Source organism: Molothrus ater, chromosome 1, assembly GCF_012460135.2.
Source record: "Molothrus ater isolate BHLD 08-10-18 breed brown headed cowbird chromosome 1, BPBGC_Mater_1.1, whole genome shotgun sequence".
NCBI lineage: Eukaryota > Metazoa > Chordata > Aves > Passeriformes > Icteridae > Molothrus > Molothrus ater.
The window spans coordinates 78,502,001-78,790,358 of NC_050478.2; the positions used below are offsets into that span (position 1 = coordinate 78,502,001).

General features: G+C 40.1%; 1 protein-coding gene across 1 annotated transcript; it reads right to left on the reverse strand.

Moving 5' to 3' along the window:
• Nucleotides 1–28,771: 28,771 nt before the first annotated feature.
• FBXL7 (F-box and leucine rich repeat protein 7) lies at nt 28,772–201,252 on the reverse strand. The gene is made up of 4 exons (XM_036379168.2): nt 201,119–201,252; nt 161,780–161,869; nt 36,977–37,588; nt 28,772–31,811 (listed from the first exon to the last, which is right to left on the reverse strand). The coding sequence occupies exons 1-4, from the start codon at nt 201,153–201,155 to the stop codon at nt 31,075–31,077; spliced, it is 1,476 nt and encodes a 491-aa protein (XP_036235061.1). The 5' UTR covers nt 201,156–201,252; the 3' UTR covers nt 28,772–31,074.
• Nucleotides 201,253–288,358: the final 87,106 nt, after the last annotated feature.

The window sequence follows — 288,358 nt, forward strand, 5'->3', positions numbered from 1 at the left end:
GAAATGTGCATTGCAACTTCTGGAATAATAATAAATCCTGATAGAATCTGGAGTATAAATAATACAGAACCTTAATTTTGCCAAGGAACAAATCATCATATTTAAAATGAGCCAATATTATGATAGATCACTGCTGTGAAGTTTGCTTCTCTTGTTTCTGTTTCATGGCAAAAATTCTAATAGAATTTAATCAAATAGTAATAGAAATGGAAATCATTTTCAACCTAATAATAAGCCTGTTGAAGATTGAGATAGAAAAGTAAGGCTGAAATTACTCTGAGAACACTAGCTTACTCAAAACAGTTTTGTAGAATCATAGAATATACTGATTTGGAAGGGACCCATCAGGAGCATCAAGTCCAACTCCTGGCCCTACACAGGACACTCCAAGAGTCACACCATGTGCCTGAGAGCGTTGTCCAAACACTTCTTGAACTCTGTCAGGCTGGTGCTGTGACCGCTTCCCTAGGGAGCCTGTTCCACTGCTTAGTTCACCTCTGGTGAAAAATCTTTTCCCGTCACTCAGTCTAAACCTGTCCTGACTCAGCTTCAGGCTATTCCTTGAATCCTGTCACCGGTCACGAGAGTGAAGCGGTACCCGTCTGTTGTGGTTTCACCCCAGCCAGGCAGCCACTCGCTCAGTCCCCCACTGGTGGGACATGGGAGAGAATCAGAAGCATAAAAGCTAGAAAACTCATGGGTTGAGATAAAGACAGGTTACAAGGGAAAGCAAAAGCCACACACACAAACAAATTTAAACAGGGAATTCATTCACCCCTTCTCATGGGCAGGCAGGTGTTCAGCCATCTCCAGGAGAACTAGGCCTCATCATGCGTAGTGGTTAACTGGAAAGACAAGCCATCACTCCAAACATCCCTCCCTTTTGTCCGCCTATAGTAGTGCCTTCTATAAAATAAGCACTTTATATATTGCACATGATGTCACATGGTCTGCAATATCTCTTTGGGCAGCTTGGGTCACCTGTCCTGGCTGTGTCTCCTCCCAGACTCCCAATAATTCTCACCCTCCTCACCAGCAGGGCAGTACAGAAATCAGAAGTAGCCTTGGCTCTGTGTGAGCCCTGCTCAGCCATAACCAAAACATCTCTATCAACATCTACTACCAACTCTGTGCTCAGCATAAATCCAAAACAGTCTGTTCCAGTCACTGTGAAAACATTTAATTCTACTCCAGCTAAACCCAACACATTCCACCCCTTATTCCATAGCATTTACATGATGCCAGGTGTCACACTATTCAATACAATTGCAGTAACCACCACCTTAACCAACACACTGCCCGTCTGCTTCCCCTCATGAGGATGTTGAGGACAACAGTGAGGTCTCTCCCCAGTCTCTTCTCCAGGCTGAACAGACCAAATGAGCTCTGTTGCTCCTCATACAGCTTTTCCTTCAGATCCTTCACCATCCTTGTAACCCTCCTTTGGGCCTCCCTTGGATGCTCTTCAATAATTTAATGTCTTTCTTATATTGTGGCACCCAAAATTGCACACAGCGCTCAAGGTGAGGCTGCCCCAGTGCAGAGTAGAGTAGGACAATCCCCTCCCTTGCCCAGCTGGTGATGCTGTGCCTGATGCACCTCAGGAGAGGGTTGGCCCTCCTGGCTGCCAGGGCAATGCTGACTCATGTTCAGCTTGCCACTGACCAGGACACCCAGGGCCCTTTCTGCAGCACTGCTTTCCAGCACCTCATTCCTTTGGCCTATACATACACCCAGGGTTGCCCCATCTAAAGTGCAGAATCCAACACTTGATCAGGTTGAACTTCATATGTTAATGATTGACCATCTCTCTAATTTGTTGAGGCCTCTCTGCAGGGTCTCCCTGCTCCCAAGGGGGTCAACATCTCCTCCCAATTTAGTGCCATCAGCGAGCATATTTAGTGTTCCTTTGAGTACTGTGTCCAAGCCATGAATGAAGATGTTGAAGGGAACTGGGTCAGGGAAGGAATGTTGGATTGACCTTTTGTGGCTGTCAGATTCCCACCCAGCTTCTCTATCACCCTTCTCAACAGAAGACAGGGAATAGAGCATGAAAAATCTTGTGGGTCAAGACAAAGACAAGGGCATCACTAACCAGCTACCTCTCCTCTTCCCAGGTGCAGCTTCAACCCTTCACTCCCAACTCTTCTACCTTCTCCCCAGTGGGCAGCACAGGGGGATGAGGAATGGGGGTCTGCAGTCAGTCTATAACAGTTCCTGTGTGCTGCCCCTTTCTCCTCCTCACACTTCTCTGCTCCAGCCTTGGGCTTCTCCAAGCATTTCAGTCTTTCAGTATAAACCTGCCCCAGCATGGGCTCTCCATGGGCTACAGTTCCTTTGAGACATGTCTGCCAGGGGCTGCAGCGGCGTGGATGTCAGCTGCACCATGGTCTCTCCAGAGTTTACAGGGAAGTATCTGCTCCACCAGGACATCTCCAGGGTCACAGGACAATCTCTGCTTGGGACAGACTGTGTTTGGCATGAAGCAATCCCAGCCTCTCCTCCCAAAGGTCGCCTCTGCAGCTCCCATCCCCACCTGCCCCCTGGGCACCTGGACCCAGTACAGAGATAAACAATTTTCTGTTTCAAAATAAGTTTATCCAGTGGCTGAAAATTTTTATTTTGTGCAGGAGATGGAGTGTTGAGGCTGGAAAATTCCCTCTCATGAATCAACAAGATGGTGCTGAAATCAGTGCATGCCTTCCTTTTATAAGAGGCTTACATGCCACCACCAGACACAGGAGGTCTCTGTGACTACGCTTGGAAGGGAGATAGAAATAATTTAAGCACTGGTGCTTAAAAGCTCCTTGTATATTCATAAACATTTATCTTATGAACTCTACACAGGGCCCAGCATTCTGTGCTACAGTTCCACAAGTTCAAAGTTATATTTAGTAAATTACAGATGTCTTACTGTTCTCTAACCAAGTCATGTGAAAACCAGTACATAAGCCATGAACAAAAAAATGCTATCTCAAAAAACCCAACTTATCTCCTGCATGGCAAATTACCAGCATACAACAGGCACTCTCCTTGAGAAACTGTGAGAATTCACTTCTAGGTTATCTTTAAACAATTTCCCAAAGGAGGAATTTGGAGAGAAGTAAAAGATGAAACTATGACTAGGGAAACCTGCTTTATCACTGGGAAATACTTGTTCTTAATTACTGCTTAAATAAAGGCTGCTTTCCCAGAAGGACCACAGCTTCTCTTGACCAAATTGAGATAACAGTTAGTATCTCAAAAAGCACTTGCAATACCAGCATAATAAAGTATGCTGTGATCGATATAGTTATGGTTCACACCTTTGAGGTACTCGTGATCTCTGGGATTTAAAGAATATTTAAGTGGTCTTTTATAGGATCCTAAAAACAAAATTAAGAACTATATGAAAACATTTTATTGTAAAGAAATATTTTTATTCTCATCCAAATGGGTAAGGTGCTGGCAGAAAACAAAACTCACCAGAAAGAAAATCAATGGATGTAATTTAAGAGAGGACAAGATTCTGTGCTCAAATATTTGAGAGACACCTAGGTCTAGAACACTTAACAACCTCTGAGTGAAAAAATGGTCCAACTAAGAGAAATGAAAATTGTTTGTAAGAGAAATGTTTATGGCAAATATCACAAAAGCCTTTTTAATGGTAGGAAAACTTAACATTAATTTCTATGGTACAATAATTTTGCATATGACTGCATTTATGTATTTCCATATGTAGAAAACAGGATCAGAAAATTATAAACGGCAACAGGATCAGTATAGGCAGGATGCAGTTGTTAAAAAATAATGGAATTGTGTTGTCTTGCAAAATATTTTCAGTAGTAAGAGTGCCTAGTGCAGGATATGAACATTTTTTCATTGACCTTGTATTTGGATTAGTGCAGTACTTGCATTGCTGTAATCACCTACATGCCAGAGGATGAATTAAAATTAGAACAGGTGCATAGAGAGGATATTAGGATGAGAAAGGAGCAGGGACTCTATTCCAGTCACTACGGGGACAGGAGGAGGTGTGTGCACAGAATTAGAAGAGCCTGGCTTGTTCTGCTTAACAAAAGTTGAGAGCAAATGTTATTGCTCTCAGTTAATACATTGCAGAATAAAATTTATTTTAGGCAAAGGACAAGCCTAAGACAGCAGAAGAACTCAAGGGCACAAATAGATCAGAAATCAATTTAGCTAGAAGTTCAAGGTAGTTTTAAAATATTCATGGAATGAATTACAGACAACAATTCAAGCTGGAAGGACCCACAGGAGGATATCTAATCCAAGCTGCAGAGTCAGCTTCGAGGTCAGACCAGGTTGCTCAGGGCTTTAAGCCATCAGGTCTTAAAAATCTTTAAGGATGGAAATTGCACAGCCTCTATGGGCAACCAGCTCCAGGTCTTGACTGTTACCAGAGTAGTATTTCCTTCTATCCCACATTTTCTCCTGTTACAGCTTACACCCACTGTCTCTCATTCCCCCATAAAGCCCCGGGGAAGTGGGTGCCTCTGCTTTCTTGATAACCCCTTGCTGGGTCCTGGCTGGCTGCTGTTGGGCCTCCCCTGAAGCCATTCGTCCTCAAGGCTGAATAAGGCCTGATTCCTCCCCATGCAGGGCAATCCAGCTTCTGCTGAATTTGTTCAGTTGCTTTATGTCTTTCCTGTACTGGGCTCTGCAAAGCATTAGAAGATGAAAGAACTTGTTGGTGGAGACAAAGGCAAAGAAGGCATTAGGGACATTGGTCTTCTCTGTGTGCACTGCCACAAAGTCACTCTCTCCACTGAGCAGTGAGCACACAGATCCTTGTTTGGCCTTCTACTGCTCACACAGAGGATGAAGATCTCTGTTTTGCCCTTGAGGTACCTTCCAGTTCCAGCTGAGCTTGGCTTTCCTAACCACACCCTTGAAAGGCCGATATTTCTAAAGCTCTCCTCTGTAGGGCCCTGTTTCTGCCTCCTTTTTTGTGGCCATTTTCCAGAATTCTCTCGTGAGTTCTTGGCTTAGCCAAGAGGGGCTGCTGATACACCTGCTTGTTTTCCCAGGTATTAGGATGAACCATTTTCATGTGGTCCATATAATCATGGCAGTTCCCCTCAACTCTTTAACCCTTCAGAGCTCCTCTTGTGTGATCTCAGCTGCCTATGTCCTGGACAAGATGCTCACCTGGTGCCCCACATTTGGGCTCTGCCATTCTCCTCCCTCACTCCCCTCAGGATCTTCATCTCCTCTCTTTCACACTCACCATAGCTAAGGCTGTCATGGGTCACCACATCCCATGCTGGTGTCTCCTTGAAAGGACAGCAGATCTATCAGTGTGATCCCAAGGGATGGCCCAACCAGGCCCGGTATCAAGAAGTTGTCCCTGACACCATCCAGAAACATACTCCTGCATGTGTCCTGACATGCTGCCCCTCCAGCAGTGACAGGGAGGTTCGTGGCTCCAAGGAACAGCAGGCTTTGTCTTCCCCAGACTCCCTCTAAAGGTTTAAGTCCCCTCCCTCAGTCTGACCCCATGGTGGTTCCCCTCATGCTGCTGCCCTTCCTTCTCTTCACTTGGTTCTGACTCACGTGTTCTCACCAGACCCTTGGCTGGCCCACAGGAGAACTCCACATATCCCACCTGCTCCTGTAAGCCTTGGGCATCCCTCCTTCTTATCCTCCCTGCCTGACTGTCCTTCTTGTCTTTCCTGAATGTGCCACACTGAATTACTGGAAGAGCCTCCATGAAAAACAGTGACAAAAATTCCAGCCTGAATCAGAGGGGTTTTGATGACATTATGAAAGCAATTGACATGTCATTACGAGTGGTGGCAGAAGACTGGGATTAGTACCCTTCTGTCCTGGTTCTGACCAGGACAGGGCTACTTTTGCATACTGGGAGAGGCATGGCCAGGACCTGGAGGTTATTCTGTACCACCCCACCTTCCTCTCTCTTCTGGGAAGGAGTGATTCCTCCTGGTCAAGTAAGCATGGTGGAGGGAGATGTCTGATATTGTCTATTGTTGAGAGGGGGTTGTATGTGAATATTTTTTTTTTGTACCTTCTGTCTATATTGTAGCTGTTACTGTTCGTTTCTTGTCTCATTGCTGTTAACAGTAAATTGCTGGGATCTCAACCCATGATCTTTGCCTATTGTGCCTCCAATTCTCCTCTCCAGAGCAGTGCACAGTTTGGAGAGTCTCAGTGAGGGCAGTGAACTGGGGAGAACCATTCCTAATCCATGATACCTTCCCCCTCTGTGCTCATTTCTATGGACACAAAATGCATACATGTCCTCTCCTGAAGAATTTAATATTTTGTCCAAACAATTAACCTTTTTTCTAACTAATCTAGTTAAGTGAGAGACATTTAATGGACACCAGAAAAACCACCCTTTACTTAAACCTTAGGACCAGATATAATATAGGGTGAGGTCTTGCCTGCAGTTCCAGACAGAGGAAAAACACTGGAATTCAGACCACATGTCAAACCTGCATTTCAGTCACCATCCTGTTTGGATACTAAAACCACAGTGAGAGAGAATCAAGGTGCTGCACAAGCTAAAGGTTTGCACCACCACCTCTGGGAAGTCACGTTTTTCCCATTTTCCTTGCATTAATCACCACTGACAGTAAACCAACTTAACTATAGGTAGCATAAGGGCAACTTTTGAGTTTCTCTTTTGGGACACAGTAGAAATAGCAAGAATTGTGCAGGGAACAGCCCTCACATTCATATGACTTTGAAAGCAAGGAAGAATCAGATTCTTCTCACTCAAGAATAGAAATGTTGGCTCTTAAACTGAAGATCACTATCCAAAAACTGTGGTGGTGAAACACAACAAGGCTCTCAAGGAAAAACTATTTCCAGTCACTACTGTATACATAAGGTTTAAAAATGTTTAAAGTAGAAAAACCCAAACAACCCAGCCCATTACAAATAGATTACTATTAGAGGCGTATAATTTTGGGAGTCAAACTGAGCACCACTCCCTAGACTGGAAAGACTCAGTAATTCTTTTGAATATCAATAAGAAAACTGATAGAAACAAAAAAAAATATGCTTCATAAAGAGTTTCTTGACAACAGAAAGCTAATATGATGGGAGCTCTGCAAAATAGCTTCTCAAATAGACAGCAAAACACATCCTAATATCTTTCCTTTAGAATTGTATTTAAAATTCAATTTAAATGTTGAAACATATAATGTAATATTTAAAGCAAAACTTTTCACCTATTCTCCTCTTGCAGTTGGGCATCATCAGTATTAACCTGCTCTGGTGTGTAAATCAAATTCAGTAATTCAAACAGCACTGCAAAGATATAGGCAGGCCATTTACTGAGCTCTGCCAGTCTGATTATACTCCAGACAAAGCCACAGTGGTTTGACAGGAATTTTTTTACTCCATTCATAAGGTACCATGGAACCCCTCATGAATGCAAAGCAAACTGCTGGTGGCTCCTCAGGAATTAATTTGCAACTTGGACTCCACTGCAACAGAAACTTTGAGGAAAGGGTATATTTGATTTTGTTGTTGACTTTTCATACTAGTTGCTTCATAATATTTGGGTACTTTTTAATTCCAGAATGTCTTAATTTTTTGCATTTCTATTCTGTAAAAGACACACCAATGGAATGATTACCAGTACAGAAATCTAACTCCAGTCTGTGTACAGCACAGTACAGGACAATACAAGTGGATGCTACCATACTGCAGGCATAGTTCTCCCTTTGAAAACTTTACCAGTGTTTTCAAAAGAACTGAAGATTTCTAGTGTATCGAATTTTGAAATAATTTATTATCTGTCAGATCTGCAAATCTGTAAATTATGTACCAAGGGATATGAACATTTTCTAATGATTGAAAAATATGACATTTTAGCAGGTTTTGTGAAAAGAAATGAAGACACTTTTTAAAACATTAAATCTTTCTTGTTTGCCCTAAGTAAAAAAAAATTAATAAGCCTCACAACACTTTCAAAAAAACCCTAGTGAAGTTATCAATTCATAGAAATACCTCTTGTATAAGGGGAGATAAAGTAGTGTTCAGGACTGAATTGACTACCTTAAAGAGGACACCAAAAGTACACTTAAAAACCAGTAATGTTTGGATTTTATGTTTCAAAATTAGAAAAGAAGTTTTGGTTTTTTACACATTCAGAAATTTGTCAGGTGGGTAATAACATTCTCCCTAGATTTTAGGAGAGATATTTATAACACACTGTAGAGTGCAAGCACAGTCTGTGTTAAAGGTGATGCATACATTAAAAGCAGCCACTTGGCAAAAAAATAAAAAGGAAACACTAGGAAACAGGCCCCTGAGAAGCATAACACCTTTCAAAGATCACCTGCAGATAACAGGAAAAAAGGAATCATTAGCATAATTTCCTCCTGCTGTGGCCAGTCAGCTCTCCTGCAGGTTTGCAGAAACCCATGAACATCCTCCTGCTTAATGAGTTCCCTCCTGACAGACCAAAGCTATCCTTTCCTCTGGAGCCTCCTCATGTACAAACTCCAGCTAATCTGACCCTGACATGTCACTATTTGCTCCCTTTCTTTAGAAGCAGTGGGCTTGAGGGCCTGTCCTCTGAACAACAGAAGACCTCTCAGCTGGCCAAAAATTCATAAAAGCCTCATAAAATGACATTTTCAGCAGGAAGCAGCTGGCTGGAGCCAACCACAGAGCTTGTTTTAACACCAGACCGAGCAAACTACACTAACCTAGATCCACGCCTGCAAGTCTGTCCAAATGCCAGAATTTGGGATCAGTCATGGGCAGAGACCAGAAATGGCACCAAGGTCACCAGAGGAGGAAAAGTTAAGGTGAATGAAAGGGACTTGGACAATGGTGGCATAGTGACCCAAAAGGCTTTCTTCAGAGTCCACTGCTCCTTCCTAGCCCCAAACCTTGCTTTGTCTTACACGTGAAACTGGAAAAGGAACAGCCAAACTTTTGAAAGCAAAAATTATGTTGAATAATTTATCCAAAGGTCCTGTTTCTCAGGCCTGATCAGCACTAGTTCTTGAGGAAAGAGTACTTCTCCCCTGTTACGACCTGCCACCAGAAGGTGAGAGTAACTCAAGTTCTCATTAATGGATCCCTTGGGACAGATTAGTGTGATGTGACACTGAGTGCTCCTCAGTGTTTACAAATATGTATATGTATATATATATATATATATATATATATATATATATATATTTTAGAACAATTTGGTTGCAATGGAAAACAGGTATGTAGCCCTTTTGGTTGTTATTATCTATAGTAATACAGCATATAAAAGCCCAGACACCACACAGGAACCCGAGCAAGAAAGACAGTTTTACCATCGGGCACAAACATACAAACTCCTCCGTGTAGATGCACAGACACACTTGGATTTGTTTTTCTAATGCAACTGGTCAAAACAAATAGTAGCTTGAGTCTGGTTCAGGGACAGAAACTCAGTGCCAGCTGCATTTGTCCTGTCCAGAAGCATCCCTGAATAAAACTCTTCCATGTCTCTAATAAAGAAGGCAATTAAATCCAGAAAAGGCACAAATAATTGTAGTATAATATGTTTTGTGCCCCTGATCTACTGGACAAGGACATCTATCATCCAGTCACAGACTGGCTCCAGCTGGGTTGTGTGATTTGTTAGACTTTGCTATCTCTTGTCCCAGGCAGATTCAGCTTGTATTCATGAACTTCAGAATGAGCTTTTACACTTTGAAATGGAAGGTCTTCAGTACATGGGCTGACATTAGCAATACATTTCAAGCTACATTCAGTGCACACTGGGGTGGGACATTTGTTCCTACTGAACACATCTGGGCTATTACTCACTCCCAGACATTAAGGTAATTTATCCACATCCCCCTTTGCCACTGATGACAGCTTGGCATTTATCCATGAAACAAGAGTATCAGAGAGGCCTATTCAATACTTATCCTCACATCAAGTGCTTATCACCTTCATAGGATATTGATTTGGGTATTACATATTTCATAAACCCCCCATTTACTCCAGCTGAAAAAAGGTACTTCATTTTGTTTATAAATTAAAACACTCCTTAAAAAATGCAAACACTGTCTCTGTAAGTAACAGCCCCTAATGACCTATCCACCATTTCTAGTCAATCATAAGGATAAATTAGTTTCCTGTTCTCTTCCCAAATTCTCATGCTTTCTTCAACAGTTTCTAACCTTTCATTCAAGCAAAGCCCTGGACACCTCATGCCTCAGACACTGAAAGGTGTATTCTCCACATGACAGGACAGCCCTAAACTCACCATTAGGCCAAACTAGGATTCAGCTCTGCTCTGTCACCCTGTCTGTGGAAATGGTAGGGGTCAGTCCCTTCCCAAGCACCCCCTGGATGTGTTAAATGCTGTGGTTAGGGAGCTGTGTGTCACCATTTGCCTGCTTCCCCAGCTGACATGACTCAGCTCATGCCACAGCAACCTCAAGAGCTGAGACACGTCATGCTCTACAAAAACCATCAGAGGCCAGCAGCTGTCCCCTCCTGTCACTGAAAACACAACCACTCACTGCACAGTTCAGCTGACTGGCCTCATTCTTTGGCCACATCTCTCTGTTCCGCGTTTACCTTCTCATCAGCACACCTTGCTCATCTTGCCCCAGGCATGGACAAATGTAGTGGCCCCACTAGAAGGGAAAAGGGAAGTTACCTGTGACCAGATTTGCTGGAGATAGGAGCTGTACTCTCCTTTGCCCAGGCCCCTTGCTTTGTGCTGTCCCTCAGCCACAGCAGCAGTGGGAGCTGTGATGGCTGCAGGGCTGCATCCTCTCACTGCTGCTCTCTGTGAGCTCAAAGCCAGCCCTCCCTACCCTCAGGAGAGGCGCTGCATGCAAAGCCCAGTCCTGTCCTCTGTGTGCTGCTGGATCTGACTGAGCCCCTGCCACCAGCCAGGGATAGGCCTGCTCTACAAGGAAGGACATCCTGTGCTCCTGGCAGTGGGCAGACAGCTTTCTGACCCCATTAGTGACGCCTAAGGATGCCCAAATATTCCCTCACCCCCTCCTTGCACAGCCAGCAAGTAGACAGTGTGAATCAGCTGGCAGAAGAAATCACAGATAAAGGCCAAAGGCTCTTCAGTTGAGTTGGTAAGTGGCCAAGGTAGTGCAGAAAAAAAACAACCTTATTGATGGAAAGGGACAGAGACAGGAACTTAGGCTTTCACCCTGGCTCTAGTGAGGACTTTTCCCTCACTTTGCTCCTCTGTGCCTGGATGCCCCTCACCCTTTATGTAGTTAGATTAGACTTTAGATTCTTAGATCTTTTTATTTTTATATACAGCTGTCTCTTTCTGCATACAGAGCATATCACAAGGAGCCTCTGCTCTTCAGCAGGGCCTTTTAAAACCTACCTAAAAGGAACACAATCTAATGTAATATGGCAGCATCCTCACTCAAAACCATCTGGATAATACTAAACCTGTACTAAATACGAATTCGGAATTTTATGCTGGCTTGAATACAACTAATTTGATAGATAAAGATATAGTGTAGTAAAATATATGCAGATTCAGTAATACAGATTTTCAGTAATACAGATTTATAGTTTCAAGGGAAATATTTACAGTAACACATGCATCTTTTGAAGCTCTGGTTCTAATGCACACATTCAACTGCCATCATTTTGATTGAGAGGGAATTTAAAAAGAAAATAGTGATTGAGATTTTGGGGATTGATTTAGTAAGGAGAAAACCCCAAATATTTTTATAGAGCCTTTCTTTGTAAGAGTAAGGCATATTTCTGAACAAATGATCATCCAGATCTTACAAAGAAACTTTAGACCCTGTAACACTTTAGCTTTGGCTAGCTTGGGCCTCTCTGCTTACATGAAGTGTTTTTCAAACTGAGCTGCCATTTGCTCTTTCTGATTTTTGCTTTTTCCTTTTGTCTTGCTCAATTCCAATTCTCAAGTGGTTTCATAATGACAGAACAGTTCTACTCAGCCAAAGTGGAAGACAGCCAAAATACCCAGATAAAGAGATTTTCAGATGAGCTGGGGGAAATTCATTATGCTGAAGGTACATCATTATTTTCAGTAGCATTTTGTAAAGTGGAATAGGCAGTAGGTAATTATTAATCATAGAAACATTAGCACTTTGTCTCCTCTATGCAACCTTTCTTCCTCTGCTTTGGTTTCTCTGAAGTCACACTTGCTCTGGGCTATAAGTCTTGGACTAATGTTGTACCTAGTGTCTCAGCATCAGCAATGATGGAGAAGTTTCCTCTGCAAAGTTAAAGCCAGAGATGCTGCTGTTATACAAAAGCAATCAATAATGCTATTTAACCCAGAACACTGAGACTGCTACAGTACACACAGCAAAAGCATGCCATAATAACATATTTTTTTCCACTCATATTTAAAAAAAATTTATAGACTAGCTTAGGAAGGGGCTAATATATAGAATATAGGGCTGGAAGGGACCTTAAAGGTCATCTAGTTCTAATCCCACTGCCATGGACAGGGACACCCTTTACTAGGTTGCTCAGAGCCCCATCCAACCTGGCCTTGAACGCTCCGGGGGACAGGGCATCCACGGTTTTCCTGGGAAATCCATTGACACTTAGAGTCTAAGCTTTCCTTGGTCCCATCTGCAAGTTAGGTAAGTCAGCCTTGATGGTAGCTGAAAAAGAAATACAGAAACACACCCCTAGGATCCTGAGCTCAGAGCCAGACCCTGATCATGAGAAAAGAAGAACAAAAGCATGTAGTGAAAATTTCCCTATGTACATACTGCAGATCCACCAGCAGGCTGTTGTTTTGAAGGAAGTTAGAAGATTGAAAAACCTAAATGGTGGCATGTACCAAAAAGGGAAAAATTGAATTTCACTAGTGACAGCGCACACTCTGGCTTATTTAACCCAGATGAGGCTCCTGTGAGGCTTAGAAAAAAACCCATGTAAATGTCAGAGAGAGCATCAGTTGACCTTGCTGCAATGAACTTGGATCTTAACAACATTTACCAAGCATTTAACAGCTGCAAAAAATCCAACCACCCATATACCAGCTACTTTGGGACAGTGAAATACTTGGGCTACATCAACTATGCTATGCTTTTCAGGTTGTTTGAACTTACCTACATTCAATCTATAGAAGTCAACATTATTAGACATAGATTGTAATTGATGTTCTGGTACTGAAATTCTATTCTTTTTTCATGCACAGTGGTCAGAGACCGATTCATCCTGATGGAGCTCACATTTCAGTAGAGGAAGAGACAAACTATCAGGCAGCAATGGATGACAATGGGATAAGACATGTGCTGTGGCCTTCCTTCCCTGTTGCCATAAACTGTTTCAAACAGACCTGCGAGCTCCAGGCGGTGCAGAGAGGAGTTTTGCTGCAGATGACAGGAGAATGATGGGAGCCCAAAGGAGCTCCATTCAGTAATATTGTTTCTGAATCAAAGCTCAAGCTTTGCAGTCTGCAAGCAGATCAAGTTACCTGATGATTAAGGGGTTCCTCATGAAATCTGGACTGCCCACATCTGTTTATTCCTGAAATCTGAAAAATAAACTAATTTCAATAAACCACAGTACTGAGACATATGCCACAGCCATTTTGTCTGAAAATAGGAATTCTCTCATTATTGGCAGTGACAAAAACCATAGAAGCAGCATAGAGAAGCAGCACCAGCTGAGGTGGTTCACAAAGTAAAGGAAAGCATGTGTGTGCCAAGCTACTGCATAATACAAGCGCTGGAACCAAATGTAGATTTAGACTCTGTCAAATCAGAGCAGGATGGTCTCAGTTAAAACAGAGAATTAATTCCCATAATAAAGAGGAGAGAAGGATAAATCTAATTTTTTTCCCCAGGTGATGCTTCTGGATGGCAGCAGTGTCTGCTCTCTCCACTCTAAGAATGAAGCAATAAATAATGATGCAAAGACAGCTCCCCTCTCCCCTGCATTCCCAGTTTCTGTTGCATTTCAGAAGTAGGCAAAGTGATATCCAATTTGTCCAATAGGTATTTTCTCCTATAGAGCTGCACATAAATGAATTTGGATGCATAAGAAAGCCCACTGCCTAAATTGCATGCAGTTTGTTCTTTAAAAAATAAAAGAAATTGAATTATGATGTTGTGCAATGCCTCCTTCACATTAGGTTAATTAAGCCAGTACCATTAGTCGCATGGGGATGAGATATTTTGTGCCCTGAATAAGCAGGGCTGGAAGATTTGGGCCTTGTATCTTCTTGGGATGAGCAGTTAGAGATGAAAAATCACAAAGGCAGTGAGTGCTTTTCTGCTGTGACTGAGCTTGGCTTGACAGCTGGCCAGCCTAATGCTAAATGTGCTAATCACGATAAAAGCAGGGTAATTAATCAGAGCACAGCAAGGACATGCCCCTCAACAGTGCTGAAAGCAAGCAGAGGAAACCTTCCCACGTTACAATACATACTTTTCTTCCCTAGAGAGCTTTCGGGAGACCTATTATGGAAATGTTTACCTCAGTAAGGCTGAGGGGGAAATGGTGCAGTGACGCTGCTGATGGTGATAGCCTTGAGGTTTTGCAAGGGAAGCCAGCAGTTATCTCTGCAGAGGGACACCAGCAAAAGGATTTCCTACCTTCTCTGTGATGGGTCTCATAAGAAAACTTACACCAGAAAAGAATACACAGTACACATGATAATAACACAATACACATAATTCAGAATACACATTGAGAAACTGACCTGCTCTAGCAAGGGAAGACCTTCTCCTATTACAGTCAGAGTGAATTGCATGTGGTTAATAATTAGGAGACACCTTTTGGTCAGATGCAATAATCCATGGAGTTAAAAAGGATTGCTCTCAAGGCACAAGAGCTTCTTGCTAATACTTCAGGTAAAAAGCTACCACATTTTTACATCGACCAAGGCTGCTTACCAGGATTCCATTTTTATTTTTGGTAGAAATACAGTATCTACTTTAAGGAATAAAAAACCTGTTGAAACAAAGGCCTGGAAATCCTCTCTTCAGCATCCATCTCCTGAGTAAGTCACAAAATGGGCTCAGAGGAATATCTGGGTGGAAACTCAAGATGTGCAGCAGCCCTTCACACAGCCCCCAGAGCAAACCTGCCTTGGTCCCCCCTTGTACATGTGGAGCTCTAGCCCAAGCACAGGATGAGTAGGAGGAGCAGCATGGCTTTCTAGAAAAGGGGCAGGGAGTCTGCCTGAGTGTTGAGGGCTGGCACAGCACTGGCTAGGAGAGGATGTGGTTTGAAAACTGGACACTGCATGTGCAAACAGTTGTGCTACCTCTGGAGTTTGCTGCCTGTGGCTGTGTGGACTTCAGCATGATAGGTTTGTTGTTTTTCTGACAAAAATGTTACACAGACTGAGACAGAGCAAATTACAGGACGGTTTCATGTTTCACCCAGAGCCATTGGACCTTGGGCTCCTACTAAACCATTTGCCAAGCTATAGGAGGATTTCTGCATGAAGAATCACGGTATTCATAGCCTCTAAGGCCCAAAGGAATCATTTTCACAAGCCAGGTTGGTATCCTGTAAAGCCTGGACTGCAAAATGCAGGACATGTGTGGGGACCTTGAACAAAATGTTCTCTCTTTTATCAATAAGGAACTGAGCTTGGATCTTCTACAGAAAAAATAAATTCCATTAAGACCATGCAACAATAATGGTAATGGATGGGATGTTCATTAGCTGATGAGAGAAATAGCAGGTAACAGATATCGAATGGAAGTCTCTTTCCCCAGAAATAAAACAACATTGTTTTCATAATGGCAGAAGATACCCCAGCTACCAGTGAGCTACATTTCTCCTTTTCTGAACAGAGGGTTTGCACTTAGCCATGTGTTAACTCAGAAGATGACAACTCACAGAAAAATTGCATGAGGTAGTAAAAAAAAAAACCAAACAAAAAGTAACAGGGAACTGACTGCTGAATTGTTATGAAGAACTGCTGTGAGAAAATGTTCATTCTGCTAGGCATTTCCAGGAGCATCAATATTCAGCTGCTCTCCCATTGTAAAACTATCTAGGAATGCCAGCTGCCACCTTTGCTGAGTGGTGCTGGAACAGATTCAGCCATGGCAGGGGTCATGTACAGAAAGCAAGTTCCTTCTCACAGGTATGACACCAAATGCCTGTGCTTTGCATATCTGGCAACAGCAAACTTTAAAAAAAAAAAAGAAAAGTGGGAATTAAGTTGGAAAGGAAGAAGAACAGAATCATTCTGATGCATCATACTTAGGCAGGTTATCTGAGCATTTCACACATGAAATAACCTGCATAAGAACTGGTTCCAGGCAAGCCCTAAAAATGTAGTTACTTAACATCCTAAAAAAGAAAATCCTTACCCCAGCAGCATCACTGCTGCAGTCAGGCTGGCTCTGCTCACTACTGGAACGTGCAGTCAGAGTTAGTTTTCCTGGGTGGGATTTGTAGGCAATACATCTTAGCCCAATAGTAATTCACAGTGCATTTGGAGAGGAGAAGCCCTGCGGGCTTTCCTCTTTGTTCCAGAAGGGAAGATGCCCCGGGCAGGGATGGATGCGGGTCCTTTCCCGCAGATGGAGCCCTTGCCCCAGCGAGCAGCCGCTCCTTGGCTGAGCCCCAGCCCGGGGAATTCCGGGCTGCAGCACAGGCGGGTTTCAGCTGCTCCTTCTCTCGGTTCCATCAGACCGAGATTTTATGTTCACTCCGGGATATTTGCATCAAATGAGCTGGTTTTATTAGCCAGTTCCAGGAGAAGCCAGGATGGTGGGGAACTGTAGAGAGGGCAGCTCAGTACCAGCCTAACAGGGGATCAGGATCACAGGGGGAATTGAAAAGAAGTATAAAAGCAGAGTTTTCAAGTAACTCTGTTTGTTGGGGATTTTTGTTTGGTTGTTTTTTTTTCCCCAGGAAAAAAGTTCCATTCTGCCGGAATTGTAAAATCTGACGGTCGTTTGATCCCTTTTCCTATTGTTGCTTGTAATTAGCCCCTAACCATCCTGCAAGACTCATTTATGGACAACTCTGTACTTGCCCAGGTGAAAGGAGTGCTGTGTGTATGCCATTCATGCAAGAGGGAAAACTGAGGGCTTGAGCCCAGCAAGCCATAATTCCTGTAAAAACCCAACACAAATCTGTGAATGAATTTCCCCCTAAAACACTTCAGGTTTCAAAATTTGTTTTACCCTCAATTAGGAAAAAACAAATTTTAAAAGTGCTCACAGAGTAGAGCTATACATCCAAATGAATCACACTAAACCCAGTAAAGTGATTCATGCTGATGAACTCCAAATGTTTTATTTGGAAGCTGATATCATTTGACTGAATTGTTTTTAAGTGGTTTTGTTCAAAGAGTGAATGGAGACATTTTTTGGAGGGAAGTTGGTCAGGCTGGTCAGGAGACAGGTCAGACTTGGAAGGAAGGGAACATAATACAGGTTTTATCCAAGCCAAAATAAAAGCTTCAGCATTTAAAAAAAGTTTTAAAACAATTTCGGAAATATTTTGGTTCTGTGTCAGTGACACTGATCTAATTTCACAATTCATAGGGAATTAAATAGTTTCATCTGAAAAAAATTTTTTTCAAGAACAAACCCAGCAATATTTTTGATCCCAAAACACCACATTTCTTGGCTGCCAGTGCAGCAGTGAACTAGATTATAGTACAGAGACAGATGTTATCAATAATAGTAGGCCAAGAAGTAACTACATGTCTCAGTACGAGAGAGTCCTCAGTATTCTGAATCTTGTCAGGCTATGAGGGAACACAAGAACATTCCAGGGAAATCCAGAGCGGTGCCATTAGGTAATGTCACTACTCAGAGAACACGATGAAGTTAAATGCATGTACTGAATGCACTGCTTTCACACTGGGTGAGCAATGAGCCCCCACAGCTGTAAAACTTTGTATGATGCTTTTAAAATGTTTAATTATTCATGTTATAGAACTACAAACTTCATCAATTGGAACTGAGCCTCTCAGATTTGCACCCAAAGCTTGTTTTGAGTGAATCTGACAAAACCCAGGTACTCCTTTCCTTGAAAAGCCAAAGAATTCCAGCAAACCACTGTATGCCCTCTGCAGCAGAGGGAAGTTGTTCAGACTGCAAGGATCTGCCCAAGGACCACTCTCTCCAGACAGTAGGTCTTTGAAAGAAATCTTCCTTGCCCTCAAAGGCACTGCTTTTCTCAGCAAGACACAGCTGGCAGAAGGTCCTCAGACCAATTTTGCAAGATAAAAGAAATAGGAAGAGTCTAATTGTCAAAATTGCTGTGAACATTTAGACGCCATGCAACCAGAACACTTCTTACATCTATTACATCTGCTATTTGTCACTTGTATAATTCAGTATTTTAAATATAAAGAATCTTTTCATAGCTGATATTTTTTTCCTAGTGATTTATGATAATGGACCCTTATACCCACCATAGCATTTACCCTAACACTGCTGTGACAATATGTGCAATATGTGGCTTTACTTAGGGCAATATCCACTACTTAAATGAACTATAAATTTAATCACATTGTTCATTAGGAGAATTTAATCTTATTAGAAAGGATGAAGAAGGAAAGATGGGAAATTTGCTCTGCAGAATAAACCATTAACACACCTTATTCTTACAAAATACTTCAGGATAATCTTTCAGCATGGTATGAAGATGGAAAAGGCATTCCTAACCTCTTATTTTAATAGGCAGTGTTGCTAGCAATGAGAGCTGATACTGCCTTCAACGAGTACCCCAAACACTGCAGGTCAGCAGAAACATTTATCATTTTCACATGAATCGTTCAACTTGGGTAATGATCCAGGATGACTCTTCTGCAGTAAAACATTCATGCACAAAAGTTAATTAAGTTTATGCTGTCATCAGCTGCCATGTTTCTCCACACAAACCAGTCTTTACTTGCAAAGGATCTATCAACTGTTTTAGCTACCAGAAAAAAAAAATTTGGGAGATAATATTTGGGGGATAGCTTTCAGCATTTAGTAGTCTGAAATCACGGAAAGCAAGCTCCTCTTTTACATATGCAACCAATGTTTTATAGTAAAATCTTCCTAGTTAGGCCTTTTCAGTCAAAAATTTAAAAAAATGAAAAGAAAAAGAAAAAAAGACAAGAAAAAAGGAGGGTTATCTGAGAGATCTTCAGGGCATCTCCTAGGTGGAGAGAAAATTTTAAATCAAAATGAAGCAGGTAGGGTGTAAAAGCCACCAGAGAAGAAGGGAAAATGAGGTAGGAAAAACACCAACAAAGCAAAAATATCTAGGGAAACAACAGTAGACAGAACAAAGAAACTATTTAATAGCAAATTCTTTAGTACTGAAAAACAGGCAGCAGTGTAAATTGCCATTACCTTGTAAAACATCATGCAGGAATAGAAATCCAGGATAACAATTTCAACCCCTTAAAGGTTAGCTTATGTCTGAGCGAGCTGCAAACAGATGTCATACAGCTGCTGGAACCTGCTCTGGAGTCTCCACTTCAAGAACTCAGCTGGGCTTCAGGTTTTCATCCCTCCCTCCCTCTGGCTGCCACTCACCTGGGGTGTGCAGAAGAGGAAAGAAAGGAAGGAGGGGACACACAGACCTGCCGCAGTTTGCCGTGTGGATGTCCCCAGCTATGGGATGAGGCTGGGCTGTCCCACAGCAGGCTCTGCAGGCTCTGGGACAAGCCCTGCAGGTGTTCCCTGACACCCATCACTCCCAGCAGCCATGGCAAGGCCCATTGGGCTGCAGAGCATCCCCTGCATGGGGCTGGGGGAGCCTGGCTGTAACCTCCAAGTGTGGCTGGTTCCCTGTTGCTTCCTGCAGCCCTCGGGCCCAACATCAGGGGCTGCTTCTTCAGCAGCTAAAGGGCAGAACCAAAAGAAGTGCAGGGTTATATCCTCACAACTGTTTTAGGTATTAGGATGTTCTCAGTGATTTCTAGACTGTGACTCTACATCTGTGCTCCTTCAGCTGGGGATGAAACCAGTGCCACAGCTTGAGATGACTTCACCTTTCAAATCCCAGAGACCTTCAGCAAAGCCCAGGCAGTAAGAGCTAAGATGTCTCAATTTTTTTCTTTTTTTCTTTTTCTTTTAAACATCAGAAACATTTTGGTTTTGAAAAGGAAGCCCAAACTGTCCTTTCTTCAAGAACAAATATTTGCACAAAAATTGTGGCAGGCAGCAATACAAAATGATCATATCCTCACATGACAGTCATTTCTATGCTTGCCTGCATAGTCAATCATTTGTGGTTCATTTTTTGTGTGTTTGTAGCCCAGCTTGTCTGGCCTTAACCACATTTTCCTCATAAGTTTTGGAAGCATCTTTGCCCAACAAGGGCAACTAAAGGCATTTGAGGTGCCTGATGGCATTGCCTGGCCTCCCTCTGCCAGTGCAAACAGGGACAAATCCTCCTCAGGGACTGCCATCCTAACTATCCTTCCATGGATGTCTCAGATACCCTTGTGCATCTCTAATGGCATCCAGCATCTCTGTTTTGTCAACTAAATTGAGCCTTTGGTGTAACATTGATCCCAAAATTCTGGCCTTCATTAATCTAAATAAGGAATGAATGTAAACCTGCAAATGTGTCACGGATCCAAAAATGTGTAGATTGCTTCACAGCGACAAGCCTCCCTGCAAACAGCTGCTCTGCACTGATATGATTTTCCCCAGTGAGTCTACATTTACATTAATCTTAAGGGTATTACTGGCAGAGCACCTTATTAAAAAAAGAAAGGCAGGCTGAGATTACACAACAAGAAGTAACTATCAGTGACCCTAGAGAAGAATCAGAATATTGCTAAATATTACTGGTATTTTTTCTACCTTTTCTTCATGCACTAAATGGGAAAATTGAGCAAAGTTCTTAAACACATAAAATATTGCCACCCTGTAGGCAAACTCTGTGGAGAAAATTAAGTGAAGCTCAGGAGTGTTTCAAATAGTGTCTCAGTACTCCAAAGTCACAACAGTAATTCTGTATGCACTTTTTTCATTTTCTTGGTATACCATGAGTGACTTCAATCCTTGTTCAAAGCAAGGACTTGATATCTCATACTGCCATAGTTTCCTATTTTTCTCCACGTTTCCCTAAAAAGCCTATTAAGGAAAGAGTTAAGTTCTCCAACACTCAGGTCTTGGTTCAGTTGTGCATTTACATGGGCACATTTGGGGCATTTGTCTGAAAACCTGAGTGTACCTTGACATTCAGCCATGAGGAGAACAGACTAATTTTTTCCAATCTTGGCAAGATGAGCACACTTAAATCAAAACAACTTAGTCATATTATGAAAGCTGAGACCCTTGCAAATTTATATTCCTCGCTGTGTTTGGGTATTTGTGTGGGCCCAGGGCCAGAAGTAGGCAAAGGGTTTGAAGGAGCAGAGAAGGGACTCTGTGTTGCTGATTTGGAGATAATTTCTGCCTCCTCCAGATGAGTCTGGGAAACATACGAGCTGTCACTTGGTGACAGTACAGTTTCTGTCAAGTGTGTTGTGTCCTGCCTTCTAAGGGAGACTTAATTCTGATGCCAAACATCACAGCCAGTTTGACCTGACTGAGTGGTCAACTGCCCTGATACAGCTGCTTGTGTCTGACACATGGCGGGCCTTGCTAAAAATTAATAAAGGGAAGCAGAGATGCTTAAACTTCTTTGACTGAGCAGACGCTCTGGGCAAATTCTGGTCTTGATTATAAAGATGCAGTCTTACAGAAACCAAGAGGTGTCTTGATTTCCAGAATTCTCCCTGTAGATGAGAGGTGTGAGAGAGACCTGGAATATCAGTGTATCTGTGACCAGCTTCCCAAATTGCAGGAGGTGGAAAGAGCATGAAATGCTCTCCTTCCCCTGCTCTCTTCAAAATACAGACATGCTCTCACTGCAGCCTGCAGCTAAAGGGCTTAAATATGCAGAGTACCAAGCCCTCATCAAAATTTCATCAGTGCCTACTTCCATGACAATCAATAGATGAGAATCTTAGCTCCTGAGTGGACTGGGTTTTCCAGTCTGAAGCAAAAGGATTTCAGAAAAGAGGGTGACGAAAATATTTGATTTAGAGAACCTTGAGCAACTCTGAATAAGGGCATTGCAAACAACAAATGAATATGTGTTCTGTGTCATGGATCTGCTGAGACAGATACCAAATGATGAAAACAGCTGCTGACAAAAAGGTCCATGTAGCTGAACAGTCTGACTGACTGTAGCCAAAACCCGACGCCTAGAGAAGCACAAGAACAGAGCAAGCGTATTTTCCCGGCACAGCCTGCCAGGCTCCAAGACTTGGTGCCTCAGGCATTTCCTGAGCCAGAGGTTGTCTGCTGTATTTAATGGCTGCACACACACTTTTCCTCCACTAACTCATCCAGTCTCTTCTTAAATGATCTGAACATTTAGCATCCACAACACCCCATGGCAGGGGTCTAAGGCTTTAACAAATGGCAAACAAAGAACCACTCTAATTTGCTATGGATCTCTTACCTACTGGTTTCGCTTGATGCCTCAAACTTCTTTTTTCCCCCCTACTATTATTCTTGGTGAACATTCAGTCCATCCTTTCAGCCATCCATGATTACATGACCTTTGTCACACGTGTCTCATCTTGCCATAGTTAACTCTTCTCCAGACAAAGCACCCTAGCCCACACTGGGATGCCAGACACAGAAACCATTCTCAAAACTTTTTTGGTACCCCCAGCTCCACAGCCTGACAGATCCCCCCTGTATTTATTAACCCTTTGGATTTCTTGTAGAAAAGCTGTGTTTGTTCTTCCCTACAGCCTCATTTATCCATGTGCTCACTTCATGCAATCTTTATGATAATTTCAATTAACCCTTCAGCTTCACAGGACCACATTTTACTCCCACAGGAGAAAATACCTTATAAACAAGAGATTATACATTACCACTTGCAATTCAGCTTTCAGCCTTGAATTCCTTTGCTCTCTTTATTGGGGATTTTGATGCAATTTTTCCTTTTTTTTTCTTTTTTTGGCAGGGAAAGGGGCTGCTTTGTCATGCTCTCAAATCTAACCTGCCACAGATTTATGAACTCCAAAGTTCAGACTGCAAGGCCGTCTTGTGTCTTCATCAATTTGCCTAACAAAAAAAGTTGACCAATGTTAAGAAATCAGACACCCCTCTGATCTGAAGATAAGCCAGTCTAAGTGTTTTTGGATGAGGTTCCCCTACAAAGGGTAAATACCAAGCAACTCTAAAAGGCCACTACTTAAAAAACCCAAACCAACAAAAAAAACACCCTTCCCTTCTAATTTTACAAAAATAAATTTAAAAGCCTGGAGTCTCTCTTTACACGTCTCTGTGTTGCATTTCCAACAACCTCCCCTTAGCTTATGGTCACCTTGGCCTTGTCACAGTTCCCTTTGCTGCTCCACAGAGCAGAGTAAACTCTTTGGAGAAAAATCTGTCTGGACTGGATGCCAGGAAAGCCCCTTCTGCAAAATGCACATTTGTCCCATTTCTGTCCTGGGTTTATGACAGGGCTCCAGCAGTCCCTGCAGTATGGATACTCCACCAAGAAGACTTTCCTCTTGTAACTCCAGTATCTAAGGAATGGTATTGGAGTGACCCATGTGCCAAACCTCTGACATGAGGCCCGGCACACGCCAGGGCACTCCAGAGTCCCTCCCGACTGGCCAGAGCTTCCTGCTTCTCCAGCCTGGATCCACAGGGAAGGATGGCATTTCTTTTTCCTGTCCACATGTGAGATGTTGACAGTGGGGTTGCTGCTTTAGGACTGCAGGGCCCCTGCACACACGACCATGCAAGTGCTGTGAATGCCCCAGCAGCAAGAATGTACTAAAACTTTTGCCAGGCTTTCCATTGCATGTCAGGCTGTTTCAAGCAGATATATTTCTGGGAAATTCTTCTCCATCCTGAGAGATCAAGTGACCCTGTGTGGCTCTGTGATTACTGTCAATTTCCAGGCACTTGCTTGCTTGCTTGACCTTTCCTTTCCTTCTGGTTCTCTGGAAAATGCAGCAGGTCCCACCACGGTGGCACCACTGCTCTCCTGCCCGTGAGAAGGGAGAGCTATTTGTGATGAGCAAATCTCAAGGAATGGAAAAGGGAGAAGCAACCTCATTTCAGAGGGAACAACAGCAGGGATTCAGGTTTCTGCACTGAGAGAAGCTGTCAGCCCAGCTGGGGAGGTGGCAGCACCAGAGAGGATGCTCTTGGCCAGTTCCCACAAAGAGGTGGCTGTTGGGATGGATCTCCAGCAAGCCAGCTGCTGAGAGAGAGAGGGAGGACAGGAAGTTGTTGGAGATTAAAAAGCAAAACACCAAAAGTTCACATCACTTGAGGCAGAGAAACAGAAAGTCTGGGTAATTTCTCTGCTGTTCAGATACAGGAATACAATGCCAGAGAAAATAAAAGCTCAATGGTGCTGCCCCAGCAGTGTCACCAAGGTATGACCTGACCATACACATCATGGTAGATGTATACCTGATTTTCTACTACACTGCTTTAACAAAGAGGATTTTAATGGCTTGATTATGCAGACCACTTTCCCCCAGATGATTCACCTTGTAGTTCCACATATTCCCTTAAGAAAAAGCATCAGAAAGCATCATCTTTACTGACATTTGGACTTCCCACCTCCACTGAGAAACATCAGTAAGATTTGGCCACTGAGTAATTTGTAGTCAATCCTCTCAGTTAATCACCTGGATTTCCTGCCAAGTAAATGGCCTTACTCATCCTATTAATACTGAGACATCCATCATTTGAATTATCCAGGACTGTGGAGGTGGAATACATCAGATTGTCATGGGAACTTATGCAACACTATGAGGACAGAAGAAAAAAGGAAAGGACATCATGGGGGAAAGGTCTTGACTCTATTACCTTGCCCAAAGCAGGTGTTGTAGTGCCAGTTTGGTCCTGTCATTGGTGCCAAATAAAACAGAAGATGCTTCTTGTAGTCAAGGAATAAGTCACTAAAAAAGTACCAACACTGCTGTGGGTGGGTATTTTGAGACCCACAGCAGCCACCACCCATGGAAATGCAGGCTCTGACAACTGCTGTGTCACACACACCATGTATTAGTCCATTCTATTTTCATGCTGAAATGCAGGTTGTCACTCTGCAGAGTCATGCCACCCATCAACAATTGTGATACGACAGAAGATACATGATCATAGAGCAATCAAATAGAATGTAATTCAAGTCCAGAAGAAATCCCTGTTCTGAAGTATTTTCACAGCATACAGCAAACCAGGAACAGACAACTAGGGCAAAATTGGGGTATCAGAAAAATAGAAATAGTTCTAAATATTTAGAAATATTTTTGCTGTTGTCCTGATAAAGGCTTAGGATATATCCTTTATAGGACAAGTGATTAAGATGTGAAAAAACTTGATAAGGCTTAAATTAAATTAAATTATAAATTATACAGTAACTACACTTACTTTTCATAGCTAGAAATTCAATTTTTCCAAAGCTCTGATGTCTGTCTGCTGAGGCAACTGTGTGAATGGAGTATATTGAAGAAGTAACAAAACATCTAAATAATGGACATTTACTTGTTTTAAAAAAAAAACTATTTTAAGAGCCATCAAAGATAGACAATGAAACATGAAACTGTTAAAATATTCATTCTTTTTGGCACAGATCCCTCTCAGCATTCTTTCTACACTTTACAAGATGACTTTTTCCATTTCTACAATTTGTGTGAGGTTGAGGGTACAGCATGCAATGTTTCTTTAAAAAACAAAGGAAAATTAATCTATTCTAACCCAAAGAACACAGTAGCTTTAGTGCCAGAAGGAATGGCTAAGCTTTTTGTTCTGCATTAAAAGTACCAGAGTAATTTAGAAAAGCCTGGGGGGGTTATTTGTTTTAAAAGATCCCTCCTTCTGGTTCCTCTGGTTCTTCCTCCAATACCTGTTCAGTAACTATTATATTGGCTTACTATGACATATCTATGGCAAACTGGACTGTTGCACTCATAATATTTTTAAAATTTGCATTAGCAAAGCCTACTTGGAAAAGACTTCTATTGACTAGTTTAAATCTCAGTTGTGCTCCTGTGATCATCCAGAGGACAAAGGAATAATGACCTGATGTTTCTATCCAGTTTTCACAGAATACAAGAGGAGAAAAACCTGCTCTGAATCTGCAGCAGGGTGCATGAAAATAAACATCCCTCAGCTATTTCATGGAGAAAATTGATTTAATCTGTTTAATAGCATGCAGTAATGCTGTTCAGTCAAATGTGTTTTTGTTAAGCTAAGTTTGAATCCTGATGTCTGCTGCCTGGCAGTAACTTGAACCCATGATTATTATGCCCTTTAACAGTCTGCAAAAATGGCATCATTTTAACAGTCTGCAAAAATGGCAAGAGTCTGGGTCCACACTGGTGGCTGCACCTTTGCAAAGCTGAGCAGCTGGTGCTGCTGAAATGCAGCTCCAAGGAAGAACAGACCTTACCTTACAAACCTGCCTTCCTTGTTCTTCTCACCAGGCTATTCACACGAAGGTGTAAAGGCAGGAAAAAGACTTTCTGGCCTCACTATATATATATATATATATATATATATATATATATATATATATATATATATATATATATATATATATATATATATAAAATAAAGGTTAATATTGGATGCAGTAGATGCAAAATTACTACTTTATTTTTGGTTTCAAACTTGAGGAATCATCACTGAAACAGTCTGTAAGCATTTCTCAGAGCCTGTGCCAAGGGAGTGCACTGTATTTAAATGAAGTTCAATTAATTTTCTTCATGTTTCTCTTCCTACCCCAAACTTCTTTCTTCACTATTTACTTCCTCTGGCCCAACCCTCCCTGCTCAACCAGTCATACAAACCCACCTCTCTTAACCCCAGATTCTTTGCTGAAAATCATTCCATTTCTTGTCATCTCAGTCCCAGTCCTCCTTACCCAGGAATCTCCATCCTTCTTGTCCTAGTTCTCAAAACTCCATCTTTCAATCCTGTCCTGACTTTCCAGGCAGCTTCCATATAATTCAGGTCATTTCCTCCTTCACACTGCCAGAGTGATAAACGCCTCTTAGCTTTGCCAAATCTCAGCCTTGCCAGACTACAAGCTCCAAAAGATCTGAGCATGTCCCTTTTCTCCCTGGTTACAGAGTAGGAGATGTTCAAAGACATGTAATGCAGCTAAATTTAGGTAAAACTTACTGGGAGATCAGGAAGACACATCCTTTTCCCAAAGCTGAACTCCTGGCAAGCCTCACACTTTCACTCTGAAGGCCTTGGAGGAGATGAAGAGCAATGGACCATTTTCAAAGGAAAGGTCACCTGGAGTTTAACATGAGCAAAATGACATTTCCTCCAGCTTTATTTACAGAACCAGATGAACCATTTCAACTAACATTTTCAAAGCCCAGCATGGGAAGTTTCAGCATGAATAGCTAAACCGACAAAATTACAAAAAACTGAGGGTAGGTTACTTTCCTGGGGAACCCTGGGGGAAGAGGAGCCATGCACCAACTCTGCCAGAGAACTTTTCCCCTCTAAACTAACACTGGCAGCTGAGGGGCAGCCAGCCTGCAGTCCAAATAATCACTGTGTTTCTTTTTAATAAGAGTTTGGACCTGCTTCAAGCCTGGTGCTAAAATTAGATATTTTACTAGCTTTTTAATTTTTCAGTTCAAAGTCCAGGAGTTTTGAGAAACCACATAAACCACTACTGAAGGTTTCCGTCTGGACCACGGTTCTGAGTTCAAGACATCCAACAGAAGCTGTTTTGCATTCTGCAGGAAGCCAGATGAGCACAGCTCAAAGAGGCAAAAGTGTTGCACTTCCCATCAGTTTCAAGCTGCTATATGAAAAATACAGTTCTACTTTTTACAAAAGCCAAGGGAACGATGAATATCTAGACACAGAGTTTTGGCTATAATCACAGTGCATGGTAGTTCGGATGTGCCTTTTCTAAGAGACCCCTCTCCAGAGGACACAAATGATTCCAAAGACATAAACAACATGCCAGCCTGACTGATGTGATTCATTGCTGCCTTTCTTTGATGAGATCACCAGATGCTGTTGCAGAGCAGAAGAAGCCTTGGTGCCTGAGCCTGAATTTTATGGTTCAAGAATCACCTATGTTTTCACTCAGGAAATTTATAGTCTTTGCTAACCCTAAACTAGAAGACACATCAGACACACATTGCAACTTTTCCAGCAAACTCAGCTCCACTATTTCAGTTTTTTTCCAGTGCAGTTTTTTTCCAGTATTTTCTGGTTCTGCCATTTTGGAAGCAGACATAGGAAAAAGGTTAAAAGTCAAATCAGGCAAGCTGCATCAAGAAGTTAAGTTCAAATTTTCTTGAAATAAGTAGCAGTCTCAGAGTACCAACTCAGATCATGTAAGACTATGTATTAAAAACATTTGGCTTAGAAAAATTACCTTTATTAACTTTCCACCAGTGCCCCCCAGAGAAGGGTTTCTACAGCATGCAAAAGGCAACACTGCTCCAGTAAGTGCTCTACCCTTTCAGTCATTCCATTTTACTTTTCTCATCAAATGTGTTAACATGTCTTTAAACCAATGCAGAGGCACTTCTGAAATTTTTATACAATTTTAATATTGTTGTTTTTTCCTTTTACTTATACTTCCAGTTTCTGATTATGTTTCAGGGTCAAGAAGAACCACATGAGGAAAATCAAATTTTAAAGAAAGAGATAGGCGAGGTCATAATCCATAATAATTTTTTTTCTTCTTTTAATAGTCATTTACCTACCTGATGGATTGATATGCTCAATCACTCACCTACTTTTTGAATTTTATAAGTATTTAATCTTTTCCACTAGCAGTTAATCACTTAGTGCAAATGACGCTGCATGCTCATCAGTTACCAATATATTGCTTTATTTCTTGGTAGCAAATTAAGGCTTTATAGTGAGATTTGTACAGTACAGGCCAAATTTAAACATTAGAAACTTTAAAAACCATGTAGCACTATTCACTCAATTCAACATAGCCAGAAAAGTAGTTTTTTTTTTTTTTAATAAACAATTAAATGTTACTAGTGAGGCCTTATATTTCATGAGTGCAAATGGCTCAAAATCCCACCATCCTCAGGGCTCAACATTTAAATTCCTTGAGGCCATTTTTAGATAAAGGATAAACAGAGAGTATAGCTGGCTCAGATAAAATATACTGTATTACTTGCTGGAGAAGAATCTCTTATTTTAGAAATATGGAAAGAAAAACCAAAATGAAATTAACTGTCCAAGGGATGGGATCACTTCATATTAGTCACTGACCAGTAACAGTAGCAATGACAAATTCATTTTCCATGGCCCTCTTTGCCTTAGTATAACTTAATTTTTAATTCAGAGCTGATGCCATCCTGTATATTAAAAAATCCAAAATTGGAGGAACATACATAAGTTACAGAATTTTTTGCAGCAGTAGGACAAGTTCCCTCTCCAGGGACATGTCCAAACCATTGCCTTTTTTTTTTTTTAATTTGAGAGAGCATTGTTATAATTATTTCCTCAGCAGTTATGTGTTTTTCTTGGGCATATTGATTTTCACTTCATAGCACTGATTTTATTACTGTTGTCTGAAGATGATGGAACTACTGCTTATGAAAACCAGACACAGCACTTCCCTTCTTATGAGACACTTACAGTGTTTGAGCTGAACATATGAATTCACCTGTCAGTCAGGCACAGGGGGCCTGCCTGAAAATATCATCACCCTTCATGTGTCTGGCTTTCAGATCCGAGCATTACATGTGAAAATGCAGAGGAACAGCTGCCAGAAAATTGTGAAGAAAGTAACCATGAATCAACCACCCACTCTGGGGAAGGAGCCAATGAGATGGGGGACTTCCAAAACACTCCTGCTCATGCAAGAGCAAGAGTGACCATGAGAGTACCAGGAGCTCCCAGTGTCACAGGGCAACTCTGCTGTTTAATTCTTTGATGAATGCAGCTGTTTCTCCAGCCTAAGGGAACACACAGAGCCAAAGTCTCAAAGAACCTAAATCTAATGTAAATAACGCTTCAAGCCCCTCTGTCCCCAGGGGTGTTATCTAACATCAGGCTAATGTCTTTGAAGTCTTGAGATCAGCCATCTATCCTTTGAACTAGACGGCCACAGAAAAGGGTCAGGTTTCCAAGTGTATTAAGGCACATACTAATTTGACCTAAACGCAAGTCCCTGGTTTGCTCAGGGAACACCCACTGCAGTGGTGCCACAGCTGCTGAAGAAGTACAGCAAAGGGACAAAGCCAGACTTCCTGGTGACAGCCATGCAGCACAGCAATTGGGACTGGCCCATGCAAGCTGCTCCACAATACCTCAGAGCCTCTCTGCTGTCCTACAATGCTATCTCAGCTTGTTGCAGAATTACAGCAGCTTCTCAGGCTGGTTTGCTGGCTTTTCCTTTTGCCAGGCCACCCATACCTCATTTGTTCTCCTACACTCACGTGATTACATCACTGCTTATCAGAGCCAGAAGTCCTTATCTACCACCAGAGGATGGTACTACACATGCTGGAGAGGACAAATTTAGCAACGAAGGCAAGTAGCAATGATGCACGAGTGACCTGGAGGTGGGCTTCCCAAGGGAACCCTGCATGGGCACAATCTCCAGATTCACTCTGCAGAAGTGCTCAGCAATGGCCAGCAGGTCTTATTCTGCTTCAAATGAATATGTTTAAGAACACTACCCAGTATTTCCTGAGGGATTACAATGGATGACTATCAGCCATATTGGAAAAAGTTGGGGAACACAGACACAATATTGCATAGTCAGCTTCATGAGCACAGCTAGACTTCAGATGTATTTGACACAGCTTAGTAGCATTTCCAAAGGAGGGATTATGTGCTATTTCCTTCAGAGGCAGCTACTGTAGCCTGGGACAAGATCATGGCTCTTATGGAAATGACACCGCACCAGGGACGCTGAGCACTCATTGCTTTTGCATTAAGGCAGCCTCTCCACAGAGACCCACGGCACCTTAAAAAGTGATCATACAAAAAGCAAACAAAATAGTCTTCTATAAAACCCCTCACCCATAAGGTAGAAGAAAAACTGACTCCCGTGAGCGACAGAAAAGACAGCATTACTGAATATGGCAGCGTGTGTTTATACATCAGTGTTTTTAATACTGCATTGCAATGACAGGTGTGGGGTGTCCCTTCAGAAGAAAGCAGGGTTGGTGTGCTCTATAATACAGCGCTTGCAATGTCGTTTAACGAATCGCAGAGCATCCACAGAGACTTCGCAGTCCTGCACGTTCAACATCTGCAGGTCAAAACAGTTGGCAGCTACAATCTGGAGGCCCTGCCCGGTGATGCTCTCACAGGATTTCAGGCTCAGGCGCTTTAGGTTGAAGCAGTTGAGGGCTAGAAACTCCAGGCCGGTGTCTGAGACCAGAGGGCACTTGCCGATGTCTAGCGATTTGAGTTTTGTGCAATTTTTGGCGAGGTACTCCACGCCGTGGTCCGTGATGCCCTCGCAGCCCCGCGCGTTGAGGTAGCGCAGCTTGCTGCAGTACTTGGCGATGTATCGGATGCCCACGTCCGTGATGCGGCCGCAGTGAGCGATGCTCAGGTAGCGGAGGCGCGACTCCAGCTTGGCGATCTCGCGCATGCCAAAGTCGCTGACGAAGCGGCAGTCGCTCACGCTCAGTTCCTTGATGGATGTGCAGTAAATCATCAGGTAGCGCAGGCCCTCGTCGGTGATGCGCACGCAGCGGCGCAGGTACAGGTGGGTCAGCTGAGTGCAGTGAGCGGCAATGGTGTGCAGTCCTTCGTCCTCCAGGACGAAGCAGTCTGTCATGTCCAAGTAGCGGATGGAGATTTGCTTCCCGTGCAAGGGAGACAGCTTGATGGAGGCCTCGCGGGTCAGACTGATGCATGTTACTTTGGAGCAGCCTAGGTGGAAAAACACAGCGAGTTTAGGAAAGCTGTAAAAACAAAGCGCACAGCAGGACCAGAAAGGCGGGTGTGGAGTGGTGTGCTGGACACGATGAAGGTATCCTCACATTGCGAGAGTGGAATCACCCTGATTGACTGCTCTAATTTGCTGGGCTGATCCAGCATATCAGAGCAGTCAATCAGGGTGATTCCACTGAGTCCCCACACCAGAGGGGACAATAAATTCCACTGGAGACAGTGAGGTTACTTTGAGACTGTGAGCCCTGGAAAGCAACAGACTGATTTTGTCCATATTCCACATGTGAAATGGTGCTCCTGGGTCTATCTGGGGACAGCCTATGATCTCTTACTGCCATATGAACCCAGTGACAGCTATAGAAAAGGATACTACGTGACAACCAATGCAGTTTTTTGATCAGTCTCATTGCTGACTGGCTGAATTTGCAAACCAACATCAGAGGCTCTTTCACCATCCAAACTCATTATAGAAAACACAATCCCGCTCTCTTTCCCCTCCTCCCCTGCCCCAAGCATTTGGAGAACAGATGTGAATCCAGCCCCAAGCCTGCAATGCGGGAAGGATGCAAAACTATGGCCCAACTGTGTGCTTGCAGAAGGGTGGAGATTTGGATAACCTAAGGAGAATGGAGAGAGCTGGTAGGAGCCAACAGACTAATAAGGGCATGCGAGGACACAGGCAGACAAAGAAAAGGATTGTGTCCAATGAGAAAGTCTGGCCATGAATGGAGGTAACTAAACTGGAGGAGAAACACCAGACCTTGCAAGAAAAGACAAAGAACTAGATTAAAGGGAAAAATACACACAGACCTTCCCCCTTTTTAACCTCAACTCATTGCATAGTGAAGAGTGAAAGCTTTTTTTGGAAAGTGTGGTTTCTGCTGCACTGCAAACTGGCAGTCTTAGGCTTCTTGGGGAAATTTTTAAAATGTGCCAAGTTCAGCTGGGCACTTTGCATTAGCATAGCTAGAAACAGCTGCAAGAAATGAGAGTCTACCCATTAGTGATTAAGGCACAACACTTTTAGCCATAAATGGCTACTCAGAGAATTTCTGCAGGTTATGCTCAAAGAGGTGCCCCCAGGTAGAAATAAAAAGACCTTTTCTGTATTGCTGGAACACTGGCCAAGCTGTATGAAGTGACTCATAAAAAGCGATGACCTTAGAGGTCCATGTACCAGAAACTCTGCAAAATACTGTAGTGTGGAATTAAAGAGCTTGAGTTGTCTGGAGACTGCCTCAAAAACTTAAATGACCCAAAGCTATACCACTTGCTATTAGGGGTTGTAATTCAGAGGTTTAGTGGAAGGTACGAGTATGCTTCAGTTCTTAAAAGCAAAAAGGAAAAATATCACTTGAGATAGCTGTGTGGACTCACACAAATGCTGTAAGAAGGGTGGGATATGGACTTGAAGCACTTTGCCACCTGCAATTAGATTTCTACATTCACCATTTAAATTTATGCTGGATCTTTAATTTGGATTTCAAATTTACTTGAAGAGATGCAAAGTTTACCTTAGGCCTCACACAATTAAACGGGCAAATTGCCCACAGATCATGCAGAAGAAAGACCTTGAAGTAAAACACTCTGTTCAACAAACATCTTAAAACTGAATGCTATTTTCTCTTCAGACTGTTTCAGATCCGTCTATGCTCTGGAGCAATCTCTGGAAATACTTTTGCCTTCAGGTAAGTACTATATACACACTCAGTAACACAAAGGATTTTTTTTAAAGGGAAGCAGAACAATACTAATGGTGTAAAAAATTCACCTCTAGTATATTCTTTGAAGTAGGTGACACAAAATGCATGAAAGGAGTTCCACAGAGGAAGTTGGCACCTAGGCAGAGCTCTGGTGCACCTGATGTAGCTGCTGCTGTTGCATTTGGCTAAGGAGGTTGCTGGATTAAGAAGTCAGTCTGGATATTTTATGTTCTGACCAGAATTCAAATTTAAATCCAGCTTAATGAAAATGATGCATCCATGAGGCCAAGGAGAACATCTGTCTGCTGAGAGTCCAAGAAGGTTTAATGACCATAATTAGAAAGTGAACGGGTCAGAAGTCTCTCAGCAGGGCTGGAATTGCATACATCAGTTGTGCCATCACGGTTTTGTCAAGCTCAACACTGCCATGTCTAGTTACTTTGGCTACACTGTAAAACATGTCATCGGAAGGATATTCAAAATGGTTTCACCAGAGAAATGAGTCCATGCTGATACAGAACTGACTGATTTTTAGGCAAAATGACAGGTTCCTGGGTCTGCAACAATTTTTCTGTCCTAAATAAGACAAAGTGTAAAAATAAAGCTCTTCTGAGAGGATTTTCCATAAAATATAACTGATTTCTAAAAGGGAGGAGAAACGTCCAAACAGACAGGAAAAACATATTGGCTAGAGTGTTAGATAATAACTTTCAGTCAAGCTCAACCAACTTCTAGCAATATCTCAGACGTGCCCACAAAGCGGATGCTGACAGTGACAGAACTTACATTGTGGAAAGCTCCTAAAGTTAATACAAACATCTGGTTTTGACATTAAAGATTTGGGTAAGTTTTTGCTGCCAAGTAGCCATCCAAAGGGGAAAAGGATTCAACTAGATGTACAACTGTGAACTGGGATTTAATTAACTAGCAGCTAGCATCACCCCCCAACCACACCCCCACATCTTCTTGCTCAGTATGGAGCCAAACCAGTGAAACACTTCAGTCCTGAGAATTCCTTGAGCATGTAGGTGCAAGCCTTGTCCTAGTAACTACAGAGAGAAAAACAGGAAAATGGAATCCTCTTTCCCAAACATTCTCCAAAATTACTCACATCAGAATGAAAAAAGTGGACTCAAAACAAGAGCTTGGAGACTGGTTATCCTTAATTCATATGGTACACGCAGCAACAGCTATATCCAAACCCCAACATCCTGACTTCTGAGCATGTTCAAAAGTAGGATTTCTCACTCACATGCTCCAAATGGAAAGAACAACTTAGGAGAAAAAGAAATTAAAATTACTTTCCTATCTCATTGATGAGACAAAATTGAAGGAAGACAGGAACCCCTGCATACTTTATACTAAACTTATGAGCTCTTAGGGACAGACTCTACCTTCTGGGTCTGAGAGTAAGATGGTTGGGAAAACCACAAATGAAGACAGACCCCAAAAGGACCTATTTCAAGGCCTAGTATTATCTTTTCCTTTTCCCTGCCTTTGAAAAAGTCACCTATCTTCTACCTCACATCTATAAATAAGAGCTGTGGACCAAAGCATTTTCAACCACCTACAAGCCTCCAGGTACACTCAGGCTGTGAGCTCCAAAGCTCTAGGTCTAAATCACACGGGTACATACATTTTTTCCTGGCATCAGGATGTGGGTGTGTGATTAGCAATTCAGAACTAAAGTCAGTGTGTACCAACAACAAGTCATATACAAGGTCACTGTGAAGAGACTCCTGTGTAGTTCCATAGATTCCTTATTGCCTTGTGGTTTCAGAAAGCAATCACAAAAAGGGCATAATTTTGATTTATTGATATTTGTTTTGATGCCTTCCATGACATTCTGCCATCCTAGGAATGGGGTGAGAGAGTTGGGTAAATCAGCTTAAAACAAAAGGCAGAGAAAAGTGTTGCAGTGTGGTTTCCTGTCTCACCTATCCCATCCCCCTCAGGTATGCCAACCTTTCCCCCTCCCCCTTTGCCCTCCTGCCTGGGAGCTGCCCATCAATCTTAAACCTTCCAGTAAGGCGTCATGTGATTGGCAGATGCCCCCCAGGCCTGGGCTCATTGGTTTGTCCTAGCATCCACATCCCTTGCCCCCTCCCCTCCTCACACCTGGTTGGCCCTCATCTGTCCCTCCCCTCCCCCTGTCCCCGGGGCTTAAAAGGACACGAGACCATGCAGGCTGGGTGTCTGTCTGTCTGAGAGCTGTTACCACATTCAGATGTCTACCATGCTACAATAAACTCTGGATCTAAGCTCCACGGCAAAACACGCTCCTTTTCTCTTCACTGTCGTCTGAACCTTTTCTACCAAAGGTAAACTGAGTTCCTATTTTGCCTGGACTTGTTCTGAGCACCCAGCCGCAGCACCCAGCCAGCCAAAGGCATCTCTGGGGTGAAAAACGCCACAGCTGCAGCCTTTGGTCCAGCAGCGAGGCCAGACGAAGCCAGGCAGGACACACCCCGAAGCATTTGGGGTCTAATATTTAATAGAAAAGAATGCAAATCAGCGTACACCAGATAGGCAGCCTTGGAAAAAGCATCTGGTACCAATGACTCAATAGTATCACTTTCTATCCCCTGTTGTTCAATCCTGTCTTCATCTTTCTTGTTGCCACTGGTACCTCTGCAATGGCAAACCTGGTTCGGTTGATTTATGATGGCATTAGACTGATAACAGATGAGATCAAAACGTAAATGTTGAGCAGCAAATTTACTTCAGTGCTCTGCTTGGCTGCATCCTTTCCATTAAGTGCCAACCTATTTGCAGAGAGGAAATTCTGTGCAGCTGACCTTGGAAAAAAAGTCTTGTTTCCCCAGAGCAGGCTTGAAGAAAATTGTCTAAAACATTTCTGCTGATCTAAACAGCTACAATGGCAGCTTAAAAAAAAAAAAAAAAGTAAGAAAAGAGAAAAAAAATTCAAGCGGGCTAAGTCTTGTTAAAATAGCAATGGAAACAAGGGGACCTTGAGGTTTAGCTGGGGGTGACAACAGATATTAATACCCAGAAAAAAAGCTTAGCACTTATTCTGAGCTCCTCCTCAAGTCACTTACCAGATTAAAGATGTATTCTTTATTAAAGATATACATGCGTGTGAAAAAGATAAAACAAATTCTGCTGAAGTGCCTAGGCTTCACCACATGACGTAGCACTGACTGCAGTGTGGGCCCTTCTATGGGTGCTCTGTGCAAAAATCTGTAATAACTCCTTGTGCTATTTGAATAGGCCATCTCTGCTAGCTCACTTCCTTTGGAAGAGGCCTGGCCACTCCAGAGGTGTTGCTGGCATTAGGGGCATTGAGATTTTAGTGGTGCCTGTCTCACAGGTGCTCTTTTAGGAGACAGGCATTCCTACTTTGAAAGGCAACACAGAAAGGATAAGTGTGCAGTTATGGAATTTGACAAACATCGAATGCATTGGAACATTCCCTGTTACCTGACACATCCAGGTGTTCCAGGTTTGGGCACAGTGACACGACATCAAAGACTGCCTCATTGGAGATGTTGTAGCAGCCAGACACCTCCAGCCTCCGCAGTTCAGGGCAGCACTGGGCAATGGTGTAGAGTCCTCTGTCTGTGAGCCGCCTGCAGCCACTAACAATTACCGTCTCCAACATGAGACAGACGTTGGGAGTATCCTGACAAAGCCTCCGGGTCAGCACTTTGAGAGCCCTGTCCACGTTGATTGTCTCGCCGGTGAGGCGAATTGTCCTCCAGAGCCGCGGGTCCCAGGCCAGGTTGTACCAGCGGCGGCACACGCGGGCGCAACGGCACAGCTGGTTGGTGGGCAGGAAGGAGAAGATCTGGATCATGGCCTGGTCGGGCAGCCGGTCTATGTTGGCCTGCTCCTTCTGGTGCTTGGATGCCAGCCGGATGAGAGGATGGGTGAGACGGGTGGGAGGTGGCGAGTGAACCATGGCAACAGTTTCCCCAGTGACCGAGGACGAGGACGTCGACGAACCTCTGCCATTTTGGAACCCAGGGGAATTCGGTGGAAATATTAATGCTGGACTGGGTGTGCTGAGCGTTCGCATGCTCAGGTCGGAATCTGGAAGATAGAACACGCAATTTTAATGAGCACTGGACAAAGAGCTCTCTGCACAGCACAGCACCATGCTAGCCCAGTTGCTAATGGAGTACAATGGACTTTGGGGTTTGTTGGGGGTTAAGCAGTCACTTCTACCAGTCAGAGTGAGAAAACGTATTTCAAAAGCCATGTGAGCAAAGGAGATGATGCAGTTCTGAGTCCTGAAGAGGAGACAGCAGTGGAAGGATTTTTTAAAATCTAAGGATTTTTATTCTTTATACTCTTAATTAAACGCTGAATTGAATTATTATGTTTGAGTCACAGGCTTTTTTTTTGGCAGAAAGTAACTGTCCATAACCCTTGACACAGCTGTGAGCTCTTAGGGGCAGAGAATGCTGTGGTCCTTCATCTCTCAGCTCCTTCAGCTATTCAGCAGGAGGCCAAAAAAGAGCTCACAAGGCAAATACTGCTTCCTTCACCAGATCTGGGCAAATGGGAAAAGCTCAACTCCATACACTTATTTTCAATGCGTCATCAGAAAAGTTAATTTCTCTAATTCAGTTGTACAAACTGAAACTCAGAAGTTCATCCAAGAACCCAGCGCATAGTTCTTCATGTGCACGCAGAAAACACTCCTTTCCAATGGACTAAAGCAAACTTCAGTTGGGAGAAAAAAAAAGCCCAGAAAAGTAATTGATGAAGAAATAGCATGCCTGGAAACTTGTTGGAGAATTGTTATACAATATTTACACACTTATTGCTAGGGCTATTTGTCACATTGGAAGCACTCAACTCAACTCCCCAAAACAATTTGCTACTTCTTTACCTTCTTTAGTTCATTTTAGTTGCCAAATTAGAAACAAAAATTGAGATTTTTTGCTACTAAGAAAGGTTAGCTTTGCTGTAAGGTTATTTCAACTGCTTTTCCTGTGTGTTGACATTGCCTACAAGTAATTTCCACTCCTGGTCCAAGTTTCTCCATGTAAACCAAGTAAAAGACTGGAAGACAACTAAGATATAACTTTGATAGTCAAGCAAATGACATGGGCAATACATTTAGAGACTTTGAGGATATTTTAGCAGTATGCTACACAAGATACAAACAGTGTACGAGAGATGCATGCTGCTTCTGAGCACACTCCCTCCACCTCAGTACTGATCTCAACAGAAATTCTTTATAAAGGAAAGCACCACCCAGAAATGAATACAGTAACCACAATTTATTGACCAGCAAAATCACAATTTTCACAGACAGACAATGTTTTTAGAGGACCAAGCTTTTCTCCACATCACATCTCCTGCAGTCACATCAATGGTCAGGCCTTTCGGGGAGTGTACAAAGGCAGCCCCTTAAGTAACACTGACTCTGCAGCTGTGTGACTGTGACAGCACAGATAAGAGCTAAGCAAGATGCAGCCAGAAATGCATTCAACAAACACTTCCACACCTGGATTTGGGCAGGGTTTTTAAATGAAGTAGATTTTTGGTGAATTTGATCATTACACATAAACTTCCCCATGAAGCTTTTACTCAGCCCAGCACAGGCCTGCTCTGATCTCACTACCTACAACAGCAGCAACCATAGGCCTGTATTTCCACAGTGAGTCCGCAAGGGAAAGAGGCACAACTATTTAGCTGAGGAATCCAAGACACAAAGTCCAATGGCTTGCTCAAGATCACCTAATTGAGTTGCAGAGAGATCAAAATCATCTTTTCACATGATGGAGGCAAAATCTATACTACCCAGCTCCTTCCTGCTTCCTCTTAAGCATCTTGTTTTACTTAGAAATTCACTGTTTCAGCAAATGAAAGGAAAGAACATTTTCCCCAAGGCTTCTGAGTCCGTGCTATGGCTATGTGGTCCTAACATAGGGATTTGTGTATTTATGAGCAAGAACAGTATCTTCATGCTGAGTGGGTTTTGCAGACACCCTGCTCCCTTTGAGACCTCCTAATACCCCCTGGCAGCTTTTGCAAATAATTGCACCGAAGAGTGTTATTTGGTAAGCATCTGGTATATGCTGGTATTTTAAAAATGAGATTTACAGCTGGAGAGAAAAATCCAACTAGCAGCAGCCAGGCTCCTGCAGACAAGCACTGACTCCACAGGCCTCTTAGGCAACAGTCCCTGAGATTAATTTTTGCAAGGACTTACCAGATGTTTGACCTCCCTCACATTATCACCAAAACCAGTGACAGTGCCTGAAGCTAAACATGTGCAGAATATGTGGCAAATCCTTTACTTTTTGCTCCTTTTTTGAGATTTTAATACAAGAATGTTTCTAATATAAAAGAATATACAATTTTTTCCAAGTGCTGGATGTATCTTCTACTATTACATGTATTTGATATTGTCAATTCCTCTCATTTTACTTTTTCATTTGCTTTGGGCCTTTTCCTTGGTTGACTGTCAGTTGCTTGTTTTACACAGACCAGAATGAAAAGGAAAACAAAATTATATAAATAAAAAACCACACAAGAAACACTTGTTTCTATTCCACAAAACAGAACTGAAATCAAAAGCAAAAAGTTCAAATTATTTACATCTGCTTTAAACAATTTTTAGTCCTCTGGGAATGAGTGCCTTCTGTAAGACATGGCATATTTTGAAAACGTACATTTCTAGTCAGTTATCACTAAAAACACCTTAAAATTTCTGTAGGGTCTTCATTAGTTCTGCAGTCTTCATTAGTTTCCATTCCTACTTAAGCATATAAAAGCTTTTCATAGTCCATGATTCTCCCCCCTTCCCCTGGTGAGCAATGCTCCAAGCTAATACGGCTAATCTCCACTGCTTTTGGATCAGAAGTGGCATTCCTTCATCACTCCTGGGCACTGTGAATAATCAATACCTTAGACATTCTGGGTGTGTAAAGAATTACTAATATGTGGTTTTTAACTTAGACTTTGAGCTAAAAAAGGCCTGACCTTCTGTTTTATGTGTATGCTCCGTGCTTTGTGCTCTCTTAATTCTCTCATTAGTATAGCAGTTCCAGATGTGCATCCTGTATTTCCTTTCCCTTCAGACCTGAAGGTGCATCATGTAAAACTTGCTCTCTCCATCCTTGGGGCACAGAGGGACAAACAGACAGACACATACACATGCACCCTGTCTCCCCAACACAAAGCATTGTGGAAAAAGACTGTAGTGCTGTCAACGTGTTTAAAAAAGGGAGTTGTGAGCACATTACTGCTCGGCTGAGCCCATAATGCAGTATGCTCTCAGACAGGAATTTTGCTGGTAGCTCAGCTGAGCTCCACACAGAGGTATTCCTGCTTACTGTTCGCTGTACACCCCTAAGGGGAAACAAAAAATAAAAAAAAATAGCAGGTGAGTCCAGGAGCCTTACTGCCAGGAAAAGCTTGGAAAGCTTTTTGCTAGCATTTAAAACTTCAGCAAAACACTTGGTCTACTGTACATTTTCCAGACTTTTCTCATGTTGTTGGGAGGGGCTTCCTGTAGCACTATCTCAACCTCTAGGAGTTTCCTTAGAATTTTGTTCTTCACCATTTACTGAGTGCTAGCCAACAGGCCGGGGCAGTCTGAGAAAGAGCAAATTAACGACTGTGTAACATTAATAAACACAACCCTGCAAGTACAAATGAAGCTGCTGATTACAGTTCTCAATACACATCTTTATACACACACATGCCCTATACAAGCATTTCTCTTGTAAACTCAATTGTTTACAAGCCTGAAATACGACTTTCATTTTGGTGATCTTAGAAAGTAAAAGCAAATTAGAAAGCAGCCTTGCATTTCCCTCCCTACAACTTCTTTTGCCCCTTTGCCTTCTATCTTCTGTGCAAGATACCTTTTATTAAAGCTTTGATCAAGCTCTGATAGTTGTTTGTTGATGTAAGACAAAATTTCTCAACAATCTTTAAAGAAATCTCAAAAGATTTATTCCAGAAACAGAACCATAAAAGCTTACACAGAGGGAGAAAATGCACTAGAGGGAGTTTTCTTATTCCACTAGGAATCTGGTTTATTTCAAAGGATTTTTTCTCCCCAGTTTGTTTCCCTTAATAGATGCATATGGGAACAAAAAACCCTTTAAATATATAAGAATTAAGCCAAGATCTAACCTCCATTCTTTCTGGCATTGACAATAATATGCAGTCTGATTTCAGAACCAGAGAGAGAAAACAGCGTTGTATTTCCATTACTCCAGCAACACACACTCTTGATGTCCAGATCCCAGCATGGACATTTTAAGATTGAACCATTTTCCAACTTAGGCGTGACAAGGCATGACTCCATTCATTCTCACCTTCCACTATGGTATGGTGAATGAGTCTTTTTTGAAATGAATACTATACTGAGTTCTTCAAGCTAACAAAATTAAAATGAAAATTTTGTAAATATTAATCAAACTTGAGATTCTTATCTGACAACTGAAAAAGGTCCTCTGTGTTGATCTCCTGTCACCACTGATGTTTTTAGCAAAACTATGGCAAGAAATAAACAAAACTGTTCAAGCTCTGAAAAAGTCAACATAGCTGAGAAGAATAAAAAGCAATTGTCATTTTTGTAAACATTAGCTGCAGAGTAATGTGCACAAGAAGCATTTACACAGCATGCCAAAACCTCACTGACTTAGCATCTCTTCAATAAGTGTTGTGTAGATATTACATAGTTTATTAAGTGCAATGTGGGTATAGACTTCACATTTTTACCACAATACCATCAACCTCAGGCATGCCAAGTAAGTACTCCTTTTACAGAGACTGAGGAAAATGGGAAATTAATGGCTGTAGCAGCTACGATCAGTGGTGCAAATGGGAACAGAGGCTTCTACAGGGGATACAATGTGGGCTGATTCAAGAAGAGACTTGCAAATTTGACAGACAGATTTCAAATATGGCTGTGTGCCCTTGGATTAGAGTAGGAAAGGAGTTAGCTAGCACAGCAGGCTACAACCCAGCCATTTTCTTTCCAAAGCCCTGGGTATGGACAAAGTTCCAGAAAAAGTGCTACCTACAAAAAATAAAGAGCGTCTTCCACATTGCAAACATCCTCAGGCATTATTTCTCAGGATAAGTTACCCTACTGACCTCGGTTCCTCCCAATCCCAGGAGGCTGGGAGGAACTGGAGACTCTGAGATAGCAAAGAGGCAGCTGGAACAAAACTCACATACAAACTTGTGTGGGGCTGCAGCGGTCAAGGGTGCCAGAAGGAAAGGGTTGCCCCGTGGAGATAGCCACATGATTTTGCAGCCTTTTACAATGAAGAACATGCAGAATAAGTTGGATGAGCTCTCTCACCTCTCTCCAAGAACACCAAGTACACCTAAACCATCTCTGATGTGCATGTCTGCCTTGTTTTTAAATGCTAGGGGCAGCTATTACTCAGCTCACTGAGGTGCCTGTTCCAGTGTTGTCACTGTATCAAGTTTCTAAGTTTTTCCTTTTATTTGGCTCATATAAGAAACTGTTTCTTGCCCCTCTTCTTGTGCTTGTGAAGAATGAGAGGTCTTCACTCTCCCTGTAAGGACTTCTATCATGCATTTGCCTTTCTTTATATTAGTCATGTTACTAACGTTCCCAGTTTCCTCTATATTTTCCTTTACATTGTCTCCTATCTGTGTTTTTCTCTTAAAATGCCATGCTCTGAACTAAGCACCATGCACCACCAACCTCACCAGCAGTGTGAAAGTGGAGTTCTTTGCGCCCATATTCCATGGAAACCATATTTCCAACCTTCCAGATTTCAACAGTCCCAAAAGGCTGATGTATTTTCACTATGTGACTCAAGATATTGCTGGGATTCCCATGTGACATACAGCACCTAGATATTTATTTTCCTCACCTGTGTTTATAGAATCCATTCATCTTCCCTACAGCTGTCTTCTTGGAGAATACTATGTTTTGTCTCTCCCTAATCTACTTTTTCAAGATTATTTTGAGCACTGAGCAGCCTTCTCAGAGTGTGTTAGTTTTCAGTTTTCCAAATACTTTGCAGCTCCAGGGCCATAAATTTTAACCCATTTCTCTAGATATTGGTAATTTTGTGTCCCAATTCAATTGAAAAAGATGGTTCCTAGAGAGAAATGGAAAGTCTGGCAACCTGCTCACAAATATTGTAAGGCATTGCAGATGAGACCAGCTCAGTTGGTCAGAGCATGGTGCTGGTAACACCAAGGTTGTGGGTCTAATTCCTCTATGGGCTATTCAGTCAAAAGCTGGACTCAATGGTCCCTTCCAAATCAGCATATTCTGTGATTTCTACAGGGTTCTTCCTGAAACATCATCACAGCTGACAAATACTCAGAGTGATACTCCCCTTCAGTGCCCACCTTATCTTACCATGATTTTGTTCAGTCCGTATTTCACCAGTTTGTTTCCAATACACACATACAAAAGTCCAAATAAACCTGAGATGGCTTACAGCTACTGCTTCCCTCTCACCAGACAATTTATTTTTGCCAAAACAGAAAATTACATGGAATACTGAGGTCAAACGTACAACAACACTTTGGCAAAGGTAAAAACTAATTTTTTACCCTGTGAGATCTTGTCAGTCAATGAGAATGCAATTCTCATTTTAAGAGCAAAGACCTGCAGCAGAGCTTGATTTGTCAGTGTAAGAATAAGCAACCTTGGAGCTCACAAAGTAATCATATCCACATGGTCTTGGAAGGAACAGTTCCACAGAACTTGAAATAACCTTTTATGGTTTTGAGAAACCTCCTGTAGAATGTAATAAGAAACTGTACCTATTGTATAAGACTAGAGGCATTGTGGAAGAGGGATATGTTAACTAAAATCTGTAGCCATTTCATAGCAGTTTCTGAGTGACACTTTACACCTTGGATTACAGTGGTGTAGCTTCCCTATGATGTTGATCTCCAGCTTTCTTTAGCCTATAAACTCCTCTACACACATTTGGAGACCTGATCTTGCATTCCTGGCATAATCACAGTAGATGCTTAAAGTCAAAGAGCATTGCAAGTGAAGTAATCATTATAGTTTTATTAAGCAAATAATTCTTCCTTACAATGTATTTGTGGAAAACTGGAACTAATTTCCCCCCTACTGACTTTGTCCCCTGCCACTTGGCAGGAATTAATTTTATCCCCATATTTTTGAACGAAGCTAAAAATACAAAGACTGAGGGGGAGGAAAAGTAAAAAAGTAATTCACTATTAGTTTAGGAAGTCAAAGCATTATAATTTAGCCTTCAGTACAACTGATGATACTAGCACATCAGCTCTGAGAAAAGGCTTTCACAGAGCAGCATTGCAGGGAATTACACAGAGATGGATTGGAAGGTGCATTTTTTCCATGTTCTGTAAATATGTATCCCAAAATGAATTCCACACATGCTTAAGTAAAAGCTCTGCTTAAATCCTTCAGTCAGATGCTCTCCCAACTCTTTATGGTATGCCAGGGAGCTCCTCCAGCTGAGTTAGTTTATATTTACATTAACAGGGAGTGCAGCCCAGAAAGACAAGTTCTGTGGAGCAAAACTAATATTGCTGAAAGCCCAACATCCACAGGCCTGGGAAGTGGGTGTTATTTTTTTGCCAATATTAAATTTAATCCCCAACCCTGAATGCTCAGTAGGGGTTGCCCTTGGTGCTTTAGGTGTACGGCCAGAACATATTTTTTGGCTTTAGTTTTGCCTGAGTGTAACTGGGTTCATATACCTTGTGGTGGTTACTAAAACAGAGTAAGAAGGAGAGGCATTTCAAAAGCAAGTTTTGGACTTCAACAAAAATGCTAATGTAGATAAACTCACTGGTCAGAAGAAGCCCCTGTCTGTCTACTTTCTCCAAACCATGAGTTATCATCTCCCATCCTATTCCATACCACTCTGAGGAGAGGCATCATGTGCCCTGCTGGATTTTCAAGGCTGGATTATCAATGGACCGGACACACTGCATTACTTCAATCCCCATTTTCAGGATTATCACACCTATGAGGATCCATGATGTTCAATGCATTGCTCTAAAATGTGCAAACCAAATGTAGTTAAAACAAAAATAATAATTTTACAAGATGCATATAAATAAGCACCTTCAACATACTTCAATATAAAGGTTTAAAAATAAGACAACAAAAAGATAGCAAGTTTTCTTAATTTCAAATCTTACTAAAAATCCTGCCATCATCTCTCTCTCATCTCCTGGTAAGTTTGACAGCCTTATTTAACCCAGAAACCCAATCCTGGTGAATACAAAAAACCTTCCCAATTTATCCAGAGAATGACTTGTTTCAGTGAAACAGGCTTACAAGTATAACCTGCCTTTTCACTAAGTTACTCTAACATGCTCCAAGGTCAAAATTTTGACAGGTTAAAACATTTTTCCACCTGACTAGGCAATATCTACATTACTGCGTTCTACTTTTTAAATCCACTGTTCCTTATTTTTCATTTAACACCAAGTTTAAATAAATGTAGAGAGGATGAGTGCACAACTGCTTGATAGTGGCTCTCAAGCTACACACACAGGGCCAGAATCAGTCACTTAGAATAATACTGAGATGGGACAAACAGATCCTACTCTATCTTTGAATGATAAATACTCATTGCAAATGTATCTTTGCAATTTATATAGAAAACTGGAACAACTGCTTAATGGCTCCCAACTTCAAAATGCAGAAATCCAATCAGCTGCTCCAGACAATTGTAGCTGTCCTACTATTTTACCTTCCAAAAATGGGAGAATTTGGAATAAAATATATATCAGTTTACATTATTGCAAAACTTCAAGACAAGTTGCTGGAATATATTTATGGAAGAAATATATTTTCAAAATCCCCAGTTCACGTGGATAAAAACCATGGGGACCTACAGAACTCTGAAATATAGTTCTGGTAGATGTGCGTGACTCTAAGTGGAAAATAATATACAAAGCACAGGAATGTTTACCTCTGGGAAAAGCTGACAACATAATCACTTTGTTGTGTAACCAAGAGGACTTGGATCCAGTTGGTAGCAAATGCTGCAGTAGACAAATAATTCCCCCAAGAACGGCTGTTTCCAGCATATTCACCATAAACAAATTATTTGTGTAAAAGAACATAGTCTCATAATCAACTGCTGGCATTTTAAAAGCATGCAGCTCTCAGAAATTACTGACTTTCAAATTAACAGGGGATCCAGGATTTGACCTTCAAAACTGGAGAAACAAATGGTAAGCAGTATGCTAAACAGAAGAATAAATGGTAAGGAGAGATTTAAAGCCATAAAATTGTGCTTCTCTCCTATCATCAAGTTTAGATTACAGAATCATAAAAGGTTGATGGGTTGAAAGAGACTTTAAAGATCATCTAGATCCAATCCTCCAACTGTGAGAAGGACAACTTCTACAAGAACAGATTGCTCAAAGCTCCATCCAACCTGGCTTTGAACACTTCCAGGGATGGGACATCTACAACTTCTCCGGGCAACCTGTTCCATTGCCTCACTACCCTGACAGCAAAGAATTTCTTTTGCTATATGTAATCTAAACCTACTCTTTTTTTCACTTTGAAGCCATTTCCCCTTGTCCTGCCTCTACACGCTCTTCTAAATAGTCTCTCTCTAGATGTTAATGATGCATTAAATCAATGTAATTTAGAATAGTACAAATATGCTTCCTAAAATAAATTCAAGCTTTGAAAACATACTCTTTGCTGATAATTTGGAAAAGATAAGCCTGCAAATTATGGGACAGAGTTGTACATAGCACAAGAAGAGGCCTCTAGATTAAAAATAAGAAAACAAACTCAAAACCCAATTGGTAAAGCCATTCCCAACTCACCTTGGCTCATCCCAGCTTGTTACAGATTGTCCATTAGATACCTGCAAGTGCCTGCTTGGTGTCCCAGCTGATGAGTCATGTGTCAGAGCAGCAGACACATCCCTCTACCAGCTAAACTACCAGTAAGTGAGTGATAATGAAACAGCAACAAAAAATGCTGCCAAAAGACAAGAGAACATAACCTTCTTAAAAAACTGCTTAATAAGTTACCACGTTAGTGCTCACTCCAGGGTGAGTTTGGTGAGCCTCTTTTCAGTCCCCTAGGAGAATTACACTGAGGCAGTTATAGTTTTCCTGACTTTAGAAAGGAGATGTGTTTAGTCCCAGACTAATGCTTTTGCAGACTAGGAGCCCTGCCTGCATCCATCTCTAGGATGCCCCCGAATTACAGAAATTCAGTGGAACTGTGCCAAGTGTAACTAAAGGCTGACCTGCAACACCTGCTCCTGATCAGCTCAGATCCATTTACACCTCAGTTTTCAAAGTTTATTTTCTTTTCCAGGAATCAGATTCCTTCAAAAGCACCTGCTAGTAACATGGCAAACACTCTCATGTTTTGAGGGCAAATACCTTGTTTCTAGGGTTGCATCCCTCCTCCCTTCTGACACATGGCCAAACTGAGAAAAACAAAGCTGGTCTCCAGGGATTTTTGAGAGAATGGTAGAAAACTTCACTTAATCCGCATTTTTGCATTTCTTACAAACCCACAGTGTTGCCACTACATGTACAGACAAAGAAATGCATTCAGCAAAAAGCTGGCCAAAACCAATTCCCCAACAAATCACCTTTGCGACCTGGGTGAGAGGAACACTCTGGAGAGGATGAAAGCAAAGAAACATAGGCCTCCAAAGCAGAAACTCACAACACCAGCTCAATCTAACTTATCCAGCATCTTTTCAACAAAGATACATAAACTGAGGCTTTTTCATAATAAACACGTCATGTTATGAGAGCCTGGAGTGACAGTGAGCAGTCCCCTCTTGTTACAAACACACACAATACACACACAACAACACACTGAGCAAGCATGCAGTGCTTACTCAGAACCACAAGGATTAAAATTTTGTTTATGGGAAATCAGGGAGTTAAGCTGGGAAAGAGACATGGACATTGGCAGCGTTCTTCCACTAGAAAAATGTAACTGGCTCAAGCCCAACTGCACTAAGTTACATGGATTCCTGACCACCAGTGTGAAGCAGTCCCAGACTGTGTCAAAACAGATGGTTCTTGGGACTGCAGAAGCATTCAGAGGGCATTAGCCAATTGCTGTGTCTGTGACTTGTGCTGTATAAATTGCAGATCGCTATTTATATGCAACAGCATAAGGTACTCTGACATTTGAAGGGTATCAGATATACATACATGCAAATAAATCAAGAATTCAGCACTCAGTATTTATGGCAACTTCAATAACTTCCCAGTCTACTGAACACCACAATAAATAACTGCTTTATTGTGCATAAAATATGAACTGACTGTAATGATTCTTTTTCAATTCATTGTGATTTCAATTTACCGAAATGAGATAAACAAAATTATTCACTGACTCTTTCAATATCACTTTGATTTCATTACCTCAAAATCAATGTGCAAAAAAAGAAAATGTGATGTTTATGTCTACAGGTGTTATTCAAAGCAACAACTCTGGCACTATCTAAATATTTCAGTCTGTTTCATGTTAACCTAAGCTAATTATTTAAAACATCATCATTAGCTCTATATGGAATTTTACATTTATCCTCAGATTTATAATCACCAGCTTATGGCAGTATCTCAGGCAGTAGACTTAAATACAGGACAGCAGCAAAAGGAGCATTTGGAGTCAAGAAATATTAGACATCTTGACAAAGTAAGAGGAAGGTGAAGAGAAAGGCCCTTATCTTCACAAAGTCCAAAGAAAATGGGAACCTGCCAGGAGGTCTAATGAACATGTATATACACCTGACAGGAAGGTGTACATGAGTCCCTTCTAAATATAATTATTTCGTGTTTACGAATTCAATTGATCTTAACAACACTCCTCTTTCTGAGGCCTTGCACAGAATAACAAACCCTGCCTAATTAAAGCAAATCAAACCCTTGTGAAAATGTCGTAATAAATGTTCTAATTCCCAAACTCTGAGCGGAAGAGTTAAGTAATCTTGACCTATACAGCTGAAGATCAAAAAGGATATGCTAATATGTGCCATGACCTCCAATGGATGCAGTCAGAGGAGGGAGGTGATGGAAAGGTTACTGTACTTGCAGAGCCACCCAAGAAGGAGCAGTAGCCAAGAGACAAAGAGACAACATAGTACTTGAGGTTTAAAAATTTTGACACAGTACACAAACAGATGAAGGCATAGGCTGAGTGGGTTAGGATTGACATCTAGAGCTCACTAGGAAGCAGCAAAATTTTAAAAAAACCAAAACACAACAATAGAGGAATTAATCTATGAAGAAAATTGTGCTTTAAGATGTTGTTTACACAGGATGACCCAAGAGCTTCCCCATGCTTTATCATCAACCAGCCCTGATTTGTTAGCCATCCTGGTCTTTCTAAAAGAAGCAAAACTCTTACTGAAAGAATTTGTCAGGGAGGGTGAAAAATAAAGGAGTAACTGATGCTTATTTTAATCATTGGCATGGATACACATTTGGGACTGAGAAGCAAAGCCCTCGCTGCAGCACACACTTTTACAGATTTTTTACTCCGTTCATAAAATACAGACCATTCTCCATTTTGAGGGGAAAGAGGATGAAGTTCACTGCAGTGCACATGATCCACAGGAGCATATTAAACCCTACTCATGCAGACTCTGATAAGTGTCTTGAACTTCAGTGAAATTTCCCAAGATTTTTTTTCCCTCACAATACAGTGAATATACCAAAGATCCTTGTAACTTACAACTTGAGTTTGAGACTCAGCATTCACTGGCCTCAGTTCTGAGACTCCTGAGCAGCACATTCCACTGCCAGTCTTCCTCCTTGCTGTAGAAAAATTAGCATGTCCTCTCCTTTTGATAGAGTTCAGGCTACAGATTTCTTGGTGGGATGCACTAATCTTGGAGACAAGGACTACCAGAACTACTAAATTGGTACTGAAATCCTAGTGAATCCACCCTCAGACCACCTCCAGCTGAACTGATGCTTATCCTTAATCAGACCTGCTTCAGAAGTGAAGCTGATGGACACAAAGCACAGGGGAAATTATAATCTTTCAGAGAGAGAAAAGCACTGTCCAACTGCTGTACTACCATTATTTTTAAGGAGTGATGACAACGTGGTGTTTACAGGATGTGTGATGTAAATTAAGGTAGATGTAATGAGGCTCTGGTTCTAGAAAAGACATTTAACACTCTGCTATAGTTCCATTAGGTACTGAGGCTTCAGGTGGAGAAATTATAGTAATCACTTACTTCATCATCTCCCTCTTAATTGCACAAGACTTCAAGCAGAACACTACTGCAAACAAAAAAAAATTTATAAAAATGTATTCCTAGCATTTTTTAGTATAATTTGGAAACATTAATCACGGCCAATAAAGAGAGATCACAAAGTCACATTTAAAAGCTTTTAATGAGAAGGTAAAAAGAATTTTTATTAGGAAACATTTAGAAGCACATAGTGACTTCACATTTTCCAGCTCACTGAATTTACAAGCAAAGAGGCTGATGCTGTAGTACCTGGATGCCAATTAGTTCCTAGGATGTGCAGAGTACCAGAGGCTACTGTAAGTTCAGATCAGCCAGCCTCCCACAGGATCACAACTCCCCTCACGACACACTAAAACTGAAATGCTGCCAGGTTAGTTCACTCTCTTCTCTTCTATTTGTGGCAAAGAGATTTTTATAACATCAGTAATTGGCTGGAAAGCATTGCTCTCATTTCATCATACTAAGTTACACTCTACTCATGCTGTATTCATGACTATTTATAGCATGAACCATGTATAGGAACATGACACTGCAAAAGTGTCGCTATGAGAAATGCTAAAGTAAGAAGTGAGATGAGATTACAAACACTGGGCCACTAATCTCCTATAATCCAGTTATGCATTTACTTGCTCCATCATTTTAATTCCATTTACAGAACACATGAACCATATGCAAGGCACTGATGCTACTGGTATTACACACAGTTCAGAAAAATACTTCTGTAGTCCTGAGGGTGATTCAGAAACTAGTAAAAAATGTTAAAGTTTTCACTATTAAATATATTATCCAGACTGGGAGACAGCAAAATCTGTTGCCAATTCTGATCACCCTGTAGTTTGTGTCTATCACAAGACATCCCACTTGTTCAGTTTGGACTGACTGTTCTGACATGATACAAGGAAGGAAACAGAGGTGGCAAAAGCACTGAAGTAGAACATTTTCAATGACATGAGTGCATGTGGCTGCTTATGTCTGCCTATACAAGGGCACTGAAGTCTTTCCATTTGAATCACAGGAATTAAAATCCTCCTTAGGACCGTCTCCATAATACATGATATGGGTCTTTTGTTCACTACCTGCTAAAATGGGATGTCTGTACATCAGCCTGGAGATGGAAAACAAACTCTCCACCAAGCTGCTTCTCATGTGGCTTTTGCAGTATTTGAATTCTGCCACTGCAGAGTCAGACTGTGATGTAACTCATCAAATTCTGGCACAAAAGCATACATGGCACATACCTTTCAGAAAGGTGTCTGTTCACAGGGGCTGAAGAGCAGAGCAAAAGGACAGACTGTACAGCTCATACAGAGCATCACCTCTTACTGAACAAGCCCTGGCCTTCACCATCCCACCTTTTCAAGAAAGCCCTTACAAAGCTCTGAGTTTACTGCAATGGTATAACAAAACCAAATGCTGCTGAAGTGATATTTGACTCACAAAGCTTTTATGCTGAATGGCCTCTGTTGATTTAGCAATTTCTATTTCATAAGCTCTGGAAGGCAACAATTCATTCCCAAGTGATCTGCTATGTTATAAACCAGCCAGAAACCACTTGAACACCGCAACAAGAAAAGGCTTCAGAGAGGCCACAATGCCTCCAGCCACGAGGGCTGACCATTAGGCATGGACATCCAGCTCTTCCTTGGGGGAACTGTACAGGTGGGATGCCTTCCTTGGGACTGAGCCATGGCTCCTGCACAGTGAAGCAATCACTTCTCTTCAATACTTTCTATATCTACAGCACTCACCAGTGATGCTACTGACTCTTCTTTACTGACTATAATGAGTTTCATGCAAGCGAAGCCATATGTGGAGAACAACTCAGGCAAAATAAGTTATTTTAGCTGAGACTGCAGTTGGCAGACCCTGCCCCTTAGGCAAATTGCCTTGTAACACAACAAAGCTTCTTGCAGTCTTGCAGCAAGCAAGTGCATTGCAGCAGGCTTGCAAGCCTTTCTCTGAACAGATATTTGTTCCTTGAAGGGAATTCAGGGTCTTGTTTATAGAAAAACTCCAAACTCTCAAGAGCAAAAAGCAATCTCATCACACTTGAACTGCATTTAGCAGCCTTTCTGTACACAAAGGTATGGGTGCAGGGTGTGCTTCTATTCCCTGCCAATGCAGCAGAAGATTACTGAGGATAATAAAGTGAGATGTAGGAACAGATGGTGATGGCATGGCCTAACCTTGGCAAATGGTCTGGGGCACCACCTTTTCAGACAGAACTGTGAGTGAATCATTGGTGGTGTGCAGGTGAAAAAAACACATACAGGTGTAAAAAACACATAAAATCAGCATGTGTTTCCCAACACTGCTCATGTGAAAATGCACAAAACCTGTCATTTCTAACCAGACACCTTAATAATGAAGAAAATCATCACCAGACAGTGTCTTCCTAGTCAGAGGCCAGGAGCTGCCTGCTTTCAGGTAGGCTGCTGCAGGCCAAGACCCAGAGCTCATGGGGTGCACCTGAGCTCATGGGTGCTGCCTCACCACCTGCAGGGAGCAGCACTGGCTCCCAGGAGATGAGAGCACCCACATCTCCTGCAGGATATAGGAGCAGTTCAGATGGAGAAAGGGGGGAGACTGTAACCCACACATGCTGGCAGAGTATGTGAGTGTACTTGTGGAAGAGAATCTATAACTTTTGGGGATTAGCTAAATCTGTTTTCTGTAAGTGCTTATTAACATTAATTCAGTGTTCAGGGTTGTAATTTTATCTGTGGCATTACTGGTACTGATCCCAAATGAGCAGTTCATTGACTTCTGATTAAATTCATACCAGTATTAAACTGCTTTGATCCTAATTTTAGTTTAAGCTATCTGAACTGAATAGCACTCCACTGCAGCACATGTGATTCATCACTCGCTGCTGTTTGTTTCTGTTATACTTTTAAGGATGAGAAAACTGATTTATATCAGGCGTTGACAAGAATTTCAAAATAAAGCTAGAGATTAAAGAGTGTTGTTTAACCAGCTGCAACAAGCCATTGCTTAGAAAAGGTGTGGACAAACTCCAAAAGCAACCTAGATGTCACTGTGGATTTGTGGAGCACTGGTAGCACTGCATAGTGGAGCAACAGGGAGATGCTATACACCTGCAATGAGGGATCATGTTCTGCCTTGGCAAGGTCTGCAGCTGATTCAGACTCTGGTTTCTCCTGCAGGGAATCACAGCCTTGGTATAATCTAATTATCTCTCCATACATATATGTGCATTATTTCCATACAGAGCTACATTTGGCTGTACCTATAGGCAGTTTACGATAATTACAGAGGGCCAGAAATGAAACAGCAGCTTTGAATTTTCTTCCTAAGTATGGAAAGTAATGGAAACCAAAGAAGTGCTACAACTGAATAAAAAGCTCACCTTTCATTTATAAAAGTGTGTGCCACGGAAAAACTTAATATACACCTAATATAATTAGGAAACCAAATTAAAGGCAATTAAACAATTTAAAACATTTTTTCTAGGAAAAGGTATCAAATTCCTTATGAGTAATATTCCAATCACACAATTAAACCATAATAATTTTACCCTATTAACTTTCTCTCTTTTCTTCTTTTTTTTTTTTTTTTTGTTAAAGTATGTAAGATCAGGAAAGCTGGGTTAAATTTAGCTTATTATGTTTAAATTAATTAAAAATTAATCAGGCAAGCCACAGAACACAGCTTTACAATAAGGGACACTTGCAGAGGCTTCATCTGCTTTGTTTAAAATGGAGACACTTCATGATAGCACTGCTCAGAAAACAGATGGAGCTGTAAACTTTAAGATAAGCTACCAAGATATTGTAGCTTTAAGTCAAGTTTACACTGCAAGGAAAACAGCTTTTAGTGTGTGTCCAGCACATCCTTGGAACTCAACCAGAAAATGGCCCTTCTCACTTTCCTGGGAGTAATGCTACTTAGAGCTGTAGTAACTTATGAGAGACACAACTGCAGTACTATAGCTTTTTTCAGACTTCTACCAGTTTCTTAATCAAATTCTCCCTAATTAAACACTTACTCTTCTGTTTCAGCAGAGTGGCAAAAGAACAGACACGATAGACCATGAGAATGACTTTGGGCTGTACCAGGTCTTAAGGTGAGATCCAGTGCAGCCCATAAGATGATGCATCCTGGGGATGCACCAATGCTGGAGCAGAAGTCCTGACTGTGGAAAACATGGAGCATGCCCCAGAGCTGGGGACAGCTGCAGCTGGGGGAGACATGGAGGGGAAATGGGACCCTTTCCCAAATCATGGGAAGCACTGTGGTTTCAGAGGATATGAGCACTGAGCTGTTGTCAGCTATGATGATGTAAAAAGTGCTGCTGTTTCACTCTTTTCCCTTTTTTGCACCCTTTGTTAAAACCCATAATTCCATTGCACAACACAATGTCAAAAATGTCATACAGATAATGATGAGTGGAGCCAGAGGATGAAGCCAGATGTTTATTCTTATGTTATAACCAATACAAACTGGATTAGGAAATTCAGTTTATATTTTATTGTATATTTTAAAATAAGCCATAATAACCATTGCACTAACATACAAGGAATTCAGAAGCTGTTGGATGTCTTGGCAACCTTGATGTGAATTCATATTCTGCTTCTTTTAAAAGACTGTATCCAAAAGAAACACTGCATCAAACGTATTGTTGAGACTTTCCTCAGCACATGTTTTGACATCTAGGCAAATCTTATGAGTCAGGGTGGTTGAGAAGCTCAAGCAACAGACCTGATGCTGCTGCATCTGACAGGTTCACCACTGGGAGAAACTAAAGTGCCTGTCTTCTTTTGACAGCTGAACAGGAGATCTCAGCCACTTGGCTTCATCAGTACCCTCCAAGCTCTCCAGCTTCAGCCTGTGGCCAGCCAGGCCTGCAGCAGGGCTGAGCAGCCTCCTCTGCAGCTGGCACTGAGGTGCTCCTGCTGATGGACAGAGCTCCGGAGGAGCTTCAGGGCACTTTGAGACACCCATCATCTCAAAGCAGCTGACAGGCACCTAAACTTCCTCAGTCACCTGTGAGCATGCCACAGTATTTATTACCTGCCTCCTGTGCTCCTCAACAAAGCACTGGCAGCTTACTTCTATCACATTTAATTAGTCACCAGGAGTCATTTAGCAGCCTGAGAGCAAGCCCAACCTGGTCACAGATCAGGTCTGCTTCCTTGCAACTGCCCATTCTGGTACCAGAGCATTAAAGGCAAGTGATGTTCACAGAAAAGCAGAAAATTTTCTTTTTTCACAGGAATATTTCACACTGGCATGACCACATGGTGCCACCAATCTGTGTTAGGTATCCCATGAGGATCATGCAGAATATGGCATACTGCAACACATCTAATACTTGTGCCCACCCAGCCATGCATCTTTCTTTGCCCTGAGGTCCCTCTACTACTCTGAGCATTCAGATACAGCTGCTGAAATGCAACTGCTGTTGTTTGTTCCCCAGTACCACTAGTAAAGCCCATGCAGCCAGGGCCAGGTGTAACTTCTTCACCATCACAGGCAGTAGTTGCAGCAAACAAAATCTGAATACACAGATACAAAGTGTTCTAGTTTAATGGGAAAAAAAGTGAAGAAAAAGCAAGCAGACTACAGGTGCTCAGGAAAGAAGCTAATGCGTCATACAACAAAAACTTCATTAACACCTCAAGTTAGAGGTGGTAGCAGACCTGAAATACAACCCTCTGGACACACCCCCATGCACAGTGTGGAATCACCAGATTCCTGCATGCAACCATGAGAAACCCGGCAACCCTAAGGTTCATTATTTGAAACAGTTTAAATTTTCAGTTCAAGTTTTGTTTACCTGTACGACAGAATATACCCCATCTGAGATATGCTGGGAGGATTCTCTTAGCAAGTCAATAATCACAACAAAAGTCTGTTTAACAGGAATACTGTTTCACATTCATTCATTAACTGTTTTGAAATCTTACAAAAAATTTAAAAAAAGAGAGAGAGAGAGAGAAATCAAAGCAGGTAAATTAACCAGCCTTCCTTAAGCCACAGAGTCAACTACTGCTAGAGGCTGTGGTGAGGCTAAAGCCTTTATCATTGGTTTCTACCACCAGGCAAATACATGACAGATTTAAATTTTCTATATACTGTACTATAAGCAGACTCTAGATTTAGGCTTTTTAGATGAACCCTCTACCTGCCAGCCCCACAGTATCATGCTGCCCACCACAACAGAGAGCTGCCCACACAGAATGGTTTGGTTTTGCCTCTAACTGCTCTCAGTCACGGCACCCTCCCACTCCCAGGGCAGAGCAGAGGAACTCTCAGAGCTTGCTCCTCTGTGCAGATATCAGCACTCAGCACAGCCCTGCTAGCAAGGAAACTTGGCAGGGGCTCACAAAATACACAACAATCAAGGGCCTTGTTGAGTTGGACCTTTTATTGAACACAACTCTGGCCCTTGTCTCCTCTCTCTGTTTATAAGGCTTACCAAGTATATAAACTATTGCTCTTAAATTATGAGGACCCACATTTATGAGAGCAATTATCCTTTGTTTGTTTAGAAAGGCTATTTGTCTTTCTCCTGTCTTTTACATGCCTCCCTGCCCCCTTTGCCCAAAATAAAGCAAAATGTTTGGATTTTTATTTGAGGGTGGGCTCCATCTGAAGTTCACTTAATGAGAGGAAATCTCTGCTATAACTATTGGATGGGGGAAGGAGCTGGAGAAGGAGATCAAGCCTTGCTTCAATTCAAATGACAGTTAGGCAAGGGAATTGTCTGGAGGAATAGATAAAGTTTTTGCTTTTATACATCTATAAAACTATTCATGAAGTTGAGGTGGCTGGGCTTTAAAAAAATTTAAAAATCACAGTACACATCAGGTAGTAAGTACCTTGCTGTCACTGTGCACTCTAGAGCAGGGTAGGGTTTGAACATTGGACTGGCCCCTCTGCAGTCTGTTCAGATGAGATGGAAAGCAAAGTCCCACTGGGGCTTTAAGAGGACCATGCTATATCTGGGAAATGGATTAAACTATATCTTCCAAAAGACTAAAATATGTCTTTGTAAGACTGTTCTTTTCAGAATCAATACTGCCAACATAAGACACATTTGAGCTCTGCAAGTGAGCACACTTGGCCGTCTGACAGTGCTTCCCAGAGAGGTGTCAAGTACCAAGCATAGATGGACTTCCTCTAACAGCTTCAGAAAAATGATCCCACATATCAGCTCTGTCATTCCTTTAACTCAAACAAGAATCTAAGACCTGAACAGTCCTGTGGCCTGCAGCCAGGCAGCTGTTACCCTGAGGACCTCTGTTCTTCCTTCCTCTCCAGAATTTGCAACATGTGCCCTCTGCTACCAAAGGCAACACCCAGACTGAGCCTTTGAAATCATGGAAAAGAAAGCTTTCTTGCCTGGAAAACCACAGCAGCACTAGGGAAAGGAAACAGGCACGTGATATAGCTCCTCCTTTCCTCAGGCACACACCTCCTTACTGTGAGTAACGCTGTTGTAAGAAATGCCCCAGGTAGGGGAAATCCTCCAGGGTCCTTTCAAGTGTGAAACCATACAGGTCCTTCTGAGAGATGAGGATGGGACAGATCTAGAGTAGCTGAGTTTCATCTTGGAAAATAATTTTAAAACAATTGAAAAAGAAGATATTTTTGAAAGAAGTGCTGCAGAACTGTCAACAGAAGAGAAAGGGCTGGCAGGTGCAAGGAAGGATGCAGATGGGCAGAGTCTTTGCACAACCAATCAGCCACTACAGAAGAGGAGTGCAGCACAGAAAAACCTTCCAGGAAAGTGGCTGTTGTTTTGTTCAACAGAGGTGATCAGAAGATACCTCAGAACTGAAGTGCATTTTCTAAATTAGGGATTCTTAACTCTCTGACAGAAAAAGCACTTTGACTCAAGTTCAGTGGTTGTTCTGCTCTCCAGGTTCAGGGCACCCACCCCCTTAGGTGACTTTTATTAATTGAAATTCAACATTTCAGTGCAGAAAGCAGAAGCACCAGACACTTGAAAGCTAAAGTCACTAACACTCCCCAACACAGCTTCCATATCCAGATATGATGAGAAGGGATCTTTTAATGGGACTCACTGACACTACAAAGTTATAGTAGGAGGTTATCTTTCATGTTGCAGGATGTATTACACTCTCAACAATGCAGCCCTGAAATAAAATCACAAGTTTCCCTTTTCGTAGAACCTGCTTTCAAAGTTAAATGAACACAGTTATCTTTAGGCAGAAATATGAAGTACTATAGAATCACAGAACCATTTAGGTTGGAAAAGACCTCTAGGACCACCAAGTTCAAGCACAAACCTAACACTGTCAAGTCCCCCACTAAATCGTGTCTCCAAGTACCACATCTACATGTCTTTTAAATCCTCCAGGGATGGGGACTCAACTTCTCTGTGCAGCCTGTTCCAGTGCCTGACAACCCTTTTAATGAAGAAATTTTTTCTAAACCTCCTCTGGTGCAACTTCAGACCATTTCCTTTTGTCCATTCACTGGTTGCCTGAGAGAAGAGACTGATCCCCACCTGGCTACAACCTCCTTTCAGGCAGTTGTAGAGAGCAAAAATACTCCCTTTCTCCAGGCTAAACACCTCCAGCTCCCTCAGCCACTCCTAAGACTCATTCTCTTAATTAATTATGAAAGGCATAAATACGAGCTCATGCAAGAGCAAAATGCCATTCTACATTCCAGAAGCCAGAAGCAGATTTTATTCTCTCAAATTCTTTTTTGTTTTCTTTTTTTTTTAATTTTGTTGTTGTTGTTTTAAACCATCAACAGCCATTCTTAGTAAGTTTATGCCATGTCCTAAATATGAATTTTACAGAAAGCTTTTGCTGTAAGAGTTCTCTGGTTTGATTAATAGTCATCTGAACAGGAAATACTTGTATAATGTGAATACATCTTGGATACAGATCTGGCTCACAGTAGGTCTTTTGTGCTGCAGAGACTAACCTGGAGCTCTTCCCACTGATACTGCTTTAAACAATCCTGCTGGACTGCAAAGTGTGGATACCAGCATCTCCTTCTGCAGGTTTTAAGCTATCCAGCTGGAGAGGGGAATTTACCCAAGTTCCACCAGCTACAGATGAAGAGGAGAAACCACCTGATTTCTGAGCTGTATAACTTGGCCTTTCATTTAGAAAGCCTCTAAACCCTATTATATGGCTCAGATTGCACACTTAGAGAGCTTGGAATAGAGGGCCAAAATATGGAAAAAACTAAAATTACTTGTTAGCTGGCAAACAAAACCACTGCAAGCAGCAGTCTCAACCAAAAAGAAAAGTACCAAAGGAGGGAGGAAGATCTGTTTGCTATAGTTCACTTGTGTTTCCAGAAGATACTCAATTAATGTCTACGTTGAAGTCTTGAAAGAAACCCTGCAGCCAAAACAAGTGGGAAGGTCTCAAAGGTGAACTCCTTATTTTTGAGAACAGAAAACAAAGCAGGAGTTATCAGTCACTTGTCATTCAGGGAAGGCTCCACACAGTTTGATAGGCTCACATGTAATCTAGACAACGTATTTAATAGGAAAACAATAAGTATGATGGTTGATAGATTAAATTATTCAAGGAGGTGAATATGAGGGCTTGCTCTAGAGAACTGCAGAAAAGTCTAAATTACACTCTGCTATTGGACATTACATTGTCAAATAACTTAATGTAGGTACAAATAAAACTCATTTGGATAAACTTTTCACAAAAATAGGCAATTTTCCACATAAAGTGAAAGAGTTTGAGCTGACCATTGACAAGTAAGATCTTGCGATTGCAATAGACTGTTCCAAGTATACATAGTCTCAAACAAACAAAGAAGGGCAAAATCAAAACTCTCACAAAGGAATAAAGAACAGGAAAAGAGCAATCATCACCACAGAGGAAAAAAAACAACTCAAGTTCTGCATGCATCCCTGGTCTCCTCCTCTCAAAACACTTTAGTATAAGCAGAAGCACTTCAGAGGAGTATGTTGAGGACAAGCAAAAATAAGAAACAGCTTTTGAATCACAAACATTCTTCAGTCAGAAGAAGAGACAATTGAAAAAGAATATGATGGAGACCTGTACAGTCATAAGAGGCATTAAAAAGCTATACCTCACTTATTTTCTTGCACAAGAGAACAGATGATAGAAATCAAACTAGCCATTGACAGGCTCAAACCAGACACGAGAGGGCAATGCTCTGTAACTGGAGGACAGCAGCATTTGCAGAAATCACCTCCTATCATATTCATAATACTTATAGTTCTTATCCAGCTCCATCAGCATTTAAAATCTCACTCCTTCCTCTCCCATGTGGATTTTTAAATCCTGTAAGAATGCCGTATAAGCACTTCCAATAAATACAGGACTGAAAACACATTATACTGCAAAGCGTTAAGAGCCGCCGTCTCCTCCATATAGAGTATTGCAAACATGATTGAAACTGATGAGTGTTTTCAAGCCCTAAGGCTGACTGGAAGGTGAAATTAAATGCCTCCTTTTATAAGAACAGCTGGAGCCAAATGGTGGTTAAAAACTGGTGAAGGCCAGAAGTCAAGAAAGTAAGCTGTGAACCAGGTCAAGAAAAGGTTAAGTTGCAAACAGGCAATCTGGCACTAAGGACTAAAAAAATTAATGTGTGGCCAATTGCTGGAGCATGTAAATATTAGGCTTCCAAATAAACATGGCTGAATATAAGGGAAGGAAAAAACATAGCCAGAGATGAGCATTTTCTGTCAACAGCCTTGCAAAGGTAAGGCATACCTAGGTAACATGCATGGGAGCAGCAGTGGGTGCAGTGCAAGAGCAAACTCCCCAGCTTACTAATACCATAACACTCTGCAAGTCTCTCAACAGCTCCTCAATAGGACCTGAGATCATTCTAAGTGATTCTGTGATAACTGCCTTCTTGAAGTTCAGAGAACCATGAGAATAATTTTTGAAATTTCTTCCCAGCTCACATACAATGGACAATTGCTCAAGCTAGCATTACTGCAAGTAAATGTTGAGTTTTGTAAAGCTTGATAGCATTTTCTCGTCAGGTTTTTTTTACATTTCAGTCAAATACCACCTGTAAAAACTCATAGGGAAGAGCTGTGATGTACATCTGACCACCTGCAGTATTATACACGAATTCTGGTTATAAAAAGAAAAAATATATCTCCCCAGAAGGTCCTGCAGGACAAAAACATCCAGAAAATGGTTGGTATTTGGCAATACTCCTAGTAAAATCTATTCAAGGAAGAAAGGAGAAGACTTTCCCAGCTATCCAAATCTCAAGATGAGTAAACAGAACCATAGTAGGTATATGGCAAGAAAAGATGTTTAATACTATCAGGATCTAAAAGTTATTGCTTGTTTTTTTCAGAGATAAAAAAGTAATACAAAAGAAATAGCTCCCCTCATCAGGGAGCTATTTTTGCCTCTCATCCCCCCTGACAGCATGAGAGGCAACAGAAGCTGAGGAATAGGCTCACACAAGTAGCTCATTTACAGAAATCCCACCCTGGGAATGCCTGGTGTGGATAAAGCAGTTCATTTCCAGTGAATGAAGCAGCAAAAGCTGCTGTCGTCTCCTAAAGGAAAGGGAACAGGGTACTGGTGTGGGAAGGAAGAGTGATCCTCAGTGCTTGGGCACAGTTTACAGATAACCATGCAGTGGTATTTTCCCAAAATATATTTTTCCCCCCTTCAGCATCTCTCCACTCATGCACACACCTGAGCTTCTGCAGTAATTGGAGACACCCCTGCAGGGCCCAGAATACCATGGAAAGGCTCCCAGGCCATTCTGTGGTTTGAAGTGCTCTGTATTGCACACACCACACAGTGTCCAGCCAAAGCGTGATTAATCTTCCTCGAGTACTCTTCTGCCACTGGGTGCTTTATTCACACGTAGTTACGACATCAAGCAGCACAAAGCAGGGCCCAAGTGCAGCAGCAAGCAGCTTTTTCTGCCTCACAGCTGTGAGTGCTGCTTTGGATTAGAGCTGGGCTGCTAATAAAGCAGCACAAGCGGCTGAGGGTGTGCCGAGAGCCAGGGGAGTGCATGCCTGCACAAATGCTTTCATGCTTCCAGGAAGGAAGAAGTCAACTTGAAGTGAAGCCTCAGTGAATTGCTCCTGCTGACCTTCCACACTGCCCTAATTTTGTCAGTGCAGAAAGGTCACCTTTGCCACAATGAGCAACTCTATCAAAAACATTATTTTAACAGCAGTGCTGAGAACACAGCGGGTCTGTAATTAATAAAACAAGGAAACTCCACCAAGGTGTTTTTAAAGGGTTTGGTTAGAGGAAGAAGTAAGAAAGCAACTTAACGAAAAAGCAGCAAAACAAAAGACGTAATGCAGAGAGTTCACTGGAGTTCAGTTTTCATATATTTAATACATTTTTTTCAACACTATTGCTGTTTCTAAAATAGTCTGCTGCACTTCAGGAACAATGAAAAGGCATATAAATAAGCTAAGAGCTAGGTTCCCTTAGGCTATTTGAAAAGGAACAGGTATCATCTGACAACTTTATTACAGGTTTTTAAGTATAATAAACACCTGAAGGGAACAGCAGAGCATTAAGAAACAGGGAAGTGAACTAAGCAGGAACAAAGACATTCATGACAGTATCAGGACAGGAGTTAAAAATATATTTCAATGCTCAGTCTGAATTACTAGATACACAGTATCTGTAGTAAGGGGGCACTTTGCCACAACATGAATAAAATCACCTTCAAGCACCAAATCCCTTCAATGATTTGTACAATAAACTATCAGTGAGGCAAATCACCATGGTTGGGTTGACAATTGCAGTATTACCAACACTCAAAGAACAGCTGTACTTTGAGTTGAGGAAAGACCTATGCTACTGTCAGGGGAGGTATATTGAGCATGAAAATATTAATCAACTTATCTGCAGTAAAAATAAAAGTAGCTTTACTGAATCCTCATTTTTTCTCATGCAAACCTTCTGAAGAAAAGCTTCTCCACCATGATTTTAGGAGCTGTGGTGGCCAGCCTGTAGAGGCATTCAGCTGCCTAGTAGAGCAGGCAGAACCTGGCCAGCCCCACGCTGCAGGTTGGCCCTTCTCAGTTGCAAGGGTGGATATAACCCCTGCAGTCCTACATGTGATAGCAAAGATCACTGCCAACTCACCAGGAGTATAAGCACAGAAGGATCTAGAATATATCTTTATCTACCTCAGGGAAGAACGTCACAAGTTTACCTGCCATTAATTAATTACAGAAAATCAATGCTGAGAAATTCCCTCTCATCTCTGAGTCACTGTTTTCCTTTCGCCTCATCCCTTCAGTTTAAGGCACTGGTCACATTATTCTATATAGCTATTTATAAGTAGTTCCCCATTTAGTCTGTTTATCATGGCTTGCATCATTGGACTAGTTCAATCTTTTGAGCTTCATGTTACTTCTTCTGTCAGTTCTGAAAGACTGCTGTCCACTTGACCACCCAGTTTAAATTCCTGTGCAAGAGAGAACCCTAATGGTGTGCTTATTAATAAAACTCTGCTCAGTGCTATTTGATTTCCATCCCTTCTTCTCCGTGATCATCCCTTCTTCCTCAGTACATCTTTTGAAAGATCTCACACTAAGCAGTTCTTGCCTATTGTCTTAATCTTCTGTAGCATTTTCCACAAAATTCCTCACTTTTCATTGCACCACTAAGACCTCTGCTTCAGAACACTTATGTGAGATGCTTACCATACCTTTAGTTCCTGGTTGGGAATGGATTATGGAATAGTAAACAACACTGTAATTTCTTTTGAGGGTTACAGATGCTGAATGCCATTGTTACGGCTGTAGTCTTATCACTGACACATCTCTTTTTCTTTCTTTGCAGCAGGTAGGTCATCAAGCTTTTCTCATGCTCTCCCCCAGTTTCTGAGGTAGTTTCTCCTACCTCATGCAAAATCCTGTCCTCTTTGTAGCATTTATAATTTTAATTCTTCTCTGAACCCAGGCCTCCTAGCTCACAGAGACTAACCAATTCACAATTCAGGGAAACATGTTACTCTCCATCCTTAGCAATCCCTCAGATCGAAAGGAGATCTGTACTGCTGCTTTATATTCCCCCTTCTCTACACTCTAATAGGCTTTTTATAGCCTCCATCACCTTTGCACATTCAGGAAGGAAACAGTACATAACAGATTGGAGAAACAAAATTAGTGAAGAAAAAAGCAGATGCTTCCCCAGCTTATGTAGTAAATATTTTTAACAGCTCTATGAACCCTGGAATGGCTTGAGTGAAATTATGAAGCAGTTTTAAATGAATGAAAAATGAAAAAAATTATAAAGGGGGAAGAAAGCCACCCTAAAACATTCTCAGTCTGGAAAACATTTTCCTTGTCAGACAAAAAAAGAAGGACAACAAAGACAAAAGGTGTGTGATCTGAGGTGCTGGATTTGGAATAAAAAGCTGTATCTAACCAAGACACTGCACACAATGCCATGGCAGCTCTTGGAGTCTGACTCTTCTGTGTACCTCTTAGCAGTAAGGATGGTGGTATACAGCAGTTCTAGTCAGCTCTATTCTTATTAAAATAATGTCTTTAAAGAGGCATACTTAGAGTTTTAGTTGTCAGTATCAAAAGATTTTTTTAACAAGTCATATTATATTAAAGAAGGAAAATATGGAAGAATCAAGAGTTTAAGGTTGAGAAGAGCTATTTTTTTTTTAAGAACAAAACCCAGGGACTTAAAAGCTCACAAACTTATCAACAGCTCAAAATTTAGACATTGTGTTGCTTTATGATGTGATGTATCTTCAAATGATTCAGACTCAAGCTTTATGTGATAACCTAAAAGAAGCATTTATATAAAAATATTTAATAAGTTTTAAAAATTTTTATATATTTACACAAGAGCCACCCAGTGCCAATGTAAACATGTTTTAAACTGGATCTCAATACTTATACTTGCAAATTCTTAAAATTCTGTTATTTTCATTCATACTGCAGAGCATTCTGAAAGCATTGCTTGTACTAAAGAGTGGCAAAACTATCCCATTTTCACTCTATTTTGATATGACTATGACGTTTTCCTGAACTTAGGCCTTTGCTTCAATACAGGAACTTTTCATCTTCATAAAAACGCAATTGAGAAGAGGAAAGGACTTGAACACATAACTGCCTTAATCCAGCCAGACCAGCATTTAACATCTTATATATTTTACTTAAGCAAAATGTAAGTGACTCTAGGGAAAGCAACATTAATAAACATGATCATATAAACTTTGCAGTGAAAATTCAATTTCACCTTTAATAGCGTCTCTCAAACAGTAAACTTTATTAGAAGACCAACAACTTAATCAGATCCTAGCACCAAAATCAGGTGTTTCATTTTCAATTTTTAATGTTTGTTCAATTGCTTCTTGGAATATTTTATGCCCTAAATAAGATAGAAAATGCCAATGAAAATGTCAGATTCTGCTGGAAACTGGACTGATGCCCCAACTCTCCTCAGTTCCAGGAAAATTCTTCCTGACCAAGGAAAGCATTCCTCTTTGGTTACTGTAAGATTCCATATCTGAATGTAAGAGATGAAATACTAAAATTTGTCCAGAATGCTATTCTAGAACTTGGGTTAGTGGCAATTTCAGAGTCACACTGCTCTGAGACGATGGCGCAAATTACGTCCAATGGTGAAAAGAAAACAATTGTGATACAACCTGCTCATACATCTTTATATTTCTTTGGTTGCTTCAAGTCTCCATAATGCTCTACACTTTTCCCCTACACAATATCACCCTCAGCACTTATTCCTAGTATTTCCATTGAAATTTCCAGAAATGCTCAGAGGCATTTTCCTCCCTGCCCTCATCACAGTATTTGCAGCACACAAATAAGCCCAGCCTGGCTTTTCCTTTAAGTATACTTTCTGTTTAAAGACACTATTGTTCTTTACATGCAAACATATAATTTGCCAGACACTAATTTCTTTTTCAAGCCATAATGTCTTTAGCATATTTAAAGGCAACTCCACAAACTTTATATGCTAGGCTAGCGCATCATTAACTTTTTCAGGGATGCTATTTACATCTCTTTCCCAAGAACACATGGAAGAGCTTTTGCCCATTTGAAAATTCTGTGTGGAGCCAAGCTTTCCACACTTAGTGGAAGCTCTCAGGTTTCTGGGAGCCTCTAGTTCCGCTTGCTCAGTGAGTGATTACACCCAGACTTGCCATAAACAGTTGCTTCAGCTTCTGCAGTGGGGCATGGGGAAGAGAGTAACAGTGCATCCATAATCTGCTCTGACATTGTAACGTTTCCACCAATGTGTGAAAAAAAATGAAATATTGCCTTTCAATTGCAACTTTGTGTGGCTGAAGAGTGTAATGAAAGACAGCAACTCAAGGTCTGCAAGTGCAGTTTGAAGACACCTTTGCTGCAAAAGCAAAAAGAACTCCCCTGCCCCTGCAGAGTCCAGGCTGATCATGAGCACTACGTATAAAGGACAAGAGAGAAGAGGTGCTCCAGTTCTGTAAGGTTAAGATTTTGCCAAAATACATAAACATTGGAAGGGAAGTAAAAGCTGCCATTTATATACAAGGGTAATCTTCACAGTTCTATGGACTGTCACTGAATAATGGTGGACAAGAAATTCACAGGAAACATAATTTTGTTACTGAATCTTCTGCACTTTTGTCTCACTACTTGTTCTAAAAGTGTTGAAAAAGAGTCTTACAGACTGACATCGGTGCAGCTGCACCCATTATCCTGCCCTAAACTCCATACCTATCCTTTGGAAAATCTAATTTATCTGCAAAGATGCATGGTGGCTATAAAATATGTACATTTTTGTAATGTCATAAAATTATCCTTTCATGTACATTTCACCCAAGCACAACAACTACTGAAAATTTTTAATTACTATAATGAATTTTGTACTTATGAAGGGGGAAAATGGAACTCTATTGCATCCTCCTTCTCTAAAAGCTAAACAGTTCTAAAAGCAGACAAAACTCATGCACAAAGTATTGTATTGATAGGCTGATCTTGCAAGTATACTGCGTAGGCATAAACCAACTCTTTGCACATCCTCTGGAAAGAAAAACATGAAATTCCTCCACTCCATTACCTGAGTTTCTGGATGACTCAGACATATGTTTCCAGTGCTTCCAATAACTTGACAGGCTTGCAGGTTTCTGCATTCTTTTAAGATTAGGGAAACCATATGACAAGTTGAAGGAACTGCAACAGCATTGCTTTGGCACACATGGGGACAGAAAGGCTCTCCAGAAACAGGAGCATTAAGGAACGGAAAGAAATTACTCTTGGAGAAAGCAACTCTGTAGGATTCAACGCAAGCTCCAAGGGACAGGCGAGGTAAAATGTTCCAGGAGATTTCTCACTATTTGCAGAACATTTAATTACTTCAAGGACGGCTTGTTTCTGCTCTCCTGGATGCCGCAAACCTGCCACACCACAGGACAGACTTACAAGACGTATTTCCTTCAGTGCCCAGCCAGATGCAGGAGGTTCCATCCACCCTGTCAGCTGGGTTGATTTGCTTGCACATATAAGCCCATTATCCCCTGGATTGCCGAAATGCTGTGGTTGCTGGAGCCTCCCATGGCGTCCCAACGCTGCACAGCTGCGCCGGGCTCTGCGCAGCCTGGCTCTGCTCAGGCCTGGGGAAGGAAGGCAGGAAGGCAGCGCCACAGCCTCTGCTCCTGCGTGCCAGAAGAAATGGATCAGTGCACCCCATGTGGGATGTGCTGTGCAGCAGCCAAAATGAGGCCAGCTTTAAGAGGCCAAGAGCAGCCCTTTGAAGAATCAATAGATGTAATGCTCTGCATCATGTCACAGAGTTTTCTGCCATGGATCACAAGGAAACTCAAGGTTTCCTGCAGAAAGATGAGATCCGTAACTTTGCTGTCACGAGCTCAAGCAAGCAATGACAGCCATTGTGCCTTCCTCACAAGTGAGACATGCTGCAGTTGGGATATATGAAGGAAGAATGAGACAGGACACAAGACACAAATCAAATACCTAAGGAGACCTTTGGAAAGCCACCTTATGACAATGAAACTGCTAACATGAGGGTACTTATGGACATCTGCCAAAGGATTTCCAGTGCTTAACCTCTGCTTTCAAAAACAGAATATGCAGACACTGGGCAAGAGATGAAGGTATAGGTTTTGAACCACTCTCAGCCTCTGCAGGCCTGTTAGATATATGAAATAATATATTTTTGTTCCCCAGCAAATGTCTTTTAAATGAATAGTGTAGAACCACTGCAAACTATCCACAGGGAGAAATACCTAAGTAGTCATTCTGTTGCCATGTATCCACTCCATACTCCTCACTACTCACAGAAAAATGCAATTGTTTAGTGAGTTTAGATGACTGTTAGAAGGAATAATTTCTGCCATCTTTTTCTTAATCTTAATAAAGTCTTTTCCCTCTTGCCTCTTTCTCATCTTAGTATAAAATATGCTCCCATGTTAAATGTGACTGCAAAGAAAATTACATGATTTACTACAGAATTCTAGCTACACTCATAATCTTTAAATTCTGTTTCTTGAAACTTGGTATGTAAAATCCCAATTGCTTCTGAGAATTAAGAGAAAATGTACATAAAAAAAGCTTAGCACAAAATGCTTAAATCCAATGTTATTTAGCAAGCACATGTTCTACACTGTTGAATGGGTTCCAGAATGAAGCTTCATATTATTTCCAAATAATCTTTACTATCCTATAAAGCAGTCCATTGTATGAACTTTTTGGATTGGACACATAAGCAGATAACACAGACACATTTATTTAATGCTGTAACTGAAACCAGGCCTATATTCAGTATAAAACTTAACCCAAGGATTGACAAATGCCTAGGTCAATGAAATGAGAAAATGGGGCAAGATATTGGGAATGCTGGATAAACTAGACCTGAAGGCTCCCACCCCACAAGGCACAGAATGTACCAAACTGTATCTTAACACCAACTCTTCCAACTCTGAGTGAAGCTTCAAGATATGAAATCACATTTTGTCCTGCTACTGACAGGTCAATCTCACCAGCCTTTCTTAAAGATGCTGCAGAATAATGCAGGACCTGTTCCAAACAGTTCTGCATGTTTGATGCTGTGAAGAAGGCTCTGATGCATTCATTGTCCTTCTCTTGGTCATTAGGACCAACTAACTTTATGTACAGTATCATCAGGTCAAAAAGAAGAAAGCAAAAAAAAAAAAAAAAGGATGTGCCACCCTCAAGTCCATCAAACATTTGAACTACTTGTGTGCAAAAATGGGGGCTATAACCCTGTCATTCAAGTGCTCAATCAGTCTTCTGCCTAGGGTGTGGTGCAAGGCACACCCACCTGGGCCAGATTAGTTCCCATGCTTGATCACTGCTAAGGGGTACCTGAAATGGTACTTCATAAATCAAAGTACCTAGCTTTCTTATTTATCACAAAGAGTGACATTTCACCTTCCTGTTCCGCAGAAGAAGACAGAAAAGCAACTATGTGCATTATATTGCTAAAATATGGTTTAAATTTGCTTATCAAAGTACTGGCACAGTCCCTGCACAACCCAAAGGAGGTGGTGGCCAAGCAGAAGCAGATTGGACATTTGACACCTGACTGGCAAAGTAGTGATGTACCACCAGTTCACTTCAGCTAAGTCCAACTACAACAAACAATCCTGGCCTCAAACCTTCCCCCATCTCTAACAACACTGAATCAAGCCTTTGGTTTGCTCAATTCATACAACATCAGAAATGTATTAATGCTTTTAAACTCTACGTGTCAAAAAGGAACTAAACACCTCTTGGGCTAACATTTTTTCAGAAACACTTTCACAATCATGACGGTAAATCCCACTTGCAACACAATCAGAAACATGACAGGAGCAGAGGCTTGCACCTCCCAATATGTCATTTGGTCAGCAAAATGCCCTCTGGGAAACTGAGGGAGGAAACCCCAGCCAGTAGATGCCTGAATGAACACATAGTTGATAAAGGCCAAAAATATCCAGTTACCAGAGGGGGAAAAAAACCCAAACAACCTAGTGATTGCTCAGTCTGGAGAAAAGCTGGGAAAAAAAAATTCATATATGTTCCACTGGACACCAAGACAAAAAACCCCTAAAGACTCAACAGGAATAATGATCTTAAAGTATTTTCAACTCCTCCTCCCTCTCCCAGAAAGCCTCTCCACAATCCACAGGCAGTATAAATTTCAGGTCATGCTGTTTTTCCACCCAGCTCTGTATTTGTCCACCTATCCTCCTACTTTAGTCACTCATCACTCCTGCTGTCAGGTGGCTGGACCAACAAGCTCTATCTACACTCCACACAGTTGTTAAACTGTTAATGAACTGTGAAGACTGCTACAGGCTATTTTGGATCTACAGAACAGCTTGTGCATCTAGAAACATGTATTCCTCCCACCCATTAATATTATTTGCTCCAAAAAATAAAATACCTCTCTTCACGAATCCCTCCTGTGAAGCTTCAAGCACACTGCCCACAGAAACGTGGGTGCTGCAAAGCTGCATAAGGAAGACACTGCTCAGTGCTGCCCTCCAAGCCAGCAGCAGCCTCACCTCCATTTGCTGACAGTGACTTCTAATTGTTTTCCATCCCTGACTACTTAATGCTGCCAGGCAGGCTCTCCTCAGCTCCATGTAATTTACTTAAGCACTGCTATGATTCATCCTGCACAAGGTCTTTAAGTAATGTGGGTTATTTTCCATGCTTGTATTGACATAAAAATTTTCTCAATTGTATTTCCTTTCACAGACCCCAGACTGTTTATTAAGGCATCAAGTATCATCAGTGTCCTCCAGGCTGGTGGTGCTCTTGGCTAACCATATTGATCAGACCATGGCCAAACTGTGACTGAACTGTCAAATAAGTCAGTGGTAAGAAAGATTTTAAATCCTGTTGGGAGATATGGCTTATCCAAAAAATGCAATAAATATGGGTTTTATTTTTATTTTTAAAAAATTTATTATGTGGTTGCTTAGTTTCACTTAAACTTTTTAAAAAACTATTTGGTGGTTTAAGGAAAGAAAAACTGATGTATTCTGCCAATTCTCTCTCATTCATCTATTTCCTTGTTCTATTGTGCTCCAAGTGTCTGTTTCACTTGTTAACAAGTAAGCTCAGAATTTCTATGTTTTTAGATGCCTATGCACTGAGGTAGTATCCACATACACCAGGAGAGAGTGAATTGTACTGTGACAGCCAGTGAGGCAGTTCCCACTTGGCAAAGCTCATATAAGCCATTTCGCAGGTGCTGCAAGTCCTCCAGGGCTCACATGAGGTAAAGCTGAGGTGCTGCCCCTGATCCAGCTCAGGAACTTGTGATCTGATCTTTGCTCACCTCTGTCCTGGAGTCTGTGCAGTGCAAATGCAACTGAGTGCAACTGTCTGTTCCAGCTGGTCAAAACCAAAAATGTTCTAAAAGGTGTAAATGAAATTAAGTGCTGCCTGCAGTTATCTTCAAATGAAATACGAAAACATCACATACCAGCATGGTCTCTGATGTATAGGAAAAAACACTGATTTTAATTCTGAAAGTTCCCTGTCTCTGTCATCACACAAGGTAGCAGGTGTTGGAAATGGCCTCATAAGGATTCAAGATTTATTAACTCTCATATATTCTAGCACCCTTCTTGGGATGCCCATGGAATACAATCCAATAAGAAAGCCCTACAAATATCCTTACGTGACACATACCAGACAAGCATCTTTTACACACACAAATTCGGGGTATGTGCTGTTCAACCAGAAGGCAATTGCAAAGGTACTAGCTTTTTATCCCTGTTTCATGGGGGGAAAAGTATATAGCCCAATATTATCATCTTCCATGAATAACTGCAACAGAGTTGGGGTTTGGTATGCGGATAAGGATAAGGCAGGAAGAAAACACTGTCTCTATTGGCACTAACATAAGCTGGGCTAGCATACCACTCTGTTCTGCAGTGCACAGCACGAATTGTATGGAAAAACTGAAGAGGCATCAGTAAGAGCCACAAGAATGACTAAAACATATTTCAGCAGACTAGGAAATTCAAGCAGCTGAGGATATTTATCTTACCGAGGAGGTCCAGGATAACTGTTTGTAAGTGCCAGTAGGAAAAGATAGATTTGATAGAGGACCACTCAACTTTGGATATAAAACACATAATTGTGTATAACATTTGGAAATTGCAGTAGACATTCTTATTGGAAAAAAAATTATTTTTATAAAAAAACCCATAAAATCCAATGAAGCTCTGGAACAATTTATGAGATTGATTCCCTCTACTCATTTCTTTTAGCTGATTTTGAGAGTTCTAAAAACTGTTAGAACTCTAAAACTGTTTAGAACTCTAAAACAGTCTTATGCTCTTACATAAGGAAGTAAAGGTGTGTGTTTCCTGTTCATGCAACAGGTAGTAATGAGTAAGCAGTCATTACAGACCCTTCTGCAGTGAGAAATTACAAAATTCGTAGAAACTTGAAAGATATTTTGCAACCTCTTCAAAGAGTTATTCTTCTTTTAGAATTACTACCAGTTAGGTCTGGAAGTAATTAACATTATGCTGATATTTTGTTTCAACTTTTTAAGAAAATTATTCTGCCACCATCTTTCCAACCACTTAAGCAATGTTCCTGAGTAAATACAAAGAATGAAAGAGGAATGACAAAGAGGGGGAAAAGAAAGCAATATATTATCTTATTATTCAACTGCCAAATGCAAGAGCTAGCATACAAGGAGGGCATGTCCCATTAAAAAATTTAATTTGCTAGCTTTTAAAGAAAAAGGAATGAGTGCTATTTAATTTGCATTGCAGTTGCTGTACTTGGAGCATTTGGTTGCAGGAACCAAAACATTCTCAAAACAGATCATGGACTCATAGAATCATTTAGGTGGGAAAAGGCCTCCAAGATCACCAAAAGTCCAACCTTTGACCTGATACCCCCACACTCACTAAACCATATCATGGACTGCAATGTCTGTCTGTTTTTTGAACACTTTCAGGGATGGCGACTTCATGACTTCCTGGGCAGCCTGTTCCACTGCTTAACCACACTTTCAGTGAAGAAATTTTTCAGAATATTCAATCTAAACCTACCCTGGCACAGTTTGAGGCCATTTCCCCTTGTCCTATCACTTAGCTGCTTGGGAGAAGAGACTGACCCTCCCCTCACCACATGTCTATTCAGGCACTTGTAGAGGGCAATAATGCCTCCCCTGAGCCTCCCTTTCTGCAGACAGAACAACCCTACTACCTTCAGATGCTCCCCATAGGACTTATGTTCCAGACCCTTTGCCAGCTCTGTTGCCCTTCTCTGGACAGGCTCCAGCACCCCAAGGTCTGTCTTGTAGTGAGGTGCTCAGAAATGAGCAGAGGATTTGAGGCGTGGCCCCACCAGTGCTAAGTAGAGGGGGACAATCACTGCCCTGCTCCTGCTGGCCACATCATTGAGGGTCCAGGCCAGAATGCCCTTGGCCTTCTTGGCCACACGCTGGCTCATGTTCAGCTGCTGCCAACCAGCACCCCCAGGTCCTTTGCCACTGGGCCACTTTCCAGCCACTCATCTCCCAGCCTGTAGTGCTGCCTGGCATTGCTGTGACAGAAACCAGTACTTCACCTTGTTCAAACTCGTATCACTGGCCTCAACCCATCACTCCAGCCTGTTCAGAACTCCCTGCAGGGCCTTCCCGCCCTCCAGCAGATCAACACTCCCATCCAACTTGGTGTTGCCTGTCAACTTACTGAAGGTACATACCCTTATCCAGATCATGAATAAAGGTATTAGACAGGACTGGCCCCAGGAGTGGAAAACACCCTTGGTGACTGGCCACCAACTGGATATAATTCCATTAACCCCCAACTCTCTGAGCTCAGCCATCCAGCCAGGTTTTTTTACCCAGCAAAGAATACACCAGATGCTCTTCAGCCAATATGCATCCTCTCATCTCATCGTGCAGAGCTTTGCCTTCCCCCCTGTGAGTGCAAGGCTGCCATTCTGGAGTATCTGAAGAGCTGTGGCTACTCACACACCTTGCACTCACCCAAGGCCATAACTCACACACACAAAAGGAAGCTGCTCTTCTGGACTGTCCTCCTTCAACCACATCACAGCCTGACAATGGGGCTCCCTCATCCACGGCCCGAGATGTCACTGCATGTGTGTGTCCTGGACTGCCAAACAAATTATATTCTATTTGCTATCTGTATGGCAGTTGTCTTCTGTTAAGTGGGCAGTTTTCCTTATTTCTTCCACACCCAATCCCTCCTCTGGGGGGACATCTGCTGATAACAGGCTATTGAATGTCACTGCATGACTGACAAGAACTACATGCATTCCATTGTGAGATGCTCTGCCCAGAGGGAAGAGCCAAGCATTCCTACCCAGATATAAGGTTGAGATTTTGGAATACCAGCATGGCTTCTCCACTGGATTTCCCAGAGGAACAGCTGCCTCTTCCACTGGATCTCCAGAGGAAGACTACACCCCTTCTACAGGATTACTGCTCCAACAGAACCACACCTGACACTTCAGGAGGACTGCAGCCACAATTCCAATTGGACTGCCACCAACACCCTGACCAACAGGGTGCCAGGTTGTATTCTGACTCTGCCAGTGTTGTTTTGGTATTCTGTACTGTTTATTTTATCTTTTTATTCTCTTCCCTAATAAAGAACTGTTATTCCTGCTATCATATTTTGCCTGAGTGCCACTTAATTTCAAATATATAACAATTTGGAAGGAGAGGGTTTACATTTTCCATTTCAAGAGAGGCTCCTGCCTTCCTTTAACAGACACCTGTCTTTCCAAACTAAGACAGTGTGGCACAGGAGCCAGCTCACCACAGCCTCTGGCAGGGAAGGGAATCACACCACTGCTAAAAGAGGTTTCCTAGGGGCTGGGGGGCTGTGAGCCAGCAGCTCCCAACAGGCAGCCTGCTGCCCCTGCCACAGCATAAATCCCTGATCAAATGCAGCACCTCCAGCCCCTACAGCTAGTGACCGCTGAAAGGAAGCTGTTGTCATATGGTACCTCATCAGTCTCATGTCAGATCTTAACAGAATATCCTGGCAAAACCCAGAGGGGTCACCAACAGCCCAGAGAGATGATTTTTTATTATATTTATCTATATGTATTTATAATGTATTTATATTTTTAAATTATTAATTATATAAATACATTATTACATGACTGTAAAACACGTTTCATTAATTACTGTCACAAAAGTTACTGAAATGGAATAGACAAATATCTAATTACCTCCTAGTTCCTAAACTAGTTGGCCTTTAAATCTAGTTTGCATGAGGTTTTGCTGGTTTTTTAATCAGGCATGAAATCGGATTATAAATTATATTTATAACATATAATACATGATAAAATTATATATAATAAACATACTAAATATTATACTTACCATTATAAATATATACACAGTTATATATAATATTATATAGAACATATTCCTTATACAATATAAAAATAATATCCATGGGACTTCCTTTACAGCAACAAATTTATTAATTACAGTACCCAAGATAGCAAATTAACCTAATGAAAATTTTGAAATCCAATTATGACAGAAAGGAGCATGGGGAAGAAAAGTGAAAATGCTTTGCACTATGCACATTCCCTGACAGGCTGCAGCTGCTACCTCCATTCTTCCCAACACCTGGGGAAAGCACCCAGCTTGGGACCCCTTTCCACTCTGCGGAGCTTTGCTCAGGCACAGCAGCATCCCTCAGGGAGGCTGGGCTGTGTCTGAAGGCACTCACAGCTACAGGAACTAAAAGCAGACTCCACTCATGCCGTGCAAAGCCAGAAGGAGCCATGTGAAGCCAGCTCCCTGCCAGCACAACGTGGAGCACAACCCAGCACCACTGACTGAGCAAAGCAGGAGTCTGGAAGAGACTAGAGAGGCTGAGCATACTGCTGGCTAGTCACTGGCTCATAGTTCCACCTGTTAATTTGCTTGTAGGAATCCAGAAGGGAAAAGCAGGCTCATGTAAAAAGGCATGAACCATCTGCATGTGGAAATTACTTCACCTATTCAGAATCCAGGGGACAGACTGAAGAATCCAAACTTAAAAAAAAAAAAAAAAAAGACTATGAAATAATCTGGCAACTTTCTTTTCAGGAAAGAGCTGGGGGAAACATATCCCTGCTGATTATGTGTCTAATAGTTCCAAAAGCTGTGTTCTGTATCAAACAAATCTGTACAGCACAAGCCTGTTTGCAAAAGGGAGGGCAGGTCTTTAATTGACCACTTTCAGAATGATGTAAGAGTTTTACAAAGGAGCAAGAAAAAGGAAAAACACACAGCCTATTTCATGAAATTAAGACATTGCAGCTCAATAATATAAAAATATGCATGCTGTTAAAGCCTAGACCTGTTCCTGTACCACAGAACTTACACGTGCCAAAGTTTGAGACAGTATGTGATGCTATTGAGCCATATGAGGAAAAAAAATTGTGCCACCAAACCCAAAAATATGACAAGAACAATGGATGTTTCCCTATTACTGCCCAAGAGACTGCTGCATTAAGGAAATTACTGACCAAGGTCAAAGGTGTCAGAATTTACTTTGAGAGGATAATCAGCAAAAAGCCAGAAACATTTATTTTAATCCCAGATCTGACAAAGCCCACTTTATAACTTGGCTTGGCATTTAAATGGCTTGTTTAGAATTACACCATCTAAAGCCTGGGTGATGAATTAGAATTTACTTCATATATATACGTATATCTAGATTTGCCTTAAAAGTCAGGCAGAAACACCTAGCCTTTGAAGATATAAGAGGTTAATTTTTTTCTCCCACTGACTTTTAAAATACTATAAAATACAGAAAATCAATGTCTGTAAGAAGTATGCAATAAAAGAAAGACAAGTTTTTGCAAGTTTAAACTTCAGCTTTTTTCATTTTTTAACAAGATGTAAAAATATTCTCTAAATATTGTGGTCTGAAAATAGTTTTTTTATATTTTCTAATTTTGATAATGTATTAGAGCACAGAGCAACAAAAGCCATATAGATTTTTCAGAACAAAACCAATTTTGTGTGTTGCAAGTATTGTTAAATTTCTTTTTTCTAGTGTGGTGAGGAACTTATTTACATTTGCTTCCCATATTAAAGTGAGATGTGGGGAAGCATCAGCACTTTGTGCTGCCCCTTGGTTCAAGAGGAGCAGCATTCTCCAACAGAGAAGGGGTCTATCAGTGGGAACAGCACTTTAGAGGAACATGTGGTTTGCTGCTGGGCAGGATAAGGAGGCCTCAGGGCTCATGGAGAATAAGAAGAAGATGAAGCAGCCTTGCTCTCCTCAGTGCACTGCTCACACTCATACCACATGTCTGGGCACTATCAGCAGAGCAAATATGCCTAAATGGGGTTTCTAGGGGAGAAGAAACTGGGCCTTTTGCACACAAAGGCACACCCAAAATTCTTTAAAATCAATAAGCAGTTGTCTCCTACAGCCCCTGGAGTATCAGTAAGTTGCCAAAGTCAGTCGATCAACAGACCTGCAGTTCTGCTCCATGTGGATTCTGGTCAGCTGGAATGAGATAGATTTTCATCTGGATTCCTAAATCAGCTGGCAGGGAACCACAACCCAAAGTGTTAAGGCAACTCAAAAAAAAAAAAAAAGAAGGAAAAGCTGTATTTTTTGTGCCCTGTTGCTGATGTGCACTTTTTGACGTTGATAACTGACCCAGGGGCTGTCCAAGCCACATGGTGGAATGGTGCATTTGGTGCAGTGCAGCCAAACATGTAAGAGGAGTAAATGTCAACTCCCAGCTCCCCTCACCTCTGCGGGTCCCACCAGTTTTGGATGTGTTTTGGGACACCAGGTGCTTCAAACAAATTACAGAACCAGTCTGTGAGTAGCAGACACCAGCTGGATCAAATGTAATCATCTACCTGCATGTGGGCACTGCTGCAGAGAAAGGTTGCTCTGATGGAATGAAACAAAGGAACTTCAGCAGGAGGGCTCCAGACTAAAACTGAAATAATGAGCAGCCCTAAGAAAGATTCGTATGTCTGTTCATCATCAGATCTTTGATGAATGAGGACTAAGATCTCCATGTTTTCAGTATTTCCATGATCAAGCCTGCAGTTAAACTATGCTAAATGAAGTGTCTCCAGTTGAGTTCTATTAAATATTTTTTGTCTACTGTATTTTAAGCAAGTCCTGAAGACAACAGGAAAAATCCTGTTCTTTTCATACTTAACGTTAAATATATTTTAAATGGCATCCAGAAAAAAAAAAAAGTTAAAAGCCTGGTAACAACCAGCACAACTTTTCATTTAACAACTTTCTGTAGTCTTGGGGACAACTATTTCTAAAACCAGATGAACAAAGGGGGATTAATCCTTTATTTTAAGAACAAAGGCAGTGTAATCTAGTCATTAAATATCTGATGATGTCTTTTAATGACATGTGAAGAAGTGCCTTGGCACAGGCTGGGGAACATGTGCTAGCAAGAGCACAGATTCCCATGTTGCTGTGATGGAAATAAAAGCCATGCCAGGCCACTAAGGCACTTGAAAAATTAGCCTTTAGCAATAGAGATCAGATAGCTGGACTACAAATTACAAAATCTACTTTAGCAATAATAACATTTGTGATAAGTTTTTAGAGAGGAAAAAACCAAAAAAACAGGCAAATATACATCATAAATGCACAGCAATTTCATAGACCTTTTCCTCCAATTTAGTGTTATGTGAAGTTAATGAAAATGGGGGTATATGGGGGAAAAAATTTATTGTTAGTCTAACGCACAGAGTGGTACCTACAGGTTCAATTTTGCAACAGTGTATTATGTAACACTTGAAATGCTAATATTTAGATAGCAAAAAATGTGAGCAAGAAAACAAAGAAAGTAGCTACTGGTCACTGAACCAGAGGTGAAGCTTCTATTTCATTAGAAAAACCTGAAGAAAATCATCTAATCACTGACTGTGCAATTGTACTTTCTACTGCAGTTGAGTGAGTGTGGAAGTGAAAATTCTGGTGAGGTACTAAAAACATGATCAGAAATGTAAGCAGCTACCTTCAATAACTCTGTATGTGTGCACACACACAGATATTTATGTTTAGTAAATGTGAAAACACTGAAATGAAGAAATATTTTGATGAAAAAGAGGGGGTAAGAACTATTTGCTTGCTTAGAGCCAGCATTCCCCAGAAGACTAATCTCCTACCTACTGAAACCTGCCTAAACACAAATGACCACCTGTACCTGAAATAAACTGATACTGTCTAATTGCAGCCTTTTATTATATTCTGCTTCCCCCCTCAGTGTCAAATATTTAAAGGACATCCAAGGGAAGCACTTAGAAAGTTTTTAGATACAGAAAAATCACTGCATCCGACAGGCATTTAAACCATGACAGAATGGTTCTTTGAATTGTCTACTAGCCTGGTGATTTATGATATCGAATGCTTTTAAATCCAGATCCCAGTCTTCCAGATTACCCCCCCAATACCAGAACTATCACTGATGTAGTTTTGACTTCTTTTTTTTTTAAGTTAGCCACAAGAGGGAGTCAATTGTACTTGAATGCTTGAATGCCAACACCACACCCTCCCCCCCAACAGAACCAAGACATGGTGTTTAAAAAAATGAGTTTAAATAAAACACATTCTAAAGATCCCAGTGAGATATTTGGTATGCACTTCAGGGAAATGAGGAGCACTAGCTCGAGGGTAAATGGGAAGCTTCAGTTTCTTCGTATGTGAATTCACATTCACTTACTTGTACATGCATTTGAGGGTGAAAAGAATGTCTATAATGCACAACACAATGATCCACATAGCACTTGATGGGATGTTTCAGTCTCTTCACAGCACCATCCCACTCACAGCCTTCAGCAGTGGTACCAGTGGTTTGAATTACCCTGCTCTGAGCCCTCGTGGCCTTTTCCACTGACTCCGAGGACCTGTGGGACACTGAGAACCTGGCACAGAGTAATGCCCTTTTGCTCAGCCCCTGAGATGCAAAATCTGTGTGTGCTTGTCTGGCATGACCCAAGCAGGCAGGCAGGCAGGCCCAAGCGGGAAATTCTGCTTTTTGAATTGCATAAAGAGCAGGGGGCCTCTCTAAAAGGCAGGCTGATACACCTCAAAAACCTTCACAGTTCAATCTCTCCACACCTTCACAGCCAGAGCAACCTGGAAACTGACTACAAGCTGTAGGTCCAGTATCCACTTCTATAAAATAGCAATATGTTGGAAAAAATTAAAATAAAATTAATTGAAAATTCTGAATGAATATCAGATTCCTTTTTCTGCAGGTAAGGTCAGGACAGAAGTACTTGACTTTTTAGCCTTTTGGCCAACTCTTTTTCTTGTATTTTGCCTTACAAATCATTCCTAGTTAGTTGTAATTGGCCTTATTAAACAATTTTAATCCTCACTAAAAAGAATTTAATTCTGTGGATAGCTGCTTAAGCTGGAAACAATACTCAAACAAAGCTCAAAGATTTAGCACATTCTTCTCTTCCTAATTTGCATACATAAACAAAGATTTGTTCTGTCCATTCCTACATTTACTTAGAAGCTCATAAAACAGAGAACCAAATTAGAAATACCACTTTGTTTCAGTGTCCCCTCATTTCTTACACTTTGCTTTTCCCATATCCCATCTCCCCCACTACATTTGTGAGACAGGTAAAAAAAACCCATCCCTCTTATTATGAAGATTATTTTATCTGATAAAAACCCCAACTTTCTGAGGATGTCTTGTAATCTCATTTCATGTTCATGTTCTGCATTTCTATTCAGATATTTCTGTTCATTTTGTCCCATGAGTATGCAAATTACTACTACTGGCACAAGCACTGAAGATGAGCTTGCTTTAAATGTACCCAAAAAAAATCCAAATGGAGAAACTAAACAACCTCTCATGCATACAAAATAAACAAAGAACCTGTTAAGACTTTCTGCTGGCTGAGCAACGGAGGAATTTCATCACTAATAATGTTCACAGTACCCAAAATATTCTGGACATAATTGGTACTTTGAATTGTCTACTAGCGTGGTGATTTATGATATCTAATGCTTTTAAGTCCAGATCCCAGTCTTCCAGATTGAAAGACTGCTTTCATAATCATAATTTTTGTTGTGAAACTTCCTAAGTTCTCCCAGCTACAATGAGGCTATAATAGAAGCCTTTAAAAAGTAAAGATTTATCATCACTGAGAAGTTGCCACAGAAGATCTTCTCTCTTCACAGAAGGCCACAAGACAAAGCCCACAATGAGCTTTTGGAGGCCAAAGAGAAGAGTTGGGATTGGAGAATACCCTACATTGGAGCATCCACTGCAATTAGAAAGTCCATGACATCCTATTCAAACAGGAGAAGACCAGACAGGTATGAGGCAAGGTGCAGGTAAGCACCCTTTCCACCTACATTTTTCCCACTAGACTTGTTTCAGATCTGATCAGCATTTGAAGCAGGAAACAGGCTACCAGCACTAAAGGGGTTCTCTACCACCAGAGTTTAGCCCTTCTGGGAATGAACTTACCTACCATTAATGAATTGCTAACACTTGAAGATGAAGACTACAAGAAATATTACCAAGTCTTATGCTTGATGACATCAAATGTTCCACTACCTCAGCTAGGAACAGCTTTTGCCCCAGATCACAGCCAGGCATACATACTGGGCACATTGTCCTTCTCTTCCTCAGAGCCCCTGGAACATGTCAAGGCTGGGGATAAACTATCACTCCTTGCTGGGGACAGAAATCCTTTTACTCCTGTACCTGGATAGTGCTGTCTGCTTATACAGTCATTACAGCTCAAAGACAATTCCAGTTCCATATCCTGTGATCCTGGAGAGCACATACTGCAACAGACAGCACAACCAGTGGGACAGTCAACTCACTGTCCTCTCCTGGAAAATCTGCCCTTAGTTATCTCTCCCATTTCCCCTGTTATCTGAAATAATGCCCCAAAAGACTACAAGTACAGATGTCTTTGTGTGCCATATAGAAGATAAGTGATGAGCACTGTCCTCTTCTTCAGGGCCCCAGTGCAAGGCAGTAGAACCTAAATCAGCTTAGACAAGGGGTAGGACCATGTAGGCACAATGCAGAAAGCAGGCCACTCATTTTAGCTGCCCAGCTCCCTTGGAGCTCAACACAACTTTGAATTTTTGCATGGCTAAGAAGCTGAAACCACATAAACCCAGCAAGTTTTACATGTTTCCATCCACAAAGAAAAAACTGACCTAGATTCTCTCATTCTTAGATTCCCTCAGAGTTCTGGCCAGGTTTTCAGAGGGTTACTAACCTTGGCTGAGTTAAGGGTTTATAATGAAACACTAAAATACAAGTACATTTGAGTTGGTTTGGATTTTCTTATGGATGTTTTGGATGGCTGTAATGCTAGAGTCAACTCAGACATTCTGGGCACTTTTCATCCAAAAATTGCTGCTTGGAAAAAAAAAAATCCCCTGATTACAATAAATTAAAATCAATCATTGTTTTGGGCTTGGTTCTCCACTTCACCATTCCAACACAGCATCTGGTTTAAAACCAGTCTCCTGAACTTGCAGTGGATGTACCTTGGTTTTATATCCTCTTATTACAATAATGAAAATAAACCGTTTGTGAAAAAATTTACTTGCAGCTTCAAAAGAAGGAAAAATATAAGGTGACAGACATGAAGAAGATGAGTAAAGAAGTAAAATAGTAAGAGAAAAGTCAGAAAAAACAAAGCCAGAAATTCAAAATACATCAAAAGTAGTGAAACAAGACTCAACAGTATGAAAGACAGCATCTTTGAGCTTGTGAGATGATCTGTTGCCCTGAAACACATATGAAGATACACCATTAAGGTGAGGCTCTTAATTTGGTAGTTTAGCTAAGAACTTCATCCTCAAAAAGTTTAAGCAATGACATACCTCCACTGCCAATCCACAGCTCCGGCAGAAGTGGGAACACATATCTGAGGTACTGGCAATGCAAAGCAGCACCTTTACCATGCTGCTAGAGCAGTACAGGCCCTTCCCAGAGGCTCAGAGTAGCTGACATTGAGAGTATGAAGGCAAATGGAAACTGCCATGGAAACACCATGCCAGAGGCTAAGTAATGACAGAAGTATTTTGAACACTTGAAGTGAAGTTTTTTCATACTTTCTTTGATGGGCTGTCACTGTCACTTCTGTCAGCACGTAGCAGAGACTGATTTTTGCCCTTCAGCCAGAAAGACTTCAGCTAAGGATGCAGTAGGACAGAGGGAGAGAAAAAAAAAGGGTGAATGATGCTGACAAAACCATTAACTCTGGAGTTCTTCAGAAATCAGACTGATGTCTGATACTACCTTCAAAGCCTTTTTGTGATTACTTTAATTCTTCTTAAGAAAGCAATATTCATTCTCCTATAAAAACCCTAAACCCTGTTTTCCATGTTAATCTCCCCTAGAATGAAGTTGCAAAAAGTAGTTCTACAACAAGAATAAAATACTCTATGCTATGCAAATACTGTTCATACCTTAACAATAGAGAGTTCAGAGATGCCTGTTTTCACTTACAAACAGGGACAGGGTGATTCTTTGTTAATTTTGTCTGCACTTTATTGAAATAGTTATGAAAGGAGGAAGAAGAAACTTGCCTCAAGCTTTGCCAATATCCAAACAAAACAAACAGCAGCAGGGTTTGTTTTCACTTAAATTTCATTATAGTTCATATATAGAGAATTAGTGCAATTTAAAACTGGTTTGTATTTAAACCCATGTGTATGACAAGACTAGCCAACATGCTCATTTTCTAGTGGAAAAGTTTTATTCTTGCCATTGTTTTCTCATGCAATGTGTTTTAATATATTCTGGGAATCTTTTTCCTAAAGCACAAGTATATCTTAACAAATTAACAGAGCTGAACCAAAAGCCCAGTCAAGAAATCTGAACTTCCAGGAGACTGCAACTGCCTTTACAATTCTATGGCTAATGTTCCTCCACTTTGATAACTGAACTTGGATAAGGGTGGCAAGAGAACATCAGTCACCCAATGACCAGGCAAAACAACCTTGGCAAGGCTTCGGCAACACTGAAGCCAAAGACACAGCCAGGAGCAAGCTATTTTTCCCCAAGTTTTCCCCAAGTCAGTAAAGGTTACTCAACTGAAAGCTCTTGCTATTCCTCATGCTTCTTGTGCATTTGGCAGCTGAGGCATTTCCTTAATTCGTGTTAAGGCTCACTGCAGGCCACCAACACACACAACCTTAATGACAACCAGCAAGAGAATGTATTTAAATTCAGCAAAATACACCAATTTTAGGATCTCGGATGCAAACAACTCCCAGCCAATACATGACTGGTGCATTACAAAACACACCTATGGGAGCTTGGAAGATATCTAGGAAACACACCCAGGCAAAGAGATTAACTTTGTAACTCTTAGTCCTACATGAGGATTCAAGATGTTCAGTCATTTAAGGGTGGCATTCTGCTCTTCAAAAAAGCAGCTTAGAAAGAAATAGCATTACATCTAGTAGCTAGTTAACATATTTCAGACAATTCATGATGGAAAATGCATGCTCAAACACAGTCCTTCAATTCTTTGTTACCTGCTCTAGTTGCACGATCATTCCAGTTTTACATTATCTAGAGGAAAAATGCTAAGGAGTAAGGTGTATGGAAGGGCAATTAGGCTTCCAATTAGCAGAGGGAGTGACAGGTTTTCTTAGTGAAGTGGAAAATAGAGGAGAGCTCCCCTGAGTCAGTTTTCTATGTGCATATGTTGTGGTTTAGGAATGGTATTCCCCAATTTTGTGCTCCCACTGAAACACTCTAAAGCATGCTCTGTTTGCTTGTCTCTTGCTTCCCCTCCCACTCCCACTATGGCAGGATGGAGAGGAGAATTGGAGGCACAAAAGGTAAAGATCATGGGTTCAGATAAAAACAATTTCCTGTAAACAGCAATGAGATAAGAAATGTACACTAACAGCAACAACTTTAATAACAGAGAATACAAGAGAAACAAAGACAGTAAATTCAAAATTACTCAAGAACTTTTAACACCAAATCAGTCAAGAAGCCTCTATAAATCAGCCATGACCTCAGGTAATCTGACTTAGCAAGGAATCAGAGGACAGCTCACAACAGTTTAACTTAAAAATGTTCAACAGTATTTATACTATAAATTCTTTATTGAGCCATCCAACAAATATTAGATCTGTGTCCCCATGGTTTTCATGCCAATTTTCAAAGCAAGGAAAATACTCACCCATCTTTTTCCAGACTCTGGTCATCTTTCCACCAGAAGCCAGACAGGAGACAGCACAGCCAACTAATACAGTAGGCAACATGTGACACTAATTGTCACCTGCTGGTTGTGATGAAAGTTGTGACTCCTGGTCTAAAATGCAAAAGGCTCCATGGTTCAACAGCATTCCTACAGCAGTTGCTTCCTGCCTGACTGATTAGCTTGAAAAGAGAAACAACAGCAATCTGGGAAGGATCTTCCATGGGCAGAGTTGACCATGAAATTTCCACCACACACATGCTTCAAAAAGAGGCCTTCCAGTTGGGAAGCAACAGATATGCTATGAAGTGGATGGATAGCAGAACAAACATGAAAGTGGCAAAGTGTAAAAGCAAAAGAATCTATCTAAATTGCCAGAACACAATGCTTTCACAATGCTTTTCAGAGATGGGATGTAAAAAAAAATAAATTAGAAGGAGTCTTAAGGACAACTGGAAGCAAAACACTGTGAAAAATATTGCTTAGAGCTCTGACACTTAAAACATTAAAAACAAGAACAAAACCATCACTTTCAAGATACTAATAAACCCTTAAGAGAAAGCAAACTCCAACTAAAGAAACATGCAGGTGATATTCGCTAGATCAGCATGTGCCATTACAACCAATAAACATTTGGGAAAAGCAATTTGTTTGGTCAAATTTGTTCCAGCTCATTTAATCTCTAAACAGAGAAGCTTATCTTTTCAAGCCAAGACTAATGAAAAAAGAATGTCTTCAACCTAATAGGTCAAATGTAAACAGGTTTAAAATTCAACCACTTCTAAGGTATTAGAAATGACACTATCCACATGACTCTTCACACTCCTCTTCCTCATCTGGAAGAGGAAGTCCAGACCGGCCTCTAAGTCTCCTGCCCTAGTTTTGTTCCTACCCAAAGCAACCACTGCTTAACCGAGTACGTGTAATCAATTTACTTGGCAGGGTTAATAACACTCAGTGCTACCACTGTGACTGAAAAAGAAGCTGAGAGCTGTGTGTTGTTTGGAGAGCCTTAGATAGCAAGATTCTTTCTTGGGAACCAAATGATCAGTCTGCTACTAATACTGTTTCCAGCCCTATTCCAGCTGCTCCCTTAACATTCAATTCCTCTCTACAAGTTTCTGCACTTTTACCAATGTCTGGATAAAAAGCTGTCCTGCTTGAAGGTCCTCCAAATATTTGTATTTATACGTGGTTTCTTGCCTCCAGTCTCCTTCATTAAAATCTAGAAAACCTCCAACCCACCCCAAACCAAACAAACACAACCCCTCCAACCAAAAATCTCACAAGCCCTTCCCTCTCCCCTGCCACCTGCTCAAACAGTTACTGCAATAAATACTGAATCAGAATCAAAGCACATAAGCTATTAGTGACAGGAACTAAAAAAGTATTTCACAAAGAAATTTACTGATCTGAATGACAGCAGAGACAAATTAGTTTTTGGATTAAATTTTAGGCAGAAACTTTATCTCTGTAATTTTGTGCAGCCTGATACACAAATGCTTGGGTCATACTATTGCTCCCAGGGATTCAAAGCCTACAATTTCATGGCCACTGAGCTCATTGAACAGCACAAGCCCTGAGATGCCAAATCCTTTCTGTAAAGCAACGAAGGATCTCAGATTTTTCCTGAATGGTCACTGTAACCTCAGTGTATTGCTGGATAAGACCTTCTATTTCCCCTTCATTAACAAATGGTATGATCTGGCATCCCAGCAAATCTGCTGGCTTCAGCTGAGCTACAAGAATGCAAGCTGTATGCAAATAGCCCAATTATTTTCCTCTATCCATTAAATCTAACCTAACCTGAATAATTACAGATCAATTACAATTTATTTCAGTGTTTTCTGACATTTTTTATTTCAAGGACTTCTTCTGTTTCCAATTAAGATTTTACATTAGAACTATCCTTTCATGCCACAAATACACAAGTGTAAAACTTTTTTTCACTTAACTTCAGATAATTGAAAGCTTACTAGGAATTATCTAGACCATCAAATGAATCTGCAATCTTCCATTTGAATTGTGTGAAAATATCAGATAATATTAAACTGCAGCTATTTTTATGACTATGTCACTGAATGCACCTTTTGGTAGAGCTCAGAGTCCTTCTGGGGTAGTCAGTATTACACAAGTATTGGAAATAAAGTGATGGAAAGTTGGGCAGTAGGACTTAACCTCTGCTGCTGAGGAAACAGCAGCAGGGCCCAGCATGCTCATCAAACAGCCAATTCAGAGGCACAAACAGAGGTTAACCCACCTTACTCAGTATGGCCAGAAGAATCCATCTCTCCCTCATCTCTACTCTTCCATTAAAGTAGCTGTAGGCAGCAGACTGCTGTGCAAGCAAAACAAGCCCTGTCCTCTCAGCCTCTGGTTACAGGTAAGTGCTTGAGTCCTCAACCTTCTTTAAGGGTGTTTCCTTTGACTGACTCCATTAGGCCAATGTGTTTCATGCTCTGGAGAGCTCAAACCAAACACAGTAGAGTGGGTGTGGCTTCACAGGTGCCAAAGAGAAAGGACTACTTCCCTCAGTTTATTGACCACACTTTTACTAATACAGCCCAGCCTCAGGCCATTTTTTCCAGCCAGTTGATATTCCCCCTGCCATCAAGTAGATCAGTCATTCCATTTAGTTTGGTATTATCCATAAACTTGCTGAGAACACACTCTATACCATCCACCTGCGTTATTAATTTGGATTTTAAACAGTGTTGGCCCAGTATCAGTGCCCGAGGGATACCAGTGGTAATTGGCTGCTAGTTGAAATTTGTGCAGCTGTAAACCTGCTGATTCATATTGCAACCAATAATCTCACTTCTGAAGTGCATTTTATAGTGTGAAAAAATAATTTTAAAAAGTTAATTAAAAACCTTCTTTATGAAAATGCTTCCCAGCCTTTATCCTCAGAGTCTTGTTTCCTTGAAGTACAAGTCCATGTGGCACAAGTTCAGGATTTCATGTTGCTGTACCAGGAAGCACCTCATCCTCTCAGTGATGCCACAGTTCAAGAAAATATTTACACCAAGAGCTGCTTGGAGCTGCTTTGCCAGAAGTGCAAGCTTTGGGATTGTCTGTCAAGCTTTCCACAGAGAGATGGACAGCTTGTCCCAGCTTCAGCAGGGATAGAATTCATTTTTTTCCAGATAGCTGATGAAATGATGTTTTCTGGATTAAGGATGAGAATAATGCTGGTAACACACTGATGTTTCAGTTGTTGCTGAGTACTCCTTACCCTAATTCAAGGACTTCTCAGTGTCTCAGGCTCTTCCAGCAAGAAGGTGCACAAGAACCTAGGAGGGAGCATGGTCAGGACATCTGATCTGAACTGGTCAAAGGGATATTCATACCATAGAACATCGTGGCCAGTGTATAAACTGGGGGAATTTGGCCTGCTGTGGGATGATGGGAATCTGTCAATGGGTGGTGAGCATGGTATTCTGCATTACTTGTCTTTCTTTGGCTTTACTACTTTTTTGTTTTGTTTTGTTTTACTTCAGTTATTAAACTGTTCTTAATCCACAGGTTTTATATTTTCCTAATTCTCTTCCCCAGTCCACCAGGGAGGAGGGGGAGTGTTGTGAGGAGCCGTGTGGTACCTAGCTCCTCTCTGGGGTTAAACCACACAATGCCTTCAAAGTCATCCCTCAAAATCACTGCAGTACATAGGACAGGACCCTGACTGTTCAGATTCCCAGCTGAAGCTTGCATTTTCTCCACAAGAGGAATGCTGCATATGCAGAATTTCTGCTCTCAGTTCCATTTGTCATGGAACATTGCTTGGGAGACCTGTAAGTGATGTTAAGTATGAGAGTTCTTCTTGAGAATAAACTGATTTAATAATGCTTGAGTTTTTAATCTTCAAAAATTGACAGACCATGCCTGCAGGGAGTAGAAAGAGCTTATGAATTTCCTGGTTAGAATGCAAAGCCATTCCACTTCAGCATTAAATTAAATTTCCTAATCTAACCCCTCATATACTTATCCTGCTTGAGAGCTTCTTGACGGGATCAAAAGCTATTAACTTTGATTGTTATTTGTAGTGGATGTTTCTACAGAAATACACTTCTACCATGTACAAACCACATTAGTTTCAGAATTTGTGCTATTTGCAAACACTGCTTCAAAGTGCAAAGAGCAACTTTTTTGCAGGCCTTCTTTAAGAGATCTGTGCTTCCAGCAGGAGGAGCACATGAAATGTGTTTGTCTTCGTGGTTCTGAGGGCTATGAAACAGCAGAAGAAAGCTGAAAGGAAGACAGCTGTCCCTGGAGAGTCTGTCACCTTTCAGCATCAGCAACCACTGTTTTGATCTCTACAATGGATGTGGGTATCACCAAAGCTCACGGTGGCACTGAAACAGCTTGAGGCCCAGCTTTGCTGTGCAGTGCTGCAGATCCTGGGCACACAGAGCACGATGGCTCAGCTCCACTGTGGCTCCATGTCTGCAGCCCCACTGCAAAGCCCCTGAATGTCAAACACACACACACACACGCCCCTGCTGAGGCACTTAGAGGTGTCTTTCCTGCAAGCTGCTCCTTCTGTTCTGGATACTGAGTAGTGACAGAAAACTTGTTTATTCAGCAGAATATTCTTCTTCTTCTTCTTCACACTGGGAGAAAAACATCTCTTCAAAGAAGTTTTCCTGAAAACCAAGACTGGCCTTACTCCAGGAGAGACTGGATTTGGGTTCATGTCTCCCACGTCTCAGACAAACCTTCGTAACTGAACCTCTGCCCATTTCAAAAACAGATGCTCTGCTGTACCTCTGCTTCCCCAGACACATGCATACCTATTAAAAGTTTTGTTTCCAACAAGTCAGCATTTTCAAAGAAAAAAGCTCTGATCAGAAAGATGCTCAGTTTCAACAGACAAAATAGTGCCTTTGACATCCATCTCTGAAAATATTAGGCTGTTTAAGTGCACTATCATCCCTCATGAAACTTCAAGTGATTAAAGGGAATGGAAAAACTAGAATGTGGTCCAGCTTGCTGACATGTCTCTCCAGACATCCTCTCTGGAATCAAGATGCTCAGCTTTATCTTCATCCATGCCTTTGAGTTAAGCCCTAGGATCAAGTACCATAACTTTGCATCCAAATCTTGTATTGTTAAACCCATCCAGAAAGCAAGTGTCATTTCAGTGTGAACCACCTGCTCTCTCTCATCTCCAGTTTCACAGTATATCACTGACAAGTCATACTGATGAAATTTAATAGCACAGGCAATGAACATATAAAATGTGTGTGCAGGTAGTATTTCTTTTAAACATACATACATGTTTGCACACAGTTTAAAAAATCACTGCAGAAACAGGAAGAGAGGAAAACATAATGCACAACATTTTTAAAGGGCATGGACTCAAGCAGTGTGAGACTGGATTATACAGACGACTTTGATTTCATTACCTCTGTCAGTCATGGCAGATGTGGAGAGGGCAATGGAAACATTATGTGCAAGCAGTTTAAGCCCACTGCCTGCTACAAACAGATGGACTGTGGCAACCACCTGACTTCCATGAAAATAGTTATTGACAGAAAAATAGAACTTAGGAAAAAAATGAAAATTAAAGCTAAAAATAAAAAAGCTCCACACCTCTGAAGCACTATAGGAAGACCTGGGCCAAGCAGAAACACCAGCCCAAACTTACCAGAGAGCTCAAGCAAGCTGGAGACCTTCAGATGTAGGAGCAGAGGCATTACATGCTTTGTGAAGCCAGAGGGAAGGCAGAGCAATACATGCTTCTCACCAGCAGTGCCCAAAATGCTCAACGCAAGCATTAGGGATCAGTTTTAGACATAGTCCTACTTTCTTTTCTTACTAGTGACTATCTTATAGGCAAGTGTTCTTGCACTCACCTAACACTACACTAAGTTCATATCTTTCACCACAAACATTTTTTATTTGTTCCTTTATTTTCACCCTTCCTGCTGGTAGGTGACACTTAAAATACACTAAGCTGGTAAACCTATTTACCACACATTTAGCTAACATTAGAAGTTTGCAAGCTCTTTGTACAGTTTTGAAGGAGATATGATCATATTTCTGCACTCACAGGAAAATACAGAATCTGTAATATGTCATCAACTGCTTCCATGGCCTCAACTGTCCCTTTCATTGTATGGGAGAATTAACTACCGGATTTCTATAATAGGTTACACTAACAGCACATCTTGCTGCTACTCTGTGGAAGAACCTTCCCTCCCTTCTGTACCAGATTTCTAATTAAAGAGAATCAATTTTCTGCTTTGCTTAAAAGATGCATTTAGCATGCAACAGTCACACGAACATTGTTAACTGATTTAATAAATACACCAGTGCCTAATTCCCTCATCTCCTCAGATCCTTATTGTCTCCTGCAAGCAAGCACCACCTGCCACGAGTCCCCATGACTTCCACAGCAATGCACAGCATCAGACATCTCACAGACTCCAGCCTTTTAAAGAGCTTAACAAGGTTTTATATAATGAGGTTATTGAGGAATGCTCTTTCCATGGAGAGAAGTTATTCCTCATCTGAAAACAGCTTTGTGTTGTTAATTAATGTTTTCTTGCCTATGAGGGTATCTCACACTCTTTTCTATTCATTCACATGAGAGAAGGAGCTGCAGTAGGTCTGAATGCCAAGATGTCTCTAGACCTGAGGTGGGGAAAAGACCCTGTGAGGATCTAGGAATGGAAAGGGCACATCCAGCACCACTTGCAGAAGGACACTGCAGTGAGAAACTACATATGGCTTTTCTATTTAAGTCTGCACATGGGTGCAAATTATGGCCGCACAGAACACACACTCCTATGTGCTACCTAAGATCAGTCATCCAGTAAAGCAGATGACTACACTGCAGGCAATTCAGAGGTGACTGCATCTCAGGGAATGCAGCATGGGAACAGCACATCATGCCCACAAAATTAAGAGACATGGCAGGCTAGGGGTCAGGGTGCCTTGCTTTTATTTCGGGACGTTGAAGATTTTTCTTAGAAACTATTGACAGAAGTTGCAGAAGAGAAGACGGATCCTGTAACAGACTTTACAGAAGATTAGAAGGAAAGAACAATAGCTTAGGGAGAACAGAAGAACTGTTTTGTCTGATGCTGTGCCAAGCTTGCATTAAATAACAAAACAGTGTCCTAAAAGAATTTGTTAAGATGGCAACAAGTCTCTCCTGGACTGATGAAAGATAAGGCTATGCAAAGCATTGCTAATCTATTTGAGCACCAGTTTCTGCTACTCAAGTTAAAGCTATAGATCTTGGCTGTTGGAAGACCTGCTCATTTGCCAGTGAGCTGGCAGTAGTCCTTGCTATGCTGTAAGTTCAGCCAAGCAACTTTTATATCTTTTCAGAGGACCAGATCTTTCTAAAGTCACAAATAATTATTTCCAGTAGTTTCAGCCTCCCAAACAAAGAAACAAAAAATTACTAGTTACCTACGGAAGTCAAGATATATCTTATTAAGATCACACTTTTTCAGAAGAGCTCTCAACTTCTTCTAATCCCACTAAATCCCAAGCAAGCAATTAAACACATTCCTTTATTGAAGTTCCCTTTGTCCCATAAGTCATCCATCCATACCTACTCTTCAGATATTTATGTTACTTTATGGCACCTCTTAGTTCAGTAGATAAACAGAGACTCTGGCCCAGAGAATTCATCCTCTTATTTTAGCCAAGATACAATGAAGGGAGAGGGGGAAGAATAACTGGGAATGTGAAAATGAAGCTATATGATTATGAAAACCAGTAAGGTCATGAATGGTAGAAGACTGCCAAAGAATTTGGAGAAGAATGCTGCTTTACACAACATATTGTGGTACTCTAGATTGAAAAGCTGAACACCATTTGGGTATGCCACAGATGAGAAATCGGCATGGATTACTTAGCTGGATTACAGTGACTTCACTTTATGAATCAAAACAAAGAGAAAATCCTAGCTTGAGTGAAGATATGCAGTTAAATCAGTGCCATGCAAAGATGCATTCTAAGTTTCCATGAACTGTCAAGAAAATGGATTAAATACAACTTCAGAGCAGTGCCTAATGAAAGATTTTTGCATGCTATTGCTTTCCATGATCTTCAACATATGGTTATTGAAAATCAGATTGCTTTGTTCCTTTCCTATAACACAGATTTATGATTATATTTGTTTTGCTTTCTCTTCTAGAGCAGAACTTTCAATGCAAAAAGTCATGAAAAAAGAATCTTGCTGTTGGAGTGTTACACACTCCAAGCAGAAACTCCCTCCTCTCCTGCAGGCATCCCAGGACAGCTTGTACTTATCTCAATCACCAGTGTACATATGCAGCTCAAACCAAGGCTGTGAGGAACTTGGCAGCCTTTACCTTCACAGGCTTGTCACTCCTAGAATTTTGTTGCTTTCTGACCTGCATTATAACACAAAAGAAGCAGCCAGAAATGCCAAATTTTGACTTAAGGGTCACAAAGATGTGAAAATCACAAGTCTGTATGGTAAAGGTGGAACCCAGAGCCTGACTGAGACACAGATCCTGCAAAATAATTTTTGAGAAATGGGGATCTTCTGCCCCTAGGCCAAGTTTCAGGTTAGGATTGGATACCAGACTAAAGTTTGTATTCAGTCCCCTGACCGCAGGTCCTTTCCAGTGCAAGGAGAGACAAAAAACCAGTACTACCACATTTAAGTAACCTTAGCAGACTTTGGTCTTTAGTGTTTATAGATTATGAAATAAAGCTGGAAACTAAAAAATTTTTCTTTATTATTATTCTTTTTTTCCCCATCACATTCCATTTTCTGATTTCAGAGAACTGTTTCTTCTCTCACAGAGTATTCTGAGTTGGAAGAGACTCAGGACAAAGATAAATATAGGATTTCAGTTCTTACACTTGTAAACTTTCAGTGCTGTTGCATGACCTTCAAAACTCTAACAAACCAAAGAAATTAAATAAAGAAAAAGGAATACAAAATTGCAGTCAGCATTTTACAGAACCACTCCTATCACAGGTCACTAAATGCTCTTAAAACTTTCCAAGAAAGGAGAGATTCTGGGAAAACATTAAGAAATAACAAACCTGGCCCTCAAATAAAACCAACAGTACTTGATTAAGGTTAATCAATGCAGATATCTCAATGTTTGTCATCTGCATGCAAAGGAACAGGGAACTATAAACAGGGCTAGGAATGGAATATGATAGGATGAAAAGAAATACAAAACCAAGGAGCTCCTATCCTAAACTGTCCCTCTATGAAAAGAGAGAAAGTGCTTTAAGGCAGAAGTGTGTGTATGTGAATTCTTGCTACATCTGCTGCTGTGTGCTGCAGTGTACAGACACTTGGGGATCTGCCATCAAAAATAAAATTTGCAGTTTGCCAGCAACATACCGAACATTAGTGGTCTTCGACATAGCTGCAGGTTTTGCTCACAACGGCGCTGCCAAATGACAGCAGGGTTTTGTTCAAACACTTGCTTCACTTTCCCATTGCAGAACAACTGCCTGCTGAGCTATTGAAAATCACTCTGATAAATATCTGATAAATACCTCTCTTATAGGCACACAGAAAACCCACAGGCTTTCAGTCATTAGTTTGTCACTATTGGGCCTTTAATCACACACTCACTTGTCAAAACAGTTACTGTGTCAAAAGTAGAAAGAAAACACTATGGTTTCTTGCAATCTAATACTAACCAACCCAAAACTGGAGCAAAGAGTTCCACAGTAATGCTTAAAGTGTGCTAAAAAAGGAAACTTCCAATCTAGAAACTCACCAACTTCATTGCCTTGCTTTGGTTATCATTTTACAAGCCATGAACTCTCAAATTAAGTATGATCTGTTTGTTTCCATGTGGTTGAGCTTTACAGAATCACTTGAAAATACTAAAAATTGGAAAAGTAAAAATGCATGGAGCTACTGCTAGCTTAAGAGGAACAAAATACCACTCCTCACCTATGCATGACTTTCACAGTTCAAGTGAAAGCAGATGAACTTTTCCATCAATACAGACAAAGCAGAAAAGCATGTGCCTTCTGCAGTCAGCTAAAAAACTATCACCTTGTTAAATTGGTGATTTTGGGAGCATGATACAGTCAGAAGAGGGGGAAGAAGATCAGCATCCATGTGCAATGACCATTCAATCACAAAATGCTAATGGCCTTCTGAAAATTACTAACAAAGAAAACTCAAGGCCAGTTCAGCCTACAGACAAGGTTCATTAGTTCACATCAAACTAAAAGAAGTTGGCAGGACAAAATAGCAGCATCTTGCCCTTGTCATTTCTTAGATAGTTGGAAGTAAAATCTTTGCCATAAAGCGATGTAAAATGATCCAAACAACTATTCTTTCCAAGTACTGCTCAGACTAGTCAGTTGTCAAAAACTGAATCAAATAAAATCAGCAACAAAGTCCCTCCCAAGAAACTCAGCTGTAGGAGATTCTCTTTCAGAATTACTAGAAAGTGTACAAAGTGTTTGCTTGTGTTATAACAACTTTTTTCTCTTACTTAAACAAGGCTGCAACTGGTCGTCACATCTGAGTTTCAGCAGGTAAGATAACCTCTTATCAAATTTTGCTATCCTTGAAATGAAATTTAACTGTGACTGGAGAAGTAAAGGATCAAAAAGTGAAAGTTAAAAAAAAAAAAAACTTTGAAAATTTGGAAACAAATAGCAGTGATATTTGGTTCACTGTTAGTTCCAATATTCAGAGTTGGTTCACTGCTCTTAGACTGACTAGGTTGGGTTTTTTGGACTGTGTGCTGAGGACCATTCTCTTCTCTCTCTGTGCATCTCTTCCAGACATCTGGATGTCTCATGACAAGGACAATGCTTGTCTGTGCTGGAGTTGAATTCATGTGGGCCCATGACTGCCCTATCAAGTCCCAGTCGCTTCCCATGCCTTTGCCAAAACAGCAGCCACTTACATAGCCCTGCTGAGGGGCCTGCTGTTCAGAGCATCACTTTTCCCACCAACTACTTCAAGAGAACATTCACATCCTGCAGGACTGGCCCCATGCTCCTATTGCACAGCCCATGCCGGAGGTGTTTCTGGACCGGATTAAAAATTAATGCTGGAAAACCTTGATGCCTCCTGGCCAACCTCCCAGTTTATATACTGGGCATAATGTTTTGTGGTATGGAATATCTCTTCAGCCAGTTTGGGTCAGCTGTACTGGCCAAGCTCTCTCACAGCTTTTTGCCTACTCTAGGGCAGAGCCTGAGACACTGGCAAGTCCTTGACTTAGAGTAAGAACTGCTCAGCAACAACTAAAACATCAGCAATATTAGTGATAACATTGATCTTATCACTGATAAGATCAGTGTTATCAACATTTTTCTCACTCTAAATCTGAAACACAACACTCTACCAGCTACTAAGGAAAAATGAACTCTACCCCAGCTGAAACCAGGACAATGTCGAATTAAGTCACCTAAATTCACATTCCTGTTTCAATCAGGAATTCAGCATCACTGAAGGGTTGCCCAGTCTCCCCAGACAGTAACAGAGCCAGACAAGGGGAGGACTGTCCTGCTGTCTCCTCTAGTCTATAGGGAAGTTGCCAAGAACTCCAGCCACAAAGGCTCTGCCTCTCTTGAACAGTCAGCAGGGCTGATGGCATGGCCAGCCACTCTTAAGCTAAAGGGACAAGAGACACCAGAACTTTCTATTTATCTGCATCTCCAGCAGTCCAGCAAAGCAACAGCTGACATATGAAGATACCAGACAACTGGGCCTCCTGCTTTTGAAGGGAAGTTAATCAATACCTTATGATTTCTGCTTCCAGAAAACAGCACCAACAGGTATATCCATCATCACTGGCTTATCACAACCCAAGAGGGACTGACTAGGACTCCCTGGCAGCCTGTGCATAAGCCAGCCACATAAGCCCCTTCATTTGCCTCTACAGTGGTTGCTGCTTGCCAGCTGGGCTGCAGATTACATCTCAGCAAGATGAGAAGCCATCCTGCTTCCTACTCTTCTTTCTGATATATGTTTTATGTCAGAAGACCTTTCCTTTTCTCATTTCACTATCCCATGGATAGATTTGTGAATCTCCACCTCAAGTTCCTTTTGGGGGAAAAAAAATTCTTTTTGTGTTTTCAGACTACTTCCTAGAAGGGGTCCAACTCTTCTGTTTACAGGTTTACTATGTTTAAATATAAATTTCAGCATAAATTTTCTTCCTATCTTGGCTCCTTTTTTTCATTCTGAAGCCTGCCATCAGTTACCTAAAAAGATTCCCAGCTTTATTGCATTTGCTAGGAATATTCAGGTAAGGCAGCATATAAAGATTAGGGAGTCCAAGCCCACTTCTCCAAACCTAGGAAGAAGAGCTTACCTAAATTGATATGGGAGGGAAAGAGAAAATTGAAGTCAGGGGAATTTGAACATTGGAAAAATTGTTCTGAAAGGTTTCACATTTAAAAAAGCTATTTTTTTTTAGTGCAGTAGGCATGTCAAACAATGCAACTCTATTTCAAGGCATAGCACTGATCAGCTGCAGCTTCTATAAAACACAGTGCTGCCAAAAGTCATTCTCTAGTTACTGTTTCAATTTCCAAAGACCTTCTCCCTCTGCAATGGTAGGAACTGTTTGTGATACTAGAACAAAGGGTGTTGGTAAAACTTTTTTACATACAACAGGCTAAGCTATTGATGCTCTCAGTAAAGTTCTTCTTTGAATACTTCTTTGAGGAGGTACACCATATTGTATGTAATGAGGCATATCCATTTGGTAGGTTTTCTTCTGGAAATTCAAATGTGTCCATTATCATGCCATTATAACATTGACTCTTATGTCCCTGATGCCCATTTCTGGTTCTTGTGGATATAATTCTCATTTACCCACCACCAAAATGAATATTTTCTATTTTTACTGTTAGAGAAACCAACAAGGGAAAACAATGTTTTTAGCTTACTCGGCAATGCACTTCCAATATTCAGTATGGTTGACAACATTTACAAGAAAAAAAAAAGTCACCCTTATTTCCTAAACCTACTAAAGCAATATTTTCTATCTGATAATTAAATAGTCCGCATTTTTCTCACTGTAGAAGTGGTAAAGTCCAGTTTCACTAAGAAATAACTGATGATTGCAGACTGCCCATAAAGTTGTTATCATTCCCCATGAAATAATATTTTTCTTATGCTTTCAGTGTAGTACATCTCCAGGAACAAGACACCTCCTACCAAGCTAAGCAAACCATTCAATAAAATTTAGTTTGTGCCAGAAGGCAGACTCCTAACAGCTTTGAAATACAGGCTCTGCTGAAGATCATATTACTTGTTGGGCAGTGGATTAGAGCCACAAGTGATCTCATCTAGGAAAGGGAAGTGTCTATATGCAAATAATACAAGTGTTTGCACAAGAAACTACAGAACAATTATTTCATCATTATTATCATATGATATATATTTGTGTGCATGTACCTGTTAATAAGTATATTAAGAGTAATACAGATTTACATTTTGCTAATACAAGCTCTGGCTCAACACCAGGCAATGCTACTGACAGCAGAATAAGGCACAGTAAGAGTCCAAACTGGCAATGGTAGGAGGTAGTTTCTATAAATGCTTCCTCCAACATGTAGATCAATAGTGAAGTTGCAACCTCACTGCCCGGAGGTGATCCTAGAAGTCACCATAACACAAATTACCTCTTTCCACACACAGCGCTGCTCAAGCCTGCTACAGAGCCCTTTGAACAGAAATGGGGTAAGGGAAGATATGCTAAGTCTGATATGAAGTGGCAAAAAAAAAGGTGTCTGGCCACTGCTTTTCTGAGTTGTGCTGACCCAATAAAACTACATTTGACATTTGAGCTATTTTGTTCCATCGATACCTTTCAAGAGTGGATTTTCCAAGAAAAGGCTTCATAACTTAATTTACTTAAGCAGAACCTGCCTCCCAGAAAGGACTGATGTGTACTATTTAATCTACTTTGGCAAGTCATTAAGTATTTTCCAACAATGTATTCTGTTCCTAACAAGTGACTAAAGGGGTCCCAGTGTGCTAGAGGAATGTACACACACAAAGACATGGTTCCTCCTCTACTAGGATTTAATGGTTCTAAAAACTGAACAGTAACACAGCCTGGAAAAAAGCAAGACAGTTTCCAGTGCTAGATTACTCTATCATCAGCTTCCAGTCAGATATCTACAACAACTGATTTTGCAGTTTTAGCATTAAGTATCTTCTCCAGCCATCAGTAAAACAAGATGAAACAAAAATGCAAACTGTAGAAGCCATTTCCAGCAGATAAACTCCTTGCTAGCTCTCTCCTGCCTGCTGCTAAATCAGCCTTCTATCTAGAGGAAAGACCTTTGTGATTTTTTTCCTGCTTTAGTATTATGCTGGAAACAATGACCTTTTTGTTCTATGGGAAGACGACAGGAGCCGAAGCTCCGTGCACAATTGTGTGATCATCGCGTGGCCCCGTGTCCCAACCTTTGTGAAACACGGCAGGCACAAAGCTATCCAGCTGACTAATGAGAGGATCCAAGGGAAACAATGAACAAAATTGTCACTTCCAACAATGCAGAAGGCCACTTCAGTATTCCCACAACCTCTTGCCAATTTTTCCTTCCTTGTGCGATTTCCTACATCAAATAACTACTGTCAGTTTTGACTGCTTAAATGATTAATTATTCTGGTAAATATTCTTAAGAGAAATGAGAACAGTGACCTAGACCTGGAACATTTATTTGCCATAATAATCATAACTTTATGACCCTGAACATGAAGGAGGGTCTGACACACTGAAGCTCCAAAAACCCAGATGCTGCCCTGCTTGGCATCTCTGGGGTAGGTCTGACATACAAAAGCCCAGCTCCAGGTCATGTAGTCCCCACGGAGGACACCTCTGTAACAAAACTAATCTACAAGCCAGGGCAGAAGTATTATTCCAGAAGTGGGGACACTTTTCTGGAAGTCTTTTTGCCTAGTTACATTACAACTAGAGCCTTCTGGGCGCATAGCAGTAGAGGCTGTGCAGATTTTCAAGTGGTTTACAGCTGTGCCTCTTGTCTGCAGCATCAAAGACTCAGTTTGCTGTCTCACCCCGCCACACTAGCACATATAATGGTTATGTGCTGTGCTTGTGTTTTGTGTTTTCAGTGGGTCAGAGACACACAAGCAAGTAGGACATCTTCATTGTGCTCATTCATAAGAATAAATTGTTCCACTTGGAAAACAGTAAAGGGAGAAGCAGGCGATGTCCATCCTTAGACAGCTTTTCACTAACTCCACAATTCTGCAATTAATTGAGCAAACGTGGGAGCAGGGCAGCAAAGAGCTGCTAGGAGCCCTACTTTGCAAGAGTAACTTCCTCACCACGCTTAGTGGTAAAACTCTTCACCACAATTACAAGCCTTATCCCAAAAGTGCATCTGTTAGTTAGAGATAATTCCATTATTTAGGCATGGTCTGTTTTGCATATGGCTACCAATCATGCTAAATCCTGCATATTCCATTGAGCCAAGCCATACAGATTAAATGGCCAATGAGAAGCCCAAATATACTATGAAAAGAAGTGGCTTGCTTCAACTCACCCTGCTCAAATTTGATGGCTCAGGTCCTAAGGATCCAAAGTAGTCTCTAAATCGAATGGTGGGGAAGAGAAGATTAATCCTAAACTGAGTACAGCTCTCACCCAACCTCAGTCTCACTGTTCTTTGAACTCTACACTGTATTCATCATTTCTGGGGGGCTGAGGGTAGTTGGTGTGCCTCTTCTATCATTCTTGGAACAAAAAAACCAAAAAATAGAAGGAAGCAGCTAGTATCCTAAGTATTTCCTTTGCAACTCATTTCTTTCCATTGCAGTACTCCTACCCTGCAAGACATTGGCAGAATTTTTTGAGGTAATAAGAATAAGACCTCATTCGGTACTCAGGAGGAGTTCCTTAATTTTCTTCAAATTATAGTAAAATGATAGAAGGTGTCCTGTTATACATTTACTCAACTAAAAATAGACTTTGACCTACCTGGTAAAACTAACAAACAACAAATAGAAAAAAACCCACCCAAATATTGTTAAAGAAAAAATGGGAATATAATATATTCCAAGTTATTCTAGAATACGACACAATATATTTTAATGAGTTAGAATAATATATATTGTGATAATATAGTGATATATCAGGATGATAACAAAATTGTAAAATACTTTGGTTTTAAAATTTAACGTCCAGTTATTCTGCAGAGCCCCATCCAACCTGACCTTTAATGTTTCAAGGGATAGGGAATCCACCACCTCTTTGGGAAACCTATGACAGTGTTTCACGACCCTCACAGTAAACAACTTCTTCCTTCTATCTAATCTAAATCTACCCACCTTTAGTTTGAAACCATTAACCCTTGTCCGAACAGAAAAGGCCCTTCTAAAAAGTCTGTTCCCATCAGAGAGAAGATGCACACGTGCATGTAGAGATGGACGTGACAGGAAGCAGGAGGCGGCCACAGGAGCTGAATCCTGAGTCTAAGGATGCCAGTTTGCAGAGTCCTTCACCCAGCATGCAGGTATCACATTTTATTTTATGTCAATATTTAAATGAAGTCAAACACAGCACAGAACTGTCGGAGCTGGCAGTGGAAGCTGCAGTGTCCTTTCTACAAGGACTATTAAGTCAGTTTAACTGCTGCCTGCTAAAGAAAAAAATTAGATTCCTTATATCTTCCCAAAGAAGTCAAATGTCAACATGTCAAAAAAAGCCAGAAAGCCTTTCCAGTTTCACCAAAACTTCATGTTCCACAGTCCCATGCAAGGATGACAGAAAGGTTTACCAAAACCCAAAAGTTGTATGTTTAGAGAAGGAACAGATGAAAAAAAAAAAAAAATTGAGCATACTAAACATGAGCTTTCACTTCAGGGTCTTCTCCCCATCTGACTAGCCCTGGGTTACAGCAGTAATTTTACAAGGCTGTGACTGCTAGAGATGTGCTGCAAAGTATTTGTAGTGCTGGTGATGTTAGCCTGGGCTGATACACCGTCATCTTCCAAACAGCATAAAGCAGTTCTGACAACTCATGACATACTTTTATTTGTACTATCCAATTGCAAGGCTTTCTCTCAGGCTTATCAGCCTAAAAGTTAGTTGTTTGACTGTTCTGCATTGGATCCCTGAGCACACCAGCTGTAGCACTTAACCACTGTAGTCTAATAGACAAAGCAATAGAAGGGAGTTGGCAGGCAAAAACAAAAATGTGATTTTATGGGCTAGCATATACCCACAAAAACAGTGGTGGAACACAAGCCCAATCAATATAGGACCATGGGGACCCCTGTTTATGTAACGTGAAGCCAGAACACATTAAACTCTTAAGTTCTTTCCAGTGTTAGAGGTTTGCAGCATGCTTTGCGCAGACTTTGGAACAGTATCTCATCTACTTTGCCAGCAAAAACATTACAGATGGAACTGTCAGATCTTCTTGTTTAGTGGCGCCTGCTTTTCTAACACGTGACTTTTTTAAATAACAACTGTCACTCATCAGATAAGCTCAATGTGTTTTCCAGCACCTGCAAAAATGCTTTGAGGACAAAGAATAGATTTCAACAACTGACAAACTACAAAGTGCCCTTCAAACAGCCATTCTAGGCTGTTTCAAACTTCATGCTTTTCACTACTATAATTCTGGATTATTGTATATTTGTAGGATCTGCAACTGCAAGGATCTGTTGTAGATTTGCTGATTACTTGCACCCATTTTGCTATTTCTTCATTTTTTCACAGTTGAGCAAACAGTGGGCATGTAGGTAAGATCATCCTAGAGATAAATTTGGTGTGCATATGGTGTAAAAATGGCTAACAGCAAGCTTAAGACTCCTGTCCTACAAGTCTCATTCATAATTTATTTCCTCATACCAATCAGGATTCAGAGAAGGCTTAAGGATACTTTCAGTCGTGTCAGTGGGAATAGAAGAAAGCCAGCACAAGGTGTATTTGAAAGACAGCCTTGGAAGCAGGACAGCATGAATTTTCACTGGGATCAAATCCCAAAACCAAATGCTGAAAAAGAGTTCAAACTCAGAGGCTGGCTCCTGCTACTTTTCTCACTTGTCCTTAGGAGTGATGACTAAAAATCATTACTACAGAGTATTGCATAGCGCAATAAGAATACTTTTGTTTAAGTACAATGTTATTTTAAAGGCCCCAAAAATAAAAAAGCAACAAAAAAATCAAACACCCAAAAAAACTAATTTCATAATAAAGAAAGCATAAAAGAATGCTGCAGCCACACATGCAAGAGAAGGAGTTAATAAATACAGCACCACCAAGTTTTTGGGGGTCTCCCAAAATTGCCTGGGAAGTTGCAGAAAATCACTGCTACCAAATAAAATCAGCTAACAATTAATTTTAGACCATAAACTTTCCATTACAAAAACATCAGTAACAAATGCTATAAAAAAAATCTGTCTCAAGAAAACTTAGCAAAGCTGTAGTTAATCAGAATACCAGGAAGGAAAAAAGCAAACTTGGAAGACTGACACTGGCACAACCCTTGCTGGTAAAAAGGAAGAAGCAGGAAGCAGACAGCTCACGTGATATGGCTTAAGCCACATATACAAAGACTTAAAGATCTACAAGCAGAAAAGTTAGTATGAAGAAGATACATCACACAAGCAAAACAGTAGCATTTATAGAAGGGCTTGGAATTTTGGGGGTTTTGTGATTTAGTTGGTTTTTCCTGTGGAAGGCATGCTTTTGCTAATTTTGTCTGGTTGAACTACAAGAAAGTATTTCACAGCTCCTGCTTCACTACAGGTGCAGAACCAAGATGGGAAACTGTATTTTTCTTGTAAACCTAGAAGCATTTAAAGAAGGCCATTTAAAAAGCTAAGTATTACAAGGTAATTCCTTTAAAAAGCTTTTCTAATGCCAAGCTACATTGACTGTCCATACTAAATTTAGGGAAGGATATTAAAAATATGATGTTACTCACCCAGGTATTTCAATCTCTCCATGTTCAGTCTAGACTTTGATGCATTAGGAAAAATATTAGCATTTGCCAAAACCCCCAATGGCAATGCTATAGCCATTATTAGAAGCAACTAAAATAAATTTAATATCATCCACTTCTCTCGAAAGAGGTATTGTTTAGCAACATAGACCTGAAATCTACTCAACAAATGTAGTTTTCCTACATCTATTCTAACTCTAGTATTGAAAGAAAACTGTATCAACATGTTTCTGTAACAGATAATGATTTAATAGGAAGCAACTGCTGACAGGGTTCATTAGATGCTTACATCTAATTAACTACACACACTAGTCAACACTTTGCTCAAGCACTCAGTATTAATCTGAGCTGCTGGCTAATAAGGTCGTATATGCAGATATATCCACATTTATATAGACATATGGTGTTAAATATGATACTGTCAGTCTCCTTTAAGAGAAGAGTTTAAGTTTGTCAGTTCACTCCATGTTTCTTGCAGATGTCTTCGAATAAGTGGTTTCTACCATATTGTTGGACCTTCTTTCCTAGGGGTGGTTGTTGGTTTTGTTTTTTAAGACTGTTCGTTCCATCAAGATAATGTTGAAAAACTCCATTCTGTGGAAAATACACGTGACAACCTAAACAGAAAGAGACTGATGTCCCCTCTCTTCTACAGCAAAAAGGCAGCAACAGCTAAATCACACATCACCTGTTACTCACCCTGAATGATGGTTTTCTATTCTAATCTTCAACCCACAACACAAAGTATTTGCTTTCTTGCAATACTGCATTGCATGAACTCTTAGAGGGTCCTTGCTTCTCCTGAGGTAAAATGTAACATGTATCTGGTTGGCAAAAGATAGTCAGAGGAGATTCCTAGAAGATTTTCATTTCAACTAACTGAATTAAAAATGTTAAACTATGCTGCCTTTACTTTTTGTAATGGAAGTTGGAAAGTTTTATTAACCCACAAAGCACTTCCTGAAGGCCCAGAACACTGAAGCTTTATCAATTATAAGATCTGTCAGATCTAAAATGTTCCTGAACACTGCAGTTTGACAGTGTGGCAAGTGATTGATTACATGTCCAAGAAGGCACTACAGCAGCTGCTCTGCCAAGTCCTAAGGTCCTAAAAGTATTACTCACAATGCCATGGGAAGGTGATGCTCTTAGGCAACCAAGTGCCCATTTTGCTCTAAGGACACAAACACAGGGCAAGGTCACAGAAGAGGAAGGAGGGACAGACAGACCTATTCCTTCAGCTGCACAAAAGGCAGCAGAGGCAGTGAAAATGGGAAAAACACTCAAACTTATGGCTGAAATCTGTCAGCCAAGAGGCTCAGAGTTATCTTGCTGACATTTAGGGCAGGAATTACCCATGAATGTTGGCTAGCTTCTGCAATTGCCTTCCTTAAAGAACACTAGATTTCTAACCTGCTCCTGTGCCAAAGTTTCTCTGATAAAAGTATGGGTTTGAGGGGGGGCTTTATTGTGTTTTTTTTTGCTCATTTAGATTGTTTTTTTCAGGGAGAGGGGGAGTTTTTGTTTGTTTTCAACTCATTTAGTAGGTTTGGTGGAGATATTTCTTTGTTGTTGTTTTGAGTCTTGGCAGACAGACCTATAGTCAGGAAGTAAATTAAGGAGTCTTAGGGTCAGTCTAGATAATACTTCATAAAAACATACTGAGAAAGCCCCATTCTTTTGTGAGAAAACAGAAATTTAAGTGTGTTTGCAAATTGTCGTCACAGTACACATCTCTGTGGGTATGAACAAAGCCTAACATCCTATGGCAGATTTAAATTTTCATCCTCTTTCCTATGTGAAAGGCAGAAACAAAGTTATCCCTTTAAGTACAGAGGTCATTCTTGGGGTATGGGTATGTTTCCATATATGCAAATAATAGATTTTTCACCTATGGAAAAGGACACATGTAGTACTCAATTTTTGCTTCACTAGTTTTTCCTTCTTTTCTCCTGTTCTCACATGAATCAGTTCCTGACTGCCTCCACTGAGTCAAAAGAAGACAGGCAGATATGTTAATCATCTGACTACCAGAAAACTAAGTCAGTGGAATGTTTGGGTTTGTTTTTTTTTTTTCCTTTATAAATGGTTTGAGAATCATTGCATCACTGATACCTGGGTTACGCTGCTCTGTGTCAAAGGGAGGACAGAAAACTGTCTTTTCAGCATGAGTGTTTACATGAGACATTGGCAAGACAGAGATGCTCTAATTCCTCTCCCCTCCCTTTCTGGTCTCAAGTCGTGGCCACTGCCTGATAAAAAACATATGAAAGAAGCAATGCAACAAGAAAAAAAAGTCACATTCCAAGCATTAACATCACATATGCTGAGCACCAGACTCAATTATAGTTTTAAAATTCATTACAGATGTAGCTTAAACCAAATGGGTGCAAGATGTACAGTCAGATATGAATTTACAGACAAGTTTTAGGAAATAGCTGGCAGAGGACAGGCAATGTTGCTTGCATTTTGCGAACCCAAATCTTCTCCCCTTCTCCCCTTTCTCTCCACCCCTCTCTCCCTTTAGGAGTTTTGGCAGCTGTGTCTCAATCTCTTCAAATTACTCTTCTAATTGGGTGTTTCCATGGAAACAGACTAGAAGACACAGTACCTCTCCATTAAAGAACTATAAAAACAAGAGGTGTACCATGAGAAAACAAAAAGGATGAAGAAGAATAATATAATGGAAAAAGTTCTCACCAACAACAAGGAACTGTACAGCCTTTAAACAGTTTAACAGCACAAGGCAAACCAGGACCACACTGCTGCTGCCAAGTTACCACACAACCAGCCGTGACTGTGCGAGGATGGCTTTTGTCTGGAGCAGCAAGCATTGTGCTGTTTTACACATAAAAATCTCTCCGGGCCTCAAGTGCTTGTGCCAGTGGCCTGATGTAGTCTATGTCTGATCATATTTCTCTATGACCCAAGATAAAATTCTCTTGCAACTCCATCCTCTGCAACCACATGCTTTGACAGCCAGTGCACTTAGCATGATCTCAGAAAGGAGATTTCCTGATCCAGTAGAGCATTCCAAGGGGAAGAGCAGAGAATGCCAGTGCACCTAGACTGTGCACCACTCCTCAATAAGGTTGCATAGATTAGCTCTCTGATTGGTATATTTTGTATACTCATGGGGGTTTTGTAAATTGTTGGGAAAGCTTACTGAATTCAGCCCTCAACCAGAACTGGCTGAGTACGCTCTGGTGACAGCCAAGAAGCTGCAGCACCACACCAAGAAAACAGGAGGTGTTGATACCCAACAAGGCAGTAAAAGACGGAGCAGGTATTCTCCACACTATGCCTGCCTTCTGCAGAGCAAGACCTGGCATTGTTCATCTCTTAAGGAATGCAGTGAGTCGACCCTGGCTGTGTGCCAGGTGCTCACTAAAGCCACTCTATCACCTGTCCTTAACAGGGCAAGGGAGAGAAAATCTAATCAAAGGCTCATGGGTTGAGATGAGGGCAGGGAGAAGAGCTCACATACCAACTACTCTCATGGGCAAAACAGACTTGACTTGGAGAAACTGGCTTAAGTAATTACCAAATCAGAGTAGGATAATGCGAAATGAAACCAAATCTTAAAAAACACCTTCCTCCCAAGCCCTCTTTTTCCTGGGCTCAACTTCACTCCTGATTTTTCTACCTCCAGATCTCCAGCAGCACAGGGAGATGGGTAATGGGGGTTTCAGTCATTTCATCAACCTTTGTCTCTGTCATTGCTTTCCCGTCAGGGAGAGGACTCCTCACACTCCTCCTCTGCTTCACTCTGGGCTCCCTTCCATGGGAAACATCCTCCACAAACTTTTGGAACACTTTCTCCCTTTCCTTTACTGGTGCCTGCAGGGCTGTTTCTCTCACATCTTCTCATTCCTCTCTCCTGGCTGATGTTGTGCTGTAACTTTTTCCCCTTTGTAAATATGTTATCCCAGAGTTGCTTCCACTGCCACTGATGTGCTCAGCCTTGGCCAGTGGTGGGTCTGCTTTGAAGCTGGCTGGCACTGGCTCTGTTGGACATGGCAGAAGCTCCTGATGGTTCTCAAAGAGGCCACCCCAACAGCCACCGGCTACCAAAACCTGACCACACAAACCCAGTACAGGAAGTAATCACTTCACAGAATTTAGACTTAATTTAGTACTATCCTGTCGTTGATACTGAAAAAAAATTAAGTCTATTACAAAAGCCGACATCTCAGCAATGTCAGGTCACTGAGTCTGATCATCCAGCCCACCACTTTAGCCCATGATGAGTGAGAGAAATCAGCAAAAGGCTTTCCATCACTTCAGGTGCTGAGTCTATTGTGAATCAATTAAAAGGCACTGCCTACTAGTAAAGGAATTTCATAGCAGCCTCAACTGCAAAAGAAAGTACCTTTGAGATTTAATTAATATAAAGTTAGTTGTTGAGTAACTTTTTCAAAAGTGCTGCTAGAAGTAGAGGGCATCACCAGCAGCAGCTACTCAGCTGTGTGAGGGAACAGAACCCTGTAGCTGCACTGGAGTAACGAAGCAGAATTTGTCAATATATTTAAGGAGGGTCGATGAAGAATTACATTTGTATTCCAAGCAAGTTAGTAATTTATGGTACCTTCTTAAAAAGGAACATATTCATTTCCAGCAATCAACAAATAAAGATAGAATGTACTAAATCCTTGACATTAAGAAGTGGTGCTTAGCACTAATCAGAGATTTTTAACCTTGAAACATAAATCTGAAATCCAGTGATAGTTTTATGCTATGGTAGCAGCAAGGAGTGAAACAATGAAGTACTTTTGCTCAAGATCATGTTTCAGGTTGGTTTTTGGTAGAAAATCTTGTTAGATTTGACTAATTGAAGACTGCTATACTTATCAGTCTACTGTTTTTAAAACAATATAATAGTTAACCTAATCTGATCTCTCTGTTGCCAGGGCTTAAGAGCTGAAACACAGGTCAGGGCAGACAACAATAGGTCATGAAGGAAATAAACCATTAAAAAAGGCGGCCAGCTGCCAACTGTGCCTTGGCATGAGGAGCTTATTCTTCACCCCCATCCTTCTCCACCTTTCCCAAATAATTCCCTTAAAGAGGACAGTGAAATTTGACATGTGACCAGAGTTGATAAGCCACCCCATAATTACAGTGCTGTCCACAGCACTTTTCCTCTAAACTATAACCTAGACCTCCTTCCACCCTCACAAAGTTTCTCTACTACATTCAAAAATACAGCAACAGGGGTATTTGGCAGTTTTTCTGGGATCCCCTACTTAGATGAACACCAGTTTGTCTCCCTGAAGGAACACTTATCCTTGTCTGCCTGAGATACACAGTATTGTGACAGTTGCCCTGGCAGCAGAAAGCAGCACCCTTTAGATGCACCTGTGAAGCAGAAATCCCACACGAGAGGTATGTCACCCTAGGAACACAGGAAACAATAATTTTTATTTTTTTTAATCTCCTTTTGGAGCACATATGATCATAAATCCATGCATAAACAGAAGTATTTATAAGAACACTAATCAGCCACCTCAGCCCTTCAGCCACTCTTGATTGGGGAGAGGCTTATATGATAGCCTTTTGATGAAGAAATGCAGAGAGTGATTAGGGGAACAAAAATAATTTAAGTGATCTTTTACAGAGGCCTGCATACTCACCAATCATGTTAGGGAAAAGATTCACCAAATGTCAAGACAGAGAGAACTTTCAAAATTAGGAAAGACTTCTTTTATTCCCCAACTAAATACATTATGTGTGACTAGACAAGTTCATCTTCTGTAACAGTGCTACAAGGAGCTCTTATTTTCATCAGTTTCTTGATCACTCGTCCTAATTTCCCCAGTGTACTAAGAACTCAAGTTCCTAACATCTGGAGTTCTTGCTTTCATACTGCAATCTATTTGGAAAGAAAACAGCTGAAAACAAAACCCCAAATAAGACATCTAATTATTCATTTTTAAAGTAATTATATTATTCCTTTAGGTCTGATAATATTCTCCTTCAATGCTTAGGAAAATCAGTGGCAAAAAAAAAGTATGTATCAAGGAAAAAATCTTCTGGTTCTCATTAACATAAGGGAAAACACCTGGAATTTCAATAGAATTAAGAAAAATATCCATTTCCTTTAAACAGATATGAAAAAAACACGTTACTTGAGAAGAGGAGAGTGATGCAGACTGATTCCTTACTTGAACTGACTTTTAATAGCCTGTAAGCTTGCTGCTGAGCAGGGCAACATGATTTCATGAAGCTTTGTGCAGCCTCACAAAGATGAGAGAAACAACAGGAGCTCACAATGCTCAGAGCACACATAAAGTGAAGCCTTCCAGGACTCCCACTCAGGCAGAGGGCCAAAGTCATACCTAGATACAACACTGAGTAGGCTACTGATTTACTACAAAGTCAACTGGGTTCACTGTCTAGAAAAATGAATGTTTGCATGCACGTTCCAGAAAATATGAGCTATTTCCAATGTAGAAAACAGTTCCCACATTACCCAAGTCTCATTTACACACAATAGAAGTAATTTTTGCTGCCCCCATGCTGGACAGCTGCAGTATATCATTGCCATTTTCCATCTCAACCCTAGACAGAAAGCAGAAATACTTCTGGTGTGCGCTCTGTTACAATTATTTTAAAAGGAGAGAAAAGAAAATTACCTACATAATAAATTAATGCCGCACATTACTCAGCAGCACACTGGAACAAAGGAGAGGAAATGGAAGAATCATCTTCCTTCCAACACTGCTGCAAAATGCTACCTGTCATAACAGTCCCTCCATGTGCACCTTCTGCTGTTCCTGCCCAGAACAATATGGGACAGTTTTCAGTTCCATAATTTTGAAGGACATCTATAGCAGAATAGAGACTGACCCTATTTCCCTGTTTACATCATTTGCAGTTAAGCACTTTACATTTTCTTGACACCTTTGCACATCTTCTCAATTCCTTGTAAAAAAAATGAATGGAGGAACAAGCAACAGAAAGGAAAAAATTCCATTTGTCCAGGTTACTGCTCATAAAGCCAACAACAGGCAGCCCCTTGGACAATGCCAAATCTGGAATAAGATTTGAGACCACTTGGTGCATCTTCACAATATTCCCAAACAAGTAATTAATCCTGGTCTATTGTTTAAGACACAGTTAATATTCTTATACATCCTGCAACAGGTGAGATGTTTTTAGCAAATATTTAATAAGTTAACAGGGAAATCAAATGAATACATGCAAATTTTAAACACTGAGCTTTACTGTGTATTGAAGTTTGTTTGATTCATCAGGTCTAGCAAATCATCAGGGCTGCTTTTAAACTGCAGCAAAGTTTGACAGCTCCTGCCTTGCTAAGTGCCAGAAGTCATTTGCTTAACAACTCTTGTGCACTGAGTTGTATTATATTTATTCAAGACACTTGAAGAGTACTGGATGTGCTACACAGTATGGTTATTTGTTCCTAAAATGCACTGATGACATACTGTGTGCATTCCAAGCCCTATATAATTATCATTCAGAGCAGTGTGATAATCCAGCCTGGCTAAGATCAAAAGAATTCAGGCTTTATAGTAAGGTGTGCCTATTGCTGAGGCAATGCAAATGAAGAGAAATAAATACCATGCATTACCAACTCAGATTTCAGGTCAGATATGTACCATTGCATTTCTTTTACACCAACTGATATAATCATCGATAACAAACTTTTAAGTAAGCTTTTTTTAATCACATGAAATTGCAGCTAAGGCGGTATTAAAAAATAGTAAAAATCTCACTGCAATTGTTCCATGGGTTTACAATGCCTGGAAATATTGTGGACATATCAAACCAGACAGAGCACCTTCCATGGACAGTTTTTCCATCACAACAAATGCAGGCATATTCCCACTGAGATATGGCAACCTACACTGCTCAAATCACACACCTGAGCAATCCTGGATACATGCAAGTAAAATCTACCCACAGATCTACTCAGCATTTAGTATTTCCCTTCCTTCTGGATAAAAGAATCCTTTGCTCTCCTAAACCATATAGGAATTGCTTTTCATATTTTGATAATCTCAGGAGCAGAATGGTAAAAAACAAGGTTTTGGTGAAGAAGTAAACAAAACCCATTGTTACCTGCAGGATTTCTATCAACTCCTTTGCTTTTTGTTATTTCCTTTCATTGCTGACATTTTCATTCCTTCTTTTCTGGCCAGCCCATGACAGTTTAAGCCATACACTAATCTCACTCTTCTGTTAAGCTAAAAATACAAGTTAGTACTTCACCACAGTGGGAAGAATAGAGAACAAAACAAAAACACCTGTACATAAGCAGGTTAAGGAGAATATGCCATTTAAAAATGAACTCCCAGTTTCATATACATTTTCCTTGTTGGCTGGTGGCAAAAAATAAAATAACTACCCACCAGTGCTGGCAATGCTACAAAGTTTACTCAGCACAGGGTTGTTTGGTGGCATTTAATAATTATTTGCTTTACAGAAAGAAAACAAAGCCTACCACCAGGGGACAACATAAAAAAACCTTAGATGGGCCACAAAAGATCACTGAACTCATCTAGTTTATTCTAAATCCCAACAAAATTGCTTAGATTTCACTAGGATTTTTACAGGAGGGATTGTTCCTGTAGGCAGAATGGGCATTGAGGTCGGACAGGGCTTAACCCAGCAGCATCCCCAGAGGAAAGGTTGTGAGAACAGTTGCAGCTGCATTTGTGTCCAAAGCTAAATATCAAGCTTGAAGCTTGTATAAATAATTGATGGAAATGGGTGGAGGGATTTCCTATTAGAGAATTTTACAGAGAACCAGTATTTTCTTAAAACAATTGCATTTTTAAATCCTGCAATTATTGTGTGTGTGTAGAACAGTGTCATTTCAATCCTCTATGCAACTTCGAATGACTCACCCTGGTACCTTATGCAACAATTTGTTGCCAAACATCTGAAAGGACCATGTGCTTTCCAAGAGAAAGAAAAATGGCTGGGCAGGGTGGGAATGAACAGATTCCTTCATATCCCCAGAAGGAACTGAAGAACAACCTCAAGCACATGGTGCCTTATCAAATCCAATTTAATATTTTTCTAGTAAGGAAGGTGTCCATTCATCTGACATAACAAGCAAATATAAAACAGCACCTGCAATACTTTAAGTGATTCTTCTAAGCCTTGCTTAGGCAGAAGTATATTTTGTTCACTCCTTAAGAAACCCACTTATTTCTGTAATGTCACTGAAAATGTCAGTTTGGAAGCCAGTTTGCTCTGTCTGACTGATGACATCACAGTTTAATTGCTGAATTTATATTTATCTCATGCTTCATCTTTTGTTACTTATTAACAATTGATTTTTCATCTTAAACCAGCTACAGAATTTCAGATTAAAACTCTCAAGGGTTAATACTAAGAGCAATACTGTTCAACATCTTCACTAAGGACTTGGGTGATGGGAGTGAGTCTGCCTTATGGTAATGCTGGTCAAGGCCCAACTTTAGCCAAGTTTGGAAGAATTGAACATCTGTACTTGGTATGTAGATATGACTATAATTCAGTCACCTTTCTCCATAAATACTGGACAGCTGAGCTTGAAACTCATGCCCAGTCTATGTATGGTAAGACTCTGCTGAAAACCCCAGTGAATCTGCACCTGCTCACAAAGATCTCTGGCAGTATAGATATCTGTGTGAAAGTGATACTCCATTACACTAGGGCGAACAAGCTCCTACAGCCACCCGAGGAAAAGTGACATGGGATGAGTCAGTCTGGAAGGAGAGCCTCAGTTTGAAAAGGCACAAAGTCACAGTGAGAGAACTACTTAAAGGCAGTAAATGGAGCAGGAGGGCTGGCTCTGTTTCAGAAGTGCTTAAACTCAGGAAGTTATCCCACATGAGGAGTGCCCTGGAGGGAAGGAAGTCTCTGAGAAAGAACCACAGATTTCCTTGAAAGATGACATCTAGGTATCTGCTTGGAATACAGAAAGGTGCTGTTAAGAAAAAAGAAAACATCAAAGGAGAAAACACTGGTCTAGAAGCACAGGAATAAGAAAGAAGCTGTCCAAATCAAGTACAACTAGACATTGTAATGTTATAGAATCTTCTAAGAAGTTCTTCAGCTATACAAAAAATAATATCACAAGTAAGTAGTAGAGGCATTATCCAGAAATAAAGGTAGATGAAGATCATTTGGGAGTGACACAGTATTGCTGAAGAACAAATAGGCATTTTGGCCTAGAATACTTTCAGGCTTCCACTGAAAGAAATATTCTGCATCCTTAGAGAAATAAAGCTTTGAAAAAATTTCCCACAGAAATGAGGGGGAGGGGACAAAGTGCTTACAAAAGGGCTCAGCAAGTTAATGAAAAGGATTGCATGAGACACTTGCTTTGCTCCCAGAGCAGAGCAACTGCTCCCAGTATCCTGAGACATCCCTTCAATTCTTTTGCTGTCCTTCAGAAAAAGCCAGTAAAATGCTTGGCCACCTTTATTACAAGAGTCAGTATAACATTCACACATTGTAATAATCTGCAAACATTTTAAGTGTCATTTCATCACTAAGTGAAAAGAAAATCCAGCTGAAGAAATAAGAGTTGGTCCTAAAGAACAAAAGCTTTACAGCACTGTTCTACAAAGCCTTTTCTCTTCCAAATATAGTTAATCCATCTCCAAAAATGGACTGAGCTGTATGGGAATAAATCAAGGTTCTAAAATCCCAAATTACTACACAAGTGAAGAGATACTGAAAACATTTCCTCCATCTCTAATGACTTTGGTCCCAGTTCTGAGATGTGATCAGGGCACAGTTTGTTCAAGTGTGTCAATGTTAAAACAGTTGTAGAGAAAAATGACTGGAAAAGCTTCAGTGCAAGTACTTTATCAACATGTGATTCTCTTGAAATGAATGTCTTTGAGATAACCGTATAGTGGCCAATCATTTGCCCAATTTTAGAAGTCAGCACAATAGTTGAAGATTTTCAGAAATACATTTCACTTTTTTTCACTGCGAAATGAATGCTTTCTCTTGCATCATCTATTAGAAAGACAGTATTAAAAGGGAAAACAAAGTTACAAATCACAGGAAACAACTGAAAATTCTAAATAGCAAATGAAAATATTTTCCTGTTTGAAGTAGTCTTATAATGTAAACTTTTTATTTACAGCAAATGTTGATCTCTGTCTCACTCTATCATCCATACTTCCAGACTTAATAAAATCCCACATTTTTCTAAACTTGTATTATGCCTCATCTCCTTGCAAAAAGTTAGAAGTTTGCTTTTATAAGAAAGCTTACTAGATGTATTAGAATGGGCTAAACAAAGGGAAGACCTCTCCCCTCAGTTAAAGAGCAAATTTGACTCTTAGTCAGTTAGACACAGACTTAAATTAGTAAACTCAATACAGAATTTAGAAAAAAAGCAGAAATCAAGTCTTCAGGAATGTATCACTTTTTTTGTGCTACGAGGCATATGTAGCATGGTGCAAGTTTAGGGGCAGGAAAAGCTGGGTTTAGGGATTTGCAGCATCCATGTACAGGGTTTTCTTTTCAACTGCTGGGGTGTCAAGTAACAAAAACGGAACAACGTAACTGAAGCCTCCATAAATTAAACACTATTCTAAACTGCAATTAAATTGTTCCCTGCTACCAGTTTAACAGTCCCTCCTTGGTTTCATCTTCAGCTTTCTGTGGCTTACATTCCTTGCAGGAATACGTCAATCTGTATAAACCACAGCAAGAATTGTTAAAGCTGTGGTGTCTAGGCAGCTGCATAGACCCAGCCAACAGTAATCAAAAGCATAGAAAAAACAATTACATTTTCTTCTGCATGTATGTTTTAAAAGAACAACAGACTTTACAAGGCCTGTAGAGGAGTCAAATTAAGTAAATCAGTCTGCTGGAACTATTAAGTCTGACTTTGGGCACATGAGCACCATGCTGTAAACTGCCATCAGCCTTGATTTCTGATCGACTGAGCAGATGGGAAAGAGGCAGGAACACTGTCGTGTTCCTCCTGGGACATTGGCTTTGGGGGAGGGCTAAGTTCTTGAGGAGCTGCCAGGTGCCACAGCTGAATGGGGATGGCACCCCATGATGGCACAAAGTTAATGCACAGGCAACTGGGGAGAAGGGCTTGAGGGATGAGCTTCTGAGCAGCCAAAATCTATTGTTTCCAGGAACTTGTGTTGCATTTAAAATGCAAGGATAGCAACAGCAGGGTGAATACTACCCCTTTTTAACTGCTGCTGGGGCAAAACCATGAGACCATTGAAAGAGGTCTTTGGCAGAAGCTGCAGTGAGCCTGGATGCCTTTGCAGAAAAGCAGGCAAGTGGTGGGGTTAGGCCTAGAAGGGGTGGACAAAGCGATGCACTGACTTTTAGTAATAGCAACGGAGTGATTGCTGAGGAAATTCTCCATTCTCCTGAACTGCAGGAGAAACATGACCCCCCAGTATTTAACACCTACTTATTTGTTAGGAAAGCACCAGGCAATTCAATGTTTGTTTTGAAAGTTCATCAAAAGATCATTTCTTGCATTGCACAAAGCATCTTCTCACATGTCACTCCACAGAACTCCTCCATCAGCCTGGGGTCTGGTACTGTGGGATGCTTTGTGTCAAAACCATTTGCCTGATCACTATTCAGTCCTACTGTGCTGTTAATCTGTATTAGCTATGGGAAACAGGAAAATTCATGGAGTTTTCAGCTCTGTTGATGCATATGGAAGTCTTGACATGGCAACGTCCTTTGTATGAGATACTGCAGTAGAATAATTATCCTGCAATTAACAACTTCTTGAATTGGGCTCATTTAAATCCTATTCAAGCAACCTCTACCATCTGAGACAACTCAGGTTTCAGAGTTCAAGTGGGTCCCATCTTGGAAGCCACTTCTGGGCACACATAAGAATGAAATTTAGATCAGCAAAGCTTAACCACCTGACTCACCTTCAGGTGGTTCAGTGACATTAATTTTTTTAAGCCTTTTTTGCTATTTTCTTCAATATTTTCGCAATCAAATTGGTATACCACAGTCTGGATGGCCAGAAAATCAGTGGCAAAAAAAAATGTTGGATGGTTTGTCCATTGCCAAAGGGTAGCGATTACTTGGTTGTACTCTACCCATGCTAGTAACAAGCACCAAAGGATTCAATCCTGGAGATTCATGTTGCCACATCTCCCTTATTTCCAAGTTCTGGACTCCCTGATACTATACCGACATTGAAAAATTGGAATAAGTCCATCAGCCCAAATGTCATCAGGTTACTGAAGCACTGGCCTGTGAGGATAGGCTGAGGGACCTAGGCTTTCGCCTGGACAAGAAACAACTGGGGAAGTGGCAGGAGAAAAGGGCTAACAGCAGTTTTCCAATCCTACAAGAAGGTTGTCAAGAAAAGAGAAGCAGGTTTTTTACAGTAGTGAAGATGTAAGAACAAGAAGCAAAGAATGTAAGTTGAAATGAGGCATCCAGATGCTATTAAAGGGAAGGTCTCTTTTACACTAAGGAAAGTCAGTGGAAGAGGATTCTCAGCCACTGGCGTTTGAGGTTTACAAAACCCAATTGGGTAAAGATGTGGGAATCTGGTGTGGTACAGCAGGCAGCTGGACTTCTCCACCAAAGTTGTCTTCCAACCAGAACTATTCTATAATTTTGGAAAATACAATTTATTTTCTTTTACAGGAAAACAACACTGTCGGACTTTATATTCATTGATGGGACAGATTTGCTAGTAGACCTTCATTATCCTATGTACACAAACTTTTCCAAAGCAGCTCTTCCTAGCACGGAAAACCTGTACCAAACTCAATGAAAAAAACACCATCTGAATTTCCCAGAAGGAACTAGAAATGAAACTCAAGAGTGCTTCATGACATTAAATCATTCATACTAGTACCCCATATAAAAAGCAGTTATTTCATGTGAACGAACTATCACAATCATGCTGTGGGATCAAAAAAAAATGAGACTGAGGTCTGTACGACCCATTGGATTCTACTGTTTATGCTGCATCAGTTAATTTATCCAAAGGCTTCTTATCAGCAGAGGTATTAATGAGAATGTCCCTGCTTTTATTAAATATTAAGAATACCTGCTTTTATTAACAAAGTCAGGGACCTACCACCTCATGCATGCAGCACAAGACTCTACTTCTGCCCCTACTGAATACTGAGGTCCACAAGATATTCCCTGTAACAAACTTCATACTACAAGGGATAAAGCATCCATTAATGAAATGTGCACACAAGATTTAAGTACAAAGTCATTAAGGACAAGTCTAAAATCTGGATTTTAACGAGGAACACAAAGTATTGACCAAATGCATCTGGATTATTTCTTATTGTCACAATGAAAGTGCTGTCTTTTGGGGACAGAACAATATTTTAATTTTACTGGATATGAGGGAGGGAAGAAGATCCAAACCAGAGACTTTTAAAAGATTGCTAAATCCACAGATTTTCCATTTCCATCATTTGCAATGTTTGAGCAGCCACTACAGTTTGGGAGCTATCTAGATAAATTACTCACTTCTGGAGTATTCCAGCTGTCACTGATATCCCAGAAAGATGTCTGAACAAATGAAAATGCTTTAGCAAGTTTATCTGCAGCCAGAAAATCTCACACTAGTAATTCAATTTTATTGTAAGTGTCAAGATACTGCTAATGTAAATGGACTTTGTCCCTTGGCTCAAAGAATCAATATATCTCATTTTTTGAGAAGACTTCAACTTGCCATACCTAAAAAAATGAATTAATAGAAATTCAAACAGCTGACATTACAGTGAGCACATTCCCACTGGTACTTTCTAGAACCTCAACAGCACTTTTGGAATCAGGGTTCTGAAAGCCAGTATACAGATTTTTATTTTGCAAAAGGACTGGAATTGCACTTCCAAGTGCAGATCTGAGTGGCAGAAACTTTTTCTGCATGACTGCATTCATGGAGTTTAATACTCCGTAGCTGAAGGTCTAAAGTAACATTTAGCTATTTTGTAAGGTGACAGCATGTCTTTATTTCAGACCTGCTTACTCTACACACAAAAACATTCAAAAAGCATTACTTCCATCATGTGGGAGGGAGAAGGAAGCTTTCAATCATTTGCAGATTCAAGTTACTGCAGATAGTTAAACACCTGATTTATGTGTACAGGCACTGTTTGCCCGTACACATTACAGTAGAAGGACTTCACATTCATTTTTTGTGGCTCCAATTTTGCTTCAACAAGTCAATTGTGGGTGGAAGTAACCAAATAGCATTTAAGATGCCAAGTAAAGGCCTCTGCAAACTTGGCCCATTGTGTGCATACTTGTTAGTCTTAAGTTTGCTGTTCTCATTTTAATCCTCTGTGCTTCTCACATCTGCAAATTGTTAAGCAAATTTAAGTTCTTCATTTATCCACTTACAACCCAGTCTGTTTTCCTACAATATTTTATCATCAAATTTGTGGAGCCACTGTTGTTTCACTTCAAATTTAAATTAAGTTAGATAGCAAATGATTTTGATCTTTAGGCAGTGGCCACCAAGAAGGTGCAGGTACCAGTAGTAGCATGCTGCTTATTTAAAATAGTGCTGCCAGAAATGAGAGGGCAAATTTGAAAGGGAATTAAATGCAGACAGATATTTTAACTCCACATATCTCAAATCATACTATTTTATTATTTTATCCCTGCAAGTTACATCATGATGGGCAGATCTCATGTGCTAGTGAGATGTTAATTACCCAAATGATTTATGATACCTAAACTTTCAGGTTCTTTCCTAAAACAAAATACATGACTTGTTATGTTTTGTACCAAATTTCCTGGGACACACAGGTGTCTTTCTTTTCTTATGATTGTTTGACCTGCCCATTAGTGGATGGAATTACTAACACATTGAAACACTAACAATATGGTAATTTTTTCCCTTGCAGAAAGGAGCAAAGGATAAGGGCATCCCTTTATTACAATATAGACAATGTCATTTTTCTGGAAAAAATAATAAAAAACTATCTAGTAAAAAGCCACAAAAACATTAAATAAACAAGAAAGAAAAGTTTGGAAGCACCTCCCCACTTTACTGACCAAAACAGAAGATAAAGAAAGAAAAATAAAAATAAATAGATACAAAGGGTCTGATATGCAATGAAACAAAAAGAATCATACCTCACTTCAGATTTCAACGAGCTGCACATTTCCAGACAGCTGTTCTGTTTCAAACAAACAGACAAGGTCTGCCTCAGGATATGAAAGCTTTCTATCAGTATCTTTTTGGCTAGATAGGGGTAATCTGGCACGGAGTACCTATATCTGTGTATCCTAATGAACTAGGATTGTGTCTCCTATTATACTAGGAAAAAAAAGAAAAAAAGAAAAAAAAAGAAGAAAAACCACCAAATCTACCAAAAAACCTCTGCCCCACAATAAATAAAAATAACCCTAACAAAGGAACTCCACACACAAAGGAACCAAAAAATGCCAAGTCACCAACCCCTAAACTTTTAGGAAATAAATTTATCTTTTAAATAAAAAAATGCTACAGGTAACTTTATTGGCACAGCGTAGCATTGTTCTTAGAGAGTCCTGCCTTGCAATGGAAGTTTCTCCTGCCTTGCAGATTTGATTTCCAGCTCCTAGATGAATTGGAAAAATTAGTCCCATGAGGTTCTGGGTAATTCACTTGGCTCCCCCTGCTCTTCCAACCCTTCCAGGACTGCAGCCCGTCCAAGGCAAGCACAAAAACCCAAGCATATTTGCCATTTGATGTGCTATGTAAGCAAATAACATGTCTTTCTTCTGGAAAGAGATGCAAGTCTGACAACTTACTTCATGCTGCTTAATTTATTACAGACCTGAACAGCTAAAAGACTTAATCGGTCTCAGCAGCTGACCACTGTGATTTGATGGCCACATATGGTCAAACCCTGAGGGAAAAGGAATGCTGGAGTTAGCAAGGCAGTCGCAACTTTTAAATGCACAAACAACAGGTGAGAACACAAAATCATCTGGTTACTCAAGACAGGCAGCTGCTGACATAGAAAATGTGGGACAGCTGCTTCCAGTTGGTAGTGTTGACTGTTAGAAAACTAGTTATCCTTGAAAACTTAACATATTTGCAATATATATCCCCAGGAATACATCTGCAAAGGCACAGAGGGATCTTAATTTCCCTTAGAAACAAAATTCCATCATAATTCAGCTTATCTGTAACAGATGCTCATTCTGGAAAAGAAAACAAACAAAAACAAACCAAAAAACAAAAAACCAAAAGCAGTCCAACATGAGATTCCCCATCAAAATTCAACTATAAGCATTGAATAAAAAAGTGATAATCATGTGTAATTCATAGCATCTTGGGACTAGATATTGGCCACTCAAACAGTACAGAAGAACATGAAGAACACGCTGCTCAACGCAGATGCCAGCTGAGTACTGCCACAAGACAAGGAACCTGGGGATTTGAATTCAGAGTAAAAATCTGTGCTTTAAGACTTGAATTCTGCATTTGTTTTGGACAACAGAGAACTCCTCTCTTTCCATGAAAAACACATGCTACTCATCAGAAAAATGTTCATATTTAAGAAAAGGAACAGTAGCTGACTAGTGGAAGAATTAGTAATTGGTGTCCGAGAAAGAGAAAGCAGTTTAGGTATAGAAACCAAATTGCTACAGATTTACTATAAGACTTCTTATTCTATATGTGCTCAAACCAACTCTCCAATACATAATTATAGATTTTTTTTTTCCTCCTGAAGAGTAAAAGAAAATACAAAACTGGAAAAGGGTTTTAAAAGATTCACCAACAGAGTTTAAAATAACCAATAATAGCAAAGAGTCAACAAATGGCTTAAATATGGTAACAAGATGGAGAGATAATTTTCTGTCAACCATGAAGTGTAGTTTGACATGAATGTTACTGCTGGCAATAGGCACCCATAAATAGGATCATCAAGAGCATGCTAGTGTGCCAGAAGGAGTCATTGCCAATTAAACAAATTCAGCCCTTGTTTCTTCCCCAGTTCCCTCACTATATTCAACAGCTCTTCAAGAAGAAACACAGTCCTGAATTCTAACTAACTTCAATGTACTTGGGGAGAGCCTTCCTGCAGCATCCTCAAGCACAGGGCAAGTAAAAAAGCCGAACTCTGTCTTTTCAGCATGGAATTTATTTCAATTTCACCCATACAGCTCCACAGTTCCATCCCTCATCAGGTACTGCAACATTAATATGGATTTTAACTTGGGATTTTATTTCAACTACAGTGCTGTAAAAGAGCAGTGTTTACCTGCTGCACAAGGACACCAACCTCACCTGAGCTCCATTTAAAATTACAGGCAACAGAACAGAACCAGAAAACCTCAAAAAGAAATCAGAGAAGCTCCCTTAAAGGCCATGAGGGTCAAAAACATGAGTGGGAATCCTTCCTTCCAGTTTCATTCCCATTTTTCTATGATGTTCTGCTTGGATGTGCCAAATAGATTTAGCTTTAGATGGGTCAAAACAGAGGGAATTTCTTCTGGGATAAATAAAAACAGGGGTACTGGGAGTTGGAACAAATCTGAGAACAGTAGGTGCTTTTTAAACCATGAGTTAATTCTGTACAGAAGCAACACAATTAGATAAGACCTTTCAAAACAATCTAAAGTCATTAAACAACCAAATCCTGCAATGAAACAAGGCCTCAGGTGAATTACTGTCATCATCTGACCTTCAAGGAGACTAGTTTAACACTTGTAAAGATGTTTTTATAGCATTTGAGAAGCAGGGGCAAAAATTTGAAGTGATGCTTGAGTTTACAAACATATGTCAAGGACTTCACTTTTGGCACAGATAAGTGAAACTTTGAAACTCAATGTCAAACCTAACAGCTGACCAATTTAGCTGTAAAGGCACTTTGGACTTCATTCACCTGAACTTATGGCTGAGTAGCCAATACTGAAGAGAATTATCTCAGCATAAGGAAACCATTGATCATAACAATATTTGCTAGGTCATAAAAATATGATTATACTGATGCAAGCCTGTTCTAAATCAACACTAAGTGTTGGGGTTTAATACTATTTATGCAGCAAACATACTGAGAATTATGATCTACTTTGTTTATGCTCGTTTTGAATGCTTTTCTCCTCAAATGATTTACAGTTTCATTTTTTCTTCCAAGGCTCAGTTCCTAGAATTCTCAAACTGCTCCAACTCAGCCACTTCCAGATCATCCATTAGTTGCTTCAATAAAGTTGTGCATCATTCACAATGCCCACTCAGCATTCCTATCACTGACTCATGTTCTCATTGGCAAGCAAGTTCTGACCAGTAACAATTTCACCCCAAAACTGACCCCTGCATTGTCTGCACAAGGCACCTTGCCAGCATGCATGCCAGCACCAACTGGGCACCCAATTTTAACCCCCATCTCAGGAGCCACTTTAAGACCTTTTTGGAGATTCTAACATTTAGTCACACTTAGTCCTGCACTCCTCAAACATCCAATCTCCTTCAAATCTCACATCAGTTGGACAATACCAGGAATGCAGGTAATGCATCTGCCTTCCCTCACATTTCCTCCTGCCTCACACAAAAATATCTCCTGCCTTAAGGCAGCTTTGCAAATTCCATTTCTCCTAGAGCCAGGAAGAACTGAGAAACAAAACGTACACTCAACCTGAGAGAGATTAAATTAGAATATGTTAGTTGCATCCATGTTAACACTGGAAAACCATCCATCCTTCCCAATATAGAGCCAAGGCATCTACAGAAGGCTCTCAGAAGGCTGAGTATTGCCCTGCAGATCTTTGAATCTCCACAAACCAGAAAGACTGCTCTCTAAAATTGATTAACAAATATGATCTGAAATATTACCACCTTTAAATAGCACTGAAAAAGGAAAAAAGGACTCTATGGTACTGCTGTCTTGAGTGGCTATCACAATGGAGCAGATTGAAAGAGCAACACCTAAACATTTGTGTGTACATCACACATCACAGGTTCTATAAGGAAACAAAAAAAAAAAAAAAAAAAACAAACCAAAAAAAAAAAAAAACACCCACAAAAAAAAAAAACCACACACCAAAACAAAACCCAACAAACCAAAAACAGCCCTGACAGAATCACAACTCTTTTTCTTCCAATCTTTTTATACTGTTTCCTATGGAGTTCTTCACTAATGCGTGCAGAATATCCATCTATTGCTACAAATTCAGGTGCTAGTTTGCTGCACTTTTAGTTTGCTAAAGATGTCCTGCAGTTGGAACAGTTGCTTTTAAATTAACTTTTGTAATTTGCAATCATTTCTATTTCCTGTTTTCTTACATTTAAGCTTTATATCTAGTGTAAGAGAAAAATTAAGATGTAAGCTATAGTAATATATTAAATACTTAGGCTTGCACATAGGCTCCATCACTTGAAGATTTGATAGGTGGATTTGAGCTACAAGTACAAAAGTTCACTGATCACCCAATATTTCAAAGAGGCATCCCTCTTAAATCTTGCATGGTTGGAATGATCACAAAATGTAAAGAAACACCAGGAAATAAAAATAGGAAAGTGTAGATTGGTGCCATTGCTCCCAGACATGAGCAAGCTATGGTGCTAACATATCCATTCAATTTGCTTGAATGTCTGAATCCCAATACGATCCTCCTCCAAGCAGTGTGTGGTTAGCTTTTAAATGGACCAGTCTTTGCTTCTCATATACATATCACTCATCTGATCACACAGCTTAAATGTGAATTGCATCATTTTTTTTCCAAACAATTCCCTTAAGATTCATGCCATTTACATAACTAATAGACATTCATTTTACTCCTCAGTTTCTTGCTAGTATGTCAGGCCTAGTAGCTTCTAAAAAGTTAACCATAACAATACTTTCCAAATTTAAACTACTTCCAGTTCAGTCAACATTCAAGTCTTAAAAACAAACAAGCAATCCAAAACCAAAAGTAAAAAAGCAAACAAAAAGGAGAGTTTTTTCCATTATTTTACCACCTCAATGTGACTAAAACAAGTATCCTACATCATTATGCTATATCCACTTTGTATAAATCCAAACAATTCCATTAGATAAAAGGCATGTGTGTGTGTGTGTGTGTGTGAGTGAGTGAAATCAGGCCCATCAGTCACTACATAGCTTACACACACAGAAATATGCCAGCAATGCACTGCTCAGCCACTTCAAAACACAGCAAAACAAACTGCATCAGCTGCTGAACACAGACTGATATCAGGGAAATTCCTGAGTTAAGAAAGCAATGCACACAGACTCCTTCTTCTGCCTGTAATGCCTCTGAGAATAAACTGCATATCATTGTTAAATAAATTACTGCTCATTACCAAGTCATATAATCCACCTTCATGAGAAACAACAAAAATGTCATGTACTAGTAAGAATAATTCTCTGTGCCTAACATTAAGAATAATTCTCTGTGCCTTCTTACTTCTAGAGGTTCCCCTCTAATACTTATTTCATTACATTACTAGCAAATGCTCAGATACATCTTAATTCCTGCAGAGTGAGTGCCATCCCTCTGAGTGTAAAGGTCAAATTTTGCTCTCTCATCAAAGCAATGCCTTGGAAGCCCCCAGTTAAACTGAGATAATATGAACAAGCCTGAACCAAAGGGCTTCATATATTGGCGATCAGCCAGTCTGCCAGCTGTGCTACTGGAGCAAATTAAGTTATCTGCCAATTCTTGAGCAGGTATGTGCTCTCCACATGAAGAACCAAGGCTCTTGAAGCCAGAGGATTATGCTTAGATACCTTCTATACTACAGAACATTTTCTCAGGCCGACTATATATGGTCAGGGAGAATTATCTGGCTGATGCACATTTAGTAATGTAGGTCCCCACATTAAGACAAAAAGTTTTTCTTAGAAGCAGCACTAAGCAAAACTAATGAATTTAGGGGCACATTGCATTCCAAGTAGGATTGAACCTTACATCACAGGTTTTTGTGAGTTTAGTGCCTGATACAACAGTTTCTACAAAACACTGAACATTGCTCTGCAAGCTGAGGGTGAGACAGGATTTCACAACTTCCAGCTGATCTTAGAGAAAAAACAATAGCAAGATTCACTGAACTTTTTGTTGTTTCCAGCTAACTCGGCCAAATCTATCCCAATTGTTTAAGATTGTTTTCTTCTTTATCCCAAATAAGACTTTAGCTTATTAATACACAAAATTTTGAGATATTTAGTCTCCTCAAAGCACATGCAGATTTCATTTCTTAAAGACCTGATACTGCTTTGGCCTCTGCTATCATATTCAGAAAACCCATCCATTGTGTTGTGCACCACAGGAGAACTGCACCAATGATAATGATCCAAACAGCATTTTTCCTACACACACAAGTTGCTGCATGCTTTTAGAAAACACATCCTGGTAACTTCCCATCAGAAAGGATAAAGATAGGTTCCAAGCTAAGCCACACAGCAAAAGATTTACATAAAGTCTTTCATCTACTAGAACAATATTGTTCATTTAAATAATTTACTAGATGTACAACTAAGACATTACTTCAAAACTCATGCGTAAACCCTGAGTCAGTTGGGAACTTTCATCTACATGGCCTGTTTTGAAATCTGGTATGAGATGAGTGCTGATGAATAAAATTTGTCACAAGGCATTTTTGCCATGTCGTTTTGCATCACTGAAATAATTTTTCCTGCACACATTGACAGTTGTATTAAATCTGGTGAATATGACCATTTCCACCACACTGTCAGATTCTAGTGAAACGTGAGTTTTCAGTGGTTCAAGAACTGGAGCTGTCAAATATAATTTAAAACTGCACCCAAATAATGACACAATACTACTTCAGTATTTCAAAGATATCTTAAAATAAGACTCCTTAGTAAAATATCCCCTCTTTGCATGAGTGAAGTCCCATTAGAAACTCCCACTAATTAATAGCTTATATTCTTAAAAGAATTTTTAAGAAGTCTCAGATTTCAGACTCTGAATTGAGCTAAAGCCCCAGAGGCAAACTGCAGGCTTAATTTAGTGTAAGAGATTCTCATAATTTTCATTAAGTATGTTATCTGGAGGGAGAACTGATGACTTCCAGAGTACAAAGCCCTTGACTTCCAAGAACCTGCTGTTCTGTCAAGTCTTTTAGTATCACCTAAGAAAGAGGCAAGAGCAGAATAGCTTATAGTTCCATGTCAGAGCTGCTCAAAATTTTAACTTCTCCTGCCATGCATGTTTCCTCCTTACTGAATCTATTCTGAATAGAAAGCACAATTCATGTAGACGATGTAATTGCTCAATTACTGCAGCCTGCTTACCTTCCAAAGCAAACTAATCCAAAAGAAATCAGAGGAAAACAGAAAGCAACTTATTGCATCCCATGAGCCAGAGCATTGAAAACAGTGGAAAAAACCAAATAGGATAATGATCAAAAGATATTTTTCTAGAACCAGTGCCACAGAATTCATAAAATGTTCAAAGGGAATTTTCAGATTAGCATTTGATAGTTTGTGCTCATGTCTTCTGCTTTCCTTCCTCCCCCATCTTACTCTGTGGCAATGTCTGTCTGGCAAAACCTTAGCAAGCACAGATGTATACTCTTAACTAACACTATGAATGAAAGTTTATTCCTAGGCAACCTGAGTATGGCAATAATAGTCACTACTGGTCTTCTACAAGACTTTGACCACAGCAGGACATATCAGGAGCAACATCTTTAGTTCCATCCTCAAAGTGAATCTCCATTCGACCCATACTGCCCACTGAGGGCCAAATGGGAATACAATTCTTTTGTGCAAGGTGCTTCAGGGAGAACACACTCTACCCACTCACCATTTTTGGCCAGTAGCAGTCTGAGCTAAGTTTGAACTTCTGTTTTAAAGACAAAGCTAAAACCACCGAAAATACCCAAATGAGTTTCCTTTTCCTTCAATTCATGTTAAACAAGAAAGGTAAGCCCTGAACTCTTTATGCTTTAATGTGCAGCATTACTCTGCACATGTGTCATGCTTGTACCTCCTCTCAGGATTTGGACAGAATTACATACAATAATATTCTTTACAAGTGCTGCTGTTTGCAGACTCATTCTCATTTAACAGTTAATTGAAGTTTCTGGAAAAAAAGCAGTATGCTGAGTAATTCTCCATTCTCTTATCACACACATAGGTTTAAGCATTTCAAAGAGTCAACTCTGCAAACTGAACTAGTCTAAACATGAAGCTCCATTTGTTTTTTATTGTACAACCTTCAGGAAAGGCTGAGTAAGTTAACATTATTATCCAAGCAGTACTTGTGCATTTCTTTTGAAAGCCATAATCAATGGCTGCTAATTAAATACACTTCTGCCAAAAATTCATTATTTCACTAGTATAATAAAAAATTGGTAGGACATGCCATATTAATACATCTTTCACACAATACTTTAACTCAGTGATACTTCAGCATGAGAATGAAATAACTTTTGAAAAACACATGCACATGGCATGATACCCACCTGATCTGCGCTCTGTTCCAAAGCAGCCCCTACATCAAGACATTTCCATCTTTGCTGCCTGAAACAATTACAAAAACAATGTAACACTGGACTTCTCACTCCCAAACTCCTTCCCCAGAATGGGACAGAGGATTTCCCCTCTTCAGTGTGAGGGACCACCAGGTAATACTGGTTTTGGAACAAGGCTCTCAGTGGAAGTCTCAGTCTGAAATGGACGCACTTCTGCAGAGAGTGGGAGGATTTGAAGAAACCAGGCAAATGGTATTTGACCTTTGCTCTTAAAACAAGCAGAAAAAAACCCAAAAGCCTGAAACTCACTGGGTGGCACATGTAGACCCTTTATGCAAAGCTTTGTTTTTCTCCTTCAGAAATGCTTGAACAGTCAGAGAAAGCAACATGCAAGAGGGAAGTTTTATTGTCCAGCTATCCAACACTGCATGCCCCCTGGAGGCTTCCTCTCAGATTATCTTGTTGTGCTTAGCTGGGTCACAGTATGTTTCTGTAAAATATTTCACTATACTTGAGAAAAAAGCCTTAACAGCAGTCTTAGGGAAAATGGCCATGAATAAATGTCACGCTGCTTTTCCTAAAAAGTGGCAGAAATGAACTTGATTGGCACTGTTTGAAATACCCCATCACCTGCTAGACTGGCAGCTCTTGAGTCAAACACAGCAAGTACCTCCAAGCACTCTGCAGTTATCCAGCCCTGAGATAATTATCACTGCTAGATTATGTCAGTGCAACCAATAAAATAAGTTTATTTGAAGCTTCTGTTTACATACAACCCCTAAGGTACTCTCGTTTTGAAGAGGTTGCTCAAAAATGGTGTCAGCACAGCTTCAGCATTAAGAGATACATCTTCAAGCAGGGCTTCTCTGACCTGACCCAATAAAATAACTTATCCACAAATGCAAGCAATATTTGTAGAATCCCTATGCGATCTTAAAACAAGAGTCATTATTTTTCCATACTTGCAAAAGAGAATTGATATTTATTTTAAATACTTAAATGCATCCTCCCTCTTTTTCTCTGCAGGAAAAGCCCATTATTTTCACAGCTGAAAGCAATAATTTCTAAATGGGAAAACATTTCCAAACAAGAAACTTCTGATTATCACCAAGCTGCTCAATTTTGGGTTTTTTTTTGTTCCCCTCCTCCACAAACAACCATCTGCAAAGAGGGTGGAATTTAGGTGTGTGTAAGAGCACACATTTACAGGCAATAAGCTCTTCAAATCATGGATGGTTTCTCCAAAAAGCACCATTAATACAGTTCACATTTGGTACAAGTGTGCTTAGGACAGGAAAAATCCTTTTCTCCTAGCATTTGAGAAAGGAATGTGAACATCTTTCAAAGTCTTACCTATTGGGTCATAGCAATGATCATATTCTTCTTCATAAAAGACACAAATCAGAGGCTAGTTTCTGCAAGAACCATCTTTCTCCTAAATGTTCTTAAAGGCTAACTGAATTCTGCTAACTGAAAAGATTAGTGCTGGTTTCATACAGGCTCTTCTCCTCTGCCAGTCCTGTTCTTACAAGCAACCACCAAGCAGTAACCATGCAGCCAAAGATAACCTAGAATAAGCCAAATCTCTTCTTGCAATCTTGTGCCTACACAGCTGTAAGTATTTGGCACCCCATTCATATCAGAGCAATAGCAAACAATTCCTGCACTAGTCTATCACCAAAATGCTTGAAAGTTGGACAAGATGTATCAGAGGCAAAGGCCTGAAGGATGGAAGCAAATTTGATATAACACAGAATGTCATAAAATATAGATCCATTCCATGGCAAAACCAGAATACATGCAGCTGTCTAGAAAATAATCAGGAGGTTACACTAATTACAGACCTTTTCTCTGCTTGACATTTCACCACAATACAATGACTACTTTTTCAGCTGCTGTCTGAATATAGTAGTAGTATAAGTATAGTAATAGTATAAGTATAGGACTTATACTACATTTTCCTAATGTGAACAGAATGATAGCAAAGTGAATTAAGAGACTTGCTTTTCCACCAGGTGTCAGAGAAGAACACAACTCCATTTTCACAAAAGACATTCCAGGCAGATTACAGATGTTTACAGATGCAGCCAGCTAGAAAAACAGAATGGGCTGGGCTGTAACCCCTTCCTTTCTAGAAGGAAGAGATAAAAATAGTGGAAAGATTCCACCCCACCACCCCAAAAACACCATATCAAGTTGGTGGACTAGGTCCTTGTGTTTTAAATCCTAGAGGACATAATGTTCTCAAAAGTGGCAGAATTGACTCTGAGAAAAAATGCAGTAGCTGAAAATGCAATTTACTATTCTTCTGTCAGCTCAATTTTATGACTAACCCTAACACCTACAAGTCATACCTGGCTGAAGTCTTTCAGTGTTTTTATCTTTTTTCCCTCATTGTCATAAAATGGTTATTATACAAGGGTATATATAATTTTACATTGACAGTAGGAAAAGTGATGTCTCTGGACTAATATCTACAATACATTCCTTATCAGATAAGAAGTCCTTTCGTACAAATACAGCCTTCACAGAGAGAGTAGACAATAACTCAAGAGTTGCTATTATGGAGAAAGCCTGGTGACCCTCCATTCTGAAGTACACCCATTTAAAATACATATTTCATGATAAATGGCCACAAAGAAAAGAAACACATCCACACTGGATGTGAATTCTCTCTGCAGCTGGCACAAGGACACATCACCACTGGAGAGAGAACATTCCATTTTTCAACATCTACAGACATCTGGGGTTTCATTGTAGCCAGGAAAGTACAAGTTTATGTGGAGTATGCTCAGAGCTACCAGAAAAAAAAAAAAAGAGAAATAAAAAAATAAAGTCATACTGTAGAACTTGGACAATTGAGACAATAGTTTATACCAGAGGTACCCCATAGAATTGGCACCTCCAAAAGAACCCAAGTAAAATCATTGTGTGAGGTAACGCTATGCTTGTCCTTTCACCAGGAAATTTGGCTCTACATAGCTTCACAAACTCCTGCACAAAGAAAGATGGATGAAGGAGAGGCAAAGAGCAGGAAGACCACAGAGGAAAGACTGGCTCTGGTCAAGCATCGGTCTTGACTTTAAAAGTTAAAAAGTAATCTTTGTCCTGGAATGTTAGATCACAGTTAACTGTCTCATCAAGGTGGCTGTTTTTCAGGGTTAGATGGAGTTGGGTGATGGAGACTAACACAGAGATTAAACCTTCTCTCTTTCATAAATTTCCTCAAAGCCTCACAAGACAGGATAATGAAAAAGAGCATAAAATTGTAGACTGAAGGCAGGAAAAACATGGGTGAGTTAGTTATGCACAAGAAATAAAATTAATTTCTGTAGGTATAAGATGGAATGCAGACAAGAACAAAGAAAGTTTGGAGTTTTAAGGATCCAAAAGGGCACCACTGAGTACAGTAAACATATAAGATTTATGGGAGAGGAAAAACAGAGGCAAGAAGATAGAAAAATAATGTTACATTTTAATTCTCAACACCAAGCCTAAATACCTGAAAGCAGGGACGTGCTTGCCAGAGAGAATGTTTAGTGGTGATGTGAATGGCAAGCGGAAGGCAATTCAACATGTGGAGCCAGCCACTCAGTTTTTACACAGTTACTGTCTTTCCCACCCTCAGTGCTCTGTGCAGAGCCCAGCAGAATTAATTTCAGCCCATTTACAAGCAGGTTACTAGCCAGAGGACACATCCTAACTCTATCAGGATAAAACATAGAATCTGGGAGAATTACATGTACCTCCAGTACACCCTACAACAAATTCTCCGTAGGGTTTTGGAGCTCAGCAGGAGCAGCTCCATTCTCTTCAGCTTCATATTCCTGAGTCCTGAAGGTGATCATCACTCCTTTTCTTTCCCTGCATACTAAGCAGGCAAAGAGGTTTGCCATTGGGTACCCAGGTATACCTTTTGTGGCTCTGTTATAGTGGTACACTTACACACCAGCAAAGAAGCACCCTTCTGCACACAAGGCTGCTGATGCACAACAGCCCACACTGACACCTAACCATTAGATGGGATGCTCCCACACAAGGGTTGATCCATCAACTGAGCAGGTTTGATTAAACCTATGTCAGCAATTCCATACTTTACACTGAGCCAAGAGACCTGTACCTATCACAGAACCATAGAATATGCTGAGTTGGAAGGGACCATCAAGATCATTGAATTCAATTCCAGGCCGTGCACTGGACACCCCAAGAATCAGACCATGTCTGACAGCATTGTCCAAATGCTTCTTGAACTCTGTGAACTCTGCCAGGCTTGGTGCTGTGACTATTTCCCTGGGGAGCTTGTCCCAGTGCTCAATCGCCCTCTGGGTGAAAAATCTTTTCTAAGCCTTCCCTGACTCAGTTTCAGGCTATTTCTTTGAGTCCCCTCACTGGCCATCACAGAAGAGATCAGTGTCTCCTCCTCCCCTTCCCTTCATGAGACATTGAAGAGCACAGTGAGTTCTGCCCTCAGCCTCCTTTTCTCCAGGCTGAACACACCAAGTGACTTCAACTGCTCCCTCTCCAGACGTTCCACCATCCTCATGGCCCTCCTTTGGATGCTCCCTAATGGCTTTACACCCTTCTTATTGACTGTATTTGTCTCAACAGACAGCACTGAAAATAAAAACACAGAAAGCTAACTCATAGCAACAGATTTGAAGTACAGGTGCTAAGCTTTTAATTGCTTAGCAGTTTTTCATTTGCGGAGTGGAGGGCAGGAAATAAGGCAAGATGATTTATATCATAGTTCAGGAATTGCATTTTCTGTTTTGCACCTTTACATACTCCCAGATTTGGACAAGACAGTATTTTTAGCAGCTACTTCCTTAGCCTGAAGTCTGACCTAATCCTACCTAAGGTCTGTAACTTGACAAAAGAAAGAAATTACTGTAAAGTAATTAACATTGGAGAAAAAGTTTTCACATTCCAGCTAGGAAATGAGAGCCCAGAAAAAGAACACAGCAGATCAAACTCATGGTTTTACACAAGACACCCACAGCATAGCAAGAAGTCACTTAGTGAAACAACTTTTATGGTAATTATGAAGCACTGGAACAGGTTGCCCAGGAACGTGGCAGTCATCATCCCTGGAGGTATTTTAAAAGACTTAGGTGCCTAGGGACACAGTTTAGTGGTTGAATTGGCAGTGCTGGGTTAAATGGTTGGACTTAATGATTTTAAAGGTCTTTTTCAAACTAAATAATTCAATGATTTAAAGGTAAAATGAATAGTGGAGTTTTTCCCACCAGAACTTAATGACTGGGAGGGGAAAGGGGATGGAGTTCAAAACCCAAACACAAAGGCACAGTTGTGCATTCCTCCCCCTGAGCCAATATGTTGTTTGAAGTGAATGCATCTTCATTTAATGTCTGCAAACAAAAGACCCCGTAAGCATACAGGACATACAGTGAGATTTCAGCCAACATACATCAACAGCGCACATACAGATGCTGGCAGGGTTAATCCCATCATATACAGCCATGGGATCCTAGATCTACTTTGGATGTATGTGGCAAGCAGTTTTGTTTTCTTTTTCAGTTTCCAAGAATCAATTTCCTCAATGGGTATCTAGCTGATCACATGCAAAAGCCAGTAATTAAACTCAGTCAGCAATAAGTTAAGTCTTCGGTGTTGGTACAACTATCCAAATTTTTAATCTTTTTCTGCTTCTGAACTACCAAGAAAATCCAATTGCCTTGAAAATTTAACCTATTAAATACTCCTTTGACAGTGAGTGCACTGTATTCAATTACAATTTTTTTCTTGTTTAAAACCAGAATTGTATTCAGAGTCTACACAAAACAGCTTTTTCACATTTAATAATTACTTAACAACCAATTTTGTGTCTTTGGACTTAAGTTTTGAAACCTCTAATATCTAACAAGTAAATAATATGGGGAGGAAAGCTTTCTTTGTATTTCACTTAAGAAAATACGTTCCAAATTCAACTCTGCATTCTGCATCTGTACCATAAATCTGATGTAAGCATATTTAGACACCAATAAAAGTGTTACAGTGCAACAGTTCCTCACTGTATCATGATACTAATGAATAACACATTATCTTCAGTGGAGAAAAAGAGAAACTACATTTTTCCTTGAGAGATTTTTAGCAATAATTTCTCACAAAGTGATTTTATATTAATTGTAATATAAGAGAATATCAAAATTTTGCCTGTATGGATCCCCTCAGATATTCTCTTAAATTAAGGAGATTTATTACTTCACAGTTTGAAACTGTTGCTTATTGATCCATGAGTGAAAATACATCGAAAAGTAAGTTTTAAACCATTTAAAAGAAGTTTTAAACCATTTTGAGAAAATACCATGACAGTGTAACGTCATATTCAAGGTCTCTGCATTTATTTTTTGAACTTGCTAAAATAATGTTATTATTTGAAACATTTAGATGTCGTGGAGGGTGACTTTGATTTGAAAATAAACAAAAATAGTATCTTAAGATACCCAAATATCTTAGGTAACTATAAACTTAACTATAAACTATACCAAGTTTATAGATAACTACATATTCTATTATACTGGTGTCCCACAATCTTTGAGTTGCTTCCCAGTTTAATGTAAAGGAAATAACTGTCATTAATAATTTAAGGTTTTTAAAGTATTCATTCTTAAGAGTTGTTTGTGAACTAAATGAAGTGGCAGTAATAGTATCAAAATGCATTTAAACCAAATGAAGGTGCCTTGCATTTGCCTAATTAAGAGTAATAGATAATCTCAACATTCAGTTTAATCCTAAATCATATGGTGCTATGCAAATGAGTCTCCCCTTCTTCTGCCATTGACGGCGTCCTTCAAAAGAAACATTTGGCCTCAGATTTTAACAAGACCAGCTAAATCTTCACAGTCAACTTGATACTTCATTTTTCTGAAAGAAATTCCCATACCCTCTCTTCCACTTCCCTCCAGTGGAGTCTTCACAAGCAATGACACTAAGCACTCAAAAATGCTGCTGTTCCCCTTCCTCTGCTCCCCAGACTCTATTTGCCATGTTTGCTGATAAGTCATTTGCTCATAACCTTTTGTTAAGAAAATTTAAACTCTCAGCTGCCATCCCTCCAGGGCTGGAAGCTAGGGAACAGTAAAGTGGGGGAAAGCTTTTGCCATCCACAACGATGAATCTTTACAGGACTGACCACTGGAGCTTAAAGCTGACAAATTTACCTTCCTAAGTAAAGCAGTAATATGCGAGTAGGGAAAGACCACAAAGGTTATATAACAAGACAGAATACTGGAATTAAGGAAAAGCGCCTCATATCTACCTCAATGTCCTTAGGCAGCTTACTTTAAAAGCCTAGGTCCTCTCCAATTACCTAAAGGAACAATTATAAGGATAAATGTTGCTTAATTTTAGAGACCTCATGATGGATGGGCAAAGAACCAAAATTTAACGTGTTCAGGTAATATGTAAAAATAATCTACATTCTCTCTTGAAAGATGTAATGTTTTCCAAACTAGCTTGTGTTCACAGAACTCTAAAAGCAGGCATCCGCATTCTGCATGAAACAGCGCTGTTGCCGATGCTTAAGCTCTCGTTAAATCTCTCCCATTTTATAGCTAATCACATTTTTATAGCAGGCATGAAGCACTCTACAAGGCCCTTGCTGAGCTGTTCTTGTAAATCAAAACCTTATTCCATCTTTCTGCTTGCTGGCAGCAGAGCAAGGTTACTTTTACCATTTATGGTTATAAAACACATCCAACTTTTTCCCCCCTTCAGTTGCTGCCTTTTTTCCACTATTCTTTCCTTCTCTGTCTCACTCCAAGAAAGATATTCCAAGTTCAGCTAAACAACTTCAGAACTCATCTATAACCTTTTCCTTGTCTCCCAGTACACTTACAACCTCATGAAAACATCTTATTAGAAGACAGTGAAACATTAGTACAGTATTTAGGTCAAGAGCCTCCTTCTGACCTCAAGTCACATGAAACGAACAAAAACCACACAAGAACCACAGGAGCTCAGAAGCTCTTTATGATAAGTTATCACTATATGGCCCATACGTTTATCAGCTCACAAAATAAGGCCCAGATCAGACTGGGGGTACTCAGAATGATACTGTAACACTCTGATAGGAACATTCCGTTCAAGAGCTGAGAGCAAGAAGAATGAAGAAATAGAGTTAAATCTTACTATTTGACCCACCTATAAGCAGCCACCACATCCAGCAATAAAGCAAACTCAAGAATGGGAGAAGACAATTCCTAGATTTAGATACGCTGTCCAATTGCATCCACCCCTCCTAGCACACAGGGTATTAAACTGAAACAGCTTCTATTTATGATGACCACAGACTGAAACACCAGATTCAGTTTCTTGTCAGGTCTGGTTCCATTTTTCCCCCCTCCAACTTGGAGCCAGAGCATCCTGCCACAGAAACAGGACACTCTGCCCTTTCACACGCCTCTGCAGGGCACATTATCAATACAGCTCTGTAAGAAGCTGTATTGCATGGAAGAACAAGGATGTACATTGGAAACTCCTGAATTTTCAGCTAGAAAGGACTCCAGCCCACACTACATAAGGGAGCAGTCAGCACACATGAAAATCATTACAGGGATGTTATTACAGGAGAACACATGTCCAGTTACAAAAGCAAAGCAACTCTGCTGCTTAGAAGTGCAGTTTTTCCAATGGACATGAAATCTACAGTGCTTCAGAAAGATATAGAAATGTTTATGGACTAAATGAGATTTATGTGAACATCAAGAACGGCCTCTATTTGGTCTCAGATCACCCTTTAAGAGTGTCAGCCTATTGTTTAAAATTTGATGTTCAAAAGAAATTTAAGCATAGCACGTACTCACATATAATTCCTACAGTCATCTTAGCCAGGGATTTGCCACCACAGAGAAATCAGAACTGAAAAATTACTGACCTTTAAACTTAACATTTCCTGAACCTTATAGATGAAATGAACGAACTACAGAAATGGTGATGTGCATGTGTACAGAAAAAGGCTTCCTAAGGAGATTATTCCCACAGTAACTGGGTGGTTCATGACAACAAGCTGGTTTGTGGACCCACATCATTCTTTTTGTTGCATTCTGCCTCAAGCAGAAATCTGCAAGCAATCAGTAAAAATGATGCAACTACCTGCTTATCAAGGGGGTTTGGTTCTTCTGATTTCTGGAAGTATGCCTTAAATAATGCTGTTCACTTAAAAGATGTTGGATTTTGTGCATAATTTATGGTACATATTCTATGCAGATGTGAGCATAAGCTGTTGTTACAATTTTCCACCTGTATATTCACAGTGACTGTACTGATTAATGGTTCCATAACTATTACATCATTCTTGACTTCATCCCTTGTAGTTAAGCATATTTCATGAACAATGGAACAGAGTGTAATCAAAGGAAATAAATTTTCAAGGTCCTAAGTTTTTGACACACAGACCACCTGCATGAGGTGCCCAAAATATCTTTGCATCCTGAACTCCAGGGCAGGATGAGGCAGTGGAAGCGTTTGGAGTAAGAGCAGGTTGCTGCACATTGGGGAAATGGAAGCACGTAACGAGAGAAAGGGAGGGAGAGGAGCCATGCAAAACCTTGCACTGCCTGCACAAGTTGCCTCCCATTCCCCTGAGCCCAGCTGGACAAGGCACCAAGAAGTGAGGCCTCCTTTCACCCCGAGGTGGAGTCCCTGGGGAAGAGCTACAAAGAACAAAGCTTGTGAAGGCACCTTCATGATTGTATTATCTTCTTCATTATTTTCTTGCAGAACTTCACACTACCACTAAAACTGAAGTCATTACAACCATCTCCTTCCTCTTCATTGGCTGTCCCACACAGAGGTCCTCACAGCAGTTACCTTTACCTTCCTGCCAGAGACAAAAGCTAGAACATCCACTGAATCACAAGAACTCTAGAAATTAGGTTGCCTGCAAGTACTTTCTGATAAGAAACTTCAACAGAGCCATCCTCTCTCATACTTAACATAATTAACTGCAGATGAATGCCTTTGAGAGCTCATCAACAAAGGCAGAGAAGAAACTTGCTATAACCTTTCAGCTCCATAGCTCCCCTATCCCAAATCAAACATGGCTTGTTTGTTCTTCAAAAACAAAGGTCAGATTACAATTTCATGGTAAGATGAATAAATATCTGCAGTAACACTATTAAGTCAATGGAGATCCCCTGGATTTGCACAAAAAATCTGACTCATTGTATTCCAAATTGCTAAAAATGTCGTTGACATCATAACACAGTAGCTGAAAGAGTTGAAGAAAACTACTTGCATGCATTTTTCTGTGCAAGAAGAGCAGAAGGTTAGATTCAAATCCTACTGTCAATATAGCAAGGGTCAACATTAATATTTTCTTCTTATGTAATGAATTGTCAGATCTCAGCTACGCTGCTGTCCTGTTATCTCTTGGGAGGAAGGATAAATTGGTTAATATAGTTCTTTCCAAAAAAAGCCTTCAAAAGCAGAAACATCTGGTATGTTCATTAGTCACTATTTGGCCTGAGTTCAGTAGTAAGGCAAATTACAAACCCCATTCCCTTTCTCTTACCTAGAGAGGTCACAGTAAATGGGAGCCTAGGTTTACGGAAATCATCGCTAACTGGAAGGAAGATGTTTGTGAAGCTTACAGATACACTTTGTTTCCTGTTCTCAGCAGCAAAAAAATGCATTCACACACAGTCATCGAATGGCCATAGGAAGTAATATGATTTACGGGAGACACAGAGATTCAGGTAGTCAAAATATTTTTAAATGTGGCATTAAAGAAACCCAGAATATATCTATATATTTGAATTTAAAGTATGCTAAGAGTTAGCTCAAAAAACTAAGACTACAGCCACATGAAAACTGGGAAGAGTTGCAGAAATTAAGCAGTGTGAATTAGTCTGAAACAAAGCCAGGAGCTGAATGCAGATACCAGAAGTTTGGGTTTAACTCTTCTGGTCAGTTGCCTGTGCAACTGGACTGAACAATATTGGAACCACACCCTTGTTTTTTACATTTAACAATATGTACAGTTCAACCTCTATTCGAGCCTGTCAGAGTTGGAAAATAATCATCAGAGCATTATCAGACTTTCTCCCAGGCTGGACTGTACTAAACAGCAGCCATGTACAAGACAAAATACAGGGTTTTAACTCATTATTCAAGAGAGAAGTGAAAATAACATTCATGAGGCTCACTGTCCAAAGAGAGCTGTGTGATGAGATGAGATTATTAATGGGATGGTTTAATCATAGCCAAATCCACAACAGGAGTTTGCTGTTGTGATGCACAGTATTCTTATACCAGGAGTCTATAGAAATCCCCTACCAAAGTCCCTAAAACTGTGGGCCATCTTTCTGCATGCACATAATGTGTTTTCACACCTGATTTAAGGTAAAACTTACAGTTAAATGTACGACATCTGAAAATGTCATAATTACATATCTTTTAGGTCATCACTTCACCTCCAACAACACTTAGGCAGCTGAAGAGTTTTTACATGCAACTTGTCCCAAAGCTGTCTTGACACATTAGAAAGGCAGGGAGATACCACTCTATCCAAAATATGCTGTGAGCACTACAGCTGAAATATTGGTACCACAATTAGGGTGACCACAGGAAATAAACAGTAAGTCTTTGAATAAGCATTGTCTGGTCTTAATATCAACTAAGACAGAAAAGGTCCAAAAAGATGATTTTTTATAATCCATAAACACGACAAAGGAAAGCTAAAGTTTTACAGATTTTCCTAATTATACAATGCTTGGGCTCAAAACCATGACTGCTGTTTCAGCTTAGGTCCTATACCACTTCTAAGTTTGTTTACAAGAAATTCAACCTAAAAACTTTTAGACTATGGTCTTGCATTGAAACCTGTTTGTTTCAATAATTATTGGCCACCTTCTGATCCACTGCACCCACCTCTGTTGTTCGAGCAAGCAGAGAAGTAAAAAACAGCAGTGGAGGGAGCAGGCTGGAATGAGGGTTTACCACTGGGTTTCAGAGGCATTTCCAAACTGAAGGCACTACCATGTACCTGGGAGATCTATCCTGACCAAGCAAGGTCATTCAGACCTTTTATCTTCCCCCTTCAAATACCTCTCAGGCTTCCTTTTCATTCTTAGGGATGGCTTAAGAACAACCACTTCCTCATCCAGTGTCTGCTTCTAACTTTTTAACATTTGAAGGTTTAGCATGTCAATGTGGAAAGAGTGGGATTTTTGTGTTGTTTTTTTTTCCTTCTTCACAGGTTGTTCATCCTTGCTTGCTTATTTTCGCCACTTTCTCAGTCCAAACCACAGCATCTGTGCAAGCAGTACAGGGATGGCACTGGGAAAACCAGGAAAGAGTTTCTTGGTCAGCTCTAATACTCCTGAAAATGATCTTAGGTTGTGCTCATGATGACACTGAAGGTTTTAAAGAAAAAACTCTCATTAAACACTGATGAGCTGAATGTTACAGGGTTTACAACTCAACATAATTTGCATCAGGTACCACAAGGGTACAGGATTCTGTCAAAAATTAGCCTAAGTCAAGCCAGGGACTCTGTATTCTACATCTAGAGAAATAAACAATACAACTTCAGTAAAAATTATGGTATAACTACAAAATAATTTTCTCAGTCTTAACAGAAATAATTAATATGCTGCAATGGAAAAGGCAAAAAATTATTTAATATCAGCAGCATATGCTACAGACACACCAAGAATTTATGTGGTTAAACTTCTGTGATCCTTTTGTACAGGTATTGTGCAGGTTATCTTTATGGCTGAGCAGCTTCAACACACACTTTTAAGAGCACTGCTTGAGACTGTAAGAAACGCATCTGTTCCTCTTACAAAGTCTAAAATTACATTTTATACTATTAGAAGATCACTACATATTTAAGGGGGGGGGAGAGTGGGATGGACAGCACAATCACCTGAATTATTTCAAAAATACTTAGCTTTTTATATAAGAAAATGAAGTTTAATTTCATCTAATTGCTTTTTCACATCTAGCCTCTTCTTGGTTTCTAGCAGCCCTAGCAATTTCAAAACTAGATAACAGTTATACTTTTTCAGGCAGTAATCTTAATAAAATTGCTAAATAATTCTCTAGAGTGAAAAATGGAAGGACATCTCCTTATGGTTTTCATTATCTCTTTCTTCAAAACAAGCTTGTTCTGTTTACCTTCAAGGGTCTTCAATATTTGCTATGCATAATCTGCATTACTGACCAATTTCACTTTGAGGAAATAAAATTTTCAGCTTTTGTTGTTGCCATTTGCTTTTATTCTTCCTGGCAAACATGCTGTTACTTGCCTATAGCATCAATGTGAAAAGGAAGAAACCATATCTGGAAAATACCCTAAGCCTATAGTCTTAGTGGTTCACTAAGAAAACTGAGATGTTTTGAAAATGTCATTCAGCATCTAGAGTTTGGAAGTTAATTCTAACTCTATCAAACTTCACAGTGAGGTTAACATCTCAAAACATACAATATTTTAGTCAAAGCAACTAAGCACATTTTATTAACTGAGATGGAGACTCTAACAGGATACCGCCTGACCTTCATATCTATAGCAAATAGTGATCCCTTTTATATACAGATATTTGCTCTAGCAAAATAGTTTATCCATTTAGTATGGATCACCCTTTCAAAAAATCCCTGAACAAGTTTCATACGCTTCACCTCCTTCCCACGTACAGGAGGGATAACATGCTTTATCTCACATGTTCCTACAAAGGATATTCTACATGTCACCCCATGGGACCTTTTGCTAGATTTTCCTATTGTTTTAATGCCTATAAAAGTTTACCCTACAACAGAACAGGCAGATTAAAAGAAGGTTTCTTGAACACTTTAAAAACCTCTTGGACATTCCAAAAATCTACCTTGGCAATTGCATCAATGGAGATGCTTTTCCAGCCTGTGCAGCAATTCAAATCATGGTTTTCTTTAGGCTACTGTTCTCCAAAGGGAAAATCCAGTACTTTGTAGTAAAACTGGAAAGACTATCTTTCCCATCAGCAAGCAGAGTCCTTCTCTGTGTGAATGCACTCAATTTCTAAATGACAGTCAATTTCCAATGTACAGATCAAAACCAGTACTAGGAAAAATACTCATTTGTGGACAAGTCCAACATGAGAGCAGACAAGGGACAGAGTCTGCAAAAGGTCATAAATAGTCTCTTTTCATTTTTAGTTCTTCTATTTCGCAGCAGTGTTAACTGTTAGTTACCAGTGTATGTACAAGACTTAAGTATCAGTTTTAAGTATCAGTCCTACACATATCTAGGCCAATCTTTGTTTCCTTCATGACTCAGCAGAGGCACCAGAATGTAGCACAGGCTAATTCAATGCTCATAGTAAAATCTGATCTATTATTAAAATCTAATTCTCTCATCCACACCAAGCATGGACAATATCTTAATCCTTTCTCTTTGCATTAATTTTGTTCTGTATTCCAAGACACACTTATGTCCTCTTCCTTTCCCAACCTTAAACTAGGAAATAAAGATGTTTCAGTGATTTCCTTTACAGGTCAGGTTTCCTGAAAACAGGTTCAATCTTGTATTGCCTTGAAATTACTCAAATCATTACACTTGTAATGAAATACATTCATAAACCCTAAAAACAGCTACCAAGATGCTTCTTAAAGATAAACACAGCTTAAAATACAAAGTACTTGAAATTCGATCTAGCAAGGAGCTTGTATTCTTGTACTTCAATGCTCTGCAAACTGAAGGAAGGCATTTGAAATGCCAGTGGGAAAGAACTCTGAAATAGCTTCATTTATATGACGTTGCCTTTTTAAGACACTGTAGTACTTTTTGCCACCTCTATACAAAACAGAAGCTTTTACTTAAAACACCACAAGTTTTATGGTGTCAGCCAGGATGGCTGGGCCAAGCTGGGTCCCTTCTTGCTTACCAGGATGACTGAAATGTCACCTAAGAGCTGCAGGACACAGACTTCATGGATCACAAAGGCACTTGCCTCTTGTGATACCCGACAGACCACATACATCTGAGAACGGAAATACCTTCAGAAAGCCCCATGGTGTTAGAAAGTGCAGCACCAGACAAACTAAGCTATTTCACTCAAGTTTGTTTTGGCAGGTTTTCAGCTCTCTAGTCTATCCTTGCCTTGTATTCACACACAGGACTTGGAACAATTCTATTTATAAAGTCTACCTAGGTGCAGCATTAATTTGGCCTCTAAAATAAGACAGGGACAAAAGGGAAAAGTAACAGAATTCAATACTGTTAACAATTTTCTCACTCTAGTTTTATGTAGGCAGGACAAAAAACGTAGGGTAGATGGGGGGGGTACGGGGGGAATCACATGAAATCTGAAGATACAAAAAACTAATTTTCAAGCCATGCTACTTGGTATAAGGCAATGTTAGCCAAGTATAAAAACCTACTCTTGTAAAAAATGTCATCATAATATCTCAGAATAATTGTCAATTAAGCTAGAAAAGGGATATATACTTATTTCCTTAGTCTAAATCTGATAGTCACTAGTGCTTCATGTAAGACTGACAAGCTTCTGGTTATGCACGTTATATTTCAATATATTAATAAAATGGCTATAATTACACACATATCGTATATCCAGCATACATCTGCTAATGAAAATATGAAATTACTCTGTGTTTCAAGTAAAAGCCACGCTTCACTTTACACTGTCTTTCAAGGGAAGCTACGTTTTTACAATACCAATATCCGCATTAGATATTACCTGAAAAGAGTTACTATATATGTACACTTGGGCACCTACTCACTTAAGAAAAGCTCCCCAATTGCTGAACTTCTATGGCAACTTTAAGAAAAATGAAAAAATTTTGGTTAGCCACTATCATGCATTGAACTTGAATAATGAAAGCAACATCCTTACTCTATTTTGGAATTTAACTTGGACAAAATTCAGCTTTCATTTTATTCTCAGGCATTTCAGTAAACCATAACCAAGTTATGATCAGTTTTAATTAAGCTAACAGATTATGAAAAATAACTACCTAAAATCATGCAAATCCTTTTTATTAGGGCCAGCATTTGGCTTCTAAAATCTGGTTTAGTTTGGCAGACACTTATACCTACCAAATGGCAAAAGCAAGAATAAAAAAGCAATGAGAAAACATTGCCACTGGAATGACATCTAATATCTTAAAAACTGCCTCCACTAATAAATATATCTTGCAATAATTTCAATGGTGTAATTTACCAACCTTTAAGGAAGAAATTGTATTCTTATCATCATGAAATTTCCAAAGCAACTTTGTTGAGCATTTTGAAGTATGCCATCCTTCCTGTTGTATTTTCTGTGTGTTTCATATCAAATTCTATCAAATAGAGCCCATGCTCAAAGTCAGTCTTGTGCTCCTAGCTTTTGAAGACTAATACAATTTAAGTCAGAGCCTTGATTCAGAGTATCAAACTGATGGATACTTGTTTCTTCAAATTATAAATAAGTTTTTTACATATAGAACAAACCAAAGTATAGATAAATGAGTCATTAATAACACAACTTAACATCTATCATTTAAACAAACAAAAAAAAGCCCTCACTATTTTACATTTTGTTACAGTTTGCCTTCATGGCAGGCAGCCATCCTGCATCATTCATGGGTGAGGAAATGGACTGAAATGATAAATGACAGGAGTGGTTTCTAAGAGTTACAAGTTCCTTGATTCTCCCCAGAACAGGACCTTTTTTTGGTGGGGATGTCATTACATCAGAAGTTTATACCTGAGACTTCAGAACTTTTACTATCAATATTAAGAAAAAAAAAAAAAAACCCCTACCAAAACCTATTATCAGCAAGCTGAAGTTCATGACTGCACTCTGTACTTCATGGAAAAGTTTCAAGATCTGCAGATCAACGAGTTGACATTCACAGTACATTACTTCAGCTCTGTTAACCACTTTGGCAAGGAGTCAGTCCTTGAACAGTCATCAAGAAGTACAGAAAATAATTCTTACCCTTTCCCTTCTAGCTCCACACTATGTGCTTGATTAATGACTGACAAGTTTCTCCACTAACACAAATTGACATATTTAGCAGGGAAGCCGTAGAAAATTGTTTGCCTATCAGTAGAAACTAAACATAGGATTTGTACAAAGATTAAGCTTACGAAAGATGGGACAGATAATTTGCAGCAAGACAACACACCAGTAACTTCCCATCACAGGAGATCTTCTGTAAAAAGCTTTACTAACTCCAAAAGTCTCATCTTGGACAACAGGGAGTAAGTAGTAGGAAAGTCTCAGTAACAGATAGCATTGCAAGACTTCAAGCAGATTCTTTTCCCTGTGTTAGCAGGATAAGAAGAGCACATTTTAAACACCTGAACTTGTCTACTTCTGGTGTAGTCAAAGTTTTTCATCCAGAACATGTCAAGACTAAGCTACTCAGTTACAGCTCTACTTCTCAAAACAATTTAAACAGATATTTAAATTATCCAAGACAAAAGTTTAATTGCTCCTAATAATTTAAAAGCTTCAGAGCAAGCAGAAGGTAGGTCAAGATGATCACTGATGGCATCCTATATTAGATTTATGATGCTGAAGGTCTTTTATGCCTATAGAAAAAACAGACAATGTTTTTATTTCCTTCCTCTTGTGCACAATATTTGGTGAAGAAAAGTTATGACTGCTACTCCAGCAATCAGGCCTATTTTTCTGCTTGTGGAAGTAGATTAATTTATGACTGCCATTGCTCGCTGAGGAATTTCTTTCTGAATAACTCTACAATATGGGACATCATTTCATTTCAGATGAGGCTACCAAAATACAAGGGATACAGCTCCATTAAAAAAAACCAAAACAAAACAAAAAAACCAAACAACAGACAAACATCAAACAAACAAAAACCAAAACGGAAAACCCAAAACTGGGAAAAGGAAAAAAAATCACCACATTTCTTTTTTTTTTTTAATGAAGGAGCATTCAAGTCTATTTTGCAGTTGCACAAAGTTCTGCTAAGCAATTCCGTTTCATTTTCATGTCCTGCAGGCAGTACTCCTTTCATCCATGATTTCCATTTGAAAATGTACTGGATATAGCCAGTAGGCTTTTGAGAAAGCCACCAGCCACTACTTTACACCTCCAACACTCACATCATCTGAGAGAGCTGTCATCAAATCCTTCAAGATTTCTGATGATTTCTCCTGCTGGCCAGCTGAAACCCAGCAGAACAGCAGAACTGAGCATTGTCCTAAATCAGTCCTCTCAACTGAGGTCAAGAGACAGTAATCTCCAAACCCAACCTTCACGCTGTCCAAAGTTGAAGACTCCAGAGCTCTGTTTGGTCTCAGCAAAGAAGTTCTGACTACATTAAATGAGGCACATGCACAACTATGAGGGTTCCAGAGAAATTAGTGACTTGTTTGCCTTTAGTCCTATGAATGCAAACTACCATGAGAGCCCTATGGTTCTACAGTCAACCATGGCTTGGCAAAGCCACTTGTCAAGCTACCAGGAGAAAAATTAAGGTCTTCACACTAAGCAACTCCAGCCCAGACAAGCAACAGAACAGGGCTGTGAATACCAAGTGGCTTCTGCCTCCCACATGACCAACAGTCCCTCTCAACCTCAACATGTAAACCTTATGGAGCCATACTTTATACATCCTTGGAGAGGATTAATTTAATTTTGATTTCCTCTCAGTGTTTGCTTTGGAAGTTTGCAGCTTGAGCAATACATATACGACCAAAGTTTGGCAGCAAGAAGCCCATAACTATGATGTATATCATTTCAGCCTGGCGAGCATATTCAGAAAACTAAGCTGGCAGTGAGGACAGCTTCATCTCACATGCAGAAATAGTGTAGGAAAAAGACATTTCCAGGAGGTAAATTTAAGATGGATGGAGTCTGATGTCATCCATGTGACTGAAGGAGCACAGTGCTCAGCAAAACAAGCTTTGATCATGACAGAGGAGGTGGCAGACATACAGATGTTTAAAGGCTGTTCCATCATCAAGGTTTCTAGTGTGTTGGTTACTGGTACCTTCCAAAACTTGCCAGAGCAGTGGTGAAGCCAGGGCCATGGAAAGAGGTATTATTGACACTGGACAGCACACAGAAAACAAAGTTTTGCTGGTCCAGTTTGCATGTTTGAGCATAATGCTAGATTGATGAAAACAGTAAGTATTTTCTAAAATACTCTTCAATGAGAGGAATAGTAATGAACTCTGAACCATACTATTTCCAACTTAAGTGTCAGTTAAACATTACAAATTTCAGCCTCAACTTTTATTCCAACAGCTGTCCATCACAAAAGTTAAAAGAATGTGTAAGATACTATTCTAGATACGTAATATTGAGTTCCAAGTAATCATAAAATCATGCTTTTATGATAATACCTCCCAACCTATAACACATTTCGCGCACAATAGAAAACAGCTTCTACTGCATTCCAACTAAATACAAGGACTTTGTTTTTAGCTTATTCATGCTGCTTCTATGTAGCTGAAATGCATTTGCCCAGCTGAGTTCTCTGGTACCTCCCTGCAATCATAAGCTCCAATTTATGAGTGAAGAAGGCATTATTGCCTGGAGCAAAAGAACCCATCAGTCCTGACACAGACCTTGTTTCAAGGATTTTGTAGCACACAAGGGTTCTTCACTGTGTACAAAATTATCCAACATCACAACCTATTACTGTTTCAATATTGACATCTATCAATATTATTTCAATAGTCTTGTAGCATTTAGGTTTCCATGCACCTAGAATTGATAGGGTTCCTTTTATTAGACCTCTCTATGAGGTCTGTCAAGATTATGTTGTTGCTTCCACCAGAAGCTTTCTGTAAAGAGACACAAGTGCTGGAATGCAATGATTTTCCTTAATGTCTTGTTATCACTGCTTAGCAGTACGTTATCCCTACAGATGAAACCTAAACCTACCTTTTTAATATTATACACCACAGAAGCTTTATTTTAAACTTTGGCTTTACTACCTTTGCTATCTTTTAACATCACTGCTCCCTTTTCCCAATCTAAATTCAGGGCCTTTATTATGAGCAGTCCCTTCCCTCCCCAAAATTCAGTTTCATGTTTCTGTGATAGGGAACCAAAATAACTTGTTTAGCAGAAATTGCAAAAATAATTAAAACATAGCCCATTCAGGCTCAGTCACAAGCTCAATGCCAGAGCTAATTACGACTGTTCCATTAAAACTAAGAATTAGACAGATGAATAGTAGTTATCACGTTCAACTCCACAGTCAAAAGTTCACAAAATAAATATTAAATAAAATATAAAAAAAAAAAGGGGGGGGGATAAAACCTGTTTAAAATCAGTGTCAGTTTTCTACACGGTATTTCACACAGGCCCAAGATTCGGCATGCAATGTTCAAATACCAAGAATAAGACCGTGTATTTCAACACCCAACACCAATATATATAAACTTTTATTTTTTTCTTTTAAGCCTTTGCCATCAAGTGATTCATGGTTTGACTACAGGCTATCTGAACACTATCATATTTTGGATGTGTAAGACAACATCATTTACAAGACGGTGCAACATAGTTAAACACCTGGTTTTCCTTGGCCTTCTTCTGTCAGTCTACAATTCTTTCCTCGAGGAAAAAGAGAAAATTATTATTTTTTTCAACTACTTCCAGATGTTAAACGGCATTGGCTCTGACCAGGATACCTGAAGCTTCAAAAGCTCCAGCTAACTTCTACTTCCACATAAACAGAATCAAATTAAGTGCATCTGGCATGGTAAGGCATCAAGTCACACTTCCAGAGCTCGGCACAGGATGCCCTGACAAACTGGCACAGGAGTGTCCTTCATTTGGACCAAATTAACACAGACATGATGTACAAATGAGGACTTAAAGCCAGCATGCCAATAAAACAGCACAGGAGCCTAAACACTTCCAAGCCCATTAGAAGACCTAATTCTGAGCTGAACACAACATTACCAGACCACAAAGCTTGCCCACAAAACTGGGTCAGAATTTAAAAGAGCAAAGTCCAAGGACAAGCAAATTTTTTTCGTTGATATTTGAACCACACTAGCATTAAAAAATACTCAAAGTCAGAACAAAATTGATGTTACTTGATTAATTTTCAAGAAACAACCAAGGCAACAAAACCTTTCCAGCTTTTGAGTAAACAGGCACACACCACAAACTACTGCAGTACAGTGTTAATGAGGTGAGGACTGATGATGTGTTCACAGTTTGGCATCCTCCCATGCCAAATTTCTTGAAAATTCCAATACACACACAGATGGGAAGAGTTGAAGCTCATCCAAATCTTGAATTTAGTTTCCTGGACACTAGTAAATGAAACAAACAAAAATAAATAACCCCTCCAACACATAAATAGCACCCTAGCACCTAAAATACACACACTTTTCTTGAAGAGAGAACTGTATCAGAACATAAATGGAGACCAGCACCATTGACAGCTGTACATTTCATACCAAAGATCATCTTGTCCTCAGGTTAAAAGGAGCTGACAAACATGCCTCAGATTTTCATTTAAGTTTGAACTATTTTCTGTTCATAGCAGCTTTGTGTAATGATTAAACACTAGCTCCAATTTATCTCATTATTCCAGAGTCAGTCTTTTTAAGAATAGCTCAAGCTGGTTTTGATGGGCAACTTCTTGATGAGACATATCCATACGTTTAGTGAAGCTCAGAAATCAACTGAACTCTTTCAAAACTTGAGGAAATATGGCCTCTCTTAGGACTTGAAATTAGACACACTTACTCTTGAATTTAGCGTAAAAGTATAATTCATTTCAAGACACTAAGCAACATTTTCAGAATGGTAAGTCAACTATTTTTTAGAACCACACTCACAATCCCAAAATAAATATAATTAAATTTTACATAGAGTTTATGATTAATCTTTTGGATTAAGGAACTCTATCTGGTTACACAAGTAGCATCAGATTCCAAAGATTCACTGTGATTACATTTGCTGTTAACTAAACCATCTACTACAAAATGCTTGTTTCTCTGGCATGCACTGGCTAACCATTCAAGCAAAACATCACAGTTTCCACAAAGGGGCCCAAAGGAAACACTTTATCTTTTCTGCAGTATCTGAACCTACTAACTTCATAAGCATAATATATCATATTGAGCAACAGACAGTAGAATACAAAGGTTTGGTCACTCATACCGTATTATTTTTTTAATGATTTTGCAGATACTGTTTTTCAGTTTCTTTTACCAAGTTTTACTCTTTGCAGTTCCAGCTACATTCCTTTTTTCTCCTATTAGGCAAATTCAGTTTCTGTTTAGTTAGGTTTTATTATTCTTCCTTCAAAAACAGTACAGAATATCACATATTTAAACATGGTTGCTTCAATTTAGAATCAGATGTTCAACAGTTCATGTTCAACAGTTCATGGCATATTGTTCTTCTACACTTATCTTATTTCCAAGATACATGAGAAAAGATTTTCTTTTGGACAAGGATATATAAGGAGCTGATCTAATATTTCATGTTCTGATTTCTGTGAAATTTGCAGGTTTGAAATTTAAGCAGCATTGAAGCAAGTACAGTTCTGAGTTAAAGCAAAAATGAAGGATAATAAGTTATTCTAATAGTCTGGGAATTAACTTGATATCAAATTCAAGAGGTTACCCCAGTCTTTGCTTTAGGGCTCTGTTCATATCAAAACTAGAATAACCAATATGAGAAATTAGGACATGAGATAAATTACATCAGCTCTGAGCCTTGTTTTTTCTGTTCATAGCATTTGCCAGCTGTCTAACTGAAAATGGACATCTATCAATAATCATGACATAGTTTCTCACAACCAAATCTAATGTTTGTTTCAGAATCTTCACAGTCTTCTCCTTATGAACAATATTTTAAAAACAACTAGTATAATTTCAGCAACAAAAAAAAACATAGTAGGTGGGGATATCTTGTGTATCGTTTCGGGCTTTGGTTTGGTTTTTTTTTGCCATGTACAAGCACACATTCTAAACAGAATTAAAAATATGTGAAAGCATTAACACATCAAGGTGAGAAGATACTAATTCTCCTTCAATCCACATAGCTATTTAATATGACTGGTGAAATCTGAACCCAGTGACTGAATGGCAGTGCTGCTATTTTGAATTGGGTACATTTTCATTTCATTCTCAGCATAGTCCAGCAAACATTCACGTTTCATGAAATGCTACAGGATTAATTAGACAGTGGCAGAAGTGATCTTTACAAAACATTGATGGATAGAAGGAGATTTATCATTCATCTAATGCCATTTCAGAAGAAAGAAAAATAAATATTCCTTTATACCTTTTTCTTTTCCAAAAACAAATTTGTTAAGTAGTCTGCCAAATTAACAGCACCAACTGACACCTACTGATGTCAGATTTTTTACTGGAACAGAACAAAGGATATTCAGAATATTGCGATTTTTAGCCAACTCCAGAATAGTCTTCCATTAAAACCAGGCACATCAGCTTCTTCATCAGCTTCACATGTTTTACATGGCAAAAGCTCTCAAAAGACAAACTCAAGGCTGGACAGAAAATCCATACCATAACTGAATCTGAGGTACAAGGGCATTAAAAAAAATTTGACAAAGTTAACTCTACAGGAACAGCAAAGGGAAAATACACTTGCCGCTAAAATCAGATTGAGCTGCAATTTTGCCTCAGATTACAAGAAGTTACTAAAGTCTTGTTTTTAAAAAGAGAAAAAAAAAGCAAGAGTAAGAGAGCATTTTCAGAAAGCAGAGTTCAAGGTAATGGTTTATTCCAGCCCACAATAAAGAAGCGTCAATAGTTTTACAAGATTGAGCTCAAAAAATACAGTCCAATTATAATTTTATCATTTAGACTCACATTTTATCATTTAGACTCACATTTAGACACAAATTTTAGCATTCATGTTTGCCTGTTCTCTAAGGAAAACTACCACAGAAGTCTTTACTGGACCAAGGTAAATGACTCCTCTGAACAGTGAACAGTTACTGAACTTCTGGGTGCTACAGTAAGTTTTTATTGCTCAAATAGAAGCTCAAACCCTACCTGACAAGGCTTACAAATGTTTATCTTATGGGGTGGAGGTGGGAAATGTGGGTGTATCAAATAAACAAAGAAATTATCAATGTTTACATATGCCCACATGGACAGATAAATATTCATCTTAAGCAAGCATCACAGCTGGAGAAAATAATTTGTTCCTATTGCTCACATCCTTGAGATTTCTTACTGTTTGTCTTTCAGAGATTCCCACACAGCATTAGTTACCTACAATGAACAAGGTAAAAAACTTCCCACAAACAATGAATACTTCACAGTGCTGTAAAATTTCACTCTCTTTGATATACAGGATGGAAATGGGAAAACTATACAAGATGCTATGGAAAACTAAAAGCACTATAGATTAGATTAGGCACTGGTAAACTCCAAAACATAGTTATGATAACTGTGATAAAAATTTACAAGGGAGATACATGATGTATCCAAGTCAATGCAAGCAGCATGCCAGATTACAGTCATCCAGTAAAGCCATCAAGCTTCTTCCCACCCACACATTCACATGTCCAAGGCAGCACAAACATGCCACAAGTAGGTGACATGCCTATGAAAAGTCTCCATACTGCACTTTGTGGGAGTGTAACTCAAACTGGCTGATCTAAATTGACTGCAGGATCTTGCAAACAAGCATTTACAATGCATGTCTAAAGAGACCTAAAGAGACCCTGCCAGCCTTCTGGCAAACCTGTGTACACCCAAGAGGACAGAGTAAGGAGTGTCAGTGCAGATGACAGGCTGCTATGGGCACTTGTTTTTCTCTAGCCAAAAAACAAAAAACAAACAAACAAACAAAAAAAAAAAAGCAAAAAAGAAAAAAAAGAAAAAAAAACCCTTTTATTTGAACTGTTAGGTTCGAGAGTTACAAACTCCCAAATCCATCATCACAGCTCAAGATGAAAACTATCCCTAAATAGGAAAGATGTATCACAATGGTCAGTTAGTGACCAGACACACCGCCACACCACAAGTTCTATGTTCAGGTGTGGCTGATTAAGGCTGGAGGAACACATAAATGGCAAATCATATGATTATATTCATGTTCACAACTTCTCCTTATACTTCCAGCCTAGTCTGATGTAACTGCCTAAACCAAAGATTATTCAGCAGCCAGAATTAACAGAAGCAGAGGAATTATCATTGTCCACTCTTGAACTGCCCTTTCATCAGTCAGTACTTATCAAGGGCAGAATCAGGGAGATGCCAACCTTGAGAAAGACACAGTAGCAGGAACTACTGGTACAATAAGCCAGAAGAGAAATACAGAATGGCTCAGCAACTCCAAGCAGAAATTTCTCAAGCATGCTGCTAGTTTTGGCACTGTTGGTGGTATCAGTCTTAAAAATTACACAGTCATTTGACAAACTGACATTAAAAGATTAGATATAGGAACATAAGGCAGGAGATTTTGTGCAATAAATTTAAACTACAGCATTTTAACAGGGATTGTGAAGTTATAGTCAAAGAATTTGCTGTTCCAATTTTATTTCATTATTTCAATCAAGAACGAGAACTACTCTGAAGCAAGTAGCTTGTCTCAGTTGCTCAACTCAATTCATAAATTCTGAAAAATGGATAAACCTGACATATTTAAATATGCATTATCAGGTTGTATATATTCTTCAAGAAGTCTTAGGAGACAATCTAGCTTTCAAGAAGGATGGGGTTTTGACTAACAAATGCTGGGCATTCTTCATATCCTTTGAGATTACTTCACTTTTCAGAGAAGGAAACTACTTTAGACAGCTATTATAGGCAATAACAGGATGAACAGCTAAGTGTCAGAACCTCCCTGTGATAACAGTATTTAAGTAGTTTGGTACAGTATTTTACCTAAAGAATTATATTTGGGATCTTGAATTCCTTAAAATCAGATTTACAGGTAATTGAATAAAATGCAATCACTCCTACCAAGCATCAGACCTCACTTGGAAAAGCTAATGCCAGGCTTTTAAATTGGGATAATTTCTCTTAACTGTACTGTAAGTGCATTTGCTCTGGTGCATCTCACATTTCAGGCAGCAGATCAAATAAAACTGCAGTTTCGTGTACCTTTCCAATTTGTTCTTGGTATTGTTTGGGCAAGTTTTAAACATTTGGCTATAGCATTTCAGTACAAATTAGCCAGAATAACGTAAGGTTTCAATTTGCAGGTTTAACCTTGCCAATGTCTCAGCCACTTTTGCCTTGTATATGAACTCAAATTTAAATGCTGATTGTAATGGTATTGTTGTAATTAGCAGAACAGCTCTGCAGGAATACTGCCTATTAGATAGCAAAAGCATATCAAGATGTGGTTAAGTACAGAAAAACAATGCTTAAGAGCAAGCTCTATACTAATTTGTACCTTCACACACTGCTTGAGGTGATTATATTTGTGTATGCACTCAGATATGTTGGTTAGAGGAATTTAAATAGTGAGCTCTGTTTATTCAGCCAAACTGCTTACAGTTTTGGATTTATAAGCTGTCATGCCTCTCAGCCCCCTCTTACTCCTCCTCAATCTTTTTGGCTTGAAATGATTCTGTTTTGGCACATTCTGCAATGCAACATTTTGTTTTTCTAGAAAACTCCCCTGCTAGAAAAGTAACACAAAACCCCAGGAAACTTACCTAGTCTCCAGTTTCACTACCAACTCAAAACAGCCACAGCTCACCCAAAGCCAACTGAATCTCTGCCCAGGTCCAAACAAGCAGGGGCAAATTCAGGCATTGATATCAACTTCTGACACACTGTGGTGTACAGAAAGCCTGCTTTGAGAGAACTTCAATAGTAGAACCAAGAGCCCAAATACCCACCAAGAGGCTGCAAAGAATGCAAAGATATGAAAAGGAAGAGAACTGCCATCAAAAGAATAGGAATAATGCATATATTTGCATTCATCCAGAAAGAACACTTAAAGGTTTTCTGATTTCTGATACTGGGTTAATAAACTTCTAACATTAAAGAGAAAATGAAAAGAAAAATGATAAAGAACCAAAGTGGGAAAAGATTTCTTAACAGGTAGAGCTCTTTCTCCCAAAGGGATCATCAAGAAAATCTGGGTAAAAAACTGCATCTCTTTTCAGCAATAGTCTTTTGCCACAACACCTAGCCCACTGTCTCAAAAAAGGTACCCAAACGACTCAAAAGCTTCAGTGGAAGTTCTATATACAAAACATAGCTACCTATTTATGTCAACCTTAATACACAGAGAGGATGTCTATTTGCAAACTGGTTCTCTGAGGTTTTATCTCCCCTTAAAAAAATATCAGATTGCACTCACCTAAATCTCAGTTTGAGCCGATTCTCTACCAGGAACATTTTAAAATACAAAAAGCATTCTGTAGCAACAAACCTGCTCCATCTTCCCAAATTTTTTGATACTGTCCACCACAGTCCACAATGCAAGAGCTTCTCCTCTTAAATTCATTGAATAGATTAATAATTACTCAGAGATCCAAAAGATACCACATGTTTTAAAATAATGTGGTTATGAAGCAAAAAGAAATTAAACTAATTACAGCCTCCCAGAAAGTATCCTATAACAAGTACTTTGTTCCCTCACTTGTACGGTGAAATGAGAGGCACGCAACCCAAATAAATTTGTGTTCAAGAAATGTCACTTAATATATTCCCATGTAGAACAGTGATAAATGTTTTCTGATACTGAGGTAAATTTTCTTCCGGAAAAAGAAAGTTTTCTATATAAAAGCTTCAGTGGCCAGGTCCCACCAAAAAAGGATGGCCAATGGCCCCAAACACAGCCTGATCAACTGAGCCATCATCTTGCACAGGGTACAGCAGAACTTTTACATAAGTAGTTAAAGCATTACATGTTTGCAAAGGGCTACATTTTCACACATTTCACCCCAAGATGGTTTAATGGAGGGAATGACTTCTAATGAAAGCAATTGCTCCCACCAGGCTATAGGCCCTGCTGCTCTGTGAGTCATTGAATAATTTAGGACCCTTGAGATCACTAAGTCCAACTGTAAACCCAGCAATGTTAAGTCCAGCAGAACACACTACAAAACCCAAACAAAACAGGAAGGAGGATACAGCCATGAAAGGGAGGGCTCTTCCTGTACCCACCTAAACTGCAGAAGAAATACCTCTTTGGTTAAGATGCATACAAACAGCTACTGCCAAAACAAATTCATTTGGTCTCCACAATAAACATACATTGCAGTGTACTCTAGAATTGCCAGAGTACTGCAAAAGGAGAAACAAAGTAAAATTCTTAAACTTTGAAGGTCCCTGTAAGTCAACTAAAACCAAATAAAAATTTAACTTCTTCAAAATACAGCAGATGGCTTCACCATGTTTTTGCAAAACTCAAAATACTACGATTTAATGGGATATATTCAGAGGTACTTCAGCACTGAGCCCTTCTATTAAAATAGTGTTCTACTTCAGACCTAATCCTTCAATTTGATTTTACAGAAACTCAGAAATAAATTAGAACTTCTACATTGAGCTCATACATACTCAATTTAAAGCTGCCTCTGGATTACATCTTAACTGGTGCTATACATGAAGTGCAAACAGTATGGTTTTTTTTTTTTGAAAAACAGTCAGTCAAGTTAATACAAAGTGTGCATAACATTCCACACTTTGCAGGTAAGTTGGAAGAAAACTCCCTGATCAAGGTAAGCCCATACAAAAACAGTCATTCAGTCTAATCTTCTAAATCAAGTTTCAGACAATAATATTCCAGCTGAGACTACGTCTAGCAAATTGCATTTAAATGGCCCACAAAAATCCATTTAGTCTTTCACTTGCCAGAGAGCAATGGGGGGTAGTAAAAACTCATGCATTCTCACGTTTCCAACTGTAATTGATTGATAGGGTAAAGAATTGCAGACAATGTCTGAGACTGGAAAGGAAGTAAAAGGCAGTGTATATTCAAAGCTGAAGGAAACTGTATCCTCAGGAGACAGTGTGGAGGCATCAGTGTGCATGCACACCCACAGGCTACCAGGCTTCCTTCTGAGCCAAGCTGTAGCCAAACCAACAGGTCCCTCCAGCCTGTGATTTACAGAGGACCAGACATCTCTGGGTTTTGCCACCTTCCCTTCACTGAAGTACAGAAAGTGAAAGCCACTGGACTCCAGTTTCAGCACCTCTCCATTCCTCTCAAGTGGATCACTGGTATGTCAAAAAGCCTGAATTTAGGAAGCTGCACAGTCTGCGAGGTACTGCCTGCTTTCCTCTATGCAACAAAAACAGAGTAGTGGTTACCTCTCCTATGCATCACTGAGTGAAGCTTGTTTTGCTAAGGATACCAAGCACACACTGTCCTTGTCTGGGGAAGATGTGCCCTTCACCCAGACACACTCAATAGCAATGGCCAACATTTTATCTCTTTGGACATAAAATATTCCACAATAGATGCTCTAAATCCACAATGCGAGGGAGGGTACCATTATTTTGGCCCTAACTGCACCACCCATGCCCATCAAGAGAGTTAAATGATGTTGCCTTAAATGGATATCTAGAACTGGAACAACAAAAGCCATCTCAAGCATCCTGTTACCTATTTCTGGTACCCATTCTGTAGAGAAACATCAGAGCTCTGAAACTTGACAGATAATGTGGTTGCAGTCATCAGGATGAAGAGTGTGGTTTGATTGCTTAAACTGATGGAAAGATGACACCTGCTGTCAGATACCTCCTGAGGTGGTCTGCTCTTCCAAGCAACAGTCCTGCTTGACATCTTTTTGCAGTTCTTGGGAATATGTAGCTGCCTAAGTAGTATTTTACATGACTGCTTCTCTGCTGTACACTACCAGAGAAGATGGATCATTCCCACAAATTTCCTTTCTAGTTGTTTTAAGGCATTTATTCCATTGATTCAGCTTCAACAAGTGTTGACACAAGCCTTACAGAAACAGAAGACAAGCTGTGCAGAACTGGAAAGAATTAGGTCTGTTTAAAAAGCTGGAAAGAAGAAGCTGTGAAAGGCCTTCAGCCCCAAACAAATATTATGTTCTTCACAGAGCTGGGCACTCAGGAAAGCAGCTGGCAAGAGAAATTCAGAGGATGCAAAGAAGGTGTCTGTCACTTGCTCAATCAGGATCATTTCCCATGGCAATGAAGGTGAAGAAGTGTTCACCTGCAATGCATCCTAGTCCTTCCCACACCAAACCTGGCTGCATACAGCTCACCACACAACACATGGCTCCTTCATAGAACAACAGACAGTGCTGTGAATTTACAATATAGGCAGAATTGGGCCATTCTGTCCCCGCAGTAAACAGCCTCCAGTGAAAATAAAGATACACGTACAACCCTCTGTGCTGGGCAGATACTATTGTCCCATGGCAAGCAAATACTACAGTGGACTAGGAAAATTTAACTAAAAGTTTAAAAAATATTATGCAACCACTCCAAAACATGTAAGTGCCGCTGCTCGTACAGCATCTAACACAATCAGACTCCTGTTCTTAGCTGGCCCCTAGGCATTACTCTGTAACTGAATGGTACAAAAACATTCAGCATTCTGTAAGAACAGAACTCAAGTTGTCTTGTGGAAGGTATGAGTCTTTATTACCAGCTGAGTCCTCCTCCAGTATATGTCTACTGTTCATATGGGAAAGAGACGCAGCATTAGTAAAAACTCCAGGCACAGAAGTTGATAAATGTGCCTTCAGTAACAGCACCAGTTTCAACAGCGCCTGTTTTGCTCCAGCTACTTCCATATCTCTAATCTCACTTGCCTTCACAGAATTCTTCTGCTCTCTGGTTATGACATTCAAAATAACTGCCAGATTATGCAGCAATCCCCATTAAGGTAATTTCTATTCAATTGCTCCACAGTAATTCTTCAGGAGAAAGAAATGGTAAGAAAGTAGTAATAACACAGGCTGAGGAAGAAGCTACTTGCGAATCTGTTGTCAAAATAAGTATTCGTCAAATCACACTATTCCAGGGCACAGAAAAATTAGGCTAACAACTGAAATTGCCTCCAAGTATAGAATACACAATGACACTGCTCTGAACTCTGCTTTTGCATGTGAACTCATAAAAACATAATTTTACTACAGCAACTGCTGGCCTGCATTTAAGCCTCCCTTGCTAATGAATTAATCAGCTGCAAACTAGTGAAGATTTCAAGGTCAACATTCGTATTCACTGGCTCAATAAAGGGCTAAATTAAGAACATAAATCATAGAGATTAGTACAGGATTATTTTGCATTATCTTATTTGAATCCAAGGAAAAAAATGCTTTATAGACTGAAGTAGAAAAGAAACTCAGAGCAATTATTAAGTACTGACTTCAGAGTTTCCACGATTCTTTTGTGGTTTCTTCTCTTTTTCATTCTTGGCTGTCATAAAGAGAATGCATTTCCTATTTCCTATCCTCTTTCAGATCCCTCAAAACTTTTGAATCTAAGGTTTAGAGAAACATAAAGTCCACTGTTCAACTTATGATTAACCATTTATTTGTTTGTTGTGAAATTTATTGGCTGGACTAAAAAGCACCGATTCTAAACCAGTATTTCTTATGATTCATAAGTGCCAGATATTCATTCCTGGTATGGGATTATGCATGCCCAACAACAGACTCTGGTGATTTATGTGGTCATTTATTACTTACATGAACTGCTTTTACTGAACAGATTCTACAGTCATAGTCAGACTCGCCACACTAAAACTACTCAAAAGACCGATTTCCTTTAACCATAAGAAATAAAACTAAACTGAGAGCAATCAGAGCTTGTAACTTAATTTGTAGTGACAGAAATGTAAGAAATCAGAATTATAACTCAATTACTACCAAGTAAAACCAAATCATTATGACAGTTAAACAGAAATACTAGTTAAGGCATATAAATATACAATTTTTACAAAGCCTGATGGCTTACATCATTAAATTATATATAGTTATTTCCTCTCAGCCTTAAAAGACACAATTACAAAAACTAGGGCAAATAGACTTCCATTTAACAGGACACACCTACTCACAAGTAATAAGTCAGAAAGGAAGAATCAGCATTTTTCTGTTCATAGACCACTTTGCACAACATTGTACTCATACTGACAGACATGACATCTCCTTCCCCTGGACATCAAAAATCCAGCCCTCAGTGATACATACTCCAGTAATTGAGGTGAGGGGTACTGACCTAATTAAATCTGTCAGGTCAGCATGCCCACAGCTATACCTTTGAAAAACTTGTCTCAAACAACTCACATTTTCATGGTGTTTACAATATGAAAAGAATTTTGACTGATATTTGACCTAAATTGTATGTCAAAAAGCTTCCATCAAACATATCCTTCACATATAACTGCAAAATAATATCACACAAAATCTTAAGTATAAAGGCCTTTGTCGAAAAAGTAGCATACAAAATTACTCCTAACTCTCTACATTTGGGTTCTGCAGAAGTACTTAAATCCTTTGTCACAAATGCAAATCAGAAAGTACCACAGGCAGAAGTGAAAACTGTTTAAAGGAAGAACGGCCTTTGGATTTCTAGCAGACCAATGCTACTCTACACAGAAGGAGTGAGGGGGAGAGTTTCTTCTTCTGAAAACTGCTAGGATTCTGCTGGGGGGCCTGACCTGGGTAATGAGTACCAGCTGCCTACCTTCACTGGTAGCTGCATTCTTCTGGGCTTTGGTGGGCGTGTGATCCGTACTTGAACTCACGTCGGATGAGATGCTTGAGCTGCCCTTGCCTGCAAAAGGAGAAGGAGGTGGAAAGTAGGGGGGGGGGGGGGGGAGAGACCAAACATGAGTTCAAACTTTGAAATAGAAAGACCTTCAATATCTGAACCTGGAACAACTCCAGGAAGCTTTAAACTAGGTTTAAAGCAGTTGATGTTCATTTTGTACACACCAGAATAGGAATTCACTGCACTGTAACTTCTAGCATGCGCATCTTCACATGTATTGAGGCTGCAAATAGTCTCCTATGCCACAGGGCCTCTCATAAAGTATATATTTGCTAAGCTCTATTGAAAATTAAATGTTTGTGATTAAAAACATTAGGGGAACTTAAATGTTCAGTTTACTCATTCAAATACCTCTAACACAGATCAAGAAAATTGGTTACATTCAAAATATATTAAATTAGTTTAGATTTCTGTCTTATGTGTTCACATCATGTATTCAAGTCATTTGGTCACATGAAAATGAAAGCAAGGTATCTGTTTTCTCCTTCACCATACTCATTGCATGATGTAATAGACCATTTCAAAATTAACTTCTCACTAATGGTGGAGGGGTTTTAACTGTAAATCATAACCTATGGATGCTTCTTCTCTTATTTTCTTCCATAAAAGCTTTTCTTTCTTAAAAGCTTTTTAAGTTTTTTAAACTTAAAAGTTTTAATTTCTTACATCACTGTCTTGAGACATATATGCAGGATGTCAAATTCTAGATACAAGTTACAAACAAAATAAATCCAAATACATACTAAAAATTAACCTATATGGATACTACAGAAGAACAGAGTTGGCTAAACCAAAGCTATTTGTTTTCCTGTGAGGATCTAAGAAGAAGTCACTCCTGCTTCCCTTCACTCATTCTACTCAATCTCAGTAATTACTAGCAGGGAATACTGCTCTACTCTGCAGCAGGAACCAGGCCAACCACCCAATGAGCAATAAGTGGGACAATTCTTGAGAGAGGAAATGCAGTGAATACTGTTACATTTTAAGAAGTTACCTATCCCCAAAAACACTGCATCACTGAAGCCTTTAAGACCTATTTGTTTTTTTTGACCAAAATTAATCTGTATGCAGAAAGCTAGCTGACACCAAGTTTCTGTCACTTGAGTAAACCCATAATCACAGGAATGTTAGCAAGAGACTTTTCTGATCTGTTATTTCAATCAAGCATTCCTTGGGGTTCTGGGTTACAGTATGCCTGGTTTTCATAACATTTAGATGTAAGGGAGAGGTCTGCTTTTTAAAGGTGTCACAACAGAACAAGGATTTAAGTTTTAATGGGAAACAACTGGAGAATGTGCAAATGTAGGTTGTTTCACAACCAAGGTACTGCCACTTAATCTGTCAGCCAGTCCTAGAGAATCATCCTCCACAGAAAGTTGCTTAAATTAACATGCTTAGATTTGAGAGATGATTATGAATTTAACTGGAGTGAAGAAAGGATATTAAAATGGCCAGAAGAAAATAAAAAATAAATGGCTAAAGCTAGTAGCTGGGCAGGGTGAAGAGAAAGAAAAACGTGTATTTGTAGTGATTCACTAATTGCTTTTTACATTCCTTTAAGAAGTTAAGCAAAACCAAGAAGCAGCACTTCCAGAATATCTTCAATTGTTCTCAAGCTGTGACATGAGTTGGAGTAATAGACTGTGGTCTTTATAGAAATTACTGCCCCAAAATAACTCCATAACTAAGGCAACAAGGTTTGTGGTAGAAGAAAGGCAGAAGATAAAAGGGAAGGGTACTTGTTAAATGCTCTGTCCCAAGAAGAGGCCAAAGAACAAGAAACACCTGCAGCAGCTGAGAATCAAATCACTACTGACAGGTACTGAAAGGCATTTAGATGGTATTGCCACTACCAGCAACTCCTTATGCATCAAAAACTCTAACCACAGAGGCAGAAAATAAAATTCTAAGGGGTATCAGCACTCCTCAACAGATTAACAGAAAGAAAACAAAACTAAACAGAGCAACTGGAAAAATTATTTCCTCAAAGCAAATAAACAGGATTTCCTCTAAAAGAGAATTTATCTTTTGGGGGGAGGAGGGAAGAGGGAAAGGAAGTCAGTGAAACCAAATAACAGCAGAGTTGCAAGATGGTCATATCTGCAATGGGTTGTTTTCACAAAGTGAATTCTTCCCAGGCTCCCTATTAACAATAGCAGTTCTATTTACCCCAAATATAAGCCCACCTCAAAGAGCATAACCAAAATATTTTACCCACTGTAAGCTACTAACTGTCAGTACACATCGTAGCAACATATTTACAATTGCACACTTCTGTAGAAATTGTGAAAAGCCTGATGTAAGTGTAGATATTTATCACTTAAATCTACTTGAACTTTAAAACATTTTAAGGCCTTTCAAGAATTTAAAACCAGAAATTAAGAGAAAGGAAAAAAAACATAGTTGCTGCTTTGCTTTGGTACAGTTCTGCCTGTAGTTATATTTTTATGTGGAGTTTTCTCTGACTGCATACAGCCCCAAAACCAGCTTTTTTTCCTTATTGCAAACATTGAGACTCTCCATTCAGATAAGGGGAAAGCAGGAGGCTCTTTCTAGTAATTTTCAATGTGTTTCAAATAGACTAGCTGACACTATATATATTTTCTTTTGGGGTTTTTTTTTCAGTGCAAAACAAAGCTTTGAGTAGGCTAGATTTGGCTACTGCAGACTCATGTACACATGCCAAAGCTAAAACATAACAGTATTTAAGTATTCTCCAAAGAGGAAAGGCTAGGAGAGCAGCAGCTGTTCAGCCTGGAGATCATAGTTGGCCTCTTCTCCCAAGTAAGAAGTGACAGACAAGAGGAAACAGCATCAAGTTGTGCCAGGGGAGGTTTGGGTTCGATACTAGGAAAAAATTTCTGCACTAAAAGGGTGTTCGGGCATTGGAACAGGCTGCTCAGAGAAGGGGTGGAGTCACCATCCCTGGTGGTATTTAAAAGACATGTAGATGTGGCATTTGGGGACACGGTTTAGTGATGGACTTGGCAGCACTGGGTTTGCAGTTGGACTCGATTGTAAGGGGCTTTTCCAACCTAAACGATTACATGGAATATTAGAATCACAGAAATTCAAAGACTGCTGATTTCCCTAATGCCATAGGGAAAAGTTAAAGCACAGCATAACACTGGTTTCCAGAGACCAGTTCCTCTCCAATTTAAAAAGTGCACTGAGAAAGTCATTGCACATAAATATACCTTGACAAGGGTTCTAATGCAATGACAACCAGAAGGATCAAACACAGGGCAATATTGCAAAGACTACAGCAGTGATGACTGTATTTGATCCTCTGCTTAAACAAATTAAAGGCCTGCCAAAAGCTTCCCTAACATGACTTGCAATCATCTAGTTTCCTTCATACAGTCCACAGTTTTTTATTTCTAAACCAGAAGCTGCAATCCAAAAGAAAGAAAACTGCACTATGGTAGTATGTAGATATGATAGAAGAAATCTATTTTCCAAGAATACAACATAATTCACACTGGGAGTGAAGGTAGCATGTACTTCACAACACCTGCAAAGAATCACACAGCCACACAGTTGCAATTCAAATCATGTCTCTGACCTGCTTCTGAAGAAGCAAAAGTAGGGATCTTTTTTTTCCATCTACTAATGCCAAAATCTTACAATAGTTGTAGGAACAAGACTCCAGCTATCTAACCTAGTATGGTATTTCCTGCAGATTACATTTTGATCCTGCTGGAAAGAAAGCTAGAATCAGGAAAGCATAATATAACAGATAGTTCTCCTCAACATTTGTCTTCAGGCCTCTGTAACCCACAGAAGTTTTTCAGCCATAGACATCTTTCCACTCAGTAGCCCTACAGCCTTATTAAATTTATCTTGTCTCTTTTTGAATCATGACTATTAAAATCATGTGTTTAATTTTCTTTTTATCATACAGATGCCTATAATGAGTACAAAATTATGCTTGTTTTATAAAGTGCTTGCTATCTTCAGTTTTGCAAACTTTGGATTCTGCCAGTCACACTCACTGCTGACAAGTGTCAAAGACATCCCAAGCCAGTCAGGACAGAATCAATGCAATTTAAACTTCCATGGCAAAGCACAGTCTATAACTGTATGACACTGAAAAACTATTTTGGGAACCACATATGCAAAGCCTGTCCTAGTCTGAACAGCAGTGAGTCCCCTTCACTCACTCTGGAACAATTTTATTAGCTTTTTATGCAGCACATTTGCCTTGGATTCTGGTGTATGAGCATTTGCAAGCCGTATTTTACACATCCCTCTAAGATCTCATAAAGACAGGCTGACCTGACCATTGTTTCTTATGTGTCAGCCTGGAAAGTAACAGCAGTACTTCTCTTGACATAAGTTTTATGTGATGATGTCTTTCTTCAGCAGGCAGTGACAGGTACCTCAGGAATTAAATGGATAGTACAGCCAAATCCACTGCTTGCCATGCTGAAGTGAAACATTAGACAAAATGCCAAAACAAAACAACTAAATAATCATTTAGGAAAAGAGAGCAGAAAACAATTAAGTCCAGAATAACCACTAATCTTTTTAACTGTCCAAAAGTGTTATATTACAATGACTTTGATGTAAAAAAGTCTGAAAATTTTGTTTACTTAAGCCACCAATTCTTATCCAAATGACATTATTCAAATTAAACTTCTCAACATGAAAGTGCGTATGTGCATGGTTTTCCTAGCAGATGATCATTACTTTCTCTTTTATATCTTCAGAGAAGTTCTTTTAAAATCATATACATGCCAACCACATCAAGAAGAGATCCAGAAAAAAAAATTCATCCAAACCTCAAAGCATCAGGGATCATTCAAGAGGAAAGAAAAATCTCTTTTCCTTCTCTTATTTCCATGACACACATTATGCTGGTCCAAGTCACCAAAACCTCAAGTGTATCTCTTTACAATCTGCCCCTCCAAAGACTGCAGACTCCCAGTATGTTTCCAAGTATTCCTATAGAAATCAGCAGCCTAGCACAGTACTTAGGCTTGGCGGATAAAAAGCATCCTTTAAAGATGCAATATATCAATCTGTTTATCCAAAGTATAAGAAAAGTTGGACTACACACAATGGACAGTCGTTCTCCTTGAACTTTACATTTATATGAATGGAAATTATATGCCATAAAACTGGTTTCCATCTATTAATTCTTAAATGCTGACTGAACTACCACTGTTTCAATACTGAAGTTACCTACCTACAAGCATTGTTACTCACTGAACTGCTTTCAGGATGAAATATGTTCATTTACAGATTCACTTTGACCATTCACAGTTGACCTTCTGCCCTAAAATCTTAGGCGTACGGCTCTTGAGCTTGCTCTTTCTTTTTTCCAAATTAAAACGCGTGCCAATGTAACAAGCAGGCTCCAAATTTCATTCCACCCAACATTTGCCAGGATATGATAAAATAACTTGTGCAGTAATCTGCACGAACTCCAATCCCAAAGAGATGAAATAAACTGAATGTTTCACAGGAAGCACACTGAAATTTGTAGAGTTTGCAGATATGTGCTAGCACTAGTACTTTGGGACAATATTTCTTAAAACTTTCACAAGTGGAATCTCCACAAGCATTTTTACATGACTTTTTTATTTTTAAACCACACTCCATCTTCCAGGATTGTGAAATTTGGCCGTGAAATCTGGCATAACTTAGCTATGAAATAGTACGCTTAGTTCTGCAGCATTTCTGTAAGTTTTAAGCTAAATTTCAATTCAGGTCCCACAGGCCAATTTGGCCAGTTTTGTTCTTTCAGTCAGTGCCTGCCTCACCTTCTCAAGTACCACAGCACACGACAAAACCTCCTGCAAACGCCAACAGGCTGCACTAATATATCTCTGGTAGGGAGCAAGTCACCTCATGCTTTATTTCTTTTAGGAACCTTTTCCAGGTGCAGGTACCAGGCAGCTCCACTGGCCCCACCACAGGGCATGGCTGAGCCCCTCAGAGCAGGGAAGCCCTGAGGCTCAGCCCCTCAGTGTCACCTTTTTGAGGCAGTGTTACAACCAGAAACAAGAAGCCACTTGAAGGCAACAAGCATTATTTAATTCTGATGCAAATACAGCTGTGGGAGTTCTGCAGCTAGCAAGACAATAGTTTATCCACTATACTGCAAAAGGCTTGAGAACATTAGAGTGCAGGTGGGGGATTGAATTTTTCAGAACTGTTTAGCAGAATGGTGTTTGTTACCAGCAAGGAAAGCCTTCAGAACATCTGGATTAAAATCATGAAGTTTAAATAAAATTGTTTGCATAGTCATAGATTTTAATTGCTGCACTAGAAGCCTACTGGGTTTGCAGTCAGGACATCTTTAACTCTCAGGTGCTAAACTTGCCAGGTGCTAAATAACTCACTATGAGTTTAGAATACTAAAGGCTTTATTTAATGAAGTCTTCAAGTGGACTCATCTAATCCAACAACTAAACAGAGGCAGGACACATATTGCCTCCTCTATGGAACAGATGAAAATATATTTTCTAGATATTATCCCTTTCCAAGAGAACTTCAGCACTCACTGATGAGATTTGTAAACCAAGAACCCTTATATGGGACTATGAGGGTCACCCTAATTTTTGAAGACAGTACATGTCTGGTTTATCAAAGGATTTCACCATACAGAGTGACAAACAACACACAAGACTGCTAGGTTTATAAAGAGTCAGTAATGCATCAAACTACTTTGAGGCCTTTCTTCACACCTCCTAAGCAGCCTGCATGCCAGAAGGTAATATTTATTTGCAGTTAAACTTTGCATCCACTCCAAGTGTTAAGCTCTACTTTTCAAACACACAATGATAGAACCCCATAAACTGTTTAGTCTAGGCCGCCTGAGAAAGAAAGAACACAAGTACTTTGCTTATTTGATCTCTTGAGAAAATAAGATGAGAAATCTTTAACATCCTTTTTTCTTACTTAGCAGGACTAGCATGTCTCCCAACTAAATATTAAAATGTTATCTTCCACTGAAATGGCTCAGCCTATTTCAAAAATGGTTCCCACTCTGTCAGCTTCTACTTTGCCAAGGAAACAGGGAAATAAAACTTTGGCCTTCCTACCAATCCAATCCAATTCCTACCAGAATTTTCTTAGAAAACATTCATTCATTCAATATAGGACTTTCAATCACAAGTTGTCATCCAATCACCACCATGTTGTAAGATGGGCATTTACTCAAGATACAATGTTCTCAAATTTATTGCTTAATGTTAACTCTACTATTTTAATCCAACAGCCAAAAAATTATTAAACCAACACAAGAAATTAATAAACACAATTAAGCCAAAACAAAATGCTTTTTCTAGTTTTATACTTTCTCTGAGAAAAACAATTCATTGACAAATTTAACACTAATGGCTACTTCAATTTTGGGTTTTTCCCAGCTCTATTGTAATTTAAGTAAAATGCTAACCCTTTCCATTCAGAAAATGCAATGACTATCCAGTTCATTACCAAATATAAATTGGCAGAGACTTCATTTGCACTTTATTGCGTGAGACATGCCAAAGAGTGGAGGTAGCCTGAGAGGATGAACTCCAGTATAGATTCTGAAGTGGCTACAACCTGTTACTGCATTGGAACACATCTGACATTTGGTATAGGTCTGAATATAATATTATATAGTTCAGTAGTACAAAATCAAACCCACCAAACACGTTTGTCTTCCACAATAACACCATAACACTTAAGATCTGTATTTAGATTTTCACAAACAAGTAGTTCCAAGTTCTAAACAAAAAACATTAATATTAAAGTTAACATTACCAATTTCACTGCTTAATCAGCTACAGTGGAAGCAGAAGAAACCCCCAGGTGGAAGTGGCTGCTGTGACAGTGCTGGGGTAGCAGCTTTTTTGGTGTAGTACATAGTAACTCCACAAAAATCAACCTCACAATATCTTCCAAATTTTCAGCTTGACTATTGACAGCTGTTTAATTCACAGTTAATGGTAAAGAGTTGAGGAAGTGAAAACATTTATCAAGACATCATACTAGGGACTCTGGTATCAGTGTACACTCTGGAAAGTAATACAAAAATCTTTCACATAAGAATACAGATCCGACAGCCTAAGATGACTTCTTTACTTAAAGAAGAACAAAAGAACCTGATGGCTAAGGAAAAGCAGACAAGGATCACTCTACTCTTTTAGGTAAGCACAGTCACTTCCAGCTTTTCTTTACTGATGGATACAGGGAGGGGAGGAGGGGGAAAGGGAAAGGGTTGACTCAAGGATGCAAGTAGAAGGAGACGGCGAAAAATAGTGGGATTACAAAAACTAAATGAAACTGATTTGTGAAAAAGGCATATAGTGATAGAGAGTGGTGTCTTAAAGGCAACTAACAGGAGAAAACCAACAAACTTGAGAAACATCCCTACTTCTTTTAAGTGACAATCAAGTTTGGCAAAAAGCCTCATACTAGGAGGTTCAGAAATGAAACTCATCAGTACATAACTGAGTTTAAAACAATTAAGAGAAAGAAAGAAGCCATACGTACAAAAGAAAGCAAACTAAGGCTTCACACAATACATTTGGCAATCAGTTTTAGATTTTTTTCTTCCTTTTTCTCTGATTTCTATGAAATGCATAGAAATGTTGCACTAATATTGCACTAACCACAGATGTCTGGCAATGATTGCACTGAAAACTGAAAAAAAAAAACCAAAAAACAACTAAACCACGAAACAGAAACAAAAAGACCCAGTACCTGTCTGATTTTTTAAAAACACAGTGTTAACAAATCATTTTAATATAACAGAAAATTCCACAATTCCTATTGAAAACTCTCGGTAGTTTCAATCACATAAATTAATCTTCTAGTCTCAAGTCTGTACAGAGACTGTACACACTACTGTAATTTGCCACTGCAGTCACTGCCTGAACACAGAGTAAAATTTATCCAAAACAATGCACAGGCTCATCTCTCCCCAGAATGTGAGTAGGACAGTAATTCTCCATAGAGGTACTCTGCTTTCAGTGCCAATTCAGCATTTTTATTCCTTCTGAACCACTATCTATATTTCAGCTGTCTTTCACAAAAAAACATTCCCATCAGAAAACATGAAAACATGGCATGGAAACTCTGAGAAGAGTTAAAAATAAATGTATCACCCTCAAGGCATTACAATTTCTTCATCTATTTTAATTGCAGTGTACAATCCAAGGTATCCCAACAAACCAGCAACAAAAAGACAAAGGACACTTTTTTAGTTTGCCCTGCAACCTTCACCAGGGCCATGTTATTTACAACTCACACAGGCTTTCAGTGGGAGAAGGACACAATTTTAAGTTTTTTAAGGAAAAAACCAAATGTAACTAATATCTACCCTGCTGAAAATTCAGTATTTAATTTTGAAATGCTTTTCTTGCTCACATTTTGTAGTATGCATGCCACTGTCATAAAGATGTTCGGTTACAGTTTGAAAATTACAAAATCCTTCTGAAGTATATTCATAGAGTTCTAATTCAACTGAGTAATCCTGAAAAAAATTATAGAATAAATAAAAAGGCACTGCTTTCAAAAGTGTTTTATCTAATGTCTTTGTGAAAAGGCATGCTTCATCCCCCTTTCTTCCCAGCAGAACCAACAAGAAGTAGTTCTGCTCTTTGGTATTACTCATTCGTGTAGTATTCAGTATTAGCATCTCATTACAGGAAAAAAATGAATACTGAAACGAGGATACATCTCCAGCAGAAGAAAAGAGAGCAGAAACAAGGGAAACAGAGTGGGTGAGTCAGTGACCACTACACATGACAGCTCAAAATAATCTCTTGCTCATAATCTTCTTGTCTGGACAGTTCTGGGAACCAGCAATGGTGCAGCAGGGCCAGTCTCCAGCTCCCATTCATCCTGCCCAGCACCACACTGACTCTTTAATTCAACATTCTTTAATTCATCCTAAGTTTCTTTCTCTGAGCCACTCACTACCTGTACAGAAAAGATGACAGAGGACGCACTGCTTGCATTAATATTCTGTCATTTGACACCAAATCTTCACCACTACAATGTCACGTGAGCACTCTTAAAACACTCAGGGAATAGCCCCTGCTGCTTGATCACACTTTTGCACGTATTTTTTAATTAATCAGTACTGACAAAAAACTAACAGAAGCCACACCAAGGAAACATGGATCATTTTTGAGAATTTTTCCCAGCCAAAAAGAAAACAAACAAACAAACAAGCAACACAAAAAAAAAAAAGCAAAAACCCCAAACCAAACAAGCCATACAACCCCCAAAAATTAAAAAAAACCCAAGCAAACAAAAACCACCACAAAATCCACAACCAAACAGCCATTCAACCATTATTAAGATGTGTAATAACTAAGGTGACTCAAAAATTGAGAGAAAGGACATAAATGCAATGAAGTGGTAATTATTAGAGAAGAAACAGCTTATTATACAAAAACTGCTGTCAATAATCATGTTGGTAACATGAGAAGGAAACTAGAAATCCAAACGGGGATGTCAGGCTGAGGCTAATGGCAAACACAGACCAGGCTCTGTGGCCAACAGGATAAGGTCCAAGCGCACTATCTACAAGATACTCTGGTCCTCTCCTTCCATAAACTTCCACTCAATTACACATTTTAATGGCTTTTTTATCATCCTGAAACCAGCTAAGCCACCCTATGCAGTGTAATGTGAAGATGGCCCAACTGGCTTTACCCAAGGCTCAGCCCCCAACTCCTCTTTGCTCTGAAAGATGGGCCTGATGAACCAAACCGAACTGAGCACTGCCCAGGACAGCAGCCTTTGCTGGCAGACCTGTTAAGCAAGAGTAGCCAAACATAAGTGAATACCTTTGCCATTGAAAAACACAACTCAACTCTTCCCAGTTCTTTCAGTCTCTCTGGTTAGCTTCATTTTGCTGAAAGCAGTCACCACCACTAACTCATTTCTGTGAAAACTGTTCCAACTCCTTGACCACAATCTGTCTGACAAGAAACATTCTCAAAGTGTCTTTCTAGTGTGGAGTAGAGATGTTCAACAATTTAGCCATTTGGGATTTAGTTTGCATCTTCCTGCATTTGCTCCAACCTGTCTGATGATTTCTAGCAAGTCTAATAAAACTTACAATGCCATTAGTACATTGTTGCTAGCAGACAGAGCAAGTCTGGACTTTTACATGCAGAGGTAGAGCATGGAGCAGAGTAGTTACATCCTGGGAACTGACAACAGTTGTGCACTTCCTCCACTCCCTCCTCTTTGAAATCTCTGTCTAGTGCCATTTGGCACCTTTCATACCCAAGCACTTCCTTAACTACTAAGCATCTACTTTTGTAGTTGTAGGCAATAGCAAGCTGCATTTTACTTCCAGGGAAGCATATAACTTACATGAGCCAGAGGGAAACACCTGCACTTTTCTGGTCTTGGCATATTCATGGCTGCATATCAGATCAAAACACAGTTGATGTCAAAGAGCCACAGGTGCAGGAAGCTTGCTCCAGTGCTCATTTCCACAATATCCTCTTAAAAGGACAGCTTATCCTTGGCTAACTACACTTAAGAGAGCTGCTAATGGCTTGTATGATTCTTTTTCAGACGTAAGTTTTAACTAAATGCCACTGTAAAACTACAATTTGAGAAATAGACCTATGCCATGCCAAGAACCTGATTTACTCATCTTAAAATTTAGTCTTCAGAAACTACCTGTACCACAACAACAGGAGCAAAACTTCTTGTCCAAGCCAGCTAGAAGTTTTGCCGATCTATCTCATTCTCCACTATGCCATTCAGGGTAAAGTCTATGAGCTAAACCATTGTTCTTACACAGAAAGGGCCTTCAGAAGGTTGAGATACTCTTGTACCAGTACATAGTGCAAAATGTAATTGAAATGCAAAAGTAATGCCATGTTCAGGCATTAATTTTTGCAAATTAAAACTGAAACCAAATCACTCTACTGAAACAGACTTCTCTGAAACTAAATAACATACTGAAACTAATACTGAAGCGCAATGATTTCTCATGCGATTACGTATCATTTGTTATTTCCTTGGGTACTCCTTACTTTCATTAAAGGAAATTTAAGGCTAACATTTTTTAAAACATAGGTACAAACCCTACAGCAGCAGGAAGGCCATTGCAGTCCTAGACCTAGAACGAGCAAGCCCACAAACTCTGTCCAAGGAGCACACAGAGGCATTTTAAACCAAACGGGCTGATTTTTTCCCCTTGTGCCAATAAGTGCACGTTCATCCACTACCAGAGGGCCTGATAGAATGCAGGAATGCTTAAAATCATCATGTTTTTCCATTGCTTGTCACACCCTCTGTCAAAGGAAGTCATTAGAAGGTACTTGCTCAAAACATAAGCAGCAGCAGTGTGTACAGGATGGAAAGACAAAAGGACAGAAGTGAAAAACACAAGTAAAACTTGTCCTATATCTATGTTAGAAAACAAGTAGGAATATATCTGAAGTGCTGGGTAGCAGAGGTGAGATTGTATCAATATTTCCTAAAATACTTCCTATGCTTCTAGTAATAACAGATATTCATACTATTGAATGATTATACTACACGTCTGAAATTAAAATCAACAGCCACCAAAACAAAGTTGCCATAGGAAAGTAAGAGTTTTAGACAGATTCCTGCTGTGATTCCAGCATAGCACAACTACTAATTCATAATTTAATAAAAAGAATAAATGCTATTTGAACATCCATGCTGTCTTAAAAACTCAGAGAGGTACTTGATTTCTGCATATAAATGCACACACAGAGATGCATACAGTCAAGAAATGCAAGAGTGTCCATTTTTAAGATCACTTCAGAAATCCAAGTTGTATGATGAAACGAGTGCACCAGTATTACTACTATTTTGAAATTCATAATCTGGGTTTCAGATGTCAGCAAACACCTGAAGGCAAGCTTTATCAATGGTTACTATCTGCAGTGTTCTGACTTTTTCTTTTGCAATACAGCAGACTTTTCTTTGAAGTAAAAAGCACTCTTATTTGAGCTGAAACCCAGCTTCAGAGAGCATCACTACAAAATCTGAAGCTGTAGACAGAGGCATCTATTAATGAAAAATATCTTTACTAAGTCACTCCACTCACAAATAACAAAATACATTTTTAATCTTATATCTAAAGCATTTAAAAATATACATAACTATGGAAGAATGTTTGCCAAAGTGGTTTTGGCACACAAAGGAAGAGATGGATATTGAGCATGTGTCCACTGTTCTAGGTCAGCCAGAAAGGTTGATCCATCTCAGAGCTCTGCTGACAGTGCCCAACAGCAGATACCTTTTTGGCACCACGTCTCATTCTGAAGAAAAGCACACCTCTCAAAAAGGACTACTATCGCACCCTTTTCATTTTCTCTTACCTTTAAAAGCATGTACTAACCATTAGTAAATACTTAAGGAACTTAGGAACTTTTTTCTTTGAAGAAACAAATCACATAAAGCTTGATCTGTCCCCATGGTGACCTTTCACTATGTAAGACTATCTCTATTTCAAAGGGATAAATCTCAGCCTCAGTTGTCACTATCCCATTCCACTAGCTTGCAACAGTGCAGAATAACCTTTCTTAAGCACTTTCACAGTCCCCCTTTCCAGAACAGGCACCACTGATAAACAACACCTTTAAAAATCAAGACAACAAAAGCTACCCACAGCAGTACCTGACATAAGGGAGGTACTGTTGGCTTGAGATTTGTTCACTGTTTACCACATTCCATCCCACCAACTAAAAACAAAACAGCCAAACAGCTCTTCCTTCACAACCTTCCCTTCCATCTATTCCCCAGCAACATCCACAGGCATTTTCCCAAGGTACTCTTCAAATCTCTAAGTATACTGCCCTCTTTTAGTCTCTCAGATGAAGTTCTCCATGATTTAAGCAGTCTACTGGTAGGTAGGCAAATATCTATCAAGACAACTAGTATTAAACATTAGTTGTTTCCTCAAATCTGCTTTTCTGTCTGACTCTTCCAATACAGAAGATAAGCTCTGGAGGACTGGAATTCTATTCTATTGCTGCAATCCAGCAGCATGAACAACCAACATTTCAGTTCTGGAAGTCTGCAGGGAAAGCTGTTTGTCCTATTTCTGGCAAGAGCAAGCAGTTAATATTCTAATTTTCACTGAAAAAAACAGCAGAGAATAAAAACTCTTCAACTTGATCAAGTACCCACCACAGTGGGTAAAACAAACTGCCAAGTGACATATAACAGGATCCCTGCAAAGGAATGCAGGGTCATGACACACACGATCTTCCACAATGATTTATTCTTTTTTTAAAAGTTGTAAAAATTAGGGGATGAAGTAGGTGGTCATGTCACTCTTCATGCAACAAGTCTGCACTGATACAGTGCACTGAATTAGACAAACTTTCATAACATTGTAAAAACCCACACAAGTATCAGTAACTGATGGATGACTGAGCTGTGCTTGAAAGTGGCTACTTGCTCCTTCTGCACAGGCAGGAGGAAAAGATGCAGCTCACTGAAAACCTTACAGTTCTGCAGATGAGCCTGTTTGCTCCCCATCTGTTCATCCCCTTTTGGTCTCTGTTCAAACTGGAAGAATACCCTCCGGAGAGTGTGATCCCCAGGGTGCATCAGGTTTCTGATCCACACTGAATGCTGGGTCAGAGCTTGCCTGTGGAGAATGTTTTAATTACATCATGCTGGAATTTGGCAAGAGTCCTGGCATTTAATTAAATAGCCGTTTTTTGAAGCAAAGCTCACAGTAGAGCAGACAAAGAGACACAGAGGCCTGACGATGTGCTTCATAGCAGCACTTCCCCTATGGCCCAGTGCCTACTCTGTAAGCACTCCCCATCTACCAGGAATACAACATTTCACAGCACCAGATGCCTAAAATCAGGCTAAATGGGGTGGTCTACACCCAGGAGTACAAAAACCACTCACATTTTCCAAGAACAGTGAAAACCATAGTAGACTGAATTCAGGCACATAAAAGCTGTATAGCCAATATTAGGAAAAGATGATTGGGGTTCTTCCTAATTGCTTTCTCCCATGAAGAAAGGTCCACAGAGTAGCCATGCCACATTTCCCCAGACACTTAAAAATATAAGGCACAACAAGAAGATAAAAAATTAGCAAGCATGATGGTCATTTTTACCTAGAAAGTAATTTTTTCCTGATGTACAGAGAAAGGCCAGCGCCATTTTAACAGTTTGAAGAACTCTTACTTTAAAATAGAATCCCCACCTCTGGCTGCCAGGTCCAAAAGGTAATTTTAAAACTATATTCCTGGGAACAAACATTCTAACTTCTAGTTTCAGTCGTTTTTCATTTTTTTTTAATCTATCAGGGATTTATAACAGTCTGAACATTTGAAAAGGAACCAAGGACTACTCCCAGAAGCATGTAGCAAGCACATCCACCCAGAACATCTGTTCTACCTCTGGGAAACAAGACCCATTCCTAGTTTCACAGTCCTGAACACAACAGCCTTAAAGGTAGCCCAATGTGTAAGATACCATTCCCAATTTCTCCAAGCATTCTAGTGTCAATTTCCTACAGATTTTCTGGTTTAGATCAATATTGCCATTCTGGCCCTCTAAATAGGATCTTTTATACAGGTCCTAGTATCTTTCATTGCAAATACTTTCCCTGATGTACAGTAGACCTTCCCATCTCCATGCTATGCCATGCTGACAATCCATGGCCAGTTTAGCAGTACACTCTTGATCCCTTCTCCTCAGCTGCCTCCAATCAATGAGATGCCTAATAAAAGTTTTACTGTCACAGTCTCTTTCCCGCACTACTCAGTATTTTGCACCAGTGAGTTCATGCCATTTCTACTTTTACCACCTCACAAAGTTCTGTCAACGTAGTCTGTTATGGTCCCTTTGCAGTAAGGATGTTTCCTATCATTACACACATTGCTGGCTCATCTAGCTCAAAGTCAATAATGAAAATGGTCTCTGAGGAAATGCCCTCAGGAACATCACCATTGTTGCAATTCCCTCTTGAAAACACCTTACTATGTGCTCTTCACATCAACCAAAGTTTTTTTTCACCCAAAGACATCCCACTTCAGGAGACAGGTTTGCCAGGACTACTGGGAGTAGGGGAAAAGGAGGTGAGGCAGCCAAGAGCTGCAGCGAGCCCGCAGGTACCGTCCAGTAGAAGACACTGCCCTTTGGAAGAACTAATTGCTTGCTAAAGCATTAAAAAAACAACACAAGGCAGAGTTGCCTTTCATTAAGGAACTAAAACAGATGTATCCTTGGTTTTGATACAGTTTTACACTAAAATTCAGCTTGAGAAAGTTTGAAAACCTAACCCAGCAGCATCATGTTCAATATAATGACAACGATCACCACAAGCATCACAAAACCTTACAGCTTCCTGTCTGGGAACTGTCAAACATTAAACTTTTTCTGATAGTATTTGGAGAGAAAAGTAAGACACCAAACTGACAAATCTATTTTTAAAGGTCTCCTCTCCCTTAAAAAAATTATTAAAGAAAAACAGAACAGTTGCTACCAAGACCAAGAACACGAGGACTGATTTATGGTCCAACCCCATAAAAATGGACTTGAAGTTGGTCAACTAAGATTTATATTTGCATATGTAAAAATTGAAAGGTAATCACCCAAAAAAACCCAAAAAACAAATCCCAACAATCACCCAAACCAAACCCCAAACAAATCTCAACTACTAAAAGAAAGCCCACAAACCAATAATAGCAATAACACCTGCAGCTAAAATAATTGAAATGCTATGAAATTCAAGCTACTTGCCTTAAAGCTAACCCACATTTTTACTAATACGTGATCATAGTATACAAGCCCTGTAGAGCCTCAAATATATCAAAAACTTTGTATGGTTGGCCATGAGAAACCATTAAATTGAGCAGTTTTCAAAGCATCTTACAGGGAATATATGAGGTTGGACTGTCAAACACACTGCATGCTCAAACAAAAATTTATGGGAATTTGGAAGCTTTTAAAAGTTTCTCTACTGTACACAATACCTGCAGCATGAGTTGTTCTCATGACAAGAATATACTTTTCTAAAACATGGTAGCAAACACTAAATTTCAAATTTAATCTGATGTGACACACGAGATTTTAAGTTCTCATATGCGTAGTCATTTTAACTCTGACAAAACTCTGAAGAGACAGACATTTTTAACAAGTTGATGCTAAAATTCTCCACAAAAATCCTACTACCTCCAGGCTGCCAGAATTCATATGACTCTAATGATTTCAAAACACAGCTATTCATATATTCATATATTCAATATTCATATATTATGAACGCAATTATTACTGTCACAATTAATACATCCCTCGGTCATCAGAATTTCCATTCTACCTAAGCAAGAGGCAAAGGGTGCCCTGATGACCTTCAGCAAACACTTGTTTCTGTACATCACATTTTAGATGAGGCTTCTGGAAAGTGTGTTTACCAAAGACCACTGCTAACCTGCTACACGTAGAGCAGAGAGAAGTACTGTGTCAGGCAAGACAGGAAACGCCTGAACTGAGCAGAGACCCACACTTGCTCATACAAAAACCTACGCCACTTAGGGCCAGCATGGCAGGGGTGTCAGATCTCATCTCAGAAAGTTCCTCCTCTCAATCTCCTTCCATCAAAAAATTATTGAACTACGCATGTTCTAATGAATAATCTGCATTGTTTGGCTACCAGCTATTATAATTTGATTTGTACTTACAGCTGAGTCAGAATTCTTAAAGAACCATGGAAAGTTCTAACTACAATCTGACTTCATAATGGGTTACAGCATGCTTAATGTCACACATTCCCCAGCTGGCTTACAAACTCACTCAGAACCAGTCACAATGACTGTCTGCATTCCAATGCCAGATTATATTTTTAACATTGAGAATATATACGCTTATGTTTCTCTCATTTCAGAGGTTTCATTTTTTCTTTAAAGGATAGCATCTTTTAAATAGACCTTTTTAATTGGGTTACTATATGGAAATTATAGTGAGAATTACTATTACTAACACTTTACATATCCCTAGGAGTCCTGAAACACTATTTGCATTAAAAGCTACTCAAGGACACTCTCATAGAAGTGAAAAGTGTAACAATTAATGCTATGTGTTCTCTGTAGCTGTTCTGACTGCCTTTAGAAAGACACACTCCTAAGATGCAGCTCTTCATTGTATTTGTAAATACTGGGGTCCATGTAGTTATTCATATCACCACAAAAACATACAATCATTTAGAAACTGGAAAATATGTTTAAGATCATCAGCTCCAACCGTGAACCTCACACTGCCAAGCCTAGTACTAAACCATATCCCCAAGTGCAAATGTACACATCTTTTATATACCTGCAGGGATGGAGACTCAACCCCTTCCCTGAGTAGCCTATTCCAGGGCTTGACAATCCTTTCTGTGAAGAAATTTTGCCTAATACCCAATCTAAACCTCCCCTGGCACAACTTGAGGTCATTTGCTGTCATCCTATCACTTGTTACCCGGGAGAAGAGACCAACACTCACCTTACTCCACCCTCCTTTCAGGCAGTTGTAGAGAGTGGTAAGGTCCCCCCTGAGCCTGCCTTTCTAGAGACTAAACAACCCCAGCTCCCACAGCTGCTCCTCATAAGACTTGTGCTCCTTTCACCAGCTGTTTCCCTTCTCTGGACCCTCTCCAGCACCTCAATGTCTTTCTTGCTGTGAGGGACCCAAAACTCAATACAGAATTCAAGGTGTGCCCTCACCAGTGCTGGGGGGGGGACACAGACAATCACTGCCCTGTCCTTGCCCTGCCCTGCTGGCCACTCTATTGATGATACAGGCCAGGGTGCCATTGGCCTTCTGGCCACCTTGAGGAAAAACCATACTAAAAAAAGAAGCAACCATGATAACTAGATAACCTTTGATGTGTTTGGTCAGTTGCACAACTGAATAAGCAAATCCCTAGCAATGACAAAAAATTACTATCAGGACTTCACACAGACTGCTGTCAACTTGAACAGCAGAAGTCTTAAAATGCCTAGAAGGACTGCTTAAGCTTCTGGGTCCTGTGCCTGCTGTAGATGACTTGGACAAGAACATCAACAGAAACAGAAACCTCATAACAAAAGCAAGTCTTCAAGCAAGGACCCTCTAACAGAAGCCATAACTAAGCAGATAACCAAACAAAAAATTATATGCTTTGCTTTTAAAACTAGCATAATATTTACCTCTGTTTTTCTCATTGCAGGAAGTCTAAATGCATGCTTGAAAAAAGTTCTGAAGACCTAGCCATACTGCTACATCTACTTTAGGATGTCATTTTCCATGTCCTATAGAATCACAGAATATCCTGGTTTGAAAGGCACCCATAAGGATCATCAGTCTGTCTCCTGGCCCTGAACAAGTCCCCCCAAGAATCATACCACGTGCTTGACTATTGTCCAAATGCTTCTTGAACTCTGTCAGGCTGGTGCTGTGACCACTTCCCTGGGGAACTGCTCCAGTGCCCAAACACCCTCTGGGTGAAGAACCTTTTCCTAATATCCAACCTACACCTTCCCTGACACAACTTCAAGCCAGTCCCTTGGATCACAGAGAAGAGATCAGTGTCTGCCTATCCTCTTCCCCTCATGAGGAAGTTGTAACTGCAATGAGATCCCCCTTAACCTCCTCCAGGCTAAACAAACCAAGTGACCTCAGTCACTCCTCTAATTGTTTCTTAACAATTTTGTATTTATATATGAAGTGAGAACCACATCTCACTATTACTTTTTGGAACTAACCCTGGCAATTCTCATAACAGCTTTTATTAAAACTTATTTTCTATATGAATCAATCAGTGACTGGTAAGTCATGAAAATAGTTTAGCTTTTAATAAAGACATGGCATTTAATTTAAAAGTAGTTGGATTGCTTCTGTATTCCAGAATTACAATATCAATAGTATACCTAAAATTCATTGCATGTAGATTATAAGCTTCTCAGGCCTAAATTTCCTCTTTGCTTACCCTGAACATATTTTCCCCCATTTGAATCACCTTTTAGAGTTGTTTGCCAATTGGAGATGAACAGTCAGTGTTTCCAAGTCCAAGTTGCTCCATTTAATCCAGAGCATCCAGCAGATTCCCTGACATGGGAAGCAGAGCCATATTGCCTGGGTGTCTGACATCCAGCTATCAGAAGCTGCTCATGCCAGGAGACACAAACACGAACAAACAGGCTGATAACAAGAATTCTTCTTGAGAAAGAGCAGCAGATGCTGTCAGTATTTAGCTTTAAGTAAAGAAACTAAAATATTTAGAGTTACTTAGCATTCTTCTTTTAAGAGCATAGACCAGAAGACAGCAACAGTCCACATTAGGCCTAAAGAGAAATATGACCTAAAGAACAAGTCAGAAGAAATCAAGACATTAATACCAGATACTTGTTTAGACTTGGAGCATCCTACCTTGTGATGGGAAAGGCCCTCAGTCTGTATTAGTCCTCTACTGCAGGAAATGCTCACCATACAAAAACCAGTATTCAGGAAAAAAAGGCCTAAGCAGGATTAGATAATTACAAACAGAGACATGCAAGTTAGGCAGCTTTGAGTCACAGCTGTTGTCAAGCTACAAAATCTGCTTTTTGCAGGATTCTGCCAATAATCACAGACAGTAAATGTGTCCATTTGCCTGTCTTCTATTCTTACGAAGGAGGAAACAGACACCACAATTCTATTCTTTTTTTAAACCCCTGGAATGGCTTCAAGTCCATAAAGGAATTCTGCACAAGTTATTTGAAATTCACAGACCAGACCAACTTTAGAAATTTGCTGAAGAAGCAATGTCCATTAGCAATGGAATTTCTTCCTGTGGAAAGCTTCTACACAGATGAGGATCACAGTTTAGACAACTATATCAGTAACAAAAGGATTCTCCGATGGTACCTTACCTGATCAAGGGAATTATTACAGACTAAATTTGAAAATGCCCTTTCCTCTGGGGAACTAAAACTATGGGGGCTTACAGCTATACCCAGCAGGTAGATTGGCTTTCCCTCTGGGTTCACCTTCAGGCTAAAAGGTAGTCCCATTGTTCTGAAATAGAGACTTCCAGAAGAAAAAGGATACTTTCTAAAAGCAAACAGATGCTTAGATTCACCATCATTCTCAGTGAGAGTTGCCCCAGTTGGACCCACCAAGTCTAAGTCAGGGCTTGGAGCTACAGTACAGGGTGATACAAGCAAAGAATTTCAGAATAAGCTATTTCAGGGTAAGATGAACTCAAACAATGATATGCTTCAAAGCTTTTACTGTAAATATAAAACCCATCCCTTATTGAGAACTATTAAAAACAGATGAACAATAAAAATGCTTATGCAGGAAAAATAAAAAGCTTGGAAAAAACGCAGCTTTATTTCTTATGGTCCATAAATCCAATAGTTAGAGATGTACTATACATGTGACAAAAACTCCATTTCCAGAAGCCTAGAACAGTTCACTGCAAATTCAGTTCACTTTCACAGTTCACTGCAAATTCATGGAGCTTCGATTAATTTCATCATTATGAGAGGAGTAGATCACACAAGTAGGTTAATACACTGTCACTCGGCAAGGCTGCACTACTGGAACAGGGCTAGAAAAGCAGCTCTGTCTTTCTGACATCAAATCAAAAGTCAACCCATCAAATCAAAAGGCTAAGAAAATAGGGTTTGTTGAGACTAGGAAAGAGAAGGCTTTGGGGTGACCTAGGTGTGGCCTTACAGTGCCTGAAGGAGCTCCCAAGAAAGAAGGAGAGGTATTTTTACAAAGGCATCTAGTAACAGGACAAGGGTGAATGGTTTCAGACTGAGAGCAAGTTTAGGTTAGATATCAGGAAGAAATTCTTTCTTGTGTGGGTGGTGAGGCTGCCCAGAGAAGCTGTGGATGCCCCATCCCTGGAAGTGTTCAAGGACAGGTTCGATGGAGCTGTGAGCAATCTGGTGAGCAAAAGGCATCCCTGCCCATGGCAGTGGGGTTGGAACTAGATGATCTTTAAGATCCCTTCCAATCCAGGCTATTCTGTGACTAAACAGCAAGCAAAAAAATTCTCTCTTAATGAAACTTCTCATATTGCTGCTGCTCTGAGGCTCAACCACAAGGTGTCAGAAACAAATGTTTTTAGCTAAACTATAGTGATGAATGATCACAATTTGCAGGATTGCATTTCTAAACATAAAATATAACTGCAGCTTTTCAGTTCTACTGGCAACTGTAGTCAAGAGAACGGCAGTATTTCAAATAAGGAGCAATGAAGACCTAACAAGAAAGGAGCACTCACTTATCTCGCATTCTTGCTTCAGATACCAGTCACACTTCTAGAATGCACAACTCTAGCTTACAGGTTCTATCTATTAACTCTTGACATGATTCCATTAAACTATTCTCTGCCTATAAGTCATGAAGGGTCACCAGGCTACAGGGGTCTTGTTTCAGCCAGTTCATATATTTTAGGTTCTACACAAAGGTACTCCCAGGAGTGTCTTTAGAGAAAGTAGTCTTGCCCATACAGCCCTTTTCTTCTGATTTCTACTTCTGCCACTGCTGATAGCTGCCATAGAGGTTTTAATTTAAATCATGGTGGGGGGGGGACACAGAAATACTGTGCAAACCCTGGGCTGTCAGCCTGGCCAGATGATCATCACCTACACAAACAACACAAAACATTCCTCAGGATAAAAGCAAAGGATTAGGATTTAACTCCATGACAAATACAACATCACAACATGAGGAGTGCCTTTCCAATGAGAACCCATACAGAAAAGTACTGCTCTGAAAGACAAAACCTCAATTGCCATGGTACAGAGGAAGGCAAGCAGCCCCACAGCAGCACATTCTCACAGGTGAAGGACAAGTCCTGGGTTAGCAGAAAGCATGACAATGAATCCCAAGGAATCAATCACATTTAAATTTAGATCAACCAAAAATAAAGATGTTCAAGTCTAAATTGCATTTTTACATTACACGTGTGCAAACAATATTTTAAGATAAAGGTAGTACTTTGCTATGAATGAGGCATAAAGTACTTTGGAACAATTTATCTTATTACTATTAAACATTCAAAGAAACAGCAATTCTCATTTGTTTACTATGGCCAAATGCCCAGATTTAATTTTTTTTTCACAGATCTGTTTAAGCTAGAAACTGGACAGTTTAGGCTGCAAGAAAAGAGAAGGCTGAAAATGCCTTTGCCTTTGAAAAATCTTTGCCTTGAGATGAGAGGACTTGCAAACTTGGTAGGTTACTTATCTTTACAGCAACGTAGGAGAACTTTTGCCAAGATTTTAGATTCCCAATTAGTTGGGATAGTACAGGATTATCCAGCATTTTAAAGCAATTTCCTCAGTCAGAATATCTGTCCTTAGCATCCTCCACTTTTATCTGCAACTCTAACCAGCAAAAGAAAATGACCATTTATTCTAAGTCAAAGTGGGAGAAGATTCCGCCTACAAGCTTTCCTGCAGCTCTTGTACCTTCTTGAGAACTCACCTACAGATTATGGAGATTTGGGGTGAGAGAAGTAAATGTTTGTCCCTTTTCTAGTTGATAAACTAGTGCTGAAACTCTAACTTCATTTCCCCTCTGTTGATCTAGGATGAAGGAGCTTTGATCCAGTTCTGTCACTAAATTTATGACGAATGTGCAACACAGACCCAGTGGGCAGCAAGGCCCAGTTCTGTCACTCCTAAATTTTCCTTTGCTTCAGAGGAGTTTGCTGGCTGCCATAATTTAGTTGGCCTTTCCTATTTCCTGTGCCTCTCACAGACAATAAACAGAAATATTCCAGACATTACTTTTTGTCTGGATCCCAAGAAGCATTTTCAAAATAACACAAGCACTTGCAGTACCCACTCTCCCATACTTCTCAAAACCACACAGCAGAAGAGAAATACTCAAGAGGCAGCCATGCTATTAAGCAAAGGAAGAATAACCTCTTATCCACTTCATCATTTACTCAAAAGTGATTAGGAGGTGTAATAGAAAATTCTTCAGAAGGCTAAAAACTTCTGCCCAGTCTGAATGACACCAAAGCAGAAAAAAAAATACTACCTGAGCTGCACAGAGTCAAGCAGCTGCTGCCACCACCCAACCATCTGCACATGGGAGCACATCCAAGGCTTTACTGGCTTTGCATAGAGTTACTGAACTACAAGGAACTGTTGTCAGGTTTTACAAGAGGGCAGCGGGCAACTGGATTTACTGACTGTAAGGATCAGAAAATCAGAGACAACTGATGCTCATCTCTCAGAACACATTAAGGTGAATCCAGACTAATCTTAGACTGGAGTTTGCTTTCAGCTGCAGAGAAGCAATTTGAGAGGCAGCTCGGGAAGGAGCAATATCAGATTGGACCCAAAATTACTAACAAATTCCTTTGACAGCTTCTAGATCAATTCCTTATCTGTTCTGTTTATAACTTCATTCAAACATTCAAAGCCCTACCTGGAACAATGGTAGCATCTTTCTTACTTATCCTTAATTGCTTCCAACATGGTCACAGAGCTTACATAGAATTTTAGATAGCAAGATAGCACTGGAAGTAATTCAAGTGGCAAACTCTCTTTAAAATACTTTTGAAAACCTTTGTGCCACTTATCTAAATGGTGTTATCTATCCACACAGTGTCACCAAATCATAAACCCATTTATTTCAGAATAAATCCTACTTTAAGTGGCAAATCAATGACAAAACATAAGATAGGGAAAGTTGTCCATTATTCTTCACAACTGATGCAATCTCTTCAGAGAAGTGTTCTTAAGTCTAGTGTATAGAGTCATTCTTCAAGGGAAAAAAACCAAAAAACCAGTGATACTCTTTCCAACTTCCTTGGCAAGCACTGAAGGATCTCCTGATATGCCAGGCCCTTGAGATGCCTCGCACTATTGCCAAACAGGAAAGATAACATTAAGCTACTATACTTCCTTTTACCTATTGCATAAGAGAAAAATCCAAGTAAGTCCTTTATTGAATGGACAACAGCAACAAATCTGTTAAAGTTCATCAAAGCTATGACTGCACAGCTCCACTTCAGAGCAGGTACTCTGCCACTGCACAGATGCAGCATCCCTGTCTCCTCCACCACAGAACATTCCATCAAAAAATCCTAGGGGAATACCCAGCTTATTGCAGCTGGTATTCAGCAAACTAAGAACATGTTATATCAATAAAAGAATTTTAATTCACCAGCTTTCCAGAGGGCTATGCCCTACTGAGGGGTAGGGTTGTCCCATTTCACTGGGTCAGGTCAATGCACTACATTAGTATATATTGACACCAAGCATTAGTGTTCTGGTAAATTGTTTATAAAATATGCAATTAGTTGATTTCTGGTCTGCTGGCAACCAGAATTATCAGGGCTCAGCTGACACATTTCAGAAGATAGCCAGGATTTAATGACTTTCCTGTATAACTAATGTGGCTAGAAAGTCTCAAGAAAAATACAGTGGTCTAGTTTCCAATCTCCTAAACACACTTCATTCTTGCATTACTTGTGCTTGGCTTTTTGCACCTTTTTTTAAAAGCACAACAGTACATTGTCCTTATCTGAATAATGCATTTTAAATTTACAAAGTAAAAAAAAATAGTTCAATTCCTCAAATGAAATATTTCAGAAATAAGCTATCCTTTTTAGATCACAAAAATCAATGCTGGTTACACAACACTGAAAATTATTCTTAGCCTTAACTCTTCAAAGCCATTTTACTAGAACTAGATTGAAAAACTCTTTGAGGGTTCTTATTGGAATTCTAGAGCTTACAATTTTAGAAATTGCATTAACCTAGCACATATACCAAGAAGAACTAGAGGCTCGGACAAAGTTGTAGATACCGTTTTTTTAAGGATACACTACACAGGTAAACAAAAAGGTCAAAGTATTAACAACACTGTGTGGTATTAATATACAACATTTCCAGCATATGTACAGAAATTAAAATTAAGGCCAGTTCCCTGAAGAATATTTTTGCTCAGGTATTTCTGTTCTCATTTGTGATTTCTGCAAAGCTGTATTATTGCTTCTGTGCAGTCTGGGTATCACTAACACAGGACTTCAGCTCTCTGGCAGACAAATGCAAAGCCAACAAGAATTAACATATTAAGATTTTTTTTTAAACTTTTCATGGCTTCATCATGAAGAAGGACTTAAAAAAATACCAAGTCCTTATTTAAAACCCCCTTTTTAAAAAGCAGTAGTTCTTGTTCCAAAGGACAGAGGCTCAGGTACACCACAAGATAAGGTTCTTTTCTCAAAACTGAAGCAAACTCAATTTTGATATTGCTTTAGAAGAGAATAGCAGAGAACACTGCATGTAATTCACTTTTCTTCCACCATTCTCTATCATCCAAAAACACACCATTAGGAACATCTAGTTCACCAGATAACTCACTAGTGAAACAGATTTGCTGATTCTCCCTAGAGTGTTCATTCTTGTTGTTCTTTTTTAAATTTAAGCCAAGTTTCTACTGGGTACCTGATGAACATCTCTTGTATGGCCCAGGAAAAAACACACACCTTTCCACTGCAGCTTCATCTCTCTGTACTTTCAGCTGTAAAACTCAAGACTCTAGAATATGTAATTGAGTTTACATGTTTGGTTTCTTTTTCCTGAAACCACCCGCGGTCTAGTCTGCAAAAAAGAAAGTTTTACACGAGTTCTGTTGATTTTACAGGGATTTTGTTCACACTTCACACCCATTAGCTGGCATCTACAGGGTTAAAGCAAGATTGCATGACAATCCTTCTTCCCCGATGTGCACAGTTAAAGACCTGACCTTGGCTTGAAAATACATCCTGAATCAACAGAATCCCTCACAATTTGTCTTACATTTTCTCAAAACCATGGATGGCCAGCATGAGCAACAAGGCTGTTATCAGTATAACTTAAGTAACAAAAAGCCTGGGCTCTGTGTCCTGCCTACCACACTCCTTTCAGTCAAGTGCTGATACCTCAGTTAGGAAGAAAATGGCGGAAAACACGGGTAGGATTAATTGGTGCTTAAAAGGCACAAACCACACAACTACTGACAGCCAACTGCTGCGTGAAAGGCTCCTGTGTCTGACTAGACTTGTTCTGGTTTAGACTCTAATCCTGGGGAAGCTAAACTTCACTTTCTAGGAATGTTTTTGCTCAAGTAGGGACTTAATGAAGAAACCCTACACTTCAGTGACAGACATGGCAAGGCAAAGGGCAGCAGGAGATCTTATCCACAGAAGGGCAAGAATTTGTTTTCCGTAGAAAATGAAGCCTGGCAAAATGAAAGCAGGAAACCCGGAATGGAACAGATCTGCAACATTCACTGTGTCCCACTTCTGCTGCCAAATCCTGTGCTCACAAAAAAAGGTAAGTGATAAGGGTGTTCAATTCCACTTCATTACCTGACACACGCTATGGAAACATGTACCATTATAAAGATGCTGGGAAGTCATCACAGTCCAGCTGTTGCAGAGACAAACACAACTTGCCATACCATGGACTTTCATTGTGAGAAGCAAATTACACCATTAAATCAAAACAATGTTTGAATCAATAAATTCCTGGACAACCAAACAGAAACTAGTCCTTCCTCTTATTCACAATTGCTGTGCAACCTCTCGATAAACTGTAAGCCAATTCACAGTTGGATTATTTCTTAGAGGCAAGAAAGGCACTCACATAGAGCCTTTTAAAACCAGAGTTTAAGCAGGAAAAATTAGCAATTGTTTGAGGGAGGGGAAGTCTCACATTCACCTTTGTTCCACTAGTTCCTGGCAAGAGAAATAAATACTCACCACAAGCATTTGTGTTTTTCCATAAAGACAACCATGCAGGGTAACAAAAGGTACACCCACAGGGGAGTAAAGAGCAATAATTTCCCAAGAGAAATGAATACATAAGCAAAATATTCTGCTCCTGCCTAACTGAGTGCCAAAAAAAACTTTAGGCTGGACTATGCTGTCTAGTCTATACATACAAATGGAAAGAAAAACAGTTTTAAAGTCACCCCTAAAATCTCACATTAGAACATTTTGATTCATGCACTGTGGCTATAGTTCTGATACCACAGAACCTTCTACCTTTCTAGAAAGTTACCCCCTCTCCCACACAGAACAAATGTCCAAGGAATAGATAACATTAACAGGTGAATTATCCTAGAGGTAGCTTTTTGGTACTAAAATCAAAATGCAAATTCAACCGCCAAGTAGCTTCAGACATAGCAATACCCAAAACCCATTGTATTGTACATAAATTTAGTTTTAAATAGAAGAGTCTTAAATGAGAAGCATCTACTAGCACTTTAGAAGATTACAATTACCCACGTTGTCTGGTAGTGATTGCTTTCAGAAGGAAATTTAAGACAACCATATTTCATCATTTCACATATGAAAAGTAAGGCGTTTCTTCTAAACTTGAATATTAACCTTCCATAGCTTAAATGAGGGATTTAACTCATCTTTGATTCAATCCTAGAATACATGGAAAGAAGCAAACCTTTACACCAGTAGAAGAGTATTTTAACCAGTCATGGCTACATCAATTTGAACATGGCAGAAGTGATTTCTTATTATTACTACAACTTTATTAATTAAAGTAACAATCTTAATTGTCTAGGAGAGCAAAAAATGTTATCCTGGGCAAGCTGTTCCTCCTGAAGCAAGCAAAACTCCATGGAAGAAGCTTTTATGAAAAGCACAGACCATTGCTGCTGCCAGAAACAGCAACAAAAAAACACATAGCCAGATTCTACCACCACAGCTCTTGGGAGTATTCTTCTTATTTCATCTGTTCTCTGCCAAGAGAAAGTGCAGTCATTGAGAAAGTGTGAGTTTCTTTATCCAGTAGAAAGGAAGAGTTTTAGCATTAATAATATAAGGTAAAAATAAATTATAGCTGAAAAACTCCAAACCAGCTGTAGACACAAGTTTACAGAGTACTGTTTAGAGATACTCAACTACTGCACCACAGCGTTCACACTTGCCAGAACTTGCTACAGCTGATCTCTACTGCTTCTGAAAGCCCAGTTCTAGTAGCTTTTCTAAACATAAGTAACCAGGAGAAGTACAGGAAGATTGAGCTAGGGAACATTTAATCAAACTGGACAGACAAATCCATGAGATCTAATGGAGTGCACTGGCAATGGCTGTGTGATCAAAGTCACAGCAAGGTCACTCAATTACTGCAGGAAGGTCATGGTGATCAGGAGAGGTTCCTGAGAACTGGACAGAAGCATAACATGCCCCTGTCTCTAGAACGGCTTGGAGGACAATCTAGGGAGCCACATGCTGGTCAGCCTCACCTCAATCCAGGACAAGTGACAGAGCTTCCTGGAAAATATTTCCAAGCCAAGAAGGTGATGGGAAGACATTATCAGGGATTTATAAGTGGAAGTAAAGCTTGCCCAACCTGACAGACATCAATAAGGAAGCAACTGGCACTAGGGGAGCACATGAGGGGTTTATCCGGACTTCAGCAAAGCTTCCCAACTTTTGTTTTCCATAGCACCTTCATAGACAAATGGATGAAGCACAGTCTAGCTAAGCGGACAGTGAAACAAAACTGAAAACTGACTAATCTGCAAAAAGATAGGCTAGGCAGAAAGATACTCTGAGAGCTAGAACACTCTACTCTGGAGAAGAAGGGACTCAGACAAATTTTATCATTATGTATAAATAGAAGAGAGAAAGTGGAGTAAAGAAAACAGAAGAATCTTCTCAGTGAGAGCCAGTGAACAGACAAGAGGCAGTAGTCAGAAATATATGAGAATTCCCATTTAAACATTAAAGCATTTTTTTCTTCTTTTAAAATCTGCAGGTGACTGAGCACTGGAACAGACTCCTCATGGACATTGTAATATCTTCAGGGGCATTGTAATATCTTCATCTTTGGAGGTGCTAAGAAATCTGATGGCACAATATTCTGTGCAACCTGCTCTACTTGGCTTCATTTTGAGCAGCAGGTTGGATTAGAGATCTCCAGATGTGTCACTTCCAATCTTTGGATTTGTGTACTTCAGCCTCTACAGACATTAAAATATGGCCAAGAGTTGATTGGAAAAGGCTGGAACATAATTTTACTGCACAGAACCTCACTGGCAGTCTAGTATACCAAAACCATAAAAATTCCACAGCAAGAGGCTCTGGAGTAAGAGCACCCATGTTCTGAAACCATGCTAAAAATAGGTGAGGACCCTCAGGCTTGTTGGCTACAAAAGAGGACAGTCATACATGAACCTGAGGAGGAAGGTCAGCTACTAGATATTCTTGACACAGAAGAGCATACAGTTAGCTTCAATCTGATGCTAGCATGGCTAACTGGAATTGAAATCCTGCTGCTACAAGGCTTTTCTTACACCCCTTTTAGTATATCCTGAAGTTTCAAAAACTCTAGAAACTCAAGTTGTAATAGTACATCAACAATTTTCACCACAAAATTAAGCAATAGCTTATTGTTTCCACAATCCTATTTTAAAAAAAGTTATGCATGACCACACTTGGAGTACTGCGTCCAGTTTTGGAGATCATAGCACAGGAAAGACAGGGACCACGGAACAAGTCCAGAGGAGGACCACAAAAATGATCAGGGTGCTGGAGCACATCTTCTATGAGGACAGGCTGAGAAAGTTGGGGCTGTTCAACCTGGAGAAGAGAAGACTCCTGTCAGACCTTACTGCAACCTTTCAATACTTAAAGAGAGCTTATAAGATGGGGACAGACTTTCTAGTAGGCCTATTGTGATAGCACAAGGGATATTGGTTTTAAACCAAAAGATTTAGACTAGATGTAAGGAAAAATTATTTTACAGTGACAGTGGTGAAACACTAGAACGGGCTGGTGGATACCCCATCCCTGGAAACATAAATGGTCAGGTTGGAAGGTGCTGTGAGCAACCTGAAGCTCATTGCAGGGGGATTGAGTTGGATGACATTTAAAAGGTCCCATCCTAACCAAACTACTCTGTGATTCCATGTTGATGCCACAAGCAGCTTCCTTATAAAGTGTCAAAAAAAAAAAGGCAAATGAAAAACTGGAAAAGAAATAACATTTTACTAGGTACTACAGAGAAACTCCAAAAACATCTGTTGAGTGCATCTGTTCATGACCAGCTGTTGGCCTTGCTGTCTTGCACTCCAGTGATGAGCAAGATCAAGTATTGCCATCATTTCACTACAGACAAAATAATATTAGAGCCATGAGCACCATAAGAAACTCTCAAAGAAGTGCACTTTGTCCTCATCTGTTTCCACAATAGCATTATCATCTCTCAAGGACGGGATTTAAACAAAATACTCACTCTGAGTAATTATTACACAATTTAAGAAAAATTTCCAAGTTTCTCTTCTCTGCGCAGCCACTTACGCAGAAAGAGGATTTTGTGCAATCTGGCAACAAAATAGTATCTGAGCCTTAAATGGATGGCATGCTTCTCCACTATGCATGCAGTCATGCAAGCAATAAAAGTCTGGACTCCCCATGAGCTGACAAGACTACATTTGTCATGTTACAACTAGACTTGATACAAATTCTATTTTTACTGTTGAAACAAGGTCGTGTGACTCTTGATCAAAAGAGGCTCTTCCTAGTTAACCATCATTGATGTTATGCAAGTGGTTTTGGAGTCCTCTTTCTTTCTTTAAAAAAACAACCAAACAAAAAGACAGGCAACCTCATAATTGCTCCTTTTACAATAGCATCTGCAAATTTCATTTGGTTTTCTTTTAACAGGAGCAAAGAAGGAAATTGAGGAAGAAAATTTTTAAAATAGATTCACTGAAAAGAGTACTAAAACACCTTCCTCCAAGCTAATGCTGCTTGAAAAGACTTCAATATAGCATTACTGCAACTATTACATTGTACACAAATTGCTCAGAAAGAAAAGTGCCACGTGATTTCGGATGTTGATTTGACAAATTTATGTACTGCAGACAGGAATTTCCTAATCCAAAACATGGGCATGAAAAAAAGCTTCCTGTTGCTCACTTTACTCCAAGGGTAAAAATTCCCAAGATACAACAATTTTTCCCCCATTTACTTAAGGCAGAGATCACAAAAGTATATAGGGTGAAGAGACCTATTTTGCCAAAAAATTACTTTTGTTGAGTTTGGATACTGGCACGGAGTTGGAACCTTTTCCTGAAATATCTGCCCAGACATGGCAAACTCAAGCACAACATCAAGATGATAACACCTCCTTTATGCTTCAACTCCTTAAAGGAGCTCTCACACAAACCTGCTCTCAATGCCAGGTTGGTCCTAGAAGACACAAGTAGATTTGGAATTAAAATGAGAGGTATGACCAGACAGAACTAACACCTTTTTCCTCCCCAAGGCCAGCTACAACACTACGAGTTCTCAACCTAAATGGTACTTGAATAACAAAGTCCTGCACTCGTCTATCCCATCACAAGCTGCACATCTCTACACATAGAAAGTCTAGCATATTTCTTCTTCTCATCAACAAGGAACAGATTTTACTGGGAGCCCACCACCTGTTTTTCAGCTTTTGAAGGTCACTACTCCTTAATGAAATAGTTGTCCTAATTTAGCAAAGCACATGTCCTGTATTAAAAAATAGGGCATAGCTAACTATGAAATGAAGAGCAGAAATAAACCACTTGTGCATTTCAGCCTTCAAATGTCATCCACTGCCTTCTGCCAATCACTTTCCTAACACAAACAAGACACACAAAGGAGCAAACCAATTCCTAGTTAGGAATTGTTCACAGAAGTAAGGAATCCAGAAGTGGCCAAAGGATTGAAACTGCCAGAAAACTAAGTTTGCTGAGGAGTTTTTTGGGGTTAGCAGTTTAGACTTAAAACTGCTCACCCAATTCTGAATACATGTTGATTTCTATTTTTTCCCCCTCACAAGGAATGGTATAGTATCCACTTCAGTTTGGATTTTATGAAGTTCAGCTTGGTAGAAAGATGTTCAAATTTGGTTTACAAAAGTTACCAAAGAGGTTTTGTCTCCTTCCATGCCTTTGGGGAGTGGGCAAAAGAAGGATGAGGATATGCAAGTCCTGGACTCCTACTACCTTAGCTGAGATAGGTCTGCTGGAAGCTTTCCATGTCATACATCCCCAGCTTCAAAGTTTATTCAGGCCTCTGACTGTCACCCAGTTAACTTTTTTTTTTAAACAGAAGAGCATCCAGTTAATCTTGCACCATGCAAAGTTACCAACCAAGTCAAAGACAACTCCCTAGAGTACAGTTAGTTAGCTAATATCTATTAAAAAAAAAAAAAGAAAGAGATCCTCCCTTGTCCCAGAAGCATTTTATGAAAGAATAACATTTTACGAAATAATACGGATGTTAGTCACTAAGTTACTTTCTAAAAAGCTATTGATAAAATTAGCAACTTTTACAAGCCTAAACCTCCCACAAATCTGTAGCTGTGTGAGTGTGTATAAACACATATTTGAAGAACTACACACAGGCTAGTCATTTTTTTGGAAAAGAAAATTCTGTTTTATGAAAAACTGACAGCAGCAGAGCTGCTCACTTAAGTGCTGTGTCCAACCCTCCTCCTGCCCCTGCCATGCGATCTAGACAACAACATGCAACATAAGCACTGAGCTTAGAGCAAATTTACTTTCTGGAGACAAACTGAGTAAACACAAAATACACACAATCATTTTGCGTTGCTCAGTTGACAGTAACATAAAAAATGAACATCATAAGCAGCATTTTTGAAGATTTCTTTTGGTTAAGAGCTGTTGGCCGCTGTCAGACTGCAAATTCCCTTTTAAAAAAACAACACTGCTTGAAGGACTGACATTTGGAATACTGCTATACTTCCAGTCTCAATTTTGTTGTTAAGAGGCCAGTCTCATCTCCCTGAAGGTAGCTGAGTGAAATTCAGCCACAAGTAAAATGCAAGAACCAACACTGGACAAGTACCAAAAAGCAGAACACAATCACCCAAGTAAGTGCAACACCAAAAGCACTATTAAGCAGCACCCTAATGTTTACAGTAGTCACATGGATGTTAAGGTTAAAAAAACAAACAAAAAAACCCCACCAGAACAGTAAAGTAAGACAGCAGTGTGATATACTAAACTTCATGTTTAACAGGTCAAATAGTAATGTGTAAATGTAATTCACACATCAAAACAAGCTGAGCAAAAAAAATGCACAGCCTAGGAGCCTTTTAGCACCAACTTGATGAGACTCTTCACTTGACTCTGGGAACCTCATGGGGTAGAAAATAATAAATACCAGAAAGAAAAACTGCCCTTGCTTCTGAAGATGCAGTACACAGGGAAGATACCTCAGGGGTTGTCAAAATTTTATAATTAAATAATGTAGTAAAAGCTACTTTATTGCCTTTCCCACCCCTTACCCTCATTAAAATTTCCCATGAGGCTTCACAGATTCTAACCACCAATATAAATAATTGGTACATGATTATGATTCAACTCTTTAACAAAGTCTTTAAACAAAAGAGTGCAAGACTACCATGGTACACTGTTTTTCACAGTTGACATAAGCACTGCATGTGAAGTAAATCCAGCAACACTTCGTGAAGAAGCAGATCCTAACATATGGCAAAATCTATAGGTCATGAATGCCAGAGCTTTTGGATGAAAAAGAATTCCATACACAACCTCAGGTGTGTCAGAACACCCGCCATCACTGAATGAGCAGAGATCTACTTTGAAATGAAAGGCAGCATTCACAATGAGTTAGTGACCAACAGCACCTTCAAGAAAAAGGACAAGTCTGAAAGCCTGGCTCTATAATGCAGACCTTGACCACGTTTCCCAGCTGAAGGGACAGGTTTGAGAGGGTACTCCAAAACGAACACAGACTGACCCATTTCTCCACAGTGCTACGTGCTGGCAATTCCTGGAAAGTTTTAGCTACTGTATACCAGGTTACACATCATAATTAACACCACCTTTGTAAAATCATGCTGTGCTTTCTAGTAACTGTATCTTATGACAAAGGCAGGTTTCTGTGCTGGTGCTTACTTGAGCAGAACACTGGGAGAACACGGAATTCTCCCTCCAAGTGGTTTTGACCACAAATAAAAGCCTGAAGAAAGAACATTTTCAAACCAAGAACAGAGTGAAAGTTATTCCTAAAGAGTTTACATTAAAATCTTCCCACATTAAATATTCAGATTCAAAAAGAAAAAGTCTGTCAACAAGGCTTATGATTCAGAAAGGATGTTGGTTTCCTTGTCTAAGGTGCTGTTTCACCTATTTCTCCCACAGTTTCATCTATTTCTCCCCTGCCATCCTCTGTTCTCTACAGAACAAGGCTCCTGTGTTACATCAAGTCTTTCATGATACATTTTAACTGATCAAGTGGAGCTCATTGTCACCAATCCTCTCTAGACCAGTTCATAGATGGAGAAACTGCAGGAGAGGCTCATCGAAAGTTTTATCCACAGCTGCAGGATTCTGGACAGTTGTTAAAAGAGTTGTTAAAAAGACATTCCTTCATCTGGTCTGAACATCGGTATTGTCAACATTTTGTACCATTATTTAGCTCCTCTCAAATTTGACTGGTTCTCAGGTCTCAGTTTAATGAAGAAGTCACTTGTGAAGAAGACATGTTGAATAGTTATTTTGCAAAGCAGCAATTTCACCTCAATGCTACAGCTTCCTTTCATATGTAATAACACAGATTATTCCTCCAACTCATATAACAAAGCCACTTCCCTTGTACTACAGAAGCAGTTTTAAAGTCCTTCCCTTGAGGATGAGAAGCTGCCTCAGGTGGTAAGAGGGACAGCATCCAGTTAACTTTTTCCCCAAAGGCTCCATGCCAACAGCTGGGACTTTACCCATTACCGCCAGCACCCACCCAGCCTCATGCCCAGCACAGAAGATTTTTCTGGGCAGAAACATTACAGAAACACTGCCAAGGTGTCTCATCAACTTGGCAATAGTTAAAGGCCAACATCCTTCAATTCAGTCCCTCATCTGTTGTGATAAGTAGTGTCCTGTTTGGTCAGCTGCAATTACATTTTAAGGCAGGTCCTTAAACAGAACACCCAACTTTTGACAGCTTCTACAACAAAAGGCTGCTCTGACCACTATCAGACACAAGGCTCCCTCTTATTTAAAAACTGAACAAGTAGCTCAATAAGTGAGAGAAACTAAAATGGTTTATCCCCATGGCAAGAAAGTGAAAGACAGCAGTAAGACTCTTGCTAAGGTCACTGATGATTTCCATCAGTTTATCTGTGTAGGCAAAAGCCCTACAAGTTCTGCTCCATGATAAAGTGGATTTCTTGCTCCAGTGTTCTATTAGCATCAGCAGCACTGTTGAAACACAACTGCTGGAACACATTCAGAAAGATTCACCTCAAGCTTTAACACGTCAGTCTGAATCTACTGCCTATTACAACAAGCCTGAAATCTCAAGCTCCACATTTTTTCAGGTAAACAGTTTCCAGGAGTAATCTGCCTTATAACAATTATTGTAAAAAATTCAAATGAAAATTAGAAAATTAACCTTGTATTTAATATTTTACATACAAAAAGAGGTAAATTCCGGTAAATAAAGTTTTGTTTCTATATTAATTTATCATAATTTCTTAAGTGAGTATTGTGTTCATATCCCAAAAATCATTATATGATTTTTCAGGTAAGCAATTTTATTTACATGTAAGCTTCACTCAGAGCAAGTTTTACCTTTAGAAAATTAAGTAAATGAAAAACAAACATATTTAAAGGCACTGTCAATTATACACCAGACTCTATATACTGATTTAGAATCCTCAACATGTAACTGTAATCAAAAAGATCCGGTGCATCTTAATATGACAATTGTAGCTTCCAATAAAGTCACATTCCATAAAGCCTTGGCCAACCAGATAAATAAAGGCAGTCCAGGGTAGTTTATGTGATCAGTCACAAACACCTAGCTGCCTGAGATTATTGCATACACAGCACAGATGTGAATTTCAAAAAAAGTTTATTACTGGTAGTGTAACAATGTAGCAATCCATGTAACACCAAATTTCCTGGTCATAAAAGCTCTCTATTTTAGAAGTGGTATCTTGAGCAAGAGTTGTTCTTGCCCTAATGTATCTGTTCAACACTGAGATGAGAACCAATTTGGGCAAATTAATGAAGCTCTGCAGTTCCACAGCAGATAGGAAGGAAAGCTGTGAGGAAAAAACCCAACCATTTTAAAAATCATTTGCAGTTGTCTTCCTGAAATCCCACCTAAGATATCAGCAAGCAGCAAATGGTAAAACAGCCTTCAAGAAGCTGAGCTAACAAAGGTACTTTTCTCCACCCCTAAAATGACATAGCATAGTGCAGCATGAGCCTACAAAGCCCAACAGGCTAAAAATTGTTGAGATTGAGGCTAAAAACATTGAGATGCCACTCAATGAACTTCCAAATGGATATTCAGGTTGCTTTTAAAGAAAATGTTGTTTCCTCCCCCACCTCGGAGCATAATCACATCCTACTAAAAACAGCAAACTGTTTTTTTTTTAATTTGAACCACTTAATTACTGTAAACTTTTTACAGCAATTAAGTGGTTTATTTGCCAAAGGCACCAAAAGCCGCAGTAGTTTATGGGGCAGGGGAGCCTCCCTTTATCAGGTTTAGATTTATTCTCCTCTGTACCACTCAGGAAACAAAACTAGTATGAGAGCTTCTCCAAGTTTCTCAGTAACTGATGATGCATGGAAGTTACCAGGAAACACAATCGATGAGGCACATCAATGATGAAGTTTTGCTCATGGGGCTTGGGGATTTTTTAAGTCTATTTTAACTTTAAACCACTATTCTACCTAAGTTGCAAGACAGGTAATGGTCTGCACTGCAAAGATTCATTTGCCACATGCAGTGTGCACTGCCAGGATCCAATCTCCACTCTGAATGGAGGAGAGATGTGAACTAAGAACACCCTGGTAGTACTAATCCTCCTCTTCCTCACAGAAGTGCCTATCAGGTACTTCTGGAACAGTTAATCTCCCCTTCACTGAGGGCTGCAAAAGACTCTATGTCAGTCACATCTCTCCCCAAAAATTGTACATTTATTGAAGCACTCAGTCCTCTGAATTCAGAAGAAAGATCAGGCATGCATCCACACCTTCTGGTCATTGAGGTAAACACCTCTCAGCAGCATGACCAGAACTATCAACGATGGCCCTTTCAACTCTAATGAAAAACTAAGATTTCCCCTTTCAGGAGGAATCCAAAGAGGCTTTGATTGCAACTTCCAGGCTCACCCCATTTATGCAGGAGTTTTTCTAGTGATGGTATCAATTGACTGAAACCCCACGACAGGAAGAATATCTTCAGCTTAAAGCATCTGACTTCATCAACTCTTCAAAAAGCAGAGCTCATTTGGCAATAAATGAAAGGAACTGCAGAGTCTGCTCTAGAAGTGGCGTCTTTCCCCTTTCCTTTACACAATCTTCATGCATATTTTGGATGCAAGAGGTGTATTCTTTGGCAGTTGCCATCTGAACTCCAAAGAATGGAGCAGACCACAAGATCATCTCTTTCTCTCCACCTACAAACCCTCAACAACAAAAAAAAGGGGGTGGTGGTGATCCTGTACAGTCGCCCAATACGCCAGGGGGAAAGCATACATCCTACAGAGTTGCCTAAATACTTGGAGGGCAATTCATATAGAAGTCAGCTAGAAGTTAAAGAAAGCTTAAAATTAGCTGGCAGAAAGACAAACTTTCTGTACTTGCCATTGGTTTGCCTGACACCAGCTGACTGTTCCAGTAGTCCTTCACACCAGAAGCAAAGCAGCTGAAATTCATCCCTGATGCAGCTCCAGCGAGACTAATAGGTTTCCACAAGAACGAATCAGGCCCTGTATATCTAAAACCAAGCCCACTAAAGTTTCACTGAAGCGAAATTGCAGGAGTACAATCTATGGATAACAGCTGGAGAACATTAACTCTCCCCCCAACCCTTGCCGGGGTTAATTTTTTTCTTTCTGTTCAGACAGGAAGCAGTCATATAGCATACTGCATAATATAAGGATCCCGGGATATAAAGACGAGTAAAAAAGGATTACAAAGAGCGCTCTACAACTTTTTAGCGAAGTTAACACTCTCCGTAACCCCCGAGCTGCCTTCGAACAGCAAGCCGCGCCGCTGCCCCGACATCATGAGCTGAGACAGCACTTAAACTACATAGTTTAAACTTAGTGAAAAATAAAAAAAATAATAAAAATTAAGGGTGTTTTTAAGGGGCGCAGCGGGAGACTGTGTGGCGGCTCCGGGCGGGAGCGGTCCCGGCGAGGAAGAGGAGGACCCCGCCGCGGCGCCCCCCGCCCGGTCACCCCTCCCGGCCGGCACGACCCCCGCCGCGGCTCCAGCGCCCCTCCTGCCGCCCCCCAGCTCAGCTCACCCTCGCTGCCGTACTGCTTGCCATTGTTCGCGCCCATCCTGCCGCCTTCATGCTCGTCGCCGCTTTCCCACGCCGCCGCTCAGCATCTCTGCCGCGGGACGCCGGGCGGCCGCGGCTCCGACGGAGTGCAGCCCTGGGGCAGCGCTGGGGGAAGAGCCTCCCAAAGTGTTCACGGCGACATGTCCAAAGCAGCCTTGCAACTTCTTCCGCTTCTTCTGGGGTGGCCAACACCCTCCCTTCCCCACCCCACAAAAAAAAAAAAAAAAAAAAAAGCAAACAAAAAACCCCCAACAATAACAAAAAACTTTAAAAGAGAAAGAATCAAAAATGCGATGAATCGGTGCTCCCACCGCGCCCCGGTTTCCAGCCGGGGTGTCCGGGCCAGGAAGGCGGCTCCAGTTATAATCCACAAGCAGGACGGGCGGGACGGCCTCCGGGCGCTGGCTCCGCCGCCCCGCAGCTACCGCTCGGCTCCTCCGATGCTTCAGCGCCGCCCCGCCTTCCTCTTCCTCCTCCTCCTCGCAGCCCTGCCGCTGCCGCCGCCTCCCCCGGGAGGCCGCCGCCAGCCACTTGTTGCCCGGGGCGGGAGGAAAGGGAGCCTCGGCCGCAGACTTTTGTTAGCGGCAGGCGCCTCCTCCCGGCGCCCAGCGCCGCCGGGCCGGGAGGGAGGGGATGGCGATGGAGGGAGGATGGAGCCCGGAGCCGGCCCCGGCCCTTAAAGACACAGCGCCCGCCACGGGGGCTCCCCTGGCCGCTGTCCCACCCGAGCGGCCCGGCGGGGATGGCTGCGGGGGCTGCGGGCTGAGACCCGCCCAGCGCGGCCCTGCCCCGGTGTCCTTCCCAGGGCAGGACAGGGTCTCTGCGTTCAGCACCTTGGCGGCACCCCCGACCCCGTGCAGCTCAGCAGGGGGCTGACAGAAAGTCTCCGAGTGTAGGAGGAAGCCGCGCAGCAGGGACGCTTACTTCTCGTTCTCTCCGGCTGCTCCCGAGTTCGAGCTGTTTTCTCCTTGCAAACGGTATTCTCGCAGTCACTCAGCTCCAGGGAATCACTGCTGGCCTTTGCCGCCGCATCGAAGAAAAAATATCGAACTGTTGAATATCCCCCAAATTTGTTCTTCAGGTATCCTATAGGGATATATCTCATCCCTTGGGATGAGATGCTTCTATTTAATTCAGCTGTCTTAAAAAACAGTTTTTGCTTCTTTCACCCCAAAACACGGACTCTTAGACCACTGGGATTGTCAGGGATGGTGGACATCGTTAGCAGGGTAAGTGCCTTTCCCGAGTGCAGCCCACCCAAAGAACAGCATTGGGATGCAAGGATTTCACTACACCTCCTCTGCCTGGCAAAAGGGGCTGGATAACAAGAGATCCTGGAGTGAGGATATACTGTTTGTGACCAGGTTAATACAGAAACTGCCAGTCCCAAGAGAGTACTTGCCCCCAGTGGGCTAGCTAAGAACATCAATTAAATTTGCTCCACACAACTGTTACCCAGATCAAGTGGTGATCGGGTGTTACCAAAGGCTTTTTGGGGAAAGAATCCGGTGTAAAAGAAGTGAGAAAGAAGGATGAAAGCTTGTAATAGGTGGAGAGAGACATCAGAGCAGGCAGCCCTGGTTTGGTGCTGGTATCTCACCTGTGCCTTGGCCTGATGGTGCTGGCTCTGTCTGGTGGCAGGTTGGGTGTAACAAGCAGGGCCCCCCAGCCCAGGTGTGCAGGGGGTCTTGTGGCATGTCTGTTAGCACAGGGAGCAGCACAGGTACATGGAACTGTACCCGAAACATGGTTACACGGGTACCTGCAGGGCATGGGGGCAACAGAGGGACTCCAGAACAGGAGTGTCAGCTTATAGCCCACACAGCCTGGCGAGTGGCATGCCCAAAGCAGTGCATGCCCAAAGCAATGTGTGAGACTAGGAGTTTTTAGGATTAGTTTCAAAGTTCTTTACTAACATTTTGCAAGTATCTGTGGTTGGTGTTTATGTGTTGTACTGCTCATAGTAGCCCCAGCGTAGAGCTCACTGATTGCTAGGTCAACATGTCCCTGTTAAAAAGACAAAACCACTTTAATTCTGATTTGATTAAAACCATGATTTGAGCAGTTTACCCTGCACCACACTATGATGTTATGTATGAAAAAGCCTGTCTTTCTAAACCTATCACAACACCCACAAGATAATTACTGCACATACAGATAATTCTGAGCTAATTGTATCTTTGTAAACTTATACAAATGGCATATGAAAAGGCAGAGGCAAAAGTATCAACACCGTCAGGACTACAGAAAAGGTGTCTAAAACCTGAAGTTTTAGGGATGGGTGCATTAATTTTTTAAAGTGCATTTTCATTAAGAGATAGGCTAATTACCAGAAGCTGAAGGTGCCAGGTGATGACTGAGAAGTAATCAGGCAATGTTTCTGAGGCTCTAATCCCATCAGATACCCACCACTTTCTCCTTGTAAAAAAGTTTTGATCCTGATTCAATATTGAACACTACAATACAATGCTACACACACCCTTCAATTCTCAAAAACCAGTGAAGGTCTAAGAAAACAGAGTGCCCTCTGGGGTCAGACTCATCAAGTGACCAGCCTTGGTCCTTTGAAACAAAATATGAATCTGTAAAAAAAATATAGGTTTCTGTAATCAAAGGTTAATTTCTAAGAACTAATATGAAACAAACTTAGTACTGTGCCAAAGCAGGTAGGCCTTGACACGAGTGTCTGCTTTTAGCATCTTCTACTTTCTTTTTGAGAGTTACCCATTCAGGGGCAGGGCAGGGGACAGGGGGAGCAATCTGCCTTCTGTAAAAGGTTGTAGGGCAATATCTGCTCAATATGAGCCCACAGGCTGCCGACAAACACACACATCCAAGTACTATTTTTCCTGCTGTGTGGCTTGTGGGGTTTGACAAACATACCCCAAACACTTGTTAGGAATTTACCTAGGCAGAGTAGGAGGGTAAAGAAAAAATATAGGGCTTTCTACAGCACAGCAGCCTACCTTTGTCACTCAAACCCTCACACCCAGCTGGGCTGTGGGCCAGCACACCCAGCCATACCATCCTCCCCACCAGTGCTGCAGGGCACTGCTAGTCCCCAGCTGTGGGACAGCACATGCAGGCTGAAAATAACACAGGTCCCTGCTCCATGTGCAGCACAGCTGTGCTTAATTCCAGCCTGAAATACAGCTATGATGGGAGCACCCACTGCAAACGACTCCTGAGGCAGCCTCAGCTCCTCATGTCACACCATGTGCTCTGCATCCCGTAGCAGTGTGGGTCACAGGACCAGCAAGGCAAATAATCCCCTTCTAACTCCTAGAAAGCTGTGCAACCTTTTTGGCATATGAGAGACAAATTTCTCAGCCTGGTTGGAAACATCACTTCACATAGACCCAGGCACAGAGCTGTATGTAAATAATTTTACATCATTCAGAAATCATGAGTTCACTCCTTGAGAGCAAATACAGCACTTTCCCTCCAAACTCGACATCTGATGCACCACAACTGAAATGACTCCCTTTGCCGTGCGGTAATTTTGGTTATCAAAACCAGCATAGGCTGGTGCTTTGTGAGCTCCCTTCAGCTGTTGAGAATAAAGATATTAGACAGACCTGTTACCACTCTGTCAAGTTTATGATATAAATTGCAGGAATACTCCACCATGACCAGAACCAAAAAGGAAGAAAAACAAAAATAACAAAACAAAAGAACACCCCAATAACAAAATAAAACATAAGCCAAACAGACAAAACAAAACAAAATACACAAGCAAACAAACAAAAAACACCCAGGGGAAAAAAGTCTAGTGAGGAAAGAAGGTCTTGGTCTAGGAAATTTGAACACAATTTTCTGATGAAGGACTGAATATTGCTGCTGCACATCGTGTTACACTCTATAGGAGAATGAGGTGGAGGACACAGGGACAAAGAGTAAAGTACCAAATTAATACTTCGTCAACCCAAAAACATCAACATGAGCAGAGAAGTTGGGAAATGCTAGTTTGAAGAGGCTCTGCAAGTTCCAACTGGAACTGAGTCATCTTACAGCCCTTCAGTATTTACCAAACACTGGGTTCATTGTGGGATTCACTGTGGCACCCTGGGAGGCCTATTATGTTCAGACATATGGTTTGGGACTTAGTCCCTTACGGTGCCTGCGCATGAGACTTAAGATATTTTCTTTCAAAAATTTCAGAGATGTTTCCCTCATTCTTGGCAAAATTTGGCAGTAGGTTTTTTTTCCTTTTTTTTTTTCTCTTTGTTTTCCATATCTTATAGATTGTGATTATTCAGCTTGAACTACATAGTTTATTTATATATAAATACAATGGACAGGTAGGAGTCCCTTGGCTGTGACTGAGCTAAGCTGTCTGAACCATATCATACAGTTTCTATGTGAAGCTGTTTACAATAACCCTTTAAGACACTTCCACCTTCAAAATGGTGAAGAAGGCCAAGAATCTGAAAGCACATCAGTTCTGCCATCTTTTCAATGATCCAAGGGAGATACAGTGCTTCTGTAAGGACAAGGACAACTTCTGGTGATTTTGCCTCTTAGTCCAAGCAGTACACACCCACTTCAGAGGAGATGGAGTACTATCAAATGTGGTTTTGGAAGACAGAAAGATTTGTTGTTCCACATAAGATGTACCTTCCTATGCTTTCCTTGTTCATAAGGAGACATCAATGCATTTTTCTTAGACTTGTATCCTATCTCAGCAAGAGGAACTTAGAAATTATTGGAGCTGAGGTAAAACAAGAAAGCTATGGGCCAAAATGTTTCTATTTGGATGTGTTGCTACAATCATTTCTCAGAATGTTTGTATTACATCTGTATTCATTATGGGCCTCCCTCTGTGGTACATTACATGTCTCATGATGCACCATTTTTCTATTTCATGAACAAAACCACAGCAATTTTTGAAGAAGTAGCCAAATAAAGGGTTCTGGATAAAGAAAATAAAATTTTAAAAATTGAAAGCAGCAGAACTATTTCTATAAGGTATCGTCACAGCAGTTCCAGGGCTAAATAATTTGGCTTTGAAATTTTTGCCACAGTTGTTTCAATATGGTTTTCCCCTTCAGTTTAAGTCTAAGCTTTCCTTTTTAAAAGAAAGGATGAACAAGTATCAAAAAACTTCCAGCTACTTCCAAGTGGCCTTATGTCAAAGTTAAATTTAAAAGCTGTTTGTATTTCAGGTCTTAAAATTCCAGCAGCAAATCTAAGATTAGTTTCCTATTGGGTGAAAAAAGCTTTGATTTTTCCTACCTTCCTTTCCTTCCTTGAAAACTTTAAGCATTTCATTTCACAATCTAAATTTAAATAAAATGTTAAAAAATTCAGTATCCTTTTAATGACAGCAGAAGCCAAGTGATATTTTTTAAATTAAGTCTTCTTTTACATCACCATGTTCATAGGGCTGCATATATTTTGTGATTGCTTCATGATAATATCTGTGTTGACTGCTTTTGGGCATTGTAAAGGGAAAAACAATCCAAAAGAAATTTGACTAATATGTTGCTGGCAACTTAAAAACACTATGAAAAGCATATTGTTCCATTAACGAGAAAATGATCAATTAATGCTATGTACCTCCTAAAGAAAGAAATTCTAGATTATCTTCATCATTAGAGACAACAGCTATGGCCTCATTTCCCTGTGACCTGAAAGTATGTGCCATTTCCTCATTATTATCATTATGAGTGACTTGATTTACATGGCTAAAAAGCTGGAGGATCTATGGATATCTCAGATTGTATTTGACAGGGCAGCTTTTAGTAGAGCCTGTTCTCCTGGCTGAGAACTCTCTTAGGATCCACTTGCATGAGGTCAGGCTGCTCCAGCCAAGCAAAGACTCTGGTCAATGACTTCAATAGGTCTGGTTGAAATGCATTAAATTAAGGTGGTGCTCAAGTTCTAGGACACTTTGGATAATATGAGTTTATGTTCTGATAGGTTTGTCTGATGGGATTACAGACCAGATGAAGTACAGGCAATTCTATCAAATAAAGCTTTATTTTAAGCTTTCAGAACTTCAACTAATTCAAGTCTTTAAAAGTTTTTAACCAACCTGAGATTTTAAGATATTTTTGCTGATTTTTTTCAGTTTTGTAGGAGAAACTCCTCAGTCATATGTGATTTTTCCTTCTTCCAACAACAAAAGCAATAAATAAATTTCCGACTGTGTTGAAACATGTTTTACGTTACATGTAAAATCTGTTGAAAAGAATAGTGAATTTGAAAAGCCAAGTTCCTAAGTCTGAAGTGTTAGAAAACACAGGAATGAAGACTGTGTAGAGTTCCAGAACCACCATCCTGAATTTCCCTGCCTTGTCCGCAGTACAACTTCCACCACGGACAAACCTGAGGCCTTCAGCCAACAGTGCAAAACCACTTCAGTCCCAGGAGCACTTTGCAATTATGTAAATTGTGGCATTTTAATGCATAGGCACAATGAGACATAGTAGGACTGTAGAAGCAAAATTAATTCTGGCATTTCACAGCTAATGTCTGACCTTGCAATTTTAAAGTAGAGGTTTTCCTTGGATTTAAAAACCAGTGTTGGCTGGTGAGTTCTCCAAAAACTGAACAAAGAATGAACTTAAGATACATTGCCTCCATGACATCTAGCATGATTTTCAGGGTTGGAAGCGTGAACTCTGCTAAATAGGATGCTGTTAGTTGCACTAAGAGAAGCAATGATGGAAACATAAGACTTTCCAAGCACCATGGTTGTGTTTATGCTTCTCCCTGGAAAGAAGTCGTGGTCTTCTTTCCTGGCGTGGCCAAGTTTCCTTCCAGTCACAGACAGAGCAGGGTGAGGGTTGTGCCCAGGTTGTTCATAGTAGACCTTCACACTGTGGACACTCCCTACACAAGGATGCAGACAAACTCTGGAAATCCCTGTCCAGAAACAGCCTGCAGGAATCAACACTGGGGAAAGACAAAGCGTTTTTTCAATGCTGTGTGTCTTCTCAAGAAGCAGCAGATGTTGCAGGATCACAGGGTGCTGGACAAAGGATGCTGCATCAGACCAAGCTTCTTCTGAGCATTGCATCTCCATAAGTGCTGTTTCTTCTCCTTTGACCACTACCCCACAAACAGTGCCATTCCACATGCACACCAAATCCTCATTTCACATCCTTTCTTTCTGTCTGTCTAGTTGTAGTCTCAGCTTCTTGTGCCCCATATATGCCACACTCAACAAAGCTTCCTCTCACCCTTTGGCCTTCCCTCCCTTTTCCTGCCTCTATGTCTTACCTCTCAAGCTGGTAACCAGTACTCTTGCATTTACACAGATTTTTTTCTCCCCAGCACTTATCTCCACTAACTTCTTTCTACATTCAAGTCTTTGTGAGCATTCCTGGAACCAATTTTCTTCTGGTCTCTCACCACTGCTGCTGCCATTCTATTTTTCTGCTTCAGTTCCATTCTTCTGCCTCAGTTCCATTCTTCTGCCTCAGACTGATGTTAATGCAAAACATTCTAAGAAAATCCAAAGTGGCTCTTGAATTGTTCAGCCCCGATGAGCTCCCTCCCAGTTCTTTCTTCTTTTCATAAGAAGAGGCAGTGAAATTTAGCCACGTGAAAGGGAGTTTCACCAAGTTTCAATCAGAAGGTTTTATTGTGTTTCAGATATCACACCTGAGCTGTCCAGCCTGCAGCCAAAATGCCTCATTTTCCCTTGGTGGTGTCATTTCCTGCACAGCGAGCCTGGATTTCCTTCCAAGCTTGGATTGACTTTCAGTGAAGAATTCACAGACAGATCTGTACAAGATTTAGTGAGGGGAAAAAAAGTCTCTCTGCTGACCCTAGATCTCCTCACTGGCCTGGCAGAATCATATCTTGCCCGGTCACTGGGTCACTCAACTCACAGATGGAGCTGAACTAGGTTTCTTCTGAGGCAGCTTCCACCCACTGAGAGCAAGCTCTGTGTGCCTTCTCCCAAAGGCAAAGCCAGCAAATGGTGACTCTGTTGTCACTAACACTAATCCCACTGTCAGCACATCCTGCACTCTTAACCAAGAACCAGAACTTGGTTTGTAAACAGCAGTGTGCTATGCTGAAAAAGCCAGGAGCATGAAGCATGCTCAAGAAGCTCTTTCAGTGCTGCAGGCTGGATTACTGTGCCACAGTGAAGGAGAAGTGCATGTCTCTGTAAACATCAGCATTTAGGTGTTGAAATAAAGCTAAGGCATGAACATCAGCCATGAACTTGCAGAGGACACCCATGGCAGCTGTCTGGATGCAAAGAAACAGTTCAAGCATCAGCCCTGGAAGAGCACATGTACTTCCCCTTGCACAGCAGGACAGTCTTGTTTGTGTGCTCTGCTAGGAGGGTTTTCACATATATGAGACCAAGATTCTCTGCCTGTGGCAAATGCTCCAGTGGATGGCAAATGTCCAGCAGAGTGATTCTAGCATGCAGTGCATCATGTTCAGTGAAAAGGTCCCCTGCATTCTCCAGTTTTCATCCTCCCACAGACAGCTTGCCTTGTCCCATATTGTCGTGGTTTAGGAATTATATTCCCCAGTGTAGCGTTCCCACTAGAACACTCCAAACCATGCACTGCTCACTCACTCTCTCTTCTCTCTCCCCTGGAGGGCTGGAGAGGAGAACTGGAGACACAAAAGGTAAAGGTCATGGGCTGAGATGAGAACAGTTTACTGGAAACAGCAATGAGATAAGAAACCAGCAATAACAGCAACAGTATTAATAACAGTGCACAAGAGGTGAGTGTTTCACACAAGAGCTCACCATGAGGAGCATGAATCCAGCCCCACAACTCACCTCCCTCTATGTGACCAGGAGGGACCCCTTCCCCAATACAGCCCCTGAAGGTGACATGAGGTGGTATAGAATAACCTCAGTGTCCTGGCCATGTACCCCCTGGCTACTGCCAGGAAAAATTGACCTTTTCCTAGCTAGAACCAAAACACATAATCATTGCCTATGACTAATTTGGGAATTTGCTGTAAGGACAGTGTCCACGTGTAAAGCCAGCACAGTTAGCATGCATTTAATATTACCACAAATTTTATGAGACATCATCTAGCAGGCTAATTTCTGGCTCAACTGAATCAGTGAACTACTTCTGGAAAACAAAGTATCATTGCTTCCTTTTTAACATTCAGATCTACTATTCTAAAGATTTTTGCTCATACTTATTAAATCTCTCAGGCATGTCCTTTGCAGTGAGGAGAATATCATAGAGGTCTTACTACGAAGTGATTCAACAGCTGAAGCATTATTTTTCAATTTGACTTTCATTGATAGTTCCATTTTATGAGACTCTGTCCTTGACCACACTTCCCTCTCCCTGATGGCTCCACGAGGAATCCACCCATTTCATTATCACAAAACTTTGCTCAGAGGAACACCTGCTGATAATGCAAAGAATGCAACGTACCATCTAAGCTTTAGCTTCAGCATTTCACAGCCACAGAATAGATTTATGTTCTAGATTTTTACATCAGGGAGACACCATATTCAGGGAAACAGTTTTCCAAAGTGATAGAGCTCATCTGAGGTTTTCCTAAATGTGGGAAAGTGGACAGCAAAGTTTCCAGTTCTCCTTGCAGTAAGCTCTAAGAAGGACCAGACACACCTGGTTTTACCCCAAGTAGATCAGTGGTTGACAATATATCCATGCCTTTCTTAAATTCGACTTCAAAGTTACTATCAGTCTCACACAAAGACAGCTTTATATCTGTACTTATGTCATTTTCTGCATGGTTTCTACATTTGGTTTAGGGCATTTAGGGCATTTCATCACATGGATTATCTTTCAGTATGGATTGGCTGTTATCTCCTCTGCCTTTGAAGCAGCTAAAGCAGCTGCTGAATCAAAAGTAAACAGCCAGTAGTGGTAGCTTTCTGCATGGATACTTTCCCTTTAACTACACTAAAACCTGGTAACAAGCACATGCTGTGTGTGGTACAATCCAGTGCACTAGGCCTGTGGCCTGACTTTCATCTCTGAAGGTCTCAGTGGTCTGTGCAGCTCTCCCTGTGATGGCTTCACACTTCATTCTTTGCCCAGCCAGGCATATTTAGGGTGATGGCCAGAATTCAACTTGGTAAGGCAAGTGTCTAGTGCACAGTGACCTTACTCAAATGCTGGTGAATGTCCTGATCAACAAAAACCATTAAGACACAATTTTTCTGGAAGTTTTCTACCATCAACCAGGCTAAACAGAATACAAAGTTTCATTCTAAAAGAGAGGCTTTCGTGACTTTTGTCCTGTTGCTTCCCCTTTCATTGGCAGGGATCAAGTTAAAGAGTCCAAGGAACTTGAGGCATTTCTAAATCCATTTCTTGGCACTTATGAGCTCTGGTGACCGGGTTCAAAACTGTAGTAATAAATTAATGAATAATTCAAAACCACTTATGGAAGTCACCCTCAGCAATTTCCCTTCACATCCCATGTACTGAACAGTGAAGACAGCTACAATGGTTGGCTTTATCAGGACATTAAAGCTGTTACAAGGGTTTAAAAGATAAGAATAGCAGCACACACAATTTCAAGTAGAAGTTACATTATACATGGTGATATCAAGCCAGTGTTCTCATGAAAGCATTCATTTAGCGAGTTTAATGAGAGCAATTTGTCAACAATTTCACACACCATTTGCCTAGAATTCTCCAATGCAGGATTTCACTGCAGGCTCCTCCCCCCCAAATAAAGTGCACGTTGTATACAGTTCTGCCTATCATTAATCATCTTTTCAGCGCTCCAAGTTCAATGCTGCTTTCCCAGTCAGAATCCAAGGGAGCAACATAGCCAAAAGAGGGAAAAGTCATGGGAAAAGAAGAATATAAATGTTCACTTCACCAAAACAAAAGTAAAAAACAAAATACAAGAGTGAAACCATAGTAGGACTATCCTTGTCTGTCCACAGTAGCTGCTTCTAACAGCAACTTCTGGAGCTCTACTTTTTCCTTGAGCTGAGTGTATAACTATCAAATCCAAATTGAGCTTCTTTCACCGTAAAAGTTCAAAGCAGAGGTTAAGAGTATCAGTCAATTTAAAATACAAAAAAGTATTTACAAAAATTACAAAAAAAGTCAAACCACTTCTGCTCTCATACTGTCATCAGCTTCTGCAATTGTTGCATTTTGTTTTTCAACTATGTCCAATTCAAAGACAACTCTTTCTAAAAAAAACCCAACACACCATGTATCTATTGAAACTTTATCTGCAAAAAGCTTGACTTAATAAATAACAACTGAAGAAGTCATTAATGTTGATTGTCATTCATTTTTCTCCTAACCAAGAGGACTGAAGAAAAAGCATATGGAAACTAATTAAAAAGACCAGGAGTGAGGTTTGCTGGAAGTAACTGATACTGTTGGTAAATCTGGGACTCATAAATGATTCTCTTCCATGAAGGAAGAGAGGCAGATGTTTCTGCTATTTCAGCAAGGAGCTAGGGGAGAGCAAGTAAAAATGAAAAGAAAAATCAATAGGAGAACAATGAACCTGTAAATACACAATCCAACTGGAATTACACACTTCCTTCTTTTCTCTGATGCTCCTAGTAAGTTTCAAGGCTTTGAGAAGTGGAGAACAAATCCCCTGACATGATTTTATCAAAAAAATCCAAGACACCAACAGCTATAGCTTACTTTGTCTTATGTGGACTTGTGCAGTAGGAATATGGGGAAAAGAAAGCATTAAGTTTACTTTTAAATATCTGAACTTTTAAAGATGTGTAGGAAGAATTACCAGTTCTGCAATATGTTTTATTTTATGCTTAAACAATATTGAAAACCTGAAAGTAAGTAAAAGAAAAAGGGAACTAGGTGGAGCTGTAAGTTTACACTCAACATAGGATCCCTCCCTCTTGCAGGAATGGCATTTCAGGAAGGTTGTGAGAAGACAGTGGAGGATGGGGGGGAGCTGTACTGAGCATGTCTAAAGGGGCAAGACATGGCTCAAACTAAAAAGCATTTCCACAGAGACAAAGTGCTGCTGTCATCTACACTGACGGCATTTTCAACCCAGCAGTGCTCTGTTTCACTAACTGTGCTCTCTCTTGCCAGAGGCATCTGAAAGGAGAAAGTTGTTTTCTGAAGTGGAGCAAATCAAGATTTTACTATTTTTGCCTTCAGCAATTATCAATAAAATGTTAAATGAAACGTGGGCTTGCATAAATGCATAACTGCATGTATATGACAAAGAGAAAACCACTCCTTTTAGATTTTTTCTATATATGTTTAAAGCTATGTTTGTTCTTCTGAATACTCATCCACCCACCTATCTTTCAACATTTTAAAAAATACTTTAAAAAATTTCCACAAATATCTGATGCTGCATCTGAAGGAATTAAGATGTTCCATCTCAGCTGCTGTTATCCTACAGGCTTTCAAGAGATTGTTCTTCATGGGGGAAAAAAGATAAATTCATACAGAAAGGTCAGGGATATATTTTTTTTAAATTAACTTTCTAAACATTCTATTTTTTTTTCCTTCCTGGAAGCTGTTGAAGGGTTGTCAATGGTTGTCAAGAATAAAATAGAATAAAATAGAAAAAATAAATAAAATAAAATAAAATAAAATAAAATAAAATAAAATAAAATAAAATAAAATAAAATAAAATAAAATAAAATAAATCCTGCTTCTCTGACCACAGGTGTCCAGGTATGAACCTGTCCAGATTAGTCAAAAAGAAGCTATTGCAGAAAATAAACAAATGTTGAGGGGTTTTCCTATGTCTGTCTACTGTCTAGATTTAATCTTTTTTCTGGCTGCAGTAATACACGTAAGCTACCATCACCACTCTCAAATTTAGGAAAGTAATTACTTAGAAACTTCAGAACTGAGCTTTGAAAATGCACCTCTGGCCATAGTTTACATTATGGTTACAGCCAGAAAGATCCTGTAAAAATTACATGAAGATGATGTAATATTGTCAGCCACAGAAAATTCTATTTGTTCAATTAGCAAGGTCAGGCTAAAAGGCTTTTTCTTTTTTTTTTACTCCCATGCCACAAAATTCAGTGTTGCTGAAGAGCTCCAGGGTGCATTTCTGTGTTTTAGAATCATTTAGGTTGGAAAAGACCTCTAAGATCATGGAGTCCAGCTGTTAACTCAGCACTGCAAAGTCCATCGCTAAACCACATTCCCAAGCACCACATGCCTCTAAATGCCTTTTAAATATTTCCAGGATGATGACTGCACAACTTCCCTGGGCAGCCTGTTCTGATGCTGGACAACTATTTCTGTGAATAATTTTTCTGCTATCCAATCTAAATCTCTCCTGGAACCACTTGAGGCCATTTCATCTTGTCCTGTCCCTTGTTGCCTGAGAGAAGAGACCAGTGCTTACCCCACTCCACCATCCCTTCAGGCAGTGATAAGGTCTCCCCTCAGCTTCCTCTTCTTCAAGCTAAACATCCCCATCTCCCTCAGCTGCTCCTCAATGGGTTTGTGTGCCAAACCCTTCACCAGCTCTACTGCCCTTCTCTGGACACACTCCAGCACCTCAGTGTCCTTCCTAAACTGAGGGGCCAGTAGTGGACACAGAAGTCAAGGTGTGCCCACACTAGTTTCAGATACAGGGGGACAATCACTGCCCTGCTCCTGCTGGCCACTTCTTGCTGATCCAATCCAGGATGCCATTGGCCTTCTTGGCCACCTGAGCACACACTGAATCATGTTCAGCCAACTGCTGACCAGCATCCTCAGGTGCTGTTCCAATGGGCAGCTTTCCAGCAACCCAAGTGCACTTTGCCTTGTTGAACCTCATACAATTGTCCTTGGTCCATCAATCCAGGCTGTCCCTTTGCAGAGCAATAGGCACTACAGGAGAAGAAAGACTGACTTAATATTTTGACATCCTGTGGACACTCAAGAGCCGCCTGAAAAACGCTAGAAGCCTTGGGCCATACAGGTCTTTTATCAACAGAAACTTCTGCATTATCAAACCATTCTCAAAGCAGAATTTGTGAGAGCCCCAGAAGTTCCAGTGGCTGTCTCAACAACAGGTTCTCCTGCACACAGACTGTGGACAGTCAGGAGAGTAGAGGCAGGATCTCCATAGAACTGGCTTCACCCATAGGTGAAAATGCACATCCTCCAAGGGTATGCCTATGGAGGATAATTCTCAACCCTTATTGTGAACACTGGATCAAATAATTCCTCTTTGAAAAGTACAGATTTTATAAATAAATAAATAAATAAATAAATATTAATATGTTATATATAGCAGGAGTACTCATCATAGTTTCTTCCCTGTTGTACAGCTACTCCTACAGCACACATCTTTCTGCCAAAGGATGTGATCCTGACCTGAATTAGCTATAGGCATGTGCAAAACATGTTGCTTAAATACTAAACCTTAGACAATAAAAGATGAGAGTGTATCTGTTTACTTAATACTTTAACTAGTTCTGTTACCACACGGTGAAATAGAGACCATCTTAAGGATACATCACATGGAAGAAAGTGGGTAAAAGACTGTAAGGATGCTTTTAACTCCATGCAGTCCCACAGGTACACAGCCAAAAGTCTACAGGTATGCACAAGAAAATTTCATCCCCAGGCCCATGTGGTTCAAAGCTACTTTTTAAAAAGTGATTATGGTGCAGGAACCAAAACCTCTAGAAAGAAAATCAAAAAGGCAGGCTTATGATTCCCTCTGATGAAAAATCATACTATATCTCATGCCACCTTTGTGGAACTTGCTGACACAGGAGATTGTGGAGACAGAAAGCATTGTCAGATTCAGAAACAATCACACAAATTAATGGACAGTAGCTCTATAAACAGAGAGGCAACAAGAAGAAATGCACCCTGTAACATCCCCTGTGGATCCAGTGCAATCTGTTGGGAATGGACCAGGGAAAATGACTAAGGTTGCACAATCTCATTAAAGGGCAGCTATAGTTATCCTTGCTGCTGGAGAGGAAGTGTACTGGGAAACACAGCTGGTCTGATTTTGTGGAGCATTTTGAGAATCTATGTCCTTCTTCACAGGCACTTAAAATCTTTACTGCTTGCACCTACGTCAGGAATCTGTGTGACATTCAGCAGACATGCCTCAAAACTATTGAAGTCTGTGATAATGTTTTCTGTACTAGATGGAGCTGTGTTAACATTGATATAATGGGCAGCCCTAGAGTTACTTCATTATTTCAAAAGTCTGAAGAAAATTAGCATTGTGGTTTTGTGTTCTTTTATCCAACTCCTGTCTGCAATGATGGTGGAGTCAGGCACCAGTCTACTGCTTAAATCTAACATCTCAGCCCCGTCCACCCCCACATTGCTGTTCCATAATGCATATTTGTGACAAACTTGGAACAACATCTGACCTTTGAGGCCTCTATCCACTTCCCTGCTGCCTGCCAACAAATTCTGGCTAACACTTAAAGAAGATATCTCACCACTGACCTGGCACTGTGAGTTATCAGCCCACAGTGAGGCCCCTGCAGTTTAGTAAAACAGAGCCCCAATACCCCAGGATTCCTAACCCTGCATACTCGTACCCCATGTTTGTCAGAATAGTGCAACTGAGCTTTATTACTGCATCATTATTAATTTGAAGTACTTGTGGTTTTTTGCCTTCAAAAATAAAATAAAAAGTCTGAATTCCAACAGAAAAGGGCAAGGGAATACAAATAATCAGGGGAAACAGTCAAGAGCTTTCTGTAAGTGCTTTATCCTTTCAGATGAGTTGGTGAAGGCAAAGTGACTGGTCTTACAAGTCATCATAAGACTTGCTACATCTACATCTAGATATATACACTTTTTCATATTCAAGATGGCTGTCCCTGCTTCAAGCTTTTCTGAAGATGTTGCTAAAACTTTGGAAACTGTATATCTTTACATAAGATATTTATGAAGTTATTGTAAAATTTAGAAGCTCTCACAAGAAAAATGCCCTGGCATGTTTAACAAATTACACAGGACTGGGTGCTTAAGTAGGTACCATTGCTTTTAGGCTATGTCACTACAAGGTTTGGAAAGAAGAAACCTAGGTCATTTTCCTACAGAAATCTCAAGGTTAGTGAGAGTCTCAGAAGGTCACTTGGGAAAGGCAAGGATTATATGAACTGTGCTGGGCCCATGTTTATTTAATCCCATTACAAGACTTCTGGTGATGAAGACAATTTCTCCAGTACTTCTATATGCTTGCCCTAGAGGCTTTTTTCTAATACAAAACTTGAATCTTCCTTGCTGCACCTGACCAGATTTTGCTCTACCCACCATGGACACAAAGTGCTCACATATATGACCACAGGTATCCTACCTCCTCCCTCCTCCATCTCTGAAATAAAAGAAGCCACTTCATTGCATCCTTCATTGAGATAAATACCCTTAAGAGCCCTGATCATCCTTGTCAGTGGTTTCAGATTTCCTCTCCCTAAGCTGCAAGTGTCTCCAGCACCCAGAGCAAGGCACAATATCCCAACTAAAACCTTACCAGAACTGACCATCCTGCACAGGGCCGGGGGCTCCTTTGCGCACAGGCACCGCTCCATTCTCCCTTGGACTGGGAGCTTTGCTGTCTGGGCAGCAGCTCTACATTGCTGATTTATGTCCAGCTTTTGACCCATCTACAGGCTCTGCATACAGGCACAGGCAGCTGTATTCTCTTGCCTGTTTGAGTTGCTGCAGCCTCACTGGAACTGATAAATAGACTGCTGTAGATTTATAGTGAGTGAGCAGATGACTCAAAATTGCACAGACCTCACTTTTATTTCTTCTTTACTTTATCAACAGACTCAAACTCCACAGGGTGTATAAATTCCACAAACTTTACTTTTCTTTTTGGACTTTGGAAAAGTGCAGATCAGGCAGTGGAAGTCCTTTGTACAGGACATTGCTATCCCTACATGTGCTCGTGCTCAAAAAACCAGTTTCCATTCCCTCAGGAATACACAGTTTATGCATAAATACCTCCTTCTTATTTGGAAATGCTCCTCAGCCTAGGATTTCAAGTGTTCAGCTACTCAAGACTAAACCTGGATCTCAGTTATGAAGGTAATTGGCCACACAAAGCAATGTGTAGTAGGAGACTCAGGACTGGGAAGAAAAGTTGGTCTGCCTCATACTGAGTAACTTCAGATTTACGCATCTGGAGCTTCAATTCCCAAACCCAGCAATTAGCACAGGAAAAGCATTGGGATGACAAAATTTCTGGGAAACTATTGACAGTTGTTCAGTAGATAGGAACAAGCATGGAAGAAATGGTCTTAGGAAAGTCAAAAAACCTCTTAGAGCAAAAAACTACCAAAGAAAGTAAAGGAAAAAAATGAGTATATCTGAAAAAAAAGTGATATTACAAAAAATATAAGGCCTGATTTTTAAGTTATTCTTTTAATAGCTAAAAAAAATTTAATAAATAAATAGGAAAAAATGGAACTGTTTCCGACATTCTACACTCTTTAAAAACAAGAAAAGGTAAAAATATTCTAGACTAGACATCAGACATTGATTCACTGGGCTATACTGATTCATTAATGGAAGTGTCAGCAATACATCTCAGAAAGGGAGCCAAAAGCATAAGGGATAGTTCAGCTTATGGGGTGTAGCTGTTAGGAAATGAGAATTTATGTAAATCAACCCCAGACTTCACTGTGTGGGGAGAGAGGGGACCTTGAACACCACCACGTGAAATGATGTGCTCCTACCGCATACTCGAGCTTGTTCGGTTTACTGTAATACCCAATCTGCCAATATTAATTTCTTAATGAAAAACTTACATCTGGGAAACTACATCACCATCAAAGTGACAAAACCCACATCCTTCTTAAATTTCATTCACTTGAATGACATATCCATGGAAAATCACTGCAAAGCAAGTCAGAGTTACAAAGCAAGACAGAGTTACAAGCAGACAAGAAAAAAGCACCACGTTTATTAAAACTAAAAGCGTGTCTTTTTTTCCAAGGAAGCCAGGCAAATATATTTGCTACAACCTACCCAATTAGAAAAAAAAAAAGAAAACAAAACCAAAAATAAGAACACACACACAAAAACCCCCAAACAACAAATAAACAAACCTCCCCCCCCAAAAAAACTAAATCAACCAAAACAAAAAGCCCCACAAAAAGCCCCTAAACACCCAACAAAAAACACCAAAAGAAAAAAATCCACTTAGCAAAATATCTCCCCAAGCCCCATGTAACAGAATCACAGATTCACTGAGGTTTTTTGTTGAAACTAGAAACAACATTCTATTGAATACCTCTGATAAAGAAACAGGTCTTTCTGTAGAAGTGAAAGAGTTAATTTCTAGATATCCTAAATACTCCCATCTTTCCCTGCTGCTGGAGCTGTCTGCACATAATTTGAGAAAGTTGAATTAAAGGAAAAGAATATTGTATACATAACATGTTAAACGATGAGTATGAAAAGAATGTATGTGAAAATCCTTCATATTTTCTGCTTGCCTTTAATTAGAGATGGATTCCTGATCTTGATTATCCTAAGCAGAAAATCAAGACCAGTCCCTGAAACCAAACAGTCTTCCCTTTGTGGGCCTCCTCTTGATTTATGTAGGGCTTTAAACAACACAAAAACCCCCAGAGCTGGGGTTACTGTTCTTTCACATGAGTTGCTTTTTTTGAGGCTGTAGATGGGCCTATGGTTCAGGATATTTATTTCTTGTTATGCCTTACATTACAAGAAAAGAGAGAGCTGGGAAAAACCACTACAGAAAGTGAAACACTTTCAAAATCATATTTTTTTAACCATTTTATTATTTTTTGATTTGGAGTCCTCCCATTTTAAGGCACTCCTCCTGACAACTCATCTGTTTTGGTTTGGGCACTACTATGCCACTTTTAAGACAATTAAATCTGTTGCAGAATATTTTCTGATAACTGCTCTTGGTTCATTCAAAGCAGCACCTAGATACCTTGAATAGCTCATTTGACCTAATGAGGCTTCAGCCACTTTGCCATAGGAACTAAGGCAATGATATTTTGGGACAAGCTTCATTTTCAGGTGTAACAAAATAATATGACAAAGTCAAAATTCTGAAGTAGTTGCTTGTGTGGTTCACAGCTTGCAGGGGGAGAGATAAAAATAAGGTAAAAGGAGAAAGGGAAAATTATAATGCTATGAATAAAAGGCATTAACACCGTAAATTAAAGGGTTTGCCATCACACATTATAGCTGCATGTTCTCTTCTTGCATGTACAGAGAAAGATTTGAGGCTGACAGCTCCCCCACAGAACCTTGAAAGATTTAGAATCCTCCTTCTGCCCCGTGGCAACACAGAGGAAGACAGGGAGGCTGAAACCACTCTCTGTTTCTTACCCTCTTAGGCAAAGCAGCCCTTGTCCCTGCTTTTAGGAGGAAGGAGAGACTGGCTAATCTCAGGAGAGACCAGTTGACCAAATTTCACTGTCATCCAGCCCACTGGAGGGAATAGTGCATGGAAAATGTTGACACCAGGGCAGAGGGAACATGGTATGTCCAAAGCAGGAAACTCAGCCCAAATCAAGACAGAGCAGAGCCTGCTTCAGTGCAAAGCAGGGACTACATTACCATGACACATGCAATAGTCCAGCAGGTTGCTAAATTAGACGTATGTGTTGGGTTACAAAGCTGTTACACAAAAAATCCAAGCCTCAACTGTTTTCCAAAATTAGTGAAGGTAAAGGGTCAATAACATGAAATGCTTACACTCTGGTCAAGTTCTCATTAGCTGAATAGGGAAAAAAAACCAAACTGGTTTGCATTTATGTTTTCTCCTAAAGCCACAGGCTACACATCACTGTACAGCACTGACAATTTCTAAAGTTATAATGAGATCAGCCATTAAACCTCATCTTTGTTTTAGAAATTTTTCATCTGTTTCGCATTTCTTGGCTCTTTTACATGGTACTTTTAATAGAAACCTGACCACCATGGCTACAGTACCATAGTGTACAATCAGCTTGGGGGATATGGATGGCTCATCAGCAAGAACACGTGAGGAACACAGGTCTCAGCAGACTGATAGAGTCTTTGTCATGGCAGATTTCACTCTGCACAGCAAGAACATGTGCACAGACATGACATATGAGATGTCTGTACCAACTGCAGAGCATGCAACTCTCCTTGACTCACCTCTCCAAGGTGGCCACATGGCCCACATTTGTCACTCTGAGTCAGTAGGAATGGTTTCTTCTGGAGCTCCATATGGAGCCCAGCACTCACATGTAGTTACTGCACTCCCAAAACCTTTACTAAGTTGTTTCCTTAATTTAATTTCAAAGCTCTGCAGGACTAATTACTTGACCAGTAAAGAAACAACCAAATAATTCTGCATACAGATAAACACTCATATATTTTTTTTTTAATTTGAAAGTGACCTGCAGTTGAAGTTGCTTTAATTTAGATTGTATTTCTGTAGATCTTGAAAACTGTAACACCAGATTCTCCCTCAATTACCTTTAATAAGATAACTAGCACCATTAATCACATCTAGGTAAATTCAGTAACCTTGCATAGGCAAGTAACTGAATGCTTACACCGTCTGTCACTCCCTGACATCCATATTACTTAGCCAATTTACAATTTAGCTGTGTGAAAAAGCTTGTATATGATTAACATTGGTCCCCAGGGATAGAAGAACAATGTTTTACATTATGACTGACAAAAATAAAGGGGAAAGATTTATCTGGAAAGTTGTACTGGGCAAAGGGAAAATAACAAAAGTACATTGGAAAAGGGAAAGCACCAGTCACAATCTTCTTTCAAAGTAAAGTTACTATAATCATTATGAAGTCTATGCATGGAAAGGGTAGACTATGCCTGACTCCTCTCATGGCATACAGAAACACACCACATAACAGAAGAAACAGGGGAGTGAAGAAACACTGAAGAACCGCATCTGAACTTTTGTCACCCTGCAAACACTCAAGGTCAGGCTGGGCAGGGCACTGAACAACCTGATCCAGTTGAAGATGTCCCTGCTCATTACAGGGGCTTTGGACTAGATGACCTTTACCGGTCCCTTCCAACCCAAAACAATCCATTATTCTGCTGCAGGTCTCAAGGACATGACATGATCTCAGTGATGGATAGATCTGATTATTCTAATTGTAGTTTAGGTATTTCTCTTACATGAATAGAAAAAAAGATATCTCTAAGAAATGCCAATTTCATAGATCTTTATTAAGGCAGAGTTTAAATTATTAAGTGGTATTCTATACTATTGAAGCATTTGTGAAGTGATTGGTCTTAAACTCAAACCATCTTTTTTGAATGATTCCTATAATGCACATACTTGCTTATCTGCTTTTGAAATCACATTGAAATGAGCTGCATTCACTGGGCTTTAACAAATGCCAGAAAAAAGCTAGACACTAAATTGTATAGGCTTCATTCTTAGAACATGTTTCCATTTAACATCCTGTATTAATATGATTTTATTTTTGCCTAGATGCTTTGCTTTGGAGCAGCAGCACAAGAGATCAAAAGAAACATTAAGAGAAGTTCTCATCAGAGACTGTTTGTGATCATCTCCGTTTTGCTTTGCCTTTAATTACCAAGGAAAAATAGATTATTTTAGTAAGTTTTTGTCATGCTGTTTGAAGTAACAGCCTGTCACTAAGATCCATAGGAGTGCAACAGAGTACAGCAAAATCAATACCACACTTTTGTTCAGGGGAGTCTGGTGTGTATTTACGTTGCTGTGGATCCTGATGCTGTAAAAGTCTGCTGACCGTAATGAGAGTGGAGTTGGCACGCTGGTACAGATGTTGGCATTTCACCATGGGACCCTTGCACATATTCATGGCTCTTGTGCACAATTCCTCTGAAGGAAGTTTGTCTCTTGACAGGATCACTTTTTCCTGTGAAAAGGGAAGAGAAGAACATGGTGAGGTTTTTCATGTAGACATGTAGTCTCCTCACTGATTCCGATCAACTGCAAAATATTTGCAACTTGGAAACAAAAACAATCCCTTCTTTGATCCCAGGATGATAGGTCTGATACAAGTCAACTGCACTGAGAACATTCTGAAAATATCTACAAAATTAGGGAGGCAGGGGCATAATTCCTTGATTCTAGAGAGTGACCCTGATGTAGGAGCTGTCCTGACACTGAGAGTTGCATGGACTGAGGTGCTTATGGTCAGTGCCAAAAACGAAAACAGGGTGTGGAATACAGCACTTAAACACAGAGGTTAGGGACATGCTGAGCTGGGCCCCAATGGGTTGATCACCATTTTCCATCTTGAGTAGAGTGGAATTCCCTGGGAATATATACTGTTGAGTAGCTGCTTGGGATGACCTCCAACCATCCCACAGAAGGAAAAAGCTTACCTCAAATCCTAAATAGGTTCCAAATTTAATTTAAATTTTCTTTAGGTGAGGAAAAAATATTTCTATTTCATACAGTTCAGCAACTATTTAGAGTTAAGCATCTGACTCTACATAAAATAAACTAGTTGATGATTACCAGAGAAAACCAATGAGTACACCTGTGAAGATATTCTCAGCTATAAGAAAAACAGGGCAAGGTATATTATCAATGATATATGTTTTAAGAGTCCCCAGGATGAGGCAACTTAGCAGACTTGGCAAGTGAAAGTAAAGGTCAGGAATCTGACTCAAGCATGCATTGATGACCTGCTGGCAATATACAGAACATGTTATTTTAATGAATTCCAATGCTGGAACAAAAACTTGGTACAACGAAAACAAATGTATTTGTTTAGCACAGTTGTGGGCTTTTTCCTAAGCTATTTAACAAGGCAAGTGAAAAAGAGGTCAAAGCATACAGTACAGAGGCATGTCATTTTCATTGGACAAATCCAATTTAATAATTATGTTGCCTGATTGATCTAGTCCTGAATGTGTGAAGGCACTACCTAAATTTATTTACTGTGGGTTTCTTAACATTTTAATTGGCCCTGGAACTCATTTTTTTTTCAGAATAAAAATTTAAATATGCTTTCATAATATCCCTTGCATACAAATCCTTAAAACTCAGAAAAACCTTTTCAATAACCTTGTTTAACCCACTAGCAGTGCAAGAGTTATGCAGAGAAACAGCAAATCAGTGTTTAAAAAGTGACAGTGTGTTGTGCAGTACTTCGAGCCTGAGGTTCTGGACATGTCATCGACATATTCCAGAGTTACTCAGTTATTGTCAATTGGATCATGCAGATGTAAATTTGCAATGGCCAGAACTTCTTTAATGGTGCAATGATAAACCCCAGACACACAAAGCTTGTGTTCAAAGGCCTGATTAGCTAAGATTTCCCACTGTTGCTACCACTATCCAAAATTATACATGAAAATTATGGGGAAAAGGCCATACTTACAGTCATGATCAAACTACTGCATAAAGTAAAAGACTTTCGTGAACTGGAACTGGTGTAGTGATTGGTAGTAGATAGAACAAATCTGATAGACTCAGAAACCTATATTATTTCAGTTGAATTATTTATTTCTCATTTAAAACACTAATGTTGGAAGTAAAGGTGAAGAATCTGTGTTGTTTCCATAGTCACTTTGAATATTGGGAATGTATTTCAAAAACAGGATATTTCTCACCTTCAACATGCAAAACAGCCAAATTAAGATAAGGTCATGATGATCCTAATCAGTTAACTGTTTTGGATAGTCATCTATTTTCATCTTATTAAAAGAGAACCTCCTACAGGTATTCTCAGTTCTTGAATTACAGACACAGCCATAGTATTCTGCGGGTGTTAAAGTTTGTTTTCTTGATGAGTATGTTAGAAGGTAATTTCAGTTATTTCGGCAGCTAGAGATCTGCCTTCCATAAGAGATAAATCTAAACCAGCACAACACAGATGTTATGTATTCTGTTTAAAGTACCAAAGCAGTGCTGTGCTCTAGAAAGCATGATGAACTTGCTGCATTGCTTCCTATTTTCATCATTATGAACTCCTGATGTTACAGGTCAAGAAGTCTAGGGAAATTGCTAGAAGCAATTACAGTTCTAATTTTCAGGACTTCCATTGATTTGTTAACCTACAATAATAGTACTGGCACACATGGACAGCTGTCAGCAGAAGTTCTAGGTGGCATATAGGATAGGGCTGCCCTTATCACTCTGCATCCAACAGCCTTGACTCATCTCCCTGCTTCAGTTTTCTCACCTTCTAGGTTTTGCAGTCATTTCATTTCTTAGTAGCATAACTAAAGCTAAGTTCATCACATGCAGCCTGCCACTGTTGTTCAGTTGACTCTTACATGAATATCTTACTATATTTATTGAAGTATTTAATACTGAGGAAAATTTTTAAGCCTAATAAAAGAGCCAAGAAGTGATTATGTACAGCTACATGGGAATTTTAATTTTGGGTGCTAACTGAGTGCCAGGGTAGATGAAAGAGGTAAAAAAAGGAGGAGAGTACAAAAAGAGGGTGGAATGACACATAAAGTAAGAAGCAATTTCAAGGGAAGAAAAATCAGTAAATGAAAAAGCAGCAGGAAAAAAAAGGCAAACGTTACTGTCAAGGTTTAGTTACCTCTCAAATGTAAGTTTCCTCAGATTCTGAAGAAAACATGAATGTCTCTGCAATTACATGGGAAAACTGAAGTCCTTGTTACAGGCAGCTTCTTGCAGTCCTGTGTCTTGGGGAGAGATTCTCCTCTTTTCAGAAACAGGATGAAGTAGTGTCTATGCCAAAGAAACTGGGACCTAAAGTACTGAAGGGAATAGAGTCAAGGAATATGCAGGAAAAACCTTATGGTAAAACAGCAATTAAGAAAGTTATGGCAGTACTTGAGATGGAGCTCCAAGGGGGTCAGTGCTCGTTAATGGGGCCAAACACTTCTCCATGGCTGACAGCTCCTGCACTCACCAAAAGAGCTGAAGATTTTGGTGAGCATGAGGAGACATTCCCTCTTCAATAGGCACTTGAAAATGGACACAATTGTTGCAACATCCCATACACCACAGAACTCCTCATTACTGAGGAAACAATAGCTGGATGAGCATGCCAAGAGAAAAAGGAAGAAGAAGACTGATGGGCAGGAGACTCCAGTGCCTGTGATCAGAAAGGGGATCCACAGAGTAGTGTCCTCATGGACTCAGCATCAGCTATGTGTGCAGGAGAGAACTGGAATCTACTGGGGCAACCTAGTTTCTCCAGAGCAGCCTTTCCCTTAGGATAGACAGCAGAGGTGCTTATTAATAGACAAGCCAATGCTGTGGCAAAACTGAAGATGGAGACAAGCATTACACTTTTCAGGTAGAGAATTAACACAAATGAGTTAACAAAAGCCTCTTTTTTTTTAATGGGGAAGAGAAGAAATATATTTTTCTACCCTTTTATAACTGTGAGGACAACCAGAAAATGCTTCCAAAATTGATACCATACGTGCAGATTAAAACCAGGCTGCGAGCCAAATCCTCCTCTTCAGTTTCACTGGCGGAGCCCAGCAGACTGCCACAGAGCTACGCCGGAGCAAGCAGGGAAAAGAATTTGACCCTTTGACTGCTGCATCAAAAGCAGCTAACTTCCCTCTATTTGGTGGCTTCAATATTAAAAGTTATAAATGGCTTTGTGCTCAGAAACGTATTGATTTTCTGCTAGAATAGTTATGTGCTGATGTCCCTCTGCCCTGCTCTCTCTGAAATGACATTCCCTCTCCCCTGAGGCAGTGTAACTGGCATTCCCACTGTTGTCCCTGTCTAGCTGGGGATGTATTGGATTGATTCGTTGCTGATGAAGGAAGTTCCTCCACTCCCTAATCAATCTCCCAACACAGATAATCTGTGAAAATAGTAAACAATGATTTTTAAACTGGGCTATAATTTAACTTCATTATTTCACTGGTCCATACCTATAGACTCAAGTACAACATGTGCTCTCCTATTATTTGCAAAGTCAGGCAATTCAAATGTCAGGGTTTATCTCATGATCACAGCTGGTAAAGATTTAGTTTTATGTAACGGAGGCTACACATTGTATACATGAACAAGAATGAAGACTCCAGAAAGAAGAATATACAGTACTTTGCAGTAAAGCTAAATCTGCAAGTGCGAACCTTAAGATAGCAATACCTCCTTGTACCATGAAATTCTGGATTCTCTTGATAAGGACTGAAGATGAGAATATCTTACTCAAATGATAGATATAAAAGGTATCCTGACTGAAAAAAAGAAGTACTCTCAGTATGAAAATAGCTGTTTTGCTACTCTGCACTAAAACACCTTCTAAGCAAACCTGCTAAAGCAAAGCAATGGAAAGTTTTGTTGTTGTTTTTGAAGAAGCTCACACCAAGAGCAACTTTCACATACAAACTTGATTCCCTTCATGCTCTTGGATACAGACTTAGTTCAGGGCATTTCTCCAAACATTTTAGGGAAAGGCAGGGATGCCACTTGTCCAGAACACACACCAGCAGATGCAGAATTCAGTTTTCAGATGATGAATTTAAGAAAATGGGAAAGGGAGGGACAAGAGCAGGGAAGAGCCCTTTGGTGCTCTTTTTAATGCTATGTCTCTGCTGTAGATGTGAAACCTTCCTTCAGTTCCTTCTCCCTCCTCAGTGCTCCCTACCATCCAGCCCCTATCTTTGCTTCAGCTGTAGCCCATGTTTTTACCAGATCCCTTCCAACAGGCCTGACTCCCCATCTGCTAGCTGGGTGTATTGGGTTTGCACAGCAAGGTTTTGGTAGCAGGGAGGGGGGCTGCAGAAGTGGCTTCTGTGGGAAGCTGCTAGAAGCTTCCCGTGTCCAGCAGAGCCAATGCCAGCTGGCTCCAAGATGGACCTGCTGCTGGCCAAGGCCAAGCCCAGGAGCTATCTTGGTAGCACCTCTGGGATAATATATTTAATAAGGGGTAAAAAAACCCCACTGCACAACAGCAGCCAGAGAGAGGAATGGGAATATGTGAGAGAAACAACTCTGCAGACACCCATGTCAGTGCAGAACGTGGGGAGGAGGTGCTCCAGCCACTGCAGCAGAGATTCCCCTGCAGCCCATGGAGATGACCATGGTGAGGCAGCTGTGCCCTGCAGCCCATGGAAGGCCCCAGGGGAGCAGTGACCAACCTGCAGCCCATGGAGGTCCCCGGGGGATCAGTGACCAACCTGCAGCCCATGGAGGTCCATGGAGGAGCAGCGACCAACCTGCAGCCCATGGAGGTCCATGGAGGAGCAGTGACCAACCTGCAGCCCATGGAGGTCCATGGAGGAGCAGCGACCAACCTGCAGCCCATGGAGGTCCCTGGGGGATCAGTGACCAACCTGCAGCCCATGGAGGTCCCTGGGGAAGCAATGAAGAACCTGCAGCCCATGGAGGTCCCTGGGGGAGCAGTGACCAACCTGCAGCCCATGGAGGTCCCCGGGGGAGCAGTGACCAACCTGCAGCCCATGGAGGTCCCTGGGGAAGCAATGAAGAACCTGCAGCCCATGGAGGTCCCTGGGGGAGCAGCGACCAACCTGCAGCCCATGGAGGTCCATGGAGGAGCAGTGACCAACCTGCAGCCCATGGAGGTCCATGGAGGAGCAGCGACCAACCTGCAGCCCATGGAGGTCCCTGGGGGATCAGTGACCAACCTGCAGCCCATGGAGGTCCCTGGGGAAGCAATGAAGAACCTGCAGCCCATGGAGGTCCCTGGGGGAGCAGTGACCAACCTGCAGCCCATGGAGGTCCCCGGGGGAGCAGTGACCAACCTGCAGCCCGTGGAGGTCCATGGAGGAGCAGCGACCAACCTGCAGCCCATGGAGGGCCCCCGTGCCAGAGGAAGTGGGTGCCTAAGGGAGGGTCTGACCCTGTGGGAGGCCTGGGCTGGAGCAGACTCCTGGCAGGACATGTGGCCCCATGGAGTGAGGATGCTGAAGTAGTTTGCTGGCAGGACTTGTGACCCTGTGCAGTACACATGCTGGAGCAGCCTTTTCCTGAAGGACTACACCCCTGGAAGAGACTCACAGTGTTTGTGCTGTTTGTGAAGAGCTGCAGCCTGTGGGAAGGACCCACCTTGAGGAGCTCACACAGGACTGCACCCCATGGCAGGGACTCACACTTGGGCAGGGGAAGACTGTGATGAGTCCTCCTTCTGAGTAGGAAGAGTTGTCCCAGACAGCATGGGATGAACTGATCTCAGCCCCCATTCCCTGTCCCCTTGTGCTGCTGGAGCAGAGGAGGTACTGAAAACCAGGAGTAAAGTTGAGCCCAGGAGGAAGGGGAGGGGGGTGAGGGGAAGGTGTTTTATGATTTGGTTTTGTTTTTCATTATCATACTCTAATTTGATTGGCAATAATTAAACTAATTTCCCAAAGTCAAGCCTGTTTTGCCCATGACAATAATTGGAGAGTGATCTCTCCCTGTCCTTAACTTGATCCATGAGCTTTTTCTTGTATTTTCTCTCTCCTGTCCATTTGAGGAGAGGAGATATAGAATGGCTTTGGTAGGCATCTGGTGTTCAGCCAGGGTCAAACCACACTGAACCAGACCTCTTCCCTTCTCTGGCATCAGGAGCTTCTTTGCAGTCCCTCGGTCTCCTCACTGGCAGCATTCAAGGCAGTGCTGCTTGGATGCTCAGTAAGGGCAGAGGAAAAGTTTGCTGTCTTCCACACAACATCCAAGATCCAACTTTTCCAAAAAGGCAGCACAGAACAAGTCCAGCCTCCACAAAGAGCATGCAGTCAATTTTCTCTAAGGCCCAAGCCTGGTATATACTTTTCCAGAAATGGTCCCCTGTAAAAAAATAAATCACAAAATCAAACTCACCATAATTTTCTTGTACTACAATGCCTATTCTTCATAAGTTCTATTTTAAGATGTGATTAAAGTTTTGGCTAGTCCTGAAAAAATGCAGCAGAAAGCCCCAAGATAAAAAGTTTCAGATAAATTTTTCTTTTTTTGGCAGGGGCAAAACTACACACAACATCTCAAAGATGAAATTCAAGCAAACACCAAAGACTGCAATGCCTGACCTGCTTAATTTGGCACAGGAGATACGAGAGAAGGAACATTCTGGTAAAGGAAAGTCATCAGTAACTTTTAGAATAGATGGTGATATTCATTGTGTTGAGGGAAAGAGTAGGCATGTTGCATCTTAAGCAGCCAAACACTGCTATGGGCACTGCAGTTAATCAGCATTTTTGCTGGTATCTGTTCCCTTACAGTTCCAGGAGCCTCCTGTCACATGACAGGCCACTATAAAATTAAGAAGTCCATCTCTGGACTATTTCTGTACAAGATAAGGTAATACACTCTCACTAGATCCTAATATAGCCGAAATAGTTTCATAAATTTAGTTTGCCACGTGTTTCCAAAAAAGTCACTTAGAGAACATCAATTAAGATGACAGCAAGGCAAAAGAAAGCTTATGGAGGGTGCTTGTAGCTACACAAATAAGGCTTGAATGAGGTGACAGCAATGCTTACAATTGATGATTTAGCATTAGCATCTGGTGATCAAGACTTCCATAGAAGGTATTGAAAATAGTCAGGTCTGAGAGTACCTTCCCAGTCTCTCCTTTTTTCCTAGTTGGGGTACTTCAGCATCCTTAGCAAGTGCTCTTCCATCCTCAGAGGGAGAGATCCTGAGCTGGGCTGGCATGCCCTGTTATACCCACAGCAGTTACAGATTTTTATGTAGTGATTGAAGGAATCCAGAGAAAGGCAAAGAGGTTGATCAAGCAGTTAGAAAATAGAACCAATAGGAAAGAAATCAAAGGCATGAGATTGTTTAGACAGGAAGAAAGAGACACAACCATTTTCAAAATATAAAGGATAAGTTTGACCAAGACAGGCAGCAACATTGGATACTTACATATTATTAAAATGCGAATGAGGGATTTCAACAGTGAGGAGGTTACTTATCCAAAACAACCCAGAAAAGCCAAGAACAAAGTTCAAGACCTTTCATGATCAGTCTCATGCTCTCACCTGTAGCCATTATTTTCTAGATACTGTTTAGGTGACAGGCTCTTTCTGAATGGAAGATATGGAATGACTGTCATTTTATACGAAAGCAAAGTTTCTGCTGTGGAAGTCTTACCTCAGACTGTTTTATCTTTACCCTTTTCAGTTGTTTTTATCCTCATTTCTACTATGTGCATCCAACTGTCTTTATAATCTCATTTTTCCCCACCCAAACAACAGTATGAATAGCCAGAAAACCAATCTGTAAAAGGCCAGGAAGGTAAGGGATAAATAGAATGATCTAGCAGTCAGGTTTACTGTGAGCTCTTGACAAGCACCCCTCCAGCTTTCAGTTCTTTGGACAGCATGAACAATGCTCAAAAATCATGGTGGTGCATCTAATGCAAATGGTACTTTTCTTACTGTATTTTTGCTATCAGGTCTGATAGTATTGCAGTGTGAAACTACAAAATAAGTGTATGGGGATCTTCAATATATTAATGGCTGCTCTATAGTTTTTGAAAGCAAGCTGTCCATAGCCCTTTTGCTGTTCCCCAGGTACAAATTTGCAGCTGCAAGTTTGGGGCTGGGCAGGGATGATGCCTGAAAGCCTGCACAATTTGCTACTAGCTTGGAATTTGCTACAACTTAAGTGAGTCCCAGTAACTCAGATGTTTGAAGAACAATTTCCAGTTCTAGAGCCACGAGATGACAGAAGCCCATCCTGTCAAAGCACAGTCCCACTCTCAGCACATCACAGAAGCGTCACTTCCTGCCTTCTCCCACTACTCTGGAAGTACTCACTGCACTGTTTGCAGTAATGGTCCTTGGAACAGTTCAGGCACCAGAGCCATACTATGAGCAAAACTCTGCTGTTCAGCTACATCTGGCTTCTACAATGGGTAGTGATTTTTTAAATTAAATCAGCATGCTGAGGGTGTGCCAGCTGGCCACAGTAAAACACGGACAGCATTCTGTTGAACAAAGAAAGAAAATGAAGATAGATATTCAATGAAGTACATTTGACCCTCAGTTTGAAACCCACACCCAAAAAAGTGTTGTTTGCAAGGACATCTCAGAAAGAGACACTCTAAAGGCTTAAATGTCTAAATTTTCTGGTTGCCCATGTGGCCAGATACCAATCTCAACATGTGGCAGATAATCTGAGTGTAGGTAATGCATTCTAAATTAAGTTGGCTATCCAAGAAGCAAGTTGCTTTTAGTTAGGTACCAAACAACATCAAATCCATTGGGAGTTAGAATGCTCAAGCATTTTGACAACATACTCAGAAAGGAGAACAGTGTTATAAGCTAGTCAGGACTTCCCATTATTGTACTTTTTTCATTTCAGGAACCAAGTTTTTTTATGAGTTGAAGCAAAAGACTCTGATTTACCAATGGAGTTATTCAGAACATAATTTCTCCAACAGATGTCTTGTTAGGCACTGTGTACAAAAGGCCAGAAAGAAGTAGTGCAGTAAGTCATGAAACATCATAACCATAGTTTTTGTTGGCTTTCTGGAAATTTTTTAGACTACACATAATTAGTGTAAGTTAATTATGTATGCAATTGCTTTTTTAGTATAAATACCACTGTAGATGGAACATTTTGTAAGACATAAAACTGCCAATCAGTAGTCTTTTTTTTTTTTTTGGTAGAGAAAAATCTTGTCTTTGACACTGGGAACAGTAAGAGAAAATCATCATTTTATGTCTTAAAACTTTACACTTGTCTCTGACAATAACTATATTCCCTTGCTTTGCATGCAAAAGCATTACCAGTTTGATATTTAATGTCTTTAAACAAACATATCAGGTTGTAGGCAAAGATGAGAGTTAGAATTCTCTTTGGTTTTGTAGGTAGCTGATTCTTAATTTTTTAATGCTTTCATGGAATTCACAAAACAGAGAGGTCATCTTTGTTACAGTGCAAAGACTTCTAATGAAAGATTTGAATTTTCAAGATTTACACACTTGGGTGAGAGCTCACTCCTTATGTAGGACACTTATGGGATCAGATTGAGACATGTGAGCCTACTTTAGGCACAGAGCATTTATGAGAAGGTATTGTTAAGGTCAAAACTAATAGTCAGAGGATTTTCATATAGCAGCAGGTGACTGTGAGACAGGCATGAAACTCAAGTGGAGAAAAAAAAATAGATCACAGGAATACCTGAGACTTTTCTCAAAGATCTTGCACCCTCTGGCAAATTTGCCAGATATCTCACCTAAGTGTGTGCACAGAATGCCACATCCTATTTGAGATTAATATTCTGTCAAAAGTATAACAGAAGAATGAATAGAAAAAACCCACCACAACAATTTGCAATATTTTTTTCTTAATAGGAATCACATATAAGACAATGTAAATATCTCAAAGTTCAAGTTCTGTAGAAACAAAACAAAATAACTCTTCCCTCTCTATAACATCACATTTTGTTTCCTTCCAAAAATCCTGATATAAACACATTTCTCAGCAAGCAAGCAACAAGCCAACCAAGCACTGGAAAAGTTTTGAACCATGACAGTGAACTGATGGCAGCCAGAAAACAGAATTCATCATGAATTAATAAAGAAGGAGGGAGAGGAGGTACTGTCAGTTGTTTTTAATCACTTAAAATGAAGCAAAAGGGAAAAAAAAAACTAGCATGAGAATAGGAACTCTAGATCTTTTCATTCGATACTACAAGTAATGTAGATGTACTCTATAGGTCTGATGTTGAGGAAGATTTAGCATCCAAAATTTAAATGTACTAGGAATTTTCTGGGAAACTAAGCACTTCTAAAGCCAGGCCATTCTTCTCCTTTCACTGTCCAAACACATTCACCTCCTGTAATATCCTAAAAATGAATAGCTGAGATTGACATATCCCATACTCTGTCTGGTTTCTTTTTTTTTCTTCTGAATTGTGGAAGACACTGTTGAGGAATTGAAACTTAAATCAGTGTCCAGGTTAAATTTAATCAATATTAACATTAATCTCAAAGTTAAAACGATCACTTTCTAGGAAAAAAAAAAATTATCTCTAATACTAGGTCCCAATTAAAATGACCTCTCTGGCTTGAACACCAACATTAGAGCTGAGAGACAAAACTAATGTGCTTTGCTTGGCTGATTATCTAAGTCTTTCCACTGGCACCTTCTCAAACTGACAGCAGTGGAGGAAGGCAGGGGCAGCAACTCAGTACTGTGGGGGTTGCTGTCAAGATGGGAGACAAGAAAACAACGTGCAGTGCTATGGAAAAGGTTGAAAGTGGTTGGGAATCACTGGTGTATAACTGGTCCTGACTGAAATGTTTCATAAACATACTTAACTCAAGAAATATTTTGCAATTTCCTCAAATACGCCCCCCACTCTGCACACACACGTCTCTCATTATGGACTTAATGTGCAGTACAAGCATCTCCCTTTCACTTGTGCAGCAAGAGGGTTTTGACATGTAAAATCTTTGGACACTATTGCAAAGTTACATGTGTGTGTGGCCCTCCTGCCAGCAACAAGGATTTAGTTTACATTTAAAGAAGTTTTTAAAAGAATTCTGCCTTGACCGTCCTCTGGGGAAGGAGGAAGTCCCTGAAGTATAGCACTAATGACAATTTACATTGTTGTTTGGGGTTTTTTGTTCTGCTGAAGAGAACTGCTAAAGCCTCCTAGTTTTCATTTTGGACAAATAGCAAGGTCCAGAGTCACCTCAGAGGATCTGTAGTAATGATGTTTTCCTACAGTGGGCCCTGCTGCCTGCCATGAACTGTTCTTCCCTCAGCCAGTCAGGCATCAATCCACCCCTCTTTCTAAAAAAAGTGATAACTCCTCTGCCACTCTGCTCACTTTGTTATTTCAGCATTTTTGAAAGTATGGATAACGCAGAGAGCTAAATACATTCCACCAGGAATCTCCCTTAAAGGTGGTTCTTCGGCAGCTGCTTTTGTTTTTCAGCTCCCAGGAAACCCAGAAGAAATCTTTTCTATGCCAGAGGCTGCCAAACACTTGCAGAAGACCCTCTCTTTCTCTTCACCCCGTCCACTTTATTCTTTCCTCTCCAGCCCAGGAAACAATTCCTACACACAAGGATATGTGTTTATTCCAGGCATAGTTAGGGTCAATTGGCCTGAAACTCTGCTCCCTTTTCAGAAGAAAGTCCTCTCAAATTTATTAATGCATTTAAACCTAAGATATTTTAGGTTCACCCATTGGCCCTACTTGTCTTCCCTACGCCCCCTGAGATGCAAACAGAACACTCATAATTTTTTATGTTTCTCATCTGCTATTTGGGCAAAGTGGAGAAGTGCAATGCAGGGGTTAATTTTCACTTTAGGCCTCAGCCAACAGGCTTATACATACATTTTACAACTTGCAGGTTTCCCCAGTGAAAAGAAACTGATGTAAATAACATTTTCTGCAGTCACCTGGGTCCTTTACAGCAGTTCAGCCCAAGAACCTGAGAAAAGATGGAAAATGTCTCTAGAGAAGAGAGAGTGATTATATGAAGAGATATGGGTCTTTGACCACAGCTACAAGAGAATATAGGAGAGAAAGTGGGAAGGTGAGATACATAAAGCACGTGATTTTGGGCAGCAGGATGTTGGGCAGTAGAAACAGTGAGAAGAGAACTTGTTCATTTTCTTTTCCTGGAGAAAGTAAGGAGCTTCCAGTCAAGCAAAGTGCTGAGAAAGCCTATTCACAATGCACTAGCAAGGAAGACTGAAGAAACTTGGATAATTGGATGGGAGGAATCAAAGCTAGACTGAAGTTTGGAAGAGCTGAGCTCTTGGCACTTTTTTCCCCAGGAAAGTGATGCATTCACATTGCATGTGGTTCTTGCACAACTGCCTCAGCATGGCACTGGAAACAGCCCTGTACCTGGAGAGTCACAGCACCAACACACAGAGCCTGATCTCCTGCCATCCTCACTCTGCTGCTTCGGCCTAAACCCCTTCACCTTCCCTGCCCCAGTGCCTGCCCCTCCCACCTGCAACAAAGTTCTCTCAGCCTCTTTTGCTAAGGCTAATAAAGGAGGCAGTGCTGAATGGATCCATGGCTTCTCATTTGCATGAAGGAGTACTGCAAGCACAAAAACTTCAGGGAAGAGGCAGGGGGTGAGGGACAGGTGAGGCCTGTCTGTAGTCTCTGCTCCCTTTGCTAAGTGTCCCTGGTGTCCCAGGGAGATAGGAGGTGTTAACCAAAGGGATGGGGCTGCACAGATATGCAGACACAGAAACTGTCACTATTTGTGCATTAAAAAAGGAAAAGGAGAGAGGATGCTAAACTCTGTATTTTCTCTGTCACTTCATGAACCCCAGGGCTGGCAAAGATGAGTCTTAGGTGCATTTGGTGTGATGGTATAAGCAGAGAAAAACAGAACACCATCCCCAGTGAGTAATCTACCCTGATTAATTACCACTAAAAGGGAGAGAGATGAGGAGTAATGGAAAAGGAGAGAACGAGTACATAAAAATGACAAGCTCTCTTTCCTGGCCAAATTTATGCCAGTCAAATACTTTCTGCATCCCCAGAGCTTCTGAGGTGGTCAACTTGAGTTGTTGTTTTCTTCTTAAGTGGCCTATCCACAGTGTATGGTAGAAGCTATGTTTTACAGCATTGCTCCTGAAGATAATTTTGTAGCTTTTTTAAAACTTCTGTACCCACATGAGAGAATCATGCAGCCTGTCCATTGATCACAACCTGAAATTTCCCAAGTGGATCTACAATGCCAAGTGAATTGAGCCACTGCTCTGCGCCTCACCTTAGGACGCCAAGTAGTGAGCAACAATTCCATGTTACAGAAAGGTTCAGAAACCAGAACTATTTCTTCTTCCTCAACATTTTCTGCAGTGCTTCACTTTGAAACTTTAGAAATAAGTAGAGGTATAGTATCTCTTCAGAGAAACTATTCCCAGCTTGGTAACAGTTTATACCAAAATAATTTTCTTCTGCCATCTCTTCTGCTTCCCTACATCACTTTCATCCCTTACAAAAGAATGTCAGACCTTGCCTAATTTCTGAGAGGGTATTGTGTATCTTCTCCATGTACTAGAAACTGACACTTTGAAGCCCAGGTTAAAGACCTGGTAGATATAACACATATTGCCAGATAAATAAGCTGAATCAGTCACCTCAGAAAGTCTACTCAGTTTATGGCACCTCTAACTCACTGCAGTGAGTTTCCAAACAAGAAACCTGAATCCACACCTCTTGCCCACTGAGAAAAAACATTTAAAAGTTGATACACATCTGGATTATTTCTTCCAAGGCTGATTAAACAAATATAAAACAAACCAAGTCTGCTTCCAGGTCCAGCTGACACCCAAGTGAAGATGTTGGCAGGAGAGTCTGTCATGAGATCCTGGCAAGCCCAGCTCCAACTCCCAGTCCTGCCCCAGCCAGTTTTCTGGGATCCATTTTGTTCCTAAAAAGTTATCTTCTTCTTGTGGCTTCCACTTTGGAGACCAGTGTTATTCCTCTCCCTGCAGCCTTTCCCGGGACTGGAAGGAGAGGAAACAATGACATGACAGTGTAGAAAATAAATGCAGCCATGTTCTCAAATCCATGCAGCTCAGAAAGGGGACAGGTAAGTGTTGCTCACTTCCTCTGCCTCTTGCAGAAATCAAAGGAAGGAGAAGGTGGGAAGCTCCAAGAGAGAAGGCTCTAGGGCCACAGCAGAGAGTGGGAGCATGGACAGAAATGTCTTGGGAATGATACAGGCTTGCTTGGCACACGGCAGTGGCTGTGCTGCTTAGACTCCAGGATGACAGTTCTCACACTGTGCCATGGCAGGATAAAATTTCTGTCTGACTCCTCTTCTGCCTGACTGATTTATACACAAGTAACCTTAGAGCTGTCAGACTCCACTGCCAATAATCAGATCCCGACAGAGGAGAACTTTTCCCCATGTACCTTTCCAAAGGTGCAGCTACCAATGAGTGGAAATCCAAACCTCCAAGCCTCATCATTAGCAATAATGGAGGCACTACCAAAATCTTAGGCAATATGTTTAGGATAAATTTCAATCCTCTCTGCTCTTGGTTCAATCACTTATTTCTTCCCTTCTACTGTGGTCCCTCTCCCACTTGCTTCTACACACAGCAGCCCTGACATATGGCCTGAATTAAAACTTCCTTTCTTTACAGGATTGAAATAATCTCACCTGCCCATCAGCTTGTCATGGACCAGCCACCAGAATGAATCACCTGCTGGGAACTAAGATGACACCTGAGCATGCCACCCTCTGCTCTAGGGATGGCAGGGCCAAGCAGACCCAACAGCTGCCTCCCTCTGGTAACCACAAAAGGAAATCAGAAGGTAAATGTGGACTTTATCCACTGCCCCAACAGATTCAAACTGCTTCAGAGAGACATCTAGGTTTGTTCCCTCCACCTTCTATGTTTTTTTGTTTTAGTTCAAAAGATTGCTTTTGAAAGATTTGCAACCAAAATAAAGTACTATAAAAACCAGAAACTGTTATAAAATTACTTTTTTCAAGTTTTTTTTGTCCTACTCCTGTTTCTGTGGCTGGGAGGGGCAAACAGAGCAATCACATGCATAGGCATGAGCTAGAGCAGCGTGCAAGAACTCAGGGAGCCAAGCATTCCTCCAGAAAACCAGTATTGGGCACAGAGAATAATTGCTTAAAAATGGAATAGTCTGGTTCCCTATCAAAGGTGATCAGTCACAGACAATTTGGACATGCATTGAGTAAAAAGGAAGGCAATATATTGACCTGAAAAATGAGGGTTGCTGGCTTTACCAATAACTAATTCCTTGCAAACTTGGTTTACTTGCAAAATGTGTCTTATGTCACCAGATTCCTACAACTTGTGGGTGTAAAACAGCGCAAAATCTACTGTCAGGATTTGCAATTTGCTACACCAGACTCAGATTCAGTCATTTATTTATATCATTTATTTATAAATTCTGAAATGTTTGTGGCTAGTCTCATTTTAACAGCCACCTAATTAGGCATGCTCAGTCTTCTATAGAGCTTGGAGCTGTGATCCAGGCTCCTAAGACCCATTTTGAGAAGACTGGAATAGTCTTGTGCATGCAAAGATAAGAAGATGGCAGTCCAACCAAGTGACTCAAGTATTGAGTAAACAGTTGACTGTTTGGACTCATTTTCAAGAGTTTCTGTCCCTTATCCTTAGCAATATTCAAATTAGGCAAAACACTGCTGTTGCCTTTGTCTCAGACTAAATAGATTTCAACCATTGCTCTACTGGGAATGAAACTAAACATTAAACAAGTTAATCTTCATCTAAATGGGCTGTAAAGCAGCTTTTCTCCATAAAAAATGTAAGCTACTTAAGAAATAAAGTGTTCAGGTTAATACCATGTCTGCATGTCTACATATGTCTCCCACCAAAATCTATACAATTTTTTGTGGCTTTATAAGATTTTCAATGATACATTAAATATGTAATAAGAGGAAAATACCATCACATGTCATCATTTCTCTAATGTAAATTCTTATGCATCACAAGAGGAAATTCTACTCGCAATATGAGGGTATGAGCTAGGTGTACAGTTTCCAGTGAAGTGTTCTCTCTGAATCACAACCATCTTCTCTGGCCTTGAAAATTGATTAAGAGATCAAGTGTGCTTAATAGCATATAACAAAGAGAGGCTTTCATGACAGGGAGTGGCAACCAGACAGATGTGACACATAAATAATTTTTTTTTTTTGCTCTTGAGGAATTAAGCAAAACAGCTTGGCTCAGCTAGACTATATAAGCTCAGCAGAATGGAAAAGATGTGTCCAGAGATACTCAACAAATGGGATGCTTTTGTGGCTGTGATATCCCCTCCTCCTGTATTAAGTCACCATAGTAACTCGACTTCTTTTGCTCCAGGGATTGCCTACAAGAAAACAGACGGAAACCTTGGCCTAGAGATTGTGCTGCCATCTGGGAGCATGCTGTGGGGCAGCAGTCTGCTACTTTAATTATATCTATTTAAAAAAAAAAAAAAAGATGCTGCTGATCTTTAAACAGATCAAATCCCTCCAGTTTATCCATCATGTAAGGCTACTTACGTGGCTAAGACTGGCCCAGACCTAGACTGTAAGTTAATGCTGCCCTAATTTTCTGCTGACTTAAGGCTGCCTTACCTCCCACTATCCTGAGAGTGCCAATATTTCTTACTGTCCTCAGTCTCTCAGCAGCACAGCTCCCAACTGTAAACAGGCTGTAAGAGCACAGCTGGCTCAGCAGAACTGGGATCCAGGAATTGCTATCTGCTGTGCAAAAGCCAAAAAAAGCTTTGGGGAGCATAACAGAAATGACCAGAGTGGCTCTCAGACTGTATCACTAGTCTGTTGCACTATTGAAATCCCAAGATCCAGTGAGGAATTGCTTCTAAGAAAAACTAAGGGAGGGGGGAGGTGGCAGGGGGTGGGGGATGAGGGGTGGAGAAGGGGAAGTAATCTTATGTTTGCAGGCTCACATGCCTTGGGGCTTTTTTTCCCAGCCTGAAAGAAAATCTTCTGTTTTGATTTCTGCATGTCAGGTACTGAAGCAAGAACAGAGCAATCCAGTGCAGCACAGGGTTCTTTTCATGCACATACTAGCAGCACCCTTCTGTGCAACTTTCTTTTTATGGGATCTGTGCCAGAGTTGTCATTAAAATAGTCTGAGGAAAAGCATGATTAGATAAGGTGTGGTTGTATCCTTTTACAGTCAATTAATGTCCATAAGCACTAATAATTCAGTGCACACCTAAAGATTTTTTCTTTCCTGACTCAGTAGTGCAGCTGATTCATCCCACACAGAGTTTGTTTTGCCTTACTCTAACACCATGACCTAATTCAAAGGTTGGGCTTTTTTTTGTACAGGTTTTACAGACACATAAACCCTCACCAAATCAATCCTGCCCATTCTTAATTAAACAAACAAACAAAGAAACAAGCAAACAAACAAACAAAAACCAAAACAAAAAAAACACACACAAAAAAAAAAAAAACCCAACAACAAACCGAGCAACTCAAAACAAACCAAACTTATTTAAGGCCGCTTGTAATTGCTCTAGAGGCAGAACCTTTACAGCGCCTCTATTGCTTCGGGCAGTGTTTCCATCTCATCCTAGGAAGTAGTATAAGACACAACAGCACCATCTACCGAGATGAGCTTCTGTAAACTCTAGCATGCCTTGCCAAGTGTGTTAGATAAATGGTATCATTAATTACCTTGTTGTTAGTTACAGGTAGGAAACTTATTTCATCTTGCAATGAAAACCGTTCAACTTCACCTATGACTGTTGCTTTTTGGCCTGTTTATCCAGGAGAAGAGAAGAGTGAGAAGGGATCTCATCAAACATACGAATCTCAAAGGCAGGTGTCGAGAAGATGGTGCCAGATTCTTTATAGAGGTGCCCAGCAACAGGATGAGGAGAAATGGTCATAAACCAAAGCACAAGTGTCACCTCAACATGAGGAAAAACTTTGCATTGAGGATGACAGGGCGCTGGAACAGGCTGCCGGGGTAGGTCATGAATTTTCTTCTTGTTGAAGACATTCAAACCCCAACAGGACACATTCCTGTGTAACCTGCTCTAGGTGACCCTACCTTGGCAGGAGGGTTGGATGAGATGATCTCCAGAGGTCCCTTCCAACCCTAATGGTTCTGTGGTCCTCAAAGCTGAGGAAAACTCTGCTCCCATGTCAGCACCAAGAGTTAAGAACAAAATTGGATATTCATATATTAGATTATATTTTGCGGGTGAGATGCTTAATTTGTACTGATGAATATATTTTAAAAAATATATTAAAAAAGGAGGAAGTCAAAATAGCTGATTCAACCTGGTAATATAAAAAAATCCCCTACTGAAATACACAATCATTTAAGCAAGTTTTCCACACAAGTAAACAATTAAGATAGCTCCTTTTTTTTTCTTTTCTGGGAAGGTGGTCAAACCCAGAAAACTGGTTTGAACCAGCTATTTTATTGACTACATTCAGGTGATTCATAGTGAAGTGTCTGAGAAGTAGCAATCAGGTGGCATGCAGCCTTAGAAACTATATTAGCTTAATATCCCAAAGCATTTTTCATCACCCTTTTATGACTTACAATGCAATTTCTTTTCAACCTGTATCAAATAATCATCCACAACTGTGGCAAGATGATCTTCCAGTATTCTTTTTTTTTTTTAATCTCACATATATTATTTCTAGACACCCAGCTTAATATGACTTGACATTGCCTTTGAGCCAGTGCCTAAAAATGCATTTTGCCTGGCTGGCTGCCTGGCTGATTTGCTTAAATCTGCTTTTAAGAAACACTGAAGACATTGAGATTCTGTCTCACTTAAACAAATAAATACAGTCTGCTTTGTAGAAAGCAGATACTGTGTACTTCCTCTTCCTCTTTTTGTTCCTGTTTAATAGGGTCTGGAGGCTGATTAAAGCAGAAAAAAAAAACACCAAAAAAAGACAAAAAGTCAAAGAAAAATTATTGTAAGAGGTTTTCAAGGAGAAAAAGCTAGATTCACATCTAGATTCAGGTTTTACAGAATTTCACCATCTTTGCCCATTTCTCCTCTGTGCTTTGACACACCTTAGGCTACAGTATTAAACTGATAGATACTGGTACATGATGTTCAGAGACATCCTCTTCAATCAAACACCTGAAAATGCATGAGGAAGAAGTGAACCTGGGCCAAGAATGCAATCCCACCCGATTTAGCATTTTCAGATATCTTGCTTGCATTTGTCTGGGCCTTGGGTAGAGTCAACTTGCAAATATGATTCTGCATTTCAAAATTCAATCTCGCCTTACTATAATCTCACTTTCCCACCTCCTACTTGGGGTTTTTTTAAGCTTTGGATCTGATTTTTTAGCTTTTAAAGATGTTACTTACATAGCACAACATAGTGCTGTTTAAGTAGTGTGACTAGTTATAAAAAGACCATTTAAGTACTATGACACCTTAACATCTCTGTAGCTTCATATATAGCAGGGACAGCCAACAGTGTCCTGGGCTCTGTCCACAGGGTCACAGCCAGCACATGGAGGGGAGAATTCTATCTGTTCAGCACTTGTGAGATTTCATTTTCAATCATCTAATTTTGGACCCCTGATGCAGGATGGACATCAATAAACTGAAGCGAATTGAAGTGAATTCAGTGTTTGGGGGCTGGAACATTGTCCTCTGAGAAGGGCTGAGGGACAGGGGCTTTTTCAGGCCTGGAGAGCCAAAGACACTGGAGACACCTCATCGCAATTTTCTGATCCATCCAAGGAAATAATTGAGAAGGTGGAGACAAGCGCATCTTAAGGCATCATTACAGTGATGCACAGTGGGAGGATGGAAAGCAATGAGCATAAACTGAAACATGAGAGCTGTGACCTGTTTATGGCAACAATGGAGGAGTGGTAGAGATTCCCTACAGAGGCTGTGAAGACACCACTTTGAGCAGTAATTACTGTCCCTGTCTGCACCTTCCCTCTTCCCTTACCTCCAGTACTCTACAGATTGTCGTCCTGCCTCTTCACCCCTCGTTTTTACTTTAAATATGAACAGCAACACCTTTTAGCTATCCATATGCTCTCCTGTAACAAATTTGAGCTTTATGAACCCTCCAAGTTTAAGCTCTAACAATCTAATAACAATGGGAAAACAAATTCACTCCATACTTCATTCAACTCTATTGCACATGTTAACACAAATGACTGCAACACCACTTAACCATCTACCAGAGCTGGAATTTTTCTGAATGTTCTCTTGATGGTGGGGATTAAAATATTATGAAAGAATTTTATTAATAAGATCAAGGCCTGGGGTTGCAATATGAGGAAGCCCTCTTAAACACTGTATTGTCAACAATGTAAAATGACAGCAGCATATTTTGCTGATGTTTGAGAAAAAACCTCCCAAATATGAGGTGTAGCTGAGAAAAAAAATCCTATCAGACATCCAAATAGGTTGTGGAGGGTTGCCTTTGGGAACAGGGAACACCAATTTGTCTTCACTTTGTGCAGAGCCTAACACAATAAACTCCTCATCCATGACAAGGGCTCACAAGCACTGCAGCAACATAAATCCAAGGGTAAGCATAGCAGACTTATACTGGTGTGTATTACAAATAATGGAATGTGTCCCTTGGCAATAAAACTTGGTTCTGATAACCATCAGGCCCTGTATGTATATAATTATGCATACAAAACTGGATCCAAGTTGAATACCTGCTTTAAAAATATCCTTCAAGCCACATTTCCTAAGTTCTTCAGTTTAACATGGTAAAAGCAAGTTTAAAAAATGATCTTTGCAACTGTGTGGTTATCCAAGTCACTCCTGTATATAACTGTTTCTTCTCCTAGCAGCATCTTGTCTGTGCTAAGGGCTCATTAAAACACTGAAAGATATCCATCAGGAAGGCATACATGAACATCATATGCAGGAGTGAGTTTAAGGCCCTTTCAAATTTTGGCTCAAAGATTAATAAGAGCAGAAATTTTGAGACATTTCTGCATGCTGGTTAATGTTAAGGTATGTTTTCCATTCCTGAAGGATCCTGCCAAATCTAAGAGAGAGGAGAAGGGGGAAGATATAAAGTGTTCATTGTTCCTGCTGAGTTTCCTTCTTGGGTTTTTTTTTCATTTTATCATTTAAAAAGAGTATTGTTTTACTTCAAAACTATTATACAATAGGGAAGAGAACTTGGACCCCTAATTCAGCAAGTGAACTTTATCCAAGTTTTGTGCATATGAACAGTTCCCGTAACTCTTGTGTAACTTATTACAGGTGTAAATTGAGACATGATAAGACATTTTGTTAACTCAGATGTGTTTACATAATGCTCTTTGATTTTTCTTTGATCACTTCTGCAAAGCATTCGCCCCACTCACTTGAGGATATTGAAAGAGAGGTGCCAGCATTACTCAGAGACTTATTCTGTTTGGATCATAGTTATTACTACTACTATTTCTTCTTCTCCTTCCTTCCTGTGTGCTTGGCATCCTGCACAGGAAAGGTCTGGGGGGGACGGGGGTTGGAACCCATAAAAACAGCAGTATGTTTGTGGTGGGTGAGCAGTGGAAGTAATGGAACAGCAAAAGAAAGAAGTTATCTGATCTGAGAACAGGCACTTTTTTTAATTTTAATTTTTTTTTTAAATGCCTTTTTTTTAAAAAAAAGGATGGGACCTAATCCATTTTACATATGTGAGGTTCACAGGAGCTAAAAGAGAACTGGACAAAGGTCTGACATTGGAGATAGGGCTACAGAGAAGGACAATACCCGAGTCTGAACAATGGGACAATAGGGCCAAAATTAACTGGCAGGAGGAAAGAGACAAGAAGGTGTAAGCACAGGCAAAAGCATCAGTGTTTTAATGGAGTGAAGGAAATGGCAAAAAACCATCCAATCTTCCCAACAGAAAGGATTCAGCAGAGCCTACAAGGTTATTCGGAGACTACAGGTTATGTAGTCACAGAATACTGCTGTCAGAGCTGCAGGATAGGGCCCTGTCCCCACAATCCCAGAAAGAAGACACCTGAACAAAGGTCACCAGATTCCATGAGATAGAAAACAGGTATTGCAAAGATATTGTTTGCAATCACACACTATTACATTTGAATAAACATAACTATCAGCAAAAATTAGTGATAGTGAGACAAGCATAAAATTGCATCTCTCTTACAGCCAAGGTCACAAAACAAAAGATGGGGAAAAGCAATCTACAAAGGGATTTGCTTGGGGAAAATAAAGAATGTTTCCATCACTAGTAGGAAAAAAAAAAAGCCAAAACAATTGGAGGGAGTAATTTCTCATTTAATCTTCTTTGACTTTCACCATGAAATAGATTTACCTCTACTTTACCCAAATACAGATATTTTTTGACTGTAGCAGCTAGATTGGACATGAACTGACTATAAATGTTCTTTGCCTTGAGCAAAAAGCAATGCAGGACATGAATTCTAGCCCATGAATGGGATGCAGTTTTTCTCAGGCCTCAAATCAGGGGCATGAATCATGTGGAGTGAAATCAACCTCTACTACTAGATTACACCTCCCTTACTGCTTGAGTGAGCCTGTCAAGGTGTGTGAGACATGACACAAAAACACCAACCCTGTGCCAAGGACTTCACACATCCACTTCACCCCAAGCAAAGGAGGTTGGAAGTACACTTTTTTTATTGCCTTCAGTATTGGACGCAGATTCACGTTTTTGAAACGAAGGGGTTTCTATCAATTCACTGAGTCTGTGTGGGTGGGGAGCAGGTGTGGCTATTACAGCTCAAAATGCAGGGCAGAAGTCTTGTGATGTTTACAGAGACTTCTTGTCATGAACCCTGCAATGATGCACAGAGAGAGCTGGCTGGACCTGCAAGAACTACATTAAGTAGGTCTCAAGCTAATAAGGGTTTGTTTGTTCAGACATGTCTGGGCTGTGCCAGCTCTCAGGGGACTAGGACCCCAACCACTTGATGCAGAAGTCATATATTCCCAAAACCAGGAAAAGAAACTGAACATTTTTTTCATAAAAATTATCCTTTACCTGTTACATTTCATGCCAAAAAATACAGTGCATACATTCTCTTTAGCTCCTCAAAGGCACAGGCTCATCAGGCCACCAGCCAACTTCGTCTGTGAGCCTTGCAGCAGGAGAAAAATGGCACAGTGCCTAGGAGCCCACCAGGACGTGCTTCTCCTGACTGCAGCTCCATGCCACAGCCAGCTGGAGAAAGGGAGCTGCTCCCACATCACAGCCACACTGGGCAGCCTCAGCTCAGTTCACATGCTCAGAGTTTGGAATATGGAATGCTGAGGAAAACATTGTTGTCACCATGACTTCAGTGCAAAATGCCAAATTAAATCGCCAAAATGCAGCCCTCTGAATCAAAGATTTTATTCACAGAGCTTTGGCAGTAATCAGCTATCTTTTCTTTAATCTGTAATAGTTAAAGGTGATGTGGGAGAGAAAATACATGCTAAAAAAAAACCAACCAAACTTATGGTTTTGTCTCTTTTCCCCTATATTGATTTCCTCACAACTGTGCCTGGTTTAGAGTTTGCCCAAAGTGTTTTCTAAAATTAATGCTCTTATTAAAAAAAAAAGTTTGAAACATTTCCATGTTTACTAGACTTCTTCCAGATATTGTTTGACAGTATGAAGGATAGGATTCAGATGTCTAGGTACCCTTACTAAGGAAAAACAAAACAGCATTTGGGCTAACCTTCTCTGCCAGAAACATCTTGGGATCAAAATTAGCATTCTCATTTTCTATTTTTAAACAAAAAGCCCTTTGTCCTCCACAGGTTACCTGTTACCATTGTTTTCAGTTTTCAGCTAACTTCTCAGGAAAGGAGAAGAATCAACAGCATGATATAAATGTAAACAGCCATCATTTAAAACAACAGTGAGAAATGATGTGGTTGGCCCCATCAGCCATCGTGGAACCTAAATCACAGACATTCCTATGCATTTCTGCACAGGAATGTAGGCCACAGGGTGAGCCTGGGAATTCCTGTCCATAGCTATTCAAGCAGCATAGCTTACTCCTGAGCTGTTATATTTAGGCTGAATATTCAATTTTCTAGACAAAATAGCCACAGAAGAAAGAAACTACTCCAGTGGAGTACACATCTAAGTAGATCCTAGGCCATATACAGACCTGAAAAAGAAGTTAATTATTTCTTCTATTCCACCGGATACAGACAGAAACAGGTGGTGAGGAGCAGAAATCTCTCCCAGGCCGCAGGGCCGTCCCTGCCGGGTCTCTCCAGCCCCCGGCCCTGCTCCCGCTGTCCCCTCGGGGCTCGCAGGGCTGTTTCTCGCTCGCTTCCCCTGGCTCAGCCCTGGCTGCCGGGCAGCGTTTTGCCCTCCCTTGCCCAGGCTTTCCCCGGGGCTCAGCCGTGCCCTGTGGCAAATGCTGGTTGTCTTTAAAATAAGTGCTGCTCCATCACTGCTGTTAAAAGTTGCAATAAAGATGTAACCAGGCAAAGCTGTGTCTCCTGAATGCAGGCTGAAATGCCAAACTGGAAGCTTTGTCTTTACCATCCACGCACCTCCACTGCGGGGCCTTAAATCGGACACCTCTGTGCTTCATCTGGATGCCTGTGGATACAGGGATGCCTTTCCCGTTTGAACACAACCTAGGGCATTTGGAATGGGGGGAGGAGGGAGATGATAGGAAATGGGCACCCGGAGAACACTGACTGGTCTTAAGTGGGAAAGTGCCCAGATACTTGCTAGAAAGCAATGTATTAACCCGGCAAAGCTATTTATGCATAAAGTCAATCACAATTAAGCAACAAATGCCTCAACTGGAAAAAATGAGCAACAGGAAAGATTATCATATTTGTATTTTAGTTGTGACGTTAATTTAACTTGACTCCCAGGTTCAAAATATACTATTATTTTCGGTTGGTAGCTCATATTTCATGAACAGTTTTCCCTCCAAAGGATACCAGTAGGGGTTTAAACGTCTCATTAAAATTTTGAAAGATGTCAGAAGCTTGGCAACAGCATGACAGCCTTCTTTTGGCATGTAGGATAACCTGGAAAAGGAAGATATTTTCCACTGTTTGACCAGCCTTATCTCAATAGTTTAACTGATTTTCTTCTTTCTTTGTACAAACAGTTTTGTAAAATCAGTCTTTCTCTGTATGATTTTACAAAACTGTACAAGCAAACATCCCATATGTGAAGCAATGGGATTCACCTGTCGAAGAAGAAAAGGTGAAGAGACTAAGTAATCACTGTTGATGAGATTAAAGAAAGGCCTTTGAAGAAGGATGGAGGCAATTTGGAAGAATACTTATAGAGCCAAGTAGTGAAAATTATCAAGAATAGCTCTAACTCCTTTACCTACAGGCTGAGTGCATGCAGCAGCAAACACCAACTGATGGCAATATAGGCCTTGTATGGGACATAGAGAGAAAATATTTCAGAAGTGGATGACACTTCTCAAAATGGGTTAAATATTTCTAGTGAATAGAAGTGAAATTAAAAATCCTTCTGTTAGGGTCTAAGATTTCCCACAGAAAACATCTTCATCATCAGGATGTAACAGAAAAGGCCTGAGGAACGCTGGTAGGTAGGTGATGGCTCTGAATTGCCTGTCTGAAGTGTTGGCTTTATGGGCCACAAAGGCAGTAAAAAGCTTTTGACTGGTAAAAGCTACCATGTTGATGGTAGGTGAGCAAAGAAACTGAATTAAACTGATTTAGGGTGTGAGGAAGTGTATGGATGCCATGCAGCCTCATACTCACACCCTGAATCAATTAAAACCTCAGGGTACATCACAGTGTCTGCTTAGAGAATAGATGAGGCCAGGATGAACACAGATGCACTTCTGCAGGAGCTCTCATGGCAGTGGCACCCAAGCAAACCAGGCTGGCAACTCCTAGAGGGAAATCAAAAACCTGTAATCATTTTTGGGAATAAAAATGCTGAACAGTGCAAAATACTTTCCCATAGTAAGAAATCCCTGATATTTATTGCAAGGACTAGCAAAACAAAACAAGGGCTCAGAACAAGCACAAATTACATTTTCCTTAGGTTCTCCTTCAGAGGTAGTATCTAAATACTAACTTTTTATATTACAAATGTACCAAAAATGCAGTAACGCAGCAGGATATCTGAGTTAGCTTTCTGCAGTCGATTTATGAGATATAGTTTGTATCTTCTGTTACATCAAAATGCTTATGCCAAAAAAGCCGCAAGCATCCAGAGGAAGTACAGAAAGACAAATAACAGCTTTTTCAGGCTTTCTACCATATTGCTAAATATATCTTGCACCAACTATTTCTATTATGTCATGCTACATATTCTGGCCATACAATTCAACTAGCAAATCACAATCCAAGAAAGTTATCTGCTTTGAGACAATTTGAATAGTTCAAGCAACCAGCCTCCAAGACATAAACACCAAAAGCAATGTAAATAAACAAGGAAGGTAAGGCATGTGAAAAGTTGGAGATAAAGCAATAGACTTGCTTATTAGAGCAAAGACATTCTCAAGTATTCTCAAGCTGTAACCCTAACAAAAGTGTGTCTTGGAGACTGTTCTCATAATTTCACTCCATGCCTTCTTCCTCCCTTCCCCAAAACAACAGGGAAGATGGGAAGAATGACATCATACATTTTGCATGCTGGAGTCCCATAGGCAACTGAAATATTACACGTAGTTTTTCTTAACTATTGCTAAAGCCACAACAACACATTCCAAAATAGCCCCAACTGCTTTTCCTACTGGAACAGATTTTCCTTGCTCTGAGCTCATTTGAAAGGACTTTTGTGTTCACTTAGCACTGTGTGCAATCAAGTCAACATAAAAAGCCCAAACAGTAAGTTTTCATCTACCAGCACAGGGACATGAGAGAAAATGGACATTTAACACTAATACCAGATAATAGGGCTGTTACATAAAATTCAGTAAGCTCAGTGGGGAGTTTTTCATGCACAGTTCCTTCAAACCTCTAATTAGCAGAAGATACACACAAAATGTGCATGCCCCTTATGTTCTTCCTTTTATTGGAAGGAAGCAGAAGGGTTGATTTCTTTTTTAATATACTGAGGTCAGCATCATTTAAGAAAAGTACCAAAACTCATTTGTTGAAAACCTATTGAACCCTTGTGTTGATTCTTGTGTCCATCTTTGATGTTTGTGGAGAATCACAGGACACAGAATAGAGAAAACTGTAATGATCTTGCCACTATTTGAGTACCTCTGAATAACTTTCATGGGACAGGTATGTGTTAACACACATAATACTGACTCTGTGTTTTGGTACACAGAAGAAATTAATAACTGATCTAAATATGGCAGGTTTAGTTCAATCAAAACTGATCTCAGAAAAAAAAAAAAAACAACAACCTCAACCAAATATTAATCAAAAGCATTAAACCTGTAATTGAATTAAGCATTTACTCTGTCCTCAGCCCAGAGCTATTTTTTTTCTTCAGTGTATCTTATTGTCAGTCTAGCTTTTCATTTTTTATTGTCAAATTATGTACAGCAGGGCAGTGGCAGAAAGCTGTATTCAAGGCAGATAATAGGTTTTTGATTGAAGTTTTTCTGAATCCTCTCTTTTTCACTCAGATACTGACCACATTCCCAGAAGATACCAAATAATATTAATTTCCCATCACTGTTTATAAGGTTTTTAAGAAGTTTTGAAAGAGATCTGTCAAAGTATAAAACTGCAGCATTTCCAAAAAAAATCCCAACTGATTAACAGGAAGCTATGCATTAACAACCTATTTATTGAATTTTAAACTCTTAAAATGTCATTTTAACTGGATTGTTAAAAAAAATCAGAAGGAAGAAGTAAGGATGAGATTATGCAAAACTCTAAATCTAGTGCAGACTCAGATAAGTGATGTGCAGTTTTTTAACTTGATTTACTCTGTTGTGAACTTTTAGTGCACCCTTTAGTTAAGGTCTGTGGACATCTGGAACCAGAAACTACTCCTTCACAGAATTCCATGACAAGGTTATACATGGGAATCTCAGATTTTCAGCACTAAAATGGAGGGGAAAAAAAATGCTCCTGAGCACAGGTAAGAAACAGAGACACATCAGTTCCAGCTAGCTGCTGTGCTATAAATAAATATAAATAGAATATTTATATTTAAATAGAAAAAAATAAAAAAAGAATCTATCTAAAAAAATAGAATAAAACAAGCCTTTTGTGATTACAGGGTTTGTGACTATAGGCTACTAGTGCTTGGCTGTCGTGGTACTAGACCAAGCAGACGTTGTTGACAACAGTAGAAAAGTAGAAAATATCATAGATAAGAAACATTCCAGCACACTGGGGGAAGATGTAGGGACAGCATTTTAATAGGAAAAAAACCCATAGGCATAATATCAAGAGCACTGCAGTGGGGGCACTGGCCTCCACTGCTGTCACTGGAAGCACCAGGGTAAAGCCCTAAGAAAGGTCCTGAGGGAGCAGAGGGTAATGCCAAGGCAAGAGCAAGATAAACATCTTCTCTCAATGGGATGTTTTAATTGCTCTCTAGCTTTTGCACCTTTGCCTTTGTGTGTTCACACACCCAATCCCCATATTTTCACTGCCAATCTGGTTCTTAACTGAGCATTGCCACCTAAGGTAAGGTTCTACACACTTCCATTTACCAATTCCACGAGGCTTTTGCCAGACTCTTGGTGATGCATCTCCCCAAATCTCCCTTTTCCAGCTAGCCCCTGCAAGCCCCAGCAAGTATTAACCTAATGGACAATTCCAGGTTCATATCCACTTAGGTGGCAGTGTGCTGCTGCCTTTGAAATACCCCACATTTCACACCAACCTGGAACATCTGTCTTGCAAGGCATCTGCACTACTGCTGTTGATGGCAGACCTTCATTAATTTTGGACAGACCACATCCTGGTACTTTTAAAGATGAACCCATTTGATATCAAGAGCTCCACTTAAAACTGAATTCAGCAACCAGAAAATACCAACAGAAACCTAATTCAGAGCATGAGCAGCAGAACAGACAAAGGTATCATTGATTTTGTTTGTATTCATGGGATGAGATTAGACAAGCTATTTTTGCCATGACTTTACAAAAAAAAAAAAAGCACTGGCTGTTCAAACAATGCACCAGCAATAGGAGCACACTTTGAATCTTTCTATTTTATCATACAAATCAAAGCAGACCAGGTACTTACTGACAAGAATTCCAAATTTAATTAAGCAATAAAATTCATGCTTCCTTACTCATCACAGGCCCTGAAAAGGATTACTGGATTGGTTTTTTTTTTCCTACAACCATATTTTCTTAAGCCAAGAAAAGCACCAGAGCAGTATCTTATATCAGGAGTCATCTGATCAAGGTTGTAAGGATAACCTGGCTGGAAAACTGGTGGTCTTGTCAAGATAGGCACAGTTGCTTAACAGGAGATATTCATATCAATCACTCATTTATTTGGGTAACTCCTTCACTTGTTAACAAAGAAATAGATCCTACAGATTACAATACATAAAAATTCACTTTTAATTTCTCTTTGAAGAGACTATATGAAATACAATCTGCATTAGAGAAAGCCAGTCGATGAAAAGCAAGAAAAAATACTTAAGAAAATACACACTCATTAAGTGAACATGCACTATTGTATCTAAGATTATAATATCTTACAATTTATTTTGCTCACAAAAAATAACTCCCTCAAAAGATCAAACCAACACTAACAAATGACTATGCATTTAAATTGAAACTACAAGATAATAACTCATCTAGAAATTTTAGTTTTAGCAGTGTAAATAAAAACAACACTTTTCCATCTAAAAATGTTTATTTCTCAAAAATAGAAAGGACTCAGGTGTTCCCAAGCCTTACTATATCATGAACTTTATGTTCCAGCCCCAGGAGAAAAACAAAGATCAGTAATGCAAAGAATAACAGAAGCTTTCTTCCAGTACAAACACTGTCAAGACTGCAGCTCTAAAATCAGACATGCTCTTGGTTAGTGTCATCAGTTTGAATGTTACACTAAAATGAGATTAAAAAAAAAAAAGATGCTAAATTTAGGCTTGGAATGATTCCTAAGCAGAAGAGAAACCATAGGAATAGCAGCTCAGGTCTCTTACAGCCAAAGCAGAGCCCTGTTTCTAACACAGATTGCTGATGAATGTTGACAGCCAGCACACAGGGATGACAAGGTAAAACAGTGGGAATGTTTTGAACACTGCCTGTCTGCTAAGGGCACATGTGTGTGCTTTAGTTAATGTAGCAGTCACTTCACTATTATCAGAGCATCTGTCCTAGAATTAGTTGGCAATTAATGGAAATTCAAATTCAAACCCTACCAGAAGTTGCACATTGGTTCATGTTTTATTTCCACAGCAAAATAAACCTGCAGTTGACTTTCGTTACAAGTTTAACAGAGTAATTTTAGAGACAAATCTAAACAACAATATTATTGCTTAAAAATATGTGTTTTCTCCTTGAAACAATATGTGCAGTAAATAGGCATCAACAAAAATACTCCCATTTGGCAAAATGGTTGAAGAGTTGATCTTAATTTGCTTTTCCCTGTCTTTCTACACACACACACACACACACACACACACATATATGTATATATGATACTGCATTGCATTATGTCCTCTGACTATTTTCCACAGGATGTTCATCAGACCAGCCATGGGTGAACAGAATTCCTTTACAAAACATTTATTCAACATTTTGCCTTTTTCTGGCTGCTCTGGCTGCTCTATGTACTGCCTTGGGCATATTTCCTGCAGGGTAAGGTTATTTAAATTTTTTTCAATAACAGGATAAAATACTATTACTAGAAAAGAGAAATAGAACTAAAACCAATACTATTACTAGAACATAAGTGGCTCATGAAAACTAGTTTGTATCCATACCCTACAGTGGAATTATCCCCACCTACCAGAGGTAAATATGAGGTACACCCATATCAACACTGTAAGCACCAGTTAACTCTCAGGGCTCGTGTTCTCACCGTTGTGCTTCATACACTGTAGAAATTCAAAGCCTAGTGAACTGTGTTGTGAATATATGAAATATTATCATTCCAATTTTACAAATCTCTGCTCTTGACTCCGACTCCATGTTCATAGCACTCTTAAAGGTCTTATATCTTAGCCAAGTTGGGATTTTTTTATCCTCCCTAGATGAGCAGCAGAATACTCAACATGAAGGTAGCCTCCTATTAAATATCAAATAATTTCTGCACAGTAAGAAGATGCTAAACTCTAAGAAAAGAGAGGATATAATTGTTTCGTCTTCATCAGAGAAGTTTGAGCTCCTTTCCCAACCTCCAGGTCAGCTTAAGACAGACATCCAAAATGGAAAATTGCAGTTCAAACCCTTAAAGCTTAGCAAAAATACCACATAAAACTTATAGAAGAAAAACTTACAATGAGAAATACTGAGCATTATGGATTATGTTATCACCTAGGCTAATGACATGTCTATAACATTACCTTTCAAACACTCAAAGTTACACATGTAAATGATTTAAAACCTTGCCAATAAATTACAAGTCTTTTTCATGGTTTTGATGAGCAGAGTGCACAGCTGCCAGAAGGCTGTAAAGTAACCTGAAGAAAAGGAGTTTGCTGCCAAATTGTTTCAGCAGTACTGATGAGATCCAGTTTTGGGGATGGGCTGGGGATTCTCACCATCTCCATCTTAGGCATTTTGAGTGCAACACCACAATCTTTTTAGAGCATTGCAGATTTGTGTCATCTTTTTCCCTTACCATACAACATTATTCTTGGCTAAATGAATGCAGTAACTGCAAACTCCAAATGTACCAGCTTACACAAGAGCCCATTCTGATGGGAATGATACACATTCATATGAAACAGAAAGCTATGTAATTCAAACCACATTTTTAACTGTTAAGCATTTCTTCACCAAAATATTCATTATTCTCCATGTGTGTGTTTGCATGTGCATATAAAAAAAACCAGTTGCTGGCCCAGCTCCTGCAGCTGAGCTCTCCAAATGAGTGTATGAATGTGTGGGTGGGCACTGCAGACCAGGAGAAAACTTAGCAGTGAAAGGTAAAATAACCAATGCCGGGACAATTTACAATTAATGTAGCTATTGCCTGGTGTTAACCTGTAACCAAGGGCTGATGCTAAACATCTACGTGAATGGGAGCAAGTTTTAAATGTCTTATACCAGCAGTAAATTAATGATTAATAAAATCATCTTTATGAGATGTACATAAAATATCAAGTGCTTTCCAGACAAAGAGAAATTTGTCCAGGTTTAGTTAGTTTCCAGCTGAGAGACCTTTGCTTTAATCTTTCATGGTATGATTGGGAATATACAGAGAATATTTCCAAAAGAATAAGACATATTTCTTTGAAAGAGAAAAGCACATTTTCTGGATATGAGGCAAGGTATATGCTAGAATAGTGTGCCAGTATAGTCAGTTCTAAAATTTGAAATAGAGGGAGGGACTCATCATGCCTCTGAAGCAACAGATTCCCAAAGCAGAAAAACAGTCATGCCTCACATGTCTTGGAAAGAAATTCACAGGAAAAAAGCACATGGCCAGGGAAGTCAAGGGATTGCTCAGCATGCTTCACATTTTTAATTGACAGCTTTACATGCAAAATCTCTTGTAACCCCAAATTATGTGCTTGTATATGCCATGTGTTCATACATCCAAAACCATCTCTGTGCTAAAGGTCTGCAACAACAGGGTAAGTCCCTTCCCTTGCAATATGGTCCCAAAAGCAGACACCTCCTACAAAACTGAGGAGGGGAACCAGGCACCCACCATCAGAAGGAGGACTTGAGCTCAGTGCACTCCAAAAAGGCAACTTCAACACCCGTTTCACAAAAAAGAGGTTCACACCACCAGGTCCTAGATCAAACTTCATATATCCTCTTATGACTGTGCCACCCTACCATAGAAAATCCAAGACACTCAGCCAGAATTCAGGGTGCCTGGAAGAGAGATGGAGGCAGAATATTAAAGCACAATGTTGGATTTAGATTGAGGACATGGCTCAGGAGGAGACATGATTCAGGCGTCTCTGTAAAGAGTGAACACCACCACTGCCTAATGTGTACCCAGAGGAGTCTGCACTCTGTCTACACCCAATGTTCTTTTGGGATGTGTTTTTAAAGGTTGACACAAAATCTGGCATAAGAGTTTTAGTGCAGGCGTCCCATTGTGTTAAGTTAGGAATTCAACACCGTCTATCTGCCAAGAAGTGAAGGCTCATCACGATGGCTTTTTGCCAAGGTTGGGTAGTCACAGAATTGCTTTAACAGGAATGAAATAATCACAGAAAAAGAAGACAGAAACTTATCAATCTGGTCTTTAAAGTGTTGGGGTAATACCCTCTTTAAACACAGCTGCAACTGGGTATGCAGCTCTCAGTCTGTTTTCTTTTGTTTTCTTTCTTTTTTTGCTGGATTTAGTGAGACTTGCTGCAGCCTTGAAAGACTCTTCTCACCCTGACTGTGAAGCTGTGTTATGCAGCTAGTGAAATAATCAGGGTGCAGTTCATCAAGCTAGTTCAGACTGTTTTAAAAGCATACTAGGATTTTAGGAAGAGAGCGCAAAACAATGAAATGAAACTTCATAATGAAGAAAAGTAACTTGTAACAATAACTGTAGACTGACTACTAGTATCCATAATGTACTCTACATCCATAATGTACTAATATCCAATGATGTATTCTAAAAGCACTAAAAAATACTGCAATGCATTAAGTCATACATTTGAGAAGTGGCAGGCCACTACATATAAGATGCCATATTCCAAATTAGGTCAAAGGAAATAAAGTCCATTATTTCACATTTTTGCTAGAGAAAAGAGTGTTTTGGGTATAGTAGAAGGCAACAGAACCCCCTTCTCAGGCAAGCAGAAGTATGAAACCCTAACTTTAGACTTCACTGCCAATGAGTTATCTTTCCAGTTATCTTCAGCAGAATGGTGGTGGATATAGGTATGTCAGACTTGAGTGAACCCATCCTAGCCTGTTGGCATGCATTGAGGAGCTATCAGCAAACTTTTTAATGTATTAATAATGCCTTCTGCCAACAGTCATTAAATCAGTACTAGGGCCTTCCTCATGAGCACCCTGATCTCCAGTAATTGCCAAGTAGGGAGCTTTTCATTGTATATCACACTGAGGGTATTTAATGCAAAAACATGGAATTGTGGACCAGAATCCTTTATAATGGTTCAGCTGAGCTTTTTCATGGACTAGGGGATGAACAAAGTCCATATGCATAAACTAAAAAATCCCTTCCATTATTTTTTACAATCAGGTTGAATTTTACAGCCTTATTTAGATTTATGCATAGTCATTTCTATATTTATAACTATTGTAAAAACTGAGCAGCTTATTGTTTTTGTAAACCTAACCTTTAGCTTAAGGCAGGAAAATAAAACTTAAAGCTTTCTAAAAAAGAAACATTGTTCTTACACTGACAGAAAAGAGAGAAAAATAAAAATTTCTCAAAGTAGTTGGGCTTTCCTGGTTAAGGGGGGGGTAGTTTCATGAAAAGAGAAAGCATAGTTCATAGTCAATTTGCCATCTGACCTTATCTGAGCCTTCTAAGACCTCATGTCCATCTTTCTACTTAGCTCACTCTAAGGGTCATAACTATAGCACAGAAGTAATTATGTTCACCTCCTCCCTCCCATGTCCTTATGGGAAAGATAATTTATCACTAGTAACTATGACAAATTCAAGAACTTACCACCCTGGCAAACAGTCTATTTGTGGTTACTTGCAAGACTTAGGAAAAGGGGAAAGTGGATACTCTTGGTATGCAAGTGCTAGACTGAACAGAAGGCTTGGTTGAAAGACAGCAAACAGCTTAATACACATAATTTGTTTAGTACAGCACACACCCCATGTCCAAGACAGAAAAAATTATCTTCCTTTCCCACTAGCTAGTATCATAATAAACACTTCCTATATTTAATTGACAAAAGCTCCACCTGCTATGCTGTCTAGTAGTCCAAAAGTTAAAAAAAATATGAGGCTTAAAGGTATGTCAGTCCTACAATTAAAATAGGATCCTGTTATGCTGAAAACAGTGCTAATAGCTTGTCCTACAAATCATAAAATTACTGCTCTGAAGCCCACTCAGAATCCTTTGATAGTCATGAGAAAACCCAGCAGTCTGGTTCAGACAGCAATTATTTGCAGGAGCATAGGGATAGAAAAGTTCCCTGAAAAGGCATTACATTGGTTTCCTCAGTAAAACCCAGCTACTAAAACATAAAATATACTATGCAAACTGAAACTACATGTTTAATCTCTGAATTTTAGGGAAGGAATTTATAAACTTTTCTAAACCCCTGAAATTCAAAACTTAACCTGAAAGGCTTCCAAGACCTCTGTCCTTTCAGGGTATCTCTCTCTACTAAAACCATACATCATATATTCTAAACATTCTCTGCTGTTGCATTGCAATGAAGCTACTGCACACTAGTGGCCTGAAGGGACATCACCACATTTCAGTCATTCTACTTTTCTCAGAAGAGCTGGGGCTTACCTCCAGTATGGTCATACCACTTCCTAAAACCAGATCTAACAATAGCTAGACTCTTCTGCCAGTATCTGGAAGTCTGACGGTCAGGATTCTGCCAGGACAAACCAGAAGAGGCTGGAATTCAAAACTGAAAGTTAAATGTTCAGGCAGGGCATAAGACTAAGCAAAAAAAAGCAAATATTTAGGAAACAAAAGCAAACAGAAAAAAATAAAAAATCCCAGTCAAAGCAGTGGGTGCATGCAAAAGAGAAAGAAAGAAAAGGGAAGGAAGAAATGAAAATGTGGAAATATTGGAACTACTGGTGACAATTTTCGTGGGGGACAGCAAATAGGCATTATCCCTTTCTCCTAAAATTCAGATTCTACTTACAGCCCCCTGTGTGTGTGTGCTGAAAAAAAATGGTTAGGAAAATGCAAAGAAGGTTCCAGTGCATGTGTCACCTCCCAAGGACTTTTAAAAAACCAAACCTAACCAAATTTGAAACTGCAGGTCATCAGTCTAGAGCCTTCAGGAGTCAGAAGTCACTCAAGTTTTTTGTTTAAAGTGGTACTGGTTTTCTTAACAGCAACAGAGGAGCATTTACAACATGAAATAACAGCAGAGGCCTTTTAACTACACTGTGCAATCAATTCAACAGGGTGTTTCCATCTCCCAATACAGTTCATGTCAGAGCCCTGCAATATCCCCAGCTGCAAACTGTAATAGTGATGGATGAGTTATGCAGCTGATACAGAAAATCAGAGTGCAGTTTGCCCTACTTCATCATTCCTCAGATATTTAGCATAGCTTTCACCTCCTTCCCTTACAATCCATAGAAAGGCAGATGGATATGTTTCTCCATCCTTTGATGGAAGAAGAGGACTGTTAGCTGTTTGCCTTTATTTAATAGTTGTTTCAATAGCTTTTCAACAAAGAGAGAAAAAATTACAAAAAGCAAAAGGAAACAATCTCCCCAAAAGGCAAACCACGGCAATATTTCCAAGTCAGAAGGCACAATATGATCAGGCCACTTAAATTATGGTATGGATTTCACTCTCACCTATGGATTCTTTGACATATAGGTCATTCTTCTAATAATGAGGTGATTGGTATTAGTATTTACATATCAAAAATTTGGACACTAATTTTTCAACACTAGTAGGTTTTCTTGTGGTTTTGGTGTGTTAGAAAGATTACTTCATTGCTTCTTTTGGCATTACTAAAGGTGGTTTCGGAATGAAGAATGCAAAAATGCACATTTTTTAATCAGAAACATACTTCAATAACTACATTAATATTTGGTATTTTAAAGCAGTCTGCTCAGTGACAAAGCAATACCTATCAGCTCTCCATCTGCCTTGGAGCTCAGTGGAGCTCTGGTGTGAGTGCTGTCCCATGCTGCAGAAAGCAACATGCAGCAGGAGCAGAAAAGCCAGAGGCTTCACATCTTTAGTAAAGCAAGACCCAGGGGATTGCGACCTATTCTTCTCCTTAAAGGATGAATGTACATATAAATCCCAGTGTTTCCATAAAGCATTTATAGTTTGAGAACAACAGAGCAAACATAGGGCAGTTGCAGGGATCTGATTGTGTTTGCCTTCTGTAGAAATGTGAAATCACAATAATTTTCTTTTACAAGAGCTTTTGTAACATGCTCATGTGCCTACTGAATTAGCAGTGGTACTGCCTGGAAAACATATGTAATTCAATTGATGTAGGAGAAGAAGAAAGACAGTCCATTCTCTATTGTTCCTAAGAAATAAATGCTTACATGGCCAAAAAGTAGGAGCCAATTGATGCAGCTCTTATTAAACCAAAGGGACAGGATAAAAGGGAGCATCCTCCCATCTTATGCTGCCAGAGCAGGCCAGGGGGCACTGTGAAAACATCACAGAAGAAGTCCTTGAGGAGCTATTGGAATTACTTGATGGGGGCTGAGGGGGAGGTTCTGGAGGCTCTCCACTGCAAAGCCAGCTCCTGGAGGGGCCATTTCAAGGCCCATCTGGTGGATGGAAATCCTGCTTCAGCCTTACAGAACAGATGCAAGCCCCTCCAGAGATGAGAGCCACCAACCCCTGGATGTGCTGGGGGCTGTGGTGCCTTTTCAGCTGGGTAGCCATGGCAAGAACGAGGGAATGTCTTCTTGAGTGTCCCTTTTTGAATGCTCCTTCCTGAGGAACACTGCAGAGCTTGTTGTCCTCATTCCCCGTGGAGCCACAGGCAGCAGCCATAAGAAATGGGATCCAGAAATGTTTTCCAGGGGTCTCAGCACTTTGTAACACCCACTATGCTTGGAAAGGATTCTTGTCCCCAGGGCTGATCAGGACTATGGCATTTGGCCTATCTTGGAAGGCCCTGAGATGGCTGCAGGTTGAGAGAGAATAGGACTTGGGCATTTCCTGGGAGGCATGACCAGAAGGCTGTGGGATGAGGAGGCAGTCTTGTCCACCTACTAAGGGAATAGCTGATCACCAGTCCTGGGGTCAGGAAGGAACTTTCCCCTGAGGCAGATTGACACTGGACTCCAGAGCTTTTCTGCTTTTCTCTGCACCATGCCCAATTGTCAGGGCTCCTCTGATACATTTTGGCCACATTTCTGCCTGATGCTCATGTACCACAAAGACACCTCTTGTGCCCTGCAGCTACAGGAAGGAAGGCTTTTTTATCCACATGGTTGACCAGAAAATGCCTCAGGGCGGTTGTGCCTTCCTCTGCTGCCTGGAGCATGGTCCCTTGCCAGGGCTCCTTTCGACCATTCTATAAACAGACCCAGGATCTCTAGTATAGATATGTAATAGGTTCACATTATCTAGGAATTAATCATATAACAATTTATCAACATACCTTGTTCATCTGTTTTCTCCCAAATATACAGCCCACTTAATTTTCTTAAGCTTAAAACATTCAGCATTTAAGTGTAAACAAAGCTAAGTGCTCCTATTGAAATGAAATACAAGTTAGCTTTCATTTCTGAAAAAAATTGTACAAAGTTATTTGTACAAAAAGAAGAAAGCTACTCAAATCTCTAAAGGAAAACCAAACATTTCAGCTGACTGCAGTGAAAATTCAAACTAACTTTTAGGTGCAGCAAAACCTAGACCATCTGTGTTAAGGATGAACAACAGGATTGCAAGTTGTGCTGCCTGATTTTTAATCAAACTGAATCAAGCAAAATATAACTGTGTGTGTGAGGATGAGTGTTGTATCATAAAACCTAACAGTCATATGTGTGAATTCTAGTCCTTGAAGACATTTTGTCCACCAGTCCACCACCTCCAAGTCCTTTAAGTGCTGCAAAATTTCCTGAGCTCTCTGATGCCTGGAGAAACATATGTGGCAGTCTTTGAGTCTTGCATTTCAAAAGAATAAATACAACCCTTTACTATCCAAGCAAAATTTACATTGCTTGTTTAGTTACTGTCTGGGTTTTGACTGATGCCAGGAAAAAGTTTTTAGCTCAAGTGGTGGTCAGCACAGCCAAAAAATCCTGATGCTGAACAGCAATGTCTGCTCAGAGCCTTAGTCCTTGGGGGAAATTGCTTGCACAGAAAAAGAAGTCTGGTACACAGTCAAGGAGAGCCCTTAGTTTCTGTGAGCTAACTGTAGGGACCTGGGACATATTTGAAGGGTTTCTGGTTTTGGGGAGTTTTAGCAGAGATGAATGGATTAGCTCTTGATTGCTCTTTCAGAAGAGTATATTTTCTTCTGTTGCCAGAGAAGAACAGAATTATTTGAACAGAAATTGTCTGAAAAAGAAACACACCAAGAACGAAAAGACTGCATTTTGTTTAAAGTAATATTTCTTTCAATTGTTTAGCTTTGTCTAAGTCTTAAACGACAGTAAGAAAAAATAAAACAAGAATATCTGTATTCTCCAATGCATTCTATTCTACTTGATAAATTTTTAACTACTCTGTTCTCTAAAAATAAAAAAATAAATCACACAGAACAAGGAAAACTTCTAAAACTCAAAGAAAACTTAGTTTGAAAGCAAATGTGTAAAAGTGCTGCAAACTTCTGAGACACACATTGGTTAGAATATTCTCCTTGTCCCAAATTCATGCAGATTAGAAACACATCTCAATTTTACATGGTTTCAGAAAATCATTACATTGCTTTTACAGAGTTTATGTTTCTGGACACCAACAGTTTGCCATTTATCTTGTGCACGTCAGGCCAATGTTCTGTGTTCCACAGGGGAAAGTTTTTTAGTTCAGTCCTAGCATAATGATAGGTTATAAACTTTACACAGGACAGGCTGTCCAGGGTCCCCAAACCAAAAGCTGGTGTGGCCCTTCACTTCAGGTACAGTGTTGAACTGGGCAAGGCCTTTTAGGCTTGTCCTGTCTGGATCACCAGAAAACTGTTCTCCCAAAATCAGGATTCATCACCCAGTGTGCAGTAAGACAATAGCTAATGATTTATTTCATATTTGCACATGGATGATTACCAGGTAGTAAATCCACAAAGCTTTCACCCTAAGCAGAGAAGACAATCATTATTTATACATTGTTAATCTAATATAGTCCACCTATCTAATAAAAATTAAATGTTTGTTGTTCTATTATTGGTTACTCATAAAAAAGCTGATTGTGCAAGATATTATTTAATTCATTATTAGCTACTGTGCATGATCAGGGTCTTTCATTTGAGTCAGAGGTCATTGGGTTGTGATCTCCCCCTGTGAGAATTACCCTTTACCCAGCTGGAACAGATTTTGACACAGTTGCTGAATTAGTTTAGTTAGTACCTTCTTATCTTGAGTGTTCTTGCCAAGTCCTAAGTTCTGCATTCTTTGTGTTCAGTATCAGTAGCTCTCTTCTTCCTAAGCTTTGTTAACCTCCCCTTGGGCCTGGGATCTTTGAAGCATGCCAAGCCCTAAACTTTAAATAAGGCAATTCTACTGACAAGTAATTCATCTTAGGATAATCAACCCTGCTTCTCAAATCCTGTCCCCAGAGCTCTCCTACTTCTTTTCCCCAAGCAGGACTCTGCCTGCACCACTCCCAGTTCCTACAAACTCTGGGCTCAGCCTCTTGTTGTGAGCAGGAGTCAGTCACCACAGCCCTGCTGGTGGGATCTTGTGGCTCCTACTGCCAGGGCTGCAGTTAAGAACAAGGTGGGATCACATCCAGGGGGCTATCTCTGAGCCTCACCATCTCTGAGCTGGCCATGAACCTCAGTCACCACTCATCCCAGAGAGGGAGCATCCTTAAGACCTGTCAAAGTGAGTGAGTTAGAATGAGCACTACACATTTAGACTAACAGGAACAGAAGTCAGAGTATGTGGCTGATGAACAGGACAATCTTTGAGAAATCCAGTCTCTTCAACCTCCGAATCCCTGAGAGCCATCTGTGAGACTGGCAGCTAAGCAGCACAGTAACCCTAATTAAAGTCAGACTACTGCCTCACAAGCTTCTTTTTATAACCCTTCCTTTAAAATACAACAAATGGACTCTACTATTAAACAGCTTCTCACTTCCCTTACAACAGATGAATCTTAAAGAAACTCTTATACATTTTTCCATATCAGCTAATAAAACTTCGAAGAAGTAATTTTCGTCTCTCATAGTACTAAAACCAGCTCCTTCCAGGTTAGTATTATCTCTAAGGCATACTTGAAGGGGAAGGCTGAATAATGAAGTCAGCACCATTACCATTTCATCCATGGATTACTTTTACCCAGAGGCTGCATCTCTGGGATGTAATGATTTTTCATGCTAGCTCCAGCACATGAGATGGCATGCTGGACTGACACGAAACAGAGAAAGTATATTTTCCCACTCAAGTGTTTCAATATGGCAGTTAGGTTTGCCAAATCCAATGTTTCCCTGTTGAATGAATCATGAGTTTGAACAACAGTATGCTCTTTTGAGTATTCTGCACACTAATTTTTGTGGTAATAATGACCAAGTTGCCAACTTCATAATTTCTAAGCCTTCAGAAGAGCAAGATACCTCTTAAAAAAAGAAAAACAAAACTAACAAAAACCTCAACAAAACAACAAAGAATGCAAACCCTCAATTGAGCCTCTGACAGCTATTTGAAGATTAGAAGCATCTCATTGACCAAAATTTTAACAATGGATAAAGTTCTCTAGCCACTGTGTCATGACCTCCTAGACATAAAGACAGAGGACATAAACCACTGTCTTCAAATTCAGAAGTCCTACTCGTCCTGGAATTCTGCCCACAACTATAGGATTTTTAAAATTGCCACAGATGTCATGGATTTGTTCAGTCAGTATCAGGATTTTCTGTTCTGATTTTGAGTATATTGAGTTAGCAAAGAAAATTCCCTTCTGCAAGATATTTCAAAGTAACAAAGACCAGCAGAACAGATTAATGAATGTTTAAAAGGGCCAACTGGAAAGATGATGTTATTTCCATTACAAAGTATACTGCTATGAGTGATTCTAAAATCTCATGTACTTTAATACAGGTCAAATATAAATCAAGCCTTCTGTACTCTTAAGTAAGTAAAATGAAGCATATGTTTCATCCCAGTACTTTACCCACACTTTATCAGTTTAGAAAACAACTCTTCAACATTGGAGCAGCCATTGCAACATTAATTAGAAAAACCCAATCAACTTTCCTCTACTGGTTTCTGCAGAGCTATATTGGCATCCAGTGTCCAGTTCAGTAAATCTTTAGCAGCTGCATTCTGGCTTGTCTTCATAAAGGACTTGAGATGGCTTGTCTGTAAAGGACATGTGAAGATGCATCTACAATTTCAAATAAAATATAGGAGTTTGATTCAGTTCAGTTTTTCATTAATGCCTGTTGACTCCATTCTTTGATGATCAAAGCAAGACCTCAACAAGCTTAAAGAAAACCATTACACTGAGCCATACATTTTTTGCATGTTGTACAATCACAAGAGAAAATTTCCAGACTTCTGAACACCAAAGGAGTTACTCTGTGCTTTGGGGCCTTTCTGGTTTCACATCTTTACCTTTGTCACTCCATCCAACAGTGACTCTTTCAAGAACTGGTGGCTAGCATTACACTTTCAACATTTTTCGCACCTTCTAACAGAATAAAAGTTGAGATGTATCCCAAAGCATTGCACGGTGGGGTACCCACACCACCTCAGTTTTCATTAGCCATCATGAGACTGTAAAACCCAACAGAATGTTCTAGCTGTGTGATTTAAGTACTTTAAATTTGGAAACCACAAGTTGGCCAAGCATCAATTGTTTTGTGAGGCAACACCATGGAAACAGAGAGCTCCAGTGACCAGACATTCCTCGTCAACTCTGCCTGGAAGCTGCACAGTCAAAACTGGTGCTCTGCACAGCCAATTTGAGCTCCTACAGGCTCATCAGCTGAGCAACAGCTCATGTGTGAGCAGCCATCCAAATCCAAAGGTCAGCTCATAACTAATCTTTATAGCTGAAGCTATCCAAATAATTTTGGTAGCTGAGGTTCCAGTAGCACTGAGGCAGCTTTCTTGGAAGATAACATTAGCTTCCCTGCCATAGGAGCATGAAGGATTACAACACAAGCATAATGCAAGTGAAGCAGTGTCTTAGGTAAAGCTGATGATCCCACATGGCCCAGCCCCTCCAAAAACAGGCACACAGCATTACCCCATCCTAGTGCTCTGTAAGCAAGAGACTGAGAGGAGACCTCACCTACAACTTCCTCATGAGGGGAAGACGGGGGGCAGGCATTGATCTCGGGTGCTGTCACTGGACACTCTGTGCCTTCCAGTGATAGCACCCGAGGGAATGGCCTGAAATTGTGTCAGGAGAGGTTTCAGTTGGATGTTAGAAAAAGGTTTTTCACCCAGAGAGTAGTTGGGCACTAGAACAGTCTCCCCGGGGAAGTGGCCACGTGGCCACAGCACTGACAGAGTTCAAGAAGGATTGGACAATGCTCTCAGACACGTGGTGTGACTCCTCTGTGCAGGGCCAGGGGATTCCATGATCTTTGTGGGTCCCTTCCAACTCGGAATATTCTGTGATTCTGTGATCATATCCGTTGCTGTTCAGTATTGGTGCCCACACTGGTCCTCTGGCTGATCTTGCATTCAACCTGTGAGACAGCTCAGCACCTCCTGGACTGAAAGGAAATTGTCTCCATTGTCTTTGGCTTGTTCTGCAGATTTCAGAACAGATGCAGCCAGGCCTGCCAGCCCCTGACAACACATACACTTCTGCACTGCAACACCTGGGCTTTTGCTCACTGTGCGATTTTTCAGCATCACACAATCTTTGGAAACCAGGGTAAATGATAATTTTGGAAAAACCCTTGACCATATGAAAGCAGTACCAAATTAAGAAGTAAACTCAGGACAGGCCACACTTTATGGGATCATGTCAGGAGCCAAACATGAGGAAAATTTCTTGACAAACTATAGGCTGGGGCATGCCCAGTGAACATAAACTTCTGGATTTAACCAAGGTGACAGGAATGCCCACAAAACACAGGAATGGCAAGCCACATCCCCATCAGAGGGACAGTCTCTCTTGGCAACTCCACAGAATTTTTTGAAACGAAAGCCTAAAAAATTTGAAAAATATTCATTTTTATGTTTATTCATTTGCATAATTCATAAATAAATTTAATTAATAAAACAAATAAAAACATTAATAAAAACATTTATAAACAAATTCTGCAAATTAATTTGCAGAATTTCACTTTTCCCTCATGCCCCACCAAAATTTAATGACAGACACCCAAAGCAGAAGGAGTTTCAAAACATATTAAAGAAAAATTGATACAAGAAGGCTTGCAATATCTTTTCACAAATCATTGCTATATACAGCACAATGGATTTAAGGATTTATCTACTTTTCTGACCCAAAAACCAGTCAGAGTTATGTATCTCTCTACAGAAGATGCAAGCGTAAAAACACTGGTAATAGCAATATCCTTAGTGAATTCAATAGAATTTAGAATCAGAGAATTGCAAGTTGGAAGGCACCCTAAGGATCATCATAGTCCAACTCCCTGCTCCTCCCATGACTGCCTAAAACTAAACTCTATGCATAGCATAGAGTTCATCTTAGTTGCTCTAACTATGCTATGCATAGCATGGAGTTCATCATGGCATTGTTCATCTTCTTTGTTGACATCAATGCAAGTCAAGATGACTTCACAGCAGAAGTTAGGCCTTCTCAAAAACAAGGGAGAGCTCAGCCAACAAGGTTGAGCAGTTTCTCAAAGAGAACAGTATGTGTATATTTCAGGAGTAAAACAGCGCAGTAACTGAAGTATTCCTGACATATCTGAAAGCAAAACACCTTAGGCCTTCCCTGGGAAGGCAAATAAAGACATTAGAAATGTATACCTAATCATTAGACTAATGGCTCCAGGCCTTTAAGAGTCTTATGCCAGCTCCTCTTGTCCTTGAATAGCAAGAACAACAACCTAGCACAGCTCTGTGTTACTTGTATTAACTGGCTGGCCCACAACCCGTGAGGGCCATTACTTAAGCCAAGGAAGCAACAGCAAAAGAACAATAAACAGAGGCAGGAGATTGGATTCACTGTTGTTATCTGAGTGAAAGGAACAGAAGCACGGGCTCTGCGAGGTTTTCTATGGCAGTGACAAGGGTCATGCCAGACCCCACAACAAATGTGCAGCCAGTTGGCTCTATTCAGGATAAGTACATCTCCAACGTTTTTGCCCCAGCCTTGAAGAGAATAAGCACCTCATTACATATCTAATCCTTACAGAGAGCCTTCCCAGCATGTGCTTTGGAAGAAGCAGTTTTGTAACTTAACTTCCCTGTAAATTTTGCTTTTGGCGCAAGGCACCTAGATCCCATGCTGTAACATGATACACACCTTGGCTAAATGATCTTATTATTTGTCAACGAACCATGCACAGCTCCTGCTGGCCTAAATTTACCAGCAGACTGACATCAGGTTTTCAACCCATTATAATGTCATGGTATGTTGATTTAATCTGCTCCATGCCACACTTTAAGCTTATCTTTTCTCACAGGAGTTAAAAATTGAAGAGATGGACTGGATCACTTGTAGCAAATCAGGATAGAATCATTCCCCATATTCAAGGACAGTTTGTTTTGGTTGTTCCTTAAACAAACAAACAAACAAACCAAACAGAATATTTTAAGCTGATCAGTAAAGTGCCTATAAACTTGTTATTTGTTCAAACTCAATGCATCTTCTTCACAAATGCCAGCAGAATGGCCAGCTGGTGGAGTTCAGACTTCCATTCTTAGGAAGGATTTTAGTAAGCCACAGTGACACAGCATGCAATAAAAACTTGTGTTTTTCCTTGAAGTGTTGGATCCCACACATTTTTCTAGTATCTTGCAGAACCAAATCTATCTAGAAGCCTTTTCAGTTCTCAGACTTCAATGGAAACATGATATGGCAGCCTCTTGTAAAGTCAACTAGAGTAAAATGCACATAGGTATTAACAATGACTTTGTTCTGTCCTCACACCTGACCTCTCTATAGCATGGTTCAAGCATCATTTGCAAAATGATTGCTTGAAAACTTAACATTACAATAAATACAGAGTTAAGTCTCTCTCTACGTGTTCTGAATCCAAAGGCATTGAGAATTCCAACTAGTATATGCTACTGAAACTTAATGAAATATCAAATTGCATCAGACACCCTTCTAAGCCAAACCAAGCTAAGCCACACTCACACACTGGGAATGTGCAGTTCCTACTGCAGTTGAAAACTTCCACATGCTCGTTTTTTCAGACAGGACAGTGTAGGACATTTTCACAAAGCAAATTCTCCAAAAACCACCCAGAACCCCTCCCCTTTGACAGTCCAGCCATACCATGCAGAGGAACACAGAGAAGTGTCCTACACATTCTTTGGCTCCTTCACACTTACAATTGCAAAGAACCAAAACAGCTTTTAAGTGCTTGGTAAATTATTTAAACATTCAGTGCAACTACTGAGGGGCTTCTAAACAAATAATCATTAAAAAAAAAAAACAAAACCACAAAAAAACCCACAAAAAACAAAAACAAAAAAAAAACCAAAACACCAAACCAAGAACTTCATCAGCATGCAATGTTTTCATCATCTTTATTCACAGGCATGCAAACACAGTGTTTTAACTACCCATGACACCCGAGCTAGGCTGCTAGGCTTTTCTGCTCTGGTATTTCCAGCCAGAAAGCCCTTCAGAATTCTCCTTTTCTATTTCTGCCATTTCCTGATTGAAACAGCAACCCAATAATAGTTGCTCCATCTTTTGTTGCCCCTCAGTAGTGTAACAGTGGCAGAAACTGAATTTATATTTCTGCAGACAAGGAGTACCCCAAAACCTTTGTATTGATGCAATTGTTCTTTATAGACACTCAAAGAAAGGTCATGGTGATCAGAGGATATTCCCAATATAAAAAGACAAATTATGTATTCCCCTTAAAGAAGGGTATCAAAAGACTCTTGAGAGCCATGGGCCGGTTAATCAAACTCCAGTTCCTTACTGAACAAAGTCCTTTGGGCAGCCACATAGCAGGGCTATCCCTCAAAGGATGATGGCATGGTCCTTATTAACAGCCAGGATGGAGACAGAGTTTATTCACAGCAAATAAGATACCAGATTGGAGTCACTCAGTACACTAGAGCAAGTTGCTACTCAGGAGCCTGTAAAAACTTGAAAAATGGGCTTGCAAGAAAGCTTCAGAAGTTCAACAGATGCATGTAAAAAGCCCTGCACATGGAATGAAATAACCCTACACAACAGTACAGGTCAAAGGCTGATAAGCTAGACAGTATCTAGAGAAAGTCTGAGTGTGTTGGCAAGTTAAAAACAATCAGCAGTGTGCCCTTTCTTGCTGTGAAGAAAATCACCTACATACCACAATGCATGCTAGCAGGGTAATGGAATTGTTTATTCCCTTCTTTTTTCTATTTGCAAGAGCACATCTAGAATATTGTGTCCAGTTCTGTAGTAGGAAAACCAACAAACCCCCTCCCAGACCAAAGAAAACCCAAACCAACTAAACAAACAGACAAATGCTCCCCACAAAAATACAAACTTTAATATCCAGTTGCAAAGAATTTATCCTGATGCTCTTTTCATGTCTATTTTTTGGATTTCATTGATTTCAGATTTTCACTTTGTCATACTTAAAGAGATTTATCAAAGAGAAAGGAAATGCTTTCTACTCCCTAAAGTATACAAAATAAATGAGGAAAGAAAAATCTTCATTTTCCCTGGAGTCTCATACCTGCCATGGTAGTTCAGGATCTCTCAAAAAACTGTGATAAATTAGGAGTATCCATTCCCCAGATACATCAGCACAGAGCCATCACAAGTGCAGATAATATGAAATACATGTTAAAATCTGATACATTTATGAAGTGATAAACAAACCTTGCCATTCCATCTGGATAACTATCTGTATATATTACCCCCTGCTTTCCAGCTAGGCTTCTACGGTTGCATTTTACAACAGGAAAGTCATTCATTATACAGGAACATTCAAATAAGATAGTTTGAACTTTTATAAAATGGTTGGTAGCTTCAAGGCTTGTTTCTTAAAGTCACTGCTTTAAATTAGTGTAATGTTTTACTTTTATTAAAATGTATTTTTCAACAATCATTAACAGTCCACCTCAGTTCCCTTTTACAGATGAAAAACCATTTGTTAAACTATTTATGGTGAAAATGAATGGCAATATCTGCCTTGAAAATAAAAATACAAGGAACTGAAACCCCTTTTTTTAGCAAAATAGGAACATTTCAATTTTGCCCCCTCACTTCCCACAGTAATTTTAAAGCACCTGCACTGGACAACAATCAGTAAACAACTTTTTACTTAGTTTCTCATAGTACTGTCTATTTTTCTATGCTAGAACATTGTCCAATATTCACAAAAGAAATTTACAGTGAAGACAGAGCTTTCTATAACTTTCTCCCCAGTCTCCCAGTAACAGACTGAGTGAAATAAACACTAGAGAGTTACATTAGGGGTTTGTGTTCAGCCTCTTTGCTCCAATCACTTGAGCTCATTAAGTGATACAGATGTTAAATCTCTGTGAATAATTTAATCAGCTCTACACTGAAATGTCAAACTTCTTTAACAGAGAAGAGGAAGTTCAGAGAGGAAAACAAATGTTTCTGTGCTGCCCTCCACCTTCTCCTTTACCCACAATGAGCTCTATCCCAACAGATGAATGGATTGAACCAAGTGCAGTAAATATCCTCTCCAGATGTTGCAAATAGCAATTTTGTCTTCATGTGCTTTTCCAAATAACATAAATTAACGTTTGAATTTAATGCAAGTCAGTCGGCGGAACATGATCTCTGTCCTAAAAGGCTTGTACTGATAGACCAACCAATTTCTGTCATTGCACCATCATAAAACACTGCAAGCAAATTTCTACCAAAAGAAACACACCTTTGAGCTGCTGAGAAGTCAGAACCTCTTCATATGTCTTCCAAAATAACACCATAGATAAAAAATGAATTTTACTGCTATGGGCAACTTCTCTATTTCTAAGTTCACTTTGCAGAATAAGAGATTAGAAACATCAAGCCAAGCCTGAAATACATAGCAACATCACATTCCCAAATGCTTTTTAAGGTCTACTAAAGTGATATCCTATTTTGCAGGATCCTTCTTTCCTTTCTCAGCTTCAGCAAAGATTTTGTAATAGCCAATATCCACTAGCCCTATACATAGCCACAAACACGTACTCTGACTGTGACCTCGTTGTTGAAAGGAAGCTGTGACAGTGGACAGGATACTCCTGCCCTGTTCTTGTCTTTCCATGAGCTTTCCCTAGAGTCCTGACTGTTCCTGGGCTCCAGTAGTTGAGGTCACAGTAACAAACACTGGGTCTGTATTTACTGTTTGCAGTTCAAATTTTATAATCTACAATCCTGACACATTCCAACTCCAGTACAAGTGGTGAGTTTGAAGTAATCCCTTCCATCAAGACTTCTCACACCAGCACACCAAAAATCAATTTTCATTATATTCCAAAAACTTTGCACCAGTTTACTTAAACAGATACTGCTGCCTAAGCTTTATAACTGCAGAACATGGCAAGCAAAAGTAAATGGTTTGCCTCAAACAAGCCGCATCCTTTACCAAAGATCAGTGCAACTGTGGCTGGTTGAGTCATCTGTGTTGTAATTCATCCCAAGACAGAGACCTAAACAAGAAAAGACAGCAAGGATCATTAGCCCACAAGTAAAGCCAGGTTCACTCTCTGCTTGCTGTCATTACAAGAAAATTTGCCAGTGTTGCACAAAAAAAGAAGCAGCTCACAGCTCAACGTTCTGTACCATTCCAACATTCTGTACCATTCCACAAGTTGCAGCACTTCTAGCAAACCACAATTTGTTCTGCCTTTCACATTATTAGACCAAAAGAGGAACTCATATGCAATACTCATATTATTGAACTGAACAGCATTCAAAATGCCACCAGGATGCACAGCAGCAAAAGAAATCAGACTACTTGCTTTTAACGCCACCACCTCCCACAAGAGAATTTTAATTTTACCTTTTTGGAATATGGTCTCCTTTTAGGAACATAAGAAATATCACATTACAAGTCCAGCTATGTAAAGCATACCCAGCCATATAAACTATGAAGCACCACAGCACAGTTTCTCCTTAAATAAATGACCTCAACTGGTGACTGGGCCTGCAATTAATTTTTTTGCCTTCCAACAGTTTGAAAAATGTATCCAGTGTCGGGCTTCTTCTGTGCAGCCTCAGACATAATTAGTGGAGCTCTTACTTCAATTAAACAATTTCCTAAGCCTGCCTTTGTTTTGTTTTTCTGACTTTTTTTAATTTACCACACCCTGCCATCTACTTGACATAGTGAAAAGCAGCTTTACAGAGATTGGCAAGATCTCCCCTCTTTCAGGCCACAAGATTTAGTGGCAGAGGCATGTTTTCCAAACTCACAATAAGACCCCATATTGAGGAAGGAAAAGAAACAAACTTTCCAACATAAGGCTTGCAACATTTTCCATATACTGGCTACAGAAAGAGATTGAAAATAATTCACCATATTCAGTAGGGGCAGATTTTGTCCAAGAGAGCTCTGCCACCAATAAGGTGGTGCCACACAGTGCTCTACTCACACAGAAGTACTTGCACCTGTACGTTGTGTCACCTCAGGGAAAGCACATACTCATGGGACCAAAGCAAGAGTATTTTCCAGGGCTTTTGTTTCAGTATTTTATTTTTAAATATTACCTGTAACTTAGTAAAGCTATTAAAGCAGCCACTTGCTGCTTCTACTCAGCAACTACTTCAGCACGCTGTCACTAAAGCGGCACAGAGCCGGAAACTCAAACTTTCTGGTCACAGAGTGCTAGCTAGAAAATACCTTTTCATGGTGTGCTGGTTGCCTCATCTAGCTCAGTTGGTTAGTGCATAGTGCTAATAACACCAGGGTTGTGGATTTAATTCCTGTACAGGCCATTCACTTAAGAGTTGGATGTGGTGATCCTTGTGGGTCCCGTCCAATTTAGGGTATCAGGTGATTCCATGAGCTCCCCCTGCTCTAGGCAGGAGATTGGACCAGGTGACCTACAGAGATCTTTAAGGCAACTAATTCTGTGATTCTGTGTGGGAAAGAGAAGCCAGATGTTATTGGTTACTTGGTTAAATGTTAATTTTATAATAAATTTTGTAACAAAAAAATAATCATGGGTAAATAATAATAATTTCTAACTTGTGGGTGAGAAAGTGACTGTCTTCTAAACTTCTCTGGCATAGTATCTGCAGTAGACTGAAGCTTTCAAGAACACAGTTGAAGTCTTTACATAGCAGCAAGTGCAAGAGATGTTTGAGAGGTTTAAAACATGCTTACTTCCACCATAGTTTATTAGAAAGCTGGAGTGATAATGAGTTAAGTGTGGACTAGATCAGCTCTTGTTGGATGGCAGACTACAGCAATGAATCAGAAATACCACTGCCCACCTGTGAAATCTAGTGAGATCTGCAGAGAGCAAATAGATTATATTTCTCTTTAAAGAAAGTCAGGTTTTGATTTTCCAGTTTAGCTTTTCACAGCATTGCACATCCCATCAAACCTTCCACAAAAACACAGATTTTTCTACCCACCATTGTTGCCAGCTCTCCTGCCTATGCAGTTGCATGGTTCTGCTGGATGCATGTTGTAGGTAAACCACTAAACTAGAAAAGAATTATAGCAAGAAGTCATGGGAAGACAGAAAGCTTATAGCTCCAAGTGGTTTCAGTGTTTTTCTATGCAAGTCAAAATGTTTGCTCTCTCTCAATACCTTTTTCTTTTCCTATTTCCTGAACAGAGAAGACAAGAAAAACCCCTGTATTTCTTACTGCTTATTTGATCAAAATAATATTCTAGCAATTAAAAACTGTCAAGGTCTCAAAACATGGCATTTTACTGATCAAATGATGGGAAAAATAAGTAGATTTTTGTTCACTTTTTCCTGATACCAACGGGAGGACTTTCTGTTCTGCTGCTCAGCAGTCCTGAAACATCTTCCACAGCTGCCTCAGAGGCCAAGAGCTACCTTTGGAAAGCCTGCACTGGGGAAGGCTGACCTTCAAGGCATCCTCTCAGCAGAGGCTCTTCCTGCAGCAGTTCAAGACCCCTAGAGGTAGGATCTGTTTGAGGATAATTAAGAGCAGGAACCTCTCCATTATTCTATCAAGATTTCCTCTCTAAGAAATGTTTTGAAGCCTAATTTAACCCTGGGGGTAACCTACATCCTACTGTCCTCCCACAGCTTACACTCATGTCATAGCACAAGCACCACAAACACCACTCCATTTGCAGCAATGCTAACTTGAATTCCTACTTAGAGGAAGGTACATGCACTTAATGACAATAATACTAAAATGGACCAAAATGGACCCACACAAATCTATTCCCCAGCAGAGTTCCCACACTTGGAAATACACTACAGCAGATAGGGAATGACCTTCCACCTGGAAGGTTCAGGTTTCCATGCAGGCTCCCTACACTGTCTTACACGACCAGTTTCAACACTATTGCACCCAACCATGCTAAGATATGAGGTCAAACACAGCATGGACAGCTTTGGCCCCTCTAATCCCACTTGTTCTTGGTTCTCCACTGGTGCAAGTCCAGGAGGGAGTGCAAGCATGGATAAAGTGCTGCCAAAGTTGCAAGCAATCACTGTCCTCAAGCTTTACGAACCATAACAGACCAAGACCAACAATGTTTTTCAAACTATGTCCTTGCAGCTGGCCAGCTGTTCCACAGCTCATCTTTTACTTCTCAGGATAGATGGAATGCCTTGCTGATGGAATTGTCATGGCAGTGGCTGGTCCTCTTGGTGTCACAGAGTTAGCAAATTAGCAATGTTGGTTTAATTCACACCCCATTTGGTTGCTAAACAAAAGAATCCTGTAATTTAGCTATATGGTTGAGACAAGAAGAAATCATTGATCCTCAGGTTATCTTGCCAAGCACTCAAACCAACACCTCTGATACAGCAAAAATGACTTTTGAGATTCAAGTTAGATGCAAACTTGTCCTGGAAGCAGAAGTTCAGTTTAGAGCATTTAACAAATTCTAATCTGGAAAGTTTGTTTCTATGAAGATTTTTCTCCCCTTTAAATGCAAGATTTAAAGTAATAGCTAAGATGGCAGTCCTATGACTCGTCAAATGCAGTAGTGTTTTCAAAATAGGAAACATCACCCTCCTAAGAGCTAAGCCTATTATAGAATTTATTAAAAGACTGAAGCAAAGAGATTCGTGAATTACATGAGCACTTCAGATCTTCATTTGATAAGGCTGACATAGTATAGAGGAGTATAATAAATACAAAATGTGTATAATATTTAGCTACTATAAAAGCAGTGTATTGCCAAGTGAACAAAGAAAGACAGGAAGGAAGGAGGAGATTCATGTTTAAAAATGAGACAAAGCTACATTTCAGACACACTTAGGCACTGTCTGCTGGGACATCTCAAGTACCCACAGAATGCTGCATGAAATAATTAGCACTAGAACATTTAATTATCTCTCTTTAAATCATTATTGTTCTGAAAAAGTAGAGAAAATTATAGAAATGTCAATACCAGAAAAGACATCAGTTACACATAGGTTTTTCAACTTTGACGTTTCCATTTGAAATTTTACTCGGCTTAGTCACTAAGTGCTACAGAATAAGATGACAGAATAAGATGGCCTGAATCCATTCCTTAAATTTGTGTCTGTCCAAGGCACTTATTACAGAATTAATCCCACTCAGACATGTGCTCATTAATCAGATGCCCTACGTAAACAGCATCTGATCAGATACAGTGTTTGAGCCACCCACACCGAGCTTTCCACAGGAGGCTCTGTCACAAAAAATGATACAAGCAGAACAAAAGCTTCTTTGGAAGAACAGCAAAGAGCTGAACGAGACATCAGAGTCTTGCCACACCAATATCCAGCTTATGTTACATTAGCAAGACTACCATGAAGGTAATGCAGGGGGAAAAAAAATTAAGCATTTCTACAGGATACAAAAACACTTGTCTAACATCTAACTCAGCAAAAGCGAGTTCATCAGACAATTTCAGTTGTCAATAGTTTAAAACCATTCTGTGTGGTCTAACCCCACAAATAGAGAATGAAAAAATTCCAGGGAGACCAGACCTAATTTTTTGGCAAGAAAAATTACCTTTTCCTAGAGGTCCTGTGTTAGAGTTCCACTTCTCAAACTACCTCTACAATCAGAAATCAGATCATATATTTAGAAACACATCTATACTTGAATAATTAAAAAGTATCATCTCACTGTGGAAGAGATTTTACTAGTCTTATAGGCTGAGATTAATAGGGCAATTAATTATACGATGCTCCTGAGAGCACAGATAAGACCTCAACTTGCTAACACCTATGTTTATTGTGTAGACCCCTTTTTCACCATCAGAACACACTCCATTTGCAATATGGAACCCTATAGAAAAAATTATTTTAGAAAAATTATTTGACTGATGTGTGAGATGGTGCTTTAACCTCAACAAGGATCTTAGCTCCTCTTTTGCTATCTTAAAAATATTTTTTTGGAATCAAATAACTCTATAACTCTTTCATAGCCTTTTTTTTTCTTTTTTTGGAGTAGGGCTAGTGTTTTTGCCAGCAGTAGCCTTTAAACATTGGCACACTGGAAGGAGAAAAAAATTGTTAACGAGGTTCAGAAGTAGGCATCTGTAGCATAAAACAAACTAAGAATTGTGGCCAGGAACTCTTGGCAGCAAAACTGCTGAGACTATTAATTATAACTTGTGTTTTCATTGGCAGAAGCTACTGAGGAGTTAAAATATATGGTGCACTTTGATATCACGGGGAGCAGAGGGAATGATGCCAACTTCAACTCCGTCCAGTCTAAAATTATGTTTCAGAAGAAAAAAAAGCACTTACCCACAGATAATGCAAAGGCTCCATTAGTTTAAAAATGATCATTAAAAAAAATCACCAGTATTACAAATTTAGGCTAGCCAAACTGGAAGGTTAATCTTGATTTCCATGAGTTCTGTTTTCAACTTTTAATATTTTTCACGGCTAAACCACTTCTAGATTTTCAGCCAAAAGTATCAGAACCCAGTAGTTTCAAGAAAACTGCTTCTACTTTTCTACTTTTTGTAATTTTTGAGAAATGCTGGAGGCTAGAGAAGACAATTATTGTCACTTATACATAAAAAATTTCCATTTTAAAAATGTCATTTCTTAAATATTCTCATCCATCATTATCATAACAGGGATGTCTGTTGTAATAAATACTGAAAACAGTCTTCAAAAATGCAAATGACAGCAGCCATACCTTCAGCTACCTTCTGCAAGAAGTGCTTGTGTTCAGTATTACACAAACTACTGGATAAATACCAGTAAAACCAAGCAAAGGTGTGTGTGAGTTGTAAGAATGGGAGGGAAATGGAAAAGAAGCTGATATCTCCAACTGGGACAAGGAAACCATCCTGTCAGCTGCAAAACCCCAATGCTGACCCCTTGTATAAGTCTTTCTTTTTACTAGAGATAGTTTGTTTTAAATCACTACTCTTGCTAAAAAAAAAATTTCACCATCCAAGCTTTCTCCTTTTAGACCATTTTTACCATTTTACTAATTAGAGGTCTTTAAATATCCTAATATTATCCTAATCCCAGCCCCTAAGACTGTCATCATTTTCCTCATCAAAAATACAACAAGAAAGCATTGGCTTCAGTAGTTTGCCTCCAATTATGTTTGAAGCCAATAAATATAGAATCTATGCTGTAGGAAAAAAAGCACACTTTTCCGAATTTCACTTTGGGAATGTCAAATATCAGTTCAAAATTCAACCAGTACCATAAATTTTAGAAATGGTAGGCCAATTTTCTCCATCAGCACCATGCTCAGGGGCCATGAGCAACATTAACAGAATCAAAAGCAGAACTGAAGCTGATGCATGGAGCAGAGACTTGGGACATTAGTGTTCATGCATTAAGCCCAGAGAAGGCCAGTCCAACAAAATGTCTAAATATGTGCCATAAGGCTTATTTTTGAAAATCAGAAAAATCCTGTCTGAAAGACAAGCAGCCTTGAATGAGCAGCTCTGTTGGTACAGAAGTCACCAGTACCCTTTCATCACTTTTTCCAAAGGTTAAATTCCTCCACCGCTGAAGAGAGTCTTTTCAGTCTGCAGTAGTATGGCTTTAGTTTCCAGTTGCTGCACCCTACCATATCCTTTTTCTACTATGTATGTGTATTTACTTTTTGGCTAGTAAGTCACCTTTAATTGATCTTGGGAGCCTAAAAGTAATAGGAACTCCTCAGGACCTCCACTGAATCACCATGTCTGTTTGGACTGACTCCCAACACAGTAGGATGCAGCATCCCACCAGGCATTGTACAAGCCAACAAGAACATCTGTTCTCTGTTCTGTTCAAGGGCTTTAAGCAGATCCTCACCAGCTAATAATTATCAGGATCAGACTCATTCCCTCATCACTTAAGATCTAGCAAACTCTTGTTAAAGGTCACTTGTGCCAGCCACTTTGGTGCTTCAAACACAACTGGTCGCCAGCTAGTAATTACTTGGGGTGGTCTACTTTAGAAGATTCAGAAGCTTCAGAGGCTGTTTCCTAAATATAGGAGCTGTATATTAGACATTTATGGTCCAATCCTCTTGGACAAGGGAAGTTTCCAGACTGCTGGGGAAGGGGGTGTTTAGGAGAAGAGAAGCAGAAAGTGAGACTTGACCACAGGAGCCTGTGTTATAGTCAAAACCACGGAATATACAAACCACACCTGAGAGTCACCAAAAAGGCTTCCATGGACCTGGGCAGGATAACGCAAAGTTTGCTGTAGTCCAGAAGGGCACAGCATTGCTGTCCCAAACCAACAGGCAGGTGTCTAAGCAAGAAGTTACACAGCTATGCTCACAGCAGTGTCTCATCAGACTATGGTGATGGATTTGGGGGATTTTCTTAGCAGTGGGTTGAGTTATTTGGGGCAGGGGGTAGGAAGTTGAGAAGTTTTTAAATATTAGGGCAAAACACTCCATGTCCAAGTTGCACCAACAAGCTCTCTGCACCATCCCACCAAGGTTCTCATTTTTTCACTCTAAGAGAAAAATAGGTTGCCAGCTACTAGAGAATGTACTTCTCTCCTTTTCAAACACACTGAGTGCTTCTTTCATTCCTACCGTATTAGCAGTGTTACAGCTTTTACTGCTGCTGGTTTCTTCATCTTTTAGGTCAATTAGAAAATATTTTGGGCAGAGCACTAACAGTGCCTTTCTCTGAGTACTTTCTTTCCTTAACTTTTCTACAATGGGACTTGGCAGATATTTTGGGAGATACCATACCAGATTCCCTTTGCTACAAAGTACTTTTCTTAATTTTTAGGCAACTAAAATTCTCTTCCCAATGAAGAGGCCATCACATAATTGGCAGGAACTTCAGCATAGCACTTATTACCTCTCTTTTCCCTTTCTTCTGCAAAGTCACTCCCATACCACACTGAAGAAAGTATAGCTGGAAACAGTAAAAGAGCATGGCATCCCTCAAAACTGCTTGCACATATGAATTTTAGGCTAACTGCTGCTTCATAAAACTTTTTCTCTTCTTATTTTCCAGGATAAATGAGAAAGACTTGCAAAGAGCAAGAAGAAGTGAGAGGATTTTTGTACTAGCCCAAGTGAAGAGTTTCCTATACGCACACTTCCATCCCAATAGTAATTCTCTGTAATTCAATAGTATTGCTCTGACTGAAAGATTGACAAATTCAGTTCAACAGTGCAGTACACACACAATACCTCAGAATGATATACTGAGGAAACTACACTTGCTAAGGGCAGAGACATAAGTTGGGGGGAAAACTAGTTAAAATGCTATTTTATTTAAAAGAATACATTCAAACATGTATTCTATACCATCTAGAGCATGACTCCAGGGAATGCTCTAGGAAGGTGCAAGGATGACTTCAAATAAAATTGAGGTTCCCCAGTCTTGTCAAAGAAACTGGTGCTTTGGAAAGGTCATAGGTGGCACACATTAAGAGATGAAGCAGAACTATCAAAATTTAGTCTGAAATTGGACTGGGGTGTAGGGGTGTGTGTGCACTTCTCGGTAGAACAAGACAGTAAGCACCTACTGGCCACTGTAACATATCCACTAATCATCTTTGAGTCATTCCTTGGGAGTAATGTTTTGTTTACATTGCAGATACAGTCAGTGTTTCAGAGGTTCTGATCCTGTAGCACATATAAAACAAAACACTTCATCAATCATTTGGCCCTCTTTCTACTTTCATGCAACAATGGAATTTTAGCGCCAGTAGCTACTGACAAACAACCTGCATGCTAATACATCACACTTTGAATAACTGGGAGTAAACCAGCTCTTCTTAAATGAGAAAATAATGAGGTTAACCAAATTGTTCATCTGTTTGAACAAGAATGTACTGCACTTGGACTCAGAGTTGAAAATCCACTTGCCCAAGGCAATCTTTCATACATTTTTGTTTTGATTTCAAATTTTTCAACACTGCAGCTTTTAAGAGAGGCCTTAACAAAGAAACCATGCAGCAAAACTGACTTACGTGGGGATTTATGTGGTGATGAGACCACACTTGCTGGGTTTCCTTGAGTATTTGACAATAATTTTCCTCCCCCTCTAGGTTTGGCACTCATGGGGTCCCTGTGGTGGGTCCAAAGAAATGGTCTCACACTGAGACCTCTAGTAGTTTACAATGAAAAAACATCTTCAGCCTGGAGACTGTCCAAAGATAACTGCATAGCCTGTAATATTTCAGTTCCTTTATTCACTGTTGGAACTTCTGCATTAGTCTTTGGCAAGGTGACATCGCAGTCAATTTTGCAACATGCAGTCAAAAACTGCACTATTAAAAAAATTATGAACAGTTCATAGGTTATGACTCTTGCACCCTGCAGACATAAAAATTTTTAGAAGTCACACTCCAGTGTCGAGTGCCAACCTGACAACCAGACAAATGCTTAGACTGAGGGTAGAAGAAATGGATATTTAATTCATAACTGAAGTTACATTTGTGAAATATGGACTGAACTGTGCAGAGTTGTAGCAGCCACAGAGTGGTTTGGTTTTTCATTTATTGGGCACATGCCTCATATTATGCTATTATAAAGGTACAATATTACTATAGAAAGGACACCAAAGGAACCCAAACTTGTTGTGGTATCACCCAACACCTTATATTTGATTTCAACATCAAAATCAGCTAAAACATAATTTCCAGGATTTTTTTAAAAATTAAATTTAATTGCTCTAATAAGAAATGTGAGACAAAGACATACCAGCCTCTACCAAGAAGGAAATCAATTCCATCAGACTTTCCTTAAATATAAGGCTGATTCTTTGCTAAAGATCAATTCCTGCCTCATTAAGCACAGAAACAACACTGCTATCTGGTGGTAGTCTCTGGGCAATACACAATTTGGCAGCTTTCCACCGCTTAAAAGTTTAAAAGGAGCATTTCACTGAGGACTGGAAAAAAAAAAACCCAAACCAAAACCCTCAACAATAACAACAATGCACTGCAAACCAAATCCAAACCAAAAAAAAAAAAGTTTTATTTCAGGGATAGACTAGAGATAGACTTCATTCCTCAGATATCAGAAAGTTCAAATTTATTGAAACAGTAGAAGATATTTGAAAAGCATCTTATTTCTCCACCTATGAGGTTTCTCTCTCTCCCAGACAGAGGAGACTTCACCTTAATCATTGCTGCTATCCACCTTAACTGCTTACTATTTAAGTTGGTTTCCTTAAAAGCACCAACTTGAATTTCCTCTAAGTGTTCCTTCCTGAGATAAAAATTGGCTGCACCACTCAGTCTTCTGGTGCTTCAGTAGGCCTCATTTCAGAGTCCACAGGACAAAAGTAACTCAGCTTCCCCACACTGACTCTTTACCACCACCAGGAAGAATCTGTTGGTTCTATCAGATTTCATAAATACAGAGACAAAATTAAACTGTGGATGTTTGGCTTCCTTAGCCCCTCAGTGCCTTGGTAAACAAGTTTCCTACAAGTCCACCTCTGAATAAGCATTCAGAAAAATATATTAAACAGTAAAGCACATTACTTCGTGGTCTGGATTATCAACTACAGTCATGTACATAATAATACATATGCCTAAAATTAGGATTGTGAATATAAAGTCAACTATACATATATACCACGAATTTTCATACCCTCTAAAATAAAAAGTAAGCTCCAGTTGTGGTACTTACAGAAGTTATAGAAATATGCAATGTAAATTACAGAGTTGCCAAGTATGCATACAGTCAATGGTGCAGATTTGTTTATAGTTTGCTAAAGTGCTGTTTAAGGCAAATAATGAATGACAGTCATATGGCAGCAATTGTGGTCTGCAATTTTTAAATTACTTTATCATTACTGTAAGGAAACAGTCTTCAGTCTTACAATGCTTTTAGCTCTTTACTGTTAGACCAATAAAACTTTGGCATCGCTTTTTAGCAGTCTTTTTCTCACATCTTTTGTGGGAGAATTGTCTTAGGATATACTTGGAATCATATTTATGCCTTTTTAGAAGTAGACGTACAAGGCTTGTGACTTACAGAGAAAGTTAACTTCTTGACTTTTGCTTCGTACCAAAATGTTTCAGAAAAAAAAAAGAAAAGAGAAGCAATTGAAAAAGTTTTCTTGCAAGTCTTTCACTGGTTAAATAAATTTCTGTGAAGGTAATGATCAAAAAAAAAGACAAAAATTAATTTGCTTATTTTCTAAAATCAGCTGTAAGTCTTGTCTAACTACCCTCTATTTGCATTGTGGAATAAAGTAGTCCCTCCACTGATAACTTTTTCAACATAGCAACACAAGTATTAATTCAACAGTTTTGATTCCAGCACAAATTTGCAAGGTAAACCATCCTTCCACCTTCCAGAAGACTGCAGTTTTTCTTCTTAAGATGCAATATCAAAGACACAAAAGAAAAATTTCTGGTTAGAATACCTTTAAATATAGAGACTTAATTAGCAGGGCAAAACCTTATTAACCAACTAGACTTTCAAGCCCTCATTCAATTGTAAAATTCCTGCCAATTCTGTTCATTTGAAAGCAATTCAGAATTTTTTCTTTATTTTTTACAACATATTTTTGTAATAGGATATGAAATTTGAGTGCAATTCTGAAGTTAAATAAGCATAAACGTGTTGGAATTATACATCAGCAAGTCAGGAAGCAAAGAGATCTTTAAAACTCTTAGCCACAGTGGCTGTAGAAGCCAATTTATGACATACAATGTTAAAGCTTTTTTGTAATTCAAGATTAATTTTCTTTGAATATAAAGTACTCCAAAGGCAAGACCAACATACACAACCACCTATAAAAGCAGAAAAGCATGCTAGCAAATAGCATAGTAAAAGCTGATGCTTTTCTCATGTTTTCACTGTTTATAAAACTTACTAATTTTCCAGTCTAGCAGACCATGCAAGTAACTGAACTTATTCAGAGATATTTTCACCTCGACTTTGGTGGCAGGACCATAGCAAATTGGGGTTTATAAAAAGAATTCCCCAGAAAAGCCCTCAAGCATCCTGTACCAGAATCATCTATTTTGGTTTTTTCCCAGAAGAAAATACCCCAGTGCTTGATTTCTCCTACCTATAGTAGTGAGCTGTGGTCCTTTAAAAGCAAGTGAGACTGAAGAAAGACTGAATAGCTGGTCCCATTTCTACAACAAACCTCAGCTGAGAAAGACATGAAAATTACATCTTGTCCTAATAGGCATTCTGATTTCAGCTGTCAGAGACTTGAGCAGGTGTTAAGTAAACTGAAATACATATTTACTAGTTACTAGAGATTTTCTTTACATTTTTACCTTTTGATTTAATGTCTGCACCTGCTAGACACATTTTTATAATATTCCAGAAAGGAAGGTATAACATAAACTACAAAACATTCTGCAAATATCCTTTATGCTTGGAAATTTCCTCCTTTTTCCAGAAGGAGTGGGGGAAAAGAACTAATGTGAAGCAGGATGGCTTTTTGGCACTATGATCTCTATTCATTAAGAGCCAGCTGTACTTCACCAGCACCAGCTCACGATGCAGATTCACCTATACTTACTGTGTAGGAATGGAAAGAGGGGAAGTAACCAAGAGACTTCTGATCCCATTTCAACTCCTACACTGACTTGGCAACTGGACTCTGCTGCATTAACACTTTTGCTTCACAAAGAGACATAATCAAGAAGGTGTGAAATCAGAATGTATCTATTTTAGATAATCCACAAGAAGTGTTGCTGACAACAGCACTTCAATCCCAGCCCTACAGCTGGATTCTCCTCACGACACTTCAGAGAGCCAGACATGGGCAAGATGTAAATGGAAAGTACAACACAGTTAAGGACCTGAATGTGACACCTGAGGCATGTGAGGTTCTATGTTTTCATAAGCAACTACGTTATTGCTGTGGTCTACAAGCCTTACTGCCATTATTACGTTTGGCAGTTAAAGCATCTAGTTATTAGCAAAGGATAAAAACTTGTCTGGTTCTCATCCTGAAGGGTCAGTACCCAATGGCACGAGTCAGGTACAAGTCTGGGTCCCAGACTGCCATGTCTTTCACTCCAGAATCTCACAAATGGGCTTTGGGGCACTCCTTCATTGAAAGCAATTGCCACTCCTTCCCTCCCAAGCCACTCTTCCCAGACAGCCTGTAGGCAGTCACACCATGTGTTCCACAGTGTCTCAGTCACCCCAGAGTCATCACAGCCCTGCACCAACACACTGAGCTCCTGCACCTCCTTTGTTTCTGCACTTGGCATGCACTCCTGCAAGTGCTTGGGGCTGGCCTCGTGAACATTTTCACTTTTCCTGGGGGCTCTCTTCAGTCACCTTGCTCCATGTATTTGCCGCCCCTAACTTCTGATCCTTCTCTGTGGTTAAACTGCTGTCACCCCATGTCTAGTTAAAAGCCCTTTACACTATGTTGTCAAGTCCATAGCTAAGGGTGGTTTCATCTCATTTTGTCAGAGGAACCCCATCTGCCATTCCTTGAAAAGGAAAATATATTCGCAAAAGCCAAAGCACCTTGTGCAACACCAGCCACATCACCACTTGGTAATTTATAAGAGGCATCCATTCCTACACCAGTTTTCCCTTTCACACTAGAGGCTGAGGATGAGACAACCTGAGCCCTCATATCCTTCACCTTTGCCTCCAGAGCTTCCCAGTCTCTCTTAATTAGTTCTAGGTGCCACCTGGTGGCATCACTAATGCCCTGGAGGCAATCAGTGAAGGGTAGCACTCTGAAGGACAAATTCTAGCAGTCATCTAAAACACCCTAGATCTGGGCCCCGGGAAGCTATAAACCTCCTGTAACAGCATGTCTCACTGCCAGCTCATGCTTCTATCCAATGAAAGTGAATCTCCAACCACTAATGGCCACCATTTCATCTAGGTACCAGTGCTCTCTTCCAGCTCAACTGGCTCTGATCTCTGACTCACTGCAGTTTGTTCTCATGCATTGGCTATTGCAGCACAGCACCCATTTTGTACACAGAGATCAAAGAGAGGAAAGAGCCTTCTCCTGCTGCTGAGCCAGAAGCTTCTAGCCTCCCCCTTCTTGGCAGTCACTACCCACCACTATCCTTCAAGCCTGGTGTCTACCTGGGTCACCTTCTTTATACTGTGTGGTTTGGGCCTCACCTCTGCAAACACTCTGTGGAGATCACTGTGTCTCCCCTGCCCATCTCCTCCCTCAGCTAGCAACTCAGTGCCTCAAACACAGCACATGCCCCACAGGTCAACCACTATCACAAGCAGATGTGGCCCCAGAACTCCCTCCAGTTTCCAGGCTGGAAATTGGCATCCTGTTTCTGGAATCCAACATGGTCAGGGGTGAGTAACTACAGGAAGAAATAAGTTGATCCTATAGAATTGAAACTGTCCAAATGAAACTGCACAAATATGGAAATATCTATGGAAATATCTTTCTAGTGGTGTAGAAGAGCTGAGAGCTAATATAGGTCTCCTCCTACTGTTCTTCATAGAAGAAATTTTAGCTATATCACTTTTGTAATCAATGGCCCTGGGCTGAATGTGAGACCATCTGCAGTACAAAACTGCCAACAGAGGCCTAAATATTTCAGACAGGATAGAAGCATAGGTATTGAATGACTTGAATGGAAACCTCAGAAGAGCATGCAGATTGTGATATAAGAGCAGAGGAGAAAATATGGTTTATGAAGAAGGGTCACTCCCTCCTGGTGTTTGGGGTTGGGTTATAATTTAAGTACCATAGGGTATTGGATAACTTGTCTCTCTGGTGTTGACCTTGTTGAACCTCATATAACTGGCCTCAGCACATCGATCCAGCCTGTCCAGATCTTTGTGCACAGCCTTTCTATCCTCTAACAAATCAAGATTCCTGTCCACCTTGGCATTGTCTGCAAATTTACTGAGGGTGCAACTCTACCATCTCATCCAGATCAGCAATAAAATGTTGAGCAGCACTGGCCCAAATACTGATCCCTAGGGAACACCACTGGTGACTGGCCATCAATTGGATGTAACTCTGTTCCCTGTCACTCTCTGGGCCCAGCTATTCAAGCAGTTTTTACCCCAGTGAAGAGTGCACCTGTCCAAGCCATGGGTTCTCCAGGAGAACACTGTGGGAAGCAGTATTGAAGCCTTTGCTGAAGTGCAGATAGGCCACATCCATAGCCTTTTCCTCATCCACAGCCCTTTTCCTCATCCACTGGGTGGGTCATTGGTCACAAAAGGAGTTCATCTGGTCTAGCAGGACCTGCCTTTCCTAAACTTGTGCTGGCTGGATCTGATCCCCCAGTAATAGGTACTGTACTATGAACTGAGTCACTTTATCCAAATTGAGTGATGTTACCACTCTTCTTTGCCTAAATGAAGAAATCTACAAGAGGCTATAGACACTTTTTTCTTCCAAATATATTCTCTAGGAAAAGATACCACATATGTCAGAAGCATCTTAGAGTGTACAGGAAAGCAATTTTACACCCTTCATATTTGATTCTTTTGCCAGGGGCATTGTGGGCATAGAATCACAG

What these genes read in the sequence shown, in the direction of transcription:
- FBXL7 (XM_036379168.2), bottom strand. Translation starts at nt 201,155, where the DNA reads ATGGGCGCGAACAATGGCAAGCAGTACGGCAGCGAGG. An exon ending in CAAGCAGTACGGCAGCGAGG is followed by an intron (nt 161,870 to 201,118) that starts GTGAGCTGAGCT and finishes CTCCTTTTGCAG; the next exon opens with GCAAGGGCAGCTCAAGCATC. An exon ending in GAATGCAGCTACCAGTGAAG is followed by an intron (nt 37,589 to 161,779) that starts GTAGGCAGCTGG and finishes TCTATCTTCCAG; the next exon opens with ATTCCGACCTGAGCATGCGA.